General features: G+C 38.8%; 24 protein-coding genes, 1 long non-coding RNA gene and 1 other non-coding gene across 52 annotated transcripts in view; 17 read left to right on the top strand and 9 right to left on the bottom strand.

The window, feature by feature from the left end:
• The window catches only part of LOC103701127 (protein VAC14 homolog), a 17,449-nt gene extending 15,586 nt beyond the window's left edge, over positions 1-1,863 (bottom strand). For both annotated transcript variants that reach the window (XR_603137.3, XM_008783105.3), the window contains exons 1-3: positions 1,383-1,863; positions 1,150-1,263; positions 917-982 (exon numbers count right to left, since the gene is read on the bottom strand). Coding sequence is in view for 1 of the 2 variants with exons in the window: in XM_008783105.3 (XP_008781327.1) it covers positions 917-982; positions 1,150-1,263; positions 1,383-1,472 (270 nt within the window). In the remaining variant the exon portion in view is untranslated. The remainder of the gene's footprint in view (positions 1-916; positions 983-1,149; positions 1,264-1,382) is intronic.
• Positions 1,864-5,957: 4,094 nt separating this feature from the next.
• LOC103701142 (probable UDP-3-O-acyl-N-acetylglucosamine deacetylase 1, mitochondrial) lies at positions 5,958-14,852 on the top strand. Of its 5 annotated transcripts, none has more exons than XM_008783140.4 (9): positions 5,958-6,155; positions 6,256-6,552; positions 6,816-7,022; positions 7,972-8,070; positions 9,124-9,188; positions 10,207-10,310; positions 11,828-11,886; positions 12,011-12,682; positions 12,816-14,852. In XM_008783140.4, exons 1-7 carry the CDS (start codon positions 6,081-6,083, stop codon positions 11,848-11,850), a joined length of 870 nt encoding a protein of 289 aa, XP_008781362.1. In that variant the 5' UTR covers positions 5,958-6,080; the 3' UTR covers positions 11,851-11,886; positions 12,011-12,682; positions 12,816-14,852. The 5 variants fall into 5 exon arrangements, with proteins under 5 accessions (XP_008781362.1, XP_008781347.1, XP_008781354.1 ...); XM_008783125.4 differs by having other exon boundaries at positions 10,207-10,351; XM_008783132.4 differs by having other exon boundaries at positions 11,828-12,682.
• A 7,703-nt stretch (positions 14,853-22,555) lies between these two features.
• LOC103701174 (microtubule-associated protein 70-1-like) lies at positions 22,556-31,082 on the top strand. Its single transcript, XM_008783150.3, has 11 exons — positions 22,556-23,075; positions 23,169-23,254; positions 23,961-24,026; positions 24,119-24,289; positions 25,634-25,804; positions 25,922-26,077; positions 26,234-26,380; positions 26,556-26,627; positions 26,767-27,297; positions 27,379-27,566; positions 30,635-31,082. The coding sequence occupies exons 1-11, from the start codon at positions 22,826-22,828 to the stop codon at positions 30,672-30,674; spliced, it is 1,878 nt and encodes a 625-aa protein (XP_008781372.1). The 5' UTR covers positions 22,556-22,825; the 3' UTR covers positions 30,675-31,082.
• A 5,147-nt stretch (positions 31,083-36,229) lies between these two features.
• LOC103701611 (two-component response regulator ORR21-like) lies at positions 36,230-46,669 on the top strand. 2 transcript variants are annotated; one of them, XM_039130158.1, is made up of 6 exons: positions 36,230-36,939; positions 38,818-38,970; positions 39,057-39,452; positions 39,650-39,726; positions 43,895-44,537; positions 44,627-45,109. In XM_039130158.1, exons 1-6 carry the CDS (start codon positions 36,753-36,755, stop codon positions 44,659-44,661), a joined length of 1,491 nt encoding a protein of 496 aa, XP_038986086.1. In that variant the 5' UTR covers positions 36,230-36,752; the 3' UTR covers positions 44,662-45,109. The 2 variants fall into 2 exon arrangements, with proteins under 2 accessions (XP_038986086.1, XP_038986085.1); XM_039130157.1 differs by adding an exon at positions 46,323-46,669 and having other exon boundaries at positions 36,247-36,939; positions 43,895-45,344.
• A 5,669-nt stretch (positions 46,670-52,338) lies between these two features.
• On the bottom strand, positions 52,339-58,666 carry LOC103723601 (alpha,alpha-trehalose-phosphate synthase [UDP-forming] 6-like). Of its 3 annotated transcripts, XM_039130155.1 has the most exons (5): positions 56,052-58,666; positions 55,698-55,971; positions 55,340-55,615; positions 55,070-55,121; positions 54,922-54,974 (listed from the first exon to the last, which is right to left on the bottom strand). In XM_039130155.1, the coding sequence occupies exons 1-5, from the start codon at positions 58,046-58,048 to the stop codon at positions 54,937-54,939; spliced, it is 2,637 nt and encodes an 878-aa protein (XP_038986083.1). In that variant the 5' UTR covers positions 58,049-58,666; the 3' UTR covers positions 54,922-54,936. The 3 variants fall into 3 exon arrangements, with proteins under 3 accessions (XP_008812813.2, XP_038986084.1, XP_038986083.1); XM_008814591.4 differs by lacking the exons at positions 54,922-54,974; positions 55,070-55,121 and adding an exon at positions 52,339-52,848 and having other exon boundaries at positions 56,052-58,048; XM_039130156.1 differs by lacking the exon at positions 55,070-55,121 and having other exon boundaries at positions 53,945-54,953; positions 56,052-58,048.
• A 9,137-nt stretch (positions 58,667-67,803) lies between these two features.
• On the bottom strand, positions 67,804-79,145 carry LOC103723439 (NADH dehydrogenase [ubiquinone] iron-sulfur protein 1, mitochondrial-like). Its single transcript, XM_008814385.4, has 5 exons — positions 78,527-79,145; positions 78,170-78,416; positions 77,652-77,946; positions 71,723-72,097; positions 67,804-69,065 (listed from the first exon to the last, which is right to left on the bottom strand). The coding sequence occupies exons 1-5, from the start codon at positions 78,954-78,956 to the stop codon at positions 68,166-68,168; spliced, it is 2,247 nt and encodes a 748-aa protein (XP_008812607.2). The 5' UTR covers positions 78,957-79,145; the 3' UTR covers positions 67,804-68,165.
• On the top strand, positions 72,104-77,194 carry LOC113461178. The gene is made up of 2 exons (XR_003383305.2): positions 72,104-73,247; positions 73,372-77,194. It is a non-coding gene; the product is annotated as an uncharacterized LOC113461178 (long non-coding RNA).
• Positions 79,146-83,403: 4,258 nt separating the features above from the next.
• On the top strand, positions 83,404-90,534 carry LOC103723519 (translocase of chloroplast 34, chloroplastic-like). Its single transcript, XM_008814489.4, has 8 exons — positions 83,404-83,592; positions 84,071-84,181; positions 84,319-84,426; positions 84,532-84,656; positions 85,389-85,653; positions 89,739-89,807; positions 89,901-90,062; positions 90,166-90,534. Exons 2-8 carry the CDS (start codon positions 84,083-84,085, stop codon positions 90,274-90,276), a joined length of 939 nt encoding a protein of 312 aa, XP_008812711.2. The 5' UTR covers positions 83,404-83,592; positions 84,071-84,082; the 3' UTR covers positions 90,277-90,534.
• Positions 90,535-95,492: 4,958 nt separating this feature from the next.
• On the top strand, positions 95,493-106,900 carry LOC103723318 (heat stress transcription factor A-1-like). Of its 5 annotated transcripts, XR_003383254.2 has the most exons (5): positions 95,493-95,901; positions 98,122-98,996; positions 99,241-99,347; positions 104,900-104,965; positions 106,486-106,900. XR_003383254.2 is itself a non-coding variant. In XM_008814241.3 (3 exons), exons 1-3 carry the CDS (start codon positions 95,668-95,670, stop codon positions 99,248-99,250), a joined length of 1,119 nt encoding a protein of 372 aa, XP_008812463.1. In that variant the 5' UTR covers positions 95,493-95,667; the 3' UTR covers positions 99,251-106,900. The 5 variants fall into 5 exon arrangements, 1 of the variants encoding a protein (XP_008812463.1); XR_606618.3 differs by lacking the exon at positions 104,900-104,965; XR_005513342.1 differs by having other exon boundaries at positions 104,900-106,900.
• A 436-nt stretch (positions 106,901-107,336) lies between these two features.
• Positions 107,337-107,407, top strand: TRNAG-CCC. Its single transcript has one exon. It is a non-coding gene; the product is annotated as a tRNA-Gly (tRNA).
• A 69-nt stretch (positions 107,408-107,476) lies between these two features.
• LOC103723068 (binding partner of ACD11 1-like) lies at positions 107,477-113,405 on the bottom strand. Of its 2 annotated transcripts, XM_008813904.3 has the most exons (6): positions 113,201-113,405; positions 109,730-109,813; positions 109,162-109,265; positions 109,005-109,080; positions 108,770-108,853; positions 107,477-108,305 (listed from the first exon to the last, which is right to left on the bottom strand). In XM_008813904.3, exons 1-6 carry the CDS (start codon positions 113,210-113,212, stop codon positions 107,721-107,723), a joined length of 945 nt encoding a protein of 314 aa, XP_008812126.2. In that variant the 5' UTR covers positions 113,213-113,405; the 3' UTR covers positions 107,477-107,720. The 2 variants fall into 2 exon arrangements, with proteins under 2 accessions (XP_008812126.2, XP_008812198.2); XM_008813976.3 differs by lacking the exon at positions 109,730-109,813 and having other exon boundaries at positions 113,201-113,403.
• Positions 113,406-116,829: 3,424 nt separating this feature from the next.
• Positions 116,830-128,590, top strand: LOC103722935 (protein POLLEN DEFECTIVE IN GUIDANCE 1-like). 3 transcript variants are annotated; one of them, XM_008813713.3, is made up of 11 exons: positions 116,830-117,582; positions 119,958-120,109; positions 120,582-120,685; positions 121,392-121,480; positions 121,689-121,762; positions 121,833-121,983; positions 122,065-122,232; positions 125,050-125,147; positions 125,264-125,386; positions 127,546-127,614; positions 127,705-128,590. In XM_008813713.3, the coding sequence occupies exons 1-11, from the start codon at positions 117,018-117,020 to the stop codon at positions 127,903-127,905; spliced, it is 1,794 nt and encodes a 597-aa protein (XP_008811935.1). In that variant the 5' UTR covers positions 116,830-117,017; the 3' UTR covers positions 127,906-128,590. The 3 variants fall into 3 exon arrangements, with proteins under 3 accessions (XP_008811935.1, XP_038986079.1, XP_038986080.1); XM_039130151.1 differs by having other exon boundaries at positions 121,833-122,232; XM_039130152.1 differs by lacking the exon at positions 120,582-120,685 and having other exon boundaries at positions 121,396-121,480; positions 121,833-122,232.
• A 414-nt stretch (positions 128,591-129,004) lies between these two features.
• Positions 129,005-130,472, top strand: LOC103701603. The gene has a single exon (XM_008783738.4). The coding sequence runs from the start codon at positions 129,077-129,079 to the stop codon at positions 130,226-130,228; it is 1,152 nt and encodes a 383-aa protein (XP_008781960.2). The 5' UTR covers positions 129,005-129,076; the 3' UTR covers positions 130,229-130,472.
• Positions 130,473-136,161: 5,689 nt separating this feature from the next.
• Positions 136,162-138,267, top strand: LOC103701597. The gene is made up of 4 exons (XM_026809051.2): positions 136,162-136,287; positions 136,910-137,221; positions 137,602-137,748; positions 137,877-138,267. Exons 1-4 carry the CDS (start codon positions 136,285-136,287, stop codon positions 138,093-138,095), a joined length of 681 nt encoding a protein of 226 aa, XP_026664852.2. The 5' UTR covers positions 136,162-136,284; the 3' UTR covers positions 138,096-138,267.
• A 1,337-nt stretch (positions 138,268-139,604) lies between these two features.
• On the bottom strand, positions 139,605-142,547 carry LOC103722865 (G-type lectin S-receptor-like serine/threonine-protein kinase At1g34300). Its single transcript, XM_008813601.3, has one exon. The coding sequence runs from the start codon at positions 142,285-142,287 to the stop codon at positions 139,888-139,890; it is 2,400 nt and encodes a 799-aa protein (XP_008811823.2). The 5' UTR covers positions 142,288-142,547; the 3' UTR covers positions 139,605-139,887.
• A 7,972-nt stretch (positions 142,548-150,519) lies between these two features.
• On the top strand, positions 150,520-152,573 carry LOC103722777 (WAT1-related protein At3g18200). The gene is made up of 7 exons (XM_017844149.2): positions 150,520-150,763; positions 150,850-150,912; positions 151,036-151,152; positions 151,242-151,476; positions 151,622-151,780; positions 151,869-152,020; positions 152,152-152,573. The coding sequence occupies exons 1-7, from the start codon at positions 150,570-150,572 to the stop codon at positions 152,315-152,317; spliced, it is 1,086 nt and encodes a 361-aa protein (XP_017699638.2). The 5' UTR covers positions 150,520-150,569; the 3' UTR covers positions 152,318-152,573.
• A 4,593-nt stretch (positions 152,574-157,166) lies between these two features.
• On the top strand, positions 157,167-163,322 carry LOC108511071 (fructose-bisphosphate aldolase 3, chloroplastic-like). Its single transcript, XM_017841255.3, has 6 exons — positions 157,167-157,360; positions 160,417-160,686; positions 160,798-160,907; positions 161,034-161,124; positions 162,224-162,493; positions 162,768-163,322. Exons 1-6 carry the CDS (start codon positions 157,208-157,210, stop codon positions 163,044-163,046), a joined length of 1,173 nt encoding a protein of 390 aa, XP_017696744.2. The 5' UTR covers positions 157,167-157,207; the 3' UTR covers positions 163,047-163,322.
• A 1,857-nt stretch (positions 163,323-165,179) lies between these two features.
• On the bottom strand, positions 165,180-171,856 carry LOC103722697 (T-complex protein 1 subunit delta). Its single transcript, XM_008813383.4, has 2 exons — positions 170,468-171,856; positions 165,180-165,860 (listed from the first exon to the last, which is right to left on the bottom strand). The coding sequence occupies exons 1-2, from the start codon at positions 171,700-171,702 to the stop codon at positions 165,479-165,481; spliced, it is 1,617 nt and encodes a 538-aa protein (XP_008811605.2). The 5' UTR covers positions 171,703-171,856; the 3' UTR covers positions 165,180-165,478.
• A 3,709-nt stretch (positions 171,857-175,565) lies between these two features.
• Positions 175,566-199,434, top strand: LOC103722537 (DExH-box ATP-dependent RNA helicase DExH3). The gene is made up of 19 exons (XM_008813161.4): positions 175,566-176,435; positions 181,578-181,732; positions 181,823-181,910; positions 182,202-182,447; positions 183,733-183,828; positions 187,497-187,685; positions 187,797-187,956; positions 188,093-188,223; positions 190,567-190,734; positions 190,836-191,108; positions 194,681-194,875; positions 195,330-195,533; positions 195,834-195,903; positions 196,018-196,166; positions 196,877-197,185; positions 197,750-197,809; positions 197,959-198,111; positions 198,224-198,334; positions 198,653-199,434. The coding sequence occupies exons 1-19, from the start codon at positions 175,992-175,994 to the stop codon at positions 199,100-199,102; spliced, it is 3,651 nt and encodes a 1,216-aa protein (XP_008811383.1). The 5' UTR covers positions 175,566-175,991; the 3' UTR covers positions 199,103-199,434.
• A 14,855-nt stretch (positions 199,435-214,289) lies between these two features.
• Positions 214,290-224,243, top strand: LOC103719016 (CDP-diacylglycerol--serine O-phosphatidyltransferase 1-like). 4 transcript variants are annotated; one of them, XM_017845690.3, is made up of 13 exons: positions 214,290-214,468; positions 215,933-216,116; positions 217,032-217,097; positions 217,378-217,437; positions 218,154-218,244; positions 219,126-219,180; positions 219,278-219,357; positions 219,479-219,595; positions 219,691-219,775; positions 222,060-222,151; positions 223,155-223,408; positions 223,614-223,702; positions 223,789-224,243. In XM_017845690.3, exons 2-13 carry the CDS (start codon positions 215,953-215,955, stop codon positions 223,914-223,916), a joined length of 1,281 nt encoding a protein of 426 aa, XP_017701179.1. In that variant the 5' UTR covers positions 214,290-214,468; positions 215,933-215,952; the 3' UTR covers positions 223,917-224,243. The 4 variants fall into 4 exon arrangements, with proteins under 4 accessions (XP_017701179.1, XP_017701180.1, XP_026665037.1 ...); XM_017845691.3 differs by having other exon boundaries at positions 214,324-214,375; XM_026809236.2 differs by lacking the exon at positions 214,290-214,468 and adding an exon at positions 214,498-215,472.
• Positions 224,244-228,919: 4,676 nt separating this feature from the next.
• LOC103719015 (alpha-1,3-arabinosyltransferase XAT3-like) lies at positions 228,920-231,288 on the top strand. The gene is made up of 3 exons (XM_008808063.4): positions 228,920-229,099; positions 229,200-229,289; positions 229,766-231,288. Exons 1-3 carry the CDS (start codon positions 228,970-228,972, stop codon positions 230,974-230,976), a joined length of 1,431 nt encoding a protein of 476 aa, XP_008806285.1. The 5' UTR covers positions 228,920-228,969; the 3' UTR covers positions 230,977-231,288.
• Positions 231,289-235,966: 4,678 nt separating this feature from the next.
• Positions 235,967-239,272, bottom strand: LOC103719019 (alpha-1,3-arabinosyltransferase XAT3-like). 2 transcript variants are annotated; one of them, XM_026809234.2, is made up of 7 exons: positions 239,094-239,272; positions 238,873-238,947; positions 238,675-238,725; positions 238,238-238,393; positions 238,053-238,112; positions 237,717-237,890; positions 235,967-237,342 (listed from the first exon to the last, which is right to left on the bottom strand). In XM_026809234.2, exons 1-7 carry the CDS (start codon positions 239,233-239,235, stop codon positions 236,177-236,179), a joined length of 1,824 nt encoding a protein of 607 aa, XP_026665035.2. In that variant the 5' UTR covers positions 239,236-239,272; the 3' UTR covers positions 235,967-236,176. The 2 variants fall into 2 exon arrangements, with proteins under 2 accessions (XP_026665035.2, XP_026665036.2); XM_026809235.2 differs by having other exon boundaries at positions 237,717-237,872.
• A 6,916-nt stretch (positions 239,273-246,188) lies between these two features.
• LOC103719013 (ATP synthase subunit beta, mitochondrial-like) lies at positions 246,189-250,559 on the top strand. Of its 2 annotated transcripts, XM_008808061.4 has the most exons (10): positions 246,189-246,884; positions 247,628-247,703; positions 247,832-247,920; positions 248,092-248,209; positions 248,293-248,396; positions 248,491-248,649; positions 248,749-248,973; positions 249,074-249,385; positions 250,160-250,303; positions 250,388-250,559. In XM_008808061.4, the coding sequence occupies exons 1-9, from the start codon at positions 246,411-246,413 to the stop codon at positions 250,271-250,273; spliced, it is 1,671 nt and encodes a 556-aa protein (XP_008806283.2). In that variant the 5' UTR covers positions 246,189-246,410; the 3' UTR covers positions 250,274-250,303; positions 250,388-250,559. The 2 variants fall into 2 exon arrangements, with proteins under 2 accessions (XP_008806283.2, XP_038986078.1); XM_039130150.1 differs by having other exon boundaries at positions 246,190-246,884; positions 250,160-250,559.
• Positions 250,560-253,599: 3,040 nt separating this feature from the next.
• Positions 253,600-265,783, bottom strand: LOC103719012 (RNA polymerase-associated protein CTR9 homolog). 5 transcript variants are annotated; one of them, XM_017845685.3, is made up of 5 exons: positions 265,639-265,783; positions 264,836-264,926; positions 258,095-258,166; positions 257,785-257,877; positions 253,600-255,025 (listed from the first exon to the last, which is right to left on the bottom strand). In XM_017845685.3, exon 5 carries the CDS (start codon positions 254,961-254,963, stop codon positions 254,130-254,132), a length of 834 nt encoding a protein of 277 aa, XP_017701174.2. In that variant the 5' UTR covers positions 254,964-255,025; positions 257,785-257,877; positions 258,095-258,166; positions 264,836-264,926; positions 265,639-265,783; the 3' UTR covers positions 253,600-254,129. The 5 variants fall into 5 exon arrangements, with proteins under 5 accessions (XP_017701174.2, XP_008806280.2, XP_008806281.2 ...); XM_008808058.3 differs by lacking the exon at positions 257,785-257,877 and adding an exon at positions 255,117-255,172; XM_008808059.3 differs by lacking the exon at positions 257,785-257,877 and adding an exon at positions 255,117-255,172 and having other exon boundaries at positions 253,600-254,991.
• Positions 265,784-268,714: 2,931 nt separating this feature from the next.
• LOC103719011 (eggshell protein 1-like) lies at positions 268,715-269,215 on the top strand. Its single transcript, XM_017845688.2, has one exon. The coding sequence runs from the start codon at positions 268,715-268,717 to the stop codon at positions 269,213-269,215; it is 501 nt and encodes a 166-aa protein (XP_017701177.2).
• A 12,972-nt stretch (positions 269,216-282,187) lies between these two features.
• LOC103719010 overlaps positions 282,188-284,095 on the bottom strand; it is a 4,295-nt gene continuing 2,387 nt past the window's right edge. For 2 of the 3 annotated variants that reach the window (XM_017845693.3, XM_039130149.1), the window contains exons 3-8: positions 283,729-283,800; positions 283,351-283,418; positions 283,047-283,215; positions 282,860-282,940; positions 282,659-282,742; positions 282,188-282,567 (exon numbers count right to left, since the gene is read on the bottom strand). In XM_017845693.3, the coding sequence (XP_017701182.2) occupies positions 282,475-282,567; positions 282,659-282,742; positions 282,860-282,940; positions 283,047-283,215; positions 283,351-283,418; positions 283,729-283,800 (567 nt within the window). In that variant the 3' untranslated portion in view covers positions 282,188-282,474. The remainder of the gene's footprint in view (positions 282,568-282,658; positions 282,743-282,859; positions 282,941-283,046; positions 283,216-283,350; positions 283,419-283,728; positions 283,801-284,095) is intronic. The other variant, XM_008808054.4, reaches the window with a different exon arrangement.

Genomic DNA, 284,095 nt, shown 5'->3' with positions numbered 1-284,095 from the left:
ATACAAAATTCAATATACAATAGGATCGTTGTATACCTATTAATATAGTAAAATAATATATGATTATAAAATAATAACATAATATTATTATTTTACATTAATATAGGATTTAAAATATTAATATTACAATATAAAAAATATCACTATATAATATATTTTATTTATATCATGTCCTTTATAATATAATATATTTATTGTAATGTTATAATATATGCTATTATTCTTTAAAATTGATATTTTATTTAAAATATTAATATTGTTGTATAACATATACTATGCATTTTTGCAATTTCAAAAAACAAGATTGACAATTTATACTATAATATATACTATAATTCCAATTTTTAGCTCTCCCAAAAAATTTTAACAGCCAAACAGAACCTGGCATAGATCCCTAGCATAGCTACCACGCAGCATGTTTTTCCTTATTCCCATTTTCCTTATGCTCCTACCAAACGCCACCTTAAAGTCAACACTTCAACTCTTTGTTTTGATTATTCTTGCCTATGTCAGTTTAGATGGAGCTATGCAGGTGTTTAGGACCTCTTCAAAAATTGCAGCATGCAACTTTTATATGGATTTGGATCATAGATTTACCATTTGAGTATGAAAAAGACATTGTTAAGTTGTTAACGACCAATGAAATATCTAAAAAAATAAAAGTTAAAGCTTTATTTAATCGTCATCTTGTTTTTTTTCTTGTGGCATGCCAATGCATGCCACTAATCCGCATGTACAGCAGAATACATTTCACACATCAGCTCCTCGCGGCATTAACATGAAGCATTAAAGATCTTGCCTACAATCAACATCTAGCATAGGTCATTTTAGCATGATCCAGATATCCCAGAGTATCAAAAAAAGAGGTGACATCATATGTGCTGCAAGTTTCATTTACTTTTTTCACATTACCAACCTCAAGATGCTGGGCAGCTTCAGTTGCCAAACCAACAGTAGCTGCGGCAAGCCCTATTAAGCCACCCTGCCAAAAATTACACAGCATCACCATTAGATTATAAGATAAGACAGCAGGAACCAACATTATTGGAAATTTTCAAACTTAGAATAAAATAAACTTGGAATAAATTTAAAAAAACTAATTTCAATAAAATCGAAGTTCGGATTCCAACAATTCCACTATCGACAGACCTTCCTATGATTCGTCTGCGAGGAATACGTGAATTCATTGGTTAACAGATTGATCACAGCTGCTATCTTGTCATGCTCTCCCGCTAGCGCCAGTTGCTTCACGATACCTTCGATCTGTTTTCGTTTTATTTGTTCCCAAATTCATGCCAAAGAAACAATCAACAACTTTTGAGACCGAAAGGGATGAAAATTGAGAGATGGAAGGAAGATCCCGATGGAGGGGGGGCGAATACCTCAAGGGCCGCATTCTTCCGCTTCTCGTAGAGCTTATCGGCAAGGTTCCTGAGAACGAACGCCGGGATTATGGACAGAGCGTCGGCCATGTTGCCGGGAACGGCCCGTCCGGAGATCCCTGGGCTATCTGTCGAGAATCGGAACCGGGAGGCGCCTCCCGACTTCCTCCTTCTCGAATCGGGACATCGCCCGCGCAGATCCCGTCAGATCGAGCGCCGGAAATCGCGGAAGCGCCTCCGCCAAGGACAGCGGGAGATCGTGGGGACAGATCGACGAGGAGAGCCCCGAACCGCGGAGGGAACTCAGAAACCCTAACCCTAGCCCTGGGCCAAAGTTCTTGGTGGGGCGGGGTGGGGGAAGAGATGATCGAGAGAGAGAGCTCGAAGAGTTTTTCCCAAGGCTTCTTCTATTTTCGCAAATTTTCTTTCCTTCTACCAGTCGCGCCGCTCGCCTTCGTTTACCGTCACGAGTGTGAGTCACGGCCACGTCGTTTAATCAACGGGGCTTTAAAAGCCACTAAACCTTTTTCGACTAGCAAAATCCTTCTTCCATGGAGAAACGAGTTATTTTGGAACGGGAATCGAGTACTGCGGGAAACGGATTTGAGAAACGAGATTTGGCTTGCGGGGTTCGGTGGCACGGATGGTGCCGTAGATCGGTGACGGTTTGGTGGCAGATGAATGTAGCTCGAAGAGGGATAATCTACCTTCGAATCCTACCTTTCGGAAAAAGATGATTTCGAGGTTCTTGTTTTCATTTGGACCGAGATACCCCGCGGAAAATATAAATTCTGCTCCTATTGTAGGGTAAATTTGGAAATTCCGATGTAGAGTAAGATTGCGGTTTTGTCTGTGCACGTGAAACTCACGCTTGATTACAGGCGGGACTTGAGTGAAATGTTCGGAGGAAGCTTCCTAGAAACTTCCTCCGGGATTAAATAAATAAAACATCGCATCATCATATGGAGCTCAAGCAAATAAAGGTTAGACTTTGCTCCTTGTTAGCAGATGTTGATGTTCAAATTCTACCCAACCATAATTTGGTGATTTGAAGGCAGGGAGGAAGTAGATCAATCTGCTCCATCCATATAGTGAAAAATAGAGCATCAAGTTGTCATAGAGAGTTGCGGATCTGCATACAAAGTGAAGAAAATAACCCATCAAGTTGGCTCCGACCGAATCGCCTTCAATGCTTAAATCGGCCAAGATTTTAGAGCAACAGCGAGAATAGCAAAAAAAAACATCAAAGTAGAATAATCTTTCTAGATTGTTAGGCCTTAAATGCCTAACGTGGAATGCTCGACCTAAAGTACATCGTCAAGAGTTTAGCCTCGACTTTTGGGAGCTCAGCCTCAACTTTTAGAATTTCAGCCATCATGAGCTTGGTTGTAGGAGGCACGGTCTGGAAGTGCTTAGCTTGGGAGCTCGGACTCAGAACTTGGCCTAAGTGTTCATTTTGGAAGCTTGGCCTAAAGTGCTTGGCATAGAAGCTTGGACTTTAGGAGCTTAATAGCTCGGCCTCAAACTTGATAGCTCAGCTAGAGACTTGGTGGCTTGACCTTAGACTCGATAGCTCAACCTGGTTCTAGTCAGCGGCTGCGCATCTCACGTGCACATCGCTCGTATCTCAGATGCACATAAAGGCAGCTTTAAGGACTCGCATTTTGGTCTTCAAAGACGCAAATCTCGTACTCACGGCGCTCAGATCTCAGGTGACATAGAAAAGTGGCTTCTAAGAATGCGCATCTCGGTCTCTAAGGATGTGCATCCCATTTGGAGAGAAGACAGCATCTCGAAACGATCATCGAAGAGGAGTCGAGTGCAAGGATAGCCATGAGAGCTTGAGAGATTCTCCATAGGAGCCTCTTACAACGAGAGCTTGAGAGTCTCTCCTTAATAGCCTCTTACAATCTTTGCTTGGGAGCCTGTGGCCGTTCCTCTGCCCCCTCGGGGACAATAACAATTAGATAATAAGTCGCATGATTTATAGAAAGAAAAATTTTCTTTTTTGGAAAAAGAAAGAGAATCCTCAAAGCCATCTAAGTCAGCATTTGACAAGACGAAACCGACTCAATATAAAGAAGTCGGCAAGCAATCGCTTCATCAACATAAGCATTCCAACCATTAAATGAGAAACGTAGATGGACCAACTCATGGCTTGACTCCATTCTCTATCAGGGCAAATGTTCCCAAATTTGTTTATCCAACCAAGTCGGTTGTTGAGAGGACCAATTTGCCTAACTTAATTAAAAAAGACAGCATGCAACCGAGCATCTTTATTATGCATCGGAAGGTTTAAGAGTACTCGCCGGCGGCATTTTTGGGCAATGTCTTAGATTGACCAAGCTTCTTTTATAACCACCATTCCTTTTTTCTTTTTCTTTTTTTTTTATTGGGTCAAAATGGTATTTCATTCATATACCTCTAACGTGAATACAACCAAATATATTAAAGAAAAGTAAGCAAAATAAGGCGTGTGGAACGCCATCTAAACTAGACCAAAAGACTTCTTCAGTATGCCAGACAACATAAGAGGCGACCCAATCTGCTGCACTGTTCGCCTCTCGATAAACATGGGCAACCTGACAGGAGATTAGCTCCCGCACCAAACTCCGGGTGTCCCGTATCAGATGGTGGCCATCACCATACATGTCCACACCTCGTATCCAGTCAATCACCGTAGAACAGTCACCCTCGAGAACGAGTCTCTCGGCCCTCAGTACTCGTCTCGCAAACCAAACACTCTCCCAAGCAGCCTGCAGCTCTGCTCCCACCGTCGCACCGCCGAAAGTGCTCCGTCCCCCAGCAGCAATAAAGGTGCCCTGGTGGTCCCTGATCACAAAACCCACGCCCCCAGAGGCGCCATCCTCCGCCATGCCACCATCGAAGTTCACTTTAAGATAACCAGGGGATGGGGATACCCAAAAGAAGTAAGATAACCACCATTCCTTCTCTCGTCCACGTCATCCTCTACTCCTCGTGTTCCTGGGTTTTGCGACATGGGGAGCCGATGGGTGTTCGGTTTCTTTCACAAATTCGATCTACTGCCCAATTCGTAGCCACCGATGCTCCAAGGATATCTGCCATGTCTCCATCCATCTCCTTCTTTGATAATCTCTACCACTCGATTTCTCTCCTAGTTTGGCTTTCTTGAATCATCAGAATGGTTGCATTTTGTGGTACGATCTCCATGTTGTTCAATTTTTGCTAAGAATTCTATTTGTCATTTGTTTCTTTTCTTTTTTTGGTGTCTAATTATGATAACATATAGGTTTTATGAGAATATTGAGTTATTTTTTTTGGTATTTAGTCATGGTAACATGTAATTTTATGATATATAGGCTATCTCAAGGATTATTGTGATTTCCGATGTTTCAATGCTCTGTATTTTAGAGTTTTGCAGCTTTGAGATGCATACATGGGATAACCGTCTGAACAAAATGATAGTGATGTGATGGAAGGATTTTAATCATTTGATAATTAGAAAAATGATGCATTTATGATAAATTTCTTTGAATTCATTTGAGTAGAACAAGCGGAGATTTTGTACAACTAAAGCTTGATCAATTGCATATTTGATTTGAATCAAAATGGTAGACAGCAAAGTGGGGCATTTATTAAATATATTGATTTTAATAAAGTACAATAGGAACAGCTTCTTTCAAACTGCCGGTCAAATAAAGCGATGATCAAGATCTTCGTTAACATTTTAATGTTGAATGACTCACTCTCCGTCAAGTTATCTAGATATCATGCTAAAAGAATAACTGGAACTTTTAAATACAAACTCTTCTACTATCGAGTTATTTACATATATAAGGTTTTACATTAAGTTAGACCAAATCTACTTCTAAATTTATAGTCTTATTAAATTCTTTTCTTTGCATACATGATGATTTATTCCTCCACAATGCATGGTTTTTCGCATTTTGATGTCTAATAATTTTTACTTTTTAGTTAGATTCAAGTGAGATTTAAATAAATAGTTAGATTCTAACACTCGAATTAATTGATATGATCAATTTATTTCTATTTGAGAATTAAGTTATACCACATCCAAATTTAATCTTATTTCAAAATTAATTTTATGATGCCAAAAGTCTAATCCTATGAAAACCATAAGCTTCTCTTTCAATCCTTTTTTTGAGTTAAAGTAAGACGATTGGATTTTTAAATTTATAAATTATTTGGATCTTCTGCAATATATGCATTGCAAAGAAGATAGGCGACCGATTGCCCATCTATCATATGGCTGATATGTCGCCCATCCAGCCAAATTTGATCAAGGATGAGTTAGAGTTGATCATTAGTTGATGCAGAGAATATTAAATTTTAAATAGTTCTAGCCCGAAGCTTAATTAAAAATAAATATAATTTACCTAGGTTCACCGTACGATGAGCTCTAGATTGGTGGTGTATCTTTAAAAAAAAAAAAAAAAAAATCTTCGCACGGATCCACCCTTGGTTTCTGAAATGGTTACTTTGAAATCCAGGAGTTCGGATTGCTCGATGATTCGTGCAAATTACGATCCAACGGTTATTGTCGCGAAAGAAGAAGAATCGTTCTTTCGCCCGAAAGACACAATCCGAACTCAGGAGACCACCGCTGATCGGCGATGTTGGGGTTGGTGCTTATAAACCGCCTCGCGTACAGAACCTCGCGCCGGCGAAGGAGACCACCGCTCTCCGGCGATCCTGATGGGCCATCGAGGATGCCTCTCCTTTTATACCCGGGCTCTTAAACCCGTCTCCCACGCTATCTCATGGAAGCCGGTTGGTAGTCCCTTTCTCTCTCACGCGTGCGCGCCTCTTTCTCGCCGTCGCACCCTGTCAATAATACCGTCGCCTCTCTTTCTTTGTTTCTCCATGGAAGACGGGGAGGCCGCAGCAAACCCTAGCCTCGGACGTGTCGCGATCAGGGACGGGCCTCCACTCCGGCACCTCCACGACCGCGCGGCTCCTCCCGGCGATGGCCGGCGAGGGGCGGTATTTCGTCTCCGGGCCCCGCCGGGCGAGGATCCCCGCCACGATCGACCACGCCATGGACTCCCCCCTCTGCACCACTCTCTGCGGCGATGGGGCGAGGGTCCGGACCGTCGAGCACCTCCTGTCGGCTCTGGAGGCGTGCGGGGTCGATAACTGCCGCATCGAGATTGAAGGCGGAGACGAGGTTGTTGGGTTTCTTTTCCTGTTCTCTTCGTTAATGTTCCCGGCTTTGATGGTGCTAGGGTCTATTGCCCATCCCTTGGCCTTTAACGTCGCCTTTGCTTGAAAATTTATGCCATATTGCTGCTTCTTTATTCTAAATTGAGCCATTTAGGGGACGTATCTTGAGATAAATATGCAAAGAACAATGGAGTTCTTCTAGTGGGGCATGACAAGGTGAAATTTTGTAGGGAGAATTTCTAGTGCAAATGATAACCTAATTTTCAGATCCCTATGTTAGATGGTTCGGCGAAAGGATGGGTTGAGGCGATAGAACAAGCCGGTTTGTGTGCTGCGGAGGATTCCAGTGGCCATAATATGGATAAACTAGCACCCGAGCTGCATGAGCCCATGTATTTAAGGAGGAACGATTCTTTTGTAACTGCCTTCCCCTCCTCAAATGTTCAGATCACTTATGGAATAGATTTTCCGAAGGTACATTTTCTTTTTATTGCCAATTGCTACTGGGAAAATTTTGCTAACACAAGCTCCTAAATCTAGGCCACTCACTGCAACAAACCTCTCCAGTTTTTTTCAAAGATATTTTCCCGGAAAACTTGCTAAAATCTGTGAAAAAGAGATAACTATGTTTATTAGACATACAGCAAACATAATTTTCAAAAACTACATATAGCTATGAAATAATAAACAGGTCAGTTTAGCAATCTTATTTTATTATTATGATAATATGGGAAAATACAAAAAAAGTGTATTCCATGTATTCTTACTTGTTTTTACATAGTTCTATTGGCTACTCGATGGAGTTCTAGAACAAAAGTTTCCTGTTTAAAAATTGAGAAGATTTGAAATAGCCGAAGTCTTGTGAGTTTTTTTCTAATAAATTCAAAAATATCTTAAAAGTTTCCTGTTTAAAAATTGAGAAGATTTGATCATCATGAGCACACTATACCTTGTATTTATTGATCAAAAATATCACCACACATGGTTTGCTTACAATCATAAAATATATAAGTTATACTTTTGGTGTACGTTGTAATACATAAAAGTAGAAGGATGAGTGCATATTTCATGTCGTTCCTTAGAGTTTTGTTGTTTCAGTTTTCTCATTTCTTACATTTGACCTGATGCAATAGCATTAGACGCTCAAGTCATTCATTAACCCTATTGTGTGGATAGTTGACATTTGAATTATTTGGTTTCCATGGATTGATTTTTGTCCTTTTAAATATCTAGCAAACCATCGACATTGCATAACCATATGCTTGCAATTTATGCACTTATGCATGATATTGATGGTGGAAAACTAGCTGAAGGTGGAATATGATTTGTTTAATGGTTAAGGTGGAATATGATTTATTTAATGTGATTCGTACAATAATTCTTGATGATTAAGGTACTAAATCACATACGCATCATGTAACAGGTGCCAGCTATTGGTTGTCAGTGGTTCTCTTGTTTCTTGAATGCCTCTATATACTTGAAGGAAATAGCTTCTTCAAGAACATTTTGCATATATGAGGAGGTTCGGTTACATCTTACTGCACCTGTATTCGCAATCTTATTTTTCTCATTGCTGGTATTACTTGTCTTACTCCGTCCTGGTTCCATATAATATCAACATTTTTTAAATGGTGGCTGTAACTTTGGCATTTTTGTTTGCATTCTTCGGTTTTGTTCTTGAAACCCAATTTACATGGTGGCTGTAACTTTGGCATTTTTGTTTGCATTCTTCGGTTTTGTTCTTGAAACCCAAAGATGAATGAGTGGATTGATTTTTCTGAGAAAAAAGCAAACAGAATTGTATATATTGAAATAAGGAGCATGTGGAGAAAAATTTATTCCTCTGTCAAGAAGATAGAAAGGGACAACCTCCCAAAAAAACTAAATAAGAGTAGAGTTGGCAGAAGCAGCCATAAGTGGAGCCTAACAACAATTTGTGAAAAAGAAAAAGCATGCGCCAACCAGGGTATTGTTGCCATTGCTAGGTTCTATTGCCCGTATGCATTGTGTGTGTCCTTGAGATAGAATCTGGATGCTTTAAATGCTGTCATGCCTAAGCCTCTTTCCAGATGGCTGGTATATGGACATCATTTGATTGCAAGATATGTTCAGATTTGTCACTTTTTTTTTTACTTTCCATCTCAACTGATAGTCCTGCCTTTAAAATACAGGCCTTGTCCTACTTTTGGCAGAATGCATTGCTGCTTTATTATTTCAATTTTCAGTTTTTGTAATATTAAATTCAGTAGAGGTTTTGCACGTACATTTATTTTGCAATCATGATGTCCGTATTGGGCCAGTATAGAACGTACCATACCGTACCGGTTCGATACCGGTACTTGGTACTGGTGGTGTACTGACACTCAGTACGCCGAAAAGACCTCATACTATACTGGACCGATACAGTACTAGTGTGGCACCGGTATGGGGTCCAGTACCGAGATGGCGAACTTTGTTTGCAATAGTTTGTAAACATTTTGAATAGGCTATGCTAATACTGATATATTTTAATTTAAAATTTCTCATATTATCTCATATATCATAACCTGTCAATGTGCATACAAATTGTTTGTAGGTTGAAAGAATGCGCAATGCTGGGTTGATTCAAGGAGGATCAGCTGAAAATGCCATTGTTTGCAGGCGAGATGTCCCATAATTGTTTTGACATCATCTATGTTTATCATGTTTATTTTGGATGATTTTGGTGATTGTTAATCTATTAAAGTAGAGTGTAATTTTTGAAGGGAAGCGAGATACTATGATACTTGGCCTCCATGTGCAACCATCTAGCTATGCTTGGGGTTTGCATCATATATAGTGCATAGATATATCACTTACAACATTCTTAAAAAGAATCAGAAAGCAAAAATTGTGGCAAGATTACTTTATTTTTTATCATAAGTTGAAATTGGATTGTTTGAATCTGTCATTTGATATGATTTAGGCTAAGATCATGATGTTTTTAACATAAGAGCACATTTTGTGACTGAAATATATAACGTGGAACAATGTAACAGAGGTAAATGCTTACCTGATACCATCCCTAACTATTACGAGTGCCCTGACCTTGAGCTAAACTTAAACATATGAAGTCTTAATATTTCAAGCTTGGGCTTAATTTTAAACTTGTAGACTGACCTGACACAACCTCAATTCTGTAAGCATCTTGGGCTATGTCAGGCAAATTACCTAGTCATCTCAACCAGTTTGCAGCTTGATTGAAGCCAATTGGTGCTGATATTAAACTCAGCACGATCTTCCCATGTGTGTTTGTGTTTGTCTTGTTTTATCATTTCTAATTTTTTTAAAGCATTCTCTAATCTGAACGAGAGAGCCTTATTTTTTCGATTGTTTTGTCATTCCAAATTCCATGTGAAGCCTGTTTTAGGTCTGAAATTTGACAGACAAATCCTTGCATTATATATATAGTTCTCTCGCTCTATATGGTGGTGGTTATAATACACATATGGTGTCAAGAGAGAACTATGCCCTCAGAACGAAATTCAACATTGGGGGCTGAAAAAGTTGCAAACCTAAAACATTGGATGTGATCTACAAGGTTTAAATTTCCTATATACAAAAGATTACATGCTCTTTTGGGATTTTCAGATGTTCGTCGCAAATCTAATTTGTTTTATTTTTTCTTCTTCTTTTGTAGTGCCAGTGCTGGTTGGTTAAATCCACCACTACGTTTTCATGATGAACCTTGCCGCCACAAAGTTTTAGATCTTGTGGGGGACTTTTCTCTCTTTGCACAAAATGGTAACCAAGGGCTTTTGCTTGCACATATAATTGCATATAAGGTTTGGTTCTTTACTTATGATGCATATGTAACTTGGTTTAGTTATAGTTCAAAATTAATTGAGGTGGATATTTGTCCTTCCGTATCATATTGACATGATTAATTTGCCTCTCTTTCAACTTTATCCAGTGAACATTTGGAGGTTAACATTGAAATACTGTTTCTCCACTAGCTCTTTTTTGTAGTAGTATCCTTACTCCCGAAACTAAGATCTCATTGCTTTCATCTACTTCTTAATCTTCCTCATTTTGCAGACTTTGCATTTAATGCAAAGTTTAGGGAAATTTGAGGGACATTGGAATGGAGACTTGAAAGGTTAAAAACTGTTAAGAATTAAGGAACACATTAAAGAAAAGTTGGTGGTTTCCATTATGAGATTAAAGAGGAGTGTAGGATGGGAGAATTGTAACTCAAGCAGTGGTTTCTGGAGTAGATTTTGTACAAATAATTTTTTGGTCAGTAAAGGTGGCTGTAATTTGATATTAAAGGCAAATCCTTTGTTTTTATCTTATAACTTTTAAGAAAAATTAATTACAATAATAAATCCTTGTTTTACTAAAACCAATAAAGGACTGTGTTAGTGTATGCTTAGTAAAACTGATATAAGTTTATAGCAAAAAGCATTGCTTGACCTTTATTTTCTGAAAAGGTGCCAACATAGGGTGTCTTAACATACTAAATTCAAGCGTTTTAGGGGGAAAAAAAAAGGATGTTGCACTCTCTTAGACGTGCTGAGCATGCCATACGTGTAGACTTGTTCCATTTCAGTCTTGCCACCCATCTATGGGCTTGGTTATCTGGATGCACCTTGGTGATAGGGTGTTTCTTGGAGAACAGAACATCATATAATATCTCTATAATTCTGAGGATGACAGCCTGAATTTGAAGCATTGCTTTTAACAGAAAAGAAGAAAAATCTGGAAAAGACAACTGATATTATCTTTTAAAGATGCCATATTTAAATCATATTGCTGTACAGTATGGTCAGCACTGCATTGGATGTTTCCGAGCAGTGAGACTTACACCAATTTGCATTAAAGTTCCTTAGCCTTATGCACGAATTTTTGAATAAGCCATCTTCCTATCAAGGTTAAGGAGTCAACTGAGCATCTCAGCTAGTCCTTGAACTTTTGACCTTCAATATTGAAGAATAAAAAGTGGAGCAATCAAAGAAAAACTTTTAATAACAGTACTTTAATATATAGTGCTTGTACAACATTCATGATTTAAATAATTTCAGATTTACATCTTTAATTTTTAAAAAGAGGGAATTAGAAGATACAATTAGTGAATTATTTCAATCATCATCGGAGTGTCAAAAGAGGCTTGAATTGAATAAATTAAATATTCAAGGAAAAATTCTACATATATTTTGCCTCCTGTGAAAAAGTTTTCTGATGTAAGTATTCCTACCACTGAAGTTGATGAAAGATATTCTTGCCATCTGTGGACATTTTATGATCAACTTGTGATGCAGGCTGGTCATTCGCTGCATACTGAATTTGTGCGAAGCCTATTGAAGATTTGTTGATAAAAGTACGTCATAAGCTCATCTAAGGCTGCAAGTTGCTCTGAAAATGAACTCTATCTGCTGCCAAAAATGGTGTACAAAATTGTTGTACAATAATTTATTTGGATCCATACTTGTGGATACATACAGGATTGCAAATCGTACCCCATCCGATGGCTCCGATCGAGCAAGATCTTTATGGAATGTAAGGAGCAGGCATGTGATTGTTGCTGTAAATGTTTGAGCATAATATGACTATCTCTGATGGCAAAAGAAGGGCTTGTGGAGCACCTTTTTTCCATTATTTTTTCTTTTAGTATTTTCAGTGCAACCATTTCTGGGCATTATAAATTTGTTATATCAGAAGTGCTTATGGGAAGCTAAATCGGCAGTTTCATTTTCATGTGGAGAGGAAACTTGCACGAAGCCTTTAACTTCAATTTTCATGTCCCAATTTGAGCTATTGCTTAAACATAACATGGAGGACCTCTCAAGTGAGAAATGGCCTGAAGTAGTGATTTCGCCTGGCTTGCCTGTGTTTGGCTTGATTTAATGTCAATTTGATGCAAGTATGTTTTCATCATTTTATTTCTGGAATTCGACGTGTGTTTGGCTTGACTTATTATTTCAAGAGAGAAGATAATCATAAATGCTTGATGATAATTGATGGAAGCTATTCAGTGGCTAGAAATTTTGGCATCAAAACTATCTACCATCCAGTTGGTGAAGAGACTGCCAAATCCTAATGGAAGTACTGTAGCTTTCTCGGTACGCTAATAGCCACAGGAACCATTCATGGCAGAATGCTGTCCTGTTTTAGTGGTAAGAGATGTTTACCTTTCATTGTTTTTGTTGCTAAGTTGTTAGTGCATGTATTTCTTGACACTGATGTTGTTCTATTTTGTGATTATTGGGCACCTTCTTGGGCTAATTGCTGATTACCGTTCAAGCCCAGCATTTTCTACTGTTATAATGCAATTGCTCTGCTGGGATAAAAGGCTTCTCAGGTCTCCACTCTCCACTCATTTGTATGTTCCCAGCCCTTGATAAAAAACACCCCACATAGTTCTTTCCTCGAGGGAAAGACGAGAAGTGCACCATCTAAAAGCGGGAGGATGTTTTAACAAGTTATATAGCTGAAAAATAACCAGACAGAGGGTCACGGAGCATCATCCTTTCATGTGCATTGCATGTGCCCAAAAAGGTTCACAGTATATAGACAGTTGAAGCCAAAGATAAGCATTCTTTTCTTCTATGTCAATCCTTCTATAAAATAATAGCATTTGTGGTTTGTCTCTTGTTTATACTTTAGCATGGAGATCTTAACTAGGTCATCCATCTGTTCTTGAAATGTGCAAGAAGTTGTTTCTATGGCAGGAAGTTAAGTGAGTTTGCACATCTCATCGAAACTTTAATCAATATTCTTATTTTTAATATTTTGTTGGATATATTTAGTTTCTATGAGTATAATAGATTTAAATTTTCTTGCTTCATATTTCACTATAATTTGAATAGATATTGATATAATACTGGATTTTTCTAATATGTCTGTCTATTTCCTCTTCCTATTGATCATTGTCATTGCCACACTGAGAAAAAAGGATAGGTGTTGGAAAAGAAGCAGAGGGCCATATTATATGTGATGATTTTAATCATGTGGATCCAATTGCGACTTTGAGACCTGAAGCCTTACTTTTCTTCAGCAATGTAGTCTGGATGAGTTTCTTATTCACTTGCGAAAACGACATAATCTATTGGCCTTTTTCCCCATCCCTGTATTAGAAGAGGATATACCATGTACATAAGCATGTCATATGATAAGTTTTCTTCCGCACATCTATCTGAGCAAACCCCTCAAAGTTCTACCGTAGCCTGAGACTGTCATTGCCTTGCTAATAAAAAAATACTATTTATATTCCCATATCAACTAAGATCTCTGATTAAATCATCTCATGAAAACATCTAGAATGCAGACAATTGCTTATCTAATATAAAGCTCGCACTTTTTCTCATCAAACCTCAAGATTTCCATTGTTTGTGCTAACTCACTCATTTAATTTAGATACTGCAAAAATCTCTCTGAATTGAAAGTTACAAGGACGTTACCTGCAGCAAACTTAATGTTTGTGCATTATATTAACTTGATCCTAATTGTCCAGCATCTCTCTTTTCTAATCTTCATGTGCTAGTGATAAAACCAATGGACGCTGCTTCATGGAGTGTTATTTGCTTATCTGATTCTGTTCAGCGAAAAATCTGATTCTTCATGGAGTAGAATATGCAAATTAAGAGGTCATTTAAGTTGAGATGCAATGCTTCTATGCAAATCCCAACAGAATCTTCTCTCACATTCAACCCTAGAGAATTTTATGAAAGAGACACTCTTTTCATTAATGTGCACTCATATAATATTCTGTATACATGTTGTTTGGACATATGACCCTTCTTTCTATTTCCCTATTTCACTCTAAGATTGAAGAAATCATTACAATTATCCGAGATTTGTCGCCATTCACATGTACTGACAGTGTTTTGCTTTGGTCTGCTAATTATGCTTCACATTGTTGGCTGAGTCTATTAAAAAGAAGGCACTATTAGTTACAGATATTAGTTTTCATGGGAGTGAGACGAGAGACATGCAAAGGTTTTGGATGCTTGAGGTCACAGGGCCCATCAACTTCTTCCAGTCATCCCAAAATCTGGGGCCTTTGCTTCTCATGAAAGCGATGCCCCCCGCAAAGCACTTATTCTCCAGCATATTATCTCATCTCTGTCATCCCTGAAGGCAGTTCAGTCTCTTTTTCAGTGGCGCCGTAATCCCTTTTAGATGGTGACCTGCATGTGCCTTTGTATACATTGATGTGTGTGTGTGAGAGAGATAGTTATGCTATGATAACTAGATACCATCATGGACATGCATCAAACGATCAGGATGTATTGTCTAAAGCATAATATTTTATGCACTAATAAGAATGTGAAAGGTTATACTCCAGATTAACAAATGCAGCCTATGGCAGACATACAAATGAATTGCATGCGTCATATAACTTGTGACATGATATTGCCCAGGAAAAAGATTGTAACATCCAAAGCAGAGTCTGACTTATAAGTATCGATATAACATCACTATTGACGTTTGTGTTTTTTGCTTATAACATGTAGAAATCGATCAGTATATGACTAATCTCTTTCAACCATTTCTCTGGTCTTAGTTAGGTTGTCACTATTTAGTATTGATGATAAGTGGTACTGAGTCTGCTTGTTTAACTAGTTAGGAAGATAAGATTGGTTGCTCCCAGGAAATCATGTAGTCGTTGTGGTATGATAGCAGATTTGATTCATACCAGCCACAATCACATGCCAGCATGATTATTATTTCTGTTACATTTTAAATTTAAATCATAAATTTCAAATTCAATTTTAAGATACGGCAAAAATGATAATTTTGCATATCTCAAGATTGAGGGAAGACATTTGCATAACCGATATTTGAAATTTAATTTTAAATTTAAAATGCACCACAAATGGTAATCATGTTAGCCTATTTCGTGATTACATGAATCATGTCTGCTATTGATGTTTAAAATTCAAAATCAAATTTGGAATGTATTAAAAATGATAATCATATTGGTATATCTTGTGATTATGACTAGCATGAATCAAGCGTGCTATTATATACATCAGCATCTGTCGTGGTTTTCCCGCCTTTTTTTTTTATTTTGGCTCGAAAGAGAGGTAAAGCACAAACTAGTTCTACCAAATACCAAATGCTCCTCCCCCTCCCTTCCAAGTGCTTGTCGACAGCCAAGAAGATTCTTCAATGTACATTAAAGCCCTCCTCCTTATCCAGCTATATCATCTCTTGCCTACCTTTTCCAATACATGCCACAATAGTTTACAACTGCCAACTGAGTCTCTTTGTGGCTGTAAGCAGATAGGAGAATATATATGTTTGCGAGCTACATTGGATGCTTGGAATGACGCACAGATGGGTGGAATGATTCATACCCGACTTTCATCTTTATGGGCTGTAGTTGCACAATGCCAGGATCGACAGTCCCACTATGACATGGAACAGCCATATCGGTGAATCCTTGCCTGACAAGTGACAAATACCCTGTTTCATCCGATACCTGCAAACTTTTGTATATGGTTCCCACCAACTAAGTCAGTTTTCCTGGTGAAACAGCGAATCCACTGCTATTACATAGATTGAAGTGCTCAAAGAAAGTAATGAAAGCCCATTATTTTATGATATATGCTATGATGCACTCTGATATGTCAGTACTAGTCCAATATAATGTTATAATACTTTTGAGTACAAGTACCAGCTCTGATCATTTAACATATTTTAAACATCATAGATGTATTCTACCAATAAACAGTGCACCGCCATCTATGACAAGTTTTATATTTAAGAAGCCACCAGACAGGCAAACGAAAAAAAGTGCATGTCAGACCTCAGATTAGCAGGTCGCAAGTTTTGGTTCGTGGGAACGGACAACTTAAGGATTTCTTCAGTTGATCTCTCTAATTCGGACTGGTTGAGAGCTGAATTTAATGGAAATCTTGATACAAACGCATCGAACTTCGGTATTCACTGTTTGTAGATTCCTGGATTTCCTGTAAAGTACTGGAGAGGATAAGGATTTAGATTACTGAACCGCCATGTGTGGAAGGGGTTTGTCTTTTTGCCAACTAAAAATAAAATTATTCCAATTGGTGAACAATGGGGAACGGGTACCATAGCTTGGGGTGTAATTCTTGAGATCAGGGAATAAGAAACTTTGTTAATAAGATCTTTGCAAATATATATATATATATATAGAGAGAGAGAGAGAGAGAGCTTTTCTGAGTACATTAAGGCATGTGTAATGAGGATCCCTGGCGAGTGATTGGTGAGACTAGAAGTGTCCAAAATAAAAAAGAAAAAAAAAAGAAACTTCACTTACCCATGAATGGACATAGAATATGCTTACTATGATGAGAAGATGGCTCTTTTATATGGTGATGATTAGTGTAAAGGATAACAAGATCATAAATATGCTTGCATGTGTCTGTATATTTTTCTGAATGCAGAAAATTATCTCGAGATAGCCGATATCTTAAAACATTTATACGCCTCCAACAATTACTCCTGGTATAGCTCGCTGGCATGCTTTGCAAAGGGTCTAAATTTTGAAGATGAAGTCATCACAATTTCAAAAATTAATTCCACCATATAGGAAATTTTTTAACAATGTATACTAAAAGAAAAAATAAAAATGAGAGTAAACAACAATAGAAATGGCATACGAGAAGGTGAAAATATTTAGGTGTGCTTTAGATCTCATAACAGAAAACTTCAGAATAAGCTAATGATAGCTATTCTGTTAAAGGCCTTGGTCGAAAATTCTCTCTTCTTAATCCTACTAGATAAAAAATTCCAAGTAGCAGAGGGAAAAAGAAGGGCTCAAAATAGTAATTCAAGGGCTTATTTGGCACCATAATTATTTTTAGGTTTGTTGTCCCTCTATAAATTAGTGATATACTATATGGAGATTGATATTGAAAATAATATCTGCACAAAATTTTTAATACTCGTTTTTTTTTCTCCTCTCTTTTCAAAGCAATAAATCTTTTTAAAAATAAAATATTTTCATCATGTGATTCAATCTAGTTTTTTTTTTTACATTTTTGAAAATATAAATCATAAATAAAAGTAATACCAAACAAGTCCGAAGTTATTAATATATGCTTTCTGAAAAAAAAATAGTGATATGTTCTTTCTTGAGCCTTGGTATAATGGAAATGTTAATGTACTGTGATTCCAGTGTTACGGATTCGAGACAAAGAAATAAGTTCTCTACGTATGAGGTAAAATTATGATATCTTATCTTCCCAAAATTTTGTAGTAGCAAAGCCTTAGCTTCCAACACCATTTATTGGCGTTTGGCCATACTTGGAGTTGTGCCAGTGGTTGGAAAAACTTTTAAATAGTTGTCAACTTTTGAGGAATATAATACCATTTATCCACTCAGCAGTCAAACTACACTCAAATCACATTGAAGACTTTGGTGCAATTACCTGCGGCTGCCACAGTCCTGCTTTATGAGACTCCATGAGACAATTACCCATTTCAACCTTATCTCAAGCTAGCATCACAATGTTCATGCATTTTCTTGAGTAGACCTAATGTTTTTGCAATGCAACTTTCCAATTAAATCAGCACCGGTTCTTGCAATTTCTACTATGAAGTCATGGCCAATCCTTGTAAGGAAACAAAATACAAAAAATTGTGGGTGTGATGATGCCACTATTTTTGTACTCAGAGGAATGAAGGAAGGAGCTACACTAATAGCAAGGCGTGTTAGTGGTTATTTGTCAGCTATAGGGTAACCACAGCTTATAGCTTGTCATCCATGTTTCAAACGAGTAGACGACCACTATTAATAGAAGGATAAAGTGAGGTAGGGTGTCTACACTGAACTGGAAGCTATATCATTATTTGTTTCTGCATATTTTTTGAGGAGTGAGGAGGAAGTGATTAATTGTCCTATATCATACCATGGAAACCATTTATGGTTTGGCATCACTTCCAATTTTCGGTATAGTGGAAACTATGACAGTGGTGACAATGATGGTAGTGGTAGAGGTGCTGGTGTTAGTGGCAGCGATCGATGATAGATAGTCAATGAGAGCATTGGTGGCGATAAAGGCTGTGCTGGTGATCATGGATAAAGATTTTCAAAAACTTTAGAAGTTAGATTTTCCAATTTTCATAGTTTTGAAAAATTGGAAGAGTTTTTTTTTTTTAGATAAAAAACTAAGGCTGCCAATTGCTTTTCCTGCCTCAATTTCCATGCTTTTGGAAAAATGAAAGTTGGAAATTGGAAGTTATGCCAAACATGACCTAAATTAATCTGCCACTAAAACTAATTTTGAAATAAATCAATATAGGATGGTATTGATTTGGTTATTATACTACCTTTATCCTATAGCTAGGAAACATGTATTTTATTCATGTTTGCATCTTGCTGCATGGCATGGAGTTGGCTGAGAAGCTCTCCTTAGGTGGGAGAGAGAGAGAGAGAGAGAGAGAGAGAGAGAGAAACTGATAAGTAGCAAATTGATATGGGGATATTGGGGATAGTTGCATCCGAAGCCACAATAGTGACAAAGATAAGAATGAAAGTGGATCAGAGAGTATTTATTTTGGATCCATTTTCGTATTCGAATCTATCCAAATATGGATAGAAATTTGAGTATCCTACTCATATCCATATGCATATCTATGTTCGTCAAAGAAAAAATGGATATACATATGGACAGACAACTATCTTATCCGTATTCGAATATCTAATTCTATTTGCATCGTTATTTAATTTTATATACTATTCATGAACTTTTTGAAGAAATAAATAACCACATTAACATGCTATTAGCTTGATTTATCATCCACTTAGTAAAATCTTTGATTATGTGGTAATAAAATTTAATTATTCGATTTATATCCGTATTTATATCCATTCTTCTAGTATTCGATTTGTATCCATATACATATACATATAAATTTTTGCATCTAACTAGCATCCGTATCTGTATTTGTCAAACAAAGCAAAAATGGATATGAATATACTAGGATCCGATCTGATTTTAGCCCTAAACAAAGATGGGGTATTGGGGCTGAGATCCTTAAGGAAGCAATCAGCAATAGAGATCAATCAGGATGATTGGTGAAGACAAATAGTGGGGGTGATTAGCAACCAAGGCCTCAAGGGAGATCAATGGGATAAAGAGAGAGAAGATGATCATAATCAAGGGCCTCAGGGTGTGGGGGGGGGGGGGGGGGGGGGGGGGGGGGGTGTATTTTATAAAAAAAACGATCAATTTAGTTGAGGCGAACTGCATTACTTGAGACCAATTCGAATCAATCTGGCTCACTCTGATTCATTTTGATAGCTTAAACATCCTAATTCTAGGTGGTTTAGTAACGTATGTCCCAAATCGTCTGGTTCGAGACATTGTTAAATTCTTGCCCACAACAAATGTTCTCATTCTTTCTACCATTTCTTGTATTTTTCCCCATCATGTGTATTAATCAATTAAGAAATCAGGCCAACCAATGTTGATCAGAGCCACTTATGCAATTGTTTGCTGCCCTGCAATCCTGTTCTCTTAATAGACCTTCACCGCATCACAATCCAAATGATGAGACAATTATCCATTTCAAAACTTTTTCCGAGCTATTCATCACACTGTTCAATATACTTTTCAGAGTCAATTCTGTGTCCTTGTGATGCGACCCCCCAATTAATTCAGAAGAGGATCCTTACTCTTTCCACTAACATGTCAAGGCTAATCCTTGTACGGAAGAAAAAAAAAAAAGAAGCTGGTGGGTGATGTTTCTACTATCAGAGGAATAAAGCATGCAGGTGGCTTTATTAAATAGCATCCAAACCATATTAGTGATTATTGATCAACTATGGACTAACCCCCAAGGGTTAGTCCTCCATCTTTTAAACAACTCAATGGAATATGGCGAACCACTAACACCAGAAGCACGAGGGAGGTAGGATGTCTACATTGAACCTGAAGATCCATTCTTTGTATCATGCCAGTGAAACTTTAGGTAGGAGAGGCAACTTGACCTATGAATCCAAAAATGTGCTATAGGTTAGTATTAGTGAATTCAATTAGGCTGAGTGCCAGAGGGTGAATGTAGCAGATGTTCACTATGGAGTATCCATTGGTTATGTGGTCTAATAAACAAGAGAAACTAGGCGAGTAAAACAGGGCAAGTAGCACTAAACATAAGTGGTCAAGTGACCAAGATCCTGAAACAATTTTTTCCTTATTTACCATCAAAAGCTTGGCACGTTCAAGATTGAATCACAATAAATCAGAAACTAATTTTGCACAGTTAAAAATCTTATCTTTGGACAAAATATGTTTTCTGATCAATTCTTTTACATGGAGCGTCGCTCGCTGCCTTCACAAGCTCGGTTCATGCAAAATGAAGCCCGATAAACTAATGAAGGCATGATAACTGATAATTCATAACCAACTAATTTGTTTATCTTACAAACACCGTAACCTCGAAAATATTGAAGAAAGTAAGGAACCATCAACCATGGAATCTAGCTCATAATCCGAGCTTACTAGCAAGAACTCGGTGAAACTGAAATACTGTAACTCTCCTTTGTTGTGTTGTGCCTCACAGTATGAACTATTTGATCATCAGAAGATCATAATCAACGTGGTAGGACGCATTCTTGGCAAGAGGACGATGGCCTGTTGATGGAACTGAGTCCCAAACACCCTGAAATAAAGGATAGTCGATTTATATGATCTCATACTCAAACAGGAGATCACATACTGATAGGCTGATTGAGTGCACGCACTGCCATTGTCCCATAAAGGAGACCTTTTCCTCTACTGTGCACCAATCCCATCCATCTCTGGTCACATCGGGAATCATCATACCTCGGATCCGGTCTGGAAATTCCCAACCCGCTCGAACCGGGTCCAAGGATCGCATTTGGACCGAACCGGGTACAAGGGATCCCGCAGAGTCCCAGGTTGCAAAACTTCACCGTATCCTCGTTTAGTTATCGACACGTGTCCATGAAATATCAGAGAAAGGACACGTGTCGCCTTTCCGATCTCCTTGGTGAAGCATGCGAGAGCGCAGGATCTATGCTTCTCCAGTGGTTGGCCTTACAGAGAGTAGGAGTTATAATTTAAGATTTTTTTTATAAAAATGGCTCGGGGTACGGTGTCTCTGCAGGGCCAACTATCACTCTGATGGTCCCCCCCATGCTCTGATCTCTACGACCGAACGCGTTGACCGCTCCGTGCGAATGTACCGCTGTGTCTCCCGTGGATTCCTGAAGCTCTGGTGATCGCAGATCACTGGCCGTCGATTGGTTCAGCAGTCCATCCCTAGCCGTAGATTTCGCGAAGCACGGTTACTTACGATGCTTCCCCGAGTAAGAAGACCATCTCCGGCAGCTCGTAGTGTACGTTGCTGTCGTTATACTCCTCCTCGGCGGGCTATAAGCCGCGTATTCTAATTTTAAAAAAGATGGCCCCTTCTCTTCCGAAAATGCCCTGCCGAGACCTCGGGGGCATTTTCGGCATGATCCGACGGCTGAGATCGTTCTCCGTACTTGGAGCGTCGCACGGGTGGGACCGCGACGGGGGAGCACGCGACTGCGTTTAGCCGTATCGAGAGCGACACGTCTTCGAAGTTCGGTGGGTCCGCCGATGCTCGGTTTACGTGTCTTACTTGTATTAGATGGATCCCCTGTCTACTGTTGTTGGGCAGACAGCTTATCAGTGCTCGGATCCTCTCACCAAGCGGTGGTCGGTACCGGACGGTACCCTTGGCGCTCGGTATCGCTGCGGTTGCAAGTCGCGTCACCTAAGCTTAGAGGTAGCTTCACCTCGCGTTCAAAATAGGAATCCACAAAGAGACTGAGGAGACGCGCTCACTGAGATCTCCATGCGGATGCAAGATCTGCCGTTAGTGTCACTATCTAAATCCATCTTGTCCGTTAGTTCATGGAGTCACGGTGAAGAAAGGTGACGCTTTAGAAATTTTTATGCGCGTCGGAGCTTAATTTGCCCGCTCAGATTAGGATTAATAAAATATCAAATTATAGATAATATAAAAATAAATAGTATAAAAGATCGACCCTTTACCCTCCCGGAGCTCACTGTAGTTTACAGCAGCAGTCTCTTTCAGATTGTTGCGATTTAAAGCGAGGAAGGGGAGAGAAGAAGGCAGGAAAAAAGGAGCTGTCTTTGTGTAAATAATCGCCGAATCGAAATCCTGAAAGAAGTTCCGCGATCGGGGAGGAAGAACCCTAGTTCTTGGAATCGGAGCTGGGGGAGGCAATTGGTTTTCGTTGGATTTTTTTTTTTTTTTTGGGTCTTGCTCTCCGGGTGATGTGAGTGAATGTGAGAGAGGGATCAGATCCAATGATGGCTGATCTGAGTAGCGGCGGTGGCGAGGGGCATGGGGCGGAGACCGGGGGAGGAAATGCGCCTATGGCGGCGCCGGTAGTGCTGACGGCGTCGGCGTCGTTCAAGGGGGAAGGGAAGGCGGGGCCGGCGTTGAGGCGGAGGCCTTCGATCAAGCCGACCTTGGAGGCGGAGGAGTTCATAAATATGCTCCATGGATCCGATCCGGTGAGGGTTGAACTCAGTCGACTGGAGAATGAAGTCAGAGGTGGGAATGCCGTTTGATCCGGCTCTTTTTTGATCTTCTCTTGTTCATTCTTTTTCCGGGCATTCAGACGGCCGGGTGTTTGGTTTTTTACAGACAAAGATCGGGAATTGGGGGAGGCGCAGGCGGAAATTAAGGCACTTAAGTTGTCAGAGCGTGCCAGGGAGAAGGCAGTGGAAGAGGTGATTTCACTTCTTTTTTTTTTTCCTTTTCTGGATTATTCGCCTTCGCGGTTGCTCTGTTAGTCTTTTATTGGCATTGTTGAATGATGCTTCTCTTTATTCTCTTGTTTTGATGATTTCCATCAAATTGTTGTGGAAATCAAATTGCAGTTTTTTTTTTTTTAATATTAAGTGAGAAAGTTTAAAAAGCGAGCTTTTCCTTTTGATCCTGTCAATATTGGCGTATAACTCAGTGAGTTTTTTTTTGTATTTTTTAGGTTTGGTTTTTCTTCTTATTTACTTAAAAGCAAGTGAGGTATTTTAGTTTGCTAAAATCTGATTATTTAATTGTATATAATATGCTATCGTACTTTATTCCTGTGCAGAGTAATTACATGTCCAATGAGGTCCTTAAGATATAGTTCAATCTCTGATATGTGCTCTATTCTTGTTTGCCAATGATGTGGATTTGGATTTCAACATAGCTTAAGCTGATTTTCGGTTGACCACTAATTAGTTAGTAATTTTTGTCCCTGCTGTTTATTTTGCCCTGCACTGGCAAAACGGTACTTTTCAGCACCCAACATTTTCAGTGTTATTATCATTTTATTATTACGATTTTATTTGAACAATATTCCTTTGTTCTCTAATTTAAGACAAAGGATAAAAAAATGAGCTTGTCTAATTATTGTGGAATGCATTCTGATTTTTCTTTTTCTTGTGTCAGCTGACGGAAGAATTGGCTAAGGCCGAAGAAAAACTAAAGCTAACTGAATCGCTTTTAGAAAACAAGGTACTGCACAAAATGTCTTAATTTTCTTTTTCCATATTATTATTATGATTTTCCATTTTTAGCCAGTTGTTTATGATGAAGTGCCTTTGCAGAATCTTGAAGTTAAGAAGATAAATGATGAGAAGAAAGCGGCCTTGGCCGCTCAGTTTGCAGCAGAGGCTACACTTAGAAGAGTTCATGCAGCTCAAAAGGATGATGACATGCCCCCCATTGAAGCCATTCTTGCACCACTTGAGGCAGAGCTGAAGCTAGCTCGCCAAGAGGTACCATATGCCGCATCATCATCTCCACCTGTACCAAATCTCATATTTACCCAAATAACTAAGAACCAGTCGTACCTGTGATTTGCTAACTGCAACGTTAAATATTCTCCGACCCTTCATCTCCAACTTATATCGATAAATTTACTTGAACTTACTGCATATCTGTGTTCTTCTTTATTTCTTTTTATTCCCCTAATGTCATAACCAATAGAAATTAATGCTTGAAGCTTTTGACTTATTATTTGCTGTTTCGTGGATTTTCTGAAAGATTTTTCTTGCTCTCTCTCATCTTCTTTTTATTATTTGTGCCTCTTTTATTGTGAGAGTGCAGTTTATCTGCGCCCAATTGCCTAAGCTCCTGTTTGTGGTTGCACAGCTAGCATGGTGATTAGCCTGTGTCTCAGGGTCCCACGCTGCATGTGGTTCCATGCATGAATTGAGCAGCGCCCCTGGCTGCATAGGCCTATCATGCATGCGCCACAAAGGAACCATGCTCTAACATTTTAGCTTTTAAAAGTTTGTATGTTTTATTGGGGAACTGGTCTATTGTAAAGTGGCGACTTGTCTTTTTTGGCTGGCACTTTTGATGTTTGGGTTTCTGGTTATGTTAGCTTTCTTTCTTTCTTTTGTCTATACCAGTATACAGGCATCTTCTGTTTTGCACTTAGAAAAAGAAGATCTATCATCAGAATTCAAATTGATTTGGAGAGAGAGGAAATTGGGGAAGAAATTAGATTGGTTATAAACATAGGAGAGAGAGTTAAGCAAATGGGCATTATCTCTTTAACAGGATTTTCTTTCCAATACTTCCCAACTCTTAGTTACCATGTAATAAAAAATTCTTTGAATTAATTAATTTCCATGTAAGGGCAAATTTGACAGACCCAACGACCCCAACTCACTTTTCTTAGTGTAGTTTAGATGTTTGTCCTAAAGTGGTTGCCATCTTGGCAGTCTGGTTTCATTTTGCTCTTGGAACTTGATTTTATTCTTGGGTTGTAGGTATCAAGGTGTAGCCTTGCAACTAATGAAGATTAAGCTGGCAATTTCCCTTCGATCTTTATAAAGGGAGAAGGTCATAGAAGTTTTTTTTTCCATATTTATTGATATTCTATATATCTTGTCATGAACAAACAGCAACCCATGGACCCTTCTACAACTTGATATTTTTTTGACACTGTAGGATCTTGTATCCTGAAAAATGAAATATTTGAGGCTATTTCACTGGTGAGTGAGGGGATATCTGCCTGCATCCTAATATCATATGTATATCCATGGGATATATGGGAAAAATGACAGTATTTTACAGTCACCCTTTTTTTTCTTTTTTTCTTTTTTTTGCAGATTGCAAAACTGCAGGATGACAACAGGGCATTGGATCGTCTTACAAAATCAAAGGAAGCAGCTCTACTAGAAGCAGAAAGGACTGTTCAGATTGCACTGGCAAAGGCTTCTATGGTGGATGATTTACAAAACAAGAACCAGGAGTTGATGAAACAGATTGAAATCTGTCAGGTATCCCTCAACAAGCCGTTCCATGTAACCTCTCAAATTTTGGAGCGAGGATTGGGATTTCTGATTGCGAAGTTAAAACAAATTTGCTTTTCTATTTGTCCATTCTGCATTCTTTAGGAAGAAAACAAGATTCTGGATAAAATGCACCGCCAAAAGGTTGCTGAGGTTGAAAAGCTTAGCCAGACAGTAAAGGAGCTAGAAGAGGCTGTTCTTGCAGGTGGTGCTGCTGCAAATGCTGTCAGAGATTACCAGCGGAAAGTTCAGGAGATGAATGTAATATATTTTGCTGCCATAATACTTATAGAGCTCTAGAAATTTCTGGAACCTTGCTTGCTTTTAGTCTTTTAACAATGCTTGAAAATATGTATAATGCTATTCTCATCACTCATTAACCTTTATGTCTATATGTGTTCGCACATATTTGCTTAGGAAGAGATGAAAACCCTAGACCGGGAACTAGCCCGTGCGAAGGTTACAGCTAATCGGGTTGCAGTTGTAGTTGCAAATGAATGGAAAGATGCTAATGACAAAGTAATGCCTGTCAGACAGTGGCTTGAGGAGCGAAGATTCATGCAGGTAGACAGTAACCGCTGGATCATTTACTTCACGGTCTAATTAGGGATGTCATGTTAGCGGACGTTTCTTGCTTCTCAGAATTATTCTTATCTTTTAGTCATACATTTTTGTATGTGGTTTTTGTCAACCAATATGTTTATGGAATATATATCATCAGCCTTAGCTTCCATTACAGGGAGAGATGCAGCAACTTCGGGATAAGCTTGCTATTTCAGAACGCGCTGCACGATCCGAAGCTCAGTTAAAAGTAAAACACCTAACCATACCTTCATGTCTCATTTGTACTTTATATCCCGTGAACCGATTTTACAGAAAAAAAAAAACATTAGTTGACATTTTATCTGTAATGAAAAATAGACGATAACTTATTCTTTTAAACTTCTCAGGAAAAATACCAGTTGCGAATTAAGGTATTAGAAGAGGGATTGAGAATGTCTGCCAATGGTAGCAACCGCACCAATGTAGAGGGAAGGAGTGTCAGTAATGGTCCTTCACGTCGCCAGTCCCTTGGTGGTGCAGAGAATATTTCCAAGAGTTCTCCTAATGGCTTTCTTTCTAAGAGGCCATCTTTTCAGTCGAGATCTTCGCTATCTAGCAGCACAAGTGCAGTACTCAAATATGCCAAAGGGACATCAAAGTCATTTGATGGTGGCACTAGGTCATTGGATCGTAGTAAAGTCTTTGCAAATGGATCTGGTCTCTCACTGAACAAATCTTCTGATGCAACAAGAGATAATGAGACACATGGCAGTTGGAAGGAAAATTCAGACGAGAAACCCAATGAGCTCCCCAATGTTGATACAGATGATTGTGTCTCTGGATTGTTGTATGACATGCTGCAAAAGGAGGTGATCACCCTGAGAAAAGCATGTCATGAAAAAGATCAAATCCTGAAGGACAAGGATGATGCAATCGAGGTAAGAGTCCTTTTGGCATTCTAACATATAAAGCCACTGTGAAACTTGTTTAATATCTTGTGCTAACCTTTTGAGATGCAGATGCTGGCAAAGAAGGTTGATACATTGACAAAAGCAATGGAAGTGGAGGCCAAGAAAATGAGAAGGGAAGTAGCTGCTATGGAGAAGGAGGTGGCTGCCATGCGAACAGAGAAAGACCAAGATAATAGGGCCAGGCGGCTTGGCAGTTCCAGGGGTCCTGTAAATAGTTCCCAGCTGCTCCCAGGGAGGTATGCTAAATAAATTGGTCTAATATCGTTAGCGCATGATGTTTGCTGTTAATTGGCCCAACTTTTAAGAAACTGTACATTTCATTTGTTCTCATTGATGACTTTTTGTGACCTTTTTTGATGCATTTCCTGCAAGCCCTGAACTTCATTTTCCTTGCTTGTCATCAGATATAAGTTGAACCTCTTTGTAGTATATATTGTTTTTGCACCCAGTTATCATTAAAATGAGTAGCTTATGCCTTTTGAATGTGGCCTTAGTCGTAGCTGACCCCTGAGGCTAGCTGATCGACCAGCACTGACATGCATCAGTTTTCCTTGGTGATACGTAGTTGAGGATTGATTCTTAGCTCCATATTACGACAAGTCATAGGACAATTGTAAATTTATTTTATTGTCATTGTCCAGCAATGACCAAAAATTTAGTAAGATGTGTTTTGTGTCCTTATGTTTTTTCCTACTTTTAAATGACAAAAATCTGACTTTAACTTGCAACTGGTGTATCTTTCGCCCATCTTGTAGTAACTCGGTATTTATAGACAAGCTCCACTAAAGATAGCCAATGCATGATACTCTTCTTGTGACTCCGAATGGCAAGCATGGTTATTCACCTTGCAAAGAATGCTGCATGAACCAATTTTCTTTTCCTCAAGCTTATTATTAGTTTCCCACAGTAACCTCTTTCCTTCCATAGCTAATCACCCTTCTTACACAACATATCATTTTGATGGACATCCATTTATTCTGTTTATTTGACTGTAGTATATTTCAAGTGACACACTCACTGTTCTCCTTGATGCTGCCTGTAAAACCATCCATGTTGCAACTCGTGGATGGTAAGTTAATGTCTCTGAATCTAGAGCATGTTTTGGTTCTTTCCAGTATCTCCTGAATATGCTTCATCCTCAAGATCTGTTGCATGGGTTACTTGAAAACTAAGCTTGTAAAAATGACAAGGACTCAATGAGGGGACCATAGTAGTTTGCCCTGCACACCCCCTGTCTCCCTTTTTTTTTCCGCTCTTTGATTACTTATCCTCTATGCCGGTCAGCTTTAGAACCTGATAATGTAGAACTTGTCCCATTACCTCAAAGGTATAATTGTCCTTTGCAAAATGCTCTCCCTTGCTGGAGATGACAAATCAGTCTGATGAACCCATGCAAGTTGCTTGGTCTTAGTGAAATGTCTGAACTTCGGGATCCCAAATATAATTTAGCAACCTGAACAAATATAAAAGTGTTTTTAACCGAAGATTGCATAGAGTGGAGACAAGGTTTTTGTTTTGGCCGAGATCTTGGCCAAAATATCAGTTTAATAAGTATGAGGCACCCAGTGATATGATACATCGAAAATTTTGGCTCTTATTATTTTGGCAATATGAACTGATATATCTAAAGATGTTGGTAGATACAATATCAACATCCTGGCCAAGATTTTCCAATCTATCTTCTACTACTGTAAATGTGCTTATTAATTAATAAATATCAAATCAAAGCTGCAATGCATTTTCCAATCCTGGTTTTTCTGTTTCGGCTGAGATACCAATATTTTGGTTCCAGTAAATTGGCCAAGATTTTGTAATATCTCAACTCTTTCCAAAAATTCCCCAACCTTACATCTTGGTCGAGATAAGCTGATCTTTGGTTCATCAATTGGTCACTCATTAAGGTGACAGGTATTTCAGGATCTAAAATCAAGTCCACCAATGCATGAGTATTTCTGAACTTCCCACATGAAGTGGACGATCATTGGTGGACTTGACTTTATGCCCCAACCACTTATTTTTTAAATTTATTTAAATTCGAGCTTAGGTTTGTGTATTCCAAATCTAAGTAAATTGCTACCAAATTGAGATAGCAAGTAGCATTCTTACCTTCGAGCATGCTATCAATTTTACAGAATTTTTTGAATACTATTTTATTTTTTATTATTTACAATCCAAAAAATATATTTTTAATATAAAAATTACATGATTAGTGATCACAATTTTTTCGGCATTGTGGAGATCAATCTTAGATTTGCAACATATTATGAAATCATGCCAGAAAAAAATTTGGCAAGATCTTATTTTTGGTCTATTTTAGGCCTCAAAATAAAAAAAAGAGGGAGAGAGGAAGAGAGGAGAGAGGAGAGAGGAATTTGACCTCAATTTTGGCTTGAATTCGGTAAGAATTTGCTTTTTCTTTTTGAGTTTTCTCGCAGATTTTCAGAAGCAAAATAGAGTGGAAGAGGCAGAGAAAGCATGCGAGGCCTTCTCTGCCTCCCCCTCAATTATTAAGGTGGAAAAGGTGGCCGAACCTCCTTAAATTGAGCTAAATTGGGCCGTTCAGCTCGGTTCAGGTCGGTACTGCCCAATTCGGGCCCTAAACTGAGCTGAGGCATGATTGCGTGCCGGTTTCAACCTAGTACGGGTCGGTACGTCTTTGAATCCAACCATATCTAAGTATGATTTCTTTTGTCCTTCATGGATGCTTCAGTCAGTTTTATGAGCATGAAAACTCTATTCACAAGTACTTCAACTTCTTAGGAAACTTTCAATTGCTTTTTATGTGTGTAGACAAAGCCCTCCAATTCTATACTGAGGAGAAAATGATTGTATTTATTCTATTGAATTAAAGTTGATTGACGTCAATGCATCTAGATATTTTGTAGATAATCAATGAATATGAGTTTGGTTTGATAGGATCACTTGCCACATGCCATATTTCATTGTACATGGCTACAATACATTGAGTTTCATAGTAGATGCTTTCATCCTTCTGAGCTTGATGGCTTGGGAGAACAAAATATGTTGAAGAATGCTGTCTGCTAGTCCATGAAATCCATGAGCAGAGTGCAAATGAATTTTTTTTTCAAATCTTTCAGGTATATAGTAAAAGCCAAGAGTCTGGTTGTTTTTATCTTTCAGTAACAATGCTATTTGCTGCAAACCAAATTCAATGTACAGGTTTAACTGCCTGTGAAGTGAATATTGTTTTCATTGCGCGAACCCATATATTGATGTGTAGGTGTTGAAAATTTTGATCACTGTTCTGTTTTATACTGAAATTGTTTGTTTGCTGTGAATTCAGAAATGTGCCTCGAAGTGGGTTGATGCGTAATGTTCAATGATGATATACCAGAATCCGATGTAGCAAGGAATCATTGGAACAGGCTTTCTTCTCCACCTCTTTGCTCCCCAATATTTTCTTTGTTGATTTTTAGTTCAAGACCAGCACCTAAGGCCTGATCATATCATCCATTCTGTGATGGAACATAATTGGAAGAAGAGGTCGGTCTGCATCTGACTTTTGACAGTTGTAGTGAATTAATGAAGTGATGCTGAAGTTGGCTAACCTTTCCGATAAGATAGGTCGTCTTTGGTTGTATAGGTTGGTGAATCCTTGTTTTCTCGTCGTTTTGTAATTCTTGGCAGTGTTATGGCTTCTTTTTTTTCTCTTACCAAGGTTGTGAATATTATTGTAATTTCAGATTCGTATTTGTGTTATTCACTATTCACTCGAGCTGGCTTGATGTTGATTTCAGCTGTGTTGATGTGCTGCTTAGAGTAAGAAAAGTTGGTTATGTGTGTTGATTATTTGGGCTAAAAACAGAGTATGGAAAGAAGCATTATGAGAGATTCGTAGACAGCTCCAGCTTGTTCCGCGATGTTTTTTTTTTCCCAATCAGGTGATGTATACCTAGCCGTGTCTACGGCGGCGAGGGAGGGAGATCTTTTCTTCTTGAATGACTTCTTGTGCCTTTGTTTCTTTGGTTTGCCTCTGGATCCATTTGTCTGGAAACAGGAATCGGTTTTGTGACGTGATCTGCAATGACCGTTGGTGTTGCAGCTTCACAAGACGGAGGATGGGCTGGCGGAGTACAGAGAGTTCATTCATGCCCCGAGAGAGAAGTTCACTGATTTTGGCGAGAGAGTTGTTTGTTATTTATTTTGGTTTTTAGTTTTCCGCGTTGTTGTTGCTTAGTAATGCAAAATTTGTGGAGTCGTCATGGGGTTTGTTCGAGATCTAGGAGTTTTGGATTTTCTTGATAGTTAGCCATAGCTAACCGCTTTCTTTGGTTACTAAGATAAGAGGTTTATGGGTGCATTTGAATTCATTGAATAAGTAGGATTTGTGTTCGCATCTTGTGTCGAAAATCTTTACCACCAGGCAACTGGATGGATTTTGATCGGAGAACTAGATGTTAAGATGCAGAACTAGGGCAAGAGGAAATTGGGAATACTTTTCTGAAACTTCAGTGTTGATGCCTGGGGGCTTTATTTTCCGATATTTAGTATCAGTACAAGCTTGAGAAGTAAGTCGTCTGCAATAATAAAATGAATCTACCATGAAGGGGACATCATCGAGATGTAAAATAGAATTTACCATTTAATCTGACGTATAATATGTGCATATGATTCATGAACATAATAGATTTGAACATACATTAAGATCACATAAAAATGTGGATTCAGCAATGGAGTATACTGCCTGCTTAACAAACAAAATACAGTATATGGGGATAAAGGTCTTATTTTTCTTGTTTTTTTATTTTTTTACTTTCCTTTCTTCTTCAGCTGAGGCAGTGCCTCAGGGATTATTTGGTTTCTCTACAAGTGGATGGTTCAGCTAATATATAGGAAGAAATTCCTTCCCATTCTTTGTGACCACAAAACTAACTGCAATGGAAAACACATCATGAAGAGCATGAAAGTGCATGCCATTGTTCATTTTTTGATATTATTATATTTTCCTTGCTCACATAACCATTGCATTATGACTGACCTGCTATTCAAAACAGATGACTACTTTGTTGCATTGTTGCATTTCAAGACTTGGTACACTATTTGAGACAGATATGACGCCTTTGTTGCACTGAAAGGAGAATGTGCAGGAGTTTTGTGAAAAAGAATGCCATCATTTGAAGAGTAACACAATTTTTTGCAAGAAAACGTGATTCAAGGCAAAGATAACTATACTACTACTGCATTTTGCATTTTTAGATTGTGCCACCCTATTGGAGATGGATAACGGTTTTATTGTATCATGGGAAGACTCTGTGCTTTCTATAATGTACCTAGGATAATTTTTTTAAAATTTTTTGCCTACTATTTATTATAGAATTAATGCTTCTTATTTCTCTCATGATAATCTGTTATAGCCGGTGGAAAGTCCAAGCGCAATCCAAGGATCATAGTTAATGTTCTGCCTATCCTTATTTTGCCAACATTTAAGGGTTATAATTGATTCATCTGATGGTTTGATCCATCCTGATGGTAATCCTTCGCTCTGCAATGTTTTGGAATGTATTAAATAGAAAATAAAGGAAGTTGGGGGCCAGGAGGGGCAAATACAAGCAATAATATTGTTAACATAAGCTAAGAATATACACAATATATCCCATATATTTTTTAGCAAATAATTAATCCATCCTGTTGAATTAAGCATCTACCTTATATCATTTGTAGTCTATAAGATTCCAGCACTCGCTTTCCATCTCGTCATCTTCATATCCTACGCGCCGTCTTGCATTACATGATACTTTTTTTTTTATTGCTAAAACGTATGATTCATACTGTTCTAGTACAGATACATTCAATAAGATCAAAAAATAACAAGCGTTTTAGATAATTCCTTTTCTCCAGCCTATCCGCAGTCTAATTCGCCTATCTAAACACGTGTTTAGCCTGAAAGGCAACATCATCATTCATTATAGCTCGAATGTTTCGAACCAAAAGGCGATTATACTCGGGTGCCAGGAAGTGGTCGCTAGAACCACCTTTTGGACCTTGACGTGGTTCCGGCTCAGAAGCAGCAGGAGCCATGGATGGTGCCGTGATGGGATGGCGGCTTGGATTGGCATTGGTGGGAGGCCGCCAAATGGATAAGAACGTGGCATGTGATGTGGGCTTCTCATTTCTCGTCCACTCGAAAGATGCGGATTAGCACAAGCCTCCTCTCACAAGTGGGGGTCGCTTGTGCTTTTTGTTTTACATGGTCTCAAGCTCAAATGGAATTGACAAGGAGATCTCGTGCATGCTTTCATTGGGAAAATTCTGGAGGGTGCCAACTGGTCCTGTTGGTAAAATCCTGATGCTAGAGATATGAGTTTAATCTCACATTCATTCTGATTTCTGGACAGACTTCTACCATCCTAATTCCTTATGATAAAAATCTAAAAAGCTCTGCATGATCAGTGTGAATCCAATGGACTTGAAAACACTTTAATAATGATCATCAGATAACTGTCTGAGGCTCAAAACTACAGTGGGCCATATTCTGAAGAGAAAATTTAAAAAAAAAAAAAGAAAACCATATATACTATGATTTTAAGACAACTTCATCCAAAATCATCAAAGTTGCACACACTACCAATCCAAGAGATTTGGAAAGATAAGTAGCCAATAATAATGTTATGATAATGCAGTATTTAGGTATAGTAATATAGATATATTTAAAAATTGATGGTATAAAATTATTTAAAAATAATAATATAAAAAAATATGTTTTTAGTATCTTCAAACAATAATTATCAGATAGTACTCTCTCTCTCTCTTATATATATATATATATATATATATATATATATATATATATATATATATATATATATATATATATATATATATATATATATATATATATATATATATATCATATAAATAAGCACTTGATTGGGTTATCTTTTATGTGCCTGCAAGAACACCTGGGCAGCATATGCTTTATTCACTCGTTAACCTTGAGTGCTCCTCAGCACATTATTCTACCTGAGTTCATCCTACCATTCAAAACCATGGCTAAGCAACTTGTAAATTCTATTTATCAAAATTAAAGCTAGAAAGGTCAAAGCATGCAACAATGTCATGCTCTTCAGTAAGCTGTTTAGATGGATCATAATACATAGGAACATAGTAAGACATGCAATCAAAATTGCATGTTCAATTCCAAGCAACATTTCTTTATTCACTTTCAAAAGAGGAAGTTTATATTATTTTACACCTCCATGGCATCAAGAGAATTTATGCTTGACTCAATTCAACTAATCCTTAATCCTAACTAGTTGAGGTTAATTACATGAATTTTTTGTCCTCTATTCTACTCATTTTAGCTCTATACTTTTTTTAAAGATATTGAGATATCAAGTTCTTTCTTACTACTTAATCTCGTATGATTTTTAGTCTACCTCTATCTCTCTTCATTCTTTCTATATATATAAATCGCTCCTTCATACTAGTGCATTTCTCAATATACGTTGTACATATCCAAACTATCTAAGTCAAAATCTTTCTCTTAGTTTATCCTCAATTGGTACTATCTCCATTTTTTTATGCATGACTTTATTTTATTTTACTTTTTTTGGGTGTTACCATACATCAATCTCAATATTCTCATTTCGGTCACACTCAGCTTATACACATGTTGTTTTCTAACTACGTAATATTCTATACCATAAAGAAGAGTTGATCCTATAATTATACCATAAAATTCTTCCTTCAACGTGGCAGATATTCTACAATCATATAATATTCTACGATCATATAATATTCTGCGATCATATAATATTTTAGTTACACTTCTTTATTTTATCCAACCTACTTTAATCCTATGAATAACATACTCTTCAATCTCCCTTTCTTTATAAATAATCAAGAAAATTTATCCTCAACCAAATATTGTGATATTGGAGGCTAAGATCTTCAAGTACCACTTAAATCCACATATCTAAATTTAAAATATTATATAGCTATACAATGTATAAAATGCGTAAGAATCAGGAAGTCAACACATGCCTCTTTTTTTATAGATGAGTATGTGCACTTTCCTTTTTTTTCCTTTGGTAAAGTAGTGGACAATCACCAATAGACGTCCAAAAACAAAAAGAGGAGTGATAAGCCACGTATGATGACATCCAATCAGCAAGTTTATTTTCCTCTTTGAATTTGCGAGATTCCTTAAAAGAATCTAGCTTTCACAACATTCGGCAAATATCAAGAACCATCCAATGAACATCTAAGTGAGGCTAGGATGGCTTGTTAATCTATCTAATCACCATTTGAGGATCACCTTCCAACCATCTAGTTGTTGCACAAAATTGCGACCCAGCATACAAAATAAACAACCCATTGAACACTTCCGAAGAATATAATCCATCAGATCCGATCGATCAAACTTTCCACCTGCATCATTGCTAAAATCTGCATGCAATGCCCAAGTATTGAAGAAGGCCTAAAATAAAAAGCATGACCCCTAAACACCTTCCTTTGTTGTGGAAAATTTCAAGTGCCAGCCCATGTTCCTATCTTTAGAAACTTGTAAATGCATCCTACACCTCCAAATTAAACCACCTGCCCCATAAACCCTCCCCCTTTATGGATTCATTCCAAAATCTTGTTGTAGATGGGCATCAACACAACACAATTCATTGAATCCTCTCACTCAAACCACACTACCTTGACGGACCCAAAAAAAGTCCTGCCCAAAATTGAGAAGAAGTCTCTCATGACCTTCCTTTCGTGCTCCCTTGACCCACTGCATTTAAGTGCCAACGAGTCCCTTTCCAAGTTGCAAACCTAGAGGAAATCTTTTTCTTTTGCAACGCTAGTTTTGGCCACCGGACCTAATATTGAAACCCGGAAATTTTAGTGATTCCCACTGCCATCCACCCGCCGCCTCTTCCAGTGCGCACGCGCTCCACTCCTCTCTCTCTCTCTCTCTCTCTCTCTCTCTCTCTCTCTTTCTCTCTCTCTCTCTCTCTCCCCGTTTCGTTCGGCTATAAATAAACTCCGCCTGCATCCTCAAAGAAAAATAAAGCGGAGAGACGCCGGAGGGTAGTTTATATTGCGGTCTTCTTCCCCGCTTCCCCCCTCTCTCTCTTTCTTTCTCTGGAGCTAATCTTTGGCAATATCGAACCGAGGAAATCTCGTTGGGGGCCGGAGAGGCCGCCTGTTGGAGCTTGGAAGGGGAGTTGGTTCTTGATCTTGCCGCGGATCCGTCCGGAATTGGGGTTGCTTTGGCTTCTCAGCCGGGGTTTTGTGGCGGCGGAGGGGGTTCCTGAGTGGGGGATCGGAGGGGAGGATGGAGTATTGATTGGAAAGGCGGGGAATGGAGGTCCGGGAGGGGATTCGGTGAGGGTTTGAGGTGGTCTGGAGGTTTGGAGTTTTTTTTTCGAGTTTTTTTTCTTTAGAGGGTGGGGAGGGGCGGTGTGGAGATGGCGAAGGTGCAGCAGATGCCGCCGTCGAGCATGGGAACGGGGAGTTTTTATGATGGGTCGTCGTCCAAGGTGAGGGAGCCGATACCGAAGGATTTCCCAGTGGGGATGAGGGTTCTTGTGGTGGACGACGACACGATCTGCTTGAGGATTTTGGAGCGGATGCTCCTGGAATGCCGTTATAATGGTAAGTATTATGGGTGGGAAAGTTCGGTCTTTAATGGTTTGATGGTGGTCTTTGATTTGGTTTATTGTGAATTTGGTTCTTGATTGTTGTTAGAGAATACCAAATTTTTGTTTTCATGATTTTTGAATATTATCCTGATCTGTAAATTTTGTTGGGTTGTATCCATTCGACTTTTGGCTGTTTCTTGCTGCTAGATTATGCTGTATCGTGCGTAGATAAAATGTGAATATTGCCAATATGCAACTGTTTTTTGCTCCTTTGTTTTGTTGGCATACCTGCGAACAATGATTATTAGTCCCATGCTCGTTTGCTTGTGGGGAACATCAAACGTGGATCTAGGTTTTTGGAGTTATGTATTGAAACAGATAGATTGGAGGTCGGGGTGTGCTTGAATTTACTAGTAAATCATTATATTTCCATATTTTTATCTTACTTTTGAGAAATCATATTATATTTAAATAGAAAATAGGTGTTTGTTTCTACTATGGAAAATCAGTAAGTCTGTGGACTTGTGGGCGGCGCCGAAATTCTATGTCAGGACTCAACTAGAATTTTGTAGAGCCAATGGTTTGACCTCTCTGTTTACTTATGTGTTGATACTAATCTTCAGCTACCGAACATCTCCTTCTGTTACATCTGAATATTGAAAATTCTTGAACTTGTAAAGCAAAGAAAACAAGAAGAAAGGATAGAATTTGAATACCTCAAAGTGAAGCCAGCAAGCTTGCAAAAATCAGTCTTTGATATCATGTTCATAAGCACTCATCTATGAGCGGACAGACCTTTTCTCGAACATGACCATTTGCTGGAAAACCCTTCTAGTGGATGCTGGTACTATCACTTTTGTTGTCATTCCTATTGTGGAAGCATTGTTAATAATCACCAATTCCCTTGAGCTGATTTTTAGTAACTGTTTTTCTGCGTACTCCAATTCTCTGATTATTGAATCAAAGATTCAAATCTTTATATTCCATTTTCTCCGTGTCAAGTTTCCATTCTCAGCCTTACTTTTATCTTGAAGAGTCATGAATGATTTAGGAGAACAATCATTCTGTAAGAATTGCCGATGTTAATCCAGCATTTGAAGTGTTGCTAGAGATCCATTCCACAAATTATATTTGGTGCTAAACGAATTTTCTTTTTGTTGGCCGTTCAAGTTATAGAATTTCCTTTAAAAGGCTGTTTGGTTGCATATAGTTGAAGCAAATGCAACTTGGATTACTGCAAATAGCCATATGTATGTGTTTTGTTAAATTTAAAAGTTTATTTGTTGCAAGTAATTCTGATTACACAGTAATTCAAATTATGTGCCACCATATAGACCCTTAGTTTTTTTTTTCCTTAAAAAAAATTTAATGATATATTGTTACTAATCTGGTTGGCAAATAAGTTGTTTGATCGTGTTTAGACCATTTTTGAACCATTGATAGACCAACTAAGATGGCTGTTTGATGATGAAATGACCAAAATGTGGCGCTCGTACAACGAAAGTCATGAAATAGAAGTTGTGCATGGAAATTAGTACTAAGAGAAGTTATGAGTGGAAATAGACAAATAGTTATCAAGAATAATTATGCATGGGAGCAATGCCGAAGGAAAGTTTCATTTATGAGTCCTAATGAAGCTTGCAAAGTCACTTCCTGGGCTGTCTTAGCATTTATGAGTCATATGCAAAATATAAATGGTGCAACTTCCTCCTAAGAAAGCACTTTGATTCCTTTGAAATTGTTCTTTTGATATCTTTCAAGTTTCATTCTCTATGCTGATGCATTGCTTACAGTCTTGTAGAAGGGAAGTGATTTTGATCTACTTGCATAATCAATTAGTTTTTGGGATGAGAGTTATATAAGTAAAACTCAAGCACTTTCTTTTTTGCAGTCACAACTTGTACCATGGCTACAAGAGCACTATCTATTCTGCGTGAGACAAAGGGTGGTTTTGACGTGGTAATAAGTGATGTTCATATGCCTGACATGGACGGGTTCCAGTTACTTGAACTTATTGGTCTTGAAATGGATCTTCCTGTTATCAGTAAGTACTCTTCCTTCTTCATGAAAGTTATAGTTATTTCTTCTATTCTAGGAAAGTTTTAATAAGTTTCATTTATGGATTTGAAGTGATGTCGGCTGATATGAGAACCAGTATCGTGATGCAAGGAATTAAGCATGGGGCATGTGATTATTTAATTAAGCCTGTTCGCATGGAAGAGCTGAAAAACATATGGCAGCATGTTGTTAGAAAGAAGTGGCAAGACAACAGAGAAGCTGAACATTCTGATAGCTTTGAGGATTCTGACCGTAATAGACGAGTCACTGGTGATGCTGAAAATAATTCCTCAGGGATTGATGCAACTGATAATGCCAGCAAATCTCAGAAAAAGAGAAGAGATGGTAGAGAAGATGATGAAGGTGAACTAGATAATAGTGATTCTTCATCAAAGAAACCACGTGTAGTGTGGTCTGTGGAACTTCATCAACAGTTTGTTAATGCTGTAAACCAACTTGGAATAGACAGTATGAATTACTTAGAACCCTTTATTATCTTTTGTATTGTCCCTTCATATTGTTTGAGTTATGAATTCCAGAGAAGTTTTTAGTCATTAGCTTTGGTTGGTTTGTTTACAAGTATGATACTGAAGATTGACTTCCTGAACATAAATTGGAGTTGCTGAGCTTTATTATATTGATGAATTTTGTTGAATTGTCTGCAGAGGCTGTCCCCAAGAGAATCCTTGACTTGATGAATGTTCCAAATCTCACTAGAGAAAATGTAGCGAGCCATTTGCAGGTTTGACTTTGAACTACATTTAAATTTACTTTGGAAGCAACTGATTGTTCTTATTTTAGTTTCTCGTTGTTTATCAATCACATAGAACTCTGTGTTCTGGGATAAAATGTGAAATATCCATACTTCATTTGCTGGCCAACTTATTGGAACAGCTCAGTTTTATCCTTGTTGTTGAACTTCTAATCTCCTTGATCTAACAGAGAACTTGTTCTTTATTCTCCTATGAATCAAACAGAGATATATCTTACACCAGGCATTTTTATCTGAAATTGGGATATTGTAATAGATGATGACCTGAAACTTTGCCAGGATTAATTGGTAGTAATGGGTATAATTGCATTGCTATATCTTCGCATACTTAAGTTGTAAACCTTGTTGTGTGATGTCCTGGGCAAGAATACATTATGTTATGGAGTATGTTGCCCATTAGTGAAATATTTCCCTAAAAAATTATTTACAATTTTGGCATGACTTATGAGGAGGTTGGAGCTCTGTGTTTTACTTTGTATAATTCTTGTTTCGTCTAGTTTTGAACTGAAGAATAAAATTTCATGCCAGAATATGAAAAAGCTAAAGATGTTATGCAAGTTCAGATAAATTATTGAGAACTGCAAAGTCAGAATCACATTTAAAGAAGCTTCTTGAAATTTTATAGGGTTTATTCATAAGAAGCTTTTTGACAAACCAAATTGCATAAGTGCATTATGATGTTGTAAGGAATTAGAGTCAGATTATAGAGGCAGCTTGTTTTTTCTTGGAGTCAGATGGTCTGACCCCGCAAAATATTCCAAAAATCTCTCTTGAACTTTAATGGGTTGAATCCCATTCTAGTCATGTACTCATTACATTTATGAAAACAACATATACAACCTTAGCGTGAAAAGCTTCTCACATAATAGTCATTAATGTTTTATCTGATTATAAGAGGCAGACAAGTGCTGACGGACAACCTGGCAGCTAAGCAATAAGAGCGCAATTAAGAGTCAAGGTAGCCCAAAAACAATAAATTCAAAAAACTAATAAACAGAAGGAGAAATCTAAAAGAATAGTTATAATCCAAAGAATAAAATAGTTTATAAAACCAAAAGAATTCCTCCTTTGAGAACCGTATATGAGAATTTCATCTCGTACGGCTCAAGCAGAACCACACAAATACTGATTTCAACGGATATGTAATAGAAAGTTCAAAACTTCTTAGCCACTTGATTCGATTTGCCCCAAAGATAGGAAGTAACAAAAATCCGGAATCTCTTCTTTATGATGATAATGCCAAAAATATCAAGTTGGCTCATCCGTGTTTCTTTATGTTGATCGGAGATATCCATTTCATGTTAAAACGGATCTTTTATTCTTACATGGGTCCTCCTTTTAGAAAACTGCCTAAGGTTCCGACTAACACTAAAAAAATGAAATAATTTTTCATTATCCAAATTAAAGTAACGAGCCTCCCAATATGGGAGACTCATTACTTCAACTAATCCCCATGTTCTTCGAATGGATCTCTTAGTTGTTAAGAGGGTTGCCCAAAAGCGGTATATAAGGCGTACCCAATAAAGCTTACAAGTAAACCAGATATGGAGATGGTACTAGGGTTGTTGTTTTCATTTTTAGATAATTTCAAAATCATAATGGATCGTAATATGTCTATTGAAGATCACAACTTGGCAACATTCATTACCAATTCATAAAGCAATCCCATCTTTCATACTCAAATTTGATGCAAAACATCAAGGTGGGCCTTCTTTTGGAATGTTGACGGCTGCTGTGACATTTTATAACAGAAATAACGGCTGTGATTTAGTCATTATTCCATTATAATGGTCAGCACTTTCACTGTTCAACGGCAAGTATTTTAAAATCCAGATCCCCACATCTGCTAGAAGAAATTATTTTTGTATTCAGTGGGCGGTGGCGGTGAAAATTTGTAAACCGACTTGAATCTGACCAGTCAGGTTCACGGGTCGGGTATGGATTAGCCAATCCTGACCTGCCAGCAGGTTGGGTCATGTTTGGGTTAGGACCTCTCAACCTGTTGGATCATAGAGAGGGGCTTATACATACATAAATAAATACATACACATATGTATATGTTAAAATCTTCTTATTTATATTGATACTTATAGATATTTTAGAAAATTATATAAAATGTGAACTATTGAACCATTGATTTAATGGCTTCAAACTAACAAGAGATATGAGCTGTAGCACAAATGGTCCAAAAATTAATAAAAAAACTATCTATTTGATATAAAACCCCAAATAATAGTTTTCGTTATAACAACAAATAATAGTTTCAAAGGGGCTGTTGTTTTCTTGTAGAAGTCTGGTTCAATGAATTGTAGTTTCTCTCCTCCTCTCCTTGGGAGGTCTTTGTGTTCTTTCATTTCTTTCAATGAATTGGTGGGCTCTGGCCCTCCTTTCACCTCAAAAAGAAGTCGCTCCATTATTTTTTTGATATCAGCATTATCAAAACCTTGGTTTCCCTAGTAAATCTTCCAACCAAATCCCTGAAGTAGTCATGCTTAGATGAAACATTTCAGTTGAAAGATCAAAACATAATTAAAAGCATCTACTAAAAATGTCTGGTGCAAAGTGTCCTATACTAATGCAGCAAGTGAAATCATTTCTGACTAATGTACTAGCTCCATTAATATCAAATTGTTGAGTATTGTGTTTGTCATCATTCACTGAGGATACCTTCATGATAAAGGAAATAAGGTAACCCAGATTTTGTCCAAGTTCACATCAATTCTTTGACTGAATTTACTATTAATTGAAATGAGACATGAGTGTCATCTTTTGTATGAACAGATGATTTATGTAACATAGCAAGTTAATCTAACTTAAGCAATTAAAAGCGTGAAGTATTTTATTCTCACACATTGAGTGATCAAGGAAATGATAATATATGAAACTCTAGAACATAAATCCTATGACTGAAAAGAAGAACATGTGATGTACAAAAATTGAAATGAAAAAGTTTACTTTTTAAGCCCTCAAAAAAGTTTGATGGTGGTGAGAAACAATTGGTGGCAGGAAAAAGTATTTGGTCATTTCTTGAGATGAAAACCCTCCAGACACTTATGATTACTAGAAGGTTCTTAAACAAAAGGAAAGAATATGTATTACTTAATATATCAGCCACTAGACAATATCAGCTATATAAAGAATATGGTCTTGCTGCTTATGCTGATTAGTATGAGATATAAGAGATGAATATATTTTCCTGTCTCTGTTCAAACATGAATTGCATATAAAGGGATTCTAGTATAAGCATAGATATGAACTGAAAGGATGTCTACATAGTGGTTACCTGAACTGGTACATATAGGGTCTAGTTAAATAGGCAATATGTGAAACATCAGATGAATTGGTCACAAAAGCATATCTATGCTTTCAGGTGATTTTATACGTGGACGTGCTGGAAGCATTTGCATATTCTAGACTTTCATAGAAATTTGTTTTCTGAGTCCATATGCTGAAGTTTATGAACGAACAGAAACAAGAGATGGAACAAACAGAAACAGAAGAGTTACATTTGTTTGGAAAAACTATGATTACAATCTTATGATGAAGGCCTCTCCAAAAACATTTTGAAGTGGCATATGGGTGGAAGAACACCTTTGAGTATCATTAACAAAGCACATGATATTTCTTCGAGTAAGATCTGAAAATATTTCCTAAAATGGTACTGAAGAGTTTCTTAATGTTCAACAACTTCTTTGCCTTATATGCCTTCCTTTTTCTTGATTTTCCTCCCCAGGGAAGATAACACAGGACCTTGTTATTGTTATCATACATACGTCATGAAATTGCTTTATAAAAAAAGCAATGTCTGTTGACCACAGAAGTTTTATTTGCTTATCTAAGAGTTTCAATACCAGTTTCATATTCCATACCTGTGCCAGTACATGCTGGACCATAATATGCAGCAAATGATGGACCGGTTGGTATGCCATGGATCAGAGTTTGATTGTACTTTAAAAACTATGATAGTAAAGGGAAAAGAATGTTAAGGAACTTAAATGATCTAGGAAGATAATTAAAACATCGACATATCTCTTTTTGATTTCCCGTTCATTGTCCGTCGCTATGTTTTTCAGTCTTTCCCTGTACTCAATGTTGACTGACAATTCTAATTTTCTAGCAATTTGCTGAATTTGTGCAGAAATTCAGATTGTATCTGAAGAGATTGAGTATAGCTCAACACCACACTGGGCTTCCTAATTCCTTGTCTGGCGTTGGCTCAAATGCAAAAGTGCCTTTTCTTGGAAGCCTTGATTTCCAAGGTTTGACTGTCGCAGGTCAAATTCCTCCACAAACCTTGGCTGCTTGGCAAGATGAGCTCTTAGGTCGACCTTCTGGCAGCTTAGGAATGTCAGCAATGGACCAACCACTTCTTCAACAAGCCTCAATGCAAGGAGCTAAGTCTGTTCCTATTGAACATGGCATAGCATTTGGTCTTCCTCTGATGAAATGCCCGGCCAACATGCCCAGACAGTTCCCTCAATCGAATGCTGTTAGGGGCTTGTCTTCTGGTTTTCCTACTTCATCCTCCAGTAAAGTGATCTCCGCCAGCAATCTTGGAGGGTTAAGTAATACTCAAAATAGTAACTTGCAGGTCCCCGTGTTACAGCAGCAACAGCTGCATCCTGTGCTATCAGAATCCCATCGTGCAATTAATGTGCAACCATCTTGTCTAGTTCTTCCCTCTCAGGCATCAAAAAGTTTTCAGGAAAGGGAGAATCCTGTGCTTGCAAATCAGAATTCTGTAGTAGTGCCTTCTCGATTATCGACTAGTTTTCAATCAGGTAATAATCCTAATCCTATGAATATAATTGTCCCCCCTCAGTCATCAACCAGTATGCAGGCAGATAATAATCTTGGTCTCATAAATCAGAATTCATCATTGACCAATTTTCAAGGTGGAAATAATCCTGGTCTCATAAATCAGAACTCCATGGTAGTCCCTTCACAGCCGCTGACTAGTTTTCAGGCAGGGAGCAATCCTTCCCCCATAAGCCATAGCTCCAGCTATAAGAAAGGCAGTAGAATTGTAGATTACAACCTACTTTCGTCTAATTCAAGTAATGTACAAGTGGGTGAGGCACAGGTCTCAGATGAAGTCTTCAAGAATGTCGCTGTGCTAAATAGCTGCTCGATTCCTAAATCAATTTCTTCATCAGTGCCATCCTGTACTGATGTCGGTTGGTGGGCGCAGACCCTTCATGGGAATATTGGTCCTGTTAATCAATCTTGTCTCATGCCTAACTTGAGCAACATCCAGGGTGCTGGTGCAGTGTCACAGATTTTGCCTGATCAAGGACAAGGGAAAAATCTTGATTTGCCCAACTTTAGCAACATCGATTGTGGTGGTACAGTGTCACAGACTTTACCTGGTCAAGGACAAGGGAGAAGTCTTGGTTTCATTGGTAAAGGTGCTCGCATTCCCAGCTGGTTTGCTGTGGATGACATTCAATCTCCCACTACTGGCTCGCGTCTAAATGATGATGGAGACATATTGAACCAAGGTCTTCTTGGATCTAATGGCGATCTTTGAAGTGTGGAACCCCATGAGTCCTCAGATTTCAAGTGACTTATATGCTCTCTGTAAATAGGTAATGCAGAGCCTCATCATGTGCTTTATCACATTTTCTGTAGAAAAATGAAATACTACTATGAATCTGCCCTCTATTTGACTGTTTTAATTTTCATATAGTTATTAGCCCTTGATGAATCCATCTTGGTTTTGTTATTTGAATTTAAGAAAATGTTTTTTGTTATTTTGTAACAAAACATTTACTGTTTATTCTGTTATAAAGATTGACTTTTCTCTCAAGTGGGTAAAATGGCCTGAGTTAATTAAGAAATAACATATGTTTACTCATTTACCTATATTTGGTGTATAAACAGCCTTGACAGTATCAATTGGTACTAAGAAGCAGTCATATTATTTTCAGTTTGTGAATCAGTTAATTTTCTTTTAAAATATTTTTCTCTTTCATTGTTGTTGTGGATCAAACATCATTTATAGTTCTAACTCTAGTGGCTGGGTGTTATATTTCGACTTGTAAAGCTCCAATTTCATGTGTTTGCCATCAATTGCAAAAGCTTAAGGGGGAACCTATAATTTTCTCTGCGCCAAGGTAGAATATCCATAATGTGTTAATCTTTTTCCCTACAATGTGTACGCAAATCTGTGCAATTGGACATTCGTCATATACCAGGCCTAAACTGTTTGTTGGGGAAGTTCCATTATATGTTTGACTCGAATACCCAGGTTGTTGTGAGAGGAACTTTTACTGCACACATTTTGCTTTGTACGAACAAATCAAATGCCAAGTGGTACGCATCTACAAATATCTGGTTGCAGTTGTGTAGTTCAGAATCTATGCACATGCGAACATGAATATGGCATTGTTATTTTACCTTTTCATGTACGCTCCTTTTTCCCCCTCCATATTGCATGCACAAGTCATTTTCTTGATCCTGCCTCAGAGTACATTTTTTATATTGATTTGCTGGAATTATTTATGCATGTGGACAACTACTTGGGAGAATATTTTGTAACATTAACCGGTGGCTTTGTTTTGTAGGGATGGGGTGGTAGAATGCTTCGTGAAATCCTTAACAGCACTTCATGGACAACATTCAGGATATCTGATTCAGTCCTTTTTTCCCTTTTCAAACATTTCTATTGTCATTTAGGTTAGTCACCCTGCTCAGGTCCTCAGAAATCATATATGGGACTCAATGTTACTTGTCCTGGGAGGGTGGTGAGTTCGCAAATTATTTTTAGTAGCCTCTATTATCTTTTGTGAAAGGGAAAGATAACTTTCATTGAATTTTTACAGTTACTGTGCAATTGAAGAAACAAGCCCCATTTGTGGCTGTGGTAATTGGTTTAATTTGTTGATTTGATAGAATAGCCTAATTCTATTTTATATTACTAAAGCAATGTGAAGGAGTAGTGGCCCTTTTTAATATTACTAAAGCAATGTGAATGAGTAGTGGGCAGACTGGAAGCCTAGTATTTATCTGTTTTAACAGTGATGTAATTATTGAGCATTGACATTGTGATGGAAGGAAAACAGCGTTTATTAGCATGACCATTACATATAATATGATGGGTCCATGCATGAGAGTTAACCATCAGATCTTATATTTTACCTTATTTTTGTATTCCTCTCTTCAATTTCTTACAAATTGTTTTGTAAATAACGAGCATTGTAGCAGTGACCTAACCATCTTAGACCTCTAAGGCATGCGGGCGAAACTTTATGGCTAAAGTTTTGTGCTTTTATTCCATTACCAAAGATTGTCCTGGTGGTTGGTGCCGTGGTGGGGCAGACTGACCTATATTGTCAGTTGTTTAACTCGGGCTTCCAATGGAAGAAGAAGCTGGATAGAATCAATGCTCCAGTATTTGCTTCTGGCTCAAAACCTCTCGGATCTGGTTTGGGATGGAGAGAAGTAGAATGACAGGAAAAACTACACCAGAGTTGGCATTGATTCGGGCATGCGCGGGAGTCTCACGGCCAATATTGTAGTATTTCTTTCCAAGATTTGTCGTTATTCCATGTTTTCAGCACTTAACGGTTGAGTCCTCTTCTGAAAGTTTGGAGATTGTGTCGTCCAAAGCATGCTGCCTTCACCCTAGAGTTGTACTTAAAAGCTTAGTTTCCTTTAATTCTGGAGTATTACTAAGCTGCTTCACAGGTAACCCCACAAGTTAGAAACCAGGAATTACATTCGATTTACATTTAACGGGGTATGCTCATCCGAAATTTTTTTCATTTTTGGCCGTCAACAGTACACAAATTTACCAAATTTTAATTTTTTAACATATGTTTTGCCTTCTCGTAGAATGGTTGTTGTCATTAGTTACGTGTGCGGGTTACAGCTGGTTAAGTAAATACACTCACGAAAAAGAAAAGAAAAAAAAGAAGGTGGAAATAGAATCGTTGTTGTCAGTATTGCAGCAGAAGAAAGATAACACTTTTATAGGTATTTTTGATATTCATATAAATGCCATTATTATTGTAGTTTACAAATAATGATGCAAAGAATATTATATAAATACATATATATACTAAATCCTGTCGATACTCTTTATATGACTATTTTACAGGACAAAACAAACTGTTTTTATATCGCACTCCCACCCTGTAAAGGGGGGGCTTAAGCCTCCACGTCTATCCCTCTCTTTCTCTCTCTCTCTAATGGATAAAAATGAGGAGAATTTTGACAGAAAATGGGCTCTTCGAGAAAGGTCGGTATGAGTAATTACTACTAGCATGAGCCTTCGTAATGATGCCACAAGCAATACTTCTTTCCTGTTCAATTTCTAAGCTCTAGTTTTTATCGGCTCCTCTTCCTTGGATGCAGAATTATGGAGATGAGACTCTTCTTAGGTTCTCAAGTGCAATGCCCATGAACCCAGAGAAGGCAGATAAGATGTTGATGGAGTACGAGAAATGGAGAGCCGAGATCGCCCCATCAGGCTACATCAACGAGGAAGTGATTGCCGACGATTTTGGTAGTCCCAGAAGGCTTTCCTCCAACAACCAACGAAAGATGATCACTCCCTGGCCATTGTCCAGGTTTGCAAACAGTTACCCTCCAAGGACCAGCTTCAATTCAACAATATATATTCTCACTCAAAACTTCCGTCTTTTGAGTTTCTCTTAGGACTCAAAAGGTTCAGCCATGGAAGCTTTCGCCAAGGTAGACAATAATAAGGACCCAGACAAGACACGTAGTATTCATAATTCATATCATGATCAGACATTTCCAACAATCTAACAATTTGGTGGGAGAGTTTCCAAACCACCCTTCTTTATAACCCAACCACCTCAACTGTTGAATCCTTTAATAAGGTAGGTAGCATTTAATACTATCCTTAAAAGGGAAAATTTGATGGGAGAGTACAAAGTTACTCTCCTTATGGTCCCTAAAAGCTTAGCCATTAAATCTTCTGAGAAGGGTTCCATATACACTATACAGCTTGGTGTGGCAACATATATTACTCTCCGGGTAGCATCTGACATTCTTTATTCATTGATGTACCGAAACTTTATAAAGTTATTTTGCCACCCTAGAAGTTTTAGGGGCATTTGGTTTTCGCATTGCAGAAATGGTTCTCCCATGGTCCTTTGCACTAGTAGTGTCACTCAGAAATGATTAATCCTTGGAAGTGCGCCATTAGAAATTTCAGCGGGGTGTTATTGTCATTCTTCTTAGGTGTCCTAATCCTCTGCCAAACGCCAATTATCCCTTATTATGCACTAGTTAATTGTTATTTGTTTCTAGGTTATGCTTTGCAAGTAAAAAGAAAGCAGCCAGTGGCATCTAAAATCATGGCATCTTCAAAATTTATGGTGCCTAAAATTTTTCAAGCACCTCATTTACATTAGGGACATTGTTTACGAGGATAGTCATAGATCATAGATATTTCGGTGAAATAATTATAATTCGAACTAAACATGAAGCATTGACATAGGAGGAATCAGAAAAAGGAGATAAAGTAATGCAAAGTTTAAAAAAATAATAATAAAAATATATCTTAGAAGATGATGTTATTTTAAATGAATCCACTGTTTTATTGGATGTCATTCCCCATTCTGTATTTTTATTGGCAATTATAATGCCTTGCAATTTACCATTGTATTGTTTTCCTCTGTTTTTTGACGGTTTGGGGTGTATCTGTTGGACAAGACAATTACAAGGTAAAAAAATTATGCTGCATTTTGAGAAAATTATGTATTTTCATATTTGTCCATATACTATATAAAAATTAGACATAGCTTAACGCTGTTAGAGACACAACCAGCACATTGAACTGAATGTTCAGGTTACAGACATTTATCTCATGGCACGTAAGTTGATTTCATATGCAGCCCATAAGATGCAGGCAATTTGGTTGCTAGTCATGATGTTATTCCAGGAGAGGGCTCATGGGCATGACTAAGTCATTTGTTGTCTAATAACATTATAAGGATGTTCAAAAAAATTTGATCAGATTAGAACAATGGGCAAGAAGATGGTTGAGCTATGAGCTATGTCCGAGAACCCAAAAATTAAATGAAAAATTAACATGTCTGAGAGCAGGCATCAAACTTGGCCAATTAGTTGAGCTATGAGCTGACAACATACATAGGATACAATTCTTGTTTAGGCATATATCGGCGACACTCTCGTTGAAGCCTTTAACTTAAATCAAATCTCATATCATGGACCCATTATTTGTCAACAGCACAATCAAAGCCAGTTGATAAACATAAACCATATAGGTTAGTAGTCAATCTTAGTATTTTCTCTTCAATCTTAGTTTTCTGAAGTAGGAATGTCCCAATGTTGCATCTCCAAACTAGCAGTTAAACATTATGCAACATCAAGATATTTCTTATGGGACTCCCATAGAATATATAATGATCCATAAAAGTCATGAAGCCATCCATGAATCTGAAAAAGAAAAGCATTATGCTAGTTTCCATTAGTTTTAACATATTCTCGATTCCCGTCGTTAATGAAGCAGTTTAATAAAATGAAACTGGTTCAGGATGTGAAGTTCAGTCACTGGCCAGCTAATGTTTAAATGAATAGGCAGTACATATTGTTGTTTATCTGTTCATAAACAATTGTTTATTTGCTTGAATTATACAAGAAAGTTATCACTGTGCATTTTTTGTATTGAATAAAGCATGTGTATGCTCATGCCTTATTAATCATATTTCTATGTGATCCTGAATTACACCATACTTTTGTGCAGATTTTAAATTTAAATTACAATGATGATTCCAGGGCAAATGATTAATAATGTGGCTGGAGTAGTCCAAGATTAAACTCGATCTGTATTCTCTTGAGTCAATATGGAAATAGATTTGATAATGAATGAGATTGAAATCATTTGATCAATTATTTAGGGTAATCTGCAGCCTTTTCACACTAATTTGCACCATTTACTAATAATAAAACTGAAAATTTCCATGCAAACCTCATGAACAAATTTTGCCTTAAAAAAAAAGGAAACTCTCAGTAGTCATTTAAAAAGAGCACTTTATCTATGAAACATGGATGAGTAGTCATTGACTGTAGCTCAGTTGACCAGCATCTAAGGGCTTTGCCCTTCAAGAGATCCAGGGTTCAAATCCTGGATATTATTCAAAAATCATTGATAAGTGAATGAAAGACAAGGTCTTTTCGATGTAGAGCAGGGTTTAGTGTCTGCCTTATATTCATTGAATATGCTAGTATACAGCACAATAAAAGAAATACAAAGAATAAATATCAGAGTTTTAGATGATAAGAAAACCAATCAAAAAATGTTCTTCTTCAAAATAAAATACCTAGAGTAGAGAAGAAATAAATTACAAGAGACTTGGTTCGGTTATACTCTTGATCTGGTATTCTGCTGGCTCTCCACCCATCCTAGTTCTCAAAAAATTAAAAAAGAAAATCTAAAAATGATTCAGCTGGTGCAAACAAGTAGATTTTGACACAAGTACAATCTACATATTATATTATTTCTTACAACCATAAACTTCACTTTTAAATAAACTATCGTCTAATGATTCAACTTGGCATCAATGTCTACTGATCTTCAAAACCAAAAAAATAAAAATAAAAAAGTTCTCCCTTTCCTTGCAACAACAAGCTCTCTTAGAAAGTTTAGAAAATAATTCTTTTCTAACCATGCTCCCAAAAAAAACAAAAACTTAGGGCCCGAAACCTAGAAATAGGAAGGAAAAATCTTTGGCCAATGATTCAAAAGCTAAGAGGAGAGGAGAAATGCTTTACGTCCCGAGATCTCAGCTATACCCAGAACCCTTCTCCTGCGCGAAAGCCTTCATGTGCCGTTGCCGCGTTCGTCGAAAGAGGCTTGGATCGTCAATATGAGGGACTTTCATGTAATATTATCGTTCGATAGGGGTTTATACATGCAAGTTTTGGATTGTCACATGAGGGACTTTCATGTAATATCAGCGTTCGATAGGGGTTTGTACATGAAAGTTTGAAGTAATATCAAAGCACGGTTAATTTGCTCCAACGCCCGTCTGCCACTCATGGCGTTTCGGATTTATGCGCACAAATTCGCCGCACGGCATTCATCGTCCCATGCACGTACGATCTCGGCGACCTAGTGGCTGGTTAACGGGAGGCCACGTACAATGGTTCTCATGCACCCAAGACATCTAATTTGAATGGCCGATGAGAGGCTCCGACCAGGAATCCAATGCACATCTAACACGCGCATGGTTTAGAAACCAAGTTCCTAGCGACTCTTTCCTACGTCCAGATGCTAGATCCTTGACTTGATGCTGGATCCACGTCGATGGTTCCATCGAACAAGTTGATAGAGCCATCCCCGAGCCAAGAATTCAAAAGTTCGGGACCACTGACACCTCATACATATCACAGTGTAGCACGGATCGCACAGATTCGCACAATGTGGACCATTTCTGACACACCACAATCTTTATGTCACCCAAGGGCTTCTAGAGACTAGAACAAAGTTTAATAAAAAATCTAAACCTGTTCTTTAGCTCCATAGTACACTATACTGGTCCAAATCAAACGACATACCATATTATACCAATTCGGTACTAATACTTGGTATGCCAAAAAATCTCATACTATACTATGCTAGTGTAGTGGTGTGGCAACAATATAGAGTCTGGTACTAAGACGGCTAATCTTGTTTGACTCCATGCAATACTGGCCTGCCTGTACAGAGGCTTATCCCCGCTCTGTGCACCCAAAGGAGAATTTTTCTTACAATAATAGAGGACTTGTGGCACATGAAAATGTTCATAGTAACTAACCACCAGCAGTCAGTCCGAATCTCGCTTCCTCTCCCACACAGCCTTCATCTGAAAAATTGAATCATTAATAAGGGCAATGCAAATGTGGAAGTTCACAAGCCTGCCTTGAGCCATCTTGTCACAGGAAATTTAGAGCCTTTCAATATGTCCATAAGGAAACATCTGACAGATTCTTATGCGAAGTGTACCATTAGATTGCTTGAAACATGGTTGAGAAACAAGCTGTCTAATCATAAGGCTAGTCAATATGCAGCGGCATGATACTCTTGCTTCGCTTGGGTGTATAATCGCACTTGAACTGCACAAGCAATAGCACCAACCAGTAAATCTCAATTTACTAAAATTCCTAATGACCTGATAAAGATACTCTCACTCAGATCAGTAAAATCCTAGAGAGAGCATTAACCCTCGCTGATATTTAATCAGACTAAAGAATAATAGGTCATATTTCTCATGACTTGGAGTCTCAATGCATTACCAACTACTCAAGATCTTAGAGATGCTTTTTGAAAAAAAGAAGAAGAAAAGATCAGAGTACAGAGTGCTGATCAGATGCACTAATACAATGCATTGCTGTTGCCGAGTACTAGAAAAATAATTCCTATAGCACTGCCAACTATGCAGTGCTGAACAAAAAGACATGACCATTTGATCCAGATCAACAAGACAACCATGCTAACAGCAGCAACAAATGCAAACAATCAACAAATTTGTTTACCAGTCTTTTCCTTGCGCGGTTGAATAATTACCTTAATCATGTGGCTGCTACCACTCCTCTCTTAATATTGTCAATCACTCCTTGTTCTAGCTCATACTAATGGAGGTTTAGTTTACAAAAAATCTAATAAGCAGGTACTTGCTATATCGACAAAGAACTAAAGAACTTTCATACACCTAAGGGAACTAATACATGAGTCACTTGGGGGGACTAACACATCAGCAGATATGAAATTAGGGAGGAAAGAGAGAAAAAGTGACTGCTCTTTCCTACATTTTGCTCATTTCCATGACCCATTTCCCTTTTCTCCCCTGTTTTTTATATTCTCATTCTTGCATCAGTACTGAGCCCAAAGATAATGTCATATATGTTGTCTAAACTTTCCCATGACTTCAGAAATCCAGCCTTCATACATTTCTAAATCAGCAAAATCACCTGAAGTTAAGAGACGTAGAGTAGCCTTTTTTTTTAATACCAGGACAAGGTTGGAAGTTTGCCAATATTGTGCACATGAGCAGCTAATGACATGAAGTTTGCCAATATTGTGCATATGAGTATTTAGGTGAGGCAGGTAGGCAACTGAAAGGTTGATTTTGGCTTGCTATTATGAGAAGTGTTGATCATCAGAGAGTTATTTAAGAAAGGACCATTGCCGAGTATATGCAATACAACTTCAGTATAAGTATGTTCAGAATGGACAGGAAGCATCTAGCATAAGAGCGAAGGAGTTCAAATTAGGTGGGGATGCTCTTGTTGATACCTAAAAGGATTGTTACTAGTTCTAACATCAGCACCACTTTTGATGCATCCATATATTAGATAGAAACAGGGCACGGGAACATCAGAAAATCATAGGAAATAAACATGGAGATAAAAGGTAGAAGGGGAGAAAGGGACTGAACAACACTTCTAAATAGAGATTATGGCCTTAATAGAAACCAATAACACAGTCAGATCCTTACACTTGAGATCACAAGTTGCTACAGCAAAAGTTGAAATAAAGGAAATCCGTTTCTGACAACATAATGTACCATAAGTGCAGCACCAATCCTCAGCTGCCTTGGACAAGTGGGGATAAGACACCACACCAAGAGCTTCCATGTAAGATTATAGTGGTGTCAACATACCCTTGCAATCATCATTTTCCAGTCTGAATTTACAATATCTAGTTCTGATGCAGATATAGAAACTTCAAACAATCTCAACGTGAATGCAAAGTGGCTTTAAAGACTTTTCCGTGCGAAGTAGCAAAATTAAGACTTCAATTTACGAAAAAAACAAACAGGTCCTACGCTCACATGAAGTTAGACACTGACAAGACAGTTGATTGGCCAAACGCCCTGTTAACAGTCCACGTAGGCTCCATGCACAGCCCGCACACTGCCCTGTCAGCACTTACACTTAAGCACATGCATGAAGCATAGCAGCACTCTGAAACACCTTATGATCTAATCATTAACATATGGCAAGGCCATGCCGGCAACTAATGATGGAGAAATCATCCAACAATATGTTCCAGGCCCAATTATACATATTAGAGATGATTTCACACAATCAAAATTCAAGGCAGAGCAAGCAAATGGCAGTAGAAACCTAACTGAACAAGCATCTATAACAGTTTGTCAGGTCTGCAGAAGGAACTGATACATCTGGTTGCTCCCGCCTACATCATTGAAGTTCCGAGGCTGCAAAGGAATTTGATGCAACTGGGAGAAGTTAGGTGTTGTTAGATTTTCGACATGAAATATGATCGTGATGTTAATTATCATTCAAAGTTTTTGGGGTTGCACAAGCTCTAAACCTGGCAAGATGATCGATGAGGGGACAAGCATTGACATACCATACGTACATGTCTGGCAGAAAGAAATCAAATAACACAGAGATACCATCAAGACTAACATATTTTTTTCAGGAGTTCCACTTATTTACAGCCTACTTAATAACATGAAAAAGGAGACCCAGTACACTACCACACGATACTTAAAAACGCCAAGACAAAAGAAAGAATGTGCCTTGCAATCTTTTTATATGGCATGCATACATAGTACTAAATGGTTTGCGAGCTTCTTACTGCTTGTTCTGAGACTGCAGCCAGTCCTTGCATCAGCCTAACAATGTCATGTGTATCATCCAGATAGTATTTAGCCTTACTGGGCTTCCGACCAACCGTGCATGCAAACACTTCTGCTGCAGGAGCTAGGGAACTGCCTGCCATGGCATTGCTAATAACCTCAAACATATCTTCATCGGACCTGTCATCTCCAATGCACAGTATGAAGTCTGGTGATAAGCCCCTCTCCTGCATGACAGACAGCAGGCGCTGGGCCACCAGGCCCTTGCTCACACCCTGCAAGAATGATTCAGATCGCCCTTAATTATCACTAAAGGAGGCTCACAGTGGATGAAGGAAGTCAGTTTAAGTTCCAAACCTGTGGTTTAACCTCCACAAGGTGCGGACCGCTCTTCACTGATACTGGCTCATTTGCGAGGACGCTCTCAAGATGATCGAGGAGCTCCTTGGCTTGGCAAGACCCAAAGTCGGGATCAGCATCCTCATAGGACCAGACAAGTGCAGTTTCCTTATCATCGATGGTCGAACCATCAGTTGTTTCGGTGTATAGATTCATTACAGGCTCCGCGATCTGCTTCCAGCTACAGTCAGCAACAGGAATGCATGTTTCCCACTCAGCATCTCTCTTCAACCTGAAGAGTAGACAATGCTGTAGCTGTGACTTCCATTCGAAAACCAACTAAAGAAGTAAAGAAGTCCTGATAACTACTACCTGAGAAAGTAGCCATGCTCCGCAGCCATGCCCAGATTCTCGCAAGGCGAAAACCACTCGCCGAGAGTGCTTCGACTTCTGGCGCTCACAAGAAAGACCACATTACTCGTATCGGAACACAAGCTATTTAAGATTTCAATGGACTTGGAGCTTGGGCTCTTATTGATCGACGCTTGCGGCATCAACGTACCATCATAATCCAGCAGGATGGCCCGGGTTTTAGTTCTCTTATATGCTGAAACAATGTGCTCCATTGCGAGCTTCCTAAAGTTCGAATCAAGAGCAACAACCCTGAACCCCAAACCAAACCCAATTCCCCAGCACCTCCTCTTGGAGTGGTCACGGCACGTCCTCGCCAAATCCTGCAAGAAGCTATTTGCCCAGTAGCCCACATCATGTGTGCTGACATACCTATAGTGCTTCTCATGCCGTAGCTGCTTCTCCGCCTCAGGCATTTCCAAGGCATAGACCATTGCATCAGCCACGGCTTCTATATTCCATGGATTCACCCGGATTGCTCCACTCAACGACGGCGAACAGCCGATGAACTCCGAAAGCACCAGCACACTCTTCCTCACTGTGGAAGGATTCAAACCCAAGACACCATCCAAATTCTCATTCCCTTGTCGAGCAATAATGTACTCATAAGGGATGAGATTCATGCCATCCCTCACCGCCGTCACCAAACAACACTCTGCCACCGCATAGTAAGCCATTCTCTCGTAGAACTGAAGCGGCTCATTGATCAAAATAACAGGCTCATACCCATTCTCGCCATAGGCATCATTGATCCTCCTCGCCGTCGCATGGGTCTCCTCCTGGACTTCCCTGACGTCCCTCCCCCTCCCCCTTGCCGGGTTAGCGATCTGAACCAAGACCACCTTCCCCCGCCACTCGGCGTGCTGCTTGAGCAACTCCTCCATGGCCAGCAGCTTCAAGCTGATCCCTTTGAAGATGTCCATGTCGTCGACACCGAGAAGCATCACCCTTCCCCGATCCCGGAACTGCTCGACGAGCTCCGCGACCTTCGCCTCTGTCTCGGAGAGGCTCAGCACCGACCGGAGCTGACCCATATGAATTCCGACCGGCAGAATCTTGATGCTAACCGTCCGGCCGTAATACTCCAATCCAATATAACCCCTCTTCGACTCATACGACAGCCCGAGCATCCTACTGCAGCAGGACAGGAAATGGCGGGCATAGTCGAATGTGTGGAATCCAATCAAGTCGGAGTTCAGCAGCGCCCGCAGGAGCTCCTCCCGGACGGGCAACGTCTTATAGATTTCCGACGAGGGGAACGGGCTGTGGAGGAAAAATCCGAGCTTGACCCGATTGAACCTCTTCCTGAGGAAGGTCGGCAGGACCATGAGGTGGTAGTCATGGACCCAGACAAAATCGTCATCAGGGTTGATCACCTCCAGAATCTTATCGGCGAATATCTTGTTAACCGAGACGTAGGCCTGCCAGAGGGACCGGTCGAAGCGGCCGCCGAGCTCCGGCGACAGAGGGAGCATGTAATGGAAAAGCGGCCACAGCTGCTGCTTGCAGAAGCCATGGTAGAATCGGGCGAGGAGGTCGGGCGGCAGGAAGGCCGGCACGCACTTGAAGGTCTCGAGGAGGATCTGGCCGACCTCATCCTGGTCGGCGAGGGGAATCTCGTCGCGAAGGCAGCCGACGTAGACGAATTCCATATCGCAGTGATCTCCAATGGCATCCTTGAGCTGGTGGAGGAGGGAGTCCTCGTCCCAGGAGAAGGTCCAGCCGCGGTTGTCGGGGCGGCGGTGGGCGCGGATGGGGAGGTGGTTGGAGACGACGATGGTGCGGTCGCGGGGGGGGGAGGAGGGGCCGGCGGAGTTGTCGGAGTCGGAGTCCTCGTCGAGGTCGGAGATGATGCCGGCCACCGTCATCACCCGGGGAATCCGGCGGCGGATCCGGCCGATGGACGGCGGCTCGCCGGAGGCCAGCTCGAGAAGGTTCGAGTAGGATCTAGACACCATCTTTCTAACGGGAAACCGAGGTTATATCACTTCCCACAGCAAAAGTTCCAGCGAGAAGAGCTCCAAGATGGGATTCTCCTGGACAGAAATGGGACCTTTTTGGACTCTAGCTTAGTGAAAGAGAGCAGAAGAGGGTCTGGTGATGATTTGAAGGCAGAGTGAAAGTGAACAGGAATCAGTGCTTGCGAGCGGAATCGATCCAAGGAGAGTAGGAAAAGCTCGAATTTTGGATAAAAAATTGGAACTTTCTGCAAGGAATCGAATCAGAGCGTCAACAAAATCCAATCTTTTTCAAGAAGAACCGATTGAAACACGAATCTGTGCTCCCCACTGTTAATTAAACATGCGGAAAATTGCTGAAATTTATGAGGAAAGAGAAGGAAGAGATCTCATTTGAAGATTGGAACTTGGAAGGAGAGTACAGCTCTGGAAATCAACGGAGTAAGGGAACAAAGAGACCTTTCTGAGGGAAAATGGGAGAGTTAACCAAGTCGGAAGGCGATGTTCTACTTCTATTTGATCTCGAGCTCTAGAAAAGGAGATAGAAAAAAGAAAAAAAGCTCTAGAAAATTAGATTGCTCTTCAAAGGGCGAAGAGGCGCCGCCTTTTTTCATACCCGACAATAGTGCAAAGCTGGAACACCGAAAATATCTAACTTTTTTTTATTATTATTACCCAGAAAATGCGTTATATCCCGTAGCGTTTTTTTTTTAATTCACACTCCCTGTTACCTTGCGACTACCCTATGAGATATTAAACAAATGAAAAAACCTCTGAAATTTTTTAAGAGATTTCTCTCAAAACACCCCACAGTAGATTTTAATATTGCAGACACACCCCCATTGCCTTCTCATCCGGTGTGAACTAATCTAAGCAACAACAAAAAAAAAAAAAAAAAAATCCGAGTTAATTAACAACTTTTAATCAAGCTAGCTATTTATAGCTAATAATAGTTTATTTTTAAATTAACCTTTTGAGAAAGACGCATGCATCACATCAGTTTCTCATAGAAGGTGCAGTTTGACAGGAAAAAAAAAATGATATTCCATTAAATTAAGATATACAAACTACCTGCTGCACCATTCATAATCAATATGCTACCTGATTAATTTCTTTATAGAATATAAATATGAGCACATCTCATTAATCTCTAGCAACCAGTTAGTGCATGTTGAAAAGAAACTTGATCTTATTATGAACCAAAGTTTTTAGAAATGACCGAACTAAGCAGGCTGCTTCGAAGCAATATCCTTCAAATATTCTCCGCCAAATATATTGAAAGATGGTTACTTCTGCGACTAGCTAAAGAGCTTCGTTCCAATATCAGTATTTGTAGAGGGGTTTTATGCAAAAATAAATTTTTAAAAATTTATAACCAAGCGTAAAATGACTCTTTTACCCCAATATCCCCGTGGAAACATTCGGGGCGGACCCGACGAGGCGTTACTCGCCGAGCTTAGCTGTCCTCGTGGGGGGACACGTTCTCGTTCCACCTTTCGAGACAGAGTGTTCCAGCTGTCCGTGCCTACGTGTCGCGGGATGGAACGTTGCTGCGCTGCGCGCTCGAGCCACGTGTACGGTCTCCCCGCAAAAAGACAAAGAGAAGCGGACAGGGTAACGAGGAGGGTGGAGGGATGGGTCATTTCAGCGAATCATATCTTGCCAAATGGAGGGCTGACATTTAGTATTTCACATCGCCAAAGGCGATGGTGGTCAAACTCGTTCGAATAATTTATAAGTGCGGACACCACTACTACCGACGGGGAATCGAAGGGTGAACCCGAGTCAGAGAGCCGTTGCCCGAGGATCGATGGAAATAACCGCATAAAATAAAAATTTAAAATTTAAAATTCCTTTTTAAATTTATATTTATTATATTTATATTTATTAATTTGTGAAGAATCCGTTTATCTTGTCTGGAAAGTCAAAAATTTTTCAAATAAAATATATATATATATATATATATATTTATATTATTAGATCGTTGTACGTCATGAAAGATTAGTTTGATTATTTTAAAAAAAATTTCTTGCACCCTATTTAAAGTCAACAATTTGATAAGTGGTAAATTAAAATATTAAATATAAATTAAATTTTAAAGACGTAAGTCTAAATTTTTTATATTATTAGATGTAAATATAATTTATTTTATTCCTAAGTATTTTATGTTAAAAGTTTATGATGAGTTTTACTCCATGATTTAACCATGGAATTGCAGTTTATGTTTTGAACTTTCCCTTTAGAAGCAACTAAGATATATGTGAAACGCTTTTAATTTTTTCTGAATATGTTAATGCTTGAAAAACAAAACTGCAAGATTGGATAACAAGAAAATCTATGGATCGATGGACAAGATACGGTGCTAATAGGCTGACCTTAGAACTCTGATTAGATAAACAGATGAGGTCCGCATGCTCATCAGATGGTTCAAATTAAATTGGAAGTTGGGGAGTACGTGGCTCATTGGACATATCCGACAGCTCCAATATTGCAGGCTAACGTGTCGGATCAGGTTGTAAGACCATGTCCAAAGATAATATAGCCTAATTGCCTATGTGTCATTGGACATCAAAGAGAAGGACATGGATACTGCCAAAATTAAAACAGAAAGAGGTAACAGAATCCTCCATGAGATGGCTCTGTTTATAGAGTAATTATCTTTGATCGCTATATGAATATCATAAGAAACCATGGCCATCAAGCGTCATCACATTCCCCAACCACTCAAAATCAGCATGCAAACGAGTCCAACATGTTATGTTAATACATGCGCTCAGTAGCCTCACTAAAACTCCATGTGTAGCAAAATGATAGAGACATGCAATTTTTATCATCAGCCATCTATCACACCATTGCGTCGTATGTACTCAATTATGTTCTTTTTAGCACATGTGAATTGAGATTCATTGTTAAGTCCTAATCATATTAGAATTTTTATTAGTTGGTCAATAGCTTTAATGACTTTAGAATTCAGGCACATATTAAGTTAGGTCGAGCCTTAGGCTTGATATGTTTGAGTTTATTTTTTAGTTAGAAAAAAAAATACTAATGCTTTTATCTTTTAGTAGGAGATATCAATAATTTTTATCTTATAGTGGGAGAGAGATTATGGTTTTATGAATAGAAGGAAGAGAGTTATATGAAAACTAAGAGAGAATTCTTCCTAATGTTTTCTTCTGTTATTATTTTCTTCTTGCAATTTTGTACAAATATTTTTTTTTGTATATGGCGTCTGTTCTAGATCTTAGGCTGATACGACCGGTCTACTCTAGGTAGCATGCTGTTCTAAGATATTTACGGTAAAATAAGCCAGTTTCATAGTTAAATGGATGCATATTTGAGTTTTATATCTAAATGGATGCATATTTAAATAGATACATGAATTGATTAATTTATTAACGAATTTGTCAACCCCATCGGTCTACATGAATTGATTCTGCTTCACTCCACTGTCCCCTTCAAGTGGACACGATTCTTCTCTTATTTTTTTGAATAATCAAATCATACTTATAATGCTTTAGCGGGCAGGTGAGCTGAACCTAAGCAGACTCTTATATAATACACCAAGTGAGTGCATGTAATTGGCGCGATGCAATTTGTATCATCACCAAGTGAGCGTTCCTTAAAATAATCATACCTCTTGCATTATTTGTGGCCGTCCACTTGCTGCCACCAATCAAGCTTTATAGCTGAATGTTGATGGACATTCGTGACATCTTATCATTTGCATTTCATTCCACCCTTCTATTATTGTCAAACTAACATGATCGAGTGTACCTCGGTCGAAGAAAGAGGATAAAAGGCATTTCCTTTGTTTCGCTATGTTGACGCCGTGTTTCATCTTGATGCGGAGAAAGTGGCAAACAAGAAACAGCATCATGGTTTTCTTTTATCAGAACTTCAGAAGGACATATGGTGCTGCCGGCATGTCTCTCTAGAGTGGAAGAAAAAAAGTTCTTTGTTGCTTATGCATGAATCCTACACAGAATATATGATATTATCATGGGTCTGAAAATTCCATAAATAAATTCATATTATATGCATAATTTTTTGAGAAAAATATTTCTTCAGCAAATTTTAGCCTTCTACTTTTGATTTATCCACATATTTTTTTATGGCAGACACCTGATTGCACTCCATAAACACCTCTTGGGTGCATCTTCTTTGAACTATATTTCAATTGTGATGCCACACCCATTCATCCTATGTGAAATGTTATCGTAAAATATTCACACACACACACACACACACACACACACACACATATATATATATATATATCAGTTTTTAATATATTATATGCATTCATTGATGGGTAATAAGTTGCACAGTTGACATGATGTTGAAAATGAAATTGACATTATTTCTTGTTAGTTTCTTATTAAATTAAAAATGTGGTTAAGATAACATTATTTGTTGTTAGTGGTGATATCTATCCTGGAATAAAAGATTAGATCATGCATAAAGAATAGGCCAAGCATAATCACCAGAGTATGTGATAACATAAGCTCTCTGAGATGATTGGTCGCCAAATGATGAAAGGTTCGTAGAAGTGTGAATATAAAAATGATGAAAACTTTTTTTGAGATTAAAAAATGACGAAAACCAGCCCCTTTGCTTGCACTTTATGACTTATCCGAACCATAAGCTCCAATGGGATTGAAAGAACTTTAGAAGACTAGAATCTCTTAGTTTCCTAGTGGTTATAATTGGTTTATTCCATAGTGTCGCTTCCTAGGAAATAAAATAACAATTAGCTTTTAAATAAAAAAATCCAATGCTTGATGGAGAAGTATTGAGCATTTGATTTATGCTGATACTAAAGTTTAATTAAGTTGGTCATGGCTTAGTCCAAGAGCACAGAAACTAACCCGGTAATAGTTTTCAAGGTCTCTAACCATTATGTCTACTTTAAATTTGGAATCGCCATACCAATATAGTCTCTAAGCACAATTTAAAATCTAGTAGGAGCCACCACGAACTGGAGGAAATTAAAATGTCCTTTTCAGTGTTACTTCCCACCGGCATTAGTTGCTAAAGAGAAAATGATAATAGCTGAATGCCAAAATGAACAAACTAGATTAGCTATCATTTCCATAATGACAAAATTTGGAATAAACACTAATCCAATCCATCTTACTGTCCAAAGTCTCTCATGTCCTCCACTTTTCATTCATAAAAAAGAAAAAAAACAAAGATGGAGAGGTAAAAAAGTTTTCATGACCACAAAAATCCAAACCATTTTGTTCCAAGCCTCCCGCGTGCCTTGAGGAATATTTCTATTTTACTACAAAAAAATTTCTATTTCTCCTAGATCAAATGACTATAGAAGCCTAAATGAGACAAAAGAGCCTTCCCTAGCTAATAGATGACGTACGCTCTGTTAGGTTGTCACCGAAGTAGTGAATATCTGACAGGAATATATATATATATATATAGATAGATAGATTGATAGATATAGATATAGATATAGGTAGTTTGGTTGCCTTTGGTCATCAAAAGATAAGGAGAGCAGCAAACATGAAAGAGATGGTTAATCATCAAATGGCGATGAACACTTCTATTATTTCTCATCATAAAACTAGTAAAGCCCAATAAACTAAATGGGAATTAGATAAACAAGTTTAGGTATACCTAAATTAAAGTAATAGAGCTTCAGAACCTTATGCTCAAGGCAACCATTGGGTCATCAAGGTGCAACGCCATGTAATGTTTTGGGTCCACATTGCAAGCACAAGTTACGTTACACTGGAGTGGAAATTCAATTTTAGTGATTTAAGTCAGATGATAACCCGAGCCGGAATTGTGGCTCTCGTTCTATTTGGGTTAGGCCTAGTCTGGTTAAACTAGATCGGATTGTGCCGGACTCGTATCTGACTTTAAACCAGATTGTGATGCCCAAACCTGATCCAAAGTTCTAAAATTTAGGTATTGTGGTAATGTTTCCGCAAGGCCAAAGCCAGGTTGCAACCTAGCATTTTCTGGTGGGAAAAAAGAGTAGAAATTTTAGATGGTTTGAGGGTTATTGATTAAGGTTCTGCTGGCTACATGTCTGCAACAACCCCCATGGCTTCTTGCAGTTGCCGCTATTGCGTGTAATTAAAGTTAGCAGTATAAAATTAAACAACATTTAGAAACAATATTCTTACCTAAATTCCTTTCTTATTAGAATGCTGGCATGTGCCTTTCTACCCCATCCTTGCTAAGGTGCACCACTGTGCCCGGCCCGGGGGAAGGAGGGCGAGGCTGATGGGGCAGGTCGGCCGAGCATTTTTGTTTCTGTGCAGCATGCTCATATGTTTGTAGGTCTTCCTCATCTGGATCTCAATAATGATTCTTCCATAAGTTATCTATAGAAATTTTATTACGACTTCTTCTTTTTCTAAATGATGAGGTTCGGTAGATTTCTCAAAACGTCACGGGCGGCGTATCGCTTGTGCCGCCATGATCCGGATATTTTTTCAGACCATTCAATCAGCAGGAATGATGGGCGGTGTGTACAAAGAGCAAGAACTAATTTAAAGCTCTTTCGAGAAAACATCATGCTGATGTCACTCGGTTCTCCGTTAGTCTTTCAAACATGGCCTACTACTTGGCAACCGGCCATCCCAAGTGGTAAGCTTTCTAAATTTCGTTGTGATTGCATATGCTCAACAAGAAAGTCCATTTATTCCTAATTTTATTGTGATTGCGTAACCGAAGGGAAAAAGATTATTGGAAGTGCTGACTTGTTGACTATTGCCATGCTGGAATTGGAATCAAATTTTGGGTACAAAGAGCAGAAAAGAGTTCAGGGTCTTTAAAGCAAGCATCACGCTGACGTCACTCAGTTCACAGTTTCCAAACATTGGCTTTTACTTGGCAACTGGCCATCCCAAGGGGTAGCTTTCCAAATTTCATTGTGATTGCACATTGGTCGACAGGAAACTCCATTCATACCTAATTTTTGATGATCAAATATTGCGTATCTAAGGAGGAAAAGAAAATTCGAAGTGCTTACTTGTTGACTATTACCATGCTGGAATTGGAATCAAATTTTCAACTGAAGCTTAATAACTTGTTCTGAACCCAAACTTTGACCCAGTTAATTATCAGGGTCGATCTGAATCACTAAAAAACTAACTCCAACATCAAACAAAATTATTCAACACGACGCATCCAGGAATAGATGGCCAACAACTAAATCTGTTCGATTTAGGAATGAGACATGATACAGTTAGAAATCAAAAGAATTCATGGACTGATCGAGCTACATTGGTTCGGTGTGAAACAAACTTATAACCTCCTTGAAGGCCAGAATCTGGGACATAGCTACCAGAATATCTGCATTGAGGCATGAAGAAACATGGTACGAGAAGTATACCTCAAGAACAATATATATGTCAGCAATTATGATCAGCAATTTTTTTGATTGTTTTGTTGAGTGGGGGAGGAGAGGATGATGCCTCCTTGTTTTGGTGCCAATGTAATGAAGTAGAGCATATAAAAACCAGCCTTATCCCATCAATTCGGGGTAAGATATGTGGGTCTTTTTTTTCTGTTGTCGTTGTTTATTGAAGGCATCGTCCTCCATAATGAATGGAAGGCGACTTCGGACCAAGAAGTGGAACGTATTTTATATAATTTTTATGAATTACTGTAGCTGACTTCTTTTGCGTTACTGTGGGCAATTGCTTATCACCATGAGGTGGTGGACATTAAAAGTAGTCCATAGGATGCTGCTTTGCTTTGCCACAAAAATATTAAACAATCTCAACTTCTGAACTGTGTGTGAGTGGAGTCATGCATGTCATCTACCCACAGGCTCGCTTACTCGCTAGTCTGCCCCTTTTTTTTTCCCTCTCTTTTTCCTTCTTATGAGATACTCTCTAGTCTATTCAACAAGATTACATCCAAGTACTTACGCAGGGAAGAAACAAAGGAATTAACAAGTTATTAAGAAATGACAATCCATGACAGAAATGGGAGGTTAGCAGTTGGTTTTGGGACTCTTCCACAGCGACCTTTTCTTTAAATTACAAAGAAAGAGTCAGAGAAAGTATCAACGTAGCCACCTTAGACTTCCACTAACTTACTGGAGGAGAATTAATTGAAGATCGTAGTGGAACCCTAAAGAAAGAGTGAAAGACCAACCCTAGTTAGTCTAGAAAGCCCGAGCCTACCTGCACTTCGACTCATTATCTTATGCGCCTAATCTTTGTGTAACTGTTGTTGGCCGGGTAACAATTACTTTGGCAGCATGACTCTTTCGGGGATGAACAAGATAAATTACCCCAAGAGCATTGCCTAAAAAATTGATTACTTCCTTCATTCGAAGGATCTTTCTCTTTTTTTGATTTTTTTATGGCGAAGATTGGAGCCATATGCAAGTTAGGATCAAACTTTGGTAAGAAATTGGAGAAGCTATAAGCTTGTCCCGAATAGAAAGATAAGGGAGACAAATGGGATCAGTCATTAGAGCGACATTTCAGGTGTCCACGGTAGAGTACCATATTTGGTGAAATGGAAACATCCAACATCTGAGACCTGACGAGAAGCCAAATTCCAAATGAAAGGATGTAGATTGAAAGGGAGATGTTGACAAGGGATGCAGCAACATTGATAAGCCATGAGTTTTTCAAGTTGGCGGTTTTAAGGTCAACAAATGGAGCTCTGCTGACCAAGGTAGCGTATTCCAAGTGCTCAAGTAATCTCTTTCTGATGCTCTGAACACGCGAGAAGGCAGAAACAGGAAAAAGATTATTCATTAAGCCTCAATGGAGCATCTTCTCGAGGATTGAGAAGCGAAGGACACCTACTATTGCTTAGGAATTTCCAGGGATTAGGAAACTGTCAATGAGATGGGCACGATTATCTTGTTCAGCCTTTTCTTGCTTTTTGGGGAGGCGCGGGTGGGGTGGGGGGGCGCCGGCGCCGGCGCCGGCGGCGGCATGCACTTCACATGTTTTTTCACTATCATATGTAATTTTTTTTGCTAGATTAGATTGGTGGGAAATCCAAACATAGCTGATTAGATTTTCCGGATTTTGTTAGCGTTCTCTTGCTAGGTGGTGGGTAATCCAAACATAGTCAATTAGATTTTTTAGATCCAATCCTATATAAATGGGCTATAGCCCGGTAAGCTTCAGACCCATCTTTTGCTCTAGTATTTAAGTTTCCAAGGAGAGCGGCCTCTAGCTAGGGGTGAAAATGGATCAGATATACCTATCGAGATGCCGCTTTCATATTCAAATATATCCAAATTTTTTTAAATTCAAATATCTAACTAATATCTGTATCAATGTTCATATATGAATATAGATAGACAATTATTCGATTCGTATCCAAATATTTGATTCTATTTATAATTCTATTTAATTTTATATAGTATTTTTTAAAAAATACTATCGCCATATCAACATATTATTAACTTGATTTATCATCCACTTAATGATATCTTTAATTCTATAGGCAGAAAATTTAATTATTCAAATTATACCTGATTTGTATGAATATCCGTTTAAAATAAAAATACATGTAAATTTTTTGCATCCATCTAATACCTATATTTATATTTATCAAATCAAATAAATATATGAATATACTAAAATTCGATATGATTTCAACCCTACCTTTAGCTTATGCAAGGCTGCGTTAAGAGCAACAATATCACTCAATTCTGGATCAAAATTACATTATTTTTCTGCTCTTGAATATGGATAGTTCTCTGATCATGGTTCCAGACAAACAGAGGAAAAGCTCAGATGAATCGGGACTGCGTTAAAAGAGAGTTAAATACTAAATTACATAATACGTAACTGAGTACATCGTTCGGTCCCTTGCTCAAAATCTGCAATTTTTTAAAGAAAATTAGTAATTTCATACATAGAAAGTAGTTATAATTCTTCTACGTTTACAAAAATCAGCCAACAACGGTAATAGAACACAAAAGCACAGGTTCTGCCTTCTGAGGATGCTATCTCAGAAATAGCCTTTAGCTTATTAAGTGGCTCTGCCTTCTCACAATGCAAAACAGGGAAAACATAGAATAATTTGGCTGCATTTTATAAGCAATTCATGGATAAGGCAGATAATAGTATCTGGTGTCTTCGACCAGCAGTGACCCCAAAAAATAACTCTACGTCTTCAACAACACTGAACTGCACTGTGCCATAATCTTGGAAGCTCGAGATACTGAATCTGTCATGTAGAAGTTCTCCACAGCAGTGCCAAATGAAGCTAAACTCATCTGCTGGTGGAACTCTGGCTTCAGTGCTGCAGAAACTGTTGATTGCTCCCTCTCATCCACATGCAGTAGATTGGGGGCAACCATCCTTATGCGGACCCTTACAGCTCCAAGGTTATCATAAGGCAGCCGGACCCCAGCCACCTCCGAAAGTGCCCGAATGATCTTCCAATCATCCCTCGCATCACCAACCGTGGGGACTGCTGGGACCGTCCACTGTGAGCAACCTTCAGTGTTCTCATATGTGCCTTCCTTCTCGCTGAATGCCACAGAAGGGAAAATGACATTGGCACGGTAAACACCTCTGTCACCATGGTGTCCCTGATAAACTACAAATGCATCATCTGGAAGCTTTTCTAAGCTCACATCATCCGCTCCCATCAGAAAGAGGAATTTTGCAGACTGGATGCTGTCAATGGGATTGGATAGGAGGCCAAGGTCGAGCGCAGCAGCTTGAGCAGCATTGAGGAGTAGGACACTGAGGCCGTTCCAGTCAGGTCTTACGACTTTGCTAAACTTTGCTATGGTCTCAACAGCCGAAAATATGGCATCTTTGTCCTTGCGTTCGAACAATCCAGCCCCAACAATAATCGCTGGGTTCTTTGCAGACAGGAGAGTTGAGCAAAAAGGATGACGGCCTTCAGCAATCTCAAGGAGGGTTTGGGGACCTGTACCCAGATGCTGGTGGTCATAGTTGAAGTCCGATGGGGGGCCAATGTAGGCCACCTTTGCTTGAGTTGCTCTAACTGTCTTCCGTATTCTAGCATTTACCATGGAAGCTTCTACTCTTGGCTGCCATATTTAAGAAAAAGTTATATGGATCAGCCAAAAAAAAACTCGAAATTTTGCTAGTAGGTCAATTGTCTTATTGAAAAAGTGCATTTTACAAGCAAATCTTAACAGAAAGGGATAATAACTCTCACAACATGATATGAAAGCTATAGACATCATGGAGTTGATGGGAAAAAACAATAGAGAAAAGGTAAGAAAAACAGAAAGTAGAAACAACATAAAATGGATATTCCAGCATGATTAACTATGCACAATATACAATCCTAAGGCAATACTAACAGGCAATTCAAGGGCTTGTGTGGTGTTTTCAAATGTTTGCTTTTAAAGGTCCAAGATTACTTCCTTGGTAGTATATACCAATTTCATGAACAGCATCACAGTACAAAAAGCTGATATGGATCAGATATATTTATTTAGATATATGTATAAAAAGAGGGCATAGATATTAATAGAATGTGAGTAGCAAATATATTTGGGGCCGACTAACATATAGTTGGCATATCTGGTAAACAGCTGGCTAAGGTGTCTGCTAAACCTCTCTTGCAGACCTATAACTCTTAATTCCAGCACAAAAGGATAAAAATGTAAATTTATATGTTCTGACACAGGATTTTGTCTGGAGCATGTCGTCTTGGTCCACAAATATAAATAACTTTTTAGCTCTTCATACTTCTTTCATGCATGTAGTAGATAGCATGCTTGCATTTCATCTTTCTTCCATGAATCATGGTGTTAACTCTTTATGGATCATGAAGCTGTTAATATGTGAATAACGATATAAAATTCCACCAGGTTCTTCCTTTCATTATTCTAAAAAACCCTAAGGTTCAAACTGATCGAAAAATGAAAGAAAAACAGATAGTAACCCAGATACTCATTCCAAGGTTTCAATCAAATTTAGTTTCGGAGGCTCATTTGTTGATTATAAATAAAACTCAAACTAATAACAACAATACCTATCAGGTTCCATTTTTATTCTTAGGAAATTTGATGTGACATATATGGATCCAACTATGTTAAATGAGTGATTGTTATGGGGGTAAAGTCTTTCTCCATTCTCACATAACTCATGTCAGTTATACATCTATAGTTCCATTATTGATGGCGTATTTCTTTCTTAAGCTGCATAAAGTTTAAAGATCTATGACATTTGTGCATAAGATGGGGTGAGAAATATGATAGGTGGTTCTTGCAGAATATCTATCATGTAGCAACTAATTACCCAAGGTTTATAATGCAATATGAAAGTTGACTCCTTTTTATCACTTTAGTTGTGAGCTGGTTTCTAAGCATTTTTCAGGTGAAATACTTCACTTCCTCCATTATTCCTTCAAAAAAAAGGTTTCTAAGTATTATTTGTGCATAAGTATTATTCATAATGCAATATGAATAAAACAAAGTGTGATGATAGAATTTTGTTTCTTCAGCAGTACATCCGTATATCTTTTGTGAAGATATTGCAAATGGCTACATCTTTAGCTCTACACAACTAAGCACAAAAATGGACTGTAAAATCAGATAGAACTGGCTGAAGGGACAGATTATCATCACCCTGGTCCTTTCCTCTGATCCATTTATTGACCTACGCCATCATAGCAACCATGATTCAATTCTTAACTATTACTAAAGCTCCAATTATCAATTTGTTAGATACAGTGTGTTTTCATTTTGTAAATCTCTTTCACAGCTAAAGTTCACATAGTCGTGAGCCACTTCCAATGAACTTTTAATTTCTATTAGCATATTTTTAAAATAGCCATGCTACACAGAAAGAACATATTGTAACCAAAAAGTAAATCTCTGAAACTGTTCCTCATGTGGTTTGAAGGATTGGCATGGTCTAAAGAATTGGCTTTGGTTAAAGTAGGGGCACTGCACCATGAAGCAGGTGGGATGCATGACCTGCCTGCAAAAGACATGCGCTCCGCACATGCAGGACTCAGGACCCATCAGGACAGGACCTGGCCTGCACTGTGCCATGAAGTATAATTACCAGGGATGGAGCAACAGTCACATGCTGAGAGCGGCACTCAACTGGACCGCAAGTGCAGCTATGAAGGGGCACCGCAAGGGCCTTGACCACAGACGTGGGGCAGGGAAAGAGCTCGACCAGACTGATGCTAGCCGCTGATCTTCCAGCATGAAGCCACGAAGGATAAATGCAGGATAAGCACAAATAAGTGTTGAAGTATCAAGATCTATCTTTAAATATTTAAGGTGCAAAAAGATTACCTTTTTTCAGATTATGAACATAAAGGACTACAATTGTCGTTTCACACACTCCTAGAAGGCACAAGTAGTTTCAAGGGACACAAAGGCATTCCATAAACAATGATAAATTCAATGTTTTCTAATAACTTCTTTTCTCTTTTTTCTGCAGAAAAAGGAAATCTAAAATGTGGATCAAGGCCCCAATTATTTTTCTGCAGAGGACTTCTAAAATATGGGTCAAGGGCCCATTTAGCCCAAAACACATCTTAAAATTTACTCTTTCATGTAAAGAAAAAGTTTGTAGACTAGAGCATTTAACAAAAAAAAGGCAACCAGTTAACTAAACACTATTCAGACGCAACATATACAGACTCATGCACGCACACACGCACAGAGAAAGGAGGTTGGGAGCGGGGTAGAGAGAGTTTTAGTAAAAAGTACAATACCTGAGTACCAACCAAAAGGAAACAATCAGCCTTTTCAAGACCAGCAATATTTGTGTTCAGAAGATAACCAGGGCGTAGGTCTGCTTGAGGACTTAAGCCATTCCCTTCGCATAATACTTTATTTGAACCCATTTTGTTCAAGAAATCTTTCAGTGCCATCATTGATTCAGCATCAGAAAGCTGGCCAGCAATTCCAACAATTTCCTCAGGTTTAACTTGATGTGCAACCTCAGCAACCACAGCAAGGGCATCCCGCCAAGTTACTGCCTTAAATCGTCCATCAGGACCACGAATCATAGGGTCACTTAATCTTTGTCTCTTAAGGCCATCATAACAAAATCGTGTTTTGTCAGATATCCATTCCTCATTAATATCCTGCAAAACCAATATGGTTCACTGAGAAAGCAACCTTGATTGATATTTTCAGTTGAAGCATAACACAGAAACCTTGTAACACTAAGACTGCCTTGTTCAAGAGTTACAGCATCAGGAATGAACTGTACTACCTACACCAGGTAACTTATAAGCTTTGAGAACAGGAAATCATAATTATTTGACATTCAACAAATACAAACGTAGAAGAGGGGAATGGAGGTTGCTACACCCAGTTAGAAGAAAGCCTTCTATTTGTGAATAGGTTTCAAATAACTGATGGCAAAGCTTCCCTTAAAAAAATCTTTCTCAAAACAAATAAAATAAAGATAAAGTAATGACATTAAGCTGCTTCAAAATCAAGACCTCACTGAAGAAAGCAGCATCCTGTACACAAACAAGGTTTATAAAGTTTTAACAGCATACAGATGCCAAACTGAATACATTAATAATGACCGGAAGTTAGCCTCATTCTGATGCCAACTTCCTGCAAGACCTTTCCATACTCATCTGATGCTTGAGCAAAGCCAGGTCAGTCTGCCATTGTCCACCTAATCAGTGAAAACCAAAAATTTTGGACAGACAAAGACACATTTTCTCATTTCTCCTAACCTCTTCTATCCAAAAAAACATGGTTTATCCAGTAGGATCATCTCATACCGCTAATGGTAGGCTTGACTTAATTGAGCTCAAAAACATTTCCTGATTCCTACAATGCTTACATATGTTTTCTAGACTCAGTTCCATCAAGAGAACAAAGCATCTCCATTATTCACTGATATCAGATTTTGCAATGATGGTCAATGGAAATATCTCTCCTGCAGAAGGAAGTCAGGGGAGAGCCATCTCTTGCTTCCAAACTGGTCACTTGCAGGGCCGGCTTGAGCCCTAGGCGACTGAGGCGGTCGCCTAAGGCCCCCGGCCCCAAAGAAGGCCCCCCGCTGCCGCCGCACCGCGCTGCGTCGCTGCCCAAAGAAGACCCCGCTGCTGCGCTGCACCGCAGTTTCACAGCAGTGGCACTGTGGCAGTAGCTACTAACCTACCGCCTGGCGCCTAGCTGCCTACAACAATGGACAGTCGACAAGACAAGCAACGGACGACTCCTTCCCCCCTTCTCGTAGAGCCAACGGCTCCCTCGACAAGATGACTGAGGGTGAGTCTTCTGCAGCGACGCCGTCCCAATCCGGCAATCCCATCGCCATTCGCCCATCGTCCCTTTCTTTAAAATCCTCATGGTCCTCCACTCCTCATTCCTCAATCCTCATCGTCCTCCTCAGCTCCTCTTCTGCAGCTCTGCTTCACCGACCACCCTCTTCTGTCTTTGTCTTCATCGTGACCAACAAGGGCCGAAGGGCGCCGCCGCGCCGGCGAGCCGGCGAGGTCGTCTCCTTGCCTCTCTCCCGTCCCGCGACCTCCTTGCCTCTCTCCCGTCCCCTAAGGCCTAAGTCCCTGACTCCCATCTTCTTCACATCAGCCCGCTGCACTTGTAAGTCTCTCTCTCTAGATGGACAAGAAAGATGTTTGAGAAAATGCCTATGAAAATTTGTGCGCCTAATTCCGTAGTTTGTTTGTCTTGGCATCAGATGTCTATTGGTTGAGCCGTTGAGGTCAATCCAATCCATTTACAGCAGTCGTTCGGTCATGCGCCGTGAAGTTGATAATTGCACTTACATTCTGCATTCATTTGAGTGGCATTACCTTTTGCAAGTTCCTGCCGATCTTGAAATCATACTGCTTCCCCGGTTCCCCCTCCCTCATAGGAACTCACCGAAACATTTGTCCAGCATTGCTTGAAATTGGTGCTTCCTTGCTTCTAATGTACTTATTGATTTGATCTACAAGCAGCCTTCCTTATCTTTTCTGGGTGAATGTTGGATAGGATGATTCTTTCAGTTTTATTTTTTTATATCTTGCATTGTGCCATTGTCCCTGTGTTGGTGCTCTAAGCATTAGAAGCAGAGCTCAATTCTCAAGTTCCTTTCTCTAGCCTTGTCAACAAGTAGAAGTTGAACACCCTTTTTCTATCTTTTTTTATTGGAGTTTAGAGATTTATTGTCTCTCATGGGGCAAAAATTACTTTCATCCACTAAACATAAGACTGTTTGAATTCAACCAATATTTTCCTGTATATCTTTCCTTTGGAGATAGCATCTCAATTTCTTACACACACACACCCCCCGGCACCCAAAAAAAAGTCTATTGTAGAATTTTTTTAGGATTGAAACAATACTGTTTAAATATGAAAATCGCTTATTTCACCTCATTGGTTTGATAGTTTTAGATCCAGTTTCAACTATTTTAATATAAAGATGGCATCATGCTTAAAGAATTAATTTTATACTTTTTGAAAACAGAATGTTTGAATAGCCCCATTGGTTTGTTTTACCTGGAAATTCGAAAACAGCACAGGTTTTGGATTGGTTCTAGCTGAAATTTTGACATTCTGCTCTCAGTTTCCGTGCCATGGGGAAAAGCCACAAAGTATTATAACAAATTTCTCCTACTATGGTTTACTAATTGGAACATTAATTTTTTTTTGTTATTCTTATCTTTCTATATAAAATTATAGATTAATTAGTTTCATCTTACTGTTTTTGAATAGTTTGCATGCTGGGTGTTCTTTAATCTCGACCGTTTTTAAAGTATTTTACACTTATTAAAATATTTTTATCATTTTTTAGAAAAAAAAAAGCCTCTCTCAGTGAGTTCGCCTTAGGCCCCCAAATATATTGAGCCGCCCCTGGTCACTTGTCCAATAAAGAGATGGAGAACCCGCCTGCGAGGAGGGTAGGTTAAGAGAGAGAATGAAGATTGTCCTTTTATTCTGCTTGCACTCTGTGGGAGGCAGGAGGAAAATATTTTTGCTATGTCAATGCAGAATCAGGAGACAACTTTTACAGGAAGCAGGCAGTGTCCTCAAGTAGCAACCAAAATGTGGAATTTATATAGTAAGATTGTGTTAATTTGTAAAAAAGAAAGAGAAATTTAGTTTGAGTTTGCTAGTTGACCAAGCTTCCCCTTGGAAAGTAATAAGACTCTGAAAGAATTCAACCTATTGACCCAAAACGTATTTACCTTCAAAGTTAAGTTAGTTGATCTAACCACAAAAAAGGTTTCTTGATGAGTTCTCTGCTAGGATCATATTATGCACTCCATCAACTATAGGGGCATCAAAGAACCCAGCTAGCTTGGCTCATCTTGAGCTGAAACTGAGCTCAGATGTTAGACTCATAACCTGAAACCTAGCTTAAATCAGGCTTGGTTAGAAGTAGCTTGTACCAAGCTTATGGACTAGGCTAAATACAGGCTAACATCTATTTATATTTATTTACATATGACAGATGTGCATGCATAGTGAGTTGAAAAACTAGTATTTGCTTTGTAATAACTTAGACTTTTCATATGCCTGGAACTATATTAAATTGATTATATCCAATGGTATCAAATTATGGCGGACACTACAACTAAAGTTGTCTCTTGGGCTGATATTTCAAGAACTTTCTTCACCTAAAAACTTTCCAACTTTAAGGCAAATTTAGCAGGGCTGCTCCAGATGGCATAAGCTCAAGCTCTTCCAATAATGCAAGCCTCTGCCTACCAATTAGTTTTCTAGAGTTCAGGATAAGCCTGCCTTCAGTACTCAGATACTTCAACTTAGGGTACGACGCCCCCCCCAGAAGCTCATTCCTGGACCTGTTTCCTAAGTATTTTGATTTTCTAATTATTTTTTAACAGAATCACTTCCCTATACCCACAGCTTAATCCAAGTACTCAGATACTTCAACTTAGGGTACCACACCCACTCAGAAGCTCATTCCTGGACCTGTTTCCTAAGTATTTTGATTTTCTAATTATTTTTTAAGAGAATCACTTCCCTATACCCACAGCTTAATCCATTGCTGCACTTGTTCTAACTTCTGGTAAGTAAGGGTCCGCTAGTGCCGAAAGTTGCCTGGTCCAAGAACTCAAAACCATTTTTACAGGACTGATATCAAGTTGACAAGTAGACTTGGTGAACACTTTTATCAATCCTTCTCAGCTAAAAATTATGTTCCATAGGTGACCCTAAATTGGTGGCAGAAAAGCCTCGGAGATGACGATACTGGCTTATTGGCTTTAAAACATATTTCATACAGAATTGGGACCGAGTATGCTAAATCTTAGATGTACACTGCTGCACCGAGCCTAAATCCAAGATAATCCAATGAACCAAGTTGAACTTGAATCAAGGAAAATCTGAAAGAGATGATGCAAGCAAATCCCATCCCTCAGGACTGCAAGTCAAACTCTAGCTGCGCAAAGCTTTTAAAATCAGCTAAACTTGTTGACACTGCTAACTTAAAGCTTCACATAGTTCATGAAGTTGTCAATCCATATGTATGCATGCATATGCTAATCAAGACAAGGCTAGCTTGACACAGGCTCTATTGGTCAAATGGATCTGCGCTAAAACTCAAGCACCAGTACTAGCCAAAAGATGTTAGTGGGCTCAATCTTGGCTGGCAGTAAACTGATGTTGCAAGCAAAGTGAGCAAAATCTTTTATTGGACTCCCTAAACAGAGACATTTTTAAAAGAGTTCGGACGTGGTGCATAATGTGGTGATGTCTCTCTCGCAGTTATATGATTGTTGTGTCAACAGGATTTAAGAGTAGGATTATGAAATACTGATCAGCAGTGACTGAGATAGGGAGGCAGCAGTCATATAGTGGGAAGAAGTGTGAGGAAGAAGCAAACTAGTTCGGGAGGCTACAGCCACTAAGTGGTGGCAGTATAAGGATGATACTAACATCATGGGTAGCACATATATATGTGGAATCAACCTCACAGATGTAAAAACATGTTTAGTGGAGAACAATGGTTTCCAGCTAATATCATGATGTCATGAGCCTAAAGAGGTGTACAAATGTCGCATCACAGTAATAATGAATCTTTTGCATTGTGGATAAACCAAGACATACACTTTCAGAGGCCAAAGCCCCACATGTATTATGCTCTCATACTACATAACAATTAAGCTGTACCAAAATACATGGAACTATAAATATTCATGGCAGCTGCAGCAGCTCATGATATGAGGATATGGTTGTAAGACATGCAAGGTAAAGCACAAAAAAATAGATTTCTAAGATCTTATAAGTTCAATCCTAGAAGGGAAAGGCTGAATGTTTTAGATAATAAACCATGTATTCATTTTCAAAAACATATATGCATATTTAAATTTGAACAACCACATATTCATTTCAGAAAAAAAAAAGATTTTGGAAATGGTTTTCTGATTATTTAAGAAACTCATATGGACCTAAATTTATCTGTTTAGAAAGCATTTCACCAATTAATACTTATTCTATTAGAGAGTTTTTAGAAACATTTGCAGTCCCTAAAATGGCCTGCACTGCAACCATTTCTCTGGGATGCCCACAAAATTTGACAACTTGAAAATTGCAACACTGGAAAGAGAAGCTTCAGATCAAGTACATAACTATACAAATAACTAATACATAATTCACAACAAGAAAAACATATATTGTATTCGAAAAATGGCAAAGGAAGAAAACCTCATTCAGACGTGGAAGGATGCGCATGACTTCAGGACCTCTACTATCAATTTTTATGTTTGACCCAACTGCATCAGTGACATCAATACTCTCTGTTCCCTTTAACTCCCAGTTTCTAGCTTTGAAAGCAAATGGTTTAGAAGTGAGAGCTCCCACTGGGCAGATATCTATCACATTCCCAGAGAGCTCGCTTGTCATAAGTTTCTCTACATATGTCCCAATTTCCTCTCCACTGCCACGACCTAGCATGCCAAGGTCCTGAACACCAGCTACCTCAGTAGCAAATCTCACGCACCTACGACAGATAATAAAACTTCAGTCGAGACTTCTCTATATCAAAAATAAATTATCACTATCACATCTGTGTATCAAAACAGATGTAGTGACACAAGCAAACCGTTTACAGATAACATACCTAGCTGTTTAAATTAGCAAAATAACCTTGATACATCAAAATACAAATCAAAGTAATTAAAAAATCTTCTGAGTATCAAAATAACATTGAGAAAATGCATTACCTTGTGCATTGGATGCAACGAGTCATCACCGTCTTCACCAAAGGGCCCAAGTTCTTATCAACAACCGACCTTTTCATCTCCGTGAACCGACCACGGTCGGACCCAAAGGCCATCGACTGGTCCTGAAGGTCGCACTCCCCTCCCTGATCACAGATCGGACAATCCAGTGGATGGTTCATCAGCAGGAACTCCATCACCCCTTCCCTCGCCTTCTTGGCCACCGGTGTATTCGTCTTAATCTTCATCCCTGCAATCCCAAAAAAACAGAAAAAAAAAAATCAAGAATATAAACAAAATCAAGTGGGATAAAAGACTTCGATCGAATGGAAATGGAAGAAAAATGAGATATTTGCAAACCTGCAAGGGCCGGCATGGCACAAGAAGCGACGGGCTTGGGGGACTTCTCGACCTCGACGAGGCACATGCGGCAGTTGCCGGCGATCGAGAGGCGGCTGTGGTAGCAGAAACGGGGGATGTCCACGCCGGCGACCTCGCAGGCCTGCAGGACGGTCATGCCCTTGGGGATCTTGACGGGGTACCCGTCAACGAAGACCTCGATGGCGTCGTCGGGCTTGGGGAAGTGGATCCGAGCTCCGCCGACAGGCGTCCGCGGCGCCGATGGCTCCTCCGCCGCCGCCTCGGCGGAGGACTCCGGCTTCTGGACATCCCGGGTGGAGGAGATGCACCGGATTGAGGTAGGGTTCTGAGGGGACGGAAGCCTAGGTTGATAGAGGTGGGACTGGAGCAAGGGTTTGGAGCGCCGGAGAGCTCGGAGAATGTATCCCATCTCTCTCTCTCTCTCTCTCTCGGTGTACCTTTCGATCTCGCGGCGGCGGAGGGGTAGAGGGAGGGCGTGTGGATGCCGAAGGACTCTCGCGTCGGGTCCGCGGCCGGTAAGCTTGCTGGCGAGATAAATCGGTTGGTCTAGCTTTGATCCGAGGCCACGGATTACGTCAGGGATTGCTGAAGATATTTTTAGGCTTGCAGACTGATTATGAAATTGGACGAGTTTCATGCGGCACATTTATTTCGAAAGATAAATAGGACAGCAGTCTTCTATATTGCACGAGAGATCCAAAGTCCGCAGTAAAATTACGATGTACTCACGTTAGAGCGTTTTTACCAAAAAAAATATAGAATTTTTGTTTGTGAAGTTTTTAATAAAAAATATTTATTATTTGGTAACGGGTTACGATGGAATTTTAAGATCTCCTTGATAACCAAACTGAAAATATGCTTTAAAAATATTATTATAAAATTTTCTTAATTTTTAAAATTATTTATTTGATATTTTAGTTTAATAATACATTAGATGATATATTTATATTTATTATAAAAAATAAGGTCTTATGAAATTATTATATTGTACTAATAATATGATATAATATTACTATGAAATATTGCATAGTACTTTCAATTATCTAATTTTATGTACTCTCAAAAAATGTTATTATTAATTTTTTTAATTTTAATTTTTAATTTTAATCTATTAATCTAAATAATATAACAAATTATATATATTATTTATTATATAAATATAATAATAATTTGATAATATTGCTATACTACATTAATAATATTATTATGATATAATATCAAATTATTATTATTGTAATATTATATTATTATCAACATCAACGATATTATTATATCATATCATATTATACTATATTATATTATATTATATTATATCATAACATATCATATTATATCACATCATATTATACTATATTATATGATATTATATTATACTATGTTATGTTATTTATATTATGTTATTTTAAAATTTTTACCAAATACTTCAAAGATAATCTAAAAAACATTTAGGCCTTTTTTTTGGCCTTTCAACTAAAGAAGAGGTGAGTTTAAAAAGCAAATCAATTGGGTAGTCAAGTTGAGCTTTGTAAATTCTGAGTTTGATCAAGCTTGGTCCAAGATTAACTTCAAGCCTGAACTCCAAGATCTTTATCATTATTTCGAGCTCAATTCAAGCTTAATTTTAGACCAAGATAAACACAGCTGTGACCAATCAAATTGATAATCCTAAATTGTGTTAAAATCAACCCAAGTTTGAATTAAGCTGAATTCAATCCTAATTAAATTTTAATTTCAAGCTTAGGGTTCAAATCTATTTGAACATTTAATTGATTCAAAAAAGTTAGAAATCATGCTTATTATAGCCTTGATATGACTAAATATCTTCAAATTTTTTCAAGGCAGGCTTAATTAAGACAATTCAATTTTTGGCTCGGCTTGAAATTATTTTTCTTGTTCGACCTAGGTTTGACCTTCTAAAATGAAACTTAATTGGAGCTTTTCTTCAACCGCGCTTGGTTCATCAGAGTTAGGATTTATAACCAAATATGTGTCATTTATGTTTTAACGGACCATGCACCATGCATGGCGAACCCATATCAAGGGTAATGCTATGGGCAGCCTGCTACATCCACATGAGAGATTTTTTTTTAAAAAAAAAAATACCATGTGGTATGTGGGCTTGACGTGATTTACATGACTTATTAGCAATTATGAGAGAGAAATTGATTATTTAGTTGCCAAATCAATTTTACCAGGCATGTGAAACTTTTGGTGTGCATTTAATTGATGTTTCAGATTTTTTTTTAATTATATGCGTCTAATTAGGCACTGCATATTTGCTGTTGTGGAGAAAATTAAATTTAAGTTCTCTATTTCATTCATCTTCAAGATTGAACCAGTCATGACACGTTCCATGACGATGCTAATTCAAATATTTATCATTAACTTTATTATATTTTTACTCTACGATATATAATGAATAATGTGGCTCCAAAACTTGTAAGCTTTTATTTTTCTTGAGACCCGAGTTCGGCAAAAGACACATCTATCCATACCGCCTTGCCTGCTAAATTATTTCTAGGAACCCGGAACTAATGCCTCGACAAAGGAAAGACCTTTCCAATAAGAAACTCCATCCGTTCCTTCTTCTTCTTTCCTTGATGCCACAGGATTGATCCTGCAGCTTGATATGTGCAAGAGCGGCTCATTGTATTTGGGGGCATAAGACGAGCTCACTAAGAGAGATCTTTTTTTTTCTCTTTTATCTTTAAAACCTTTTGGGCCAGCCTAAGGTGAACTCGCTAAGGGAAGCTTTTTTTCTTCCTATTTTGCCTTTAAGGCTTTCCCTACATATGAGCATTCTTTGAGCTGGAGTCTTAGACGACCGCCTCAGTCGCCTAAGAATTGGGCTGGCGTGCTATGCCCTCTTGTATGCATCAAAGTTTAGTTTAGATAATGGATACTGCAAGATATGTAGTGTGTGTTGTATGTGATAGAAATCTAAGTGGAGCATGGCACACCAACTAAAAATCATTTTCTTTTGATATATATTAATTTTTTTCTTTAGTAGTAGAATAGATGATAAATGAAGGCTGACAAAGATTCTTTAATATATTCGTGGCCCAATTTGAAATATTCCCTGCACTTTAACTCGAGAATATGTTTAAAGTAGAGATACAATCGAGCTGACTCGAGTCGAGTAGTAAGAAGTTCAAGCTCGACTTGATTCAAAATACGGTTCAAAACTTGACTTGAGATCAATTGAACCTTAATATCCAAGCTCAACTCAATTTGATAAAAAAAACAAAAGCAATATTTGATATCGACTCGAATATCAACCAAAACATACTTGAGTTTAAGTTCGAGCTCAAATTCAAACCTTGGTTATAATTAAAAAATATGGTTAAACGTTAATAAGTTAGACAAATAAAAAATATAAATATTATATTTTTCAAATATTATATTAATAATATATATATAAATAAAAAATATAAAATATTATTAAAAAATATATACTCTTCCAATACCACCTACCAAAATCTAGTCCAATACAAAACATGTCATCTTAAAAATTTTCTATGCCATTATAATACAAAAAATGGATCACGATTTCACCCTTGAGCTCACCTCCACATAGTCTTCATGCTTTATTTATAAAGAGCTTTATTTTCTTCTTTTTTTTTTTTTGTTGTTGTTGGTATAACCAAAGAACTGCGAGAAAATAAAAAGTAACAACTACATACTAACTATACTAAAATTACTAGAAACTGCAACAATCTAGGATCTCGCTCAAAAAGGCCAGCCAAAACGTATTAAAACTACTATAAACTTATCTAAAATCTACGTAGCAAATAATCGACGTATGACTAAATACACGCTCGCATGGGTTTTTCACGATCGGCTTCTCCGTTTAAGCTCGGATGTTCTTATCAGGTTAAGAATTCAAATCCATTCAAATCTCATCACAAGCACCACGATCAGCTTGTGGTCGGCCTCAATAGATCTGTGCTTATAGGTCAGGTCTGCTTTGATACAATTTATAACAACCCATGATCTTGCCCAAAAAAAAAAGCTATCCGGAAGATATTATTTAGGTTCTTTGATTCTGCATACGTATCCAAAATCTATCTAATAAATAATTGATATAGGACTAAACATAGATCTGCATGGTCCCTGTATGTCAAACTTGGCGACCCTTTCTCCTAAATCCAACCAATACCGAGCCATCTGTCAAAATCCGGGCAAACTCTGGAGGAAGGATATCGCCTTGCGGGAATAGAAAGTCCAGCCCTCCTAGGTAGCCAGTCAGTTCTTTTCCCGGAAAACATGAGAAACTGCACACGTTGGGAATAATTGTTTCCAAGCCAACATATCCTTAAATAGCGGAAGATCAAAAAACCTGTAAGAAGATGGATTAGAAATTCACGTGACGACCGTTGTAGAATCCCCTCGTAGGATAATTTCATGCCCCTGGTTTATCTTATTTCCTCTTTAAATCTTTATGTTTAGATTTATGCTTGGTTGCATCATCCATGATAATAAAATGAGGGGATAGCTAGCTATCCCTATTCTTGGATATCCCTGCGAATGAGGGATAACACAAAAGTTTATTTGGGTGCAACAAATACTATTTTCTGTAGTTATAACGAGAATAATGACAAATGGTGTACAGAGAGTGTAAAAGGTTAACCACCTTTCCAGGCTGTAACGAGAAATCCATTTCACCCCTACTCTTGCGGTAGTTTTATCCCCAGACCAGGAATAAGAATTTTTAGCTGTATTATCTACGGCAAGAGATTTGTTGGAACACACTGTCTGTTTCCTGTTTTAGTTTATCTTAGCCACGTGAACCGCACGTGCCAAATGCACAGTAATAAATCACCGCAAAAAGCCAACGCCACTTCCTCGCCGGCGGTGAGGAATTCAGTAATAACCCCCCCCTTCTTTTTGGTTCCTTTCTATTTCTCCGCCTAAACCCTCTCGGAGTCACTTATCTCCGAAAGCCTCCAAAACCCTCCCACTAGGGTTTTGGATTGGATTCCGGAGCCCTTCTCTTCGAATTCCTACCACCGGGGGTGTTTTGGACCGGCCTCCTCTACTCTCAGGTAAGATCTCGAGCGCTAAAACTCTACATTCTTATCTCCTTCACACAATTTTATGGCGATTTCATGCAAAAAGATCTGATTTTTATTCAAAAATTTGACAAAGCAGTGCATAAATTTTGGGGTTTTAAGCGGTGAAAACCTAATAATCATCCAACCTTGCTCTATTTTTTTTAATAAGATGTTGCGGGGATTTTATGCAAGAAGAGTTCTAATTTTTATTCAGAGTTCATAACCTAGATGGATTTATGTATTTCTTTGCATCCAATAGTCGTCGAGTACCGTTCAAGATTATGTAAACTGCGTTTTAACATCTCGCTAATTGGCGATTTTTCTATTTCTTTCTCCTTCTGGGATCGTTAAATTATGAATCAATAGCACTTCTTTCTTTTTCTACTTTCTCTTTTCTGGGAACTCACAGGATCTGTAATATTTTCTTGTTTCAAAAAAATTAAATTCTTTATCTTATCTTTGTTTATAGGAGTTCAACAGTATGGCATCCCAATTAGCTCGCGAGTGGTTCGGAATCCAGCAGTTTCCGGCTGCCACACAGAGCAAGTTGCATGAATTGCTGGGGAAGCTGAAGCAAGAGGTCTCTGCATTCTTCTTCACAAGATCTTGTCGCAATGCACTATCTATTGCCTTCTCAATAATTGTTTCCTATCCTTTTTTTAGCGTATTATTTATCTATTTATTTATTTATTTATTTTTACATATGGTTCCTTCAAGGATGTGAGTACATTGACGATTCTGGTGATGGGTAAGGGCGGTGTCGGGAAGTCGTCCACCGTGAACTCCATAATAGGGGAGAGAGTGGCTGCTGTCAGTGCTTTCCAGGTTTGTTGTTCAACTCCCGAGTAGTCAATTTTGGGTGTTAATTGTCTCTGATGATGATGGGTTAATAGTGTTTGTGTTTTCCTTGATATGTTGTTGCTGTTGCAGTCAGAAGGATTGCGACCAATGATGTGCTCACGCACGCGAGCAGGGCTCACTTTGAACATCATTGACACTCCAGGACTTGTGGAAGGTGGATACGTCAATGAACAGACTCTTGAAATCATAAAACGGTGGGTGTCAAAGAAGAATTATAAGTTGTAGTCCATCAATCTATCTGTAAGATGACAAATCATGGCCAGATGTAGTAATGCGGACTTTATAAGTAAACCAGGTTATGTGTGATTAGATTAAACAAAATGTTGGTTGGGTAGGGCATATTCAATTTTATGTACAGGGGATTGCAATATAACTGCTAAAAGGATATCCCCTTAACGTGATGATAGCTCCTAGAAACTTTTTACAAGGTGATATTTCCAAAAACATCTGTACTTGATTATCTGTAGTCTGTTTCCTTAGAATTTATATCTTCTCCAGTTCATGTTTTCATCTGATCCTTCGAGTTAAATCACCCACTGTCTAGCCAGGTCAGTCATACTCATCAATTTCTGGTGATTGAACAAGATAATGCTGGAGTTATGGTCAACCTCATATCCATTTGATTAGTCACCATGGATTTCTGGTGATATACTGGAAAGACAGGACAGAAACATGAAGTGGAGAAACTACTACCTCTTGCCTAATATCTGAGAGGAAAAAAATTGGAAGCCTTTAGTAATTAGATTATTTATTTCCCTCCTGCTAAAGTGCTCTCTGATTTTCTTATTGTAGTTTGCTTCATGCGATAAATAGGGTTCTTCTCTGATTCCTTTTTTTTTTTTTGCTATGCTTAGGCTGCTTGTTTATGTCATATAATTTTATATAGTTTGAACTTTGAAGCAATATGAACTCCAATATTATGCCAGGTTTCTTTTGAACAAGACTATCGATGTTCTTCTGTACGTGGACCGGTTAGATGCGTATAGGGTGGATAGTTTGGATAGACAGGTTATTAAAGCCATAACAGATACATTTGGTAAACGAATATGGCAAAGAGCTTTGGTTGTATTGACTCATGCTCAGCTGTCACCACCAGATGGAATGAATTATGATGATTTCTTTGCCAAACGATCAGAAGCACTTTTAAAATTCATCCGCTTGGGTGCACGTATTAAGAAACAAGAGTTCGAGGTATGAAAATCTTCATCTTGTATGTTCATCTTGGATGTATTCTTCAGTATGATGTTGCTTTGTGCTACCAGCCTGCAATATGTTATTTGATTACACTTTGCAGCTTCCTTTCATAACTGGAAATGTTTATCATACATCACATGGAACCTGTCTTATTCTTCTGATGGATGTATTACAGTTTGCATATGTTTTGAATGTGCCCTGGGTTTGGGCATTTATGAGTCTTGCTATCTAGTTTTGCTATAGAAACATTTTATGCTGTTTTCTGTTAATTCATACTTATATTATATAACATGAGGATATGTTTTTTGACTGGAGATATATTCTGTAAATTGTATTGATAAAATAAATTGTGATTTCGTTGGCACACAATGAACTTCTAGTGCTTAAACTATAACCATAAATATAAAACTTTGCTTGCTTAACTATTCCTATGAAGGGCTCCCTCCGATGTTGTTCTTAGCTTTTTCAAGCTATTTTTACAATCTTTATCTCTGTAGCATAATTCTTTCTCTCCTTTTTGTTGACCGTTGCAAATAGATCCTAGTACCTCTACTTATTGGTACTTGATTGGATTTTCATTAACATGCATACCATCTCAACCGGTTCTCTATCACTTCCTAAAATTGGTGCAATTCCAGTTTCTCCAGTAATATACTTGTGCAAAATGTGCAACAATGTGGCATCACTTTTTACCAGAAGGAAATCCTTTGCCACCTGTTGGTTTTGGAAGATTTAGTTTTAGACCTTGGAGTTCTCTGAAGTTCAAGGGTATTGAGGTTCTTCAAAGGTTGAGATGGATGAAATAACAAGGAGTCCCTGTCACTTCTATCCACCTATATTAAGGTTTTTTTTAAAAAAAATATATCTTCATCTATGATGACATTCTTATTAGCATATTCAATAAAATGAAAATAATCAAACCATGTTATTTGAAGATTTGTGGTTTATCTTGGGCCTCGTTTGTTTCCATATATTTTGTTTTCCTTTTGATTTTTAGGCTCTTATTACTAAGAAGGTTTTCCTTCGTGTTTTTTTAGGCCTAGCTCTTTTCTCAATCACATCATCATCAATAACTAGCATACACAGCTAAATGTTAATAGCACAAAGAGATAAAGGCTGGAAATTGACCTGTACAGCACATTTAGTCGAAATGCTTGTCAGTGTCCCAAAATGCTTGTCAGTTCAATGAGTAATTATCTTATCCAATGACCATCAAATAACATCTTTTGGCGCTCAGGATAATCAGAAGCCTTTGACCATCAAATTTATCCATAATTTTCCCGACTCCGAGTAAGCAAGTAACATGTTCTTGCAATTGACCTTCTGAATTTATCCCCTTTTTTCACTAGGAAAATCGAACCATGTTGATGCTATGCGATTGTTCCCTTTTTTCAACATGTTTATTCTACCACCTTGGCACATAACTTTATTGATGGGTATAATAATGCACGGAAGTTTGCTCTTATTGATGGCTACAGAATACTTAATTATTTAACATTTTATTATTTTTTAGAATTCTGACTAAGCGACTGGGAAATCAATTGATATCTCATCTGGCCCCAATGCCATAGCTTTTACATCCCTGTCACTGTGATCTCAATGCCATTTTTTGAAATTGATGAAGAAGAGTCTAGCAATTCCCATACAGTGCCACTTCTGAAGTAGCGTGCTCATTCAGCACTTGTGGATATAATATACCTTTTTTAATGACCCGTTGTTCACCAAAATCCTATTATCTCTACTTTTAATAAATCTAAAAGTTGTTAGTATATCTAGTTCCAGTGTCTACTGAGCTAATTATTCATGTTTTACTCTTTTTTTTATATCTCAACTTATCATATAAGATACCATAATCTGCATCTTGAATTTATTTTTGTGAAACTTTCTTAACCTCTTTATATTCTTTAAAAACCTTATCTTAATTGAACTTTGCTATGATATAAAGTAGGTCCTCCTATTCTTGATTGAATCTTCTGCCTCACCATTCCACCAGAAAGTTGATATTTGTGTCTTATTTTTTTTTCTTCCTTTCTTCATTTGCATCGTAAGCACCTTCTTTCCAGTCCTAATTATTGTTTGCGCTGCCCAACTAGGTCAAGAAGCATATTTTTCTTCCTGTTATCACTTATCACGAAAAAGTGTTTCTTTCATTTTTGAAGATTATGTTTAATAACATTTTTCATTTTTGAAGAATATGTTTAATAACATTTTCCTCATGATCTGTATACTTGCCAACTCTTCCTCATCACATGACTCACCCCATCTTTTGGTTATTATTCTTCTTTCCCATGTAAAAGCCATGATTTTTTAATCAGGAAAATATTTGAACCCAAGGTTGGATTCTTGTATCAATGTTTCATTTCTTTCTAGCATTTAGTCGTTGCACTCTTAACAGTTGCAACTTGAAATAAACCCATTTTTGAGATGGCCATTAAGATGCCTTTTGGCTGACTTATGTGCATGCAACTAAGGAATCATCAGGTAATCTTCTGCACTTTTTTGTGAACTATATATTTGTCTCATACTGGCAACTTCTTGTGCAATTCCAGATCTTTGCTTTGAAGGACTTATATTGATACATATAGAAGATAACTGTATGAAAGGTGAATAATGGACCATGTGATATTTTTATGAAAGCAATGCAGTGTTGCAAGTGATCTGATGTATAATGTTATTTATAGATGCAAACCATTATGTTGCCTCATATTACAAGTTATGGACTTTTTTTGACCAATGGTAATATCATCTTTCAGCCTGATAAAAGCCCGTTACAACCTGATTGGTATCTTTACAAGGAAGATAATTGAGGTTCTAAAGTTGATTATCAGGCTGAGTCAGCCTTGATTAATCAAGTTAAATTCACGCTTGGTATGAGAAATATTTGAGCCTGAACAACATGATCCATCCCTGCCAGATGGTTATGCCCGACCCTCCCATTTGGATCCCCAACATTGTGGGATACAACTAATGTTGGGGGCATTCTATTGTACGCTACCTTTATCCTTGTCTGCATTCATATTTATCTATATATGTACATCATTTAGCTGGCAGTAGGGAACTCTTCAAACTCATCCTTAATTCATTTGTTGAAAAGGTTATTAAGTGATTTGGGGGCTAAGCTTTGTAATGATATCTTGAATTCGTTTTCTTTAGACTCTGTTTTCAACAACACTGAATCTGGTCAATGATATTTCAGTATATGGTTGCTTGCTCCAAACATGCTATCTAATAACAGCATCATTGAACTTTTAATTGTCTTGTAATTGTAGCTTGTATAACACTTATTGACAATTGGACACTTATTGACAATTGGTGATAAGCTTCTCCAGTAGGACAAGGGTGCGAAAATGGTTGCATGATCCCTAAATTGTTAAAGAATCGAAAGTGCCACCAATTCTTTATGGAATAATCATGCCAATGGCCAATTTTCATCATGAAAAAGTCCATTGGAAAATTTTGATGTGTTAGTCAACCATCCAGTGAAGTTTCATTCAATTTATAAATACCTTTTTCCTCAGTAAGATGGCAAATTAGTGCTTATCATGTCTGAACAGCTGCTTCATCTCTCAAGTTTGGTTCCTTCATCCATGTCTAAACCGCAGAAATCTCATATGTCTGTACTAATAAAGGTATTTTATTCAGTCCATTTTATACATTGAGCTTAGCTCAAAGATTTATATTGATATTGGTTAGTTGGCATTAAGGGTTTTTTGAAGTATCATGTGTTTGATATCAAAATTCTACATCCTCGAACAAAATTGGTAGTTCATTTACTTGAATTTGTTGATGTTTTGTGCATGACGTATGAGCTGTACTACAGTTTTTAAAAGATTCCACAATAAACTAGTTTCAAATAAAAGTTGGGGCTTGATTATACAATAAGAAAAAGGACATCCCAATGCATGAGGCTCCTGCTATTGCGGGATCTGGGGGAGGGTCAGACATATCCAACCTTACCTCCAGCTACTTTCTTGTTTCAAACCTGTGACATTCAGGTCACAATGGATCAAACTTACCATTGTGCCAAGGCCCATACTCTGGCTGATTATATGATGATGACCCTTATCTTTTGCCTATGTTAGGAATCTGCCACTCCTGTGGTTTTGGTCGAGAATAGTGGGAGATGCAGGACTAATGACAATGGGGAAAAGGCATGTCCAATTCCTTCCCTCTTCTTGCTGCTTCTACATCTCTTTCAAGTTGAGTTTGTCTCGGTCATTTAAAGTATTGTACTTTGTAAACAGATTCTTCCTGATGGTACTGCATGGATCCCGAACTTGGTGGAAGTAATAACAGTTGTTATCTCAAATGGGAGCAAACCGATTGCGGTGGACCAGAAGTTGATTGAGGGCCCCAACCCAAATGAGAGAGGAAAGTTCTTCATACCTCTCATCTTGGCTTTCCAGGTCAGCTTCCATCTTGCATTAAACCATGCAAATCTGAGACACAGAATTTCTCTTGCAGAAATGAACTCATCTACTATTTTCCCTGATTTCTGCTATGTTTCAGTTTTTTTTTGTGGTCAAAGGGATCCAAAAAGCCATAAAGCAGGACATTGCAAAAGAAAGCAAACCTCTTTGGGAGCTACGTGACATGGGCTTGGCAAACCGGAAATTCTAGAAGTTTTAAATCTTGTTACGCTTGTTTTTTTCCTTTACCTTTTTGGGCTTTGCATCAGTTCTTTTCCCTTTTTTTTTCTGCTGCTGTTCTCACACCTTGATGTGCCATTAATTGGGTTTATAGGAGTATCTAAGTTGGGCGGCCGGTGAAGATTTTCTTGTTGAGGATAATTCTAATACTATTGTTTTGCAGCATCATAGTTCGATGGTCTCTCAATTGTTATAACCTTCCACTTCTAAGTGCATTTCTGTTCTGTTACTCGGGCTCTTTCTTCTTGTCTCTTGGAACAAAGGAGAGAGCATAAATTGCCAGTTCTTTTGGAAGAAATGAGAAAAACTTTGTCTTGTGCTTCAGGAGTCATTTTTGTTAAGCCAAGACCATTTAGGCCAATTGCCTTATAGGAAAATAACCCCTAACATCGTCTTGCCATGCTCTCAAATGTGGTGCATTGTGAGTGATGACAGTCCTCATATGTTGAAAGGTGTTCTTAAACTTCTCTCCTTTTAAATATTTCTAAGGTAGGTAAAATGATAAGAGGATGCATCATAATCAAAATAGAGAACTGTTAGTGCAATCGTAATGATTGTAGCCTCTCTCTTGTTGGTTGAGTTGGTTAGACAGCGCAAATAAGACGAGAAAGCACTATTTTTTTAAAAAAAATAGGTTAACAAAGAAAGATTTCCTCAACTCTGTAGGTTGTTTGTTGATTTTTACTATTATAAAGCTCATAATATTATAGTGCATTTGCAGAAGTATCAGTCCTATCTTGACTTCTTTCAGAAAGCCTTCTCATCACTTCAATCATGAATGAAGATTGGTCAACCTAACGAGAGCAAATTTCAACTCCTCGCAGACGCTTTCAAAGTTCTCAAATATCACAATTTATGTGCCAAAATAAATAACAACCAGCTAAAGTCTCAAGTATCCCACACCATATGCATTCTAGATCACTGCATAGAGGGTCCATTGATAACCTGCATGTAGAAGAATGAGAAATCCATGTAATAATAGTGCTAGAGTCCCCTTTCTAACCATACTTGTGTAGCATGGCAGACTTCTACAGTATAAAATAGTCCCATCCAAGCTCCCATTAGTTCAACAAGAAGAACAGAAGATGAAGAGGATAGTTGTCTTCCGGCTGCCATGATTAGATTACCAACATGATCTCTAATAACACAAGCCAAAGTATCTCTGTCTCCTCTTTTGCCCCATCAAAGTTCACCTTTAATACACAAGCCAAAGTATCTGTGTCTCCTCTTTTGCCCCATCAAAGTTCACCTTTAATACTCCAACCACCCAGCAAATGACTCTATTCCTTGACTAGTAATAAGGGTGTCTAGCAGATTCGTAAACATGTCCATATAAAATACATATAGCATTCTGAACAGATTATTTGGGCTGACATTTTATGAATGAAAAACTCTTTGATTTCTAGCAAACCAGAGGAGCCAAACCATATAAGCATGGCTAGCCTTGACATCTTCACCTTTGCTTTAGCCAAAAAAGAGATCAAAGCTGACAAAGATGAAGGTAAAAAACCAACGATTTATTGTAAAGGGATACTGAATAATAAGATGCTGTGGATGCTCAATCGATTGTGGACAAAGATCGCATGATATGTGCTGATTAGAAAGAATACCTCTTTCATGAAGCAAGGATTTGCATGAAAGCCTTAACTAAGCCTGTTTCCATCAGAAAAAAACATATCCTCATTGGCACCTTGCAATTTTCAGATCCACTGGAACTGGGCATCAAATAGGGCTGTGTGCTTGTGATCAACCAAGTAATACATCTCGCTCAAATAAATTTTTATTAGATCTGATAGATTCCGAGCTTAACTGATCAGACCAAGTTCCCTTTGCCAAAGGAATATGGGTTATTTGGTCCATCATCTTAGTGTTGAAAAATGGGGCTAATAGATGCAAATCCCCAGTTCCTTTCAGTAGTTATAATGATCAACCACCTTCAGATTTGATAAATCAGCATCAACATTTAAATATGTAGGCCATTGGCTCAAAGGAAGTGAAGTAATCCATGGATCAGTATAGGCATCTAGATTAATTCCAACGCCCACGAACTATTGAAAGTGATTCTGCATTTTGGACCCATGCCTACAAATTAATTTTATGCTATATAATGGAAGCATTTCTTGGTTTTTTATAAGCCAGTCAAGATCCATTGAGTTTATAGCATCAACTACTTTAGACCGTCGTAACTGTGGTTGTAAAACCACCTGAGCAGCTAGTTTACATAATAAGGAAGATTAGGTAACGCAGAGGCTAGTAAAAAGATTTTAATGTTGATTTTGATATATAAACTTCTATGTTGCAAATATATATCATATATCGTTATTTGTTGTACACCAACAAATTGTGCTTGCGGCGACATCATCATCATTATTTTGCCGTCAGAATGATGAAATACACTATTCATGTCTCTCAAGCTGTAATGTTTAACATGCATAATTTGCCCTTAGATACCAATTGGCATCACTTTCATTTGTCTATTTTATAAATAAAAAATTATTCATTTGTCTAAATAAAAGGAACTGTTCATAACTTTGGCAATATCTAAACAAAGGAAACAAGAGGCGCAATGGTTATTTTCACCTCAAAAAAAATCAGCTCTTTGTGACCAATATATAGAGGCTCATAATGGGAGGGCCATTATAAAGCCTTGTTTAGTAGGGTGTACGTGCAAAACTGTTAGGAGACAAGGGTTTTATTTAGAATTTTAAAGCTCACTTTTGTAGTTTAGACTGCATTTGGTTTGGGAATAAAGAAAAAACTTATTCCTTTTGAAATAGTTATATAACCAATTATACCTATTTTAATTTAGCTGCAATTTCTGAAATATTTTTTTTCTAAGATTGTCCTTTGTCCATCAAAATATATGCACCCCCCCCCACAACAGTTATATATCCATACATACATACATACATATACATACATACATATACATTCATACATATACATACATACACACACACACACATATGAATAAAGAATGATTGGCATAATATTTTTTATTCATGCTAGCCTTTTAAATATGGTGGTTTGATAAGTATAGTGCATATTTCAAGCCATAATACATACATACATACATAAATACATACATATATATATATATATATTTATATATATATATGAATAAAGAATGATTGGCATAATATTTTTTATTCATGCTAGCTTTTTAAATATGATGGTTTGATAAGTATAATGTTTATTTCAAGCCATATGCTAGTCTTATTCCCAAATCAAATGCTACCCTAGTGTCTCTAACGAGCTTTGGGCTCGAACCAATGGACATACTATTACTTGGGGCGCTCGAACCAATGAACATACTATTACCTGGGGCGCTCAAATGGATTTGACATCTAAATATAGCATGTAATTAAAATGTGTTTATATCAGAGGGGAAAGAAATCCTGTCCTTTGTTTCTTAGATCCTCCTCCTTATTTTATCCCCATCTTCTTTTCTTCCACCTCAAAAATTACGGCTAGGGTTAGTGTGTCTCCTCGCCCTCGATCCAATCTGTCACCCTCTACAATTCTTGTCCTTCCTTTCTTCTAAAAAAGAGCAATGGAAGCTGGTAAAGGAAAATGTGAGATATCGATCGACACTATTGTCTCGCCTTTTCTCAACAAATGCTATGAGATGGTGGATAATCCATTGACAGACCAAATAGTGTCTTGGGGTAAGACTAACAATACCCTCGTGATCTGGGACAAAATCTCGTTTTGTCAGGATGTCCTCCCCAAATATTTCAAGCACAATAATTTCCTTAGCTTTGTACGCCAACTAAATACCTATGTAAGACCCTCTTCCCCTCCTAAAATTTTCATGATCGATTAGATTTTTTTTGATATTTTCTTGATTATTTTTCTGGGAAGATTATGCATGTGCTGTATGTGTAATTCGCGATTTCAGATTGAAAATTTCTGAGAGAAGAAAAAGGAAATGAATGGGGGAGAGAGAGAGCCAGAACCCATTCACATGGATGGTCAAATTAGGAGACAAGTAAAAATATAGAGATTTTCGCTGTGAGTTTACTTTCCATGTATAAAGTGATTTGGATAAAAAATATATACATACATATACATACATAAATACATACCATATATGTGTATACATACATACATATATTTGCATATATGCATGTGTGTATGTATGTATGTATATAAACATATGGGTATATGTATAAATACATATACATACACATATACATCATGCATACATACGGATATATAAGTACACACATACATAAATGCAAAAAGTGGAAGGGAGGAAGAGCACATTACTATTGACCTGATTTGGAGCCAGATCGGGTTAGGTTAAATAAAAAGACAAACTGTCTGCAAACTAAAAATCATGTATCTTGGAGACATCTTGCCTATGTATCCAGTGGTGACAAATAAGCATCATTATTTAATACACAGCAAGGTACTCCCAAAATGCATGAATTTTTGTTTATGTGTGGGTAGATATGATCTACTACATTCAATAGTTTGGCCTATCATTATCGTACTTCCGTGTTTTGATCATATGATTGGATCTAGCTTTAAATTTGGTTCACTGGAGCCTAGTCTCTCTCTCTCTCTCTCTCTCTCTCTATATATATATATATATATATATATATGTATGTATATGTATATTTTTGTACATATGTATATGGTATACAGTATTTGTATGTCTAACAGTTTAGTTTCATCTTTTCTCTCATGCCTGTGAATGACTATGATTTAAGCCTCCTATTTTCCAACATGAGAATATCTCATTAGCGTGCACACAGACATACAAAGAGAATATTTTATAATTCCTCAGATTTTAATGAAAGATACGCTCAACTGAGAACCAGGATGAGGTCACTTCACCAAAGGGCTCAACAAAGTTGAAATTATAAGCAGAAATTAAATAGAAACTAATTAACTTTGTTGCGATGTAGCAGTAAAACGAAATAAAAATATCTTTTTATTTAGTCAAATATCGTCATCTTTAATTGACTATTGTAGCATGGATAAGATGCAGGCCAAATTAGATTTGGAAAAGAAAATAGACCAGATTCCTCTGCATCAATAGTCGTGCAAGCCAGGATTGCCCCTCGTCGCCGTCTCCAGTAGATCAGGTGGGACCCAGTAGAGCTTGGAAATTGGGTGGGTCCCACCTCTGAGGAAGGCATTTAAGGCGCAGCGGGTAAGCCACTCTCGTTCGGCGAACTTTAACCAGTCCCAGGCTACTAGCGAACGCTCTTCCCCCAACTCGTCGATCTCCTCTCCCCTCTCTCTCCTCTCTCCCATCTAGGGTTGGCCGGTTAGGGTTTGTCCTTCTCGTCGAATCCAATCGAAGCTAAGCCCTCGCTCCTCCGATCCCTTCTTCCTCAGGAGAGCGGAAATGGAGGTCGAAAAGGGCGGGGGGGGCGGGAGCTCGCTGGTACCGGTCGTACCGCCGTTCTTGAGCAAGTGCTACGAGATGGTGGACGACCGGCAGACGGACGGGACGGTGTCCTGGGGCGAGACCAACAACAGCTTCGTGATCTGGGACCCGGCATCATTCTGCCGGGACCTCCTCCCCAAGTACTTCAAACACAGCAACCTCTCTAGCTTCGTCCGCCAGCTCAACACCTACGTGAGGCTCTTCCCTTTCTCCTCCTAATAGACGTGATCGGTTGCTCTTTTATCTTTTTATTATTATTATTATTATTTTTGGGGATTTTTATGAGTTGGATCGGTGTAGTCTTGCGACCGGATGGATTCTGATGTTTTCTTTGCTTGTGATGTTTTTGTTGATGAAGTGCACAGTCGAGGTTGGTTGAATTCCGTGCAGAGGAGTTTCTTGCTCGGTTAAGGATTTGATTAGATGGAAACATGATTGATGCTTTTCTTTTTCAAGAATCTAAAGTTGAACATACTGTTATGAAATAAGAAAGAAAAGGAAAAAAGAACTATCTTCTTGATTTAAGTGTTGGTTTTGCAAGGATTACAATTCCGTTTATGAGCATGAGCATGTGCACATGCGCATAACCATCAAAGTTAAGGTTAGTTGAATTGCAGAGCGAGGATTTTGCAAGAAGGGTCATGTCTGATGCTTATTGATATCTTTCGCCACTATTGATTACCGATAATCTGATCTAGTTGATTCAACTGTTAGCTTTGTGAATCTTGATTAACTTCTATCCAAGTTGACTTTTTTTAAATTCTTTTAGAAATGTCCATATATTATTTAGGTTTTTTCCTCTTCTTCTGAAACCTCTTATGGTTATTGAGGTATCCTTCTAAGCTCATTTCCCTGACACAGAATTATATATGCAAGATAAAAATTTAAAATTTTGTCAGAAGAGACAACTGGGTTCACCTAATGACTGGTGGAAACTTTGGAGAGGTCTAAATTTTGTTGTGCTGTAGATTCAGGATGCTGCTATTTTGTGTCAAGTGACATTTCCTAAATGAGTATATCACTAGGTTGTTAGTCTTTGTTACTTTTCGGTGTATACGGTCTATTTGTGATGCTGTTTATGACCTTGCTTGTTCGCAATATGATATTATTCTGTGATAAAGGATGGATTTGATGGTACACAAATTAAAGATTATGATAAGACTATTTGATCTCATTCAGGCTCATTTGATGATCAAGATACTCTCACACTGTGCAATACTGAACATGTTCCCTTGTCATTGTGGATTAGCAAGTGACAACTTATGAAACATAACATTTAATTATAAACTTTCATAAGAGATGTAAGTGCCCTCATAAGAATCAATATTGCATGAAATGGCTGATAAAGGCTTCATTTCTTCTCATATTTGTGCATAGATGCCTCTTCCTAAAGGGTTTTTCAGATGGTGTCCTGTATCCAGCTGTGCTAGTCTATTTGTTGAGCTGGGCTAGGGATCTGTCTGGAAGCTGAAGTCCGTTAAGGGGCCAAAGGCCCAAAGACTTTTTTGCACTGGTGATATTTTAGTGTCAATCAGTAACCTTTATATACATTTATATACTAATAAGCATATAGAAATGAGATAGATATTTAAGTAATACTGCAAGAATTGTAAAGGAAATAATTGTATGCGAGTATGGGCACTAGCTGTGACATTTCCTTTAGCCCAAGTATTGGTATTTACAATTATTATGGGCATGAAAACTAGTGTTGTTTTCTAAAAATTGCTGAATGCTGATTCCATCTGCATATGTGGATGACAACAGGAAGATGGTTTGTGTTAGGCAACATCTAGCTGTAAAAGTCAGCTCAAACATTGAAATGAATATGATTAAATTTTGTTGAACATTAATGTGCTAGTTGCAGCAAGATGCAACCTGTTGTGGGAATGAATAATGATGTGATGAAGGTTACGAGAAAATGATGGCAAGAAACATTTTGGCCAGCTCTTAGTGTTTGTTGTTTGATGATTGTGATTTTTCTCTTTTTATGTATATGGATTGTTGATAGTAAGTGAATTGTGAAAGGAGAGAAATTGAACAGGAAAGGAATAAAGATTAGAATGGGCTCAATCTTGGTTCATGTGGAAAGAGTAATATCCAATCTCGGTCAATCTTGTACACTGTTAAAGCTATATTGAAATAAGAAACTGTTGCAAATGTTGTAAACCACCATGTTCACTGTGGATTGTGTGGACTGTTATCTGTCTTTTAGGATTCCATGGGAATTCATTTTCATAAGCAATCGCCTATTTAGGTAATTTGAATTGCGGCTTTTTGGTTCAACTTCAATGGATTATGAGTTGACAGTCAGTATCTTGATGTTTATGTTATTTTTAGTCAGTTAGGTTGCAAGGGCTTTTATAAACTTATTGTTCTATTGTGTTGTATAAATGATAACATTTCTGTTAACAGGGTTTCCGAAAGGTCGATCCTGATAGATATGAGTTTGCAAATGAGGGATTTCTGAGGGGCCAGAAGGATTTGCTGAAGACTATTACAAGGAAGAAGCCTATCCATAATTCTGCTCAACAGCATCAGTCGGAAGGGAGAAATTCATCTGTAAATGCATGCGTTGAGGTTGGAAAATTTGGGCCAAAGGAAGAAATTGAAATGCTTAAGAGGGACAAGAATGTTCTCATGCAGGAGCTGGTTAAACTCAGGCAGCATCAGCAAAACACTGACCATGAACTTCATATTTTGAGACAACGTATACAAGGTATGGAACAGCACCAGCAACAAATGATGTCTTTTCTGGCCATGGTAGTCAAGAGTCCTGGATTTTTGGCCCAGCTAATGCAGCAGAGTGGGAATACTAGGTGGACTGAGGCAAATAAAAAAAGAAGGCTGCCTGCCCTGGAACAGGGTGTTGTTGGTGGTTCCCAGGCTTCATCTGATGGGCAGATTATCAGATACCAGCCTTTTGTGCCGGAAACCTTGAGGCCATCTATGTCACCGGTACCAAATGCCGATGTGTCACCCAATTTACAGCCCATCTCTAATGGAGTCAATGATTTGTGCACAAATGTGGATGTCATGTCACTTGGGGCTAACTCTTTGCCACCAGTGGGGGATCTTCCTCTGTCAGAATATTTTGAACAACTTTTAGCCAGCCCAATATCAGAGAATGATGGCCAGATTGAGCCTTGGTCCCCAGAGGTTTCAGATTTTATGTGGGATTATGTTTTACCAGAACAAGAATTTCAGATGGAAACATCACAAAACATGGTTCTTTCGAGTGAACAGATTGGAGGGAATCATCAAGCATCTGCAAAAGATGACAGGCAAAAGTAAGTTCAGTAGACTCCAGATTCAAGAATGTAGACCATCTCCTGGAATATATACATCCCTTTCTCCCTCCATCCTTCCCTTTGGGGTTTCAAATAAGTGTGTTACATGTGCCTTCACTTTGTTTGGTTATTAATAATAAGGCTGTGATTTTGCTTTTTTGAAATCTTTCTATTACAAAATTTTAAAAGTTTGTTTTACCGAAGTATTAAATCTCAGACCAAGTTTTCTCTGTTGGCTTTTCAGCATTTCGTAATATGAAAGCGAGATGACTGAAGAAGATATGGTAGAGGGATTGATAGTGCTCATGTGCTGGTGGATAAACTGGTTACCATGGAAAGACAGATGTTGGTGTAAGGCCAAATATGCAAAGCTTTTGACATGTGTATAATTACATATGATTAGACTTTGTTTGTCTTTTTTTTTTGATGATCTGTTTTTTGACATACATATTCATTATATGGTAATATTTATCTGAGTATTTTTTTCCTTAAAAAGTTGTTATGTTGTTACATGCCCTGTATGTGTGGTAATCAATAACATACCCCATTTCACCAGTCTAGGGTATTAATGAAGATTATATGCTACAATAAGACCATCACTAGACTAATGTAGTTCTAGAGATCCAGTACTATAGAACTAAAATTTTGTTGTAAATGCACTAAGTCATACTCATGATTTATGGTTTTTTTTCCCACTTCTAAATAGTAATTAGTGAAACACATGGAGAAAATCAGACTTCTTATTTGAAAATTGTGGTGTATTTAGTCAATAGAATCAGTAAATTGTTCTTATGGTCAGGTTTCATAAAGCCAACCTCAAATGGGGGGAATATGCCTCTTGATTATGGATTTGGTTATATTATGAGAGGGCTATGCTTGTTAAAAGCCATGCACAAACTTTTTCACTTGTATCTATCTTTGAGATCAGATGGAGTTAGTTTTGTGGCATCTTCATCTTTTATTTGGACCTTCCAAGAATGTGTTATGTTGTAACATTCTTACGACTTTGACAATACATACAAATAAGGATGAAGACACTGGCTGTTGAGCTATAAAATGGTAGAACTGTTACAGGGGTACTGCATCTCCTCAAGGGACAAGGAAACTGTAACATCCAAAATGCGCCAATAGGATGTCTGAAGGAATGTTTGCTGATGAATATGACATGATTCTAGCCAGGGCCTTGTTGTCTTTTGATTTTGAAACAGAAAAAAAAAAAAAAAAAAAAAAATACGAGGCATGAAACATTTTTAGTAAAGACACTTTTTTTTTTATAAACGTTGTTTTTGAAATTTCTAAAATTTTTGGAAGCAAAAATTCTCTGCTTCTAAAATCCTTGGAATCTAAAACAACAGAATAGGTTATTCCACACCCCTCTTCCTCCCATCCCTTCCCTTCTCTCCACCTCCTTCACTGTCAACACCACTTGACGCCGCCGCCGCCATCATGTCAACCTTCATTGCTACCACCATTACCACTAGTATGGCATACCGTCACATTCCCTCCACCATAACCAGTGCCCTCCACCATCGTTCGCTACCACCACCACTTGCCACCACCACCACACCCATTGTCTCCGCCAGTGTCAGTGTCACCACTGATGTCACAATCATCAAACATATTCATTTTGATTCCTTAGTTCAAAAATGAAAGCAAATCTAGCTACCATATATATTCTATTTCAAAATGTTGAAAGCAAAACAAAAGCAAGCAAAACAAAGAGGCATATGCAATAAAATATAATCTGAATCTGAACCAGCATGCTTTATCCCATTGATGTTTTTTTTTATTATATTTGCCATCCTAATCATTATAATCTATTTCTATCTCCTTTTTCTCTCTGTTTTTTCTCTTTAAACTCCCCAGAACTTGATTTTTTCCCCTAGATGTCAGTCTTCTCATTTGAAACTCTCACTGAAAATTTTGAACACCTTCTCGTTCAAGGCGACATGCAACTATGATAATCTGCAGTATATGTCAGCTTACGATTGGGTGAATATATAATCTACATATTGGTGCATTATAGCAAGAGAACAATTTAGTGATATGGACTTGGTAGATCTGTTAGTGTAGGTCTAGTAATATTTTGGTGAAGCTTTGTCAGATTAGAGAAAGTTGAAGAAATCTTTGAGAATTGGCCAGAGAATTTAGTGAAAAAGAGGTTGACTCAAGAAGGAAAAAATTGTCGGATTATTGAGTTTTGAGTTATGAGGATAAGACACTAATGAAAAGATAGTCAAGAAAAGGAAATATAATTGGAAAATGGGGGATGGTGTTGTATTTCAGATTGAGGGTGAAAAGGATTGGAAAAATCAGGGTTTTAGGTTCCATGAGAATTAGAAAAGAGATTTATGATATAATTAAGCAAATTAAATATGTTGTGCAGATATTTAATGTTTTTTGGTTTGGGGTGGGTTGCTTTTAAGATAAGCCTTGACTGGACTTGGCCTAAAGAGTTAGAAATTCATTCACAGGCCTTCCTGTTAACATGGTTTGTTGGGTGTCTCATACCCAGGCTGATGATGGGGAAATATGGTTTTGGAATCACGAATGAAAGAATTCACTCGATAAGCAAAATAATATTTACACACATTATGTATGCCGGAGATTTTTTTCATGTTCGTGTGAAAACAGACTTATTGCTTTTAAGATTTTAGTTTTAGAATTTGGGTCTGCATGTTTGTGCATGTTACTGAGAAGGGAGTCATGCCTGACACTTTAAGGGGCTCTCTTGTTGTCTGTTATTTTTTTAACAAATAATCATAAAACTTGATTCTCTGCAAAAACAGGTTTTATGAAAAACATGGGAAGACCCATGTCTCACAAAGCTTTTTTTCAGGTTTCATGACCTGCCACTTTTGAGCAAACAAATTTTCTCTTGTATGAAAAAAATCCAGAGTAGTTTTTTTTTTGTAAAACTCATTCATTTAAGGTTTTGTATAAACCTTTTTTAGTAAAACTCATCAAATAAATGGCCCCTAAAGAAGTGTCCGTGTGATTTTATGGCTCCTGTAGGGGTGCCTTGGAGATCGACAACAAACTTCTGTGCTGTGAAATATATAATGGAGCCATTGAAGTGCAATCTCCATTCAAGTCACCTCAGCCATATTTTATGCAATGGAACTAAACACGCAAAAACCACAACCAATTATGTTTCTTGTTTACAAATAGTTGGAAGCAAAACAACTAACTGGCTTTTTTCCATGTTTGTAAAAACAGGAAAATCGGCAATGCGAACAATGCACTCCTAATTAATGTGGAAGTTTCAAAGTCGCTCTGTAGATTGCTGTTCCAACTAAAACTTATCCAATATCCATTTTTTCCCTAAAAAATGTATTTTTTTAGTTGATTTGTTAATAAGCTGTGCCAGTTATCCTCAATCCTCGTTATAAACCTTTGGTGTGATGAATGTGTTCCATCATTGTATTTTTTGCAACTGATTCCCATATCTGGCCTGCGTTTGTTCACTGCATTTAATTATTATAGTAAAAAAGAGTAATCTTATATTATAGAAAAAAAGAATAATCTTATGGGAGCCATTAAGTGTTGCTATAGAAGTGGCTTATATAGGCTTGGCTGTTGTTCTGTTTCCAAAAGTTTATATCATGGAATTTGAGTTAAAATTGATTAAAAGATACAGCAGATAAGAAAAAAAAACTATTTAGAGATATGGAACGTACTGGCGCGTATTTGTGTGCATGTAAAATTGCTATTTAGAAGGTTCATGTATTTGGTTTGTGCAGAAGGGAACTATGGAAGAGCGACCGGGTGTTGAAGTTTTCTAGTGATTTATTTGTTTGGAACTATTTTGGTTTATTGACCGCTTGCATGTGCCTCTTTAGGCAGCAAGGAGAGTTATTTAATTATTTTTCTTTTTTCTGTAAATTCTGTTTCTTTTATGTTTGAAGGAGAAAGATAATATAATTACTGCATTTCTATCATTATTTTTAGAAAGGTTTAAAGAGCCCTTCACGTGTTCAATTGGACAGATTGTGAAAGGAAATGTTTTAATTTTTTGTTTGTGATAATTGGGTTCCCTTTTAGGAAAGGTAGTGATAAAACTGAGTCCAGATGTCAGTTAGATTGTTGTTAAAAGAGAAACAGGGATGAGAAGGATATAGATTAAGACTGCCACCATATTGTGTCCTTTTGCTTTGGACACTTCGAACCCTTGGAATGTTTTTGTTACATGTAACTGGCCTACCTCCAATCCTGTCACTGTGCTGGTCCTTTTCCAATGCTGCAGTTACAGTCACATGTAAGATGTAACTGAGCTTCTAAAGGCAACATAAGTGCTGCAACCTGACCTATGGTTGACCTATAGCGAAAAGCATTCTAATTCAAGTTACAGTAGCTGACGGTAGTTGGTGGTATTGACTATATCTACAAATGATTGTGATCTGTTGCCGCCTTTCCATTTTTATTGCAGCTGCAGTTACTTAATACCTTCAGTTGCTAGCAGCCAAGTGGGTGCATAATCATTGCGTCCCTCTTCTCTCTCTTTGCAAACAGCTCCCAGGTTGCTAAGTTTCTTTCTAATTGTCTCTCAAGTTTAAGGGAGTATCTGATCTAAGTCATCAAAAACTACCTTTTTCTTTTTACATGGCACATTTGCTATCCATTCCTACCACTTTGGAGTATCAGCGTTGAGAAATATTTTTAAGAAGATTGAGTTAGAAATTAGTGATTATAGTAAATGGAGAGTTTATTGTGTGCTGTGGATGTATGCTGCTTTGGAAGCTACACTTCTTGGACCATTGGGCCTCACCAGTGTTTCACTCTTGTCGCTTCATTGCCAATTAACTTTTATCACCTAGGTCCAGTTAATTCTAGTCTGTGCTGTTTCTTATTCTACAAGTTTGCATTGGCAAAATTATTGTCCAAAGATTCTCTGTGCAGTGCTGCTCTAAGCTTTCTTCTCCTTCATATAGTTGCCTATAATCTTCAATATAGCTTCTCCTTATAAAGTCTAATTAATATAAACCCATATTAAACTAAAAAGAACATTTAGGAATTGTTATTAATTGATGACTTCATTAATGCCTATCTAGAGGCTTGAGTAAGTTTCTATTTTCAAAGACTGCAATCTTTGTTTTAAATTACTATTTGGAAAGGAAAATTTTGAAGTTATGTTTGGAAATCTAAGATGTGCAGTTCATATTTCTTTAATCATAAAATGTCGTAAATGGCATATTGTCCACATCATGGGTATTGTAATTGTTTTATTGGTTTGATGTATCATACCTCAAGTTGTACTGCCTTTGCAGTACATTTGTCATAGCATGCATTTGTGCCTACCATGACATGCGATGTATAATAGGGATCCCTCAATATAGTAAGTATAGATAGAGTGCATCACTCAATATTCTAAATGCACTGACACAGAGGAAATCATATTCATTGATGCAATCATTGTATCATGTATTGAAGCTAATGTCTTACAATGCACTAAACATGTGGTGGTAAGGCACTTTGAACTAGTCATATTATACTAGGCATAAAACAGGGCTGAAGTATGATGCTTTGAGTTATGGTAATCATATCATAAGATGTGTTATCATTTTTTGTGTTGCTGATTTATCAGATAGTGGATATATCATGTCTTCTACTGCATCAATGGCATATTCTCTTCATGAATTGGTATTGTTGTGTACCAATGTGCTATTCATGTTGTCTGTTTTAGATTGTGCGATATACTACTCCATGTCTTGAATATGGTATCTTGTGTAATAATGATGTAGCACTGTCAATTTATGCTGTAGAAAAGTTTTATTTCAAAATGATGTCTAAGTTTTTAGATTCTTTTTATTAAAGCAAGCTCCCTGCTCATCACTAGGCCATATATTGCTTGTGAATTATTTGCACAAATTATTTAATTTAATATGCATTTGGTCCTTTTAAAGGAGAGAAAAAAAAAGCAAGTTAGCCCGACAAGTTGGCAGGGTGATATGTGAAAAGACGTTTTACAGGTTAGTATCATGGAAAAACGAAAGGTATATGTTTTTATACTCTTGTTGAGTGTATCTGAAATTCTTTAAAAATTATGTTTTGGTTTGTGAACTAACCAAGCTGAATCTGGTTATTGGCTAGCTAAGCTTAACTCAAGTTAAGCCTTCTTCAAACACAAAATATGAAGCTTGAGCCTTGAACCAGAATGAATATCAGAGATCTTAGTTGGACTGATGTTGAGCTGTGTTGTTCATTTTTAACTTGATTATATATTAGTTTGTATTTAATTCATATAACTTGTTAGCTTAATTAGCATAAATTATATATTAACAAAAAAATTCAGAGCTTCATAAATATATATTTATTGATGTAGCTTTGCCTTAGCTTTTAGCTTTGAACCTTTCAACTGAAATGTGTGCTATGGAATTCTGGACATGGGTAGTTTATCATAGAGCCCAAGCTAAGGAAAAATCCTGAATCCAAGTTTGGGTTTAACTTTCGGGTCTAATAAGAATATGGTGGTGATTTTTTTTGTGTAGGAAATTGGATCAAAATCCATGTCTTGTGAGAGTTGAGCACATAAATTTATTTTTTAGTTGATAACCTGTAAATTGAAATTTTATATCATCAAGTAGTATGGCAAGTGTTCTGTCGCTCGTATATCGAATGATTCTAATTTGAATTTTATTACCAATCCATGCTGACTTGGCAAAAGTTGCATTCATCATCATTCTTACGTCCTGTTAAGAGACTAAGAGAGCTGAAATGCATGATGCTGATGAAATTTTTGCACCTGCTCCTGGTTAGTTTGATGATAGAAGTGGTTTTCAGGTGCATAGGTGACGACTTTTGCAGGTAGTGGGGCTCTAGAACCTTTGGACCAGGCAGAGGGAAACTTCTGAAGCACCAAATCATAGTTTAACATGTAATAAATGTTCAGTGAAAGTTGAATTTGTTAGGTATCATTATCATTGGGTGCTGGAAGGCGTCAAGTTAGTGCGTCAAGTTAGTGCCTGACGTGTAGTCGATTGTTATTGGAGGCTTAATTACAAATCAAGACCTGATATACACTCATTTTCCATTGAAAGCCAAATTTGGTATTCTCTGATCATATGAGGTTGAAATGCCCTCTTTGTTGATTGTGTGAAGTGCCAAGTGGACTTTGGTACATAAGAATGAAATTTTGCTCCTGGAATCAACTGAGTTTACATGATCAAAAAGTTCATTTTACATTGTTATTTAATTGGTGGTGGTTCCCTTTTCTGTGAAGAAGCAGTTCTGAATTTTCAGTTAGTTACTTCCCTGTAACGGTTGAATAATTTACTGCCTTAAATATTAATGCAGCAAATTATATTATCTTATCTACTGTCAACATTTTACTTGGAGCAAACTTATGATTGAATAACTTCCATATTCTCTATCAAAAAAAAAACTTCCATATTTAAATTGAAAATCATAGCGTCCATAAAATGCTCTATGCATGCTTCTGTTCTTGGTGTTATTTGGCCAGATAATACTAAATTTTTTTTTCATGGTTTAGAGTTTTGTCAGAAGTGAAGGCTTGCAACAGCGTCAATGCCGGTCCAGAGCCCAGATGAGAAAGGTGGAGGGTTGACGCTGACAGATGCTTTCAACTGAAATGTAATCCATGATAAACATGATGAATGCCAACTCCTGCGACAACGTACGCAAGGAGCCTGCAGGGTCCAAGCATTCTACCTCACAAAGCTGCTGTATCACATCTGACCGGTTATTGGTGAAAAAACTGAGTTCAAGAAATAACAAGAGCAGTCAGAGTATGAAACCTCGTATAAAGAAAAACTTATTCAGATGCTTTCTTTTTGTTAGTTTTAAATTTTTCTGTAGAGTTGGGGTTGTGTTATATCTTCACATCCAAATTCTATACCTTCCAATTCTTTCTCCACCATTTAATTAATTTATTGATATTTTCGGTATGAGGACTCTAATAAACCCTATCAACTCATAGCTGGTGTCTCTGCTTCTTTTATGGAAGTATAGTGGTAGGATGCATATTTCTTCTATTTATTCATTTAGGGGCTGCTTATTTTGCCTGCAGTTGGGCAGTTTGCGGTTGCAAATGGCGTAATTGAATATCAGATAACGAAGATGGTTGTTTGGATATATGTAACTATAACTACTTGCTATATTTGTACAGCAAAAAATGTTCAAACTCTTGAAATTGCAGTTTTAGGCAAAACTAGCTGTAATTCCAATTTGTTGCAATTGAAAGCAGCCCTCAAAAGAGAAGATATCTCTAGGCCGATCGCTCTGTCCACTCCATTTGCTGCCTCACCGCGGCAGCCTGTAGGGCGTATTTGAGCTACATATATTTACTGATAAATAAAATATAATTCCAATACGTATCAACTCGCGCATCTGGTGTAGTGGTATCATAGTACCCTCCCACGGTACTGACCGGGGTTCGATTCCCCGGATGCGCATTTTATTTATTTCCTAAAACAAAAACAGATTTTTTTTTTTTTTTTTAATTTTGTTTAAGCAAAACTTTGTAAACTGACAACTCCTCCTTACATTAATATACGAAATTTGAAACAAAATAAAACAAGATTTAAAAAAAAAATCACAGGCTACCTCATATGATGATATGAACATACATCATCATCAACATTAGAAGCATCCAATATTGCCAAAAAAAAAAAAATGATACATCTGTCCAATCATTCTGAACGGCAAACCAAAAATCATCAATATGAGAGGAGAAAAGAAAAAGAAGGAAGAAAGAAAACCAGGAACTTATATGATTTGTAACTTTTTTTCATCCACTGAGTCCACCGGCATAGTTGGAGGCTCCCCCAGAGACGACTCGTCAAGGTGAATCTGCGCAAAGTTGCTCACAATCTCCCTCCTCTCCCTGCAGAGGATCTCCTTCTTCTCGTCCTCAGCCTTCTCCACCTTTTCTTTGGTCATCGTGCTCACATCACCGGCTGCCTTGGCCACCATGCCAAGTGCAGTTGAGAGCCAGGTTGCTCCGGTCGACACATATTGGTTGCTCATGATGGCTGATCCTGCACTGCTGGCCTTCTGCTCCGCGGCACTGAGGGCGGACTTTGTGATCTCTGACACCTGGAAGCGCTCATCCACCTCCCTCACCTTTCCGCTGACCATGGCCGTACCCACGCTGAGCTTCTCACTCAAGCCCATCTTACGATCCAGAGACGCCACTGTGGCTGAGGCGCCGGACATAAAATGGTGCTGTTCGTCAAAGGACCTGGCTCTCCTGAGGGCATCCTTGCCCAGGACAAAACCCTTGGCCAGCATGCTGCTCACCACATCCTCTGCCTTCCTCACTGCAGACTCACTTGACGAGAGCTTCCCTTCCTTTTGCAGCACCACAAAAAAAAAAAAGAAGAACGAAAGACAAAAATAGTGAAACCTCTTGAATGAATATAGGTAGGTTAAACTACACAACTGGAACTGGAAAAACAAAACAAAAGAACCAACAATTACAAGCCTGATAATCTCACTAAATAGTTCCCAATCCCTAAGACAGTAATGTATAAAAGGTCGTTATCTCTGACATGTTCCTTCTTGTTGAAACACCAGTTCAGAACTTTTGGTTTTGAAAATTATCACCACAGCCGACTGGTACAATTATAAAGTAACACTCCAAAAATGAAAAGCTAATGAACATGGCCCACGGGGCTTTTTTTTTCATTTATTCTTTTTTCAAGGAGAAAACTACCTCGTATATAAAATTAAAAGCAAACAGTCACGATATGTCTTTCATGTCATGCAGAAACCTGAGAACATAATCTGCACAAATATCAGGGAGTCAGATTTACCGGTATCTCTTTGTAAGCTTCAGGAGGAAGCTGGTAATCCTCAACTGGCGTAATGCTGACACAAAGATCAGCTATAGTTGCTCCCTGTATCCATAAAGAACTGAAATGGTGCACCCAAAATCTTGCAGATTGTATATTAGAAAAACATGAAGGACATGAAGGTTATTTGTAAAATTTCTTTTCCTGAGATTGGAACATGTTAGCGAGTAATTTGCATTATTAAAATTTAACTCACTGAGAGAAGCATTGCTGTGTCTGCTCCCTGTGACTCCTTGAAAGTGACATAAGCAATTTGCGACCTTTCAGATTCGCTGCCGAAGTGAAAACAACATGATTTTGATAATGATTTCCCACAAGAGAAATGAATAAGACATAATTAGAAGGACAATGACCTCCGCATTTCAATATATTGAATGTCCCCTGAGAAGGAAAAGAATTCCTTGATGTCCCTTTCTGATGCAGCCAGGGAAATGTTGCTGACTTTCACTGTTCTTACCTGCAATAGGAGACAAGGACAATATTTCATGAACGCTGCAGTTATCCACCACAATTGATTTATCTCACAACCAATTAACTTAGCACGCATTGAAGTGCACATGCCATGAATGGTTGTGCCATAGGAATCCTAGCAAAGGCTCATTATATGTGTCAGTGACACAAAAAGGTAAATTAGAAACTATTGAAAAGGAGCTTTCTTGGGGAAAATTATTAAAACAGTGACGGGAAGTCATAGGGAGCTGATAGATATAATGTTAGATCAAATACAAATTTCAGTAAAAAAGGACACAATATCCTTCTTACTAAAAGATCCTACTCGTTGGCACCAATTTGAATAACCATGCTTTGTTGAGGAACATGAGATGGATCTACATGGACTATCTAGCAGCAGTTAGCTGAGACATTATGCACTATTTTCACTAGCATCAGTTAATCAGATTGTTAAAAAAAAAAATCTCTCACATCCGAAACATCGATAGTCCAATTTGATGTAACAGTCAACTGAGGATCCACTCTCATCCTCAAAGAGCTCTGGTCCAAAGGGACCTGCAATAACATGCTCCATTAGGTGCTTCTCATGGAAAGAAGGGGGGAAAACAGGGCAAAGAAACATCTAAAGCAAGAAGCATTAGAATTGATGGAATAGTGATACATTGAACTAACTCAAAGTTTCATAAGGAGATGGTTAGACATATGGTTTCATGTGGCACGCTTGGATGAATGTCAGAACAGAAAAATAAAGGGGCAAAGAAATGGAAGAAGTCAGGTACTTCAATTATGTCAGTCACTTTTGAAGTTTAAGATGAAGTTGACCCAGAACCCATGTAGTTTAGCATGTGGAAACCTTTTGAAATTCCAAAGTAGGATAACATGTAGTCTGAAGTGCTAATGATGTACAAGCAATATCTGCCGTACCTCAGAATAATGCAAAAATGCAAAATTTTCAAGGCATGTTCCAGCTCTACCTGATCTAGATGACTAATTGAGCTGATCATCCATGCAAATTTTCAAGCTCATTTACGACAGAGAAATGAAATTTTGTAGTAGAAAGGATACTAAATACGTAAAGGTTCAATACGATTACAAGCACTTCCTCTATTGGATATATAGTCAGATAGGGAAATGCACTATGAAATTTTCTCAGAGAAATGTGTTGCATATACATGCATATATGCACTTACATTCCCAGGATGGTGCTTTTCTACACTTGAACATGTGTCAGAGCGAACTCCTTTGAAAGAAAGTGAAATGAATATATGTATTGCTCCAGCCATTCAATACTAGTGCTTTGGAAATTGTAGAAAACCATCTCAGGCAGGTGTAAAAAGGTTTGTATTCTTTTTGTAGGGAATGGCATTAAAAACACCCAGCAGGTAAATTCTAGTAGTGTAGATGGGATTGACTGATTAAATTGAGTCACCAAAAAATGTAAAAACATCATTTATGCTGACAATTATAGCAAGTCATGTTGCAGGCAAGTATGCTATAGTGGTAATAGACACCCTCCAGCTATAGAGGGAAAAAATTCCTTACGCAGTAGAGGTAACTCTTAATCCAACCGAAACCCTTGTCCGTTCGACCCAAACCTTCGTCTATCTGGTTCGAATTCCTAGCCTATCTGATCCAACCTGATTCCAACCCTAGCCGACCAAATCAACCCTATCCTAGCCAAATCAACCTTTCCGATTAGATCTGACTACACCCGATTAAGTCCAACACCCGATCATGCTCGATCATACTCAATGAAACCTTTTCCAACCAATCCAACCCTTTTTTAGAGCTACCTCATCTTCCCTAGCCTAATTTATCTTGATTTGAGGGCCAAATGTAGCATATGAGCCTAATTTATCTTGATTTGACGAAGCCTAAAAGCTATTGGATTGTTGATAGTCTCACCCTATGACCCGTTCTCCTAATAAAGTGCATTCCAACAATAAATTTCTCTTACTTGTGGGGATGCAATTTGATAAAGCCACTCCCTTCTTAAACTATCATCCCTCTCTCCCATTGAGACCACTTGCCAAGTGCCATCCTAAGATGCCTCCACCTCAACATTCTCCTAACTAACTTGATTCCTTCTTTACTCTGCTCTTTTCCATGTGTCCACCCTCACAAAATCCTCACATACTCCTTCCTTCAAATCTAATCCTAGCTCCACTAAATAACAAACATAAAATTTTTCCTCATAATCAACCTTTTCTATTGACATATATTGGTTTAATGTTGGTGCCCCATGTTTGGCCCTCATCTCTTCCTCTAAAGCCTCTTGAAACCCTAGCCACCTCCCTCATCACCCTCCTTATCCTCTCCCTACCATGCGCCTTGAACCCTAATCCACTATAAGCCACTCATCAAGGAAGAAAGAAGAAGCTTTAAAGGAGCATCATGCTCTTGCATACCTCTCCCTTCTTCTCCATCTCTTCTTCTTCTCTATTTTTCTTTTATTTGCTATGTATGCATAAACACTAAAGATGGATTAGAAATAAATATCCCTTTAGACCTTCTTAGAGTTGGTGGGAATGCGCTCATAGCCCTTCCCCAACACTAAACCATATCCTTACCCGTAGCTTTACCCATTAGGTAGGTTCCCGGCATCTTAGCTGACTGACAACTCCATATCAAATCCTAGGAGCCCAAAACAGGTAGTTAGTTTAACTTTTATGTCACGACTTCACTTTCCCAATAATATCATTCTGAATCAACTAGTTATCAAAATCAAAATTGCTATAGTAATGAAGAATCTACAAACTACAAATGTTCATTTAGCAGCAGGGTTTTTAACTGCGTTGTACTGATGGAATGTTCCGAGGAGCTAATGTGCTTTAGATAGGACTAAAACCGCAAGCACATGTAGGTGCATAATCAAGTGCATGGCAATACAGTTATGGCCACTGAAGCTAATTGTCTATGTAGTTGGAGTAGGTTGTATCAGCAATTTGGTTCCAGTAAATAAGCTGCTGATAACTTTTAAAACTGGTTAAATGTAGAAATTATAAATGACTCACACCTTCAAGACAATATGTGCACTGCATGTATGCATACATATGTGATGCAACTACCCTGTCTGCTATTATTATGTTCAACGTGAAAATTACATTAAAAAATCAACAGTGTACACAATATTTTAACATTTCTCCTTGCAAGCTCAAGAATGTATCAGCACTATATCCTAAACTTTGATGAAGCCAATTGATTTCATGCACATTCAAACATAAAATGATACAGACATCTTAATCACAATGACTCAGCCGTACTTTTTCCTCCATGCTTAGAATATCACATTATGTATTTCGAATAATGTTTTAATTCCTCAAATTTTATCATCTAACTTCTAACTTAAATGATTGCTCCCTTGTCCTGCTCTACCCATCAGCCATTTCTTTTTTTTTCCTTTACATCTTCCCTTCAAAATTGGCAACATATAAAATTGCAACACACTATTGCACGGCGCTTTGACCGGGTCTTGAACTAAGAAATGACCGCAGCAATAAATAAATGAATAATAACAGCAGTCGTTGCAGATTGATCCGAACGTTAGAAACCCTATTCAGTATATTTCTTTTGAGGAGAGAGACCCTGATCAGTATAAGAGCAGACAAATGCAATAGAGAACTTCGAGATCCCAGAATCCGATCAATGTCAAGAACCGATCCATCAATTTTAAAGAAATGCACAAAGAAAGATTAAGAAAAAAGCCACAAGAAATTCTTGAAACCCAAATTCAGAACACCTGCAATTAATACCGAATCGGCTTCAGATCTAACTAGAAAAGAGCATTCAACCTTACGTCATTTACATGAAATCAATCAAACGGAAAAATTACTCGAAAAAAAAAACCAAAATCACTGCACGATGCTCGGATCTACGAACCTAAATTGCAGCCAAAACTACTCAAGAATTCCGAAAGAAAGATTCAGCTAGCTCTCTACTCACCGACATCTCCATAATCTTGAAGAGAAGCCACAAAACCCGGAGTCGATCTGAGGAGGAACGAGCAATCGCGCTCTCGATTCGATCCCTGTTTTTTGCTAGAAATGGGCGAGAGAGAGAGAGAATCGGGAGGGAATTGGCAAATTCTCCCGTAACCACCGCCACGTCGGCAGTATTATACCAGCGGGAAATTCGTTACTCCGTGAATTCACGCTATTAGAATATATTTTAATTCTTATTTTTGTCGCCGTTATCTGCCGACTTTGCAAAAGAAAAAATATTGTACTTATTAGAATATATTTGGCGATTTTTTATTTTTTATTTTGTTGTTATTTGGGAAATTGGCAAGGCCAGCCCCACGGTAGTTATATGAGCCGTGTTCCGACTATGGTCTCGGAAGTTCCACCACGAAACCAACGCACCTACCCAGCGGTAATCCTACCGGCCTCAACCGTTCCCTGTCTTCTCGTCTTTCTAATTTATTTCTTCTGGTGCTCCGGGCTCCATCGTACTTACATTCCTTGGACCACAGGGGATAATTACATAAATAACAAATCCGGAACCCCACAAATTGGAACCCCACAGTCGCAGGGACGTTAGCCATCGTTGAGAAGCCCACGAATCCGGAAGGCCATCTTCGGCCCAAAGCCCACATGAGGGGATCCACGAGGCCCAATGTCATGAGTGTGTGCCTTTGCCCTTTAATCGTGGTTTAACATGTGTGTACTGGTGATTACCCTTGGGTAATCCCATGTGATTACAGCTAGATGCTCGCTTAAACCCCTACATTTCAAGTTTCTTAGAGAATAGGATAAATTTTCTTTCGAGATAGGCACTTCGCTTCCTGGACTATTTGAGGTTTTAGGAAGACGCTTCTAGGCTGAGGCTTTCGAAACTAGGCTTTCCAGGCTACTAACGGAAAGCGCCATAGTGCTTCTTAACGTAGCGAGCCTACGCATGCGGGTGCTTTCGCTATCTATATAGGAATTCTACTTCCTGTTCGAGTCGTAAGAGAAGAAAAAACTTGGTTTAACGGAAGCTGGTGTTAGGGTAGGGTTTAGAGTTATTTATGCTTATCATTGTTCTGAACCGTAAATATGCATCGATGTGCACTTTGAAGTTCTCAGTTCACATTTAACTATTTGTGATGCACATTTGTCCATACCATCAGGCAAGTTAGACATTTTACTTGGATAGTCGATGCATGCATTTAATCTTATGCTACATAATTATTTTTTTTCCAATGCAGATTAATTTAATTTAGCAATACACATCACCGAAGAAATAAATACACATAAAAACAACACGTATTTATTTTGTGTTATACACATTCGTTACATGCGGTGCATATTTATTTTTTTCCATTGCGTATTGCTTTAACCTAGCAATAATCCCCACTGAAATTATTGATGCATGTTCAATGTTTTTATACGACATGTGGCTTTACTTCTCAATACCCACATGTAAAGGAAGTGATGCAATTTTTTCGGTGAAAATCACTTTAACACAATGATTCATACTATTGAAGTTATCGATAAATGTCTAATGTCTACACGATGCATGAATTTACTTTATGATACACATATATGGCATATAGGGTGCATATTTATCTTTATCATCAGACGCAATTCTGGAAGTCGAGCATGCATTAATATATTTGCATATGCTTGTTTTTTGTCACTATATATTTCAGGAATTGCTAACCTGTGGACTGTGGTCTCCTCTTCCAAGTGATGTATAGGTCTAAGAGAGCAGCTCACACATCTCCACAAAGAATCCTCCTTGGATGCAACTGATATACAATAGTCGACCATGCTTTATCATATCATGCAAGTTACTGCATCCATCTGTAATAGGCGTCAGCATCATAAAATAAATTTGACAACCTACTAGGACTTACTATATCATGCAATGATGCAATATAAAAGAAATATTCGATGCGGGCAGAAATGACTGTGTGTTGGGTATCCAGATCGGTTTTACTCATGTCTTCCCCATCCATGGGCCCGGCTCAGCTACCCCTCTGGCCTCTGGGCTTGCAGCGACTCGAACTTGGGACCATGAGGTTAGAATCCCCGCCCAGTACCACTAGGCTACCACCTTGGTGGCAACTTTTGATAAGTCTTTTGGTATAAAATAAATTATGCATTCCTATTATAATGGATTGTCGATTTACTGCTTGATTCAGTACTTACTATCACTATGAACATAACGATCAACCTCCTGAATTATCATTATTATAGATATAATATAATTACTTGCCTAGTTTATCCTCTAGAGTTTTCTTAAAAAAAAGATATAAAATAATAGCCATTGGAACAACAGATATGACGTATTCTGACGTGAACTGAGTAACAATAGTAGCGATATGATATATTGTGATGTGAACCAAGTAACAATAGCAGCGAATAGCAATGCAATTTAATAAGGTCAATATCACATAATAAAATTTACTTTTAAAATAAATACAAAGACTAATTATTATTTCGTTGTTGAAGCATATAAAACATATCTAAAATCTCTCTCTTAATATATATATATATATATATATAATGTTTGTCATGCTACTTGGTGCCCAAAAGCATTATAATGATGGTTTTTAAGAGCAAGATTTCTATTTGTATAGCTACCTCTCAAAATTTTTCTCCTTCTACTCATATACGATGATGTTATATATTATAATGCTATGAATTATCATGTTGCAATGATTGCTTATCAAAATCATGTTTAACGCTATCAAATGATTTCAAAAAAAAGAAAATTATCATTCCCCTCTACCATATGTGATTATTTTTTACTATCTATAACCAACACAATTAACATTTATTTTTCCATAAGAATTTATTCTAGTTGCAGGGTTGCTATAACAAGTTATGGATTTTGAGATCCATGTTTGGAATATAATTATTTTAGATAATATTGGACATGCATCACACCAAAAACAAATCTCAAAATTCATTGCACATGACACTCAGCTTTGGAGATCAAGCTTTTATTCTCCATTAGACTTAATAGTTCTTACCGTTTATATTTCTTACTGTCAGATGTTAACAATGTGTTTTATGTTTCTGAAAATTATGCACATATATCTCCAATATTAAAAAAATATAAATTATTTGCAAGTCTTTATATGAAAATGGAGACTTGTTTGTGTAGGGACCTATAAATAATTATTCTTCATTAGTCATCACATCACTTAATATATAAACTTGTATGAATGATCAAAATTTCATCAATGAACTATTGAATAGATTTATTTTTAACATCTTCTAATTAATATTAGGATTGTTAAATAAATATCAATATGATGAGTAGTGACATGGGGAAAAGTCCTTATGCGTCGTGATGTGTCAAGCGGGGATTGGTGAATTTTTGAATGAAACCTCGTGTAAAAGCACCAAACCCCTGTTGGAACTTAGATGTGACTCCAAATTCCCTTTTGCTACCAAAATGGAGCCCCAAAGCGTTTTGGTTAAAATATTATTTATTATTTCCTTTTTTTTCCAAAATATTTCTACAGTCACAATTTCAGATTTTTTAGATATAACATAGGGACTTGTAAATGATTAATATTTATCCAGGGACGTATGGAACTGTTCCAGCGAAAATTTCCGCCCCGCCGCCCCCCCCCCCCCCCCCCCCCCGGCGGTGGCGGTTAGTTCTGAGGTGCTCCCCCTAAAGTCTCCTCGCTAGCGTGGGATCGCCACTCCTGCGATACTCCTCTCGAAACTTTTAGGGTTTCTCCCCTCTCTCCTCCCGCCTCTCTCCACTTTGCCCTAATCTCTCGGTATCGATAGAATTCCGTCGAATTCGTCCGCCGATGTCCCTCAGATCCGGCGGGCGGAAGGTCTCCTTCGACCTCCTCGCCAGCGACAGCTCCGGCGACGACGGAATCCTTTCCCTCCGGCCATCTGTCGTCTTCTCGAACGGTGGCGAGGACGGCCGATCGACCCGCCGGAAGCGGAAATCCAAGGCCTCGAAGAAAAAGAAGTTAACCGAGAGGGCGGCACTGGCCGAGGATCGGGGCCTCTTGGTGGGATTAGATCTTCAGAAGCCCGTGGTCGAGAACGGTCACTATGAGGATAAGATGGGACTCAGCGTCTCGAAGAGCAGATCGGTGGTGGAGTCCGTGTGTGAGAACACGGTGGTGGAGCCAGCGCCGGAGCCGGAGAGCTCCCAAGTGAGCTGTGTTTCTTTCGTGGAACTGAGGCAGAGGAACGCGAACGGGAGTGCTGGCGATGAGCCTGGGGAAGAGGAGACCAGCACCAGGGAGAGTTCCGCAGGGCAATGGAGGCCTCAATCTAAGGAAAAAATCACTAAGTTTGCGAAAGAGGGGTCGTTGGATTGGAATCGGGTAATGGCAGAAGATCCAAATCTGCTAGGAGGTAAAATCACTTACAACTTTGCTTATTTTAATAAATTTTCCTGCAATGCCAATTAGTTATGAGCATATGATCACTCAAGATGGCCAAATTTTGTGTTTAATGTGCAGTGACCCTCCAATTTTGCTTTTTAATTTCATAGGATAATTGACTTCCGAAAGAGTTTTGCCACGCTATGCCTCTGTTACATGCTTAGAGATATTGGTTTTGTCATTCAAAGGGTTGTGATGCACTTATGGGTTGCATGGATGTAGGGCTGAAAATGGATTGGACACGGATTGGATAACGGCATATCCATATCTGTATCCGTTTCTATTTGGTGAATGTGAATGTGGGTGCGAGATTGGATTTGACAATACAAATACAAGAGCAGATATAAGTTGGAAGCTTTACAGGTAGAATATTATTTGACTTTATGTTTTTTTGACTACAAATAAATATATAAGGCTCCCAACTTTCTTTTACTATTTTTCTAAACAAACAAATGATTATACAAAAAGCAAAAGAGATACAATTGTATTTAATTAATCACTTGACTCTTTAGTGGACCCTAATAATTTGCTGAATTACATTGACTATTGAGGATGCAATCAACCAAGTCAAAGATGTCACCCAATGGAAACAAAACTAAATTAAAGACAAGATGTTTTTGCTTAGTTCACTTTGGAGTTCAAGAGAACTATATCAAAGTAAATTAGAATTGCAACAGTGTCGTGTATCTAGATATGTATCAGGTATTTGTATATCTAGGAGAAGCCAAGCATGTGCATATATCATGTACACTCTTTTCTCATTATATATGTTATTATAAAACTTATGTTTCATGTTTAAATTTTCAAAGATCGAAATCCACGAGAAGGAGAGCAGCAATAACATCACTGCTGTTGCAGCAGCTAGCAAGCTGCAGGGCCATAGCTAGGTATCTAGGAAGCCCCACACGTGGCAAGAAGCAAGAGGGAGGGTAGGGAAGTAGCAACAAACAAGCTACAAGGCCACAACCAACACCTGCCAAGAAGAAGGAAAGGAGGGGCCAAGTGGAATAGATGCTAGCAATTACAACAAAAGAGAGAAAAAAATGAGGAGAAGAATGGATAGATGGAGAAGAGAGGAGTAGAAGAAAAAGTGGAGGAGAAGAAGATGAAGATTGGTTTGAAGAAAAAGCAAGAAAATCAACAAGAAAAAAAAAATACAAACTTGGCACTAACACTAGCCACTACCGTCACTTTGCCACTAATCATTGCCGACAGACCCGGTGGTAGCTGTTGATGAACCCACTGGCTATTGTTACATTGGTGATAGTCTCCAGTCTCCATTTGCAGTCTCGCATGTCCCATATAGGGCTCGAATAGGGAAAGTAAAGGGAAAATGAAAGCTGAAAATATATGTGGTTCAAGCGGGCTTGGCCTAGGCAGCCTTGTCAAATTAAGTGTCTAGGCAGGTGCCTAGGCAACCACTTTTAACAACATTGTTAACCATTGTCCATATCCAATTTTCTTAATGCATGTAAAAATATGGATATAGTTATGGTTTGATTCTAAAACTTATAACTATATCATGATTGATTTGGATACAGAAATGGATACAGACAGACATCATCTGATCCATTTGCACCCGTACATGGCTGTCATGCTTGTCATGTTGAGTTTTGATTACATTCCAGAGACTAAGAGAAGTGGGGTTTATAATGTGTGAGAGCCATTAAGATTCTCTTGTACTTGTCTCTTATCTTTCTCTTGTCTGTTTTTCTTAATAAATAAATGCCTGTTTGGAAGAGTTCTAGAATTTGTGACAAAAGTTTGTCTTCTAGGGACTGGATGCATAAGTTCAAGAATGACATTGCTTAAGGGGCCCTAGCATTGGGAGGGTCATGTGGAATTTCCCATGACCCCCATCAAAATCAAAATGAATTTGTAATGAAAAAAGATTGGCTTGTTTCATTCTCCATAATCATGGGAACGCTGATAACTGTTATTTGTTTATTTTTTCTGAGATGAAGGGAGATAAATCAACCTGCTTAGTTGTTATTCTTACTTCAAATGCTTGCTTGTGCCATGTGAGTGATAACTTTATTTAGTCATCTTGGAAACAATATGTCAATTATCTGGATATGGCAAAACACATTGGCAAACTTTTACATTATTTGAGATTCTAATTCTAGTCAAAAACTGGATATCAGAATTTTCTATACAGTTTGAATATATGATTATTGAGCTGCAATGAATAGTTTTTTCCTTTCACTTATTACTTTACCAATATCACTTGTATACTAACGTTTAATAAATTTTGTTGCACGCTAGAAGATTTTCTTCTATTTACTTTTTTTGACCCAGTGTATACTCATAATGGTACATCCATTTGCATTTATGTATTGTTTGCAGAAGTCTCATCTTCGGACAGATCGCCCATAAAATACTTTATGGGAGAGATTTATGGTGGTAATTCACTTAGAAGCACAATACCTGCTGGGAATGAGAAGAAGCGTCAGGGGGTCTATAATACTATGTTCCATGTTCCTTGGAGATGTGAACGGGTATACCTGCACTTCTGATGTATATAGTTGGATTAGTTATGAAATAGTCATAGGCCCAATGTTCAGTAATATGTGCAGGGATTTTTCTTTATGGTAAAATTTGACTAGAAATTTGGCACAATTTAGTCAATGGACTAGATATGATTTGGTTCTTTTTGTGGTGTTGTGCTTGCACAACTAAATTGCTGCTGCTAAGGCAATAGCTTTCACAATCCAGCATTGAGCTACAAATCCATGACATATTACCGTGATCTTATCAAGCTTTGAAATCTTGAGCATACTGCTACTGTTCTGACTCGATATTATGTGCTGCATTGACCTGTATCAACATGGAGGTATTGTCCTGTTCAGTGAAGCGTGAGTAGATGTGGGCGGACATTTAAAAAATTGCAGGAGTTAGCTATGGTCCTTTACTTTTATCATCCTTCTTTGTTAGGGAATAGCACCTCTAATGTTAATCACAATTTTGCAGCTTATTGTTGCAGGCTTCTTTGTCTGTTTGGATTCATTTCTGTCATTGCTAACTATTATGCCAGCACGAATTCTTATGACCATTTGGAGGGTGCTGCACACCCGGTGGGTTGCGATCTGTTCATGTTAATTGTTTTTCTGGAATAAAAAAATTAGGCTATAAGCCATAAGTCAGTTTTGTGAAAGTGTTTTTCTATGTTTTTATATTGCTTTGTTTATATTTTAGCCTTTAAAATCTAGTTCTCTTCATTAATGCTTTTATGATGTATAAATGGCATCATATAATCATTATGGACATAGGAAGCATATATTCTCTTAAGTTGCACCTAAGATACCATTGAGTTGACATCAGTACAGGGTCAAACAAAGACTACATGCCCTATGTAGAAATTATTTCTTGGAAGTCAATAGTAGATTAGCAGTAATTCTATTCTTGAAAGCTCTTCATTGGTACTTGCCTTTGCATTTATCTGAAGTAATTCCATGTGGAGGCCATATTTAGAGATTGTGTATTCCTTGCGTCAGCAGGAAACCGAGCTACCTATAGACTGCTGGAAGTTGAATTACAGTCTGCTTTGCAAGTCGATTTCCTTCAACTGCTTCATGCATGTCTTGCACCTATAGCAGTTCACCTAATTATCTTCCAGATAGGTTGATCAGGTTGATCTTTAATGAAGCATAATGACATGTTCACTCCCTGTAATTCTTTCATTTCACTCATTTTTCTACTTTCTGAATCACTATTCTGTTCATGGTCCTGATGTTCACTGACCTTTAAAAGCTACTCATTAACCTAACATGTTCATGGCAGGCAGTTTCAGAGGCCAAATGCTGCCGAGTTATCAGATTTTGGTTGTTTCATTGTGTTGACTATAGGAGTAATCACGCTACAAATGACAGGTCGGGTAAAATGTCCATTTTATTTACATTGCCTTTGATATTCTTGTTGCCTGTTTTGATTCCTTTCGGCCATCTGTTTGGTCACTTCTAGCAATATTTTTTTTTTTGATGGTAAGGGAGGCAACGGCCACCCTACACTTCTAGCAATATAATCTTTGTAGGCATTACATTAGTACATAATCACTGCAATTGTTTTCTCACTCATCAGATATCAGCCTAATATATCATATCATACGTGGACAAGGAATAGTCAAACTCTATGTGGTATACAATGTATTAGAGGTGAGAAGACAAAATATAGTATTTTGTATACATGCACCATTACTGATACAAATTTTCAAATTCATGGCAGATATTTGACAAACTCTGTCAATCTTTTGGCGAAGATGTTTTGCAAGTTCTGTTCAATTCTGCAGAAGGGCTTTCAAATTGTTTGCCAGACAATATGATATTTCAACTGATGAGGTTCATTTTGGATGAAGCAATAGCCATCATTGCATTTGATATCCTTTATGACAGATGGTTATATTTTATTTTCATTTATGTGGATACATTTCTGAATTGCATTTCCTTAAGTAGGATACTTGTCCATTCTTTCATCTTATTGGCTCAGGCTATCACTTTATCAACTTGCATTATTGGCCACAACAATGCTTTGCTGGCTCTACTGGTGTCAAATAACTTCTCTGAGGTTAAAAGCAGTGTATTCAAACGTGTTAGCAAAGAAAACCTTCACAGTTTGGTATACTATGGTGAGTCAGTTTCTTTCTTTTTTTTCTTCTTAATTCTTATTGAACCAATAAGAGGAAGAGTGGGGCTGGCTTGTTATCATTTGCCTGTTGTGAATTTATTGTTTTGGCATATTATTTATGTTCTAGGCTTAGTTGAGTTATTGCATGAGGGTTCATAAAGCTCATCCAAATAGTTGGAGCACATTCTGATAATTATGGTTATCTTGGAGAGGCTTACTATTTTTGTACAAAGGTGCAATCAACAAAATTTTGCTCATGGAGTCAACTAGGTGATGTGTTTGTGTGCCTCATTTTGATCCTTGTTGGTCAAGATTGAACCTAATGATCAAGGAACCAAATACTGAGTACTGCTCATTGCTAGTATAGTATATGATCAGTTTGTACCTGTGTTGGCCAAATCCATGCAGTTTTTGGCATTTGAAGTGATATATGATCACTTTGTTGCTTTGCTAGCTTGATAGTAGTTCATAAAGCATCCTCAACTATAATGGGTCATTATCATTATATTGTTCATTATGGCTATTACCGGCCTTGGATGGTATGCGCAATTGCACATGATACTAGTGTTTTGAACCATTTTAAAATAGTCAAACACATAAAATTGGATTTTTTAAAAACTTTCGTTCTCCAGTTTTTCCCATTGCTTAAAATTTTCTTAGTTTTTTATTGTACTTAATCATCTTTTAGTTTGTATAATTTAGCTAGTATATTCAATTCCTCAGTCATGGCATGTTAGCTAGTAGAATGTCCATGTTGATATGGTACAAGTATTGGCCAGAGATGATATTGCACCCAATACTAATATCCAAACCCTTATGTGTGATTTACATGAGATGGAGGTATTGTAAATTTCATCCCAACTCGCTTGAACAGTAATAGGGACCTAATGGATATTTTCCATTATGTGTGGTTTCATTCACAAGATTTCAGTCTCTCCTTTGCTAAATCCTGATCACAAGACAAAAACGCCAATGAATTGCACATTAATAATCAAGAATCACGCCAAACAAGCTCCTAATGTTCATTTTACATTCTTATATCAAACTTCGACCTTATGCTAGATTTTTGTGAGCATCGCATAAGAATCAGAATTCAACTTTTAGCACATAATGTGAAGATCTAGATGTAGGTGCATACATTTGAATGTGCATTTGCGTACACATGCACAATTGCTGTTGTAAGTATGAGTTGCTTGATTCCTTTTGCTCCCCCTTTTGTTTACTCATACACGCAATATATGTTATATAGGTATATACATGTATCTATGCATGTATATATATTGGTACCCTGCATCTATATATTTACCATACACTTAAATATCAAGGACTGAGGTGTTGGTGCCATCGGCATGCCGGCTATGGCACAAATTGTGCCATTTCAAAATGAAAAGACCTTTGGTCTGGTATGGGTGGTACTAAGCTAGCATGGCATGGTCGGGTTGGATTGGCACTTGAATTCTCAATACATACACATATCTATGTATGGATACCTTCAAATTGTGTGCTCCATTGGTTTTGAATCATTCAATTGTCTAGCAAAGATTTAATGTTTTAGTATGTAGTCCAACTCTCTCTATCTCCCTCTTATATGAATATAGAATATATGCCTGTGCATATGTATATACTGTTCACTCTCCTCCTTGAAGGATTGTGTTCTCAATCCTATTGACATAAAATCAATGATGGAAATTCTATATGAAGGATCAACACACCCTTGATCGTGATTTACAGCATAAAAAGTTCCTGCAAACCAAAACTCATCTATTTTGGAAATCATTTGCCTATGCATCAAATGGTCCAAAAATAGACTGTTTTAATGGCTTCATATGATGTTTTGCATGATTTATAATATGGAAGAATCCAAATTTATTGGATTCTGGTTCATACATGTTATATGATGTGTATATCATAATCAATGTCGTGGATTATCAATTTGTGCCTGGTCATATAGTGAACACTAAGATTATTGCTACCATCCACTTTTGTGCCCATTTGATTCATAAGTAGAAGGCCAAACACATGATTTTTGGTTTGTAGGTACTTTTGAGAATATAGATAATGCTCAATTGTCAATTTTTAAATTAAATTGTACATCACTGATTTTGCATCGGTAGGATTGAGGCCTTAATCCTTTTGGAGGAAAATAGTCGCGCTCTCTCTCTCTCTATATATATATCTATTTGTATGTATACACTTACGTGTATATATAGATATAGATACATACATAATACATCCCATACATATATACATATACTACACGCATGCATGCCTTCATGCATATATAAATACATACATATATATCTATATCTATACGTATATAGTCATACTACACATTTTACTTTAACTCCTTGAAAAAGGAGTTAATGATTTTAAAATCACCTATAGGCCATCCAAATTATAATCTACAATATAGAAAAATATCTAGAAAGCAAAATTCATATATTTTGTTGGCCTTTAATCTATGCACCAAGTTGCTACAAAAATAAACGATATTAATTGTACTAGTGTAGTATAATATATGACAGGGCATATAAATTGAAAATCCACTTGATGGATCATTTCAACATATGTTAAAATATGGGTAGGTTTAATTCACTAGATTTTGATGATTAGGTTATAGTAAAATGTAGTATCATGGTATTAAAACCATCTATTTGGACACATACTTGATGATTGGGTTAGAGACCGAGATTTTGTCTATATATATGTATGTGTGTGTGTATGTATATATATATATATGCATATATATGGCAAAATAAATAATCTGATTTCTAAACTCATGGTTCTTACCTTTTTCACTATTGATTTTCATATCCAGATATCATCGAGAGGTTCCACATCACAACTTATGTGTTATTTGTGCTATCCCAGAATATCTTGGAGGCTGAGGGACCCTGGTTTGAGAGTTTTGCTATCGTAAGTTTGTCTTTTACTATAAGCATGGTTTTGGTTACCAGAAGAGTGAATGCATCAGAACTTGTCTCATCGGGCTTATATCAGCTAATATTTTTTTGTATATTTTAATCCCCCAGGATGCCCTCCAGGTTTATGTGTGTGAAACATTTATTGATACAATCAAGCATTCATTTCTTGCAAAATTTAATGAAATAAAACCCAGTGCGTACTCAGAGTTTCTAGAAGACCTTTGCAAACAGGTAAATCTGCAATTTCATCTACTAAATTTCTCTGCATCTATCCATCCTAAAATTAATTATTTCATTCTTCCTTTTTGGGCTGTAGAATATTTTTCTTAACATATCCAGCTTTGAAGCTAAATCAGCTGTAATAAATACGATAGAATTATAATTTCTCAAAAGTTTGCCTTTCTGAGTGGATATGTAGTTATAGACAGACAACATAACATAGACATGCATAATAATTACTTTAAAAACTTTTAGTGAGAACATCTTGATAAAACTAGGGGAAGTTGTGTTATACTTCTGATCAATTTTGGAAATATTAGTTTTAGGTTGCACTGTTGCACTCCATGTATGTTCCTATGCAATCAAAACCAATTGCTTAGATCTTTAAAATTAATTTTTTTTTGAAGTCAGTGAACGGAGATTGGTGCGTTGAGAGGACATGGTTAACTTCCAAAGTCTAGTTAGCTGTCTGAGCTATCTCCCCTCTGTGGCAACTGGCAAGACATTGATGCAGGAAAGCAAGTTGTGAGTAGTTTGGGCGGAGCTTTTAGCAGCGTAATTTGGGACTAGGGAGCAGAATGTATCTCAGGGCTCATACAAGATTCCCAGCACTATTCTCATTTTCTGTTTTGGGCTGAATTTTTATTATAATCCAGCTATCCTCAATTTGAAGCGAAATGATTAGTTTAGAGAAGTCCACAGAACCTTGACAGCTTATATATATATATATATAATTATGTATATAACAATTAAAAGAGAAGAAAAATGTTGATAGAGTTCAGTGCAGACTAAGCAACTAATCCTTTCTAGAAGAGCAGTGCTACAATTTTTGACGAAACAAAATGTTTAATATTGAGGAGGTTGACAAAGTAGTCCATTTGATGGCCTCTAATTTATCATTTTGGTTCATAAAATTAATTATATGAGATTGCATATCTGGAAAAGAAAAATATAGTAGTTTTTTTGAGACAATCAGCACCAGTCTCAAGAAACCAATGTGGTCATTTGCCAGAAAGTAGATGGAGGTTATATTCTTGCAAGAAAAGATGAGAAGTAATCCACTAATACATAACTCACCTTTTTGTATCGTCTGAATCTTTTTCCTGAGACAATAATCCGAAAAGACTTGAACTTCAAAAGTTCCTATAAACTGCCAGTAACAGCCAACTAATCTAATGGCTATTGATATGCCAATGAATGGACCAGGTCACTGTCCCCTTTTCTTAATAAAAGAATTTAAAGAAACTTTGTCAAAAGGAACATATCATTCAATATGTACTAATCTAGGTTTCAACTTTTCTATCACTGTAGGTGAATTTGTTATGGATATTTAGAAGTGCCAATGCTTTCTATGGTAAATTCTAGATTACAATTATTGGGGAAAGCTTTTAAAAACTAGAGATAAAAGTGAAAAAAGGAGTAGCTTCTAATTGAAAATGATGTCCAAAGAATATTATTTCCAAGCCTTTCTTAATTTTAAATATATTATATGAAATAATGTAGAGTGAGAAGCAGATATGTTTTAGAAGTACACTTACATGATTAGCATGTCTATAAGACTAGAAAGGAAAGTCTTAGAGCAATATGGTGTTCTACATTGTATGGTTTTAAATGTTCTGCAATTTAAGGGTTCTAAATATAAAAGCCAGGAGTTGCAGATATGAGAATGTTAAGGTTGATGTATGATACAACAAACATTAGGATGAGAGCAACTTTAAGCATGTCAGTTATATATTGGAGACTTGGCAAGTGGAGAATCAACTGTGATGGTTTTAGCATGTGCAACTTGGACTTGGCAAAATGCCAATGCTTATTTGATGTTCTTGGTTAAGGCATCAAATTGTTTATTTCTTTCAACATTACCAATTCACACGTTCACTGCATGCCTCTTTTAACATTTTTGTTCTTACTGCAAGAATCAGATGAGCACTAGCCAAAATTTACCGCTCTTGTGGATTTAGCATATAACTGCTGGTGTATTAGATTGAGGTAGTTGGTTTGAAATGAGCAAAATCCTGCATTTTCCATTTATGTTGAATGAATCTTTCTTGGTCTTCAGTTGGCTATGCATTTTTTGTTGTTTTCCTGTTAAAAGAATCTTGAACTAGTAAATTCTTCAGTCTCTACTAAGAATACACAGCTCATGGTTTGTTTTCTATGATCTTGTTCAGACGCTGAATGAGAAGCCTGATGAGCGTCGGAAAGACCTTACTTTCATTCCTCTTGCACCAGCCAGTGTGGTAGGTCACTGCAACCAGTATTTTGATCCATCGATGACTACTAGTTGGTTGTGGTTATGTATCAGAGAACTATTCTCTATCTTGCTTCAGGTCATCCGAGTTCTAACTCCAGTATATGCAATCGTTCTTCCATATGGTCCACTCCCATGGAGGTTATTCTGGATCATCTTCTGGTCAAGCCTGACCTACATCACGCTTGCCATTTGCAAGATGCTTGTGGGACTGAGCCTTCGCCGCCTTGCCACTTGGTACATGAATCAGCAGCTTGAGAGCAAACAACATGTCGACTGATACCTTTGCTTGGTCTGATCTGAGTAAAAGTTCTCTAGCCTGAGGCTTATGATGAGGGTTCAGTCACGCGGTGCAACATCACCAGCCCCCAGATAGAGGTGCTCGCCGGACGGAGCGGTTTCTTGCCTTCATATTAAGTTGTGCATGAACGATACAAATCAAAATACACCTCTGTGCTCCAATTCTTGTATCCATTGAGATCAAACTCCTGGCATCTTGCTTGAATTTTGCTTTTATATGGCTGCAAGTCCCAGGTGACTATAAAGCAGAAATAGTCCTGAAATCTGGTAGATCTCCGTTTCATTTTTACCTTTGTTTACCTGAATCAGGTGACTATAAAGCAGTATGATTTTATGAATTCTTTTACAGGTTAAATACTCAAAATATGGTGCTAGTTTCATTAGTGTCGTTTCTCACTCTCTTCCGTCCTACCCGCTGCAGCATCTCTCTGTTTCCCATAGTCTCCGTTTTGTTACAATTCCCCATGCACATCTTTTTCTAATGCTGGATTTTGACTTTGCCATGGTGAGCCGGGATTCAAATGGCACGGGCAACTGTCGAGGACTCTGCCGACCAAGTCCTCAATATTATGTAATGCGTCCTTAAAGCTGTTTTCAATGTATCCCTTGGGCAATCACCTTGCTGACTCTTATTATATTAAATAAATAAACATTATCTTTGCTTCCATCCCTGCAACAGGACCGTAACGTTTCAACCCAGTTAAATTAGGATAAATTTTCCTCTTTTAAATGTTGTTTATTTCTAAAAAACTCTTAAGCTTTGTTGCTATTACCTCAATCCAAATGCAAGAACATTTTTAAATCCCAGGGGGGTATTTTACGAGCATGCTACCATGTTGGCTAGCATTTCATTTTTCGCCGCTCTCGGGAAAGGATAACTGCACGTCGTTCGATCCATCTCCACTGAACTTGACCGTTACATTTCCTAAAAGGTTCTCAACACAAGAGCGTGAACTTCCCACCCAAAATCAAACGGTCAAATGCAGGTAGCCTGTATTTAGACCGTGTTCCTGGTAAGGTAGGTCTCTACCCGACAACCCCTTTATATGCACAGATACCCACCTTGGCGCACTAAAGGAGGGAGGGGGGGATAGAGAGAGAGAGAGACAGAGAGAGGGAGATCACACATCCCACAGCACACCTAAGTCCCCATGGACTCTCTCTCTCCCCACCGCCACCTCTCCCTCTCCCACCTCCTCCTCTTCCTCCTCCTCCTCGCCTCCTCCAACCTCCTCACCTTCTTCCTCTTCTCCTCCCACTCAACCTCCTGTCCTTCTTCCCTCCAAACCCCTTCCATCTCACTTTCCTCCTCTCCACCCCCTAACCCCTCCCTCCCCTCAGAATTCCTGGCGTTCACCTCCCCCCAGCCCCTCCCCTTCGGTCACAACCACAACTTCGACTCCGCCACCCTCCACCCCCCCGTCGGCCTCCCCTGCCCCCTCTTCCCCTCCGACCTCGCCGCCTTCCTCTCCTACCCCGTCAACGGCTCCTGCCCCGACGACGAGCTCCTCGCCCAGAAGCTCCTCCTCCGGGGCTGCGAGCCCCTCCCCCGCCGCCGCTGCCGCCCCGCCGCCCCTCCCCACCCCTCTCCCCCCCTCCCCTTCCCCCTCTCCCTCTGGTCCCTCCCCCCCGACAACTCCGTCCACTGGTCCGCCTACTCCTGCAAGTCCTTCGCATGCCTCGTCGCCCGGAAGCACTCCAAGTCCTTCGACGACTGCAAGGACTGCTTCGACCTCGACGGCCGGGAGAAGCACCGCTGGGTCACCCCCTCATCCAATCCCCTCGATTTCACCATCGACCAAGTCCTCGCCGATGCGAGCCCCCCGGGCTCCATCCGCATCGGCCTCGACATCGGTGGCGGCGCCGGGTCCTTCGCGGTGCGCATGAAAGAACGCAACGTCACCATCGTCACCACCTCCATGAATCTGAACGGGCCGTTCAACAGCTTCGTCGCCGCCAGAGGGGTGGTGCCGCTCTACATCAGTATCTCGCAGAGGCTGCCGTTTTTCGATAACACTTTGGACATCGTGCACTCCATGCATGTTCTCAGTAACTGGATCCCGACCACGTTGCTGCATTTTATTTTGTTTGATGTGTACAGGGTTCTGAGGCCCGGAGGCTTGTTTTGGCTGGATCATTTCTTCTTTGTGGAGGACCAGATGGAGGAGTACGTGCCGGTGATCGAGAGCGTCGGGTTTAGGAAGGTGAGGTGGGAGGTGGGGAGGAAGCTCGACCGGGGGCCGGAGCTCGGGGAGATGTACATCTCGGCTTTGCTAGAGAAGCCATTGAACAACTCTTGGTAACCATTAAGCTCATCCTTCCTGTTATCTTTCTCTCTCTCTCATTCTTTCCTGGTTAGGTTTGAGTCCGGCAAAGAGTTTAATCAAGCTATGATCGGAGCATGAGATTTTTCCTAAGTCTTATTAATTATTCACTAAGTATTACTGTCTCTACGAATATACCTAACATTTAACATGATGAATCCTATGGGTAACTATTGAAAAAAAATAATAAGAAAAGAAATGGGAAGATTGTAGTTCCCATGTACAGGTGGTTTCATTTGGATTTTTTTAGAATGAGATTGCTTTTAATTTGAGATTCCAGCAGTTAATAGCGCAAAAATGCTGCTACGATTGTAAGTGGATAAGTGAAGGTACAAAGATGGAATACGCCTAAGTTTCGGCCGATGTTGACCCTGAATTTTTTGGTGGCGAGCGCGTCATGGTTTCGTGGTGGAATCCCTTGTTTGACCGCAAGTGAGTTGGTGGAATCCTAGTCGAAGCTGTTTGTTGAGATCAGTAATCCGTATGCTTCAAGGCCTAACCTAGTTTTCTAGCAGACTACGTTCTCGTCTTCTCTTAGAACCGAGGAGATGTCGATGGAGAGAGCATGGTGAACTATTTCTATGTAAGGGGAAACCAGAGGATACTCTGGTGGGGGCTTGAAGTAATTTTGATATGCAAACATTAAAAATTATAATTTAAGGGAAAAAAACATATTGATATGCTAAGGTTTCGTTTTAGTAGCTGTGGATGAGGACTTATCAAACAATCCAGCAGCTGTTCCCCCCCATGATTTGCCTTGGAAATTTGGATTCCCGTGTGAGTTCTATCATCTAAAACCAATGATTAGAGAAATTGGTTGAGCAGCTCACTTGATCTATTCAGGAAAAAAAAAATGTTGATGTCTATCCAAGGATCCAATAGAACTAGTTACAAGGTGGAAGGAGAAGCATGATCCTCCTAGCTGTTGGCTAAAGAGAGTACCACGTTTGTTTGTCATGGATTTGATTAGGGTGCTCTTCATGAATATGAAGATGATATCTAGCAAAGAAACTGGGCATTGCCTCAGTAGTCACACCCTCTTGCTTAACAACTAGAGCATTGCCGAAAACCTAGACATCGATAACACGTTGGTTTCCCTAATCCCTCCCTTTCTCTCTCTCTCTCTCTCTCAAAAAAGATAAGTTTTACAAATTTGAAGCCAATGCAATCTTCTAAGTTTGGATAGATCATGGTAGTAGGCTTATGAATTTTCATATGGAGAAGCAATGGATTAGCTACTTCTTAAACAGTAAACTCATGTTGATTCCGCTGTCTAGCGATCATGTAAATTTCTTTTGACTACGAATGTCATTGAATATATAACACCTGTGCGTGGATTACTGCACAAAGCAGCCGGATGTTACAAACAAGTCACTTTGTAAGAAAGGTTTCAGGATAGATAATAAATATGGTATAAATTTTTCATCAGCATAGAATCAGGTGCTTTTTGAAAATATAATATTAGCAGTGCCCCATGAAAATATGTAAATATTATTTTCCAAATCCATTTGATGTCACCTGATGACCAAACAAGGCATAGTGGATCAACTATCTTCTAGAATTTGTAATTTTTGGCTAGCCAAGTGAAGCTTTTGCTCTTTCAATGAGACAACGTTGCACATCCTCTCATCTAATGTCTTGATATGGTCAATCAGACATACAAGAATTTGACATGTGTTATTTAACGAACAAGGCAGATGGCTATGGTCCCACTCAATTCCTCCTTAGCTGGACTCCTTTCATCTATATATATTTTTTATCTATTCCGTTATAAATAGTTGAGTTAGAGATATAATAAGGTGTATTAGCTTGTTTTCCTTATCGTCATAATAAACATAACACTCTCTCTCAGAAAATCCTGTACATCACCACAATTTTAGGCAATCCCTCCAAGAATTATTCATCATCCCTTCTTACCATGTTAGAATTTAGATGGTTCACTCAATGGTTGTGGGTTGAGTCATTGTCAAATCTTTAAGATGTGCTGGTTGTGGATATTGACCGCAATATTTATTCAGAGAAGATATTTGTAAATTAAAGGGGAAGCCGATCCTAGACATGATCCACTTTTGTGATCAATCGTAAATAAGCGCAATAGAGATGTTCCAAATCAAATTTCGTTCCGAGCTTAGAAGGAAAAAAATGTAAGAATGGAAGAAAAAAAAATGTGTGAATTTAATTATAGTCTTCACTGTTTCCGAGAGCCTATCTGATTGACGCATTGGAGGGTCCCCTACTGGTAGTGCTGATCATGGGCTGGATCTTGGACAAGAACTCTATTCATTGTTAATCGGGCTTCAGGTCAGGCTTATATAAAATTTGATATTATTTATGCCCAAGTTTGGCCCATGATCAACTCTACTTGCCGAATACTCTCCGACAAAAGAATATCTTTTGTTTTTGCTATTTCAAATCATATCCAACGTCGGAGAGAAGGTTCGAGCATAGTCTCCTCTTCCTGATACCATCTCAAGAACAACCAGTATTGAAGCCATCGACATCTGAGTATATCGACCACCACCTCGCCATTTCAGAGGTACATCGCAACTTTCTATCAACCTCTACGGTCTTAACATTTTCCAGCAATTCAACTAGTTCGGTGCTTTGGGCGAATCAATTTTCAATGGCAACATGATACATTTAAAAGTATGCAAAGTTTGGTGCTGCTAACTACGCAGACCGATTGTGATGCTTAATCGACCAGCAACACTTTTTCTTCTTTTTTTAATTCAAAGAACAGAGCTCTTGCACGACAGAAACATCCAGGCAAGTCGATAACAATAATAATAAAATTTTCTATTTGAGCATGAATGAAGTTTATACTAGTGCTAGCCTGCTATCTAATTTGTTACATTTCATGGAAGAGAAAAGCCAAGTGCCCGCAACATCACCCAATCTCAAGTTTATCTTGAAGAGCCACCAAATCCCCGTGAATTTTATCAGTTAAACTTGCTTTCAGTGTACAACAGGCCGAAGCACCTAGATATGAGAGGAATAGAGGTGCTGCTATCTACTATAATAAGATAGTAAAAGTTAAATCATCCTTTTGTTAATAAATATAATCTAAATCTATGAACTATTTAGTAGTGCCAGATGCGTCTCTCTTGCACATATGGCAAACTCTTTTTCAACATAAGAAGAAAGGGTCTTATTTGGTGAACTAAAACATTTAGCATCTTTTCAAAACGTTTTTAGGTGGTCTGATTGTTAGATGTTATACAGCAGACAACCAAAGCAGCCGTACAGATCACATTTATAATAATGAGCTTGGCCCATGCCTCCTATGGCAGATATACAATATTTGCCAAGATATTTCTATCAACTTATGATAGAAAACATTTATGTGTTACAAAGAATAATGGCTAAGCTATAGTTACAAAACATAACGGATGACATTTATATAGGCTTAGCTATGCTTCCTCCAAGCTCTCCTAATGGCTAGCACACATCTCATGAAGGGAAAAAATTTGGATGTTGCTGGATTTTTCAATCTAATGTGGCACCGGTATGGCACAAGTAAAATAAAAAAGGTCATTGGGAAAAAAAAAACTAGTAAATCGCACCAATCCCCTTACGCCGCATTGGAAAGGGAATTGTAAGGCAACCACAATCTAATTATTGAAATTTCACAATCATGATATTTGAAATGATAAAAATATCCATCTTAAAAGTTGAAATCTTTTTTTACCAAAAAAAAAAAGAGAAAGAAATCCTTGAGGGATTAAATTCATTTATGACAGCAAACATGATGGATGAGATGTGCTTCAGTCAAACTTAAGGACTATGTAACAATAGTTGAGATGTTTAGACAAACTTATGAGAGAATATTTATGCAGTTTTGGTATGTTCTCATGTTGTCAAACATAGATTTATGTAGGGGAAAAATATTGGCCGATGATCTGCATGTAAAGGAGATACAACAATTATTTAGATTTTTTTATAACTTATGATGTGTATTATATATGGATGATAAATGTGATAATTGTTGAGATATTTTTGCAAACTTATGGTATATAATAGTTATATATGCTTGGCATACCTGTCATGTTCTCTAACATAGATTTTTTCGAAAGAAAATCCTAAGCATAGATCCTCAAATTTAATTTGGCATGAGTGACCTTGATCCAATCCGGTTTCTTGTTCGGATCCTAATTTTGGATCCAGACCTGATCAAGCCAAGTCGGATCCACTGCTACAATTTTTGACTCAACGGGTCATTCGGGTCGGGGTCGGGTTCATGTATAACCCGAATCCAACCCAAAAAATTCGGATCCGGGTTGGGTCCGGGTCGGGCCAACCCATCCATGGCTTTAGAACTTGTGTTTGCACCTCTGCGGGCTTCCAAATAATTTTATAGATTCGGGTCGGGTCTGAATTCAGTAAATCAGGACCTGATTTGGAAAATATAACGAGTTCAATTTTAGGACCCAACCTGGTCTCATGAGTCCTCCAAAATGGGTCGGATCGAATCTAAACGGGTTGGGTCGGGTCGGGTTACGGGTCAACCCGACCCATTTACAGCCTTAATCAGGAGGCAGGGTTAAGAAAGAGAATTTATCTTGAAAAAGGTGCCAAAACTTTATGAATTACATTAATCCCCTCATGCTATATTAAAGAGGAAACTAGCTAGTAGGCGATCATGCCACATACACGGAAATTTCACACTAGTGCATGAATATGTAACATTTACATAGGCATTGCTATGATGCCTTTGGATTTTAATGCGAGCCATCAAACCATATATATTTAGATCAGTGGTGTATGATGTGTTTGAGTCATGCAGACAGCAACAGACATGACAACATCAGAATAATTTTGTAAACTCATGACAAATAATATTTATGCAGCAAAACCTTCATGCTTTCATCTTGGTAATAATTAGTGAGTTTGGATTCTCTTCAGTTGGTGACTGAATTAGAAAGGTCCAGTTTTAAATTATCTACTATTTATATACTGTGAAAAGAGAGGTGGCCGCCCAAATGTCCTCGCATAGATGGGCCTCCTCAATTTCGGAATCTCTCCAATTTAACTCTGAGTTGGAGAGCATTTGGATTGGACATTTGCTTCGGCCAATCTGTCTCTTTTTAGATGCACAAAAACTATTTTTCATAAAAGTATACCAGGTAATTATATCATATTTAAAATAATAAAAAAAATACTTTATCTAATTTCAAAAATAACAAACCAGTTAAATGGGTAAAACATTATATTTTAAGCTCCATTGGACACTTGTTTTGCTTTGTTGAAAATAAATGGAAACCGCCCAAACTCTTCTCTTACACTCTGTGCACCGTATGGCTGTATATGCCAGCAATCACAAACGTTTATTTTTATAGCGGTAAAATATTATATCCTACATGTTATGCACCATATGGCCGTGCACACCACTAATCACATATTTGTACAGTCTCCACTCATCAAGCACGCATCTCGGTGCACTACTATAGAATATGTGCAAGTATGATTGATGGCATGCACGGAGTGTAAAAATAATTTCTTCTAGATTGATGCAATGAGATACGTGCTTGGCACAATAGAGCTTATGAAAATAGATGGTTGTGATTGGCGGTGTGTGCATGCAGCGCAGGGAGTAATCTCTCAAACTTCTTACTGCTGGTCACACAGTAGAGCTGAGATGGCAGCCATGATGTGGCGACTCCGGCAAAGAGAGTAACGTCTTTTGGACTGCGCAAGTTCCGCTCGGGATGGCGGGAAACAGCACCACCCAAAGGATCGGCGGCCACACGTGTGGGCCGGCATTTTAGGGTTTCCGACACGCCTCACGTGGGGTCCATGGCACACCATCCGACGGCTCTCGTCGACGCCAATTTCTCCCCAAAGGTCCAGATGCTTCACAGATTTCGGCCATCCCGTCGGCCGAGATGGTCGGCCCGGATCATTCGGCATTCCCTTCCCGCTCCCCTATATTAACGTCCCCCCTCGCCATGCGGCCCGCGCACGAGGCCCGATCAGCTTTTTATTCTCTCCCCCCTCGCTGCGCCGTCAAAAGTTAGAGGGGACGGCGGGGGAAAAAAATGGTAATTACTCGTCTTTCGCACAATTCCCTCACCAGCTTTCTACTTGTTTCTACCTTAATTTTCTCTCTAATTTACTCCATACTTTTTTATCAGTGTTTTAGGTCTTGATTGTCTGTTAGAGGAGTAGAATTGTGGATTGTTTTAATTTCGTTGTTGATTATGATTTTATGGACAAGTTTTGATCTAATTTTCCATCCAAGCTCTTTCTTGTGTATACTCTTCAATTGCTCATTGCTTCTTTGTTTTTCTTTTAATCTCGATCATTTCTTATGGCGAAGAAATAACGTTTTTTTTTTAATCTTCACCGCTTATTGTAATTTTTCCAGCAATTTCGAACAAAATTTTCGTCTAAATTAATAACTGTTTCATCTGTTCTTCACTTGTAATCTATTCCTGAGTCGGCAATTCTTTTTCTGTTTCCTATTTTTAGTTCTAATCTAGATCCTCTTAAAAGAGATACGGGATGATGAATTAAGGATTCTAATCATAAAAACTTGTTATAAATTTTTCTTTATCTAATCTATGAATCGTAGATCGAATTAAATTATTCTTCTAATTCATACGGTATTATTTGTGATCTAAATTAATTTTGGCTATGGCTATGATGATGACGGATATGAAGGTGGGGTACGCGTTCCACTACAAGAACAATCTGGAGCAGGAGAGGAGGAGGAGGAAGGAGTGGAGGAAGCCTTCATGGCTGGAGCCGCTTCTGAGCACCAAGTTCTTCGGGCTGTGCGACGCTCACAAGGAGATGAGGAAGAGCGAGGCGAACACTTACTGTATTGACTGCAACCAGTGCATGTGCCCCCACTGCCTGGTCTCCTCGCCGGCGCACCGCCGCCACCGCCTGCTCCAGATCCGCCGGTATGTCTATCAGGACGTGATCCGCATCACGGACATGCAGAAGCTCATGGACTGCTCCAAAGTTCAGGTGATTTCATCACCTTCTAGTTTTCTTTGATTTTCTTAATATTAATAAAAAGGAAATTTTGATCCCTCGCGGTTAATTTTTAGTCCTTTTCTCAAGTTTCTTTAATCTATTGAGCTCTTGGACTGTGAATTGCTTGTTATTCTCAGCTCGCCGCAGTATCTCCGGTTACGAAAAATAAAATCTCATGTTTTTATAATTATGATATTATTTTTATAGTTCTCTTCTTCGATTTGTCCGAGAAGGATTCCTGCGTCATTCCTTAAAAAGCACGCCGACTAGATTTCCGCAATAAAAAAAATGATGAAAAAGGGAAAGTAAATGATTATTTTAATAATTTGCTAAGGTAATGACGCATAATTTTTAATCTTTGCTGCGTTTAGCCGTATACGGTGAATGGCGCCAAGGTGCTGCTTCTCAACCCGAGGAAGAACTGCAAGCCGACCAGGATGCACCCCGGCGGCGCCAACTGCCGGATCTGCGGCTGGACCCTCACCGAGCCCAATCGCTACTGCTCCCTCGCCTGCAAGGTATACTCTCATCTCCTCTCAGCATTTCGGTCATCTCATTTCATGCCATGAAACCATGCATCATTTCATTTGAGTAGAAGAGAAGTACAAAAAAAATATCCTACTTACATATAATTTTCGATTCTCAGGTTTCTAAAGTGGCTGCATCACTCGGAGCTGACGACGGGAGCACTGGAGGCAGCCAAACGGAGTCGCTCTTCGACCATCTGATGGCGGACATCGAGGCCTATGACTACTTGTCTTCTGATTCCAGCGAGGGGAGCCGTGGCCGTTGCACGGACGCATCATCTCCCAAGGCCATCATTCGCCGGAGGAAAGGGAACCCCCGCCGGGCTCCCATGAACTGAACTGAAATCCTGACGCCGTCCTTTTTATCTCAAAATAATTAATAGCGAATGCGTTCCATCCGTCTCCGGTGGGTCCCTCTCTGTGCATGTAATTCGGTTGTACAGCATAAGCGCGGAGGAGCCGTGGTGTTGTTGAAACATTTTTCCAATTTTTATAATTTGATAACATTTTTTATTTCAATCGTCATTATTAATAATTCTCTGGAATGATATGCTTTGTTATCTTTTATGGTTAAGTATAATATGGTCGAACTTTGTTAGAATAATTAAGGTTGGTGGGTGTTAATATAAGTTGGTTATATGATTAGTAATTATATGGCATGCGGGTCCATCCACTAGTGCACCGGAGGCTTGGCGTCGATTTGGTGGGGCCGGTCGTGGAATTATGCGATGAGTCGGGTCAGGACCCGGTGCAACTTGAAACCAGAGCCGATTCGTTCGACCCAACAACCCAACCTTACCCGAGAACCCGATCTGCATCCACTCCGTAATACGGCAATTTGCCGCGAAGAGAGAGGACTCTTCCTCTCTTCCTCTTCCTCGACCCATTAAGCTCCATCTCCTCCTCTTCCTCGAGGACTCGCCCTCGTTCCCCTCCCCTCCCCCTCCGGCGCAGTCCTCTACCCATCCGCCGACGTCCTCAGCCCCATACATAATCAAAATTAGCAAGGTCCAGACCGATCCGGTCCAGACTTCGGCTTGCTTCCCATGCACGAGCTCAGTAGCTTGGGACGTCAGGCCAGATCTCGAGCTTTTCGGATCTTGGCATCGAGAGGGTGAGGAGAGGCCCCAGCGGCGGGGAGAGAGGGAAAGGGAGGATGCAGCGGCGGCGAGAGGGTGAAGAGAGGCTGCGACGGCGGGTAGAGGGTAGAGGGGAAGGGGAAGCATCACCTCGACGCCTCATCCAGTGCTGGCCTGGGGCCTGGGGCCTGGGGCCTGGGGCTGGCTACCTTTCAGGACCGATCCTGGGCCTGGGCCTGAGCTCATTACAAATCATGATAATAAAATTATAAATTAGGTTCGGGCCGGATAGATATGAATCTGAGCACAACCCGTTTAGTGGCTGGGCTCTAATTTCAGACCCGACTCGATATATGGGCTAAAAAATCAGATTCAGATCCGTCTTCAATACTCGGGGCTGGAGCGGGCCGGGATTTTTTATCAGACCTAGGAGCGCGGTTTTGAGAGCCCAAAAAAAAGGGCGCTATTTGACGGTGGAGCCACGTGAGATGGAAAATCATGTTAATACGTATGGTATCCAGAAGGAAGTCCGCATGGAGATTTCGGTGCTGACACTGAAGTCCTGGATTGAAGTAAAAGAAGGGATTTGAGGGTGCATTTTAGTGGACCTAGATAGGAACCAAGAGCAAATTAACATACCCACTTTGAGTGTTGCTTTCTTCGAGTGTCATGCTAGCAATCTAGGACTTCTGTCATCTCAGATGTGCTTCTTTATCTTAAATCATTTTATAGCACCGACATGTGCCGAACAAGCTGGTAAGACGGCTGTTAACTTAATATGCCCCCAGTTTAAACTCTTTTTCCTTAATTTAAATTGCTTGCAGATTGCTACAAAATTTCAGGTAAGTCCTTCACGAAAGTTCAAATGCATTGCAACACAATCTACTGAAATATAATTATACATAACAGAGCCCAGTTTTCTGGATACTCTGGATATTATTCCAAACTCTTAATTCAGACTATAGCATAACCAGTTTCTCTTTTATAGCCATTCACTGAACTCCAGAATTCCATCCATTTCTTCTACACAGAGATGAATTCTGATGGAAAATTACTCCTCTCTGACGCAGAAAATAGTTGGCTTGGCTGGTTCCGTGATCTCCACCGTCCCCTCCAGCATCTTTGCCACCTTCCCCATGGAAGGCCTCATCTCTGCTCGATCCTGCAAGCACCACATCGCCGTCTTCACCATGCGTTCCACCAACTCGAAGTGCGCTTGATCATCATAAGTGTCCGCTATTCGGGAGTCCAGAATATCTTCCACCTTCTGCTCCACATACACCTTCTCAAATGCCCACTTGGGGAAGTACCAGTCCTCGCTTTGCAGTGAAGATCGCCGGAATCCGCTGTTCCTGACCCCGGTCACGATTTCCAGCAGCACCATGCCAAAGCTATAGACATCGGCCTTCGCAGTGATCGGCTCCCTGTGGATCACCCACTCCGGAGCCAGGTATCCTCTGGTTCCTCGGATCCGAGACATGGTTACCTTGTCCTTCTTGTTGGTCAGCTTTGAGAGGCCAAAGTCTGATACCTTGGGGCAGAAGTCGTCCTCGAGCAGTATGTTCTCTGGCTTGATGTCACAGTGCAGAACCCACTCGAGGCACTCTTCATGAAGGTAAGCAATCGCTCTTGCCACTCCAAGTGCAATCCTGTATCTAATGTTCCAATCAAGGAGAGGCCTTGGAAGGGTTAGGTGCTTCTTTGACTCATCAGTCGTGTCCTCGCCCAACGCTACTTCTTCATTCGGGAAGAGGAATTTGTCGAGGGAGCCATTGGGGATGTACTCATAGACAAGCATCCGCTGCTCCTTCTCGGCGCAGAAGCCCCACATGCGGACGAGGTTCAGGTGGTGCATCCTCGCAATGATGGTGACCTCGGCCCAGAATTCCGCTTCGCCACCGCCGACGTTCTTGAGGCGCTTGACGGCGATGACACGGCGGTCCGGGAGCTGCCCCTTGTAGACCACACCGTACCCGCCGCTGCCGATCACATTGGAGAAGTCCTTGGTGGCGGCCTTCAGCTCGGCATAGGAGAACCGCTTGGGCCCTCCTCCGGGCAGGAATTCAAATCCAAAGGTCCGGGCCATGTCCCTGTACTTGGAGTACTTCCGAAGGAAGGCCCAGAAGGACAGTATCCCGGCAAGGAGCTCAAGGGTGAACAAGGTGGCAATAATTGCCACGTTCTTGGCGGTGGTCTTGGACTCCTTGGGAGGGGCAGGAAGGCTGACCCGGACTGGGCACACCGTGGCGATCATGGAAGTCATCGCCGTGAATTGGGACTCGTCCCTCTCAGAGCTCGACACCCGGATGAATGTCGCGAGCTCCGTCGACGGAGACCAGAACCCATTGATGAGCTGGTTGTAAAGGTGGACGCAATCCTGGGTGCCGGTATATTTGTAGCTGAATGCGACGCAGCTGGAGTTGCTCAGGCATCTCGACTTGCAGGTCTCGAAATTGACATGCGTCGATTGCGGTTCACCCGTGCCGGCCCTGCCGGGCTGGTCGCTGAAGCTCACATAGTCCAGCCGCAAGAATTTGCTCGGCTGAAGGCTCTGGATTTTCCTTTGGCAGTCCCAGCTGCTATTGCTCCCGAATTCGTATCCCGGTGGGCACGAGCAGTTCGTGAGGTTCGACCCAAGGGGCTGGCAGATGGCATTGACCCCGCAGGTGCCATGGATGGTGCAGAGCTCTTGCGTCGCCTGCCAGACCACGCGCCACCGGCCGGACCTTTCGAGGCTATAGACCCTGAGGTTGCCGTCGGTGTCCAGAGTAAGCCTTCGGAGCACCTGCAGTCCCATGTCCTCCACGATGTATGTGTTCGCATTGTCCATGAGCAGCTCCCCACTGGATGAGAGATTGCGGATGGCGTCGTCCGCCGTCCAGTATTGGTCGGAGCCATTGAAGACAAGGCTCGTTGCGTTTATGAGCTGGTAACTGCCGGACCTCAGCGTTATTTTTTGCAGGGACTGGTTGGTGAGGACGGTGTCGGTGGGATGGGCAAAGCTGGTCCACTTGCCGGCGAAGTCCAGCTCGCCGCTATCTCGGAGGACTAGCTGGGAGGAGCCGTTGGAGGAATTCCCGACGGGCGGGTTCGGCCAGAGATTCCTGCCAGAGGAGTCATTAAGGGAGAGGACGCCGGCGGGGGAGATGGCGAGGAAGGATGAGCTGCCGACCGGTGTGAGGGGGTTCGGGGACCAGACGACAGTCTTGTCAGATGACTTTTGGACCCACACCGCGAAGAAGAACCCGTCGGAGGAGGAGTTGCGGAAGCCGGCAGCGAAGGTTCGCTTCGGGGAGACGAGGATGCGGTTGTCGGAAGGAAACCACGGGGAATCAGCGATGGAGAAGGAAGTAAGCTGCTTTTGGGCTTTGGCTGGTGGGTGGAAGCTGAGGAAGAGTAGGAGGAGGAGGAGGACGGAGAGGATAGGTTTGGGGACTGGGGGAGGAGCCATGGATTAGTGCTTTTTGATGAGGCTACTGGCTTCTCGTACTCTAGAGGCTAGGGGGGATGAGAAGCCTCTTGCGGACAATGCCAGTTATTCACAGAAATTAATATTAGTTGGTGGAAGAGAAGACTATGAACTTTTTCCTGCCATGAACAGAAGACCAGGGAATGGAGATATTTATTGGGGAGCCGCCCGCATGGTGGGGGACGACCGGCCCGTTGACGTCGCAACCCGATCATCTATGGGGATGGCATTGCCGTATAGCATTTTTGATTTCTAATATTATTTATTAGTATAATTTTTAAAATTATGTAACAATCTAAATTATTCATAATATTTTTTTATTAGCTTGATCCTGTATCAATATATATGATTTATTTTTGTTAGCATCATCATAATAGAGTAATTTTAGGGATCACATAACAACTTGTATTAGTCAGTAATATTTTTGATCCTATATCAGCCTATATTATTTTTTTATAGAATTTGTATACGAATATATATAACTTTGAATATAATATTTTTTATAAATATTTTAATATTATTCATAAAATTGTTCATGAAAGCATTCTTCTATTTAGGGAAGCTAATATGATGGTGGCTTGCGATAGCATTGTGTATCAAGAGCATCTCTTTTTATACGATAGCAGTTATATATTTAATCAGTGGCCAAAATGATTCTCTAAGGCATGATTTTGGATGGCCTACAGGTGGTGATGTTTCTATTGCTTGCTGCTGCTGCTCGGTGTTATTGGTTCTTTCTAAGATCTTGTTTCGCATTTGATCATAACTTTCTCAAACGCGGGCCGGTCCTGCGGGAAGGGGAATATGTGGCTCGGGGTTTCAGGGCCGGCGAGAAAAATCTTGCAACGGGGGATGACTAGTCCGACGGTGATCAGGCCAACTTCTTTTTCTCCGGTGCCCTGCGGAAAACGGACATATGGGCAGCTTCAATCTCAGTGTACGATGCCAGGCTGCTGACGTTCGGATTTGGTTTGCGTGTCATGCTATGATTGGTTGTAATGTGGCCTTGCCGTGCTCCACCCGTCTCTACGGGGTCAACGAAGGAGTCAGTCTCCTTTAATGGGCTGTCCAGTCAAAATTAAAATTAAAATAAAATTAAGTATCCTAAAAGTATATCCTTCAAAATATAAAAAATTATATATATTTTTTCATAAAATTACTATTTGCAAGTATATCTTCATAAAATATTTATGTTGCATATCCACTACTCTCTTTTTTTTAAATATGTACCTATATCATTTAATGCCATTAAAAATAAATAATTTAAATTTGAAATAACTGAAATACTCTTATAGGTATGTGCATTAAAAAAAAAACTTTATAATGATATACATGCAAATAGTAACTTTGCAAAGGTATTCATACAATTACACATATTTAGAAGAGTATACACTTAAAAAAAATCTAATAAAAAATGATCAAAGTTCAATAAAAATATTTCAGTTGTTCTTAATAAAAAAAGATGGCAAAAAAGATTAATATTATCATGTTACATGATCTTAAATTAATATCAATTATTATAGAATGAATCATATTACTTTTATGAAATTCTCGCCTCAAAAACAAATAACAACTGATCAACATTTACAAATTACTAAAAAATATTTTACTAGTCTAAGCATTTATAATTAATTTAAATTTGAAAAGCTTTATAATTTTTTAAAATAATGAAGAATATATAGATGTCATAAATTCAATAATAATAATTATATCAAAATCAAATAGAGAATAGCATTACCAAAATGATCACTTAATATTCCAACTTAACCGAGTCATGATCTTACAAAAGAAAATTGACAATATGGCTTAATTTTTTTTGCCTTGTCGATCCAACTGAATTATAAAAGATTTAGCAAGTTCTAGCCAAGTTTTTATCTTTCTTTTAATATATTTTTTAAATGTATACACATCTAAATATGAAAAATTGTATGAATATCCTCGTAAAGTTGCTATTTGTGTGTATACCCTTACAACTTTATTTGCATATATACCCATAAGGGTATTTTGGTTATTTTTAGTTTTAAGCCGTTTATTTTTTAACGATGTTAGATGATACCTATGCAAAAAGAAGAAGAAGAATATATATATAAATAGTAATTTTACGAGAGTATTCGTGCAATTTCATATATTGAGAAAGGTATAAATGTAAAAATCTAATAAAATTTAAATACTAAAGAAGAGTCGGGATTGAATTTTAGATGATTGGAGTATTAAAATTTTCTCTAAAATAGAAATTGGAATGAAACTTCCTTCTAAAATAGTCAGAATAGGAGTCATTCATTTCTATTTCCAGTCGATAACCCCATTCCTTCCAACCAAACACGTCTAAAAAGAAATTACGTTGGTTGGATATGTTAGAACCAATCTAAGTTGGAGGTCATTCATCTGGGAATTTAGTACTCACACGGTTTGGAAGCATAACCAGAATTCAGGGTTGGCACGATTAAGTTAATTTGTAGGTCAATTAGCGTCCAACAGAAGGAAAAATGAAACAAAGGAGACTACTGGATTTAGGTGTAGAATTTGGAACCAGTCCCGACGGTTCATGAGTCAGAAACACGTCTAAATTTCGCCAGTCTGACCATGTTTTTAATTCCAAGTCAACCTTCTTGATCCAGCAAACTTGAAGAAGTTGAGGACGGAAGACTAAATAGTGGGATGACAAGAAGCCAAGCAGCTCCGGAATGAGTAATATGACCTGGATGATCCAAGCCAAACTTTAATCCCCTTCACAGCTAAAGGCCTCGCGGATGCAAAACCCCGCAGCTGGAGCCTGGACAGCATCGCCACTAATTAAAATGCACACGACTACAAAAATACACGTTTATTAATGGTGACTCGTACATTAGAGTAAACTCCACGGCACTGTCCCCACTTCCTATGAACAAAGTCTCCTGCTAAATTGTCATCATCTTATTTTTAAACTTTATTCATTCACATTCGGTCATCACAACTCCCATTTTGTCTATTTTAGAAAATTCAAAAGTAGCACATTGCTTGCAAAATGAAAAGTCTAATAAGCTAGCAGTCTAATGTTGGAAACCATGGTAGCGGTTAGCGGGGAACTTGTTCTTTGAATATCGGAGCGTTCATTGTTGGGTCCTAAGAAAAAAAAAAAGGAGGGGTGAATAATTAAGAATCGCTAGGCGTTCTTTTCCATTTGTTTCCAATAATTTGACCTATCCAGAAAAATTATCGGCCTATGAAAGTCTTTTATGGAGTCTCCATAGTGCATTCCCTTGTTAATGTGCTGAACCTCATTAAGGAAGCAAATTTCAGGAGAGAATGCATTAATAATTTGGATATGACACGCCATCTGAAGTTATCTGAACTATTACCAACTTCTTGAATTAAAATTAGAAAAATTCGGATATGATAGTGAACTGCAGTTTCTGAATTAGAACTAATATCTCATCATGGTTCGATAGGAGCCTCCACCTCCATTTTTTGTTTATCTTCAAAAGATTCTGCATATACTAAGTCTTTTTTTGTTTTGGTAGGAAACGGAGGATATTGCATCACTATAAAACATAGCAGAACTGGAACCAGAAAACAGAAATAGAACAGCAAGAAACAGCAAAAAAGAAAGAAAGAAAGAAAGAACGTGCAAACTAATGGTGAGTAACAGCAGCAGCTACATCATATACTAAGTCCATTTGGTTGTTTTAAAATCTTTAGAAAAGGAGGAAACCCCTAAATGAAAAAGGCAAAGTCCAAAATTCCTTCTGATTTGATAAACCCATTACTAAATTTTAATTAGTTCCTCCCACCACCCGAACAGCTATTTCTAAGCAACCAAACAGTCCACAAAAGCGAGGAGAATTAAAATGCAAAGTTGGCTCAATTTTAAATGCAGCTCCTTAAAATTCTAGAAGCAAAACAGTAAACCTTGAAGGACCTCACCCCAAAAAACCTAGCCTGTATTATTTAGGCTCCTCGATTCTATAAAAGTACTCAAGATCTATCTAGCGAATAATCGATGTAGGACTAAACATACATAAAAAGCGAGAAAGGTGGGAGAAAAAGGAGAAAGGGATGGAATGAAAGATGAAGACAAGTTGACTAACAGGAGAAAAAGGAAAGCCATCCAGGTGCAGTACATAGCAATAAAAAGGTCTAGTTCACATCCCAATGTTCCAAAATCTCCATCATTATTCTCCACAAAATAAACCAAAGATCAGAAAACAAAAGGATGAAAAACCAACAAGCAGGATGATTTAATCATGCGCATCTGAAGGGGCAGCATCCGATCGTTTAATCCTTTTGATCTGGTCCCACAATTTGCAGAAATCAAGAAGGGACTTATAATCACAGAGAACGGACCAGCTATTAAAGTAGTTAATTGCAGAGAAAATAGCAGCAGACGAGGAAGAGCATCAATTAAGAAAAATCCGACTATTCTCTTCCTTCCAGCAACTCCAAAGAACAGTTGTAAGTTGCACGAGAACAGCGGAACGGATATTCTTCGGAAAGCATGCAGCCAACTGCTTAGTGGGAACATATAAATATGCATGGTAATATACATATATACAAAGTTGTATGTATGTATGTATGTATGTATGCATATAAGTACGTATGCATATATGTCACCACAAGGCTGAAATGCTGTCGCCAAATGGGTGTTCAGGGTCGCAATGGGAGCAACCTTCTCATTGCACCAAGGCTCGCCCCCGATAATTCAACTACCATATGATTAGATTATAAAGTGTTCTAAACTCAATATCAATAGGTAAAAAGCTCGTAGCATTCTAAACTTATGATCTATTCTCGCTGGCTCAGAATGGAAATCACAGGTTCTGTTACTGATGCAATTTTTTTTCCTTCCTGTGCTTGTCTCAGTTGGTCCAGGACGAGACACTTTGAGCAGCTTTCTACCATAGTTGCTAGACTTACAGTTAGGCAAGTGCTCATTAGCTTATAGGCAGCGGTGAAGTGCGATTCTGGAGGTACTGAAAAAGTTTGGTAGGAGCCGCTGACGAGTGGCCCACAGCTTTTCATGATTGGGAACAGCCCTGTCTCATGAGAACTGTAAAGAAATCTGATAGGCTCGTTTTGCAGAACAGAAAGAAAATTTTCTGCTTCCAACTTGTTCTGCTGCTATCTACTAACCACATGAAACAAGTGGAGCTCTTGGTCTGGCTTCAGCCTATGGATGGTTGTGGCATATGGGACCGGAACACTCAGGCTACAAGTGGAGCTTCTACAGATGCAGTGCATACCGAATCAGGCACAAGGAGTAGACCAGCAGTGCAGGCATGGGCTTGCATGGATTATAAGATGGAGACTGTCGTACACCAATAGATACTGCATTGTGAAGTTTTTAACTTCTCTGAAGGATCATATTAGTAGGCATTGATGGTTAAAATTCTATAGATAATTCCATTTGGCATAGCAAAAGAGCCAGCACTTGTTTGCCTTGTATTCATGGGAGCGAGCAAGTCTGGATAAGAACACTTAATTTATACACATATTAACAATTTATCTACAATCATCATATCAGGCTTCACTTCATAAACTAAGTTTCAGTTTTGTGATTGGCCATCAACCTAATGTTCGCTGTCCAACTGTTTTTCCAGGCTTGGAATCAGCATTATGAAGCTACCAGAATATATACATAAAATGTGATAGTCTTGTATAATTTTTCTAGAAGAGAGAGAGAGAGAGAGACTAAAGTAGGCCCCAATGCCTTCGCTGTTTTCTTCCACTTTGTAATACATTATTAGGACATGACTACCTAATTGTGGCTATCAATTTGTTTTAACTCTGAAGGTGCTCAAGCATGACTGCCTATAAATTTATAGAAGATATAAACTATATTAAATTGGACAGAGAGTGATTGATTGATTCTTTGGAGTTATTCTATTACCAATCATCATAAACAATTTCATTCGGTGCAAAATGAGAACTAGGGGGAACGTCTTTCCTGTAAGGATTAGTGGTTACCTAATAGAGCATGTGTCCCTCTCATATCTGAATTTAATTTTATGGGTCTCCATACATTAGATTGGGCGAGTGCTAGCCTCCCAAGCCTCACCAAATTCACAGCCCAAACAAAATATAGTTGTAGGAGATCTTATTACATGCAATGAGGTCTCTCCATGTGCTCCACATAGTTTATTACCTCCACATCAAATGAATAGCCAAGAGGACCAACATCATCCATTGAGGACCACATGACATTTGATTCTTCTCCTTCTTCCAACCCGACAACCAAACACTATCATCAATTTGGCAAATAACATAACGATATTTAATGGCTATTCATGGACGGTTCATCTTTGTAAACAAAGACCATACCCAACAAAGATGCACTTAAAGAATATGAAATTTATAGGTTCATGATTTGGTCATCGTTAGCCATTGGAAGTTGTGCTGCAACTTGTGGCATGGGCCTCTAGCTCTCCTTAGATTGTGAAGGAAAGCATGAAAATATATGACGTTTACATTGCTGAAGGTGAATTCAATAGCCTTCAGATTTATCAGGGGCCAGAAACCCTCTGTCGTTCCAAAAAAAAAAAAAAACCCTCAAAAGTCTAGTAGCGAACTGCTTTTGAATTTCCTAGAGATAAGCAGTGTTCCTATCTCTTGGTTTGTTCAAGGTTTGGCAGTCAAGTCCATCTAAACAGGTGAAAAACTCTACAACAAGTAATTAGTCAAGCCAACTTGGTGGAAGCTACATTTTACAATAATGGTTCGGGATTTTATGGTTTCCCCTAAGGGTAAATGATCTTTGAGAGGAAGGGAAGGTGATACATGATAGATACTTAGGTCCAAATACTTGGAGATGCACCATCCATTGCATGAATCCAAAATCCTTGGTTGCCAAGTAAAAGGGTATTGCCACTGGGGCAAAGCCCCAACTTACTCATTTTGGAGCAAATATCAAGCTTCAAGGAATCGTGAATGGTCTTAAAAAGTCATGGATGTATTGACTCTCTTGGAATTTTAGTTGTGCTTGTGTCGATCAATAAATGAATTTCATGGAAGCTTTCACCAGCCCCTTTTCATCAATGAACTCTTACATATAAATTGAGGTATAATTCATTTCAAAAACAAAGATGCCCTTCCTGTGAGTAAGAAATTGTGGAGGTAGCCAAATAGACAGGATAAGACAATGGTATAGCTGATAATTTTAGCAAAACTTTGATAATAACAAGAGAATAGAGAGAGAGAGAGAGATAACAAAAGAAGATTTTTGAAGAGAGAAATTTGCTAAGTTCTTACTCATTCACAGGGGTAAGGAACCTTGTATGTACACAACTTGTCAGCTATATATGGTGTATGTAATCCTCTATATATAGTATATGCATGCAATCAGCTATACAAGGTATGTGCAATCCGTTATGGTATATACAATCAGCTATATATGGTATATGCAATCCGCTTTAGTGAAATGTATCATTAATGTATGTGGTATTAGCTAATCAAGAGATACTCTTCCAGTCACAATGCAACAGATTCAAATACGAAGATATCTCAACCTTTTCATTCGACGCACCAGTAGAAATCAATGTAACAACATAAGAGGAAGCTGCATTCGTCTCATGAGTTGCAAATTTTGGTGCGGGTCTTCGGTGCTCAAGCACTTGACTTTTCCACATATTGTGCTTTAAATGGACTTGCAAGACATAGCAACGAGATATTTCAGAGGGCCTAGAAGTATTCTAAGGCTAGAGGAGCAATGAGTCATTTGAACATGATAGTTAAGATGACCGTCAATCAAAAGAATGGCCAGTCTAAGAAAATGAATAGAAAGGAAAGTTGGTGGGAGGAGGATGACCTAGTAGATAATGAAATGCTATATATCTATCTTCCACAATGTTTGTAAGGTTTAGCAGAACATGCTCTAACTCCTCCTTGTCCCCCCAGCAAAATTCAAATTTCATGCCCAAATGTACCTTAAAAACTTCTAAAACAAATATGTACATGTATAACAAGTCATACAATATATATCAAACACATATTCTGAAAAATTATAGAACATGTACAGATGCATGTATCCACGAATATGTGAACTATGAACTTGGGTCAGTCAATTCACAGAGGCATAAATACGTATCACAGAGACACAACTACTTGGAACCTCATGCATGCGTCAACCTCGTTCCAGAGACAGTATGTAGCAAAGATAATTCCACTTGTGGGGACTTGCCAACTTTCACGCATCTATGCACCCAAAACATTATATAAACCCTTACCTCTCTTGATCCAACCCAAGCACGAGCACCGTTCTCTCTATTGTAACATCCTCTAACCAAGGAAAGATGAGGGGAGAGTCCCGAGTCTCGGGGAAGATGAAGCTTCTTATTGCTGTTCTGGCACTCCAGTTCTGCTATGCAGGATTTCACATTGTTTCTAGAGCTGCACTCAACATTGGTGTGAGCAAAGTTGTGTTTCCAGTATATAGGAACATCATTGCTTTGGTCTTGTTGGCCCCCTTTGCTTACTTTCTAGAGAAGTAAGTCATTTCCTTCTTAGGTTTCTAATCTATTTGAGATTACTTTACTGGTTTGAGATCTTTTCTTCGTCCTTCACTTCATTCAGGAAAGACAGGCCGCCTCTCAGCTTTTCTTTGCTTGTTCAGTTCTTTCTTCTTGCATTATGTGGGTAAGCAAATCAGAGTCTTCAACAAATAGAAGTAAAACTAATCTTTTGGTGCCTCCATTCTTGTTCCCAGACTTCGAAGTTATCATTCAATATGTAACTATTTTCAGCTCTTGTACTTTTCAGGATAACCGCAAACCAAGGATTTTATCTCTTGGGTTTGTATTATTTATCTCCAACTTATGCTTCTGCCATACAGAATTCAGTTCCAGCAATCACCTTTGCTATGGCAGCTGCTCTAAGGTAATTATAAGCACTTCCTAGCCCAATACTGATAATAGCCATCCCCTCATACAGTCTTGTTGGCCATTCCTTTTTGCTTTCTCACACAGGCTTGAGCAACTCAAAATTAAAAGGAGATATGGGCTGGCGAAGGTGGTGGGAACAGTAGTTAGTGTTGGAGGTGCCACCATTATTACTCTTTACAAGGGCCCTCCTCTGCTGCATCACCCAGCACACATCAAACTGGGAGCCATTTCATCAGTCGACCCAATACTCAACTGGACCTTGGGTTGCATCTATATCCTTGGTAATTGCATTGCTTGGTCTGGTTGGATGGTGCTTCAGGTTAGGCTCCCTTGAACTCATATTTCCATTCTTTCCTTCAGACATTTACCTAAGTTTTAATCTGAATTCCTTTCTCTCGCAAGAATGTGAATCCCTTTCTCTCCATATCATCATTACTGCTTATCAACTTCACTTACTACAATAGGTTCCAGTGCTGAAGAAGTACCCAGCAAGGCTCTCGCTTACTACATTCACCTGCTTCTTTGGGCTGATTCAATTCATGATAGTAGCAGCCTTCACAGAGAATGACATTGAGAGGTGGAAAGTCCATTCAGGAGAAGAGCTCTTCACGATTCTCTATGCAGTAATGCCACTACATGCTCATCTTCACATTTTCCTCTCAGTATGAGCCATCCTGCCGGTATCAGATGCTTATAATTCACTGTTTATAGGGTCTTGTGGCATCAGGGGCTGCCTTCTCTCTTCAGACATGGTGTATAGACACAGGAGGACCTCTTTTTGCTGCGGTCTTCCAACCAGTTCAGACAGTCATGGTGGCCATCTTGTCAGCCACTATATTTGGTGATCAATTATACTCAGGAGGGTATGGATGGATTAATTGAAATTAAAAGAAGAATAATAAAAACACATTATATAATTAAATAATATTGCAGTTCCTTTGAAGTTACAATATTTTTTTAGTTATGGATGATTGCGTTTTCTTTCTTTTTCCAGGATCATTGGATCTATCCTTATCACGGTAGGTCTTTACTTTGTCCTGTGGGGTAAAAGTCAGGAGAAGAAGGCAAGCAACCAAGAGATGGAAAAGGACCTGACAAGGCATCTCCTTGAAGAAGAGGACTCGCATAAATATGTTGCAGCAGTTGCTGAGATCCCATGAGAATAGCCTCCAACTAGCTACTCTAATAGAATTTTTTAGATTATAAACATAAAAAAAATTGAAGAACTGCAAGGTGTGATGGTATGCATGGTGTTCAGTTGATGTGAATATTCTACAATTCCCAACACCAAGGTGTAAGCTTTATATGCTATTAGTTAACCACTTCTACTCATGTACATGGTAATATGAGTTTTCAATGGTGTGGAACCTGTGCAACTATTCTTGAAATGGAGAGATGTGGCTCTTATTTGATTTCCATTAACTTCTATCGCCATCTGCTCCATTGTGTTGGAAAAAAATTGGTCCTTAATCATAGAAGTCTTTTAGCAAACAAACAAACAAGAGAATACCATTGGAGGTTTGGCTTTTGAAATCAATTTAATGGATGAGATTCCAATTTCACATGGATGGGCTAAACCAAAGAAAGGTGACTTGCTAACTATTAATATATTACATCAAAAGTGAATGTTCCAAGCCTATGCCCTCTGAAAGCTCAAGCAAAAACCTTGTTGAATCCCTATATTTGTTATCTATTTTTGTCATAGTTAAAATAGCGTGTTTAAAGACGCATTATGGAATAAGGGATTAAGTGACCATAAGCTCAAGCAGCTATAAGCATCCGAATAGATTCTTTACATCAATCTTTCTGTTTATTGGAGCTTATCTTCCTGACTGCAAGTAGAATAACCATTTGAGGTGGCAGGCAGGGTTTATCTGCCCGAGAGAAAAGAAACCTTTTAAGACCTCGTTTTCTTACCTACTGGTGCAAGATCTCTAGAAAATCTGATCAGAAGTTGATACTGAAATTTGCTTTAAATTTCATGCTAAAGCCTCAGCTTCTTTACAAACTTTTCAGAAGTGTTGACTCATAAGAAATTCGACTTCCTACCGAGAAATTATTTTTTTATTTTTAAATGTGCAAATTTCACTTTCAAGTCTACATCATCCCAAAGTTTTAAAATATTTCATTGGAACTCTTATTTATCTCACCTCTTGGCAGCAAGGAACTGTGAAATTAGTAAATCACTCTTTTTTTTCATTTTCATGTTCTCCAAATCCAACAAGAGCTGAAAATGTCCTAATGGAAGCAATGCCACTGCAAGGAGGGCTTTATCCATTTGACCAAATGATTCTGAAACCAAACAGAAAGATAGATAGCATGCATCACACTATAAATTGCATCACCCACTTAATCATATACAGTACTAGTAGCACAGAAGAGCAACCAGACACTGGAAGCCATGAACATTGCTTCTTTTCTATGTATGCAAGTGAAGCAGCCCATGTGATGTTTAACCTACCACATGTACTTGTACTGCCCTAAAACACTTGGAAACATTTCATCAACCACCTCACCAGAAGCTTCCTTCTGTGTCATCCCCACTGCTGCAATGCACCATTAATACTCAAGAAACTTTCCATTCTCTTCCATAAATCCAAGTTGTTACCAAAAACTAAATCCAAGTTGGGTGCACCTGACAAGTAACAATTCAACCACATATGGAGCCCGGCAATGCTGGGACCTGGTGCCAATGGAGTTGTGTCATTGTCGAGCCACGGGCGTGCACACGGTGCATTCTAAAGCTTGTCGCGAGCTTGGACCGTGCCGTACCGACCATATCGCCATTGCCGCAAATTATAAGTTCTTGAGGCCACTCCAAGTGCATTAAAATCTTTTGGTGGACAGCATTGTGATAAATGGATGCTGAAATGTTATCCAAAGCAACAAAGAATAGGAGATAGGAACGTTTGATATGTTTTCATGGACAATGGCTTTTGTACTCTAGATCAATTACTATGACAAACTTAAAGAAAATGGTAGTTCAAGAAAAGTGAGAGCTGATTCTTAAAGAAAAAGAAAGAAAGGGAAGAGAAGATGGCTGCAAGGGGCAGTTATTTTGAATATAATGCTTACGGATTGACCAATTAGTGATTGAGAGATATTATATGAAAGATCTTATGTAAAGTTCGAATCAAGCTTGGCAAAAGAATTACTGCACTTAACCCCAATTGAAGGTAGATGTTTGCATGAGAGATCTTGTGTTTAAGTTTGAACTAGCCTGACAGGGTGTGCGACGAGACTAGTTCAGACGTAATGAAGACATCATTACACATGGAGCTTCCTCTTCCCTGGATACTTGTAAACTAATCTTTTCTTGGATATAAAAATTCTGTGATATTCCACAAAGAATATCTATTGTTGTACAGATACACATGAAATGGCATTGCAATGTATAAGTATTATTTGATGAAATTAATTGCTGGCAATGTTTGTTAGTGTGTTAATGCATTGTTAGAATAATTGTTGTACAGCAGAATAATGGCATTTTTGGGTTGATATTCAAAATTCATTTGCTCGGGTTAACTGTAGAACAACAAACAGAAATTATGCAAGTGTCGGCATTAGTTGGAGCACCAGTTACCTAGGCAGGATCAGAAAAATGCTCGAGGTTAAAACACAATGTCTTGTAACCTATATAAAAGCTACGAAAATTCATCAATCCAAACTCTATCTGTTCATTAAGCAGATCAAAATTTCAAATCTAAATTTGATCTATTTATTAAACAGGTCAAGTCAAGTTAAACCCACATAACCCATTTATTAAACAGGTCAAGTCAAGTTAAATGGATTTGAAAAATTTTTAACGGATTAAATAGATTTAAACAGATTAAGCGGGTCAAGATAAATAGGTCAGAAAGTGATTAAATAGGTTTCAAATAAATTAAATAGATTAAACGGGTCGGGAAATAACCTAATCTAATTATTAAATAGGTCAAAGATTTAATTCTGAATCCAACTTATTTAATAAATAGGTTTAGACGAATTAACCAATTTATAACTCAAAATTTATTCATGTCAAATCTAAATTTGCTTAAAGCATGTTGTTCGCAGGTCAATTTGACAAATCGGGTCATAATCGTTTGGTGCTACCATTTTGAAATGAGCTACTACTTTAACAATATTATTAATAATTGATAACGGATTATTATATATAAAACTTAAATTCTATGAATTGGCAACCCATAAGTATGGCTGATGAGGGAACAAGATGACCCATTTAAATAACATGGGAATTGGAGTTCAGCTCGAATCGCTCTTATCATGAAACCTAAAGCAGCTAAAGTTAATCCTAACAGCCCTCACTTTCTCGCATCGTCCCCCCCATATCTTAAATTTTCTCTGATCCTTTCGTCTCCTATTCCCCAAGCTCTCCTTCCGGACGAGCTCCGCCATGGTGACTGAACTCTCCCTCCCAGCCACCATTACCGGTTCCCTTGATCTCTCTCTTCCTCTCCCTAGCCAGGATCCTTGCGACGGCCAAAGCCCCCTCCCTAACAAGTAGCATCATGGAAGTAGACCCCTTTGTAGCCAATATGACCACTGGTTTTCCCCTAATTTGTCCTCTCATGTTTTCTATTACCGATTCACAGGGTTCTATGCCTTGGCAGTCTACCAACACAACTAGGGCTAGATATGAGCTCGAGATGGGCTAGACCCGAAAGAGTTCAAAAAAGATTTGGGCTTAATGTAGAGCCCATTTATTTTTTGGATTAGGTTTGGATATACCATTAGCTCAGCCTGGACCCGACTCAAACTCGAACCTGAGCCTGAACAAGGCCCAAATTGAAGCCCGAATTCATACCCAAATCAATTTGTTTTTATATGTTATTATTTAGAGAGAATAGCAAGGAAGTGAAGTATAAATTAGAATCAATTTAGCTGAGAATAATGTATCATATATCATTTATTTGTATTATAGGAGAAAATCTAATTTTTAACTAGCTCATTTACTTATCAAGTAATATTATGCAATATTAAATTTTAATTGAGTTCGAGTCGAACCTATTTTGGCTCAAATAAATAACTCGGACCAACCTAATCGAGCTCGAGCTTAGGTTATTTAAAAATTTTCGGGCCTATCTAACGCCCCTAAAAAAAATTCGGGCCATGTTCTGGTAAAGATATATTTATATATGTTTATTTTATATATCTTTTGTTTGTCAATATATTTTTTTGCCATTTTATTTGTATTTTTATATAATTTGTTAAATAAGTTTGCATGTTCAACCATTCAATCCATTATAGCAAAAAAATAATAATAGCTTTGAATCTTTATTTTTATTATTTCCTCGCGCATTGTGGAAGTATTTTTTTAATATGTTATATATATATATATATCCACAAGAAATATTCGTTGCGATATGGTTGGGAATGAGTCCAAATTCATTCAATTCACACGAGGAAGGTGGAGAGGGGAACACTATGCGGGGGGTTGGTGAGCCATATCCGATGAGTACCTAACCCCAAACTCGAATCAACTGTTCCCTCAAACTTTCTACTTGTCCATCGAACTTCTATAAAGACAAACCGTAAGAGAGTATACTAATCCTACATCGGAGAGTATCAATGTATCATCGACTAATAAGAATGTTCTGGAGGAGCACATGATCCGACCTCGCCTGCCGAACATGTCCCCGAGGTTCCAATTTCACTTTCCTATCCGTTCGATCACAATCTAGCGGGCCTTAACGACAAGGGTATTTTAGTAATTATATAGGTCCATTACAGGCTTTCCTCGTAGAGACCGCTGGCGGGGGACCCGATGAAGCGACGCTAAGGTTTGTTTCTTTCCATAGAAAAACTCCATGACAAACAATAACATGCCACAAACTTCACTGTTTTCCCCTTCAGAATGAATTTGGTGGGACCACTTGCCACGTACGCTCACTTTCTCGAAAGAAAGGTGGACGTAAGGGTTATTCGTTATAACGTTGGTCATGATTGTTTTCAATTTTTTTATTTTATTTTTCTTCGTCCTTCTTCCTTTCCCAGTTTCTCTATATAAGAACCCGCGTTGAGAGAAAAGAGGGAGACACAGACGGGTAGAGATGGCGTCGGTGAAGCTGAGTTCTGCGGCGAGCCAGTGGGTCAGCGGCCGGAAGCAGTTGGACCGGGGGGCGTCCATCCGGCCGGCGTTCAGGCGGGTCTCCGTGCCGGTGGTCAGGGCCGGGTCCTACACTGACGAGCTCGTTCAGACCGCCGTGAGTGAATTACCTAACCCTCATACTGAACCATCTTTTTCTCTGTTGCCCGTCCCCTTTATTTCTTTTGATGATCGCGAGATCCGGGGTTGGAATTGTTTGCTCGTGATCTTCCCCTTTGACCGGGATTGGATCTCTCGGTTTCGCTTTTTTTTGCCGGGATCGTACAACAGATTTCGCTTTTTCGTGGTTTTTTGGATCGTTTCGATTTTTTTTGTATTGATTTCGCTTTTTTTTATTTTTTTCGTTGATGGATCATGATTAAAGTTCTTTCCTGTATGATGATTCGGTGTTTTGAATCTGTGCGTAAGCTAGATATGCGCAGATTCAAAGAGGGTGCCTTTTTTATTATTTATCTTTTATTTTTAGTATGGTTTTGGTGGTATTGATTAGTTGTGTGAAAAATGTCATGTTAGTTAGGCTTCCTGTTTATAGTTTATATGAATACAAAAAGGAAAAATAAATTTATGTATTGTTAAATTATATCATGTGAGTACTAATGGGTTTTTTATTGTATTTTCTTTTATAATTACTGGCTATCTATTAGCAATCTGTGACTGGACAAGATAAAGAGGGGCAACGAGCAACTTAATTTCAAGCGATCAATTTATATACCATTTAGTTCAAGATCTATTTGTTTCTAGGAACGTTTGCTAGGACTTTTGTTAGGAGCTTTGAGAAGGGGGACAAAGAATAATTTTTTACCCCTGTCAAAATGTTTTATAACACAGAGAGAGAGAGAGAGAGATTTCGGGGGCATTTGTTCCTTGTTTTTTCGTTGCTTGGGATCTTTAAACTAAAATACCTCTATTGTTGATTGTTACTAGTTTTTAAGTTTCTAGAGATCTCTTTCATATATAAAAAATATGCTGTAATGGGTTCTAAAAATGAAACAGAATAGCTTTAGTAGCCTTGTGAGGATCCATGTGGGCTTGTGTTTAGTCCCACATTGGTTATTGACCGAGGAGATCTTGGTACTTATACAGAACCAAAAAATACAAATAATATCTTCTGGTTAGCTTTTTTAGATGAGGTCCATCAAAGTAGACCCAGTTTGTAGCCCATATAAACTAGAGGACACTGTAGTATGGGTCCATTCGAGCTGATTATGGATCGATCGTAGTGTTTGTGGTTGGATTTGTGGTACTTATAAATATATTTGCATGGATTTGAACCCTATGCATGGTGAGGACGTCGGGGCTTAAACAAAGGGAGTATGTGAGGATTCATGCAGGCATGTATTTAGTCTCACATCCGCTATGTACTGGGTAGATCTTGGATACTTATACAGAAGAACAAACCAACATAATACTTTCTAACTAGCCTTTTGGATGAGGTCCTAAGTTGTTACAAGCATGTTCATCCAAAGCTACTTGATGACAAGTAAAGACATCAATCTTTCTATTTGTTCAATATTTCTTTTCTAGTCTCTTTATTCAAAACAGTTGGGTGTAAGCTTACTCTGGTAGCTTGTTACAGATCTCGGGTGTTGTATGTTTGTTTGAACTAGATAAGTGAAGTGAAAATTTTTAGTTTAAGTTTGACATTTGATTGCCATGATAACCTTTGAAGCATTGAAATGTGATGAACATGACACAAGCGAAAATCATGACCTCCTCTACTTCTCCCAAGTTTCTAACACTGAATCATGTTATAAGTTACTTAAAGTTATTTTTGGGTTACTCTATAGAGAATTAGAGAATTGAAGCAGGAGAGAACAATGATAGAATGAATCATGCTGTCTAAGGTTTGAGGTAAAATAACCAAAGATAATCTATGAACTACCAAAAGAAAAAAAAAATGTCCTGTTGAACTCGATCCACCTTTATGGGAAGTTGATCACATGGTTTTAATGTATTGGAGATGATTTTGTATTGGCATGGCCTGATTGTGTCAGAAATCATTCATTTGTTTGGTTTTCTAGGGCATGTCTGTCACTTGATCCCACATGGAGACTTCTTTTATAAATACTGAGAATGTGGTATTATGTCGCGTAATGCAAGAGATTTCGAGAGCAACCTCAACAGTATTTGAGCTTGAGGAGGACTATTGCAAGAACTAGAGGGAAGGTCACTCTAGTTCTATCTCTTAAAAACTCTGGAGAAATTTCAACTTTCCTGGGAAAGTTTTATAGTCTTATTTTCTGCTGCATCAAGTTGGCCTGCGAATCTTTTGGTAAAAGTATATCATGCAAGAGAGTACCTGCTATGTGAGGTGGGACTCTTAGATTTAGATCAAAGATCTAAAAAGAGGTGGAGGATAGCATGGAAAATTGAATGTAAATAGTGAAAAGAGCTTTGAAGACACTTCATAGGGCATTTAAACTTTGATCATAATCCTAAGTGTGAACCAAGAAGGCAACTCCATTTGAGGAAAGGGCTTGTATTTATGTTATGTCCCATATTTCTGTTGTTATGAGTCGATGCAAATTACAGCAACTACTCTGTCATAAAGGAATGGAATTGTCTCAGGAAGCTCATAAGCTATGGATCAACTGATTTGGAGGACCGGTTATTCACTTGAAATAATCCACATCTCTCTTTCCTTTGATTTGTACTAGAGGCTCTCTTGTATAATGATGGGATCGTTTCAGTTCGTGCCATGATTTTGATTTTGATTAAAATGGCTATTATTGTTATGCTGATAGCTTTGATACATTTTATATGTTACTTTAACTATGAGATAGATTTAGTGTGTCCAGATCTTGATTATGTAATGCAAATTCTTAACTCTATGTTCAACATACTTCTGTTCCACCTTGGACCTTGCTCTTCTGTTCAACATACATCTTGATTATGAGATAGGTTTACCTTCGACCTTGCTCTTCTGTTCCCTGCTGCAATGTGGAATAGATATTTTAGCAGATAAGGTGAGAATTATTAGATAAAGATAGTTAAAAATGGATAAACCTGAGAAGTTCTGAAGCCAAATAAGCCTATTAAAAAAAAAAAAGAAAAAATCTGTCCATTTTTTACATATAAATGTTGAGCACTTCTACTATGCTTTTATGTTTTCTGTTTATCTCTGCAAGTATCTCATCAGTATGTTATTTGTAGAAATCTATTGCTTCCCCTGGACGTGGAATCCTTGCAATAGATGAATCAAATGCTACATGTGGGAAGAGGCTTGCTTCAATTGGGTTGGACAATACAGAAGCAAATCGCCAAGCTTACAGACAGCTTTTGCTGACAACTCGTGGTTTAGGTGACTATATCTCTGGCGCCATTCTTTTTGAGGAAACACTTTACCAGTCCACAACAGATGGAAAGAAGTTTGTAGATTGTCTGTGTGAGGAGAAAATAGTCCCGGGTATTAAAGTTGACAAGGTACTTCTGCAATAAGGGTTTGCGTCTGTGCTTAATTTTAAACTTGCTACAACCGACTTTAGAATTTTGTACTGATTCACATATATACTCTGTTTTTCTTGTCCTGCCAAGGGTCTGGTTCCCTTACCAGGATCAAATAATGAATCTTGGTGCCAAGGTTTGGATGGACTGGCTTCAAGATGTGCTGAATATTACAAGCAAGGGGCGCGTTTTGCTAAGTGGTTAGTCTAGATCCATTTTATTAGGCACCTTCATGGCTCTTTAGTTAATCTGTTCGTGGCTGTGGAATCGAAAAACAGTTTCTAACTTGATCACAGATGTCTAATATACTGCTTCAAAATTTGCAGGCGAACTGTAGTTAGCATTCCTTGTGGTCCTTCTGCCCTAGCTGTTAAGGAGGCTGCCTGGGGGCTTGCACGTTATGCTGCTATTGCTCAGGTATTGATTTTCTTCACATGCCTGTGAGAGAAGTCTAAAAGTGAGATTCCATAGGATGCAGCATTATGATCATTTTCATTTTTCAACCGTATTGCAGTTCTAAGATATAATGTGTTAATTCTTTTCAACTGTCAGTTGTTTCAGACCATTTATTTTTTTGTGCATACATTCATTTGCCTGTCCATGCATCGGTACCTGGTGCAGTAACCTGCCTTACTTTTTGAAAATAGAAAGAAAGAGAGGTTCTTTCTTCTTCTTTTTTTGATAACATGGATAGTATCATACCATTCTAGTATGAGGACAACGAACAAAGTTAGAAAAGAGAAAAGAGAAAAGGCGAAGGGGGAGGGGAGAAGACTCCAAACTATCCCACAATAGACTATCAGAATGTTGAGCAACGAAGGATGCCACCCAATTGGCAGCCCTGTTCACCTCTCAGAACATGTGTGACCCGAGTGTCCAGACAACCCCGCAGCAGGCCATGGATATTGGTTCTTTCTTACCAAACAGATAGATAATATGTTGTTTCGAAGTGTATAATGCTTTACTTCTGCAGAATCAAAGGTTTTAGTTTGTTGGGTGGTAGTAACCTACTCGTTTGTTCTATCTTACAAACTCGGAGTTAAGGAAAACATTCTAAGGCAATAATCGCTGATATCTAAAGACTTCATCAGGGTCCTAATTGTCAAGTTAGATTGACCTGAGGTGCACGGTTGAGTTCTTAGTTCTCAGCCCATTTCGTAGGATTTTAAATGCTTGCAGACAAAATATCTGTGGAAAAGAAATGAAAAGAACCCTTATATTTCAAAAGGTCGCATGCTCCAGACTTTCATAAGTCTATATTTGGTATAATAACGAACTTTTGTTGTAGATTTCCACACTATTGTTCAGCTAGCAGAAAATTTTCTAACATAATTTCTCAAGATCAAGCTTGAAAACTTGCTGGCTCATTTATTGATGTAATAGAGATCCCTTCTTTGATTTTGTACCGGCAGTTTCATCTGTAAACAATTAGACATCCACTCTTCTCATTATCATGCTTGTTAAGTGTATCTTTCTAGTTGGTCAGTATATGTTCTTATTGCTACTATATTTGCAGGACAATGGGCTTGTGCCAATAGTGGAACCTGAGGTTCTCCTTGATGGAGACCACCCTATTGAAAGGACCCTTGAAGTGGCAGAGAATGTCTGGGCAGAAGTATTCTACTATCTTGCCCAAAATGATGTGGTGCCTGAGGGCATTCTTCTGAAACCCAGTATGGTGACCCCAGGTGCTGAACACAAGGAGAAGGCATCTCCTGAGACCATTGCCAAGTTCACTCTCAAATTGTTGAACAGGAGGGTACCACCTGCAGTTCCTGGAATCATGGTATTCCACAAAACCACATTCTTTTCTAGTGTCTTCTTTCTGTTTAATCATGTCTATAGCATCTGCCACATTTCCTGTCTTGAGACAACGGAAATGTTCGAAAAATAATCTCACTGAGCAGCATCATATCTTTTGGTGGGCACTGGCCTTACAAAATGTGCACATCAAACAAACATGTTTTAAAACAATCAGTTTACTATTACAACTAGCCTGGACTTTAAGCAGTCGCTGAAGATGTTCCTCTAGTATGATAATAACCATGATCAATTTGCAGTTTCTGTCGGGAGGGCAGTCCGAAATGGAAGCAACATTGAACTTGAATGCAATGAACCAAGGCCCCAATCCATGGCATGTCTCTTTCTCATATGCACGAGCTCTTCAAAATACTGTCTTGAAGACATGGCAGGGGCGTCCAGAGAATGTGGAAGCTGCACAGAAAGCACTCTTGGTGCGTGCCAAGGCCAACTCTCTTGCTCAGCTTGGTCGCTACTCTGCCCAGGGTGAGAGCGAGGAGGCCAAGAAAGGAATGTTCCAAAAAGGTTACACCTACTAAGTCAGCTGATCGGCACTCTCCATGGTTTCATCTCGCACCTTTATCTTGGTCTAGGTAGTTATTATGGATTTCAATGAGTTGTTTTGAGTGAGGAATTGTTTCTGTTAGAGAGGGTCTACCAAATGGCCACAATAAGTACTTGTGAAGGCTGTTGTCTTCATTGTAACCATGAATGGCAACAACATATCTTTTAACTACTGGCTTGATTGAACAAATTATATTTTGTAACCATGATATTTAAGGGTGCAAATGATATTCAAGAACTCGATAACTCAACCCAATTATTTTATAATAATTTGATATTAATTTCAATTAAGTTTTCAATAGTTTTACTGGAACGAATTTGGATCTTATATCTAGGATCGGATTTGTTAAACTCGGATTTAGGCGATGTTCAAATTTGGAAATCGATTAACCCAAATACTAAGAAACAAAATATATATTTACGTAGTATATGTAACTGTAGGAATATAAAAGAACCAAAATGGTTACATGGCGTATATTAATCTCTTTTCTTTATATTTGGATATGCATCTTTTTCTCATGCTCTCTTTAATTCTTGCCAGCTGCTATTTTAGTTCTAAAATCTTGATTGATATTTAGATTTTTTATTTTTTCAATCAAACTAACATAGATAAAAATTTAAACTGATTTTTTTCAAAACCGATCATTTACTTTCCATATTGTGCTTCTTTTATTTTCATAGACTGTCTTTTAGTATTGGAAATTGCTACTCAAGTCCTGTGTTAAATTTGACTCAAAAGAAATTCAAATCTATACTTGAATCTGATTATTAACCGAATTTATATCCGAGTTTGAAGTTTACTTATTTTGAGGATCTGAACTTGAACCCGATATCTTATCGGATGTGGAAGAATGTTGCAGGATGTTGAAAGCTTTACAAAGATTACTACTTTCATCTTCAAGAATGTTGCAGGATGTTGAGAGCCGAACTGCAGTCCATGAGATCAGTTTTTGCATTTATTTAAATTATAAGGTGATCTATTTTTAGGCGTTCAAAAAATGTGGTTGCCATTCTAGTACAATTTTCTTTAAGCCTGATGGATGAGAGATTGTATCTTAAAACTGTTGGGGCGATAGCTCAGAAAATGAGGTGATCGGCCCGGATTTTGACCGACTAGTCCGAGGCTCGAGTTTTACACCTTGAGGGCAGTCAGTAGTCGGTACAGCCTTCCTCCCCGGCTGCAACATAAAGTTGAGTTCGTTGTTAACCATTCAAGATTTCAAGTTACCCAAGTGGACTGGGTGAAAAATTGATCGGGCGAACACTATGCAGGATAAAAAGAACGGTGATGGCTACGAACTGCTTTGAGTGACACTAGCCTTTGAAACTAGTTTAAGACTCAAACCAGCTGTTCATTTTAGTGCAACATTTCAACTCGGCATCATCTTGAAATGGATGGCCGCATGCAAGTTTGGGCATTGATCCTCAGATATTTTTAACTGAATTTGTGTGTTCAGCATGGCTTGCATTGGTGGTCAAAAACAAATACATGAAGCTAAACCAGAAAGACATCTAGCGGAGGACCATGCTCTTATAGTTTCAGGTATGAGCAATTTCCTCTTGCCCATTAAGACAATGAGAAGATGAAATCTCATGTTCATTTTCTGCAAATCGAACTGCCATGGGCTTGTACCAAGAGAAAGCTATTATCTCTTTCCAAAAAAATAGAAATTTAATGTTTATTATTAAGGCTAGGTAGATAACAGTGCATTCAAAAATATTCAAGATGGCTAAGAGTCAAACGGGTGAAGATGAAATGATTCAACCTTGCCAGCCCAGCACCAGCTAAAACTCCAAAGAATTTGGCACTCTGGCTCAGGACCATTTGAACATCAAATGCTAATAATTGATCTCACCTGCAAGACTACAATGGACTTGGGAAAAAAAAAATGTGGATGACCTGGCAATGCTGATGTCTGGGAAAAGATTGGGAAGGATGATCATGAGATGCACGATAAAAAACAATCTTAAGATACAAGGTAGAAAAAGGACAGCAGAATGTGGTCATAACAACAGGTTGTAAAGAAGTTATATGTTTGTTTTTACAAGATAAGCAGTTCTGCATTGAAATGCCAATTATTTGATTCTGTCCAGCAATGCATCTACCATATCAGAAAATAATACTTTGATGGTTAAGACACCAAGCATGCAACAAAAGCAAAAACAGCCATAGCTTCGCTTACATCTCAGCACTTCATACTAGCAGAGTAAGACAAAAAAGTGTTTGTAAAGGTACAAGGATTAAGAAGTCCCACACCAAAACCATGAAGCCAGAATATGCAGGAATAGTAAAACAACCACAACTACCACTCTTTCTGACATTTCATTCCATAGATTAGGAGGGTTTTTAAGCTAAACAAAACCATCTATGGTTCCAAACAACCACACCGGTTGGCATATCTCCATTCTACCTCACAGTGATTATGTCATCAATCTTCAAGATCATCCTCACACATTCGGTTGCTAGTGTAATTGCACTAGTACTAACCAATAATGGCTGCACAACATTCTCCTCCAATATGTTTGTTATCTGACCCTTCCTCACATTAATTCCAGTATTGATTTCACCCTGGGCATGCCGGTTCCTTAGCTCCGTCACGATGGCTATTGGATTTAGCCCTGCATTCTCGGCCAACGTGTAGGGAATGACCTCCAGTGCCTCTGCGAACTCCTTTACACAGTAGCTCTCCATCCCTTGCAGTTCCTTTGCCCATGCTCCTAGCTGCCTTGACATCTCAATTTCTGGTGCACCCCCACCAGCAATCAGAAATCTCTTATTCACCAAGCATCTGATAAGGGCACAAAAAAAAAGGATTAGATTCAGTTTAGATGTGATAAATGGACCAAAATTGATAGTTTTATCATTGAAACCTTGGGTATTTTTCTCAGAAATTGATCGCAAGCAGTAAAAATTTTCATGGATTCAAATAATTCATCCAAGTTGTTGCGCATAAACATTGGGAAAGAACATGTTGACAATAGGATATTCTATAAATGTGTGTGAGAGAGAAAATCCTACAAAGCAAACATAATCTGTAATTATAAATTCAAGAACAAATTTGAAGCATGGACATGTACATGACATGATATGGATACACCAATATGAGAAATCACTAAAAAAAAAAAAAAAAATACGACACACCAAGGATGTGACAATAAAAATAAATAAATAATATTTTTTTTGCACATGTAAGGCAGTCATAAAGCATAATGGGCTACAACGATAACATAGTCCATTCTCAATGTGAAAATATCAAGATCACAAACACAATCATCTACTGATCATTCAAATGCATATACTACAATTAGCCACACATTAACATCGGTATCACAAGTTCTAAAATTAGGCAACCATCATTTAAAGGTTAATATTCATCCTTTTTCTAATAAGAAAACAATGCCCTCCTTATCATTACCGGAGGTATGTGGGAAGCATCCAGAGGCTCTTTACTAGTTTTTAAAACAAAATGCTTGCAATAAATATCCAACACATAAGCTAGCAACATCCAGCAATTATTGGTATCATGGCATGCATTTCTAAGTACCCATGCTTCCTACTGCTGGAAGAAAAGAAGGGCCTCTGTTGGTGAAAAAATAAGGTGAAGAGGAAGTGTTAGGACTGAGCACCCGCTGGTGCAATGCCCTTAAAAGATGACCAAATATACAATGAGCATTGAAAACTGAATACAGCCACTAGGTCCAGCCACTGAACATCATAGAAATACTCTGGGCCATGTAATCTGGATTTCCACAAATCCATAAGAATACAGCATCATGCCAAAAAAAAACCCCACCAACCACAACGTTCTACTGAACTCATGGAAAGAAACTCCAAAAAACTGTCCGCTAATCATCACCTTACTCGGTAAGGGCAATTTAACATCAAAACCTTGGATTCCAAGACTTCCAGATGGCTTAAAATATAGACAGAGACTTGCATCATTAAAGCCAAAGGCTTCAGAATCTGCAAGAATAAGTGCATAGGAAAAAATAACACTCAACCATCTTTATGCACTTGAACATGTGTAATAAAATGTCGGGGAGGAACAATAGGGATCAAAAGGTATCTAGACCTCCAAACGAACCCTGTTCCTCAATTTTAAAAAGAAATGGGCATCCCAGTGCATGAGGCTGCCACCATTGTGAGATCTAGGGAGGGTCAAGTATGCCTTAGCCCCATGTGCAAAGAGACTGTTTCTATATTTCGAACCCATGACACTTAGGCGATAATGGAGCAACCTAACCATTTCGTCAAGGCCCGGTTTTACCCTATTTCTCAATCTGCATCAATAAATCCTCAAAATCAACTTATATCACTAAGTAAGCTTACCTTGGTCCACGCTAAACATCTGCGATCCAACATTCTCGATCCAATACTACCTTAAGCAGTCTATATAGCACAACAAACACAAACTGAAAAAACACCTGGCACGAGGTAAGCAAAGAAAGGCTCCATGACATTTGATGAAGCAACAATGCACAAGGCACCATAAGGGAACCAATACAGATAGGGGAACCAATACAAACATGCAACTAGAGGAGAAAAAATGAGAGAGAAATATATACATGTGTGTATTGAGAACAAAAACCAAAATGAAATCAGTGAAAAACATCTTCCTTTCAGTTTTATTCAATCATGTCGTACCTTCAATTGATTCACCAAATCTAAGCTGTTCATGTCAAATTTAAAACTGTAGATTCATGAAAACAGTTGGAACCAAAAAAAAAATCTCCAAGAGGAAGAAATTAGGAAAGGTAGAAGTGTTGTTAGGAAAATGTCACCGAGAAAGGACAGTCTTCAGGCCAAGAGACCACTTTTTAGCGATCAAATAAAAGCATTCACTAAGTATAAACATGCTATCATCATGAAAGCATTTTATCTGTCCTTATGAATGAATGCGAAGGTTCCCGGATTCTCAATTAGGACATGTTGAATCTGAAGGCTGTCCTAGAATAAGCAACTCAAAGCCACAGACCAAATGTCAATCAAAAGAAATTTGCAATCCAGGACACCTAAGCATGAAGGTTATCATCTTTATGCAAGCAGCTCAAATACAATTTTGCCAATGGGTACCTGATGATATCAAGGGCCTCACTCAAGACTGCACTAGAGGGCGTCAGAATTTATGAATGGTTCTTTGGAGGCTACGTTCACATAAAATATTAGAGAGATTCCATCATAGAACGAGAATTATAATAAAAAATGAAAAACATCTATGTTGTTGACACGATGAGCTTACATGAGAATTTGGCATCTGCAAGGTCCATCAGTTTTATCGAATTTTAATGTCTTGTAAGGTTAAGATGCTAATCCTTGGAGAGAAAGAGATTATAAAGGGGAAGAATCTGATGAGTTGGGGGTCTACTTCAACTTTAGTGCTTTTGGTGAGCTTCACTAGGCTCTTCAGAGTCTTCTATTAGATAAGTTACTCTTAATTTACTTAATGTAGAGAAGTTATTTCTTGTAATCTTCACCAAGGAAAGGGATGTGTCCACCATTAAATTTTCCCTCTTTTTGGCATAAAGTATATCAATGACCAAGGCCCTAAAGAAAAGAAAAGAACAAGGTAATTCAACATGCAACAGTAGAAATATTATGACGAAACCAATTTACAAGAAGATGATGAATGGAAGAGTCCAGGTACATTCACGAAAAAGCAACTCTCTCTATCCATGAATGCATTCCCTTAAGCAGGCTAAGCTGATTGTCAATAACTCATATTCATATCCATATGAATCACATCTTTGAAACTCTTTAATAGGAATTACGAAAAAGTCATCCAACACAATCATCAAGATTCCATGACATCCTTTGCTATTATTGGCATGCAACTAGAAATGAAACTAGATTTGATTATGATACCAGATTCCAGAAAGTGGTTGAATAAATTGAACAATGATAATCCACTGAGTGATGCAACCAAAAAATAGGAGAAAAGATAATTCTTGAAATTTAGGTGCTATCACATAACCTCTAAAACCAACCCACTTTACCTAGAGCCCCAAGTCAGTTGATGTCTTGAACATGATGCAACATCAAGTAGGGAAGACTAGTAATTCCCATTTGATGTACAAAAGAGAGCAAGAATCCTTCCTAAGGCATTCTGAGATTAACTCAATCAATACTCCAAGTGAATTTTGCCCCTACAACTAGGGGATCTGACATGATTTGTTTCATAAGTCACTAAAATACGCATTTCCATACAAATTCTATGTGTTATTTCCTGTTAAAAGAGAAGTAAATCTATTCCAACCACCTAACAATAGCACCACCATCTAGGAAAATCATCCAACTCCAAACTCATCATTGCGTAACCATTTATCATGAAAAACCTATGCAAAAGAATCATAATTAAGATCCAACTTGAAGACATATTTTGGATCTAAACATGGACGAAGAAGTTCTAGTCATGGCAATGCATCAAAGGAAATCATCAAGCATCTCAGACTAGTGCTGAGTGTATCTTACAAAATTTTTGAGAAAGATGTTTACATAATAGGAGAATATGATGACTGCATCGATGAGCATGTTTGAGTTTATATTGGTAATGAATGCAATTTCTTTTCAATATTTTTCTTTTGAATTAACAATATTCACAAGCTGAGTTGCATATAAATTCATTTAACATCTATGATTGATTATGGTAGATATGACACTGTAAACCCACACATGCCTTTTCTATAGGCACCAAAAATCAAGCAAATAATGAATCCATCGAAAGTCCAGACAATAACCATCTATTTCTAGATACTGTTTGAAACAAAGGTGGAAAACACTGAGAAATTAGGTAACCACACTTCCTACATCATATACATCGCATGCAATGATGGAAAAAAAAAAGTAAACTGCCCCATGATATAATGTTCCTGACCCATTTCAAGAGAGCACCTACACTAAAGTGTTTCTCCTCCCAAATATACTGCCTTCTATTCACTATTAAAAGACCCACATAATTTCAAGTTCACATTTCTTTCCCTTGTTCTCCCATCACTCATACGTTCAACATAACCTCAGACCAATTCCCATTTCAATTTCACACCACCATGACATCAGTTTTGTCACCCAATGGACAGCCACTAAATGACTACAGCTCAAGGAGAGATTCTGAAGTAAAATCCTGAGCACATTAAACGTCTCTTGAGAAAGACCAACCTGAGACCTCTCAGAAAAACCTCCCAAACCCTTCTCTCATCCCTCCGCAGAGCCATGCCCATCAACAGCCCATGCCATCAATGTAGCAATCATGAGCGCCAAACACCCAATCAAAAACTTTATTGCCACCACTCAGCCTCAGCACATTTCCAAACAAATAATATAATAAAAGAAGAAAAAAAAGGGTCGATTAATGACTGATTCAAAGAAGAAGCAGAAGGGAAGAGTTCTGTGACAGAGCACCTGACAACACAGAGGGCATCGTGAAGGCTCCGCTCAGCCTCGTCAATGACGAGCTGATTCGAGCCCCGGACAAGCACAATCGTGGTCCTCCCCATGTTCTTGATCCCCGTGATCTTCACAATCTTCCCATCGCCGACCGAGACTTCCTCCACCAAGTCAGCAAACCCCAGCTTCTCCTCCCGGAAATGCTCGATATTGGCGATAGGCAGGCAGTTCAGCGTCTTCGTGATGAACTCGATCTCGTCCCTCTCCACATCCTTGACCACCAAAATCTTGGCCTTGGCCAAGTAGTGCAGCGAGAGGTCAGTCACAGCATCCCTGAGAATGCTCTTCTGGATGAGAAGCACATTGCAGCCGGTGGCCTTAATCTTTTTCACCATCCCAAGAATATAGTTACGTTCCTCCCTGAGGATGCGGTCCATCTGAGTATAGTCGGAGACGACGATGCTCTGCTCGATGTCGGTCTTAGGTGGGGAGATCTGGAACTGGATGACGGCGATCTTCGCATTCTCCACACGGGCAGGGCCTCCGGCAGAATGGCTGGCCTTCTTATCAAAGACGAGGCCTTTGACAAGCTCGGTGTCATCTACGGTGCCGCCGAGCTTCTTGACAATCTTGACATCGCGGAGGTCGACGAGATCGGGGTGGGCGGGGTCGACGACGGATAGGACAGCGTCGACGGCGAGGGGAGCGAGGAGGGAGGAGTACTGGCTGACGACCTTGCTGTTGAGGGAGGTAGCGGCAGACTTGACGAGGGAGTCACGGTCGGAGAGGTCGAGGGGGATGGCCATGCCGTGGAGGACGTCGACGGCGCGGACGGAGAGGCGGTGGAGAGCGTCGGAGACGACAGTGGGGTGTATGCCGGCGGAAAGGAGGGAGAGGGAGCGGCGGAGGAGGGAGCCGGCGAGGACGACGACGGTGGTGGTACCGTCGCCGGCGGCGGCGTCCTGGGAGCGGGACAGATCGACGAGCATCTTGGCGGCGGGCTGGAGGACCTCCATCTTGTTGAGGATGGTGGCGCCGTCGTTGGTAATGATGACCTCGCCGGAGGCGGAGGCGATCATCTTATCCATGCCCTTGGGGCCGAGGCTGGTCCGCACCGCATCCGCCACCGCGCGGGCGGAGACAATGTTGGCCTGACGGACGTCGTCGCGCCGCTTGTTGTCGACGTAGCTCTCCGTCTTCGAGGAGGAGGCGCGGGCTGCGGGGACGGACGCGGTGACGGAGGCCGCCATAGGAGCACCAGGCGGAGGACGAGAGCGACGTCGGCGAAACCCTAGAAGAAAGGATTGTTCTAGAACCCTGATAACTCTGGACCGCCGCGAGGGAGGAGCGAAGGTAGGGTTTCCACTGAGAGAGTAGAGAGAGAGAGAGAGAGAGAGCAGGTAAGGTGTCTGTGTTTCGGTCTCTAGAATGGCCTAGCGGGCGGTGGGGCCAGGGAAAGAGTGCTTGCGAGTATTATTTCCCAATAAGTTAAGCTGAATATTTAAAAGTAATTTATTTATTATTTTTTTAAACTAGTCAGTAAAATTTATGAATTCTTAAATTGCTAAAAAAATACGTATAAAAAGTTTTGTACATTTCATTATGAATAAAAATGGGATGAATATTGGAGGAGTGATTTGAAATCATGGATTCATTTTTGTCATGTCCCGAAAATAGTGTTGAAACTTAGGAACTACTCATTATTGTATACCTAATTATATCGAATGTTTGTGATATTATTGTTTTGCCAAATGTCGAGTGACTATCTTTCCTCTAATTTTTTTAAAAAAATTGTTGTGATTTATTTGATCCGTCTCCTTAACCAATTTAGGCTAATAATGGATGAGGGCGAGTTTAAGAGCATATTTCTCAAAAAGAAAATAAATTCAGGATAAAAAAATATTAGTTTAATTAGAGACAACTTGAAGAAGATCAAATTATAATCATTTCTTTTTACTTTTAAGCAAAATTACCCAATATGTGAGCACCTATGTTTCTAACACATGGAGCAAAAGAAGTTTAACTTTTGAAGGAGATTTGTATGAACAAATGTTTTAGATAATAATCCAAGAAATCTTATTTGAAACATTAGATAAAAACTAAACAAAAAATGGCTAGTGTACAATATATCAATGTTTAATTTATAAGAGTTGCCCTTCAATGAGGTTGAGCATTGGCTTTGATGCGTAATTTTTTTAATCATTATATTATAATTAGCCCCATTTGAAAGCTCGTCATTGTATTTGCATACTCGCAATACATCCGAACTATTTGTGTGGAGGAACGATCTAATAATTTTTAGAGTTTAATTTTTATCTACTAAAAAATGAAGAACCGTGTTGAGAAAATGCTTTGACTCTTTATGATGCTTTAACCATGTCTTCTTGAGGTCGAGAAAACAATCATATTCTCAATTTCTAAATGTAACAAATAATGATGATATCAAGAATAAACAAGATGCAGTTATTCTTTTTATTGTTTTTGCTGTCCTCGTTGTTATCCTCATGGTTGTTGTTTAATGGTTTAGACCATGAATTGATTCATTGCATTAATGACCTAAATATACTTTACCTAGGGATAGTTGATTGAAAAATACAACCATAGGCTTCAAGTAAAACTGCATCCGAACAAAAAACAAAAAGTGCCTATATATCCTTACATACTGAGAATACATGAAGCATAGAAAAGAAGGCAGTAAAAACTATTTCCTCTTTCAAATTTCATCAATTAAAATTTTAGAAAAAAATATCTTTAGCATTTTTTGCAAAACCACATATCTCTCTTTGATAAATCTTCAACAAATCTTAATCAGGACAACAAAAATATATTTTAAAATTTTACAATAATTAATGAAGAAATAAAATAAGTAGAATAAGTAATTTAACCAGAAGATAATGAGAAAGAAGAAAGATAAATAAACTAAGATGACTAGTTAAATTCTCACTAATTGAATCTATCAGTTTGATTAGAGCCATATTAGTCCTCACCAAAACTTTCTATGTTTTCATGAACATTCCACCAGCTTTGAACAACCTTCGAAAGTTGCACAATGATGAAACAGTCACATCATAGCATGAATATTTATGGAGGAGATTTTCTAAGACTTTCACACTTTTCTAATTTCTGTGAAATAAAATTAATCTAGAAAACTAAATAATTTAGAAAAGTTTTAAGTCTAGTAAGATTTTTAAAATTTCTAGTAAGTGTTTTTAGAAGAAAGAAATAAGAAAACTTGGCTAAAATATAAGAGAGTATCCTTGTTAAAATTATCATGAAATGGTATTTTTGCATCTAATTGCAACTTTACAAGCTATAATATATTTTCAATAAATTGGCAACAACTCCTTCAATATACATTTGGAAATAATTTTACATTACATGTCATATACAAGATAACTAAATTATATATTACACATTATATATCATATTCTTGGGCATGCATCATTGGGCATATCACAAATATTTTGAGGAGAGCTGGTGATGGCTAGTTGATAACAAACAAAAAATTTTAAAAAAGAGATAAATTTTATGTGCATAATACCAGTAGAATTTTTATTCCAAAGTTATTCTCAAAGGTTTGTAAGTTTTAACTTGTTTGCTAGTACTTAGCACGTTGAGGCATTTGTCTAACAATGAAAGATCACGCAATGCAACATCTCAACCATTCTTAGCAAGTTTCGTAGTGGAACGTTAATCTAGAGTCATGAAAGTAATAGATTTGGATTTATGTTTTTCTTGTTTTTCTTCTTTTCCAAATAGCATAATATTTTATACCGATTTTTCTTTTTTGAACTTGTTGTTTCTTTGGGTTAGTGAACGATTTTATATTATCAGTATCCGTATTTAACTAAAAAGTTTTTACTTTGTCTTGCTTAGCAATTAATATAGAAATATATTGCTAAATTTTGTTACAATAGCCGACCATGCTGCAAAATGAGAACAGTAGCCATCCAATTTCATATAAATGTGCTATATTTGAAATTGAATTGGGTAACTATAATACTCATCTACTAATTTACTTGTGAAATTTATATACTATTAGCTAGGTATATTATATTAATTTTAATTAGCAGTCTATGAGGATACCTATTTTTATATTTGAGAGACATATGGTTCACATCATTTGATGGTTCCTTCTTTTTAATTGAAAAAAAAAAAAGGGAGAAATTGAGGAAGATTTTCAAGAAATATACGTTTAGGCTGCAAGTTAGATTTAAACTACACAATCATATCTATGTAAGCTATTACAAAGAAAATGGGTAAGGCCCATTTAAACATCAAGTTAATGCACTATTACGGAGCACCCGATCAGAGTTTTTTTTTTTAGATGTAGTCTGTATTCATTTTGAAGGAGACTTGGCTACGGAGATCGAGTAAATTCGAAGTCAGTATAGCAATACGGGCAGTCACTGCTCCACGACATATTCAAACTATCAAAAGGGTATGGTTTTTGTTGGATCATCTATGTCTACCGAAAGATGAATAGTGCTGCAGACTAGGTCGCCTCTTTTACGGTTTATTATTCTGAAGGGTTTTTTGGAAGAACCAAGCATCTGTTTCTTCTTCTCTTTGTCACCTTCTTTTTTCTGATTTTATTAGCTGCACTTATGCACATTGTGTGTGAGGCGCTTATGTCTTGATCACCAATCACCGGGTGATGACACACCCAAAACGATCCCCTAAAGTTGGAATCAATCAACTTGAACTCCCGTTATAAAGACACAAACCTAACCCAGCACACGGCGAGCGTTGATCTTGATATGCAAACCAAATCACGCTTGCGTAAATTGTACCGCAGGAACAGAATGGCTTGGTTCTCGTCCGACGAAGACCGCGCATCAAGACCCAGTTGCTTGGGTTCATCACGCAACCGTCGGTCGCCACTAACTGGCAGCCCGTCGTGCCTGCGCATCCAGTAGCGAGCCCAACCGGGGCCGCGAGGCGGCACAAAAAAACACGGCGGCAAACTCACGCCGTCCCGAGCGGATCCGAAAACCCATCGGGCTCCCATATTCTTGCTATCCAAACCCTATCATAACCGTCCGATCCGCACTACCCGGCCTCCAAGCCATCCCAAAGCGGTCCGATCGACCCACCTTCTAAATTCCCACCTCCGCAGTCATCTCCTCGGACGTGCTCCCACTCCTTCCCCCCACTCCCTGCATCTCATCACCCACCTCTTGCCAAACACAGAGCATTCTTGATCTCCACTTCTTCTTCGGCACGTCGACAATTTCAGCGGGCCCCACGCTATTCACACATTCGAGAACCCCCTTTCATGTCCTAACGGGAACAGCAGAAACACTCACAGAGCCAACAAAACCCTAACTCCCTCATTTTTCCCCACGCCCAGTTCCAAGCTCTTCCTCGTCTCCTCTCTCCACCGCCACCGCCACCGCCACCGCCACCGCATCTCCCTTTAGAAGGAAATTCCGAAAAAATAATTTTAGTGGAGATATTTTTCTTTTTTCTTTTTAATTTTCTTTCTCTTGGCGGCTAGAAAGAGGAGGTGGGAGTTCATGAGATGTAGGAACGTATCATGCCTTACGCTGCGGTGCTGTGGGGCTGCCTCCGGAACCGCCCCCGCATGACCATGTCTCTGGCCCCCTCCGCTGCCGCCCTCCTCCGCTCCCCGACGGCCCCTCGAAAATCTAGCTCTAACCCCACTCCGGCATCGATGAAGAGCCATTCCACCGGTGGCGGCGTCTATGTCCCGCCTATCCCCCGCCTCCGCTCCGTCATCGCCTCCGCTAACGGCACTCTCACCGCCGCCCGATCTGTCGACTACGACTGGCGCGATGCCGGCGCCGGCGGCGGACAGGGGGCCATCACCCTCAACCCTAGCGCCCCGGCCCCCGCCGCTGCCGACGGATTCCCGCCCTACTTCCGGCGGCAGAGCTCCCACTACGCGCGATATGCGTACGATGATTACTCTGACGACGACTCGGATCGCGACATGGAGGTTTCGCCGGCTTCGAACAAGGTCGGTTCCCTGCTTTCTTGAATTCATAGGCTTTTTTATCTATGGTTATATGGTGTTTACATTACTTCTCTTGGATAGAAATTTGAACTTCTGCGTTGGCATAGATGTGCATTGATGACGCCTTCTGTTTTGGTTTTATTCTTTAGCACAATCAGGTGGGAAGTGTACAGATTTAGTTTATGCTCGGTGACTAAGTTTATGATCGCAGAAAGTATTGGCTGTCTGTGTATCGAATTTTACATCATTGTGCACTGTTCAAGAGTCGAGCGTGGTTTTGTGTTGTATCAACTGCTGGAATTGTAGTTCTCTTTGACCTTAATCCTGCCCATCGCGCTAGAATGCAGAGAACTAATAAAATCGAGTAGAAATCCCAAGTCCACATATGTTATCAGATAGATAGCCTGCTTTGATGGATTTCATACCTTTAACCAAATTGCTTTATACCATCACACTCGTAACTGATTGAAAGTTTTTGAGGAGTTGGGGATGCAAGTAGCAGCAAAATTTGGTAAGAATAAAAGTTGAACGCCTATCCATTAATATATCTTTTTGATTCTCAAGCTTTCATTGATATGAAGTTTGGATGCTGGTCAAGTGTTTCATCATACTGGTCATGTACCATCCATGTTCAGAATATTCTTTGTGGATGATATACATTTGAAGGTAATTTATTTGTTACTTTGTTGCAAAATTTGATGTAGGGGGGGTTACAATTACTAGCTGTCCTCTTTTGACGATCTGATCATATTATCTTGTCGCACACCTTGTTAAGGTGACAAGATGGTGGATGTTTATGCTGGCATTGGAATTGCAAGTCCAACATTTGCATTAGGATTTTGATCTCCTCTTTTGTGAGGAATCTTATTCCTGCATAAAAACGAGAAGCAAACTTTGCAGACTTGAAGCTAAGAAGAAGGCTTAAGCATGTATACTGCCAAAATTTGCATTGCTTGCATTGTGTTTATTATTATTTTCAAAATTCATTCCAAATTATTGTACAATGGATCAAATGGAATGGCTTAGAATTAGTTTTGCGAATGGTATAGAAAGGGCAAGGTTATGAGTTTTTGTTGGATACATTTTAAGATGAGAAAGCATATAACACGAAACAAGCCATTGATTAGGACTAGAATTCTAACTTGACAATTTTGGTCCATGTTATGTTATGTGACCTAGGAAAAATTGACTCAACATGAACCATATGATATTTTGGCTTTGGTTTAGGGCTGCAAATCAGATTGGTTGAGTTGGGTTAGAGGTAACCTAGTCCTATCCCGAGCTACAAAATTGTCGGCCCATTGCTTGACTTGATCAACTTCTAACTTGATAGCCTCAGTCCCAGCCACCTAGCACAATTTTCAGAATTTGGATTGAGACTGAGACTAAAGTAGAGTTGGGTGGAGTCAGGTTGATTGGGCTAGTAAGAAGCATGGCTAGAGAGAGTGTGGTAGAGAAAAGTCGCCCAAAGGTTTTGACATGAATACCAGTCATTTCCAAGTTAGATTTGTTTATTGTTGAGAAACCGGAAAAAGATATAATTGAGTTAAAGATATAAGATTTTATCAACTAAATATTTTAGACATTTGAGGCATAGTTAAGGTCCAAATTGAGGAAAAACAGTCCAAAAGAAACCCCTTTATAGTGCAAAGAGATGGCATTTGAGGAGGCAAGCGCCGGGGGGGGGGGGGGGGTTCGAGTAGAGGAGGTTGGCCATGGTATCATCGATGAAGGATGCTAGATAGAGGTGAAGCTAGAAGCGGGTTGGATTGGTCAAAGGAGGATGATGGCGAAAAATGCGGCTGGTAGGGGATTGATGAGGTTGAAAGCAGAGGGGGTGGATGAAGGGGGCCAATAGTGGTCATACAAGGCCTGTAGTGGATGGATAAGTTGAAGGCAAAGAGGAATGAAGAAGGGTGGCAGTGTTTGGAGGAGGCTGGATGCTTAGGTTGCTGCCCTGATATTTGGGTTTGAATTAGGATCTTCCATGTTTTGACCTGATCATGACTTGATTGATTCTTGAATAAATTATAAAGTAAAGCGTGCTAGGTAGCTATACCAATACAACCAGTTTGAGAATACATGATCCCACCTCTCTCTGCCTTCCCCCAGACACCTACACTGCTCACATTGTTACCTTAGGGAACCAATTACGAAAATCGATCCAGTCACTGAATTTTATATTTGTTTAGTCATGATATACACCTTTTTATGAAATGCAAAATATGAAATCTTCAAGCTTTACTTTTCGTCCATAACCATGACCCAATCTTTGTACTTGGGCTAAACAAACCCATTTTTGTGGAAGAGTGGGATGCTTGGAGCTATGATGTGGGAATTGTAAGATTTTGAGTTTCAATGCAGTATAAGTTACAACTCTATAAATTCATTTTCTTTACCATCTAGTTTCCTTATCTCACTCATACCAAGAATTTTTATAGATGCTCAATGCTTGGCTTACCCTTTTTTTTGTTAACCTGAGATTACCTTAACCAATCCCAGCTCTGGAAATATGGTTACATTTGGATCTAAATTAACTATATCTAACTGCATTTTTGTGGAAGAGTGGGCTTGGAGCTATGATGCGGGGATTGTAAGATTTTGAGTATCAATGTGGTATAAGTTACAACTCTATAAATTTATTTTCTTTACCATCTAGTTTCCTTATCTCACTCATACCAAGAATTTTTATAGAAACTCAATGCTTGGCTTACCCTTTTTTCCCTTAACCAATCCCAGCTCTGGAAATATGGTTTCATTTGGATCTAAACTATATCTAACTTGATTTTCTATTGGATCTAAAATATAAATTTGTTAACCCAACCCTGCTCGATCAATTTTCGGTTGTTATATCTAGATGTTAAACCCAAATTAAAATGGATTTGATCTAGATCAAAAAGTTTCTCAGACCAAGCTAACCCCCTTGCAGTCCTAATTTTGCCCAAGGAAGTGTCTTTATCCTTGCCTAAATTGGTAAGGATCCTAAATTATCTAAATTTCCTGAAAATGAAGGATCTACTTGCAATGCAGCGCTCCATGCGTTATAAATCACTGGAAATTGAAAGATGAGAAATGGGGAAAGAGACAATTTGAGATATCTTTCATAAAAGACACATGCCTATCGGATTTTTAGTTTAAGCCTTAAGCAACCATTTTGACTTTCTGTGGCCTCTAATAAAATAATCTTAAAAGAATCTCCAGATATGCAAATTAGACAAAGAAATAATTATTCCTAACACTTATCTTATCTTTTTGTTACATCATTATGTGCTTGCTGCATGAATTTCACCTTAGGACCATGTTGCCAAATACTATATTCTTCATCATATGGTCTCCAAGATTTGATGGTGAAGACCAACATTGATCCATATGCAATGCGACCATACTTCTTGATTCTTTTTTCATTGTTGCTTCATTAAGTATATCCTCATGAGAATCTTTGACTATTATTCTTGTTTGTTAGACCATTTGATGATTTAGTTGCATTATCATTTTCTTCAATTAGATTGGATGGATGCCTTTTGAAGTTGCAATGCCAGTTGTAGAATAAATTCTTCACAAAGACACCATCCATCATCTTGTCAAGGAGGCAAAACTTAATCTTGTTCATAACTTCTGTTGTAATAGCTCCAAAAGCAAAATATTGCTCTGATACTGAATGGTCATAAAAAAGATTTCATCTGATTATGTGGAGTTAAAGTCAGATTTTGAACAGATTTGTGAAAGAAATAGGAAAGCGAGGATAGGTTTCGATCATGTTCATGATCACAAGGGTGAAGAAAATATCATGGAGTCCATGATTTTTATCATTATTAGTGTTTATTTTGGCCATGTGGAATGTCTTCATCAGATTTAAGCCAACAGTGGTAGTTGTATCATCTGATCTTATATCAGGGATAGGCTAGTATCTTTTGTAGCAGCTGCATTGAGAGCAGTTGATGCTTGCAGCCAGCAGAATTTCGGACATCTGACCAAATACTAATCGGTCCATTTCATACACAATATATTAAATATGTGCATTTTGAATTACTAATGCCATTTAACATAGAACTTATATTTATTCAATCATATCCTTGGTAGACTTTGGATGTGCATGGGTTGCATTTCCATTTTCACTCCCTCTAGTGAATTTTTTGGCTGTTTGGGACCATTTTAAATTGTTTGTGCTACAGAATTTGTAGGTTGACATTCCAGTATAAGGTTTTCCACATGACTATTTATGTTGGACTAGTTACAGTTGCTAATAACAACAATGGAGCATCACAATAACCGGAAGCAGGCTATGTTAACATCCAATAGCCCTTGAAGATGCTTAACTAGATATTCTCATGAAAATTGTGAACTTCTGCACCATGTAACCTGGTGATATTGCATGGCCAGTGCATTCATCATGTTCACAACCAACACACCTAGAACTCTTATGATATCCCATTTATAAATGAAGCACGGACGAAAAATTTAGAACTTACAATTAACAGCATAAATTTTCACATTATGTCCAGATCTGAGGGAAGACTGTGGTTCATGCGTAGATATGGTATGCCTTGCACATGCACTTGGATGGCGTTCAGTGTTGGGAGTCCACTTTGCATGTCTTCACATGTAATATTCACTGTATGTTCATATGAATGTATGTGTATATATGCATGCCTTTACGTGTTCCCCTATATTTTAGACATTGATATTTTTTGTATGGTTACAGATGTTTAAAAGTTATATGACAACAATATATTAAAGTTACTGCCTACATAGTTGTGTTAGCTTTATCTATTCTTAAATTTGGGCAGGATGTTTTTTATTTGTTGGTTTATATAGTTTCACTACCTACAAGATCAGTATTAGTTTATGTACTCATTGATGGGTAGGGACCAAAATGAGGTTAACATGGATAATTTTTTTCTAGTACTTCTGTGAGTCGTTTTGCTCAATGAAGTGGAACTTTCCAACGATCAAGTAGCTTTAGAGAAGAAAGTCCTTTTTGTGATAAAAAATAAATGCTGTTGATGTATTGACATTTTCAGTACTTGATTCTTTTCATGAATGGTTCTTACTGGATTATAGTTTTGATTCCTTTCTGTATATATACAGTTTAGTTACATATTACTAGTTCTCTTTTGCAATTTTGTTTCATATAAATCTCTTCAGGGTGCCTCCACTCTAGATAATGTTGATGAGTGGAAGTGGAAATTAAGTATGCTTCTCCGCAATGGAAGCGAGCAAGAGGTGGTATCACGAGAGAAAAAGGACAGGCGTGATTATGAGCAGCTATCTGCACTAGCTGAAAGAATGGGTTTATATAGGTCCATTTGGTTTCCATCTCTCAAATTTCAATCTATTACCCATACTAATTTAGTGTAACCACTCTAAAAATTGTTTGATATGATTTTCAGCCGCCAATATGGAAGGGTGGTTGTTTTCAGCAAGGTACCTTTGCCAAACTACCGATCAGATCTTGATGATAAAAGACCTCAGAGGGAGGTATTTTACCAATAACTCCTCACATGCTCTGCTGTTATATCCTTTTTTGAAACATTTATTTACTTTTAGTTGGTTTCGTATTTAATGTTAGTTAAATTGTTTGGTATAATAATTGTCTTTAGTTTTACCCATCAATTTTAGATATGCTTTTTCATAATTAAACAGCATGTGAGAATTATTGCATGTGTTTGTCAGATGGGGGAAAGCTGCTGAGGATATGATCTAATTATTTGTTCTGAGTATTTGCAGTAGGTGCTTGTTGTACTGACATCAAGTATTCCTACATGACAGGTCTCTATTCCTAATGGTTTGCAAAGAGAAGTGGATCATTTGCTTGGAGAATACCTTGCTCGGAAGCGAACAAATCGAGGGAGCTTTCCTGATATTGCCTTTTCAAGGTCAAGTAGCACTGACAGTTTCACCACTGATGAAGGTCTCCCTGAGCAACAGGACCCTCAATTATCTACTAGTGTTGTCATGGAGAAAATTCTGAGGCGAAGAAGTTTACAATTGCGTAATCAACAACAGGCTTGGCAGGTTTAAGTTATTTGTATATAACTTTTAACGAGCATCATCAACAGCTAGCATGTGAAAACTTAGTTTCCATATTGTGTCACTCATAGGTGGTTTCTTTAAGATTTGCTCTTTCTATTTCTTGAACTTTACATGCTGTAAGCCCGGTTTAAATAGTCAACCTTCTACTTGTTCTCACCTTGTTTTGCTAAGTGTTCATCGATCTTTTATGCTCAGCTCTGAAGTTGAGTTTTTATTCAACTTGACCGAGCTTGATAGTGGTGCAATCAGTAGTGCACTTTAAAGTGGGGCAGGCCAAGAGCCAAATTTGGTGTTTCAAGCCATGGTTCACCAAATCATCATGTGTTGGTAGAATATCCAAAAGTATCAACCAGGTGTATGCAAATTAGCTGTATATTTGAAAAGGTCCTTGCAATCTAAGAAAAAACTGTCTTACGAGGGTCATTTAGTTATGGTCATGAATTTATAATCTTTTGGTGCTTGACCCTTGCTCTTGCTTTTTAAATTTCGTTATGCATGTACTGTAGTTTACAGTGTGCATCTACTTATGTGTCGTAATAGTGCATGTCCAGATTGCGAAATAGAATATAATATATATAATATAATTGTTAAGGAACAATGATAAATGATACAAAAACCATTGAGTCTTGCACATGCCTGTTAGCTTGCTTCAGGATTTTTATCTTGTAATGTCTGGCTAGTGGCTACCTACACAATAAGCATTCCCCAAACGTTGTTGAAGTTTCAACTGCAAGCTCTTGCTTTTTTTTTTTTTTTTAAAAAAAATAAATTTATCTATTTGTGGAGATGATACTTGATCAATATGCAGAGACTGATCAGTATATCTTGCATGAAAATCAGTCAGTTTTTAGCATTTTACACCTCTCTGTTATAGAATTGATCATTTCTTATTTTCTTATCTTTAAATGTGGCTAAAGATCGATTATTTCTAGTTTTCTAAGATACAATACCTTTAGTCATTTTGTATATTCATTTGATAAATTCAAAGCAGAGCAACTCTTTAATGGTTAGGGCGAAATATTTGGTTCTCTTGCTATATCTATTTAGTTTTCTATGTTTTGTTCTATCATTTTATGGAAGGAATCCATTAATAGAAAGGGAAAAAACGTTCCATTAGGTGCCAAGATTTTATTAAACGGTGTCATGTCATGATGTTTTTGCCAAAACTAATTTATGGAACCATCATTTGCTTATGTATAATGTAGTTCACAATGGCTTTAGCATCCAATATCAGTGCAAGTTCTGAAAATATTCCTTGCCTTTGTAGGAATCACCAGAAGGACAAAAAATGCTTGAATTTCGGAGAAGTCTCCCTGCTTATAAAGAAAGAGAAGCACTGTTAGCAGCCATATCTCAAAATCAGGTTTCTTTTGAACTCTATTCTTTCAATATTGACTGCAATTTTTTGTGGTTTACTTTTTTAACTTGAGCATAACGGCTTTAGTCATAGTGAACGGATGACATGTTATCACGCGACTCAGTGAATGTGAATCTTCTGAGAGTTTACTCATTTCTTCCTTCATACACTAAATAACTATCATAGTATGGAATACTGATTGATTGAATTGATGGAAATCTCAAAGCCTGTTTATTAGTCACAGGGCATGACTTCTGCATTAAGCTGATGTATCTCTTTGTCACTGTTCTAATCTGTTATTGTCTTAACGCAGTTTACTCTTAGTGCTCTTGAAATATTTGATTGGTCTTAGCTGTTTGCCATGGGCAGTTCGAAAAGATCAATTTTTTTCTCATAGAGATGGGTGGCCTATTTTATTGAAGATATTTGTTTCCTTTTGTTCATCTCAGTTAATGATTCTTCAGATATGCCTTCTTGAGAGTCTTTGCAGGGTACTCTTTATTTGTTCAAAAGAGTATTCTATGATTTCACATGCTCTGGCCTGGTAGTTGATGTATGGATACCCATCTTCTCTTGGAAATGAGCATGGGGTTTTCATCTCTGGCCTTACATTTCAAAACCTAAAGTTCCAAGCATTAGAGATAAAAGAACTATGTGTTTACTATAAGTTGGTCAATTTTTTTAATATTTCAACTAAGGTTCGCCGTAACGGTACCGATAGGCGTATCGGTTCCCTACCGGACCGGTTTAAACTCTGAACCGGAACACTCTTCCCCGCCGGAGCCGGGGAAGAAGAAGAGAACGAGAGAGCGAGCGGAGGAGGGAGGGAGGAGAGGAGAGGCTGCCTGTGGAGGGCCGCCGGGGGGGGGGGGGCTGCGGTTTTTTAATTTGAGAATTTTTAAGTGAAATCGGCCAATCGGTTGCCGACTTCACTTACAAATCCTTCAATTTTTTTTCTGCGGCCGCGTCCCTTGTTTCTTTCAGTCGCGGCCTCGGCCTCCGTCGCGCCCCCGCGGGCTCCGCCGCCCCCCCAGCCTTTGCCGGCCCCCCGTGGCCCTCCGCGGGTGGCGAAGGCCTCTCCTCCCTCCCTCTCTTCTCCGCTCTCTCTCTCTTTTTCTTCATCTTCCCTGGCTCCGGCTGGGTTCGGCTCGTACCGGTTTTCACTGCTCCAGCGTACTGGTTACAGGCTGAACCGGCCGGTTCATCGGACCATGATTTCAACCAAGGTTCGCAATACTGGTGTGTACCACCCCGTAGTGAGCATATCCTATCATATTGGCACTAAACCAAGACTCAGTATGGGGGGCGTACTGAGCCTCGGTAGGCCGAACCGACCTCTGTACCGGGCGTGCCGATATTGTATTAGCATGGTACCCATATGTGGTTTGGTACCGAGATTGTGAATCTTTCAACTTTAAGAATTATAATGATTTTAACTCATAGATGTTTGCTTATTTCCCTCTCATAGTCGTTCTTTATTTTGTTTCTCACTAATAATCTAATTAAAAGGTTTAGATGCTAAGCAAGATGATGTACCAATAATAAGGATTTATTGAAGTGCTCATAAACATCTTATGTCTGTTGAAATTGGCAAATTCTGGAGTTATCACTAATTGGAGGACAAATTGATGGAGATATAAACAAAATGTTCTTTACATTTCCCTAGTGCACGAAATCGAACATGCATTGGGATTGTAAATTGTTGTTTACTTTTGAAGTTCTTTCTTCTTTTTTTTTTGCTGTTCTTGATTTTCTAGCTTGTTCAATCTTATGTTGAAGAATGATGGTGCAGCAATGTTTTTCCTCTCACTATTGACAGCTTTACCCATGAGTGAAATTCGTGTATCTTTTTTACCATTTTCTATCCTTTTGAGACTTTAAAGAAATTGTTCATATGAGAATATAAATATTACAAAATTGCCTTTAACCTTAGAAAGGCATGCCCAAGTTATCAGTTTATGAGCACAAAAATCCATGATTATCATGGTGTTCCATTGTAGTTGTTTGAAACTTGTTTCACATGCAAGTGAAAGTTAATAGAGGGGAAAGTTTCCTTGTACCATCTAGTTAGGGTTGATTTTTGTCCTTGGTTTGTATTCAAGACCAAATCTAGGTAGGAAGTGTCTTCAAATATCATCTTGTTATTTCTCTCCAAACCTTATTTACTGTTATCATCCTCTTTTATATCCTTTGATCTGACTCCTTCACCTCCCTCCTGTCTTGGTGATGCTCCTTAGTTGCTGGAATCTTCTATTGAATGGTTTGTCCTGCTTCAGGAATTGCTCTCCAACTCTAAAGTCTGCCCGTTTTAAAAGTAGAATCCATCTGAATTGAGTCTGCCAAGGTAATGTATAGCTGGAAGGTAATATTTCACCTTGCAAATTCATTGCGTAGAGACTCCATGGAATTTAGAGGGAAGAAAATTAAATGTATTCAGTTTGTTGACTGTTTTATCCATATATAAAGGTGCTTCTTGTTGGCGGGCCTTGGCGATGGGTGGGAATGAGGTTCTACTTGTGTGCTTGTGCACCTCACTCCTTGATCTACCCCTTTGTTTGATCTCATATAGTGCAACCAAGACTATCTCTGGTCTCCCAAACATACTACAATTCTCTGCTTTATCCTCTATTGGTCTCACAACCAGGCTTTTAACTCGTACACCACAACTTCATCTTGCTATGCTTTTTGTATGCTTGTATACTTCATGAAAGATTCCACATTGGCTAGACTCGTTTCAGACTTTGGGCATATGAGGCGGATGTCTCCAAATCCTGCAGATGTGTTTTAGGTGAAAAACAAAACTGGAGAGGAGTTTGAGCGGCACGTGTGCGCGCGTGCAGGCCTCGAAACCGGACAATATCTGGCAGGGGAGCCCTATGTTCCCCCCTCATGTGGCCCCCCATGTGGGCACTGGATGCCTCACGTGCCCCGCGCAGGTGGAGGCGTGACATTTGGTATCAGAGCCGAGGACGACTCTAGTCCGAGGGTAGGTGAATGAAAGATCCCATATCGGCTAAACTTGTTTCAGAGCCTGGGCATATGAGACGGGTGTCTCCAAATCCTGCAAACGCGTTTTGGGTGGAAAAAAAAACTGGGGAGGGGCCTGAGCGGTGCGCGCGCGGGCTCCAGAATCGGACAATATCTGGCAGGAGAGCCTCGTGTTCCCCTCTCATGTGCCCCGCGCAGGTGGGGCGTGACACTTCATGCTTTTTCTATGTTCTATATTATCTAGCTTAAGCTACATTGTTAGTCATTATCTCACTTAAACTACGATGTTATTTAATGTTTGCTGTTCACTCTTAAAGTCCATCTTTGCTCTATAGGAACATTTCCACTTACCCGCTTTTATATCTATAAGCATCCCCATTTATTTCCATCCTTTCGTGCGTACTAAAATTTAGGTAGTAGAAACAATCGAGCCAACATACCTTTTCCTGATTGGTTGAGTGCATTTTTTTTCCTTCTGAACTGATCTTTTGGACCATTATTTTGGTTAACTGGTTTTTACCTGTGCATGCAAAATATTTAATGCTTCTTTTGTCTATGATTTATTTCTCCTAATTTCCTTATGATGTTGATATCGTCGGATGCTTGCTTTTAGTAAATAATCCTTCCTTTGTAATAAAAATTAAACATTACCGGACATTCATATTTTTTTTGCTTTGATTCTACAGGTGGTTGTTATTTCAGGTGAAACGGGTTGTGGTAAGACCACACAACTTCCTCAATACATTTTAGAATCTGAGATAGATGCTGCTCGTGGAGCAACCTGTAGTATCATTTGTACTCAACCAAGACGAATATCTGCTATATCTGTATCTGAAAGAGTTGCAGCTGAAAGAGGGGAGAAGTTGGGTGAATCTGTGAGTTCCTCAGATATTAAAGGCTCAAAATGGTTGCTTTTCTTTCACAATTAATTTGGAGAAGAATATGTATTCATCGGATGCATTTATTAAATGGACTTGCTTTTATAGGTTGGTTATAAGGTTCGGCTAGAAGGCATGAAAGGGAGGGACACTCGCCTACTTTTCTGCACAACAGGAATTTTGTTGAGGAGATTACTGGTTGATAGAAACTTGAAAGGTGTAACCCATGTTATTGTAGATGAGATTCATGAACGTGGCATGAATGAGGGTAGGCTTTTCAGTGAACACATTTCAATTACTGAAGTCAATTTTTACGGAGAAAATTTAACAAACCTGTTCCCGAAATCTAGAACTGGACATTTGAAAAATATTTGACATGAATCTATTGCCTGCCCTGTTGCCAGATTTTCTTCTGATAGTCCTGAAAGACCTTCTTCCCCGTCGTCCGGAACTTAGGTTGATCTTAATGAGTGCAACATTGAATGCTGAGCTTTTCTCTTCTTACTTTGGTGGGGCCCCAATGATACACATCCCTGTAAGTAATTAGTGTAATTTCGAGGACTGCCATTTATTTATTTATTTGATGGGGACTGCAGTGTTGTTATTTATGTGTGTAGCTTAATTATTCTACGTGGTTCTATTTCTGCCTACTGGGATTGGTTTTCTTGCCTCGCTTTAGTTTTTATTTTATTACTTTGAGGCTTGCATTTTATTCTTCTGTCACAAGATCTCGTGTACAATTGTCATACTCTTGTTTCTTGATTATTTCTTCTCCCTTCTGGCTTGTATATGATGCCATGATTTCTAAATGCTGTGCAGTCATATATCGCTGCATGTTGGAGCATGAGTATGAAATCCCGAAATGAGTGTTAGTTTTTTAAAGCAATGAACATCTGAGTTCAATGATTCAGAGTTTGTGAGTTTTCTGATATCATTAATAAATTGTGCACTTCATTGTAATGATTCGGGGGCCAAATTATCCACATGATGGGTGCATTTTTGGTTAAATTTAAATGGTTCAATGGTGGTGAGTAACCTGTGTTCATGTAAATGTTTCCCTGTGACAAATGTTGGGATTTTAGGGGGCAGGGCGTTGACAATGCTGGGGGCCTGTCAACTTATTGTGCTTTATAGCTGATGTTTTATAGAAAATGCTTGAATTATATTATGATGAGCCTTTTCAACTTACCCCTATCCTCTGTGTTTGTATTAATGGTTAACAGAAATTGTAGAACCATAACAAGGTTGTATGAGTTCAACAAACTCCACCCAGAAAGGTGATATTTGTGATGTGAAGGGTCATTTAATGAATGGGAAGGATGCTTGCGAGCTGGTTGGTCAAGGAGGGGTTTGGGATTGGTAAAAAGAAGTTCATAGTCTGAACTTCTTTTCAAATAACTTGGGGAACTGAAGAAATATGCTTGAGATCTGGGGCAAAATGCTATTAGAGAAAATGAACATAGTGACCAGGCACTCCAAAATTTTAGCAGGCATGATACTGTAAAATAGTATAATTCTTTGCTGAGCATTTCTTCCTAGCTGGTTTTTTTGCTGTTTAGTGGCTAGGATCATTAATAAGTGCAAGAGTAGAGTCTATGATTTCTTGGTTCCTCCATTCCTTTGAGCATGAGTATTTTTAATTGTTGGTGGGAATGGATTGTTGAAAATAGCTAGTTCTAGTTGTTGTAAAGAAACTTAAAACTGATATGAACAGCACCACCTTTGAGGCAGGTTAAGCTCAATTTTAATAGTAATAACCGTGGAAATCCTGGTCTCTCAGGATTGTTGCATTGCATTTTCTGGGTGGGATGGAAACAGAATGTTTTATGAAGGCAAAGATCTTGCTGTGAAGATGGTCTAATTTTGACTATCATCTGGGTTAAGAATGATTTTATGGTCAAATATGATTCCAAGAACATCATTAATTGGATGAGGAGAGGAGTTTCAATAATTTATATACAAAGATCTTGCTCTTGCATCCTGGGCACAACTTAATATAATGTTGCTGTCTCACTAAAGAATTTAGTGGTTAATTTGGCCATGGAGCAAAAAGATCTTTCATAATTCTTTGTTCTACTTGTAGAGGAGATCTTCTCTGCGTGTTTTATCTCTTTATGTTGTGGTCCCTCTAACTTTATACACAAAAATAAGTATTCCATGGCTTGCCTGTTATTTCTCTTATTCTTTTCCCTGCAACCATGTCTCATCCTTGAGCTGCAACTGTAATATCTTGACAATCCTTGTGTCTTTAACATAGATTTCCATGAGATGACTGCTTAGAGGTGCAATATCTGGAAGATGTGGTTAATAAATTATGGTAGAAGCATATTTGTTTCCTCCCAGGCCCTTCAGATACTTTGAAGTTTATAAAACTGAAGGTTGAAGGCCTTGCTCATAGTTTCTTTAAAAATAATCTACTGATACTTTCATGTTTTTTCGCAGAGTGGAAGGGCTGTTCTAGTTTAATTTACATAACTGGGAGGAGGCCTTCATGGTTTATCTTAGAATGCTGACAAGCATAATAGAGTGAACATTGAAAGAATATAGGCACATACCTGATGAGCAAATCATCCCAGAAGCCTCTAAATCTCCCCATATAGTATTGCTAGGAAATTGCATTGGATGATTCTACTTCTCAAGCTGGAGTTTGGAATCATTTCACCTTCAAACTTCTAGAGATCATGTGCTTGTTAAGAATTCGGCCTTTCTGCATGACATGTTATTCTAGCATTCTCTTTGTTTTGCTTGGGGGAAGAAAAAAAAAGTGATGTAGCAATTGAGTGCCGTCTGCAATTTCTTTTTGTTGCATTTCATGCAAAGTGATGGCTTATTCTTTTTTATGATGCTTCATTTGTGGGTTTCCTAATTCATTTTACAGGGTTTCACATACGCAGTGCGAACTCATTTTCTGGAGAATGTTCTGGAAATTACTGGACATAGATTGACTCCGTACAATCAAATTGATGACTATGGACAAGAGAAGATGTGGAAAATGCAAAAGCAAGCATTGAGTAAGAGGAAGAGCCCAATTGCTTCTGTGGTGGAAGTATGTAAATTATGTATACAGTAGCTTCTGTTGTAAGTTTTCTCTTAAACAAAAACTTCCACGAAAGAATTTATATTCATTGTTTTCTATGAAATATACAGGATGTACTAGAAGCTGCTGATTTTAGGGAGTATAGTGCAAGAACCCGTGACTCACTATCTTGTTGGAATCCTGACTCTATTGGCTTTAACCTCATAGAAAGTGTTTTGTGCCATATTTGTCGAAAAGAAAGGCCTGGCGCAGTTTTAGTGTTTATGACTGGGTGGGATGACATTAATTCTTTGAAAGATCAGCTTCAAGCTAATCCTCTTCTTGGAGATCCTTCCAAGGTTCTGCTTCTTGCATGTCATGGTTCTATGCCAAGCGCAGAGCAGGTAAAAGTGCTGCTTTTTGTAAGTGTTTGATATGCATGGTTTGGTCTTTTGAGATTATATGAGCCACCAACATGTTGCTGCCATTTATATTTAGCATATTTGTTGTGCTATCTATCGCAAATAGGTTCTGCTTTTCTATACTAAATACAGATCTAGAGTTGATTTGGTGAATGCTGTATGTTGGCAATTGCATCCTCTCTACCTTTATTCTGTTGAATGGCAGGTCCATTTCATCGAATGGATATTAATAGTGTAAATTGTGAATGCAGACATATTAATGCTGACTTCATATGGTGATATGAATCTGGCAGTCATAAACTTGGGTGTATGCACCTCAAATTTAGAGATAACCAACATATTTTTTTTGGTAGGTCTGCATTAATTTTTCCCAGACCTGTACATGAAAAGCCTGCTTACTTTCTCACTAATTTGTATGTTCCTATCTATTCATAAATTTTAAAATTTGCTGCATGTGATTTCTGATATGCATACTGACAAAGTAATGGGTTCAATCATTGTTCATTCAAACTAATGATGTATTAACGTAGTAATTTCAATTATTTACACAGTGATTAACTCCAATTTTAGTTAGTATAGTGGTTTGTGCGGAATTCTCAATTGCAACAGTTTTGTTAAAAAATAGGAAAAGCCTTAAAAACATTTGTAGGAACAAGTCTGAACAAATCAAATTATAAGATGCTTAATTTGAAGCACTCTATTCTAGTGGGTTCAATCATTGTTCATTCTAATGATGTCTTAATGTATCGATTTCAGCTATTTACACAATTATGGGCTCAATCATTTAATTTAAATTGGAGTTAATATAATGTTTGCTGTAGAATTCTCTGTTGCAACAATTTTGTTGCAAAATAGCAAAAGACTTAAAAACTTTTGTAGGAGAAGTTCTGAGTAAATCAAGTTTTGAGATGCTTTATTTGGACTTTTGGAGCACTCTGGTCTAGTGTCTAGGGACTGATACCACTAATTTTGACATTAATAAAAACTAGGGAAAGTATTTTGAAATTTTTTAAATCAAATCACAGTGTTGGTCTTGTAATATGTTAGGTTTGAATGAGCTTACTGTTTTAAGGAACAGAACTTCTGATGAATTTCTTTGATAAAAAAATCTAAGTCACTCTTTAGGGAGGAAACACAAACTCACGGTGGATTTCTTGCCGAATGAAGCCATATGAAAAAAAATATAAAAGAACTTGCTTAGATTGGATTTGGTTGTAGACATGACTCCATATGGATGTCTGATTGGATTGTCTAAGTGAATTGCATTTATTATATTTGTGTTTATATTTTAAAAAAAGAAGCAGATATGTTTAGTGTCATATGCTTGTTTGAGGGGGTTTTGAAACCTGATTTTCATGACCGCTATGCAGTCGTTCAAGGAGAACAACATGGGTTTCAGCCAGAATTACAAATGACCCGAATAATAGCTACTCTAGGTTTTTGTTGTTACTTCTTTCCCTTATTTATTATGCATTTTTTTCCTGAAAATTCTAACAACAATTTTAAAGTAGCTTAAACTAATCAATTGTGGATGAGTATAATATTGAAGCTTAACTACAACATGACTAAAATATTGAGTAGCCAAATATCTGGCAAGTGGTTTTTTAGTTGTCGAAAAGGTGCAACTTCTTCTCAGTCATGCAACTGAGGAGTCAGATCGGAGTTTGAGTTAAATATTATCGAATATATGGTATAGATAATTTACATATATAAATTGTTTTCTGCTATATGCTTATATGAAATTCATGTGATGGGTTTAGTTAGGTTTATGAATCATTAAGATTAGAGTAATATTCCTGGATATTATATAAAAAATGGTTCTTAATTTGTCAGATACATAAGCCCTGTTACCATTTCTCTTCAAATGGTGTTCAAGTGAGGGATAGAAATGAAGGGAGTGATATGTCACAAAATGAGGGTGCATTTCTTGGGAGATGTGGTGGATCTGATTTGGGAGTAAAGATGTAACCGGAGCCAGAATGTTATGCAAGTAGAGTAGTTTTGATGGAAAAGCTTCCACTATCAGTTCAAGTAATGTACATTTGATCACTTTTATGAGATAATTTATATATGCGGGTAGAGGCCTAAGCAAGATCTCGCAAACCCTTGGATTACTTGATGATCATCATTTGATGGATTTGGTCTGTTTCAGTTCACAGTTGAGGTGGAGAGGAAAGAAGTTGGGAAATATCTTTTCTTGCACATGTGCTCACTGTTGGTTGATCTGGTTGGTGGTCAAGGACTTCCTGAGAAAATGTTTTAGATGATTCTCCTTTGGTGTTGGTTTTCTGAGGAACTTCGCTGCTTGAATGTTCGATGGTTGATTCCTAATGATTTGGATTTCTCTCTTTACCGTCATTTGTAGCACAGACATGTACAGTCATGGAGACAAAAATGAAATGTATGCCACTGTTTTAATAGTTTGAGAAAACTGTCTTTCTCTAATTTGATACCTATTTTTTGGCCGTCTTTGGACCATCAAGCTTTGGCTAGATCTGTCACATTCATAAGCAATTCTATGGTGCCATGTAGAATATGGCTAACCATTACTTTGTGCATGGGCCCCTGAGATTTATGCGAGGAACGATTGTGAATTGCTGAATAACAAATTTGACTATCAAATGATAAATTTGCATCTACTTAAGTTTAAAAATCTCTGATCCCTGTTTGTAGTCTCTGTTCATGCGGACAACATGTGCTTCTTACTACTATGACATACAAAATGCTTTCCTGCTTGCACATATGTTTATGTGTGTTTTGAAGGATTCTCTCAAGTTTCATAAGTTCAAACTATGAATAATGAAGTCTTTCTGGCCAATTGGCCTTCTAAATCAGGTTCTCTTGCCTTAAGTTTCTATGACCAGGAATTGTAGCAGATGTTTAAACATGCTCGATCTTTTATTGGAACCTTACTGACTTACAGTCATGCTCCTTAACCAACCTTATTTTGGGAAATGGCTTGTATGATGATAATGCTCAGGATGACTACCCATAACATTAATGTATTTCATGCAGTTGACAGAGTTTTTTTTTAAATAAAAAAAAATCAATATGTTACTTAAGAAGATGACATGCCCTGATATTTTGGTAACAGGATTTGTATTGCTCATCCATACATCTCAGAGCTCATCTTGTTGTTACTATATAATGTGGGTGTTTTCTAAGGTTAGGACTCGAATAAATGTGCTAGGAAAATTTCAAGCCAAATTTCTGTTATCATTGTAATATTATTTCCTGCCAATTAGTTATACTTGAGGGATTCTTAGCTGACAGGTCTCCTTTTTATTCTATAATTTCTGAACCATTTTATTTGTTCTTCTCATAGTGATCTAACTTATATATTTTCTTTTGTAGTTATAACTTTGACGGGAGTTTTAGTTATTACCTTTTATCATTATTTTTTTACTTAAGCTTCTAGGATTCAATTCAAGCTTTATTTTTTCTATCCTTCATCACATATATTGTAAACTGTAGAATACATTATTATGCCATATTTGCTTTCGTTTACATCGTTCGGCTTGTTATTCAACTCCATATATTTTGTTTCTTTGCAGAGGTTAATATTTGAAAACCCCAATAATGGTGTGAGGAAGATAGTTCTCGCCACTAATATGGCTGAGACAAGTATCACAATCAATGATGTGGTATTTGTTGTGGACTGTGGAAAGGCAAAAGAGACATCATATGATGCATTAAATAATACCCCCTGTTTGCTTCCAACATGGATCTCTAAAGCTTCTGCTCGCCAAGTAAGAATATTTTAGATAATACTGTCCATCTTTTTCGGCTGATTATTTGTTGTCTTCTAGATACAAGAGCAACTAAGTTCATCAAAGTAAGACTCAATGACTAATAGTCTGTTTCTTAGCGTAGATGAGATATAGAAGACATTAAGCCTTTTATATTAGCATAAACATGGAATGCTGCTAGGGGAACCAATAAATGTGGAATGCTACTAGGGGAACTAATCTGTCACCTGATGCAGCAACACCTTTTGCATCATAGTAATGTTAGCATAGCTTGTAGAAGATAATACCTTAAGCACGTGGTGGGGATGAAAATATTCTCTTTCATATGCATAGTTTGGTTACCGTGAACTGGTCACCCAAGCATTTCTCTAGAGTATTTTCTTCTCATGTCTCATACATATTCCAATATTTTTTTCTAGAGTTTTATATTAGCTTATAATGGTTCATCATGCAGAGAAGAGGAAGAGCTGGTCGTGTCCAGCCTGGGGAGTGTTACCATCTTTATCCCAGATGTGTATATGATGCATTTGCTGATTACCAATTACCAGAACTTTTAAGGACACCTTTACAATCTCTTTGCTTGCAAATAAAATGCCTACGTCTTGGAAGCATCTCCGAGTTTTTATCAAGGGCTTTACAATCACCAGAACCATTATCGGTATGTGTAAATGGGAATTTTGTAACCTCATTTCTTTCTAATGACTTCATTTCTTTCTAGTTAGTTGGGTGGGCTCTATCCTTCCCCTTATCTCAGAAGGGGATAAGAAGTAACTGTGGATTATTTTTCTTCGTTTCGAATCCATGGTGTTGCTAGAAAAATAACCAAATATGTTATGTATGTGGTTTACCTAATTGTTTTGAATAGCTTCCAATATTCTTGAACCACCATGCTATTAGTCTGCTATAAACTCAAATGGTCTTTTTTAATCCCCATCTTAAGTATAGATTTATCTTGCAGGTGAAAAATGCCATTGAATATCTGAAAATTATTGGGGCATTAGATGAGAAGGAACAGTTAACCGTTCTAGGTAGAGTTCTCTTCTTCCCATTATTCCCCATATTTCAGTAACTTTTCAGCAGTTGATGTTGTAACTTGTCAAAATGATGTATTAACTGCAACATGGATTCAATACACTTGGCAGGACGCCACTTATCAATGCTGCCAGTGGAGCCAAAGCTGGGAAAGATGCTTATTTTTGGGGCTATATTCAACTGTCTTGATCCTATATTGACTGTCGTTGCTGGTCTTAGTGTCAGAGATCCATTTTTAACTCCATTTGACAAAAAAGATGTAAGTAAATCTCTCAAGTGCCTGTTATTAAAGGTTTGCTTCCCTGAAGGCTTTAGTTTTTACACCTCCTTGCGTACTACTACCCTTCTCCTCCCTCTATTTAGTTCTTTTTTCTATTCGGCTTTCCTTGAGCACATACTTTATTGACAACTCTTGTTGGTATTTTTTTAAGGGTTTGATCCATGAATACTCATCTATTGTGCTACGTAGCTACTTGCTCATGAAGAAGTAGCATCGCTGTAAAATAGTATTTGTTGCATGCCCATTTTTGATATATGCATTTCGTAATGCTTAACCTCTTGATGTTTGCTTGCATCCTTCATAAGATAAGAACTATTATTGGTGTTTGTACTTGAAGGGTTTGGTTTTCGACGTGGTCACAAAAATTTCATTGAACTTGAAGCTAGATGCTTATGGTTTTTAATAGAAGGTGCTGTTTGACCACGTGCTTGTGGAAGAAGATTGGGGCACATGCATTAAGAATTGAAGACATGTTTTCTTTCACTTTCTTGGTAACCAATCAGAGCCTTAGTGTATTTTAAGCATGTATTCTAAAATCATTGGTGGTCATGCTGCTGATTTCACTTCCAGACATTTAAAGTATTTGTGTGTTCCTATTCAGCCATGCAGTCAAGTAAATTGTTAAACTGAGAAATATGAGCAAACTGCTTTAAGTTTGGCTATGCAAATCACTCTCTTTCTTGATGCAGCTAGCTGAATCTGCAAAATCTCAATTTTCATGCCGAGACTACAGTGATCATCTTGCACTAGTTCGTGCCTATGAGGGATGGAAGGATGCCGAAAGAGAACATTCTGGATATGAGTACTGCTGGAAGAATTTTCTTTCTGCACAAACATTAAAGGCTATCGATTCTCTTAGAAAGCAATTCCTTTTTCTGCTCAAGGATACCGGTTTGGTCGATGAGAATTTCAGCACGTGCAATAAGTGGAGTCGTGATGAGAACCTTGTCCGGGCGGTAATATGTGCTGGCTTGTATCCTGGAGTCTGCTCAGTTGTGGTGAGCTTTGCCTTTACCTTTTCATACATTACTAGTTTCATGTTACCCCCCCACCTTTGAAATTAGTGAAACTTTATTTTGTGTTGAAGTTTGGCCAAGTTGCTTATTCTGACAGGACTTAAATCTATCTGTATTCTTTTAAACGTTGGCAAAATTTACTGTACATAATATGGAGTTGGGAGGAAAATGTTGCTAATGTACTCAAATCATCTAGCAAATGTATGAGTTAATATTTTTCAATACATTTCATTTTTTTTCCCTTTTTTACTACTTACAAATAACCTATGTTACCTGGACGCTTCAATTTAGCCTAAAGTAATAATTGCACCTGACACTTTAATATGGATACAGTTATGGCGCTTTGGACAGGGCTCTGTAAGATGAAATTTCTAGATATTAAAAGAATTTTGATGCTTAGATGCACCTGCTCATGACATGTGGGCCTGAGGCCATGTAACACAGAATAACACAGCATGCCTCAAACATGTTTTTCTTATCCGAATGATTTAACTGGTATTTTTGGCCCCTAATTAAATGTTGATTACTTTAACCCACGCTATGCAGAACAAGGAGAAATCAATATCTTTCAAGACAATTGAGGATGGTCAGGTCATGCTTTACTCGGTAAGTTTATCCCTTTCTTAAGCTCATTTTATAGCTGATTGTCATGCAGTATGCCCTGTTCCGCTTAAAGACCGTCATTCTGTATAGCTGCCAGAATTTTTTAAATAAATATATTTCTTAATCTCCGTGCTTCATTCTGTTGCTTTCAGAATTCAGTCAATGGAAGGGAGGCTAAGATTCCATACCCATGGTTAGTTTTTAATGAAAAGGTGAAGGTTAATTCAGTATTCCTACGAGACTCAACAGCAGTGCCTGATTCTGTGTTGCTGCTTTTTGGTGGGAACATCTCACGAGGGGGACTTGTAAGTTCGTTTCGATGGACCATATATTATCAACCGATAAAGTGACCTGTACATTTTTTCCTCTCTTCCTACTGTCACGTTAATTTATTCCTATCTTTTTTATGCCTGGCAGGATGGACACTTGAAAATGTTAGGTGGCTACTTGGAATTTTTCATGAAACCTGATTTGGCATCAACATACTTAGGCCTCAAGAGAGAGCTTGAAGAGCTAATTCAGAACAAGGTAAGTGGAAGCTTATATTTCAGCCAATTTCGAGACTTAACCTCTGTGCTATCTAAGCACTAAAAACTGGAAAATAGATCTTTCTGGTTTGTGCTTACCTTCAAAGTTTGGGTGTCCAAATTTTTTTGTTTACAAGGATGATAGTCGTCAAACATTTCTCTCAAATGGTTGTTACCTTGTCATCACCGAACGGATTTTATTGCATTTCATATATTTAAAGTGAATGCAACCTCGTGTGTTTGTTCTCATGATTACTTGTCTGTCCTTTATGATATATCCACCTTATGGGCTTTTACTAACCACTCCTCTGCTTAACAGCTTCTAAACCCTAGAATGGACATCCAGACCAGTGAAGAAATCCTATCAGCCATACGGTTGCTTGTTACAGAGGATCCATGTAGTGGCCGGTTTGTCTTTGGTCGTCAGGAGCTCAAACCTAAGAAGCCAAAATCCTTGCTTCCAACCAGCTCTGGAGGTGGGGGTGAAAACCCCAAGAGCCAACTTCAGACGCTTCTAACTAGAGCTGGGCATGACAACCCAAGTTATAAAACAAAGCAGCTGAAGAACCACCAGTTCAGAGCTACGGTCGAGTTCAATGGCATGCAATTTGTTGGGCAGCCATGCGGCAGCAAGAAGCTAGCAGAGAAGGAGGCGGCATCTGAGGCACTGGAGTGGCTAATCGGCGGGGCCACATCAGGTTCTCGTGACACCGATCACATGTCCATGCTGCTTAAAAAGAGCAAGAAGAAGCATCACAGAAGGACATAAAATTACGGCATCCAACTGTACACCTTTCATGCTGACGAGACCGGAGTCTTGATATTTTTTCCCCCCTTCCCCACTGCTGGGGTTGGAGGTCCTTACAAATAGCTTTGCAGGTACATCATTTGGCCCGCCCACTATTTTACAGGGCATTTTGAGTTTGGGGTGGTGTCTGTGGAACACCAACGATAAGTAGGTTAGGTGCATTGGAAAACATGCTCTCAGTGAAATCAGAAAATTCATAGTAGCAACATATAATTGTAACCTGACAGGTGACTATATCTCTTGTATATTATATAAACTGGCCCTCTCATCGCATGTGCTTCTTTTGTTGTTTATAGGGGTTATTTTTCATCCTCCTGCATAAAACTCCCGCTGTTTTCAGTGGCATGGTCTATTGAGTTTCGGGCATCTCAGCCTCTGATAGTGGATCAAACCCAGCAAATGTGGACCAGAATAGCTTTCCTCAGATAATGAGGGCAAATCATTTATGCATCATATGAAGCTACAGTTAAATGCCACTGGTTCAACTTCTCAAAAGAATAAAGAAGAGAGGATGAATTAATGCTATAACTACACAAGCAACGGGTCCCTTTCTTGGGGCCCTTACTTCCATCCAATGATCGACGAACAACTGATACAGCAAATATCCTCCTTTTTTACCCAACCCCGCCATCCCTCTGTGTTTGTGAGTCCAAATCTCTCTCCTAGGGTCTTCACGCTGCTGGTCGAACAGGAGACCGGCATATCCCTCTTCCCCCTAAGTTTCTGTCAGCTAGAGCTAGAGAAGCATACCCCTGCCGGTTTCAAGCTTTATTGGGCGTGTTTGGTTCGTGACCGAAATCAGAATTGAAATTGGAATGTATTGAAATAAACATTAAAATAGACATATTTTCTGACGCATTTGGCTTGTGACAAGAATTGGAATCGGAATGAGATTTGAATACTATGGAAGAGTAGGGATTGGATTTTGGAGGATTGAGCTATCCCCATTTCTCTCTGGAATTGAAAAGGGAATGTTTCTCTCTATCCAAATGGTTGGAATAGGAGTCACTCATTCTTATTCTCATTTTAAAGTCTAACTCTCCCAATCCAACATATCCTAAACTATTGAAGATCATTTAGACCAAATTTATCTCCATCATTGATTGTGCTCGATTTCTCTCGTCTGGATGTATATTTAATTGAAATTTTTGTTGAAAAGAAAATTTCTACTTTGACTGATTCGTTTCAAGATCCAATCATCGATATCATGCAGCGTTTAGAGGTTGTTGCACCCTTGCGGTATTCATTGAAAGTTTTGTTACAGTACCTAGAATGCCGAAAGTGAAAACTGGATGAGAAAGTTATAATCTTTGAAAGTAGATCTTGCTTCAAAAATCCTATTCAGATCTATCCGCTATAGCTAAAATGATCCATAACGAGTCTGATAATATTTCTACATTAAATTTGACGAGGGTTGAATAATTAGGAAATTTTTTTTAATACAATACCAATGCTACCACCATCTTGCTAACTAGACGGCGGCTCACCCGAAGTCTTAGCCTCCAATACAGTAGAATAACTGCCCGAAAGTCAAAACTTAATAAAACCATCTGAATTATTGAATTCATTCATTGGTTCTCATGCATTACTCTGCCACCAAGCAACAGATTCCTAGGAAAAACGTGCAATACTCTTGGCGCATGGAATACATTGTGGTATATGGTCTTTGATGCCAAAAATAATCAAATCCACATATATATATATATATATATCTACTTAATCCTCAGCATTTTTTGTGATGACAATGATATATCCACATGAATGGATGTCTTCTTTCCTTGGGATGAAGGCTGGCTAGGTCTACACAGCAGCCAAAAACTTCCTTTCTTCCAGCGAGGCTGCATGCTGACCTGCTTGATGATTGAATCCCTCTCCGATCTCGATGGCTTATTCTATGGAGCTACAAGCATCTCAGCCTCTGACGGCGGACCACATAGCTTTCCTTCCAGTAATGAAGAAGGACCGCATATGTATCATATGGAGTTAAGGTTAAATAGCATTATTCATCGGTTCCACTTGGAAAGAAGGAAAAAGAAAGGGTGGTGGGATCAGGCTTCATGTGACCTCTGTTTGTTTATGATTTCATTCGAAGGAAGACTTGGTGCCCCAGCGATAGCTTATTGGTACCGGTCCTTGAGTGACCTCTCCCAGCTCACGTTGGTCGGCCGGTCGCTCCTCGGCCCATGCCACGACGAGGGGGACAAGCGCGGGGAATCGTCACATGGGCTGTGTCGTGGCACCCGATATCTTGGTTCCCGGAGGGCATCGTTTAAGTTGACCCGCAAATCTATCGATTGTATCCTGGGCTGTTGATTCCGCCGATCATTGGCTTCTGAGCAAAATCCGGCCAGATGATGACAGGGAACAGACTGGATCACGGAGACATTGACCGGTCGATTATTCTGTCGTGGACCGGAGTTGCTGTGTCTGATGGGCCCACGGCCCACGCGCTGCTTTTTTTTTTTTTTTTTGGTAAAACGGCTACTCATTTCATATAAATCTAACATGAGTACAACCAGCCATATCACGAGAAAGTAAAAGATACAAAGGATGAGGGGCATCTGAAGCCTCCGTCCAGAGAAAATCTCCAGAGTGCCGAGCAACAAAGGAGGCGACCCAGTCAGCGGACCTGTTCGCCTCCCTAAACACGTGACCAATCTGACAATCACCCATCAGCTGGATCATCCTGCGGGTCTCTCGGATGAGAGGGTGACCATCCCCAAACCGATCCGCCCCTCGGAGCCAGTCAATGACCACGGATGAGTCTCCCTCGAGGTAGACCCGCTCCACCCCCAAAACCTGCCATACATAAGATATGCCCTCCCACGCAGCCCGTAGCTCTGCACCGACCACAGTAAGACCTGGCGCCCGCCTACCACCTGCTGCTATCATCCTGCCCAGATGGTCCCTGATCACAAACCCAACACCTCCAGTCACACCATCCAGAGACCGACTCCCGTCGAAGTTTACTTTGAGATAGCCAAGGGGTGGGGGTACCCAAGAAACATGGGCAAACCGGGGCGCTGAAACAGCGTAAGGGGTACCCCAGATGTCCCTGGCAAACCCAGAAGAAAACCCAACGGAAGCCGCAATAACCTCCCTCGCGTGTAGCAACGCTCTATCCGCCACCGTCCTCGGATGCGACCTCCTCCCCTCAAACAGACCGGCATTCCTATCCAACCAGATATAGTAGGACAAGTATGCCACAAAAATCCCTGCCTCGACCAATCTAGGACTCCGCATGGATGCTCTCATCAGCTGAATCATATCCTGCACAGAAACCACCGAGTCGGGTAATGGAACCGGTGACCTCCTCCATATCTCCCGGGCTCTGGGACACTGTAAAAGGACATGCTCGGTCGACTCCTCGATAACCGTACACTCCTCACAGCACTGAGACATCATCATGCCACGTCGCACTAACAAGCTCCTCGTTGGAAGGCAACCCCAGGCCACCTTCCAAATAAATAACGCCACCCGAGGATGAATCCGCAGCCTCCATATCCAACCAACCTCAATCTGGCGTGCTGGCTCCGACCTGACCAAGGCAAGAAGATCTCTAGCTCGAATCCGCGACCGTCCGGACGGCAACCACACTAGTCTGTCAACCCCTCCCCCAGAGGGAACCGGAAGAGCTAGAACCGACTCCGCCAGCTGCTCCCCAAAAACCTCCTGAATCAACTCCACTCTCCACCGTCCCCCCTCTGAAGACAACAAGTCACTAACCCTGGAGCCCGCTAATCTCGCCGAGTCCACCATAGTCGGCAACCGACAAAGCGGCAGCTCCGTCACCCAACTATCCTCCAGCACATCAACAGAGCGTCCGTCACCTATGATCCATCTGATCTCCGGAAGCACCAGCATGGCTCTAGCACACATCTCCCTCCAAACCGGGGAATGGTGCCGACCACCCCGCACCCCGGGAACCAAGTCGCCATACTTGGCCCTCATCAATGAGGACCACAAGCTCTCAGGCTCGAGCACAAATCTCGCCGCATGTCTAGCCACTAAGGCCTCCCGCCTCGCTACCAGAGACTGCACCCCCAAACCTCCAAGACTAGTCGGCTGGCATACAACATCCCAAGCCATCAGGTGGACCCCACCTCTACCACTGTGCCTCCCCCAGATAAAGTTCCTAAATAACTGCTCCAGGGACCTCAGAACAGTAACTGGAATAATGGCATTGGAAAGCAGATAAATGGGAATAGAGGAAAGAACTGAACGAACCAGAGTGATCCTACCCATCATAGATAAAGAGTGCATCTGCCAACCCTCCAATCTGCGCCTGATACTGAGCTCCAAGAAAGTACAATCCCCGCGTCGTAACCGCTGGCCCGAAAGAGGGACCCCCAAATAAACCATCTTGCCCACCTGCGCACCCACTCCCAGGATCTCCAATATAGGGCGCCTCACCGCCTCCTTGGTCTTCGGGCTAAAAGTAACAGCAGACTTGGCCAAATTGACCTGCTGACCCGAAGCTGCACAATAATCCCGAAGAATCTGACAAATAACCCGGGCCGCCTGCCGCGATGACCTGGCAAGAAGCAAGCAGTCATCAGCAAAAAGCAGGTGGGATATCGGGGCAGCCCCCACCGTCGGTCTATAAACCTCCAACTCCTGAGCCGCCACTGCCTGGTGTAGGAGTCTGGACAACGCATCTGCACAGAGAATGAATAAAAGAGGAGATAGAGGGCAGCCCTGACGTAACCCCCCCGAAGACACAAAGAAGTGGGACGGTGAGCCATTCACCAAGATAGCAAAAGAAGGAACACGGACACAGCCCATCACCCACCTGATCCAAGTCTCATGAAAACCAAATGCCTGCAGGGACTGCTGCAAAAAATCCCACCGAACCCTATCATAGGCCCTCTCCATATCAAGCTTGATCCCCATCAAGCTCCTCCTCATCGGAGCCCTGTCAAGATCAAACATAAACTCCTGGGCAATCATCACATTATCCGAGATACTCCGCCCCTCCAAAAAAGCTCCCTGCTCCGGACTAATAAGCCTAGGAAGAACCTCCCTCAACCTAGCGGCAAGAATCCTCGCTATAGCCTTGTACAGAGTAGTACAAAGGCTAATCGGACAAAAATGGCTTGGCTCCGTAGCATCCTGCCGCTTCGGTATCAGAGTGATGAAGGTCCTCTGCCAGTCTGCTGCCATCACTGCTGTACTGAAGAACTGCTGTATGGCTGCCGTCACATCGCGCCCAACAACCATCCAATATCTCTGAAAAAATAAGGGTGGGAAGCCATCCGGCCCAGGGGCCTTGTCCCCCTTGAGGGACCACACCGCCTCTCTAATCTCCCTCTCCGTCACCGATCTAATCAGAGCTACTGTCTCCTCCTGTGACACCCTGCCCACTGGCGGAGGTATAGCTGCTAGGCTCCCAACAGTAGACTGCTCTGTCCACCTGGCCCTGAAAAAACTCTCCATAATCCTCTGGATCATCTCCGGATCCTCCGACAGCTGCCCCTCCTCATCCCGGAGGACTCTAATCCTGTTCTGGTGCCTCCTGATAACCGTCGCCTGATGAAAAAATCTCGTATTTCTGTCCCCCTCCACAATCCACTGTACCCTCGATTTCTGTCTCCAGAATGTCTCCTGCTGTCTAAGTAGACCGTCATGCAGGGCCAATAAGGATCGGAGGTCCCCCAGCTCCTCCTCCGCAAGGCCCCCCTGATCCTCCTGGGCGTGTAACCTGGCTATGGCCCCCTCTGACTCCTCTATCCTCCTGAGGATATCTCCCACCTCCTCACGATTCCACCTCCTCAGACGTCTTCTTGTTAGCTCCAATCTCCGGGACACCCGATACATCGCATCTCCTCTCACCTGAGCACTCCATGCCTCCCTCACCACCTCCCATGACCGTGGATAACAGAGCCAAATTTTTTCAAATCTAAAAGGGGCATGAACTGGAAAGTAGGAATCTGTACTCACCAGTATTGGATTGTGGTCCGACGCAATCCTGGGCAGATGGCTCACATGATGGTCCGGAAATGTCTGAATCCACCCAGCGGTCGCGCAGGCTCTATCAAGTCGCTCCCATACTCTAGCTTGGCCCTGCTGATTGTTGCACCATGTGAACTTAGACCCAGAAAACCCCAAGTCAATCAATCCATTCGAGGTCAGAAAGTCCTGGAACTCCATGACCTTCCTCTCAAATGTGAAAGGCCTCCCCCCCCTCTTCTCCTGAGGATCAACAATACAGTTAAAATCACCAGCCATCAACATAGGGTACCCCTGACTAATCAACTGAGAGGCCTCATCCCACAGTATCCGTCTCTCCCTGAAGTCAGTACTGGCATACACCGCAGAAAGCACCCATGAACCTCCACTACCCTCCGAGATCACCATAACCACCTCCTGAGAACACACATGGAACACATCCAAACTACAAGCACCCTGCATCCACGTAACAATGATACCACCCGACAAACCGCTAGACTCCACAGCATAAAAGCCCCACGATCGAGGTATCGCCCTCCTGGCCTTCTGAAGGCTCCTCCCAGATAAACGGGTCTCAAGCAGTACACAAATCTCCGGTCTATGCAACTGCACAATCCTCCGAAAGGCCGGGGCAAAAGAAGGCTTCCCCGCGCCACGACAGTTCCATAAGATAACCTTCATTGGGCACCCAAGGATGCATCACAACCCCCTACCCCGGGATTGCAATCATGGAACACCACCTCCTCCATAGCACCAACCTTCTCCAACTTTGCAAGACTCGCCCCTTTAGCTGCTGCCAACAGCTGATTCACAATACCCTGCCGATCCATCCCGAAGCCCGGTTGTGCTAATTGGCACGGAGAGTCCCCGGCAACTTCACCATTTTCCACAGGCCCCTCCAACAGCCCACCTCCTGGAAGAGACTTGGTACGGCCCACAACTTCACTGGCGACCTGTTTCCCGGCACCCAGCATCTTCACAACACCAGAGAGACCTCCCTCCTCCCGAGCCAGGTGAGCCGGAAAAGCCTGTGAAGACGTTTTGGAGCTGCCGGCTCGGTTCACCTGCTCACTACTGTCACCGGACTCCCGATTCCCCACTCGATCCAACCGACCCTCCTTGCCGGTCGCCTCGACCGGAGCCATCATCCCCAATTCCGAGAGCTTCGCCGCAGCCGAGATAGCACGATTTAGCTTCGTCGAAGGGGCCATCACACCACGCCGGACATGCTCGCCACCACCCCTAGACTCACACTCCGCCCGCGGAGGTCGGAGACGAGCCGCCGAGAGGGGAGGAGGGGAGCTCTTGCTCCTGCGTCGGAAGTCAAGCTCCGACCGCGCCTTCGCCGTTGGCAGAGGACGGGTCCCCCCGACGGAGAAGACCGGCCCTTTCAAACCCTTGCCTCCCGTACCCAGAGCCCGACTTGGGCTTCTGGAGCGCTTCCTCGGGCTCGGGCCCAATCCGTCGAGGCACTGCATCGCTGAGGGGCCTGGCCTGTCCACAGCCCGGTCCGACACACCATCCAGCCCACAAACACCCTGGCCCGCCTCCAAGTTAAGACACGGGTTGAGTCGGCTCGGACCAGCGCCATCGACCTGGGTGGGTTGACTCGGGCCCGCCCTACCCTTGCCCGCCCCGGCCGCCGTGACGTCCTTCTCCGGAGTCCTCCGCCGGGCAACCTTCGATGGCATCTGCCAAGCTTCCAGGTCGATCGGGGAGACCGAAGAACCCGACCCATCCCCCATTCCACCCTTACCGGAACAAGGAGGAGTGGCCGTCGAGATCGGCCGGGACCCGGACCCAGCCATCTCCTTCTTCCGCGGCATCTTTTTGGCCGGCCGTTGTTGCCAAATGCGATTGGTAACCAACCACGGGCCAAAGGCCGATGGTTCCTCCGGGACAGGACCACCGGTATTCACTTCAACCTCCGGGAGATCCGCCCCGATACCTTCCTTCTCCTTCCCTCGGTCCACTGCCGGTTCCGCCTCGCCACCCACCGAGGACGGATAACCGCACTCCGACGACGAGTGCCCAATCCGCCCACACCTCGAGCAAGGAGCAGGGAGGTTCTCATAGATAAACCCCTGCCAAAAGGTCTCCTCGGCACCCCCATATTTCCCCCTAACCAGGATACCCGGCTTGAGAGGATTCGAAACATTTAGCTCCACCTTCACCCTAGCAAAGCCATACCGTCCCCCCTGCTCCGTGAAGCCGTCCACGGCCAAGGGATTTCCGGCGCTGGCCGCTATCCTAAGTATGGTCTCCCTTCTCCAATAATCCAGGGGCAGTCGTGGTAGACGCAACCAGACGACCACCCGATCAATACCCCCAACGCCGGGCACAAAATTGGGTCGCCAACGCTCCATTGCCAGAAGTTGGCCTGCCACCGACCATGGACCGTTCTTCAGAGCGGCCTCACGATCCTCCTCCTTGGCGAACCGGACGGCGATGAAGCCATCCATCAACGAGAAACACTCCACGTTATAGTCCAAACGACCTACCCGTTTGAACTCCCTGGCCACCCAGTCAATCGGAACAGGCCTCCCCAAGCTCCTCACAATGACGGTCGTGCTTTGCCATTCCGCTCGACTCCCCTCCAGCTCTTCCTCAGGAACGTCCACCACCTCGGCCGACGTACTCCGCAGCATTACCAAAACCCGAGGGGGCATCCGGTGACTCGTCCACGCCGACTGCCGAGGGACTCCCTTCGCAACCTCCGCCCAGGAGCGAGACTTCGGTGCAGTCCCGACACCCCGCGAAGCCTGACCACCCTCCTTCCCCGTCTCCGGCTGAGCAGCGTCCCCCCCACCAGCCTCCATAGTTTCCCGCCCACGCGCTGCTCCAGGCTGTTCATTTGTTGTAGAGACGCGACCACGACCGTGAACCGTCCGATGGAGATCGGGTTGTTACGGAATGGTCCTGGGCACTAATTCCTTGCATGTACCGTCAAATTCTCTTTTTTAATAAAGTAGTGATACCCTTCTCCCTCTGCAGCAAACAGGCAGGTCTGGCCGGTTATCAGCTGCAAATGTTGCACTTCCCTGCCTACCCATATAATTCCATCGTCCTCCAAAAAGAAAAATATTGGATGAAATGATCGTAAATTTAAATTCTGAGATTTTGATTTTTTTTTTTTCGAAAGAAGATACTAATCACAGCAAGAATAGAATTTTCATAATTTTTTTGAAAATAATTATAGTGAGTGCTCGACATCGCCTTTGCATGGTTGGGCCAATCTTAGCTTATCGCGGAAGAGATTCGAAAGAAAGTCTGTCTCTTTCTTTTCTTTCCCTCTTTGTCTGTGAAAAAGTCTTTCCTTTCCCGGGGGGAGGGGATCCAGGGAGCGAAATTTAAACCGGTCTGGTTTTATCACTTTATGATGATGGTCAGCAGTTGAAGGGTTAAATAGTTTGTTATTATTCCTAATCAACAAGGAAGTGCAATTCTATGTGACCTAGAAAAATCACATGAAGAAAATTCGCTTGCTAATCACCTAATTCATTAAATAGCACATTTCATGATGCCAATTCGGAAGAGCAATAAGAAAGCAGCACGCCAGTCGAGTGAACTTTTGAGCCAAATGTTTTGCTTATATTTATTTTTGAATAAGAAAATAAAAAGTAATTAGCTTTTTTTTTTGATAGTGGGAGAGATGTACTTCTGATGGAGAACTATCTAATAAGAAATCTAGACACACTTCTGCTAGACGCAAATATAGAAATTAAAAAAAAAATTATTTGTGTGAAAATTAAAAATATTTATTTTTATATGGACCCTAGAACTAGAATTTTATGAATTCTACAATTATAATATTATGAGGACTCTACCATCATATTTTTATGCAGGCTCTTAATAGAGTTTTAGATTGTTTTAAAAACATAGAATATTGAAGTGCCCTCTTTACCTATGCCTTCTCCTTCTTCTTCTTTTCTCTTTCCTCCTCTTCTATCCTACATCAATTTGGTATGAGAGCTTGTTCGGTCTTATATCAACACCCTAACCGATGAACGGAGCTCATCCCAAGAATATCTAAAATCTCTAACAAAGTCGCGGCCTCATTGGCTTCGACAATTCCACACACGTTGGAGATTCTTCTCACAAGTTACAAGTGGGCCTTTCTCCATATACCGAGTCTAAGGCGAGGTGCATAATGCTTAAAGACTTAGCAACGATCTTATACATTATATATGAAGGAAAGGAAACTCTGGTTGGTGCGTGGTTAATTTTTGATCTCGTCGCACACGCACAGATCACAAATTGCTTCTTATTCGGCAATCCAAAAAGATGGTGGCACTGAAACCTAACGAAAAATAAAGAATAAATCTCTTCTCAAAAATGATGCATCACGTGATCTGTTTTTAATTGGATTTCACGCAACCATAGCTTCTTTAACTGAATCTTACATAATTATTGTCATCTAAACTATATATCTCACATGCACGCCATATGTCATAACTCTACTACCAGTAATTCTAAACTTTTATAACTTGATCATCATCATAATAATAACTATTATTATTATTATTATTATTTCGTCGGTTTCTCGTTGTAGAATGTGGAGGTTATGTTTTGTCTATTCCCTGCTAAATAATTTTCAATAAAACAAAAAAGTTAATTATCTCAATCAAGTACGATGAGAGAGACTCTTTCACACACATGTTGCAATCAAGAATTTAAAAAAAAATATAATCTGGCTCATGGCCTATATAGATTGGAGAATACTATAGTTATACAGGTTTATAAAGGCTGATTATGAGCTGATTATTCTAGTTGTGATTAGTTTTGAATAAATTTGAATTTTTGATCTGATAAGAATGCTAGAGCTTAAACTCAAGGAGTATGTAAAAACTTATGTGCATATATATTTAATTCTATATCAATTATTGTGTAGATAAAAAAAATTTAAATAATATTTTTGGATAATATTTTTGGATGAGATTCTGAGTCGCCTTACATGATGCAAAGATGTTATCATTGGTGGCTACGGGCCAGCGAGTCCTTCTATTGGTTGCACATGCTTTGGAGCCACAAGTAAGGAGAAGTATAAGGACTAAGGAGTCAAGCCATACTTGCATTCAAAACAATAGGATAGATCGATCTAATCAAAATGCTATAACAAACGCAAGAAACATTCTAAGCTCCCAATCTTTTGGGATCCATGAGCCTGATCAAAGAGTCACACTTCCTTGGTCCCCCGTTGGGTCCGGTGACAGCATAAAGTTGGGGGCTTTGTCCTCTTGTGGGGGTGTTTGGGCTGGCAAATATTTGACACCATTTTTTTGGCCCCGCCTCCTTTTTGTCGTCTTCTGCCATTTATTTGTCCATTTTATTTTCTCCCCGTAACATTTATTAATTTTATATACCGTGTTTTATCTGTCTCGTATATACGGAATTTAGCTATTTTTTTTATGGTCGGCATCGAATGGCTTCTCTGGATCGCCGCGTCTCCTTCCCAAACTCCTCTCCCATTCCTTTTCTCCTCCTTCTCCATCTCCTTCTCCTCTTTTTTTTTGATATAACGGTGGTTCATGCCTGATTAGTATAAATGTAGCTAACAAAATTAAAAAATAAAATACTACATAATCCTCTAGCAACGATGCGATGCAGTTACTTTTGTCCCTTCTCTGGTATCTCGGCTACCAATGGAGTTTCTTGATATGATATTTTATGAGAAACAAAAAACGGCGGGAAGAATCTTTTAGTAGAAAATGAGCAAAAAAAAATGTAACGTCTTTCTTTTCTTCCTTAAAGATTTCAAAATTACCATGATTATATTTTATAGTGCTTCTCCTATATTTATATAATAAAAATAGCCTTAATCATAAACGTTTCCTCCGAAGAGACGGAAGGAAAATGTTTCTTACTAAGGCTTCACTGTTTGAAAACCCTTTTTTCATCTTAGTGAAAGAAAGTAGTTGTTTAAGAAATCTTCTTTGGCTAATGTTTTTTCTCGATGAGAAGTAGATGAATGCTCTATATCTTGATGTGGTGAACTAATTTTTTTATTTGTGGAGGATGAAGAATTATTTTTTCATAAATAATATATAAAAAAAGAAAATACATTTTGTAGAGTATATTTGATATCTTAATCATTAAGTGAAGATTGGAAGGGGAGCTTTTTGGGTCTACGATAAGAAGATGTGTTCCTTCCCATTACATCATCTTGTAGTAAAGTACACTTGAAACATCCTCAATCAATTCCCAACACTTCTCAATTTCGCTTTTATTTCTCAAAAAAGCCCACGGCTTAGCGTCATGGCCATTGAATGCACCACGTATCTTAACCATTTAAAGTTGGTCTTATGGGGATGTTACAGGGAAAACTCTGGCCTTGAGATTGGAAAAGGTCAAGTCAGCCCCATGATATGATGGCATCTGTGGACACCCCTATCTTTTATGGATGAACTAAAGAAAGAGAGAGAGAGAGTCCAAAGGGGGTGAGAGTCTAAAACGGGGAGTATGCCTATCAATTCTAATGCATGTGGATGGCTATTTTTTATCAGGATTCCATGGCGTACGTTCACTGCAGAGTATCATTGAGTCCACTTGAGAATCTTTTGTACATGTGAGGGTATTTGGGGAAGGAAAGTTCTCATTGGAACAGCGTTCGTAGTGACTCAGTACTTTGAAAGAGATCGCAGAAAGCTCTCAGAGGGAGCCCTGTTTGGTGTCAGGAGCGTGGAAAGACACGACCATCCGGCCTCCCGTTCTCCCTTCCCTTAATGGCCCTCGCCTTTCTGTCTCCCTCCAAGCTCCGTAGATTTCCCAAAATAACCTCACTGCTTAATTTCTACCAACCAGTTTTAACCCACCACTCTTACGTAGTAGATGCCGCTACCAGAGCACTAGTCTCAGAATCTCAGATTGATAGTTGGTAAAAGTTTTAAGTTCAGTAATATGCTTGAGTAATCTGTATTTAGAATGATCTTAATCTCGGCAATCACTAAGAGCACATTAGCCGTTGTTCCATACAAAAAGTATGGTTTTGTGATGATAGTTGAAATTTGCTTCCAGATATTTAGTTCCGAAGTATATTAAAAATATTGACCATAGATTAATCAGAAAAATGAGCAAATAGGGTGTTATAAGCATATTATTTGTAGAACCATGCATGTATAATTAGTTACTAAGCTGGTGGCTTTAAGATAAAGAAATATTATTTTGCAATTTTTTTATTAATTTAATCATCATCGGCAAAGAGAGTAATGCTACAATGCCCAATCACAAAAGGAAAAACAAAATTCCTTGCAATACGACATCAAGGGTTGGTGCAACTCAGGAGGACATCGAGATAAATTAAGAACAACCAACCAGTATTATAATTACCTAAGCTCAAATACTTAGATCTTTTTTCCTTTTTTTTGGTTACCAAAGTTGGGCTTCCAAGCATTTGCCTTTTAGAAGGTGGTGATAAAAAAAAATATAATCATAAAATAAAGATAATACAAAAATAATAAATGATATCCGTTAAACTCTTAGTTGCATTTACGAGCTCTCTTTACTGAATTATTTTAATAAACATATGTTTTTAGTTGACTTTTGAGATAGATATATAGGAGAAGCGTACTTATTTTTCAAAAAAGAAATATCCACTTTTCGAGTTTAGAATTTAGAAATCCATTTATCAGGTCATATATATTCTAAAATTTTAAAATAGATTGAAAGATCACGATTATCCATACCACCTTTCACATACATGCATTAGCCTAAGTCTATTTTTATTACAATCATAATACTCTAACATTATTAATCATCAACTTTTACCTTTAAATATTTCTATCAACCATTATTACCTCTGTCCTTCTTATGCTACCAGCATTCTATCCTTTCTCCATTTATACCTACATTTGCTAATAATCTTATCTTTTATTGCACCCCAAGTTCTCAACCTTGTTTTTTGGGTGATGCTATAATTTTATCTATTTTTATTATATAAGCTTAGCTGAAGTCGGTGCACCTTCCTTGGAATACACTTGCAAGTGATCCTATATTGTTAAATTTTTTTTTCCATAATAAACACCACCAATGTCTAAATCTTCCTACTCTTTGGAAAAATATTTTTCCTCCCTTTCTCTCTCTGCATGTGTAATTTTTTTTCTTGCACTTGTACTAACTTGATGATGAAAAATGGAATATTATCTATAGTTCTATGAGAATAATTTTTGTTGTTGCTCCTAAATATGAGATACTAACACTCTCTATCCTCCTTATGCTGATCTCATTCCATATTTATTATCTTCCTTTTTCTTTGAAAACATAAACGGACAATTAATCTTGTCAACTATCTTCTGTATCGCCTTCTTGTCATGCTATAAGATATATTGAAAAGACCAACGGAGACTTGCTCCATAACATGTTTAATCAAACGTGAATAGTTTAACAATATGGAAAGCAAGGACATCATGCTGGCATATAGGTCAAGGTACCCTCTCCAACATAAATTTCTCTCTTTTTTGGTGGAGTACATCTCCACATTATATTTCAACATTTGCAGTTCCATCTTAATGATTACCTACTTATATTTAATGGGATGGGTCTGTCGTACATATTCAATGAGGTCTAAATCAAATTCCGTATAATTTTGTTGCCTAAAATGCATATGATGATAAATGAGTTTACAGGTTTGCCATTGGTAAGCACTAATCCATGGCCTCCAAGAAAAATTGCAAAGGTACAATGTATAGCAATCAGTATATCTTGCATGATTATGTGCAATCTAACTGTTTTTTTTTCTCTACATCCAATGCATTCTCATTAAAATATACTAATTTTTTTTTCCAATTTTAAGATATCTAAAAATATTTAATTTAACATATGCATGATACCATATTTTTTTTTCCGAATATGCCATCAAATATATGGCAATATTTTTATATTTTTCACATCATGTATTTGCTTAAGGGGTAAGTATGGATCTTGAGCATATATGTTACATGGTCTTAAGCAATTTTTTTTTTTTTATTAAGGGTGGAGGGATCATACATATAACATATTGTTTGGATATATTTAATAAAATTTAAAAATAAAAAGGTGATCTTCAAAATTTTTAAAAAAAAGTTAGAGAAAACAAGCAAAGTGGTCTCTTATGTAAATACGGAAACGTTCAGGGGTAGTAACCTGCACCTTCTTCCCATATCTTGAGGGCCACTTTGACCGTCGTACTCTCCCTCTATCTCTGAGCTTTTGGCCTTTATAAGCCTTCAGGCACTGTTTCCTCCCTCTCTCACCTCGCACTCCCTCTCTCTCAAACGGAGGGGAGGGGAAAAAAGAAAGAAAGGAAAAAAGGTAATGCCTTTGATCTTGTAGGACGCTTTCGACGGCTAGGATCTCTTCGTCTCGTGATCGTACGGCAGGGACGGGCTTGTTGGCCACGTCTACGTGAGTAATTGCGAAAGAAATCGGAAAAAAAGAACCAGCTTTCTCGTCCTATTTTACGCATTTGATTTGCTATTTTTTAAACTTTTCTTCTATTTGTTGTTGTTATTTTTTTTCGAGCTATTCGGTTTTTCTGCGACGTCCCACTGTATCCAATAAATTTGCCGTATTTTTCTTCAAATTTCTGAACTGTTTTTTTCGATCATGCCGGTTTTCTCGTTAAGCCACCCTCCGCGATTAGTTCGATTTGTTTTAAGTATTCTTTAGGTAAAGATCTGTTTTTCTGGTAATTTCTTCCTTGTAGGATGATTCCAGATTTATTTTGAACTTTTTAAAGAAAGATTTGTAAAAAAAATTTTTTTTTTTTTTTTAATTTTTAGTGATTGGAACTTCGGATGTCGACTTTTTCCCCTTAAAGATCGTATCTTTATGTGTTTTCTATTTGATGCTTTGTTCGTAGATTAGTTTCTGACCTAAATCTGGGTGATTTTCGTGTGTTCTTGTTTGAACGGGCATTCTGGCCTCTGGGTTAAAAGGCCTATGGATAATTTGATAGGAGCTATGGCTTTAAGGTTTTCAAAGTAGGGGAGTGATCACTTCTTCTAATGTTATCTTGTAATGATTTAATATTTCTTGAATCGCGTTACTCTTTTTTGCAGTCCAAATGGTGCTTTGAATTCTTATGCGGGGTTAGAATACAATAAGCACTCTGTTAGGGATTTTGTTTCTGCTTACCTGCATTGGTTTTGCAAATAAATCTGCTCATTCGTTGCCTCTAATAATTTTTGCATGATGGGACTTTTGGTGGGCCATTTTACTAACATTTCTGTGGTGGTGCTTTGATTTGTACCCATAAAGGCATTTCTTTTGTAGATATTTTCTTCGCTCAGAGTATCTTTGTTTTATGCTAAGTATGCTTGCTAAATGTTTGCTCTGCGTCCTGCTGTTATCTTCCATTTGACAGCTTGATTTTTCAGATGCCTAAATTTTCTCAAGAGTTGAATTCAGTTAAGTCATGAATATCTGTTTTCACCTGCTATTCCGCCATTATTTTAGTTAATATGCCCTGCTTGTAGTTGATTTCAGTGACTTTCGGTTTCTACTCAGATTGTTATGTTATTGACCGAATGAGATGTAATTGTTGTGGTGCTCCTCCACTATCAATCGATCTAACTGGTCAATTTCCTTCATTTTTCAGTCTTTTAAGACATCATGGTGTTATCATTTTAGATTTCTATTGAGTAGCTCACTGCCAGAGTGCTGTGATCATTACAATTATTATTTTTAACTTTTTATTTTTTGAGAGAAGTCATTGTTTTATGGATCGGTTGGACAGTTTATTCTATAATATGTGCAGAAAACTTGGACTCCCGTATTGGTTATTAACTTGTTAAATGATCTATTTATCGCACCATTTCATGACCAATATTTCTGTCTTACATCATATTCAATATTTTCGGAGAGCAGATTGGAAGCAACTGGTGCTTATGGAGGTTAACGGCCAGAGGAAAATGAGGAGAAAATATTATATTTCTCGAGAGGGTAATAATGCAGTATCTCTGTATGATTTTGGTGAATTTGATCCATGGACAGCATGGGCATACAAGCCTCGCACAATTTCTTTGCTACTTATTGGCACCTGCCTTTTAATGTGAGTCTCAGTTCTTGCATAGTCATCAAACTCTTTGGGGTATTGATTTACTGGTGTATCATTTTTTGATTTATGATTCATGTCCTCTGGCCTCTGGGTTCTTTTCCGTCTGTACCCATTATATTCTTTTATATTACTCTATGATTCTTGTTAAGTATGCGATATTTTTTCTCAAAAAGTTAAATGTGCAATAATTATAGTCTTTTTCTTTAATTTTTTATAAATCCAACAAGGAACTTGTAGGATGGATGATGGACCAAATGCATATCTACATGAACAACTGTTAGAAGGAGGGGGAAAAGGTTAATATAATTTAGAGAGACAGGGCAAACTCAGTGACACCCGGGATACTGTTTTCCTTTTTCTCTTTTGTCTTTCCGCCTTCTTTTGGTTCTTTCCAACATTATAATGATGCATATCCATTCCTCCATCTGGGAGCTCAAATATGCTGCAGTTGTGAAGTTGTTTAGGTCTACAACAACTTAGTGGAGTTGCCATTCTTTTAATGTTCAGGCTTGTGCTATCAAGAAGGTTTTGATTTAGCAGATCTGGCACATCAGTTTTACAAATGCTTTGATAGCTTGTGTAAAATTACTACTTGATGTTCTTTTTATTTTAGCTTTTGCATGCAAGTATCTCATTAACTTCAGCAAGGTACATTGTATGAGTGTATTTGCTTAAGGGTATGGAGTGGAAATAAGTTTTCTCTTTGATTTTTTTGTATTTTTCATATTTTTGTGGTCACTTAAGAGGTTTTTTGGCTAGTTTTGTTGCCAATAATTATTGTTTAGGTATGATAAAATTAATTTTGTAAAAAATCTTGACAGTCAGAAGTTCATATTTGTTTTCAACTAGAATATAATTATTTATTTTAAGTCAAATTGTTGTATCAGTGTTTGCTGTGTGTTTTCTCAGTTGGGCAAGTGGAGCACTTGATCCAGAAAGCACTGCCTCCAATGATGTTGTTACATCTGTAAAGAGGTATGCTTATTATTTTTCAGCAAAAACTTAGTGATTTCTATTAGAAGTTTAACTTCGTCTAAATTTCCATTATTTTCTGGATGTCCCTATTATGCTGTTCAAGAACATCTATCTATCTATATTTGAGTGCGATCTTTTCTCTCAAATTGCCTATTCCTTTTCTTTTAAGATTTATGTCATCTTCTGTTGCTTTGATAGACGTAGTGCTCCCTTTTTTATCTGTTTGTCTGCTACTGAGAAAAAGGAAGCCTTGCTGACTCCTCATCTTTTTTCCCTTCAGGGGTGTCTGGGCGATGATTGCAGTCTTTCTAGCTTATTCGTTGCTTCAAGCGCCTTCAACGTGAGTTAATGCCGTTTCTAATGGCCTGGTCTTATTTGATAGCCATGATAGATGATACTTTCTTAAACTTTTGCTCTGGAGTAGAATAATGTAGAGAAGTTTTACTAGGATCACTCAAAATGGAAAATATGAAATCAATCTATATGCTTTTTCGTACTGTTATGTCTTTTTCTTACTGTTATGTCACTTCCTTGGATGAATCCACTGTATATCAATGTGCAAATGTGACTTTTCTACTTTCTTTTTTAATCATTTTATTGCCAACATTTGATTTTAATATATGAATAACACTATTAATGCATTTGAAACAATCATCAGGAAATTTAATAACTCATGTTAATTAATTGTTATTTTAGGTTGCTTATCTTCATTTAGTAAAATTCTGGTTTATGTCAACCTATCTATCTTAAAATACTGCTTATTTGTGTTTTTCATTGGCAGTTGCGACATATATCATAAGATGGTTATGGTCATGACAGTCAGAGCCAGCTATGATGTTTGTCTAAATTTTGGCAACAAGCTGTTGACATTACTTGCTGCATATAATATTGAATTGTCCTGGAAATAATTTGTGATTATGAAAAGGAATAGGAAAACAACTTAAGTTTTACAAAATCTTCTCAATGTGCGATAGATGCACACAAGCATTTGATTTTGCTATAAAACTGGACCAGGTGCATTATTTTATGCCTTGTTAATTGTTATGGTGATTGCAGGGTACTTATTAGGCCACATCCTGCCATTTGGCGCTTGGTTCATGGGATGGCTGTTGTTTACCTCGTTGCTCTTACGTTTTTGCTTTTCCAGGTTTGTTTCTAATTTTAAACCTACAATCTTGAAGGTTTGCCCTAATTCTTTGTGGATGTTCATGTTTCTTGCTTTAGTATTTCGCATTGTTGATTTGATATAGTATATCACACAAGCTTGACGACACTGAATGAATTTTGATTGAAGTAAGATATATTAGGGCAGTTTGCTTTTTTTTTCTTTTTCCTTCCACTATTTTGTTGGCACATTCTCATGCCAATTAATATCTCATTCAAGGTTTAAGTACTGTAGGATGGGGGTGTCCGGGTTTCTCTATGGAATAGGATGCCCTACTGTCCTACCCCATCCTAGCAGCCCGTTCAAGCATCTTAGTAGGTACCCTCTATCTCTCTCACCCTATTCTTTCCTTTGATTCTTTTTTTTCTCATTCTTTCCTTCCTTTTTGTTTTTCCTTTTTCTTCTTTCCTTTTCTTATCCTTTTCTTTCTTTCCTTTTTCTTATTCTTCTTTCCTTTCACTTTTTCCTTTTCTTCATCCTTCCTTCCTTCATTTCCTCTTTCTTCTCCTCTCCACCTTTAGATGGGTTTTGGAGTCTGAACCCCTATCACGGTCTCGTTTTCTCATAGGAACGGGATGGGACGGCCAGATTGCTCCCTTTCCTTTTAGGGCTTAAAACCTTGATCTCATCCCTAGTTAGGTAATGTATTTTTCATTAAAAAATTTAGATTTCATGTTAGGGTTATGCTTCCTTTGGAACACTTCATTTGACTAGAAACTATGTTACCTTCTCTGACTTCTTTGTAGCTGTTATATTACACTTCATTATCAAGATTGTGATTTAATGTACAAAGGCTAGTCATTTTGCCTCTATCCTTTTCGGAGTGGTCAATAATTATGTGAATATTTTCTTCTATATTTCAGAACCGTGATGATGCTCGGCAGTTCATGAAATATCTTCACCCTGATCTAGGCATTGGTAATGCATTTTCCTTTCGAGAACTTTTTATTTTCTGATATGTCAGTATCTTATTTTCAATAGAAGAAATTCAAACACTTCATTTACATTTTCACAGAACTACCTGAAAGATCATACGGAACTGATTGCCGTATATATGTACCCGAGAATCCCAAAAGCAGGTTTAACAATGTTTATGTATGATGTCTTCTTTCTCCAACCTAATTTTAGTTTTCACTTTCATATTTCTGAATCTCTTCATAATTGACATATACTGGGTTTTCGCAAGTTGCTGATTTGGGGTTTTAGGTTTCTCTAGGAAACATTGTTTGATGAGTTTGTTCTTGCTCATATTTTTGGATGGTGGGGAAAAGCAATAATGATACGAAATCAACCCCTTTTATGGGTTTTGTCAATTGGCTTCGAATTAATGGAGGTCAGTTTTCAAAAATATGTCAACAATAACTAACGCATGTAGCTATTTATGACTTTTAATATTCTAAAAGTACACTGGATGTTAATGTTTTGCAGCTAACTTTTCGTCATATGTTGCCAAATTTTAATGAATGCTGGTGGGATAGTATTGTTTTGGATATCTTAATCTGCAATTGGTTTGGTGAGTCCCAAGCTTGTCAACTACCATTACTTATACTCTTCCTAAGAAATATAAATGTTTTATGCTCATATGTTATTGTTTTTAACTTAAGTCTCTTGAATATTTAACTCAAACAATATTCTTCGAAGGTCATACTCATTTTTGCATCCACTTATTGCGTTGTATGAACAACATGAGCTTAAACATGCAATAGGGTCATACATGATTAATGTATACATATATCACATGGTGAATCTTATTTTTGAAACTTATTTCAATCTTATTTCTATGTGTTCTATGAGATGCTCTGCCATGTGTCTTTTAATGGTCAATGAGTTCTTCCATATTTTCGCATGAATAAAAGACAGCTAGAATACAATTGTATGCACATACATCTATGTATATGAGTATGCATACCCTACCAACCATGCCCCTTTATTGGAGACTACTGCATACCCCTTTGCCTGCACCCCTTGGGTATGCTTTCAGTTCATGCCCCCAAGCTCTTGTTTGTTGTTGCCCCTTGGGTATGCTATCTTTCTTTCATTCTTAGGAGGCTAGCTGGCCAAGCAAGCATGAAGGAGGGGAGGAAACCCCAAAATTTTGCCCACTGGCCCAAGGTATTGGGTTCAAACCAGAACTCCCAAAATTCCTAAATTTTGATCCTGGATTTTTGCTCTAGATCATGAATTTGAGCATCAAATAACTTTTAAATGGTTTTCTCTAAAACAATTGAACATGGATTTAGAGTTTTAATTTTTTGTTTTTTATTTTTTTTGAAAGAGAGAAACAAGAGCAAGTCCATTGGATCTAGTGATTTTTAGCCCAAAATTGAAGAAATCTGAGCTCAAATGGAGATTTCAAATCTTCCCACAAGCCACTTGTCTCCTCGATCTCCTTGTTTTCAGCTAGAAAGAGCGGATATGGGAGGACAGAAGGGGAGAAAAAAGGTGCTGAGTGTTCCTGGGCAATATTGCTTGATTTCTTGCATGATTGTCCTTGTTTTGGGGTGTGAATTGCGGGTGTACCTCCCCAAACTGCTTGATCCGCAGGCAGTTCGAGCAGTTTGAGTTTGCTTCACCTGATTTCGATCTTGAACCAAGATTTTTCAGTCCAGAATGAACTGGTCATGCCAAACTTCAAACCTTGACTGAATTGTCTTGGTTAGGCATCTCAAAGGTCACGCAAAAGCTACAGATACTTGAAAGTAGAACTTAAAAGAATGAAACTGGAAAAATTGCATTGCGCAATGTTATAGCTTATAGACTAGAACTTGAAAGAATAAAAATGAAAGAAATCTAGGAACATGGTGGAAGGAAGATGTTTGTTTGATGTGACTGATGAGTAGGATAGGGTTGAGAAGGATAGAGCTTATCTAGGGATGCAATTGCATGTTAAGACCTTGTAAACTTAAAGAAAAAAAAAGAGTTCAGGACTTGATGTAGCATGCGGACGCACCTTATTCCACTTCAAGGGTTAATCAGTCGAACACATTAAGCTTTGCTTTTGTGCATGTGAAGGATAATAAGTTGGAGAGTCTTTTGGTAATGTTATCTAGGGATGCAATTGCATGTTAAGACCTTGTAAACTTAAAGAAAAAAAAAGAGTTCGGGACTTGATGTAGCATGTGGACGCACCTTATTCCACTTCAAGGGTTAATAAGTTGAACACATTAAGCTTTGCTTTTGTGCATGTGAAGGATAATAATTTGGAGTCTTTTGGTAATGTTATATAGGCAAGGAACGAATATGATTTACGACACAAATTATAAAGATTTTTTCAAAAATCCACATCGTGCAAGGCAAGAATTTAAGTGCCTTTGGCATGGGGCATGTTTGGTAGTGGGTAGCAGGGCATGTGGCATATTGTACAAAATCATGTGGTGTGCTGTTTTGAAACACCTCTCTTGTGCACTTGATTAGTAGTGGCAGATGCTTGAGACCTGCATGCGAAGGAAACAACATGTTAATAGCTTGACAGTGCAAAAGGCTTAACTTCAGTGGGTTAAGACTAAGTAATGGAGTTTGGTGAGGTCATCAAATTAATTGACAAAGTTTAGGCTAGGTGGATAACTCATATGAGAAAAAGAGTGGCTTGATGTCTTTCAGTATGATGCCTTAAATGCTTCATTTTGCCATTATGCTTTGTCTTTATACTTTGAAGTGAGATCCTGTATTGTTTTTCAAGTTCTCTTATTTTTTATGCACTTTTTGAGTCCCAAGTAGTAATCCATGAATCCAGCACAATATTAAGGTACTTATTACTATTGCTTGTCATGATGATAGCCATTTGGTCCATGATTCAGGTATCTGGGCAGGGATGAGTACTGTTAGGTACTTTGATGGGAAAACATATGTGTGGGTTGGTATAAGCCGCCAGCCAAATATCATTGGTAAGGTATGTTTTATTATAGGGGTCTCAGTTCTATGGACCTTTATGTTTTGTGTTACAATATGTGCTCCACTTTGCACCTTAATTGGTTTGTGTTAGATAATTTCTTCAAAAAAAATATCAATTAAAGCCATTGTTTTAGAAATAAATGACATGATATATTGACATTCTATTTTTTCTCTTTTATGAACAAAGGTTTGAATGCACATTGTATCCCGAAAAAGGGAGATCATGTGATGTTGGGGTCTACCTGAGCCTAACATAAAATTCCAATTCCAATGACCTTCTATCACACAAAAAAAATGTAACCTTGTAAAGTATGCCTAAAAGTAAAACAAACAGTAAACAAACTAGATACATGTGGTTACTAAGGACCTTAGCTCTTTACTTGTGAAAGGAATAAATATTATATTTGAGACTGAGATCAATCCACCCTGGACCATCTTAGGATCGTCTTCCTAACTGTGACTTAGGTGATTGATCGGAAAATGGTTCTTCTTATTGAACAATTTTTTTATTTCCTTCTTCGACTGCTTAAGGGAATGGATCTACTTCTCAGTTAAATCAAATATTCATGTTGCATATGACAAATTCATTGGAAGGAACACGACCTAATAATGTGGGAAGATCGTCATATATGTTATATATGGGGTTGGTTATTTCCCTTTTGTAGGAAGTTCCCTTAAATTCCCATTACATATACTTTTTGGGACAGGCATTTTATGTGGGGAAATGTAAAAATAATCCTATTGGTCACACAGGTATTAAAGTTTTCGGTAAATTCGCATGCTTCAGAGCATCTGGTTTTTTTAAAAGGAGTGTCTGTAGTGGTTTACCGACCATTGGTTATCCATATTTGGTTCATACTCTATCCAATATATGATAATAACTTTCTTGCATATCCTGGACCTTCAGAGATGAAAAGATGATTGCTGAACTACAGCATTTGGTCTCTATTATATCCTTTTCATTTATTTGACTGAATTTCATTTTCTTCCTGGCTTTCAAGGTGAAAAGAACATTGGGTCAGTTTACACCTGCAAGATGGGACAAAGATGAATGGCGCCCTCTGCTCGGGCCTTGGAGGTTCATCCAAGTGCTCAGCCTTTGCATTGTTTTTATGACTGTAGAGCTTAACACCTTTTTTCTCAAGTTTTGTCTCTGGATTCCTCCTCGAAATCCCTTGGTAGTGTATAGATTGATTCTGTGGTGGCTAATTGCAATACCAACCATCCGTGAGTACAACACCTACTTGCAAGACAGGTATTCATGTTTCTAGCAAATCAGAAGAATGTTTATGTGCTTGCCTATGGAACAATACTCTCAAATTGTCATTAAGGATATACCTCAAGCTCTTAGGTCAAGTCAATTGAGATGATCTAAAATTACAAAGTATTTAATCTCTCAAACAAGCATACTCTCATGTTTTTTGCGCTAAAAAATATCTGTCTTATAATGATGATTTCAGAAAGCCTGTGAAGAAGGTAGGAGCATTCTGTTGGCTTTCCCTAGCAATATGCATAGTGGAGCTTCTTATATGTATCAAGTTTGGCCATGGTGAGTGCCTACTTTCATATTATTCTTAGTGCATACTTCATTTTGTGGACCATAGATTTATTTGAGGCTGATTTATTTTTAACCAGGTCTGTTTCCCAACCCAATGCCCCTATGGCTGATAATTTTCTGGACATGTGCGGGTTTGGCCCTTGCAATTTTCCTGCTTGTTTGGTCGTGGCAAATTCATTGGACAGTGATGAGAAAAAAGTTATGATCACCATTGTAGTGTTCTCTTTTATTGATTCTTTTTTTCTTCTTTTTCTTAATTTCACAACATATATCATGTACATATGCATTACCTTCAGGTTCCGTAAATGCCTTTGTCATTGCTTAGACTGGCAGGCAGTCTGGCATTTAGAGGATAAATTTTCCTCCCATTTTTAGTTGCGGCATTATCTTTTCAATGCCAGATTCCTTTGTCCTTCATCTTTGCTGCTATTTTTGAAAGTTGAAACATTGAATTTGATCTGATGTAATTTACTTAGTGGAAAAAATGAGCAAAGCTCAATTTATCTTCCTTTTTTTATGGAATAATCTGGTTTATCTTAAATGAGATCATTATTCAATGTTCTCTACCATATGTTCATGCATCTCACAAGCACAATTTATTACTTGAGTTTTGCTTCCTGGTGTCTTGTGGAGGCTAAGAAACATTGATTGGCTGTGTTTGTCTTCATGCTGTTGCATAGCATTTAAAGAGTGGTTATTCTCAACTGAAACAAAGGGTCATATTTGTTCCTAAGTTGTTTCAAGTTGAATTAATAACTTCTTCAAGTATAGAACATTCTAATGGCAGGACTAATAGAATCAAGCTCTATTGTCAAAAGTGATGGAATTTAAGAGTTCATGCTGTTACCATCTATATAATGTCTAGAGTGTTGGTGAGTGGAGGAATCCAACTTGTAGGAGGGACTTGGTGTTTACAAAATTTAAGAGATATGAATCTTTCTCTCTCTGGTAACTTTTGGTGAAGACATTTCAAGATGGTTTTGGATGAATCAGGTTATGAGAGTATATTATAGAAGTAAGGCATTTATTCACAGAAGTTCTCAAACCTTTCACCTGATCTACCTTCTGGAATTTCGTGCTTGGAATGATTGATGCACTCAATTGTGTTAGCTTTCTGTTCAAGAAAGGAAGACAAACATGTTCTAGAAGGACATATGGCTATGGGAGATTCCTCCCAAGCTTTAATGTGTCAATGACCTGCCTCCCAAGCTTTAATGTGTCAATGACCTGCCTCTTGGAGAAGAATAATGGAAGAAACAGGTGGTATTGGTGCACTTTAGGTGGTGAATTTATAATCCTTTTGTAGAGTCCTTTCAATTCCTTTTCTCGTCAGCATGTGCATCTACAAGAGTGGAGATACAATTAGATGGAAGATTGGAACCATTGTGTCTAAGTATCAACATGATTATAGCAGAGATGCAGAGGTGCAGAGGGGGATCGAGGCAACCACGAATAGACCCTAATGAATGCCCAAAGAGCTTCTGAAGGTTCCTGTCCAATGTTCTTGAGATGCCTGTTTTCTATGACTATCTGGTTGGCCTTGAAATTTTGGCTCCACATCCGAGGATACCTTAGGTCATTGGTTAATTGGCTAGATTTGCAGGCCACAAGGATCATTGATTCCTTAAATCTGGTCATTGGTCTTGACTTCCTGTTGGAGTACCTTGAAGGAAAGGAACAGTTGGATTTATAATTGAAAGTTAGTAGATCCTGGTCCCCACTAATCAACAAATTAGGGCTAGCAAATCTGAGTCGGCCATGAACTTGCGAACAATAGAATGGAAGTCTTGAGGGGATGATTGTTTCTTTTTTCTTTTTCTTTTGCTGATGAGGTTGGTTACTATAATAGCCAAGTTGAAATGTTCTAGTAGCATTTCAAGTTGAAAAAACCTCGACCTATTCTGACTTTTGAAAGGATATTAAACCCATGCCTTACGAGGCCCCCGTGGATTTGTTTTACTAAATATTGTCGATGAACTCATTTGGTTCATCATATTCAACTTAGCTATATATTTCAAGCCATCATTCAAGCCTTTTTCCCTTTAAAATGGAGAAAGATTTAGTTCAACTCTATGTTGAGAAATGCTCTATTGATCGTCCGTTTTTTTTTTTTTCTTTTCAGATAACTATAGTGAGTGAAAGCCTGGTCGAGTATCTAATGCAGGGCAGGATTAAATCCAGGTTTGTTGTATCTAAAGACAAGACCAACTATGTCGGTTGCAAAAAAATTGTTCAATTTATAAATGAAAATTAGTAGATCCAGGCCCCTCCCCTCCCACATACCAAACAAAAAAAAGGCTAGCAGGAACCCAGTTGGAAATAAACATGCAAGCAAAACCATCCCCTTTTTTTCTAAGAAATCATGCTCTCTACATTTAGCTGCTCTCTTTTTGCGAATATTTGGCATCATAATGAACTGTCGCATTTTGTCTCCATTTAAAAATATGTCCATCTTCCTCTTATATTTCCTAACCTTCACTGATGTATCAAACGTGCTCAACTATTTTAGTGAAATTAATTGCGAAATTTGCACTCCAAATAGGTCGACAGGACTTTGGTTTGAAAAAATTCTTTCAAAATTGCCAAAATTATTTGCTGGCGTAACCTCCTTTCCTTCAGTACCTGTGTCTGCATACACAAAAAGATTGCCGTTCGTTCAGATTGTTGCTACCTAATTTCAATTCTTTTGACTAGTCATATATGACTAGTATCACCATCACCAGCTTCAACGTCAACTTCATTTTCCTTCATAACTTTTCTGAGTCCATCTGTCTCATTTTCAAATAAATAATTACAGAGACAAGTCAAATTAAAGCCCAAAAAGCATGCACGCTGTGGAAAAATATAAGATGAAAATGATGTTGCCAACAACTGGCTCGGACCGGCACCCATCTCACAGAGCGAAAAGCGGTGGTGAAAAATCATAGTGGTCTGGAAAAAAAAAGTTGTTCTCACCCAATATATAAAAATCTGAGGGCTTGAAAGGTTTCAAGTTTTAAATAGGAGATCATTCTCTCATCATCATAATAATTTGATGTGATCCATGAAGAAGCTGTTATCCATTCGATAGAGAGAGCAGATACATCATGCAAGCCTGGAAGGAAAAACCACATTACTAACACATATTTTCCAAAGGTTGAAGGTTGGCCACCAACCACAACCAAGACCTCTACAATTGTTTCAAACTGCTAGCTGGTTTTAGCTGTAACAAATGGTCTCACGTTCCACAGATGAAACAATGGCAATTGAACTCATGTTGGAAGGTCATACCATACACCCAGCTGATTTTGTTGACTAAGATACCAAAGATTATGATACATTGATGTTCCCAAGTCCTTCTCTTTTGTTCTTTTTGATGCAAGTTGACAAGTCGTCGTTCTTCTCTTTTGTTCTTCTTGATGCAAGTTGACAAATCAGCTTCAAGTGTCTAAAACACCAGCATCCTCCGGATTTAACAGTAAATTTCATATGTTCTGGTTTCATGCCAAGGTTTTTTTCAGCCATGTTAAGGCCTTTCTTGCTACTTGGCTAAAAAAAATTTTCAGGAAAAAAAAAAACTAACACTTACGCAGCAATGCTAATTGCTAAACGTATGGTGAGAACAGCCATAGAATAAGAGAGGTGTTGGTGGCATACAGCACAAATCTGAACATAATGCATATCGGCAGTTAACTCGATATAAAAATTGGAAATCTGGTGGCTGTTATTAATGTTTATGTGGTAATTTAGATACCTTAAAACTCCTTACAAAGACATTGTTTCAGAAATGACACTTTCATGTTATCATATAGCAGTACAATTAAGTTTCTCACGCACAACAGAAGAGGTCTGAAACCATCACAGATTCTTATTTATAGATATATATTTTTGAATTTTAGAGCATTATATGCAAAAGAGGAACTCTAGCAAGAATTATTTAATATGTCATGACCTCAGAAAGACATGTATAATGTAGTGCAGTTCCAAAAGGCAACATGGCATTAAATTTTAAAAATAATTGCGCTCAAGATGTCTTATTATTTTTTAACAAGTGTATTTATTAGAAATCCCTTCTAAATGCTGTTGAATACCAGTGATGATTTAAACTAACATTGTAACTAGATCTTTATGTCCCAGTAGGTGATCCTTCCAAGTGCACCAATCAGGCTCGTTCTTAATGTTCCAACATGAGAAGATGTCAAACACGTTACTCTTTTTTAATAATTAAATTCTTACCAACTACAGTTTCCTCTTAAAACAAAGGTTTCATTCAACGTGTCTAAGAATAATGACAGAGATTTTTTTTCCCAATTTCTGACACAATAAAAGTCAAACAACTCGAGTATGACCAATGCACTGAATTACTGTTACCATCTCTTGGCCAAGTTGAGGGTTGATTTTTCTTCTAATAGATGGTGTAACAAGACATTTCCTATTTGATCTTTCGGATGTAAATCAAATGTTTATTTTCTCCAAAAAGCTTATAAGTCAAACTTATCTTAGATAATTTCTTAATAGAATGAACATCATTTTTTGTACCTCATAAACTTCTTTAGCTTAAGACCAGAATTTTTGGTTGAAAAAACTAGCATGATGATAGATATCGATAAAGAAAGGTGTTCTTAATATTTCAAAAGACTAAAATTTTGGGTTTCTTTGATAATTATCATCTATAGTTAGTGTGGCTGTCAAAGACATTGGCAGTCAAATCTATCAAAAATTAGAGTAGTGAATTTTTTGTTATTTTGAAAACAATTAAGAAAGCACCATCGATTAGAATTACCTAGGACAAGTTGAGCACCTAGAAAACAACACTCGGATATTCCAACTGAGAACCTTTTCCTGTGCGCAGGAGGGGTACGATCATTTAACTATAGCCTAATTTCTAAAGTAATAACCATTTTGATGGACTTTTTTCCCTTCCTTTTGTGAGAGAAAAAGAACATGGGAACCCATCTTCCCTTTCTGAATATTTTTTGGTTGGAAGAAAATTCATGTCCATTTCACAGAGGAGACTTGTAGACCATTTTTTTTAAGTGGACTTTATTATAAAATACTTCCTAAGCAAATGGGTGCCGTGCAGACGTTGGGAAGTGGTTGCCATTTATTCAACCATGATATATATGGAATCCCATTTCTGAAAAAAAAGGGGGAAAAGGTTGTAATCACAGCATTAAAATAATCACATAATGAAAAGGTATGTCCCTTTCCCTTTGTATAAGAACTTAAATGAAGAGGGACTGGGGTGGGAAAGAGAGATAGGGAGGGAGGAAGGAGGAATGAAGCCTTTAAGGAGTTTTGGCAGGCCAGAGCCCTGGAAGATAGGGAATGTTTCCATCATAGCGTGCATGATCCTTTCCCTTTGCATGCTCTCTCTCATCAAGGCTCGCTATGGCTCATCTCCATGTGGTCTCTCCCTCTCTCTCTCTCTCTCTCTTTCTTCCTTTTGAGGGAACTCTCTCTTCTCCTTCTTGAGATCTCTAATTAACTGTAAGCATGGCTCTTGCAGGGAAATCACAGGAATCCTTGAAATTAATGGTTCCAACACAGAAAAATCTTGAGATGATCCCAGACGAAAATGGGCAGCCTACTCTACCAGGTAGATTCCATTGTAGATGTACTAATTGGAAATTCAAGAATTAAGAAAATGAAATGACTTAGCAAGAAGTTGAGGTAACACTCCTGGAAAAAAAAAGATACGGATATGCACTAGGTTGTAATATTTTGATGTAGTTATAATCACTAGTGCAAGTGAGAAACAATTACAGCAATAACAATAGATGCTGATAATTGTCTTCTCCCGAAAAAAAAGCCTACAATTAACTGTCAACAATCTAAGTTCCAAGAATTAGATGCTATTTCTTTCTCTTTCTTTCTTTCTTTCTTTCTTTTTGCTTTCAGTCGGCGATAATAAGCAAATAATGTTGTTCTATGAATTATTCACAAAATCATTGAATCGTTACAGATCTGTGATCTTTCAACCAACGAAAAAGTTGGACACCTTTTCAATTATTCAGACAACCTTTTGTCCTAAAAGTTGTACTAACATTTTTTTTTTTTTTTTTTTTTTTGTAGAGGAGGAAGATGATGAAGAAAACAGCACTGTGGTCGGCATGGCCAAACCAATATGCTACGAAACAAGCAAGAGATCAGAAACTTGCGAAGCGGAAGGTGATATCAGGGTGCATGGAAGCTCTCGCACCGTGTTTATCCACCCTACTTCAATGAAGCAAGAAAGGAAGATGAAGCCCTACGCTCGAAAGAATGATCCTGTGGCCATTGCCAACGTAAAAGAATGGTCATTGAAACCGTTAAGCAGTCGTCAGCCGCCTCCAGGATGTACCAAGAACCATTCCATCCCTGCTATGATCTTCTCCATTGGAGGGTTCACCGGCAACCACTTCCACGACTTCACCGATGTATTCGTCCCCCTCTTCATAAGCTCTTACCAGTTCCACGGCGAGGTCCAATTCCTGATATCCGACTTCAGATCTTGGTGGGTGAACAAATTCATCCTAATCTTCAGGCAGCTTTCCAACTACGAGATCATCAACATGGACAGTGACCAGGAGAGTGTACGTTGCTTCCCTCGGGTGATCATGGGGCCAAGCTTCCACAAGGTATTAGGCGTCGACTCTTCGAGGTCTCCTGCCGGGTGCTCCATCGTGGATTTCAAAGCGGCGATGAGAAAGGCATTCGGACTAGAGAGAGCAACGGTGACACCTCCAGAAGACGTCGAGTGGGACATGAGGAGGTGGCGGCCGAGGCTCTTGATCATATCTCGTAAGAACACGAGAAAGTTCATGAATGAGAGGGGGATGGTGGACATGGCAACGAGCTTGGGGTTCGACGTGAGGATCGGCCAGCCTGACATGAGCACCGAGGTGTCGAAGTTTGCGAGGCTGGTGAACTCTGCTGATGTGATGCTTGGAGTCCATGGAGCAGGGCTCACCAACATGGTGTTCCTCCCTGCAGGGGCTGTGGTCATTCAGGTGGTTCCCATGGGCGGGCTGGACTGGCTGTGTAGAGAGACGTTCGAGGATCCCGCGGAGGAATTGCAGCTCAAGTACTTGGAGTACAGAATTCAGGCGGATGAGAGCACGCTCGTGGAGCAATACCCCAAAGACCACCCCGTCTTGGCAAACCCCTTCAAAATCCGCAAACAGGGGTGGGATACGCTCAAGTCTGTGTACTTGGACAATCAGAACGTGAGGCCTCACTTGGGTAGGCTCAGGAACACTTTGATGGAAGCTCTCAAACACCTACCTCACAAGCACATAAACTAAGTCTTGAGTGTTCTAACAGATGATTCCCTTCCCTCTTCTTTCTTTCTTTCTTTCTTTTTGTTTTGTTATCGTATTTGTAATCGATATTGTTTTCTTAGACTCGGGAACACTTTGATGGAAGCTCTCAAACACCGATCTCCATCAGCTAAGTCTTGAGTGTTGTTGTAACTAGATGATCCCCTTCCCACTTATTTCTTTCTTTCTTTCTTTCCTTCTTTTTTGTTTTCATATTTGTAATCGATGTTGTTTTCTTGCAAAATGATTGATATAGATGAATGGTGCAAATGCATCGGAAAATAATAAGTTCACTTACATTCATTTTTAGTAATGCAAATGTGGTGAAAGAAGTGATTTCAAAGGAACTCTACATTTTCTATTCATAAAAAAGTAGAAGAAGTGCTTTCAAGGTAACTCAAATTTCAACGACGTAGATAGCTGTCGAGAAAATTTTGATCTGTACCCATCACTGGTTTGTTTTAGTCCTCATATATCTTTAGTGGAAATTTCAAAGACGGAACTGCGAGAAAAATGTTCTTGCGTCCATGGATGACTGACATGGTGATTAGTACATTTCATGCAATTGAGATAATATGATAAATAATTTTTTGAGCAGATAGTATAATAGATAATTCAAGTCACACTTTTTCATCACTTTCCACAATGGATGTAAGAAATAATAGGATGGGCTGAGCCCACCAAGCTGGGAAAAGGAGATCCACCATCAATAAAGGAGATATGGTTGGCAACCTTTTCAATTAGGCTACTGGTGGTCCAGGTGCATTCTTAGCTTGTGGCTACTGTGATCAATAGTTCAAAGGGCACCTCAAGCATGCATATATTTTAGAGGGAAGTGATGCCAAAGCATATTTCTCTAATAACATGATAATCAAGTTCGATGTGTTTGGATCATGGTTCACTGACAAGTTTAATCTGAATTCTCCATGAATTGCTTAATTACATGCATAAAATTAGATGTTTGGATTAAAATGCCAAGGTCGGATATAAGATATCTCATTTTAACGACAGACTGAAGTGATAGCCTCAATTTGTTTTTTCCCCTCCATGCATGGCATGATACCATCAGGGTTCTAGAAGAGGAGTGCCAACGACTAACAAGCTGAACAAAGTCATGGTGGAATTTCGCTGCAGCACTTCACCTTCTATGTACAAAGAAGCCAAAAGAATTGCAGGACCCATTATGAGGAAAACGCGTAACTGCAGGTCTTTCTTTATTGGTATTTGTGTACAGAATACAAGTAATCATACTGAAAGAGAGTCTCCTTGAATAGTGGAAAACCACATCCTCATACCATCAAAAACCAACAACCACAAGGCTTGTGTGAGAGCGAGTCAATTGATTAGGTAATCAAGTTTCCAACAAGTTGATGGTATGAAACATGATAGAATCTAGTCACTAGTCACTTGCATGCCCGGGATATTTGTCAGTTACTTCAAACAAGGGAGCTTACATTACTTATGCTACGTGATTGTCGGTAATTTTTCTTTGATTCACCAAGGATTTTCCCAAGAAAATCTATTTGCTTCGAGGTCAAGGATATGTTCTAATGATCAAGTTCTTTCATTTGTATGGTGAATAAAAGAGGCTTTCAGTATTATCAATACGCTATTGCTAGTATAGGATAAAAACACAATATTGCCGTATTTTGATCCAATCTAGAAATCAGTAAGAAATTATCATTGAATTGAAGATATATCATTAATTTCATGGTTAAACTAGGAGATCCGCGTTCTTGAAACCAAATTTCTTTCCTACCTAGTTCTATTTTGTAAACAATATCCAAGATTTGAACCTGAAACCTTTTGAGGACAAGCTCTTAAGGGATACCAATTAATTGAGCCAACGGTTATTGATTATTTTAGCTACTTTCTCCAGCTAAAACTGTTAAATCTCATTTTTTTGGATTGTGGATGTACAAATACTCTTTTTAATATTTTAAGAAGATAAAATATAAATGATTACAAGGTACAAGGCTTTATATTTTGAAAGTTGATTTGGCATGCAGCATCAAAGCCAGAGGATACTCACAATAATGGAAGATAAGAAAGAATTTGAGGGATGTGCTCTTGAATTTAACTTTGATGCTTGAACATATTTCATGCAGTCTATTGTCAGCAGTCTAACTAAGAAAAAATAAATAAATTTTGGCCCAAAAGAACACAAGAAGAACATACAATATTCTATTTACTTAAAGATAATCACAAGATTTTTCTTTTATATATATGCTTCAAATCTTATTCTATATTCTTGGTCTCCAGTTCATTGAAAGAGCCACCGACACATGTTTCAACTTTTTGCTTGCTTTGCTACCTAACGGCTTCCGAGCATGAGATGCCTTCTTCAGTCAGATCGGGGTTATATCCTTCGCAGGAAAGAACGATTCAGCTCCCTTCACATGAAAGCATCGTTGGATCACGCAAATAGCTACCTCGAGATCTGTGCAGATAATCAATTAAAAAATTTATAGTGCTTTGAGAGTTGTGCACATGCGATCCAACGGTCAGTAGAGTGAAATAAGATCCATCGTTCTTTCGCGCGAAAGATGCAACCCGGACCTTCATCATCCCACTATTCTCAATATTAATTGGTACGGAGGGGATCGCAAAAGGTTAACAAGAACCGACCATGCAATTTAAAAGTTTAAAAAGCGAACCAACATAGTATAGTTGCCTGAACGTGGCTATTCCACCGAACACTTTTGGACGCTGCCAAGCTAACCACTACATAGGGAATCTAAAGCTCGCAAGACTACAATAGGATGATCATGTCTCCACTTGGTGCCTAGCTAAAGATCACTAGTATAATTAATATTATATTGGCAAAATATTCTTCTTCTTCTTTTTGATGGTAAGAGATATTGGCGAGATTTTGGGACGATGACTTCGCTCATGATCAACTTTATGTGGCAATTAGATTAGTTTGGTTATCAATATGCTCTTCTTTAAGCTAGTCGACTATGTCTTTGGAATGTTTGCTAGTCTGTATAACGGAATTGTATCGGGTGGTGCACATCTATCTAATGTCTCTTCCTTGGTTGATTTCATATTGGGATTATGTTCATTGAATGGAGAATATCGGTGCGGTTACTGTTTATGTTTGGTACTTTATTTATGTGGTTAATGGTTATGACATGCTCTTTTGCTGCTCATGATCTCTAGTGTTTAGTGCTCATGCATGCCCAATGTTAATCATCTCTTGGATAATAGGGGACTAGAGCAACCTTCTAAAAGGAGAGCTATTAGAGATTTAGTAATGACTATAGATTGTGATGTTTTGGCTATCTTTAGATTCTCCAAGGTTGGATTTTTGGATCTATTTAAATAGCAATGGCGCTTTAGAAGGAATTTTAATTCGTTGGAATTCTAATTTCTTAAAGTTGAAACGAATCTTATGTTGGCCAATTCTCTATCACAATTTTCGTCGTATAAGTTATCTCCAATTAAGTTTGGTTTTTTTGATTTAGGACCATGATAATAGAACTATCCAACACAAAATCTAGAAAAGATTAAACTGTATTAAGTAGAATTTACTAGCCCCCTATGTTATAGAAGGAGATTTTAGTGTTACCAAGAACTTTAGAGATAAAAGTGGTAATTTTCAATGCTACCGTTATTTAAACCCTGGATTCACCTTCCTTGTGTTTATATATATATATACACACATACATATATATTGAGCAAAGAGTTGAGATTTGCTTTAAAAAAAATGAGATAATTATTTGTGTTTATCTCCTTTTTTTTCTTTCCCCTTTTCTTTTTTCTTTTTGTTTGTTTTCTTTTATGTACTCTATTGTCTCATTTTATTTATCAATTAAACGTGAGGCGGCTTGCCAATGTTTTGCTAGGAAAAAAGAATAAATGAAATAAGAAATGGATAACTTTTATAGCTTTACTAAACAAGGTTAATGCTTAAGTAACCATGGACAAAGGTAGGGCCCTGTACTGGGTGGCACAACCCCCTTGCTCTTAAATTAATGCCTAAAATGTGTTGGACAAGCAAGTATATTTATATTAAAAAAATAGTGTTTTATGAAATTCAGGATAATAATTTAAAGTTTAGGTAGGGAATCCTCCCTTCTTATCCAGAGAAAAGGAAAAAAGATAATAATATAAAGATGTACATATTGTGATCTGCCAATAGCAATTTATCTGTTTGTGTTTGGACTCCTTCATTCAAAATAGTAATGTGTAAGGTGCACCCTTCCCCCCTTCTTTTTTTTTCTAGTCAGAATTAACTCTAAAATTTCCTCCTAGGATGCTAGATTTCAGAACAATAGTAGAACTACCATAGTAGAATTACTCGAACTAAACTCTAAGAAAACACTTTCAAATTCAAACAGAGCATCTTCTCCTAGGAGGTGGGTGTAACCACTAGGCTATTATCTGAGTTACAGTTTAGTGCAACTTCATTTGAATGGAAATGGCAATTACTTGCTTGGAAGTTTTGATTGGTTGGAGCAATCTACATTGTCATTTGTGAGCTAATCAAGTAGTAGTATGGTACAGGGTATCTTTATGATGAATCAAATTCCTTTTTCCTGCAATTATACTTCCAAGGTATTTGATCTGACTACAACCTGACTGCAGATATGCTGACAAAGGTGCAAAATATCACCATACCTTAAGATGGAAGAAGAGTGAACCAAAGGAGAGTAGGGGTGCTGTCCCAAGGGATTAATTGGTCTCAAGCTTAAAAAACAGAAAACAAAAAAATAGAAAGAAATTGAGAAAAAGAGGTTGCAAACATATTTTTTCAGAGAGATGTACGTAAATATGCAAATTTCTCTATTGGTTATACTGGTAGACTGTTTATTAGATTCAAATTTAATCTCCCACTTGGAAACTGCCCCATCTGTTTCTGCCCTAATGCAAGGGATATCTCAATTTTACTATCACCTTCTTCTAGAGGGAGGCTTGGTGTTTCCTGCAGATTTTGGACAAGCAATCAGTCTCAATTATGCAGTATAAGAAGTCCTCTAAAAGTTATTCTTTTTGCTGAATGAAAGGAAGGTTGAACTACACAATGTCCTCCACAGAAATATTCGTAACAAGATCATTCATCAAGTCTGAACTTCAAACTGCAGACATCTTTCTTGTGAAATCTTTTCAGCATAAATAAGAATTAATTGGTGAAAAAAATGAATCGAAAGATAGCCTCCAAGAAACACCTCTTTTTTTTCTTCTATTGCATCATGTGCTCCAGGGCTTTCCACAGAACATTCCTAAACCTGCTCTTATCTAGCTTCACATTCTGTTTGCTCATGAATGTTTCCTTTATTTGATCCCACCCACGTTGGTGAAACGATATGGGGTCCCTGAACACAGGGTCGTCTCTTGGGTATATCTCTGTCAGGGTGCTCTCTTCTACGCTGATACTATACTGCACATAGTTCAGCTTCATGGCCTTGGCTCCATTTCCAAAATCAAACATGGCTATCCCTTCTAGCCCACCCCATGGTACTATCTGGATGATGGTTGCATTCTCCGGCAGGAACACTAGATTGGTGAGGCCAGCCCCATGCACTCCCATCATCACGTCGCAAGAATTAATAATTTTTGCGAACCGAGCTATGTCACTTCCTACATCAGCCTCATCAACCACCACTTCATAGCCCAGCTCCTCTGCCATTTGAACTATCTCATCAACATTGGTGAGTCTTCTGGTTTGCCGCCTTGATATCATCAAAAGCTTTGGTTTTCTGCGGGGGTACTCTTCGATTCTAGTCATGGCGTCTCTCTCCAATGAGTAGGCACTTCTCATGAACCGACCGAAGTCGACCATGGAATGCCCATTAGGATCTTGTGAGGGGTCGATGGTGAACTCCATTTGGGCTCGAAGACCCACAGTTGCATGCTTGAAGCAATGAACTCGGTCATCATTGTCGAAGTCGATGATCTCGTACCGAGAAAGCTTTTGGAACACATGCAGATACTTGTGCATCCACCAGGACCTGGCCTGGGTTATGACGAACTGAACCTCTCCATTAAACTGGCTGGCGGTTAAGAAGATGGGAAGCATTACATCAGTGAAGTCATGGAAGAGGTTTCCTGTGTATCCACCAACTGAGAAAACTATAGCAGGGACGTTGTGAGTTATGCCGCATGGAGGGCCTTCTTTGCTTGATTTGACTATCACTTCTGTAACATGGCCAAGGGCAACGTTGTCTCCCTTGCGAGGGTACGGTCTAACTCGCCATGATTGATTTCTTTCGGTGGATTCCACAGATATAACAGAGGAAGGGTTCCGGTGAATTCTGATATCTCCATACATCTCACATTGGTCTACTCGGTAGTGTGAAAAGTCACATAATGGCTTCTTCTCTTGATTCATATTTTGGCCCCCCACACCTTCGCATTAAGCAAAAAATTAAAAGAACAATAATTAGACACGATATGTAATGCCTTCTTTTTGATGTAAAAATGAGGAGATCCTCCAACCACCTAAATAATGATTTTATAAAGCTTGAGTAATAATCTTGTCAAATTTTCTGCTCAAACAAAATTTTCCCAAATTAGGTAATAACTTGTCCCTCTAAATTAGAATTTTGTTTTCCTTTTTCTTTTGGTTCCTCTTTTAGGAGAAATGGAGGCAACGCATCACAATTTTTTATAAAACAGAAGAAGGAGAACAGATCTTGGGGAGCCTAGTATTTCTTTCTATCCCATTTTAGCTACCATAATTTGAAAGCTCCACTAGCAAATCTTAATGATGAGCAATGTACCCAGTTGCTTGGAATTTCTCCTGTTTTGTTGCTGAGTTGGATCAACAATGGCAGGATTGGAGTTCTCCTGGGGTCTTGCTTCCCCATTCTTTTCGCATTGACCTGAATTGGGGTCATCGCATGTGGTGCTTCCATCCTTGGTCTCATTTTTGCTCCCTGTGACATCAAAGTTGGCTGTAATAGTTGAAAAGAACATCACATTCAGCTTGTGCAGTTCAATCGGAAAAGTGATCAATGCATCTAATTTCTCATCAGTGCTAGCATTTTCTACTTGAATCGAACCGTTAATGGTGTAGTTTGGAATTGCTGGAAGTGCAAATTTTTTGTGCAATTCACCTCCTTGGGGTTTGGATTCATCACTTTTTGTGCTTCTCTCCTGCATGTCGATGCCGCTATCTGTAGCAGAGGACAAGATTAGCCATCATGTTTTTAAAAACTAACCGTTTTTGGTTCAAAGAATGCGAGCACAGGCAAGACCTCTTCAGCTCAACAGTCTAAATTCTAAACTGTGGAAAGCCTACCTAGTTTATCTGTAGTGCTCGGAGTTTCCTTCTGAACTGAATCAACTGTGACGTTGTCCAAAGTCATGGCAAGGCTAAGTTCACCATCCATTTCATCTTGATGGGCTTTTAAGACTTCACCTTCTACGCTTTTCTCCTGAGTCTCATTATCTCTCTCTGGAACATGAAGAATTATGTTAGAACAATTCAAAAACTCACTGTATTTCAGTTGACCAACCTCAAACCCACTCAAGTCATTCGTACGAATTTAAGCATAAAATTCACCAGGGAAAAACACATAACTCTCCTACTTTAATCTACTTCTACATCAAAATTTTCAATTTGAAGGGCTCGGCTTCTGGCTAAGGAGCTGAGTCAACACAAGTAACATATTAAATTCAACATTAACAACGTTTTTCCATTAAAAAACATCAATAACATTAAAATGGATGCCTTACCCATTTCCAGCTCGCTCTGCTCTGTTGCCTTTTCTTGTCCTGAAACTTCACCTAAAGAAAGAGATCAACAAAAATTAGAAAGAGGTCATCAATTCCAACTCTTTGGTAACACTCAAAAAGCAGCTCTAGTCAATCAAATCTCAACAATTTGACATCAAGTATATCTCCAGAGCATCAAATGGTGTGTGAGTCGCTTACCCAATTGTTGAGAATGTATTGTATCTTTGGCCTTAGGAGTGCTTGGAGCCCCTTGCACTGATGGTTTCCAACCCGCTGCAATAATGATCAGCATCAAGAAAGTGCTCAAACATAAGAATTTAGTGATTGAATTTTTAGCAAAGCCAATCAAAGCAACCAGCATACAAGGTTGCTTTTATCGAATTCGTAAAGCCATGCACGATCGACGTTGCGAAACTTACCACTGGTAAAAGGAATTGCCTGAGGTTGAGACACCACAATGAAGGTTATTGAGAGCAGGAAGCATCCGATGACGAAAACTCCTAATACGAACGTCCTGGACTCTCGGTTGAAGTTCCTAGCCAACTTCATTGTGTTTGCCATGTTTGGTGTGGTGCTCCCCTTCAAATCTTCCAGTACTCATAAAGATGGCAGTGTTTATGAAGGGGAGTATTGAGGGGAGGTGGCAGTTAGGCAGCCACATCTTCGCTTCCATTGACCTCAGAAATTGAGTTTTTTCCTGCCTGCTTACCTCATGGCACGAGACTTATGCGACTCTATTAATATTATTTTCTGGAAGTGATGGGATTCTCTTAATTTTTTTTTCATGTATTCGTTTAGGCTTTCCAACTTGGATTCCTTGTAAACATGGATATATTGACAAGGACTCCATGGTTGACCAATGGAGCAACTCAACTCCTTCCTTCTGCCAACTCTTTCTTCCTCCTTGGTTTTCCAATCCGGAGGGATTGCTGGAGTGGAGAGCAGTTGGGAGTTTCATATTGCCATTTTATTCTAATAGGACCTCCACATGGAATTAGTAGCTTGGCATGTGGGAGTACTTGATTAGGAAGAAGACCAAAGTGTTATAAGTTCTAATTTCCTTGTAATTTAGAAGTGCTGACTCCTATAAAATTGATGGACCCAAGTGGATCACTTGGCCAAGCTTGGCAAAGGCCTAAGATCACAAGCCAAAAGGAATTAGAGATTTTAGCTTTAAAAAACTACTAAGTAGTAAAATATTTTCTATCGGCCATATGGCTAATGTGCATCTATTGAGTTAAAGTTCAGATGGTTTGGGTAGTGCCAGTGTGCAACTGTCTTAAATGATCAAAAATAAATCTTCTGTTCCATTTGGTTAAGTTAACAATAAAATAATCCAGCAATATCTTTTAATTGCCTCACCCATTGGGGTGGCTCCTCTTTGTCTTCTTTTTGTGTGAAACTCACTTTCTCTTCTATATGATTCCCCTATAAACTGTACTCTGCTGATTTTTCTCTAATACTAGCAATAGAATTCGTTGTCAAACATCACCAACAACTTGTTCTACATGTGGCTGTTAATTTTTGTGAGGATGAAGTGGACTTGAGTGGGGCAGAAGAATCCTTATTCATTTTTCAATTAAAACTATGAAGAGGATTTATGGCTTGGAAATCATTATATATCACATCTGCTTGTCTCATTGTCTATCATTATCAATTTTTATTGAGTTGATGATGCAGGCTTTAATTACCATAGTCTACAACCAATATATTTATTTACTATGCATGTGCTCCGGTCAACTTGAAAAATGGCTTTTTAACCTTTTTCTTGAGTAGATGGAAAAAGAAAAGAATATTCTTAGTTTGTGATGTCAAAATAGAAGGAGGTCCTTGCCTTTCTAGAAATGATTTTTTTTGGAAGTTGGTATGCCAGTTTTTCAGTATTCTTTATCTTCAAAAAGTGTTCTTCTTAAAAGGAAAAAAAAACAAAAGAGGAGAGAATTGGTTATGCACTTTATGAGGATTTCTTGTTTGATGTATATATCTAAGTGCATTAGTATTTCTCTTGCATTGCTATGCCTTTGCTAGCAATATATACTTTCATCAGCAATTGGTCGAATGTGATAACTTTGTATAGAAAAGTGTGACACATGTCTAATAATATTAGATATAGCAGTTCATCGAATATGATAATTTCACATAGAAAAGTGCGACATATGTCTAATAAGGTTAAGATAGACATACATTAGTTGTCGTCTTTCATGAGAACATGCGGTACATCCAGAGTAATGATGAACATATTATCAAACTGTAGAAAATATTGCTATTCTTGTTGCACACCCACTTCCTATGAGTTCAATTCCGGTGTGCAATTAAGCTTGAAGGTAATAAATTCCAGGTCTCTTATTATTGAAATCACCACTTGTCCTAAAAGCTTAAGCTAATAGGACGAGGTAAATTTATTTATATATTTTATATTTTCTTACACTCTCTCTCACATGTGGATCGGACTTTTCTTTAAAGGGTGAGCCCAACATATAAAATTTTTAATAGGGCTAAAGAGTGCGGAGACAGGATTCGAACTCAAGACCTCTTCTTTGATACCATATTGAAATGGCCACTTGTCCTAAAAGCTTAAGCTATCAAAATAAGGTAGATTTATTTATATATTTTATATTTTCTTACACTTACAATAAAAAAAGAAAGAAAAAGAAATAATCGGTCTCTCGTCAATCTTTTCTTCCAGCCAAATATGTTGGTGCTGAAACTTAGATGAAAAAACAAATTACAAATATTATAATTTTCATTAGGAAAAATTGAACTTTATTTGGGGCTAAATACATCTTGAGAGTAGCCCAACCTCTCTCTCTCCACACACATATAAATATACACATACAAGTCTTTTATGCATAATTTCGAAAATCTCTGAACAATTATCCTATATTAATTTTGTTAATGCAAAATTGTGAATCAAAAATTTGTATCAGTAACTCCAAAAATCTACTGATCATCATCCTAGGACGAAGCCTTTTCTTTGTTCACAGAGAAAGAAGCAGCACCCATTCAGCTTCATCTCACAATATAGATTGGACTAAAAAGATTCTTCATCCAACAGTTCATCCGGGCTTCAACCTATGCCCAAATATCATAAATATTTCCACCTAAACCAGAAGAATTTTCCCAGTTGAAGTGTCCGTTTGTTTGAAAGGAAAGAGAGTAGGTAACGACTAGTGGTGCCCAAGGGAGGAAACTTAATGGTATTTTAGCCAAAACTCATGCCCATGCCTACGTTAGCTCCTGGAATCCTGCTATCTAGGTGTGAAGGTTGGTGGGCTTTCTACAGCCTCACACGCCACGACCTCGAACGTTATAATGGGAGTGAAAACATGCACTAATGTGCCAAAACTTAAAAATAATCTATTTTCCCAACAACAAAAAGTCATTGCCTAGGGTACCTACAACATGTCCACATGCATGCAAGTTAAGTATATATTTAACGTGCATGCCGTGATCACTATGAGACCATTTTACTAGCATTTGTTTAAGGTTTTCGGGCAACTCTTATGGTTTACTCCATGCATATTAAAACACATGTTTGCAATGTGAAAGTCAATGCAGCATAATCAACCATAGATTCTGGACTGCCAACCTAAGACACTCATGCCATCATGGTAACATAATCAACCATAGATTCTGGGCCCGTCGTTGGAATTTCATGTTGTGGATTTATTGGTATGAATCTGCCAATTGGCATGAGTTAGGTATGAAGTTGTCCATTAAATAAAACACAACCTAAGTGATGAGATTTTTTTGAATTTTAAGCTTATCAAGTCTGTCATTACATACGGACTGCATGGTTATTCTTAATTACATAAGGACTAGTGGACTGATTGATGTTAATCACTCCTTTGTAAATAACTTTTTTTAATAATATTGGGGAAAGTGCCTCACTTCCTCCACATTCCATCAATAAATAAATAAATAAATAAATATGCTGTAACTTTTCAGCCTGAGTGAGTGAGTGAGTGAGTGAGAGAGAGAGATTTGACCAAGAGTTTCTAATGACTTCATACTAATATATGCATGCCTTTTGTTTCCTTTTCCGCTCAAGAAGAGAGAATGCTTTTTTGAATGTATCTGGCATTTGGTTGCAAGGAGAGGGAGAAAGGGGGAGGGCAGAGAAATGGAGAAGAAGGCTATCTTTTATTGGGGTGAGTTGTTCTATTTAGTATATCTCTTAGATTAGATGTCGCTGTGGTCGAGAAATTTTGGAGGGAGAGAGAGGGAGTACGACCATTATGACACCAATATATGGCAGTCATTAAATTTGTAGCCCCTTATTCGATATTCTCACTAACTTTGTAAGAAAATAAAAATATAAACAAATTTCTTGAGATATATTAAGACAATGAAATAGTGTATTGAAGGAACAATAATTTTGTCAAAATAGTTGTTATACGTTGCTATCATTTTTCAGTAATTTCAACCATAGCTACTCGTAACAGAATTTTATACAGTAGACTTTGCTTGGGCAAAATGTTGAAAGAAATGTTGGATCATTGAAATCTTTGTTAAAACTAATGATGCTAGCCTTGCTAAATTCTTTAACATAAAATAAATATGTTTTTCGTGGAAGACTGAGGAATAGCTCCATAAATCTCCAGAAATGCTCCAAAGTAAAGATGATTTGATTAAAGAAAAGGAAGATTTTTTTCGAGCCGCTCAGCTCGAATCTCTTGGAAGATAACTAGAAAAAGATAGAAGAATTTTGAAAGTAGGGCTTTAAATCTCTTTTTCTTTGATTAATTATTTAAAAAAATGAGGTACATAGCCTCTATTTATAATGTGAGGTCCGTCCTTACACAATTTAGATCGAATTTCTTTTCCTAAATTTAGTAGAACTCTTTTTTCTAAAATAGACATCTCTAGTAAAAATCTTCTAGAAAAAATTAAAAATTTTGAGGAGGTAGATCTCGATTTCTACATCAACTCTATTTTTCGTTGCTTTATTCGATTCTTCTCGGATAGAAAGCTACGCCTGGTCAACTTCTTACCTGAAAAGAAAATTTTCGGTTTGACCAGCCCAGTTTGGTGTCTAAATAGAATAATTTCATCCAAATTCAACTTCTAGTTGATTTCGAAAAGATACCCAATTTCAAAAAAAAAAATATTATCTCAATCGGACATTGCATGACTAAGTTATGGCCTCCGGAAGTTTAGCATGCGACTCAGCTTCCCGATTTAGCGAATCTCGCTCTTAGGCTCTATCTAGCCCTACTCGTTGTGGCCAAAGCGGTTCATATCGATTCTAAGAATCCTCTTGGATCAAAAGAAGTCCAACTAGATTTCCTGGTGTGCTATTTTTCCAACCATAACCTAAAATAGCATCTACACATTAAATGTGTAAATATTGAAATTTAAAATTATGTTATATGGATCTCCTTTTTGAGATGGAATTGTATGTCATTCTCTTGGACACAATCTTAAACATGCATATTTGGTAGGAAGAAAACGCACAAGAGTAAATTTGTAACAACCCAGAACTTCATCCAAAGTGGCTAGCAAGAAGGTATTATTTGGGTTTCTTAATTCTATATAAGTATCCAATATCTACCTAGTGAATAATCGATGTGAGATTAAATATACGTCCGCACGAGTTCTCACATACTTCCTGTTTCAACTTTGATGTCTTCGTCAGACTAAGGGTTCAGTTCAAATCCTTCCAATTCTAATCACAAGTACCATGATCAGCTCGTGGTTAGTCTTAATAGATCCGTGCTGCAGCATTCTCTAGTCCACATAAGTGATAGGCCAGGGTCCACTCTAATACCATTTGTAACAACCTAAAATCTCACTCAAAATAGCCAGCCGGAAGGTATTATTTGGATTTCTTGATCCTATATAAGTATCCAAGATCTACCCAACGAATAACCAACATAGAGCTAAACATACACCCGTTCGGGTTCTCACAAAATTAATGGTTACTAATTCTCAAACATAATCATTCGCATTATCTTAGATTTACTTCACAAATGGACAAAGCTTAACTAGATTTGTTTCAAATTTTAATGTAAAATGGGCCGGTTATAAAGAACTTGACAAGAACAGATAGAAATGCATACCTTAATTATAAGGATTCCCGGCAACTAGACTCATAAAAGAGTTGCTCTCTTCACCCCGTTATTAAATGAACTTCTCAGCATCCTTGTATATCAAAAAGATTGACAAAGATAGTCAAAAAGTTACAAAAAGTACCTTTCATCTTATAGAATATTACACATATAAATAGATCTATCGATTTTTTCATAGATCTAGTTTTCCCTTTCATCTTTATTCCAAGAGTCATCTATACGATATATGCTCTTCCACTGGCACCTTAAAATAAGCATCAAGTTGAACAAGCACCAACTTTTCCTTGCATATTTTTTGTTTCTTTCATCAAATGACCTCCTTCAATAATCTTCTGTTTGGTGATAATGCATTATAACATATTGTCCCAAAGAGCCCAATCAAAATAGTATTGACGACTAAATGTATGTTTAAGGACCTTATGAAGCGTGTTTGGCAATTGGCAAGACTAATTTATGCTACAACTCAACACTAGCAAAACAAAGTTCCGAAACACATCAAATTCTATAATTCAATATGATCTATGCATTATGCTTCTGGTACATGGCATCTCTCATTCGTCGCATCTGTATGGACGCACTACAATTCCTTTCTATCTTTTTTTCTCCTCCTCCACTTTTTTCTCAGTTCATATTTGACATGGAAAATGCTAAACATGCAGACGTAGGCAAACTTCGTCTACGGGTGTCATATATTGAACCCTGCCTCTATTAGATCATAATCATGTGTGAATCAGATACATAACCCATGTGCATGTTTCATTCACCACCTGAACCACATGCTGTAAGTTATTTGAAGTGATTTCAAACCACCCATAGGGCCTATTTGGTTCGGTGTAAGCAGCTTGAGCGCGTCGGACCTGTTTGGCTGAAATGGCTTCGCACTCCCTCTATTAAGCCGAAGCTACTCCGGGCTTTTCCTCCCTAAATTGGAATGCCGCTCGAGTCCATCTCAACTCTATTTTGGGCCAACAAAACGTCCACACTGGGCTCTTCCTGGGCCCCATTGAGTTCCGGTCCCAGTTGTCGACAACCAAACGGGCCTTTCTCTGTGGTAGCCTCAACCTTACCTGGGCCAAATTCATTTTGGGTCAATTTCTTTGTCACAGGCCATTTGAGGAACCCATTAAACTTCTTAATAATAGGCCCAACATCACATCATCACATGATTCCAAACGCCAGCGAGACAGTCTCACCCTCCCTGACTCCAACCCACACAATGACGTGCTCCAACGAACCCGGACTCAAAACCCTCCCGGAATTCCGGCGCATAAAAATCGCAACTCAATCACAACTTTCCGCATATAAAGTCCCTATGCAGCACCATCATTCGCCGTCCCACTTCCCCAGCCGGAACCCATCTCGTCCTTCGTCCGTGTTTCGGCGATCCAGATCTTCTCCCGCATAACAAGTCTCCGTAGACCTCTTCGGAAGATAACATCGTCTCCATCCTGCCTTTCCAAATCCTCCGCACCGAGGATCCCGAGATTCCCGACCGCAATCCTCTCTTCCACCGCAATAGAAGTCCGAGCCCAATTGAACTCCGCGGAGTTCTGGTATTTCGATGTGATCTCTTCGCCAATAAAATCCCCAGCTCTCTCCAAACCCTAGAATTAGATCCTATTCCCCCGCTCTCGATCCCCAAACTCTAGCCCCCAGATCGGTCCTATGGCCTCCCGCCGGGTCCTCTCCTCCCTCCTCCGCTCCTCCGTCCGCCGCTCCCCGGCGGCGCGGCCCACCCTCTCCGCCCCTCGTCCCCCGATCCGTGCTCCCCGTCCCTCCCCGACGGGCTTCCTCCTCTCTCGCGCCGTCGAGTACGCAACCTCCGCCGTGCCGCCGTCCCCGCCGTCCCCGCCGCCGACCTCCCCCCCCACCGGCGCCAGCGGCAAGATCACCGATGAGTTCACCGGGAAAGGCGCGATCGGCCGGGTATGCCAGGTGATCGGTGCCGTCGTCGACGTCCGGTTCGATGAGGGACTGCCGCCGATCTTGACGGCCCTTGAGGTTATGGACAACTCGATCCGCCTCGTGCTGGAGGTCGCCCAGCATCTGGGGGAGAACATGGTGAGGACGATCGCTATGGATGGGACTGAGGGGCTGGTCCGTGGACAGAGGGTCTTGAACACCGGCTCTCCCATCACTGTACGTTTTTCGCCCTCCCTATTCACTCTTCTCTGATCAAAATGAGCTGCTTTCTTAATGATTGATTAGGTTAGGAGATTTGATAAACCCTTGGCTATGGTTTCTGGGTTTGGATCTGACATGGAAAAGAGATGCGGGAATGCCTCTCCAATGTTTGGGGATATATGGTAGCTAGAAAACGAGCTTTTATGTCGTGTATTCATATCCTATGAACATGAATCATACTGCCATATTGCTTTCTATACCAGATCAAGCTGCTGTGCATATTGCAGCACTATCTAATAATTGAAGTGTTAATTTTGATGATCATGGCGGTGAATGCATAAGGTGATGATTGGGTCTTATGTTTTTCAGATTGTAAGCTATTGTGCAATAATTTGGTGGGTGGTTGATGGTTATAAAGCCTTCGATGTTCATTTGTCTTAAGTTCCAAATTCTGATCGGAGTTATCTGTTTTCATGTTTTTTTAAGCTCATCAATTTGAACCAAATCCGAAATTTCTCTTTGTTATCTGTCATTCTACTTACAAATCTGCTCCTCGTGAATTGGAGGTGAGGACATAGGGGTGTAGACTTTATGGCAATCGTTCTATTTATGTTTTAATGAGTTAATGGACCCGTTTCCCTGTATTAGTTGTTTTCAGCAGTGATATTAATCATAAATTTTAATGTCTTCGTTTGTTCCTTCTCTATGCATTTACATTTGTTTCATTGACTTGATTGTTATGTTTGTGCATACATTAGGTGCCTGTTGGTAGGGCTACCCTTGGACGCATCATCAATGTTATTGGAGAGCCCATCGATGAGAAGGGTGAACTAAGTAAGTTTACCTTGCCAAATTTCCATACACTTATGAGATTTGCTATCCTAGATGATTTTGTTTTGAATATGGGAAGTCTTTCCAGTTTATTTTTTTTAATATTGTTTTCCTTTTTCTTCCCTCAATAGAGACGAATCACTTCCTTCCTATCCATCGTGAGGCCCCAGCTTTTGTTGATCAGGCAACAGAACAACAAATTCTTGTTACTGGAATCAAGGTACAATGATTGATTGCATACTTTCTAGAAGGTTTGCTTCATAGTTTGTTTTGGTTGTATCGAAATCAATACATTTAAGAACTTAACTTTGCTCTTCTTTATTTTCCACTGTTATGCAAATATGTCATTTTCATTGCACGCTGCTCAGATGATGTGTGCTTCTATCTGCAGGTTGTGGACCTTCTGGCACCATACCAGAGAGGTGGAAAGATTGGACTTTTTGGTGGTGCTGGTGTAGGGAAAACTGTGCTTATTATGGAACTGATTAACAATGTTGCAAAAGCCCATGGTTGGTCATAAGGAAAGATTGATGTTTATATTCTTTTTTGAATTCATGTTGGTTATTCTGTTCATTGTTATTCTGCCAACCAGGTGGTTTCTCGGTTTTCGCTGGTGTTGGAGAACGTACTCGTGAAGGCAACGACTTGTACAGGGAAATGATTGAAAGTGGTGTGATCAAGCTTGGCGATAAACAGGTCCAAATTATAGTTTGTGTGTGTGTGTCGTGTCGTTGTCATTGGGGTCTTTCTTTCCTCTCAAGCCTCACCACAAAAGAATATCATATTGCAGGGTGAGAGCAAATGTGCTCTTGTCTACGGGCAAATGAATGAGCCTCCTGGTGCTCGTGCTCGTGTTGGCCTGACTGGGTTGACAGTGGCGGAGCACTTCCGAGATGCTGAAGGGCAAGATGTGCTTCTTTTCATTGACAATATTTTCCGTTTCACCCAAGTGAGCTCTCAGGAGTGATGCTGATTTCTTTTTAATATATTGAGGAATAGCAATGTATGTGCTGGTTGCTTATTTTTCACATTCTTCTACATGTTCTAGGCAAACTCTGAAGTGTCGGCCTTGCTTGGTCGTATCCCATCTGCTGTTGGTTACCAACCAACTCTGGCCACCGATCTTGGTGGACTTCAAGAACGTATCACGACAACTAAGAAAGGTTCCATCACCTCTGTCCAAGCTATTTATGTGCCAGCTGATGACTTGACAGATCCTGCACCTGCAACTACCTTTGCCCATCTTGATGCCACAACCGTGTTGTCGCGACAGGTGCTCTTAACTGGTTATCTTCTTTAATATGTAACAAACTAACTTATTTTCTTTTTTCTACTGTTTCTTTCTGCTAACATGGAATTGTTTTCTTAATTAGATCTCTGAACTCGGTATTTATCCTGCTGTTGATCCTCTTGATTCAACATCTAGAATGCTTTCTCCACATGTATTGGGAGAAGAGCATTACAACACTGCTCGTGGTGTTCAAAAGGTTCTTCAGAACTACAAGAATCTTCAAGATATTATTGCAATTCTGGGAATGGATGAGCTCAGTGAAGATGACAAATTGACTGTGGCTCGTGCTCGAAAGATCCAACGGTTCCTGAGCCAACCTTTCCATGTTGCTGAAGTGTTCACGGGTGCACCTGGAAAATATGTGGAGCTGAAGGAGAGCGTCAACAGCTTCCAGGTGAGTAAAATCTTTCTTTAATCTTTCTTTTTTTTTCCTTGAAAAGGAAACATGACCTTATCATGTATTTCTTGTATTTATAGCATTTGAGTATTCTAATGTAAAGTGTAGCAAAAGGTCCTGTCCGTGGAATATTGCTTATGCAAAATTCCCTCTACTTCATTTACTACATGTGACTTTCGTCTTATCAAATCCTCAAATTATGAGTTTTAAGTGAACAAGTAGTATACAATGAAGTGAACTTACATAGGCATGTTGATTTGCTGTGATCTCAGTCTTTTTTCAATCTTTAGCAGCAGTTTAATTATTTTGTGCAGTATGCTTTGCTTTCTGTTTTATCATCATTGAGTTGAGAAATAGAATTGCTGCGCTTATTTTATTGTTTGCTTTTGTTACCTGCATCAATTTTTGAAATAGCACTGTTGCATCTATGGTCAGCCTTTTGAGGATCATGGAGCAGCATGCCTATCATTGCTTGTCATCTGTTGCACTTTGTTGATAAGCCAACTATGAGAATTTGTTGTTTTTAGTGAAGGCACTTGTTGCTAACATTTACAGAGTTTGTAGGTAGTAATGCTATTTTACTGTCTTGCCTTGTGCTTAATTAAATTGTACATTTTACTGTCCATTGTAGAATAATATCCTAATGACTTTTTATCCTTTTCTGCTTTTTTTATTGCTGAGGTGCTCTGATCCTTGAATGATGGTTTAACCACTATCTAGTTTGATCTCCTGTGTATTGTCAATGATCACTGAATACATCCATGCTTGCAGGGTGTTTTGGATGGGAAGTACGACGATCTTCCAGAACAGTCATTTTACATGGTTGGAGGAATTGATGAGGTGATTGCCAAGGCTGAGAAGATCGCCAAGGAATCTGCCTCTTGAGCACAAATTTCATTTGCAATAATCTGAAAGGTGCAGTTGATGATCCCTGCATCCAAAAAATATATTTTTTGAAGTCAACAATGTTTGATGTTAATTCTTGTCACTGCTGGATAGATTTCTATAGGTTTCGAGGAGAGAGCAAGTGCCTGCTTTGCTGTGTTTTTTTTTACCCAATAAACAATGTGGGACATTTGTTTAATTTCTTCCAGTTTTTTTTTATGGACTATTTATGACATTATTACTCGTGTTTTGTACATGGAAGTTACGATTTGGGATGTGTCTGCCATTCTAAACTCCCATCTTTCAAGATTCTTATATTGGGGTAGTTTTCTTCCATAAGCACCATAATTCCACCCGACAGCTAAAACCTGGAATAGACAGATGAAAATAAACTTTGGAGAACCAGAGTTGAACCTCTTCTTCCCAAGGCACTAGTGCATCATGCTGCCTCACATTCATTTGGGGGAATTTTAACATTCACTTGGTGCAAGACTGCAAGTGCTTGGTAAGCCTGACCTGAAGCTTCTTAGGTGTATGTCCTAAATATCCTTACTTGAAGGTAATCTAGTTTTCTACCATAATCATCATAGTTTTCCCAACCGCATAACCTGGAAGTTGATGAATATTGTTCAAGTTTTTGAGAACAGAGTTGCAGACATCTGATTAATCATATTCTACATTTATCCTTTAAATCTAAGCTGCTTAATGAATCATGGTGTAAGAAGGATAAGTACTAGGACTACGGCAATATTTTAGTTTTGGGATTCTGTTCTCAATAGAATCTAATGAATATACTTCAGAACGAACATCTTTGTTAGTTGGGTTTGTTCTCTCATGATTAGCAATCGGTTCCTTGCTTTTACTTCCTGAGGTTGGTGAAACATTGATGGGAAAGTGAGAACATGCAAGAGAAAGGAGCTTGAGCATGCATTTGAAATGGTTGGAAGTCATTTGAAATGGCAGGTACTTCAGACCATAAGAAAACAGTCAGGAAAAATGTCATAAGGAAGGCAAGGTGCTTCATAACAAAACAAATATGTTTTGGATTAAAAAAAAAAATCATGATTGAGTATTGAAAAAGATCAAATTAAGAAGAAACTTCAACCTTGCAGAATCGGCTTTAAAGCTACAGATTTATCAGATGAAAAGATAATGCAGGCAGCATGGTGCTCGAAGCACACTTCAAGTAAATATATGAGAGATCAATATCAACTTAATTAATTTGTTGATTGCTTCATGTTGACTTAACAGGTTCAGCAACATTGCAGGTTTGGCTTGATGTTTGATTTTATGCCTTTTTACATAGAACTCGAGGATCTAATTCCAAGGAGTCATGGTATTTAGGTGGTGGCCAGTCTAAATTTGTAAACTATATGCAAATCAAAACAGCTGTCATAGCAAAATCACGGAAGACCACTAGCACTCTTCTGAAATATCTTTGTTTATATGCTCTCTGTCATATTTGTGGACAACTTTAGATATGTGTCGGCGGAGAACTTCTTTGATACCAGTTATGTTTACAGGACTTATCATAGTAGCCATTATGCTTGGTATATAGTAATGATCTGGCTCCATTGAGACAATGCAGAACTGATGTTAACTGATGTCTATGATCACATGGCAGGATGTTACATCTGTGCTTGTGGCTGATGGTGTGCCGTAAGATAAAAATCCTGAAAACATTTTAATGATGGATATTACGCTCTCGTTTCATTGTAACATTTTTGACAAAAAACCATTAAAAATGTTATTCTTTTACTGTCAAGTGCCACGAGCCCACGATCATCTGATCACGCTTGGAATAGATCAAGAACTAATAATTTATGAAACTTTGGCTTTTCCCCACATGCCTTGACATGTAAACAATGATATGTCATAACCAGGAACCAGCATATGCAAACTATGAAAAATCTCATAGCTTTTCCATGTCTATAATGGCGGTCAAGAGTATACCGCTTGTTTGAAGATTCCATGACTACCTATTTGTTTGAAATTTTGACAAGTTAATGATGTTTCTGGTTGTCCTGCCCATTTCTGTCGTTACAGTTTGCAAATTCATGATGTTTTTAGTTGTCCTGCCCATTTCTGTTGTTACAGTTTGCAGCTGAACTAATTGCTTCTAGACCCACATCAACTCTGAGACCCTGGACACTACCTGAAATCTGGCCTGCTTTGTATCTTTGGTTAAATGTTTGACCCTCTCTTAGCTTTGTGGAGTACAAGAAATAAAGGAGGTCCATGACTGCCATAGAACATTCTGAACAATGATCTTGGACTCTCTAGACGTGTTAGATTATTTAGATGAGGGTTACAGAATGACCTGGTTACAAACATCTAACATTTAGTTTGAGCATGCTTTCATTAGTGCTTGCAACTGGGAATTCTTGCGACTCCCATCTGAGAAATGGATTGCGATTTGATATCCCCCAAACTCCAAACATATGAAAAACACTAAGAGTTATGCTTCATGCAGAGGGTAAAGAAAGGAAAATTAAAAGAAAAACGTTAGGAGGTATGTAGGGGAGTCCAATCTAATAAGAACTTTCAAGATCTAAATACGATCATTTGGTTGCTTAGAGGCCATGACATAAAGTTTAGCGTATGAGTATGATTAGCAAATGAATCTTGTTCCTTTTTCAGAAGCCGTGAAAGAAACGCATGTCATTTTCCCGCAGCATTATGTTTGTTGGGAAATGCTTATTTACCTCTACCTCATGATATGTATTTGAACCCAGTCCACGTGGAGCGTCTCTGCCTGGTGGGAGTACTCTCACAACTGTCCTTGTTAGGATTTTCAATCCAAATCCAACAGAAGGGTAAAGTTACATAATTGATGCTTGCATCGGGAATAAGGACAGGAACGGGAGACGACTAGCTATGCTGGACAAACCTGGCTTTTTTCTGGACCAAACAAGCAATATGGCATGGCCCAGTTCATCTACTTCCGTAGCATATTCATCGTATGAGAGCCTGCATTTAAATCCTTTATGGAAGTCCCGCAGCACAGAAGGAGGGCAAAGGTGAACCCAATATTCTGGAGATTCAATCTCAAACACAAACTAGGCGTCAGCTTATTATAGCTAACTCAAGAAAGAGGAACATGTTTTGCTATTCACTTTATCAAACAGTCCCGGTATTGCCCAGATTATGTCAGGTATCAGATACGGCATGATCCACTTTTACTCTAATAGAGATTCCAATCCATTTTTCCAGCCTGCTTCAAACCCAGCAAAAATCTGATTATCAAAACTTGGCCAGTATATGTAAGAACCGAGTAAAATATGACCCCTTCCATTATCATATAAACAGGATCCACAAAAACGATATTGACGAGATGAAAACGTATATTCACGATATTTTCCCAACCTATGTAAGAATCTTGAATCAAAACATCAGAACTTCTGAGAAAAGTTTGGTATAGGCTTCACCGGTGTAGCACCAATTCACATTTAAGCCACAGGGTAACTACCAACTATGTCTAACAACAAGCCACTAACAGTAGCTTACACGTGCAGCTTGAAACATGACTAGCTTTGCTTGACGCACTTGAGACCATTGATTGATTCAAGATAACAGCTGCCTAGCACAAGCAAATTTAAAAACTAGAGAAAACACGACTTGAACCAAGTCATCCAACACCATGAAAGTTCAGTTAGTGACAACGATAGAAGCTCCAGACATGCAGAGCACCAAGAACAACGATCCAAAAACAATCAAAACTATGCATGCACAAGTTCAATCAAAGCTTTTCAACCCCTGCTTGCCTTGAATGCATAGGTTCTGGACTCCTTCACAGCCAGGCATCCAATCACTCCGCAAGCAAAAATGATGAAGGATGGTTGGTACCAGACCAATTTCAGCTGCTACCTCCATTAGGAGAAAGCTTTTCATTTGACTCCAGTGAATTACGATCATCACGGTGCCGATGGTCATGGTAGCGGTGATGGTGATGATGCCCATGCTTGTGATGAGACTTCTTGTGATCTTTTAGCTTCCTGGTCTCCACCCAGTTGTCATCTGATGACTTCCCTGGGGAGTGGCTCCCATCATGCCTCTGATTATCAGAATCCGACACTGAATCATCAGTACTTGACTTATGGTGGCACTTCCGCTTTGAATGAGTTTCCATCAGTTCAGACTCTGATGCTGAGTCATCATCACTAGGTCGGCGGTGGCGCTTATGGTGCCTAGAGTGGCCCTTTCTTACACCTCTCACTTCATCCTCACTACTTGATCCTGAGCCGCTGGAATCTGTTCTCGGTGTATGGTTTCTATGCCTCCTCTTTAGGGAACGCCTCTTCCTCCAACGATCTTCATCAGACTCACTTTCATATTCATCACTGTTATTCTCAGCACTTGAGCTTGAATTCCTTTTCTTTGATCTGTGTCTACGTTTCCTAATGTCTTCTGAGGAGTCAGAGTGACCATGTTTCCGGCGTTTCTTGGAAGTCTTCTTCTTCCTCAGCTTCCTGTCAGCATCACTGTCATCAGAATCACTGTCATAATCAGATGAAGAGTCAGCCTTCCTCTTGTGCCTTGTAGCCTTCAGCTTCCTCTCCTTTGCTTCGGCATCGGCTTTTGCCTTGGCTGCAGCTTCAAGCCTCTGTTCCCATTTTAAGGGGGCTTCTTTCTTTTCCAGGATTCTCTTTTTCTTCTCCTCAACCAACTGCAAAAACTTCTTGCTGTCCATTTAATAGTACAAAAATCCAACCTGACACCTGCATATCGGTGAGATGATGCAAGGAAGTGCATCTCACAAAAGAGAAAAATCAATGTTAGTTTTTCATGCATCCAACAGAATTGAATTCAAGGTACAAAACTCTCATATAATATGGCACCTTACTTGATTGGTAAATTCCATGATATGTGTGTGTCTGTGTGTGCTCGTCCAGGTGGTTTCTGATACCAAAAAATGTTAAAAGAATGGCAATGTAATATCATATTTCCCATCTTAGTTATTGCAGAATAATTAATGAACAGGAGGCATCATAAGCGGCAATCATGCATGAGAATCCAAAACCACTCACCTTCAATGAAAAAATCGGGAATATTCATATATATTTTGTGCCTGAGGTAATTATCATCCCATATTACACAACACATCACCAGGAGTGGACAGATCTTAGACAGAGTAACAGTTGTGTTTGTGCGAAGGGGGGGTTGGTGGGAGGGGTAAGATGAAGCAAGAACCAACCAAATGGTACTAACAGCATTCTCCCCCGTGTCCGGCAGGAGAGGAAGCAGAAGGATATAGTTTTGCCACCAAAGTCTAGTGATGCCTACACTTCCAAGGGTCAGACAATCACATGGTATGATCATGCTGCCTAACATCTAACACGGTAATGACATCCTTCTTTCATTTCAACCTCAGTACTCTGAGCAGAGTGAGAATACAGTACAAAATATATGAATAAAAAAAAATGTAGATCTACATTTTGACACCATAATTTAGTGATGCCTACTTTTTAAGGATTGCATGTTGTAGGCCTACTGCTTAGCGTCTGAACGAAAGTGCCAGCGACCAAACTTCATCTAGAAACTATAAGAGATGGATAAAACTATTAAGGCACTCATGATCTAAAGATCATTACCAGGATGAGAGCACTGAGATCTTGGAACATTACACATGGAGGTCACATAAGAGGATGCAAAGGAAAAATGTTGAAGAATCAGAAAAAGAATGGAAGTCATATAATTGTGACAGGCTAGATGATATTTTCTTTTTCTGGACACTTGTCCTTTGACAGCAACCTATAGCTAACATAGCTTGGATCAAGGGAAGTGTCAAAAGTTTTCACGAAAGAAAGAATTCTGTATCAAAAAAAAAACATGCTGACAATTTCTAGCACATTCTGTTAATGAATATTCATGATAAGTGGAAAGATGTCACTGAACAAACACATTTCAACAAGACAGATGAGTCTTATACTTTGCATGATATTGACTAATCTTGTACTCATGGTATTAAATTCTAAACTAAAAACATATAGTTAATGGTGATAACAATAAGAACATCAAATCACATTGCATAATAACAATAAATTCATGTTTGAAGGCTTATCATGCAATTTCTAGCCAAGTAGTACAGCAATGAAGACTTAAGCATATGTTCAAGAGTGCAGATTAATGATAATAAGGGAGTGAATATTGGACTGACATGAACCTATCAATTCAACCACCTTGTCTTCTTCCTCTTAAAATGTTTTTAAGCTGCACCCACTTGTTACTGACATGAAGACAGGCTAAGGTAAAAATATGTGCCGCTAGCTGTAAGGGGCATTTGTGAATTATTTCCATGTAGACCAAAAGTGAGCCCTAAAAATATGATCTGCTTGACAAAGTTGTCGCCTCCATTCATTTAGGAAATAGCATTATTGGTACAGAGAGAAGATTATCTGAGTTGATTCCCTTTTGGGATCCTCTAGAGGTGTCCAAATAATTATTCCATGAATCAGAACTTCAAATGTCACCCGACTGTCTAAGGTTAGGAGTTGTTACCTCTGGGTCTGCACATCAATAAACCATGATGTGGAGATTTTGTTTATGCCAGTAATCTGGTCGAGACCAGATTATGTATCTTTGTCAATGGGTACATACCTATGATTCTAGTAGCACATGGAGCAAGAAGAGAATGATAAACCACCAGTACAATTTCTATCTAGAACCACGGCTTGACAAACATTCATCGCCATCAAGAAGATCGATAGTTGGTAAGTCTGCCAGCTGGATTAGTCATTCCTTAGCATTATTAAAGTGCTTGTTTCCACACAAAAAAACCAGATAAAATTATATATACCCCAACCCCTAAAAGACATTTATGCTGCTGTTCACAAAATTAGGTAAAAATTTTATGTTCAACCCAGGTGATTATAGCCCACCTTAAAATTTAAAAACAAAAAACTATGGCAAACTTGGACTCCTGCTTCTAGTGCTCAGAAGCTGCTAGTCTAGGGCATATTCAGTGTTCTAAAATGCAGTGCATATAGCGGCCTATGTGGCCACATATGCTAATACAATCCCTTGACTAAAGAAACCTGCCTATATGAAGGCCAGAAAGGCAGTCCACTTAACATGTGCAACCATATATGCATTGGGCTGGACATGCGTATTAATAACATTAACATATTGATTATGTTATTACTATTGCTATTAGGTATAAGCGGAAAGCACTAATTAATAGTTGTTATGGTTACTAATATTGCTATTATTTACCCAAAAATTCATTTTATTGTATCAAAAATATAGTTTATTTTATTTTTAAAAGTAAAAAAGTTACAAACTGCATACTCTGCCACAACATATGTAACCTGTGTACTGCAGATGCACTTCATGATCCCTTGACCAACCACATACCAGATCTGCCTATTAAACTGGATGTGATTTCTAAAATGATTTTCTGGAAGTGATGGTAATGAACAGATGAATTTTTTGAAACATCTCAGTACTATAGACAAGCAGGACAGAGAAACTAAACTAAATTAAAGTGGCTCAGATATATTCATTCTACATACTCATATTAGCTTGATTTCAAGTGGCAGGTTCATCGATTTCCTGCATCAGGCTCAGTCCTTATAGTTAAAATTGATTCTGTATATGAGCAAATCCTGCATATCATGTAGCATAAGCATGATGCTTCTGTAAAGACTGGTACTCTTCTATGAAAACTCTCCACCGTCTAAGGCAGTGAGTCGTTGGGGATACATCATGTTCACCTTGTCAAACATTACTATTGACAGGCTGGTCTAGATCATAATATATAAAAAAGAAAACATAGCCAAAAATGAAAGAATAGAGGAAGAACCATGTGATCAACTTTCTTACCTTATGCGGAACACAGGCTGAAAGACACCTTCAATCCACAAGGTGGAATCGTTTCTCCTTTTCAATTGGAAGCTGCAAAAGAGGGGAAAAGCAAAGTCAATAACTACAAGTCTAGACAAAAAAGATTTTTTAAAAAAATAATAGAAGAAAAATGATACAAAGAAAAGGATAACCAAACTTTGGTCACAATATAATGTCAAGGCAGAGTGCTGAAAGTGGGGAAACGAAAAAAGGCGCATAGGTTTTGGCAATTCAAATTCATAATAAGGGGGTAACAGTAAGAAGGAGCTACTTAATCATGTCCAATACATATAAGGCGGACACCGCCATCAAAAGAACTGATGTTATGAAGAAGGTAAACCACCATGTATTTAACTCAAGGTTCATATTAGACCATTCTCAAATGTCATTGAATATTCAACATATAAAGGACAATAAAGCAAGATTTTTTTTTAGAAGGGAACAAGAGGGGAAATCCCTAAAAGCAATATATATTTATACAGTGAATACGCTCCATTCTACATGATGCTGAATTCCAAAGTCACAGTTGTTCAAGTTTAATATGAGGTTCAGAACGTATCATTTCAGAGCAACTTACCATGTAATGCTAGACTTCTATATTTTACGTCCTCATCCTAGAATCTTAAAAAAGACCAAAGGAATGTCCATCAACTAAAGCACTCTTCAAGGACATCAAAAATTGGGCCAAATCATCAGGACTTCATTGGGCTTTGAGTTCATATCAGACAGATACAAGCCTCCTTATTGTTATCTAAGCCTACATTTAAATTAGTCTGACTTTTAACCCATGCAAGAGTAAATTCACACTCAAGATGTAATATAATGATGCCTATGTCTAATCATATTTAAGGCCCACAAGCTTCAATTTAGGGCATTTCAACCAATCTAGAATCATAGATAACAACTCAAAACGTATCATCAAAATGAGGAAAAAAACTAAAAATCAGCATTTCTGAATGACATCATGAGCATCTCTATGCATCAGTTTCTCCAAACAATGGACGACTGTATCTCTACAAAATCAAATAGAAAATAAAAATGAACAACAGCATAATAGAATTAACATACATTGCAGAAAATAAAACACAATAAAAATGAAAACTCAGAAATAACAAAAGGATAGCAAAAAACTAAGAGCCCAGGTAAAATTCAAAATCAAAAAACAAGAACATGTAAAGAAGTAAAAATTTAAAAATGCAAAATGAGAACTTAAAAACACATGGAACTAAAAAATCAAAAAAAAATGATAAACTGAAAAATATGGAGAACAGAATGTAAAAAGCAGAGAAAAATTGGAAGCAGAACAGATAAAATGAAAGCTAAATTAGAAACTAAACAAAAACAAAGATTGAATGCATCGAACTGAAAATAAAACAAAAAAAAGAAAACAAAGTATAAAAAAATGTAGCATATTACAAAATACAAAGTAGGAAATGAAACAAAATATGGAGATGCAAAACAGAACATTAATAAGAACAGTCCACTAAAATATCACAAAGTATAAAAACAGCAAATGCAAAAAAGAAAAAAAATTAAGCCAACAATATCAATATAGGTACGGAATGGGAAAGAAATAAGAATCAAACAAAATAATATAGACAATAAAATGCAAAGTATGATATAGAAAACATAAAAAAAAAACAGAATTGATAATCTGAAAATACAACAAATGATAAAAATATAAATAATATAAAAAAATTTAATACTAATGCAAAAATATCAACTGAATAAACAAAAATGAATAAAACATAAAATCAAAAAAAATAAGAAATAAAACTTTAAATGTAGAAATGAAAATATACACGACACTTACAGTAGATCAACTGAAAAAACAAAGTGTAAAGCAAAATATAAAAAACAGTCAAAATAAGGTTGATTAATTTCTACAACACAGAACATATACAGAACAGCATAAAAGCAAAAACAAAAATATGAGAACAAAATGTTCAAAGCAGAATGCAGAACCACGTGTGCAAAGCATGAGATACTAAACAGCAAGAAAAAAAATCAAAAACAAACATGAAATGCCAAAATACAAAAACAAGCAAAATTTATAAATAAGAAATAAAGGAAAACACATCAGATGATATGTTACAAATATCATAAACCAAAAACAACAGAAAGTTAGAAACATTGTAAAAATGATGATAAAATACAAATCATAGAAAACAAAAATTTCAAGGAAAGCATAAAAATCCATGGTCAAATAGTGTAAGAGAATAAAAACAGTTAAAATAAAAGTGTAAAAGAGAGAGCTAACAAAAGTTCTGCCAAATGATACACTAAAATGTCAAACAAAAAGTGCATAAACATAAATATATCAAAGTGAATTAAACTAAAATTGCAAAATACGAAATCAAAAAACTAATAATCATATATATCATAGCCAGATGGATATAACCATGAATGTGGATATAAACTTAGAATTTGTTAGTTATATATTAAGATTGCAGTTTTGATTAGCAACTTGGTCCATCTTAACCTTCAGCCATAACAACTTGGTCCATCTTAACCTTCAGCCATAACAAGAATGTATTTGAGAGAGGGCTTCTTTTTCTGTGTGAAAGTTAAAGATTACAGTACCACATGCCTGCTTAAATCTCAACAGCTCAGCAAACAGCCTTCCTGAGCTTTACTAACAGGAACTGTACTCATGGTCCAAATTTCCTCTCAAAGAAAGGATTCAATAAATTAGGGGCCTGGATGAGGTAACCGCAAGAATCAGCAGATTGTCTATTTTTCCACCCACTTACCAGTCGAGCGAGGACCTCTCCTGAGGAAGTGACAGCTTATGGACCATAACCATTCCCCGAGATCCATAATACAAAACAAACTAGTAGATCACAAATCAACCAAGAACCAACTATAGAAACAGAAATACAACAAACTACTTTAGCAACTTCTAGTTCCTAGTTTGACAATCTTGCCTGACTCATCAACAGACTATCTAAGAAGTGCTCTGACAGCAACAGTTTTTTGTTGCATAAATCTGCATCGAATACTCGTTTAGTAGGGAGCATCCAAAAAAGCATCAACATCACAGAAAACAACAATTAATCCATGACTTTTGCATATTCATTCCTCTATTGGCTGACTTACATCAAAACTCAGATAATTTTAGCCAAAGGTAACACAGAAAAGTGAACTACATGTTCTTCAATACTCTATCTAAAGAAACAGCAGCATCACAGAAACGTTTGCACATCAATCTAAAGAACAAGATCAGTTGAAGTTACGAAAGCGGACCAAGATGCTACTTTCATTAATCCAGAGGAACAATATAAGTATGATGATCAACCTCATGAAAAAAGGAGAACTCCAATAAGCTAAAGAAAGCTGAAGTGCAGAAATTGCAGAGAAGGATAAAGATTCAAACATGATAAAATATTTACCAACTAGAGTCTCCAAAAAAGATAACTCAACTCAAATAAGTTTTAACCCAAACAAGTTGGGCTCAACTACATGAATCCTTTTTCTCCATTTCACTCAGTTTAAGGCCATACTTTCAAAAAAATATTTAGATATTAAATCATTCTTTAATACATCCAACATGATTTTTTGTCCACCTCTATTCCACTTTTCTTTTACATGAATCAAATCACTCCTTATTCCCTTGGACTACATTACACATGTCCAAACCATCTAAGTCATCCTTCTCTTAATCTATTTTCATTTGATTCTACGTCGACTTTTGTACATGATTTCATTTCTTATTTTATCTTTTCTTGAATCACTACACATCCATCTCAATAGTCTCATTTCAGCCACGCAGCTTGTGCACATATTATTTTCTAATTGCCCAACATTTTATACCATAATGCATAGTTGGTCACGTGGCTGTCCTGTAAAATTTCTCCAACTTGGCAAATATTCTATGGTCACATAATATCCCAATTATATTCTCTATTTCATTCAACATGCTTTAATCCTACGGGTAACATCCTCTTCAATCTCCCTTCATAATGAATAATCGATCCTAAATACTTAAAACAATCACTCTTAAAAATTTCATGATCCTCAATTTTCAATCCACTTTCATCTTTATTTTTAACTTTACTAAAGCCATATTCCATATATTCCATCTTAATCCTAATTAACCTAAAAACTTTGGATTCTAATGCACTCCTCTATTTCTAGTTTTACTAAAATCGCATTCCATGTATTCTATCTTGGTCCTACTTAATCTAAAACCATTAGATTCTAATAAACTCCTCCATAATTCTAACTTATGATTAACCCCGATCTTAGTTTCATCCACTAAGATTACATTATCCACATATTTCATGCACTACGGGATATCATCCTCCATATGCTCAACAAATGCATCCATAAATAAGGCAGAAAGGTAAGGACTTAGAGCAAATCCTTGTATAAGTCTATTGTGACTAGAAATTCACTAATATTACCACTAGTAGTTCTCATACTAGTAACCGCTCCATCATACATATCTTTACTCATATTGATATATCTAATAGGAGCTCTTTTCCCTTCTTATACCCACTCTAAGACTTCTCTAGAAACTCGCCTATATGCTTTCTCTAAATCAATAAGAACCACATAAAGATCTTATCTCTTAACTTTATACTTCTCCATTAACCTCCAAAAGAGAAAATAGCTTCCATAATTGACCTTCCTAACATAATACCAAATTTATTCTCCAATATTTTATGTACATCTCAATCTGTGCTTAATCACCCTCTCCCAAAGTTTCATAGCATGGCTCATAAGTTTAATACCATGATAGTTAAAATAATTTTGAATGTCACCCTTATTCTTATAAATCAGTACTAAAGTGCTTCTTCCTCCATTCATCAGCCAGCTTCTTGGTTTTTAAAATCTTAATAAACAATTTGGCCAAAAAAGTTATTCCCACATTATCTAAATACTTTAAAGCCTCAATAAAGATTCCATCAGGTCAAACCATTTTTCCTATTTTCATCTTTTTCACAACCTTCTTTACCTCGAATACTCTAATTATATTTAACATTTCTATTCTCAATAGAACTAGTAAAGCATCTAGAAGTTTAGAACAATCATAAACTCTCTTAAAATAAAACAACCAAATAAAGTTGAACACAAAAAATACATTGTGATTAGGTGCAAGTATCGATGGAGATAAAGCACACTTTGGAAGCGTGGCATCCAAAAGTTTAGAACTATAAAATTTTCAACAAGGATAGACCTTCAACATTTCATGTTATTGTATATCCATATTTGGCTTTAATCATTAAAGGTTTTAAAGGGGAATTACTCCAACCATTATTCCTTAACCCTACTGAAGTCATGCATTAGGACAATTCTCTTCCATATCAACCCTCCTTGATTCATTACAATATGAAAATACCATTATAGCCAATTTAAATAAAAAGCTTTACAAAGCTTTTAGAATCCTCCCTATATGCGTAACATTGTTCCTTTTAAAGTTATACTTACACCCACACAAGCTTCGAATTTCCTTGCACAATATACCAAACATAAAATCATCAAGCTACAAAAGTTTAATACTGTAATACACTTATTTAAAAAGATGATTTGGACTTCACTACATAATCAATACCTTTTCCTCATATGAAATACGAAAATAAAAGAACATGGTTCAAATGGAAAAGGATGAGGTCATCAGAGAGTAATAAAAGAAGGATGAGGTCATTAAAGAGTAATAAAACTCTACCCACACAGAAAAACAAAGACTGCATAATGCTTAAAATCTTAATTTTCACTCCAATCACAAAAATATAAATATACCATTTAGATTTACATTAAAAGGTGTAGAAATATCAAGAAGAACTACAAATGTCATGGCAATGATCGAGTTTAATTGTAGCCAATGATCATAAGAATTGCAATCTAATAAGAACCACCTACAAGAATGGAGTTAAAAGAAGTATCGTTTACAGATCCTTATTGGGAAGCCAAAACAAATTTTTAATAGTTCTAGTAAGAAAACAAGATTGATCAGGGCAACATGGAGAATGTCAATTATAACAGGCCTCCTTGTCTATAGCAATCTTAACTTTTCCTCATTCACAAAAAAGAAAAATTAAAAAAAAAAACAGCCCACAAAAGCTCTTGCAACTCAGAGAAGTAACCTAGACAAAAACACTGTTCATTTATAAGTCATCACTCTCGTCGAATCATTTTCTTCATATTCTGATTGGCCCCAAGATTAAAGAAGCACTATTTATGCCTACTGAATTACTCAATATATCAAACTTTAGTCTAGAGCAAATGCAATGTTCCTGTATGATTATATGTACTTAGTTTTAAAGAACTTTAGTCGATAATATTTTTTTGCTGGAAAGCATATTATGGCAAACTTGAATAATTTTTCTTGTGGATAAAATAATGTGTCGCGCTATTTGGGATCTAGCTAGCACACCCAAAGAGAGACATTTTCCAATGAAGCTCACATAATTCATGGCATAATTCAGTCCAATTATTACAGTATCAACAGCATATATGTTGTAAGCAGAATAAGTGTACCAGGTGATGCTGTAGTTTTCAAGTACAAGATTGATCAATAAGAATGCCTCAGAATCAACTTAGAATACTCCAAAAGGATGCAATTATTAGAACAGTACTGCTGAAAGATGTTGGCAACGAAATGCTGCAAATCAAACACAGTCTACCATTGCAAATGAAAAACAGCAGTCAGCAGCACATGAATTTTCCTATCATAATAAAATAAGATACACAAGCATATGCATTCGGTGCACCTACCTTGTACCAGGACCAAACGCACCGATGGTGAGTTGCTTAAAACCCAGACAAGAAGACTTATTTCCTCTCCCCGCACTTGATACAAGAAAATCTACATCAAAATTCAAATCATAAACAAAGAAATACAAAATTAAAAAAAAAAAACTTTTATAAGAAATCTAATAATTATTAAAAATTAAAACTAATTAGATTGAATCAAAGATATTGCACAACAATCGGAAACATTGTCATCCAAAACCTGAACAGGTGAAGGAAAAACAAGAACCATAAAAAGAGAAGAAAAGAAAAAGGGTTCTTTGACATCAAAGCTTGGTGAGACAAGATGCCTTTGTGAAAAAACTCAAAATAAACGGCCAAATCAAATACATATAGAGCAGAGAAAAATGCAACAGCGATCTATAAGATTCAGGCATAAAAAGCCCTGATCCAGAAAGAAAAAGAAGGAGAAAATAAAAATACGAAACTCTTGGCTCCAGTTAAAATACACGATTATTGTATAAGGAAAAGAACCACTTGAAAGAACGGGAAAAAGAAACCTTAAAGAAACCCGAAGACGTTGATGCCAAGACCCTAAACTCCAAACTCTGCCAAGAAAACCCCAAAACAAGGAGAGCACCACCCCAAATTTCAAGATCCAACTTTACCACCAGAAACAGGAAGAAATCAAAAAGTAACGATACCACCACTAAAATTAACCCTAAAAAAATGCCAAAGGGGAAGAAAAGATAGAGGAATCCAAGATCTACAGGATCAGAAGAAAGCGGGTAATAGACGGAGAAGATATTAAAACCCTCAGATCTTACCATATGGAGGAGGAGGGGAAGGCAGGAGGACGGAGGCGACGAGGCGTCGAAGAAACAAGAATTCTCCCACTCCCCCTCTTCCCTTGGTAAATCGTATTTATTAAATTCTCCCGCTCCCCCTTCCGCAGTGCGCAGGCTGGGCGGACCCATATTTATACAAACGCGTTAAGTTGCACATTATGTCAGGTGCAGACCGTTAAACCAACTGGAGACGCGCCTGCAGGGAAGGCAACGGACGTATAAATTTAATATTAATATTATAAATTATAGCTGTCTGTTCATTTATTGCAGCAGCATGGACAAGTTGAGTTCATCCATGTCCCACAGGCCACAACTCATCCTCTTCCTCTTGATTGGAGAAAGTTGTCATACTGTGCCCACCCATAATTTCCTCTTATAGTCAATCCTATGAGTATGTTCATAGATTCACCATTCCCGCTGCTGGATGGGCTGCAGTAGTTTGTCGTAATATTTTTGAAGGATCTTGCCAAATTTTAAGGTGAGGCTCCACCTCCCCTAGCTATTTTAAGATGAATTTCAATAGCAGTTTGCCCGGCGGTGCCGATCGGATGGGTGTGACTTTTGTCATCAGAGATCATGGCGTCAAGCTGATTGCAGCAAGTGGATGCCGTTCTTTCGAGGCCTCGATTTTTGGAACGAAGCTTAGGGCTGCCTTGGAGGGGCTGTCTTATGCGAGGTATGTTCTACACGCTGGTTGCATCGTTCTGTAAGGAGACTCAGCTTCTCTGATGGAGCGTCTGAGAGAGAAGGGGCGAGAGAAGGTGGAGCACCCACTTCTGAGCGACATTCGTCGGATACTACGGAAGTGCCGGGTTCTCTAGAGGCATGTCTTGCAGGAGGCGAACCAGGCTGCTGACTGGGTCGTCTCCTTCGGTGCGCACCACTCCGGAAATCTTTTTTGGACGCTACAGTCTTTTGCTCTTTTTGTTTTGTGTTGTTTGCTTGATGCTGATGTAGCTAGTTATACTCATGTTAGGATAGTATGAGCAGCCGTTTTCACCACAAAAGAAGAAGAAGTAGTGGATCTTGCCAAATTTTGAGACCCCTTCACGTCCTGGACCGCTCACCAGGTAGGTATCTTGATTGTTGTAATACTTGAATCTTCTCGCCACCTTGCATTGGAAAACTTTACGCTGCATGGAAGGATTGGGTGGATGAATAACTTCCATCTTATACTTTCCTAAACATTAAATAGCTGCACTTTTTGGATGGGATTTGATGGTAGTAACACTAGCTAGCTTAACTAACATCTATGATCTATATGAGTTGGTTGCAGCATGTAACAATGCTGATAGATGTCACCCTCAAACTAGGGCTGGCAATGGTTATATTTAGGTTTAAGTCTATGTTTAGCTTGATTAGTTCACTTTGGATCCAGATACAGTCATGCATTTATACAAAGGAAAAGAATCGCTTATGTTGTTGCATTGATATTTAAGGGTGGCGACTTTCGAAAATCATACATGACAAGACCCAAATTGGAACTCATAAGATTTCAGATTTGATTTCTTAGATCAGAAGCAGACCTACTAATAAAGTTTGGAAATTGGGATCTGGTTTCTCATATTGAATCTGAGATCTGAGGTTAGATATAGATTAGATTATTTTATCGATATTTCTGCAGGGAAACCAAAAGAACATCAATTTTCAGATTTTACTGAAAAGAAGGACCATCTTTATTGATTTCCATGGGAGCTAGTGCCTTTCTTCTCATACGTCTATCTTTACATTTATTACTAGTGCCTTTGATGACTTCTCGCAAACTTTGTGCTGCCGTTACTAGGTTCACCCATTTATCCAAAGGGGTAAAACAATATAAAAAAACCCTTTTTTTTCTGCTAACTAAATTTCGTCTCTCAATCTAGCGTAAGTTATAGTATTAGTATGATGGCTCAACTGTACTGAGGCTGTATTACCATACCACTTGCTATCAACTTTACTGTTATGACGGAGTGCCATTAGATAGATAGCCACGAAACCCATCTTTTGGGAGCAAACAACTTCATTTACAAAGTTAAGAATATCAGGCTATTATCAGTATTTTATGTCAGGTCATCAAACAAATCTGTTTCTTTCGGAAATTCTCTCATCCTAATTACATAACAGGCAATACAATAGGCTTCGCAATCAACTTATGTCTAAATGCAAGCCAGTCTTCTAATTCCAGCCAAATTGCAGGACATACATGTCATGTATTGGAGTCAACATCCATGCATGTGTAATTCATTTACCTAGGGCTGGCTTAGGTATTCTCTAGTTCATTGTTAAACTGGAGAAATGGGAGTTACCTGCAGCTACTCGCATGGTGCTTATGTTACCTGCTCTCTTTATGGTATGTACTATATCCAACACATGCATTATTATCTACATGAAAGGAAGCATTAAAGGTTGTGATCCTTCGATACCATAACAAGTTTATTCTATTATTTTGTTAGCTTCACATCTGTTATCTCATTCTTTCTACCCATGCACTAATACTGTTCTTATCCCATGAAGAAGAACTACATTTAATAGTGTACTTAAGTTTTATTAAAAGCAGAGTCATCGATCGATATACATTGAGAATACAGATATTTTAGTTCTAATTTAACTCAAATGTTCAGCAATGAAAAGAAAAAAAAAATGGAGACAAAAATTAATTTCATTTTATTGGACTATTGAACCCTGAGGCTTACGAGATACTCCTGGGGCCCATCTATCTGAAGGTGTTGATCGTTTCGCCCTCACAAAGTTCCAACTCCTGGAAGACCACAACCCTCCAATTAACCATCCCTTCAACCCATTCTATCTGAAAGTGCTGATCGTTTCACCCTCACAAGTTCCAACTCCTAGAAGACCACAACCCATCCCTTTAACCGTTGTTTCCAATTCCTATCATCCAGTGTGCTGTGATGACGACCACTCCACTCTTATTGGAAAACATGGCAACTTATTAAAGAGGATCGAACAGCGTGCATGTCCTCTCTCTATATATAGTCTCAAACCCTGAGTCATTGTAGTACCAAACATCTCTCAACTGAAGGCGTCAGTTGCCACTAAGCTCAACTTCGAAACGATGGAAGGTAAAGGCGGCAGCGGAGGCGGTAAAGGCGGCAGCGGAGGCGGTGGTGGAGGCTACTTGAACCTAGGCAGTGGCGGAGGTGGTTCCTCTGCCAAGTCGGGCGGGGGAGGCAGCTATGGGGGTGGAGGCAAAGGAATCATGAAGGCACCGGATGCTGATCGTTACATCGAAAGGGAACCGTTTGAGAAAGACCCTCAGGGATACTTTCATGATCTTCACCATGGAAGCAAGGGTGGTGCTGATGGTTACATCACAAGGGAAGCGTTTGAGAAAAACCCTCAGGTATACTTTCATGATCTTCACCATGGAAGCAAGGGTGGTGCTGATGGTTACATCACAAGGGAAGCGTTTGAGAAAAACCCTCAGGTATACTTTCATGATCTTCACCATGGAAGCAAGGGTGGTGCTGATGGTTACATCACCAGGGAAGCGCTTGAGAAAGACCTTCAGGGATACTTTCATGGTCTTCACCATGGAAGCAAGGGTGGCAATTGAGTGGCCTCCATCTTCTCAAGTTATCTTATATATAAATAAATGCAGCTAATAGTAGTTATCTTATATGCATTTGGTCTTGGTTTCTGTTGTTGTGTTGGGTCCTAATGGTTTTGGGCTGTTCTGGTGTTTTTCTCCCAACTAGATTGAATCATCTTGGGCTGAACTTCAACGTTTTAATGTAGTATCTATGGAAAACCTTTCTATATCTAGTTACATGATCGAGCACCTATTTTTCTCTAGTTTTATCATGCAGTACTTGAAGGAACATGTTAAGATTCTACCTACATATGGATTAATTGTTGTGGCACTTGATGGCATGACCAATTGGTGAAGGTAACAGAGACATGGATGTGAGTTTTTTCTCATATGCCTTGGTATTGTTATGATATGTCGTCCTTGGTCAGATTTTAGTACCTCCTTCAGTGACCTGGTTAAGTCATTGTACTGAATTTTAAATTATGTTTGCAATCAGTGTTAAATAGTGGGTTTTAGGACTCGTTCTCCCCCAGAATGACCCTTGCTTTCTTTAATTGTGGGGTGAAGTCCTCAAGGTTCGCTAACAAGTATCCAAGTCTTTCTTCTTTCTCGGAATGACCTCGCTATTCGGTAAATATGTGAAGTCGGTGCATGCAGTCGTTCTTGAGTAGCATACGCAACAGTGTTTATTTCTCAATAGACACCCCTCATAATATATGAAACCGGCATTTGCGCAGCCGACTCCAATCAGAGTATCCAAAACCTTTTTCTTCCTAAATGTCTTTTGCTTTGCTTAATTTATAAAGTTGGCAGAACCTGTCGAATTTGTATGTAAACATCCAGAACTTCAATTTTCGATTGATAGTCATATAAATTTTTTGAATAAAATTTATGTAAAAATAAAAGGTTTGATGGACCCTTTCTCTGAATTTGCGTTTGCAATGAAGTATGGTTACACCAATATGCCCAACTAAATTGATAGGCTGATGCGTTCATCATACTCCTTTTTTTTTTTGTCTCTTTTCGTTAGAACTCAACTTACTCTTTTTAATATTGTATGATTAACAAAGCCATGTAGATTGATTTATACAAAGGCCAAGCCAAGTAAGGCACGGGCTTTTGAAATTTCATTTGTATAAAGCCCACTGCACGTATCCAATATCAAACACAGAACAGCCGATGCAAAGGCAACACGCATGAACTTTAAGCCAGATGTGCCTAAACCAATCCAAACCGAAAGGCTTTCCCCCTTCATGGTAATACCCAATCACCTATCCTTTCACTCCTTTGAAACAGACCTGTCCCTTGTGCCATCCATGAATTTCATATAAGCTCCTGACCTCCAGTTGTTTCAATACAAACTTTGATTGAGAGAGACAGAGCCATGGCGATGGTGAGTTGCATTCGGGGGGCCCCAAAAGAACCCAAGCGATGGCGTCGGAGCGCCACCGGTGAACGGCGGGAGGACAGCAAGAGTAGTGGCAGCTATTACCTTGTGCAACTCGGGCGTCAAGGTCGAACGACAACGAGTACCGAAGATACACCCGCATAAGCGTTGTCGGCAACACGTAATATATATATATATATATATATACACCCCGCTAAGTACTTGGCCGAGGAGAACTACTCCGAGGTCCCACCGGCAAAGGCCAAGGAGGAAGCTCCAACTATCTCAGGAACTATGGATCTTGGGTTCTTCACCATAGTTGGTAATGATGGTTTAGGGTCTTTCTTTCTTCTCTTTGTTTCCTTTCTTTGCTGAGGGGTTTGATGTCTCGGCTTTTACGTGGGCTGGTACGCCACTACTTTCATGACCATGCATTTGTGTTATGGTTTGTGATATCTTGATATCTATTTCTAGAAGACACTTCATTTGCCTTAGTGATCATATCTTGATCATATCTATTTCTAAAAGACCCTCTTAATTTGTTTTAGTGGCTTTAGTTGTTCTCCCTCTCGAAGAAGGGATATGATGCAGGATGCATGAATAGTGGTGATCATTTTATTTTATTCTATTTTATTTTTCTACGAAGTCCCTTACAAGAATTATGCAAAGCATAAGCTATATGTCTCTAATATCGCTGAAAGCCACACTCTTCTCCTTCAGCAATCATCGACAAATTAGTTATGCTAGTAGAGAAATCATTGGTCAAAAAGGCTTATAGATGGTTATCCATCAAGTAAGAAATGCCAACAGATAAATCTACAACCCGATTGGCCTCCGCAGGCTACGAGGAACACAAAATGCAAGAATGTCCACCCGCTATGTACAAGGAAAATTTATGATTAGTTTAGTAGAGATGTGAAAATTTTGATGTGTCTCGAGTTTGCACTGCAATGGCAGAGAGGACATGATCAATGAATGGATTATTTATTTTTATAAAATACAGAGGGGTTTGTCCTCCCCCAGCCAACTAGATCTGGGCAAAATTCAAATCGAAGTTACTCTAGTTGAATGACTTTAAGAACTCTAGATGCGACCCACGAGATATTAAAATTAATTGCACTTGGGACATTTCTTTCTAAAAGAGCAAGTGGGATTTGATTGAAGAATGCTATCTAAAAGAAGGGGTAGCAATTTACTCCGCTCCATCGGATGTTCGACTTAATGGGCAGATTTTACCCATTCTGTGATGGATCGAGAGCGGATGCAAGTAATAGTAAAATCTTCTCCCAATCCTTAATTATCTCAGCCACTTCATTTTAAGAAAAATTGAATATGTGAAAGTTTACATACCAATACCATCATGCTTGGTTGTTCATTTTTTTCAATTTAAGAATATTTAATTTTTTAAAGTAATATTTTTGTCTATAATATTTTTATTATTGTTGAAAATTTGGCTTGTTATGTTCTATATATTCGGCTCTTATTTTGTTTAATATTATGCGAAGTACTAGAATTTATTTTTATATTCTTTATTATTGGTTTGATATGTATGAAAAAAATAAATTTTGTAGTTTTATTTTTTGTTTGAAAAATAATCTAACTATACCCACCAGCCCCATCCTGCTCTGAGGTGCATACATCGCAAGTATGGATAATGGCCAATTCTACATTTATTCGAGTCATTGCCATCTTTATTTAGAAGTATAACCTGCATGTACAATTTATGGTGTGTATCCCTAGCTAATTGACGGATTGAGATCAAAATCATGGAAATCGAATGGCTAGAGTAAATCTGTAATAGTGTCTCAATACGAGATAATATTTGATAGATTTTAAGAGAAGCCTCGGAGTCCACCATTTTTGGGGTTGCTATCTTGCCGGGATCATGTTTCAATTGGCTGTGAAGGTTGCCAATTGCCCATACTGAAGCCAGGACGAAATCAATTTTGCAATCTCTAATTTGAGTAAGAAGGTGGCTTCCAGCCACTGTTGTCTTCGACATTTCCATTCTCTTTCTTATAAATTAATTATTTGATTTTATGAACAATGACAGCCTCTTCACATAGGTAGACATGATAAGAAATTGGAGGAAACAGTGCAGAAGTTAGAATTATAAGATTGCTTTTAGGAAAGATCGAAGGTACAACGCGGCTATGTATGCTAGAATATTCACCTGAAGTAAATCACAATTTCCAAATCGATTTCATGTTTGGGAGAATACAAACAATTGCATAACGCTCCATCCCTAAACCTAGAATCAACAACTACTCACCCGAAGAAAATTGTACAAGAGAGCTCGGACCAGGTGTTTCGATCATGGCGGCGATGCCTCTTCAGCCGCCGCCGGCGCGGCCGAAGACGTCGACGCTTCATCCACCGCCGACGGCAGACGGCTCCCGTCCTTCCCCGCCCCATCGTCAGCTCCACCTCCACCGCGTGGTGCTGCGTCGGCGTCGCCGCCGTCGTCCTCCGCGCTCCGGTCCTCGCGGTGCTTCCTCTGCGGCGGCGCGCCGCCTGATCCGGAGAAGATCCAGGTGAGGTCGCAGATGCCGGCCTCCAAGAAGACAGTGATGGCGGCTGTTGCGAGGAAGATGAGGAGCCAGGGGAGCGAGGAGCCGGCGGCGCCGGCGATGGCGAAGACCCTGACCTCGGTGGCGCCACTGGTGTCGGCGTTAGCGAGGCGGATGAAGAAGAGGCCGACGAGGGTGATCCAGGAGGAGTGGATCAGGACCTTCTTCGGCCGGAAGCAGGGTCTCGGCAGGCAAAACCTCGTGCGGGATCTCGGCCAGAGCGTTCGCTGGGGGCGGGGGCGGTGGTCGGAGAGCGGCCGAGGGGTCGCGTCGTGCTTGTCGGCCGGCGTGGTCGGTGGCGCCTGGGAAGCCATGGCGATGCGGTTGTGTTTGAAGAATGATCGAGATAGGGAGGAGGTGAGCGAGTAATATGCGGGGCAGGGTTGTTGAGGTTTTAAAATCGGATCGGTCCGAACTGCGAGGGAAAATAAGTTTATGGTGCCGGGCTTGAGTCACGAGCCAGCTCAACTATGACTCAGCCGGGTCATGAGTTGAACACAAAAAGATTAGAGAGAAGCCTTTCAGGCCAAGCATGTATTTTGTAAAGCTAATGAAGCTGTAGATTAGATGACTGCCTATATGACTAACCATGCGGATATACTTTATGGGTTGGAAATGGAGAGCTGCCTCAGACACTCCGAGATATTCTGTTTTCTAATTTTATTGGATGCATTCGTATTCGTTATCACCCCTCCAAGCAAAAAAAAATATTATTTAAATTTTTATTAATTAAAAAATATTTTAAAAATTTTTTCCTCAGGTGATTTTTTTGATCCGCTCGACCCAGCCCAACCGATTCCGATCTATTGCCTTTACCTTCCCTCTCTACCGTTTTCTTTCTAAATATTTTTAATTCTAGTGTCCGTTGCCTCTCGCACAAAAATACGCAACGTGATATGGCTCTCCAAGAATTGAGCCTGCTTTGACAAAACATTGTGCAGGAGGCAGAGGCTTGCTTCTAAACACATCCTGAGATGTTGGAGTAAAGCGGGAAAGCATACAAAAGGTCCTCTCAGTAAAAGTTTTTTTTTTCAATAAAAGATAAAGACTTTTATCATTTAAGTTGATTTAATTGATAGTTTTGGAAATTTATCAGCTACGTTGATTTAATTGATAATGTTTAAGAATTCTGGCAGTTCAATCTTTGAGGCCAGGACGGGTCCTGCAGGATTTTAGTCGTGGTGCAATTAAATATGGATTTCATCATATGACCATTATATCATTATATGTAATTTTGCCCTGCAGGGTCCACCATTGTAGCCAATAATAATTCCCTTTTATTCATGTGCTTGACAACCATCCATCAAACACTCTATCCTCTTTAACTAGAAATGATTAACAAGACGGGGAATAGTTTAGATCACAATATTGAAAAAAATATTGCAAAGTTGAATCATACATCAAATAGTATTCCTTTTAGATTAAATATGTGCATTGCAAAGTTCGGACGCTAGTATACAAATTCTGGCCAGGATGTCAGAAGCCCAAGGGGCCTGATTTATTTGGATTCCAGCCAGATTTATAGAAAATTGGACTCACTCAACACTAGACCGGTCCATTTCCAACCTTTTTTTTTTTCTTCTTTCTTTAAGATGGATGATTTACACAATTTTAATATAGATATATTTAAAAAAATTAGAAAATAAGATATGATAAATATGATTTACACAGTTTTAATATGAATTCGTTTATGGGGTACCATTAGAATGATTCCCAAGGGCATCTAATCTGTAGCACTATTTTTTTAATTAATTTTTAAAATTTTTCGCTTTTGTTAGAAATTAAATATTTTTTTAGAGAAAAAAAGGGGGAGCAAAATGGGTCTTAGTGGGCGTGACTCAAGCAAGCAAATCAATCCTACTTTGATTGCTACCTACGTACATAGTGGTGCTGTGCTTCTCTTGCTAGTGGAGGAGGCAAAATAAGAGCTGGGAGTACTGACACCAGCTATGCTTGTTAAAGAACTTTTTTCTTTAACTTTTTCCTCTTGAGAAATAAGGTAACAATGCCACCCTGGATTTCCAATCCGACATTGGCTTGTTAAAGAACATATGATGATTTGGAAAATTATCCTCTTTTGTGGGAGATCTTTAGGGAGGCATCATTAGAAAGGAAACAAGTGTGGGTTGGTCTTATCTAAGAAGGCTAACCTTCTCAATGATTATTAGTATTTGATTACCACAAAATTCAAAAGAAAATCTCAATGTGCCATTATTAATTTTACTAATTACAAGATGATGGTGTTATCGATCAATGGTGATGTGTATGAGGTTATTTTACTTTTATTTTGTGGAACTGTGACTTAAGATCTGGGAATGGTCAGAGTTTTAAGGCGAGCTTTATGTTGTTGCTTTTGACCGATGAGTTCCGATGTGGATGGAAACCAACAACCACTGCGAATTATGAAGTGGACCTTATCTTTCGTGATTCTTCTCGCCACCGATCTGATTAGTATCTAATTAGAATTTTGAGGGATCTGACGTTCTTAGATCTGAGTATCTAACAACTATCTATATATAGATTTAAGAATTACATATCGGAGCCCACAGAAGGCTTTGATAAGCTCCGATGTGGATGGAAACCAACAACCATTGTGACTTATGAAATGGACCTTATCTTCCGCGATTTTTCTCGCCGCTAATCTGATTCGTATCTAATTACAATTTTGAAGGATCTGTCGTTCTTAGCTCTGACCAGTATCTAACAGCTATTTATTTGTGTAAATATATATTTTAGAATACAATTCGGAGCGCACGGGGGCTTCGATAAGTTCTGATGTAGATGGAAACCAACAACTGATGCAGAACCAAAATGAACCCAACTTGGAGCTGTGTAGGAGACTTTGTTTTAGACTTGGTTGAGTCCTTGCTTAGTTTAAATTGGGTCCAAAATTATATTTGTTTAGTTCCAATTTCAGGCTTAATTAAGAGTCTAGTTTGATTAGGGTTATGATGAGGGATTTTAGGGTTAGTTGTGGTGATATAAAAAGGGTGTACAGGAGCGCCGCAAGGCTGCTTCTTCATAGATTGTTTCCCAGGAATTGAAAGAAAAAAACCAAAGCTCTGTTTTGAGCCCATCTTCTCCCTGTTTTCCCTCTGTTCGGTTGTGGATTCAGCCGCAGAACAGAGGATTATCTTCTTCACCTCGCCTTCCCCTGCATCAGTTGGTATCAGAGCGAGGAGTTCCCTGGCTCGATGGCAGATGAAGGTGTGGCGGGTGCTCCTCCCGGTGGTGATGACCCAGGGACGCCGGCGTTGTGGGCGGCCGTCCGCGGCTTGGAAGGAGCCGTCCGTGACATCCAGCAAACCCTCCAAAGCTTGCGCGTCGACATCAACCGGGAGCGACTGCAAGCCCGTGAGGATCTCCCTCACGGTCCACCGGTGCCGGCACGGGATCCACCCCACCGACGTCGGCAACGGGTTCTTCCGGAGACGTCCGACGAGGAAGAAGAGGAGGCGGTCCACGGGGCGTTTGGTGGACCGCGACTGCATCCAGGTGACCTTGGTTCCGTTGGGAGCGAACGGACCGGAGGACCCTTCGAGCGACGCTTCCCCGACGGAGTAGCGGTGGACGACGACAGCGGGTGGCGACGTCCACGGGGGAACCGGCCTGGGGTGTTCGACCGCGGGTTGCACGTTGGTGGCACGGCCTTTGGCCGGCGAGTCCCTGCGGGAGACGGGGTGTACGTGGAAGCCGATGAAGTCGGTGGGCAGCGGCCATGGAGAAACCAAGATCCCGCGGGCCGAAGGCACAATGAACTCGACCGAAGACCTCGTGTTGGGGGCTTGGGTTTTGATGGCTGGCTCCCTGATGAAGACGTGGTTGTCGACCAAGCCACTGAGCTACGGCCACGGGTGAACAGGGTCCCTGCTGCAGAACCCATGGGAAACAGGCTCCCTTGGGGTGTTCGGGACAGAGGCTCCCCTGATTTCAGATTGAAGGTGGATCTTCCTGCCTTCAGTGGTAATCTTCATATTGAAGGATTTTTGGATTGGTTGGCCGAAGTAGAAAATTTTTTTGATTATATGGAGATCCCAGATCAGAAGAAGGTGAAATTGGTTGCGTATAAATTAAAGGGTGGAGCATCTGCATGGTGGGATCAACTGCAACATAACCGCCTACGGCAAGGGAAGATGCAGATCACCACCTGGCGCAAGATGAAACAACATTTGCGTGGCCGTTTTCTCCCGCCTGACTACGAGCAGGCACTCTACCATCAGTACCAGAACTGCCGACAGGGCCCCCGGACGGTGACCGAATACACTGATGAATTCAACCGCCTCAATGCCCGCAACAACTTGTCAGAAACAGAAAATCAGCAAGTGGCAAGGTACATTGGTGGGTTGAAGCCGGCCATCCGAGATCAGGTAGATTTATATCCAGTGTGGAGTCTGACGGAAGCTACAAGTTTAGCCTTAAAACTTGAGGCCCAGGCGGCACGGAAGGCACACCAATCTCAGCCCATGAATCGTGCATCGTCCTCGCGCCCCACCATAGCAAAGCAGAAGACTGTTGAAGGGGCGGCCACCACAAGTCAACCTCCGCCGACGTCCGCGTCAAGAGGAGCCGGAAACTTCAGCAGGCAGCAGGCGGCCCCAAAAGGTAGTGGCAACCCCTACGAGAGACCCATGCCTATAAAATGTTACAGATGTCAGGAGGTGGGGCATCGGTCTAACGAGTGTCCGAGGCGACGGCCAGTCCATGTAGTCGAAGCTGAGGATGAAGAAGAAATGCCGCATGAGGAGGAGGATCATGAAGAGGGGCAGACCGACGATGAAGACGTCGAGGTGACGGCGCCGGATCAGGGGGTTCCGGCCTCCTTTGTAGTTCAGCGAATTTTATTTGCCCCGAAGAATGAAGAAGAATCGCAACGCCACAGCATCTTCAAAACTTGCTGCACTATCAACAAAACTGTGTGCAACGTGATTATTGACAGCGGCAGCAGCGAAAACATTGTTTCCTCAGCGTTGGTTCGTGCGATGGGATTGAAGACAGAAAAGCACCCGTCTCCTTATAAGATTGGTTGGATTAAGAAAGGAGCTGAAACGAGGGTGGAAAATGTATGCAGGGTGCCCTTGTCCATCGGGAGGTACTACAAGGATGAAGTGGTATGCGATGTGGTGGATATGGATGCATGTCATGTTCTACTCGGGCGTCCATGGCAGCATGACACAGATGTTACATTCAGGGGCCGAGACAACACATACTTGTTCCGATGGCAGGGTAGGAAAATTCTATTGGTGCCCATGAAAGAGAAGCCTACCCCCAAAACTTCTCAAGTGGAGGGGAAGTCTTTCCTTGCAGTTTCTAGTACGCAGTTCATGGCGGAACTTAAAGGGGCTGAAGAGGTTATGGTGTTGATTGTTAAGGGGACGGAGATGCCTATCCTGCAGCAGGTGCCCGAGGAGTTCAAAGAATTGTTGACAGAGTTCAAAGACATCACTCCTGCAGAGTTACCAAATGGACTGCCTCCCATGCGAGATATTCAGCACCATATTGATTTGGTGCCTGGTGCAAGTCTCCCCAATCTACCTCATTACCGCATGAGCCCCAAGGAGAGCAAAATTCTGCAGCAACAAGTTGAAGATTTGATCAAGAAGGGACTGATCCGGGAGAGTATGAGTCCGTGCGCGGTGCCTGCACTTTTGACGCCGAAGAAGGATGGGAGTTGGCGTATGTGTGTGGACAGCCGTGCGATCAACAGGATAACAGTAAAATATCGGTTTCCCATACCCCGTTTGAATGATATGCTCGACATGTTAGAAGGAGCCAAGGTCTTCTCCAAAATTGACTTACGAAGCGGCTACCATCAAATCCGGATTCGCCCTGGTGATGAGTGGAAGACGGCGTTCAAGACGAAGGATGGGTTATATGAGTGGATGGTCATGCCTTTTGGCCTATCCAATGCACCGAGCACCTTCATGAGAATAATGAATCAGGTACTAAAATCATTTATTGGAAAGTTCGTCGTCGTCTATTTTGATGATATTTTGATCTATAGTCGCAATGAAATTGAGCATAAGGAGCACTTGAGAGCAGTTTTGCTTGCTTTACGAGAGAATCAGTTGTTTATTAATCTTAAGAAGTGTCATTTTGTTACAAAACGCTTGGTGTTCCTGGGATTTGTTGTTGGGGCTGATGGCATACAGGTTGATGAAGAGAAGGTAAAGGCAATACGGGAGTGGCCGATTCCTACAAATGTTAGCCAAGTCCGCAGCTTTCATGGGTTAGCGACATTCTATCGGCGTTTCATTCGGAACTTCAGTACCATCGTCGCTCCCATCACCGAATGCATGAAGAAGGGCCAATTTCAATGGAAGGAGCAGCAACAAGCAAGTTTTGAACTGATAAAAGAAAAGCTAACTTCTGCACCAGTATTAGCATTACCGAGTTTTGAGAAGCTATTTGAAGTGGAGTGTGATGCTTCTGTGGTCGGCATAGGGACTGTTTTGACCCAAGAAGGACGGCCCGTGGAGTACTTCAGTGAAAAACTTAGTGAAGCGCGGCAAAAATGGACAACCTACGAGCTAGAGTTCTATGCCATCATCCGGGCGTTGAAGCATTGGGAGCATTACCTTATTCAAAAAGAATTTGTTCTGTACAGCGACCATCAAGCCTTGAAGTACATCAATAATCAGAACAATTTGAACCGAATGCATGTTCGATGGGTAAGCTTCTTGCAGAAATTTTCCTTTGTGTTGAAGCATCGGTCCGGGCAGCAAAATCGGGTGGCAGATGCTTTGAGTCGACGCAATGCCTTATTGACTACTATGCAGGCAGAGGTCGTGGGGTTTGAATATTTGAAAGAGTTGTATGCAGAAGATGAGGATTTCAAAGATGTATGGGCAAAGTGTACGAGTCATCAAGCAACTGGAGACTTCAACATTCAAGATGGCTATCTATTTCGGGGCAATTCTTTATGTATACCCAGATCCTCATTACGAGAGAAGCTGATTAGAGACCTTCATAGTGGCGGTCTTTGTGGACATATGGGTCGGGACAAGACCATTGCCAGTCTCACGGAAAGGTATCATTGGCCGCAGCTAAGAAGAGATGTTGGAAAATTTATTCAAAGGTGCTATACTTGCCAAACAGCGAAGGGACAGTCGCAAAACACTGGATTATATATGCCTCTACCTGTGCCAAATGCTATTTGGGAGGATCTGTCGATGGATTTTGTGTTGGGACTTCCCCGAACACAAAGGGGTGTAGATTCAGTCTTCGTGGTGGTGGACAGGTTCTCCAAGATGGCGCATTTTATTCCTTGCAAGAAGACATCAGATGCATCCCACATTGCAAGGTTGTTCTTTCGAGAGATTGTTCGATTGCATGGAGTACCACAATCTATAACATCAGATCGGGATTCCAAATTTTTGAGTCACTTCTGGCTTACTCTTTGGAGGATGTTTGACACTTCATTAAATTTCAGTAGCACTGCGCATCCTCAGACTGATGGACAGACAGAAGTGGTTAACAGGACACTGGGTAATTTGATCCGTTGTATTTGTGGGAGTACCCCGAAACATTGGAATTATGCCTTGGCCCAAGCAGAGTTTGCCTACAACAATTCTGTCCATAGTGGAACCGGAAGGTCACCTTTCTCCGTTGTTTATTCAAAGGCACCGAAGCATGCAGTGGATCTGGCGCGCCTACCGAAAATCTTTAGGAAGAGCGTGGCAGCGGAACATTTGGCAGAGGAGGTTCAAACTATACAGTTGGAGGTGAAGAAGCGCCTAGAGGACACAAATGCTAAGTACAAATCAAGGGCGGATAAACGGCACAAAGAATTTCAAGAAGGCGACATGGTGATGGTTTTCCTGCGCAAAGAAAGATTTCCCGTGGGAACTTACAGCAAATGGAAGCCAAGAAAGTATGGCCCATACAGAATCTTGAAAAAGATCAATAACAATGCTTACGTTGTGGACCTGCCAGATAATATGGGAATTTCAATGACTTTTAATGTCGCCGAAATCTATGAATACCATAATCCTGAAGAGCAGTTATATCCAGATGCGAACTCGAGGACGAGTTGTGTTCAAGTGGAGGGGACTGATGCAGAACCAAAATGAACCCAACTTGGAGCTGTGTAGGAGACTTTGTTTTAGACTTGGTTGAGTCCTTGCTTAGTTTAAATTGGGTCCAAAATTATATTTGTTTAGTTCCAATTTCAGGCTTAATTAAGAGTCTAGTTTGATTAGGGTTATGATGAGGGATTTTAGGGTTAGTTGTGGTGATATAAAAAGGGTGTACAGGAGTGCCGCAAGGCTGCTTCTTCATAGATTGTTTCCCAGGAATTGAAAGAAAAAAAACCAAAGCTCTGTTTTGAGCCCATCTTCTCCCTGTTTCCCCTCTGTTCGGTTGTGGATTCAGCCGCAGAACAGAGGATTATCTTCTTCACCTCGCCTTCCCCTGCATCAACAACCATTGTGAATTATGAAGTGGACCTTATCTTCCGTGATTCTTCTCGCCAATGATCTGATTAGTATCTAATAAGATTTTTGAGGGATCTGTCGTTCTTAGCTCTGACTGGTATCTAACAACTATCTATTTGTGTAAATATAGATTTTAGAATACAATTCGGAGCCCACAGGAGGCTTTGAAAGTGTTATTGATCATAATCCTTTCCAGGAAAGATCCCAAGTTCAAAATATTACATCAGTCGCTTCCACGCCTATGGTGTTTCTGATTGATGGCTCCAACTTTTATCCTTAATGCTTTAGAAAAAGATCCTAAGTCTCGTTTGCATCAATTCCTAAAACCAGGTAGTCCTTTCCCTCAAAGGTGACAATGCCAAAGATAAGAACTCTTAAGTAGCTTCTAGTTTTCAGTTTATTATGTCACCATATTTTCTGTTGCTTAGTTGCTCGCTCTCTAATCAAATGCCTGAATTAGTGTTTCTGCTCTCTAATTATGCAATCAGAGCAAAATATGAAATGTGTTAGTTCCTAATTGTAATGTTGTTCTGCATTCATCCTATCTGAATTATAATGCGAAGTTCTGAACCAATGTATTCACAACACAGCAACATTTCACTGCACCTGAAAATCTCAACATCGTAAAGATTCTTTTCCATTCATAATTAATGTGCAGAACATCTTCAGGCATTTGAAGCAAGTGGCATCCTTTGCGAAGTTTGAAACTATCATAACATATATACAGGGGTTTAAATTTGATAGACTTGTCAAAATAACGCCATCATGCAATCCCACCTGACACTTTGCTTGATTCATGTCATGTTCCTCAATTCTTTTTTGGTTTATCCCTCTTGCATCACCAAATCTATGGTAGAATTATTTTGGCACCAACAAAGCAGCAACTTTTCAGTGTTAGTGCACACGAATGAGGTGTGGTTGAGACTGCAAGGAATGAGACTGTACCCTTTCGCCATCAAACGTAGAGACAGGAATATCTCGAGTCACCTGCAATGTTAATTGATCCAAACTGGAAATGTCAACAATGATGAAAGGAAGCACAGTGATCCCCAGAGCACCAAAAGGGAACAAGAAGTACCCGGCGCCGGCGATGAAATGTGGTTAGAGCTCTTGCCACTACGAAGACCGGTAGAAGTATTCCAGCAGTCCTCAACATCAGCAGCTTTTATAAATATGTACAAATAAACAATCAAAACATTAAAAGACAGACTTTCAGAACCTATCGACCTCTATGAATGTGTTAACAATATGATTTTATTCTGTTCCATAAGAGCTTTACTGAGAAAAGTGTGAATGAGTACTGCTCGGCACCACTTATTATGAGAGGAAGAGTATGGCGAAGAACCAAAAGAACCATAAACTGCATACGGATGAAAACGGGGTTCATTAGATCAAAACAACACAAGGAAAAGGAAGCCAGAATATGAACCTTTCAGACTTATTGTTACCAACTGAAAGCAACTCACAGTAATGGTAACCAATCGACAATAAATTGCGCTTCTGGTGCTTGCAGCTGAATGCTCATCATAGTCGGAACCCATAAGACCACGATCTGATGGAACCATTGTTATGATCTCAGAATCATGCAGATCCTGTCGGGAAATCTCCCAGCTTCCCCTGATAAAGATGCAGAAGCTATATTGGAAATGCCTATAAGACAGACATGTAATTGTACTGTTGCCACTATTCTTATATCTAATTTCTCTATTCACTGTACATACTTGGAGTACAAATACACATACACATGTATGGGTGGATAACAAAATGTACCTGAAGTTCATGGGGATACTTCCATAGTGAAACAACGGAGGCGGAGCGGTATAACCTGGCTTGAATTGCTGGCATTCAACAATTAACCATTAGAATTTTAGCCAATGCTCTCCTATCATATATCCATCATGTACAAGAAAAGAAAATAACAAGTTCTTTTCATGCTGGATCTAGGCGCATGCATAGGTGAAGACACCTAAATGCACAAAGCACAAGTTACCACTCATGCGCAGGCCCCATCTAGCACCTGCTTGGGAAGCGCAGTGATCATCTCACGTGCCTGCTCGCATAAAAGTGCTTGCAGGGGTAGCATTCATTTTTGGTATACAATTTATTTAAAGAGCAAGGGATCCGTAGGTCCAGATAAATGAGCATCACCTGCAGGCAAATCTCACAAATGATGTCACCCTTCTCATTACACCACCGCTGTACACATTTTCGGTGAGCATACTGCAAGTAAGAAGAAAGTAATTGCATCAGATCAAGATTTGCCTTTCAAGTTGAGTATATGATTATATCGAAAAGAAAGTGATTGCAGTGAATTGAGATTTTCCTTTCAAATCCAGTATCGATTATATTTGAGACTCCAAACAGGAAGAAAGATTGAGCAAAAACTTAAATAAATAAAGCTCTGTATACGGACATTTCACCTAAGCAGGGCTACATAGAGAACATAGCTAAAGAGATAGAAGAAGTCTTACACTACAGAAAGTAAAAAATGACAGTCACATTTAGGGTACGTAAC

This window comes from Phoenix dactylifera, chromosome 9, assembly GCF_009389715.1.
Source record: "Phoenix dactylifera cultivar Barhee BC4 chromosome 9, palm_55x_up_171113_PBpolish2nd_filt_p, whole genome shotgun sequence".
In the NCBI taxonomy this organism is placed as follows: Eukaryota; Viridiplantae; Streptophyta; class Magnoliopsida; order Arecales; family Arecaceae; genus Phoenix; species Phoenix dactylifera.
The sequence above is the reverse complement of the archived record's forward strand: the minus strand, read 5'-3'. Positions and strand labels throughout refer to the sequence as shown.

Excerpts from the sequence above, each read along its gene's own strand:
- LOC103701142 (XM_008783125.4), top strand. The coding sequence starts at position 6,081 with ATGGGCCATCGAGGATGCCTCTCCTTTTATACCCGGGCTCTTAAACCC. Across the intron at positions 7,023-7,971 it reads ATGGAATAGATTTTCCGAAG|GTGCCAGCTATTGGTTGTCA; the intron begins GTACATTTTCTT and ends ATCATGTAACAG. Across the intron at positions 8,071-9,123 it reads CATTTTGCATATATGAGGAG|GTTGAAAGAATGCGCAATGC; the intron begins GTTCGGTTACAT and ends AATTGTTTGTAG.
- LOC103701174 (XM_008783150.3), top strand. The coding sequence starts at position 22,826 with ATGATGGCTGATCTGAGTAGCGGCGGTGGCGAGGGGCATGGGGCGGAG. Across the intron at positions 23,076-23,168 it reads ACTGGAGAATGAAGTCAGAG|ACAAAGATCGGGAATTGGGG; the intron begins GTGGGAATGCCG and ends GGTTTTTTACAG. Across the intron at positions 24,290-25,633 it reads TGAAGCTAGCTCGCCAAGAG|ATTGCAAAACTGCAGGATGA; the intron begins GTACCATATGCC and ends TTTTTTTTGCAG.
- LOC103701611 (XM_039130157.1), top strand. The coding sequence starts at position 36,753 with ATGGCGAAGGTGCAGCAGATGCCGCCGTCGAGCATGGGAACGGGGAGT. Across the intron at positions 38,971-39,056 it reads AATGGATCTTCCTGTTATCA|TGATGTCGGCTGATATGAGA; the intron begins GTAAGTACTCTT and ends ATGGATTTGAAG. Across the intron at positions 39,453-39,649 it reads AAACCAACTTGGAATAGACA|AGGCTGTCCCCAAGAGAATC; the intron begins GTATGAATTACT and ends AATTGTCTGCAG.
- LOC103723601 (XM_039130155.1), bottom strand. The coding sequence starts at position 58,048 with ATGGTGTCTAGATCCTACTCGAACCTTCTCGAGCTGGCCTCCGGCGAG. Across the intron at positions 55,972-56,051 it reads GAGCATGGCTACTTTCTCAG|GTTGAAGAGAGATGCTGAGT; the intron begins GTAGTAGTTATC and ends TCTACTCTTCAG. Across the intron at positions 55,122-55,339 it reads CTGCAGTCTCAGAACAAGCA|ACATGTACGTATGGTATGTC; the intron begins GTAAGAAGCTCG and ends TCTTTCTGCCAG.
- LOC103723439 (XM_008814385.4), bottom strand. The coding sequence starts at position 78,956 with ATGGGATACATTCTCCGAGCTCTCCGGCGCTCCAAACCCTTGCTCCAG. Across the intron at positions 78,417-78,526 it reads TGCCATGCCGGCCCTTGCAG|GGATGAAGATTAAGACGAAT; the intron begins GTTTGCAAATAT and ends TTGGGATTGCAG. Across the intron at positions 77,947-78,169 it reads CGTTGCATCCAATGCACAAG|GTGCGTGAGATTTGCTACTG; the intron begins GTAATGCATTTT and ends TATCTGTCGTAG.
- LOC103723519 (XM_008814489.4), top strand. The coding sequence starts at position 84,083 with ATGGCATCCCAATTAGCTCGCGAGTGGTTCGGAATCCAGCAGTTTCCG. Across the intron at positions 84,427-84,531 it reads CTGCTGTCAGTGCTTTCCAG|TCAGAAGGATTGCGACCAAT; the intron begins GTTTGTTGTTCA and ends TTGCTGTTGCAG. Across the intron at positions 89,808-89,900 it reads CTAATGACAATGGGGAAAAG|ATTCTTCCTGATGGTACTGC; the intron begins GCATGTCCAATT and ends CTTTGTAAACAG.
- LOC103723318 (XM_008814241.3), top strand. The coding sequence starts at position 95,668 with ATGGAGGTCGAAAAGGGCGGGGGGGGCGGGAGCTCGCTGGTACCGGTC. Across the intron at positions 95,902-98,121 it reads TCCGCCAGCTCAACACCTAC|GGTTTCCGAAAGGTCGATCC; the intron begins GTGAGGCTCTTC and ends TTCTGTTAACAG.
- LOC103723068 (XM_008813904.3), bottom strand. Across the intron at positions 108,854-109,004 it reads ACACAGCAATGCTTCTCTCA|GGAGCAACTATAGCTGATCT; the intron begins GTGAGTTAAATT and ends TTATGGATACAG. Across the intron at positions 108,306-108,769 it reads AAGCTTACAAAGAGATACCG|GAAGGGAAGCTCTCGTCAAG; the intron begins GTAAATCTGACT and ends GTGCTGCAAAAG.
- LOC103722935 (XM_039130151.1), top strand. The coding sequence starts at position 117,018 with ATGTCCCTCAGATCCGGCGGGCGGAAGGTCTCCTTCGACCTCCTCGCC. Across the intron at positions 125,148-125,263 it reads GGTTTGAGAGTTTTGCTATC|GATGCCCTCCAGGTTTATGT; the intron begins GTAAGTTTGTCT and ends TTAATCCCCCAG. Across the intron at positions 125,387-127,545 it reads TAGAAGACCTTTGCAAACAG|ACGCTGAATGAGAAGCCTGA; the intron begins GTAAATCTGCAA and ends GATCTTGTTCAG.
- LOC103701603 (XM_008783738.4), top strand. The coding sequence starts at position 129,077 with ATGGACTCTCTCTCTCCCCACCGCCACCTCTCCCTCTCCCACCTCCTC.
- LOC103701597 (XM_026809051.2), top strand. Across the intron at positions 137,222-137,601 it reads TGGACTGCTCCAAAGTTCAG|CCGTATACGGTGAATGGCGC; the intron begins GTGATTTCATCA and ends TGCTGCGTTTAG. Across the intron at positions 137,749-137,876 it reads ACTGCTCCCTCGCCTGCAAG|GTTTCTAAAGTGGCTGCATC; the intron begins GTATACTCTCAT and ends TTCGATTCTCAG.
- LOC103722865 (XM_008813601.3), bottom strand. The coding sequence starts at position 142,287 with ATGGCTCCTCCCCCAGTCCCCAAACCTATCCTCTCCGTCCTCCTCCTC.
- LOC103722777 (XM_017844149.2), top strand. The coding sequence starts at position 150,570 with ATGAGGGGAGAGTCCCGAGTCTCGGGGAAGATGAAGCTTCTTATTGCT. Across the intron at positions 151,153-151,241 it reads GCTATGGCAGCTGCTCTAAG|GCTTGAGCAACTCAAAATTA; the intron begins GTAATTATAAGC and ends TTTCTCACACAG. Across the intron at positions 151,781-151,868 it reads TCTTCACGATTCTCTATGCA|GGTCTTGTGGCATCAGGGGC; the intron begins GTAATGCCACTA and ends CACTGTTTATAG.
- LOC108511071 (XM_017841255.3), top strand. The coding sequence starts at position 157,208 with ATGGCGTCGGTGAAGCTGAGTTCTGCGGCGAGCCAGTGGGTCAGCGGC. Across the intron at positions 157,361-160,416 it reads ACGAGCTCGTTCAGACCGCC|AAATCTATTGCTTCCCCTGG; the intron begins GTGAGTGAATTA and ends TGTTATTTGTAG. Across the intron at positions 161,125-162,223 it reads GTTATGCTGCTATTGCTCAG|GACAATGGGCTTGTGCCAAT; the intron begins GTATTGATTTTC and ends CTATATTTGCAG.
- LOC103722697 (XM_008813383.4), bottom strand. The coding sequence starts at position 171,702 with ATGGCGGCCTCCGTCACCGCGTCCGTCCCCGCAGCCCGCGCCTCCTCC. Across the intron at positions 165,861-170,467 it reads GATGCCCTCTGTGTTGTCAG|ATGCTTGGTGAATAAGAGAT; the intron begins GTGCTCTGTCAC and ends TGCCCTTATCAG.
- LOC103722537 (XM_008813161.4), top strand. The coding sequence starts at position 175,992 with ATGCCTTACGCTGCGGTGCTGTGGGGCTGCCTCCGGAACCGCCCCCGC. Across the intron at positions 181,733-181,822 it reads GAAAGAATGGGTTTATATAG|CCGCCAATATGGAAGGGTGG; the intron begins GTCCATTTGGTT and ends TATGATTTTCAG. Across the intron at positions 195,534-195,833 it reads AATCACCAGAACCATTATCG|GTGAAAAATGCCATTGAATA; the intron begins GTATGTGTAAAT and ends TTTATCTTGCAG.
- LOC103719016 (XM_008808064.4), top strand. The coding sequence starts at position 215,860 with ATGATCTATTTATCGCACCATTTCATGACCAATATTTCTGTCTTACAT. Across the intron at positions 219,181-219,277 it reads TCACCCTGATCTAGGCATTG|AACTACCTGAAAGATCATAC; the intron begins GTAATGCATTTT and ends ACATTTTCACAG. Across the intron at positions 219,596-219,690 it reads TTGGCTTCGAATTAATGGAG|CTAACTTTTCGTCATATGTT; the intron begins GTCAGTTTTCAA and ends AATGTTTTGCAG.
- LOC103719015 (XM_008808063.4), top strand. The coding sequence starts at position 228,970 with ATGAAGCCTTTAAGGAGTTTTGGCAGGCCAGAGCCCTGGAAGATAGGG. Across the intron at positions 229,100-229,199 it reads CTATGGCTCATCTCCATGTG|GGAAATCACAGGAATCCTTG; the intron begins GTCTCTCCCTCT and ends TGGCTCTTGCAG. Across the intron at positions 229,290-229,765 it reads TGGGCAGCCTACTCTACCAG|AGGAGGAAGATGATGAAGAA; the intron begins GTAGATTCCATT and ends TTTTTTTTGTAG.
- LOC103719019 (XM_026809234.2), bottom strand. The coding sequence starts at position 239,235 with ATGGCAAACACAATGAAGTTGGCTAGGAACTTCAACCGAGAGTCCAGG. Across the intron at positions 238,726-238,872 it reads AATACATTCTCAACAATTGG|GTGAAGTTTCAGGACAAGAA; the intron begins GTAAGCGACTCA and ends CTCTTTCTTTAG. Across the intron at positions 237,343-237,716 it reads GAGAAATTCCAAGCAACTGG|GTGTGGGGGGCCAAAATATG; the intron begins GTACATTGCTCA and ends CTTAATGCGAAG.
- LOC103719013 (XM_008808061.4), top strand. The coding sequence starts at position 246,411 with ATGGCCTCCCGCCGGGTCCTCTCCTCCCTCCTCCGCTCCTCCGTCCGC. Across the intron at positions 246,885-247,627 it reads ACACCGGCTCTCCCATCACT|GTGCCTGTTGGTAGGGCTAC; the intron begins GTACGTTTTTCG and ends TGCATACATTAG. Across the intron at positions 248,974-249,073 it reads CAACCGTGTTGTCGCGACAG|ATCTCTGAACTCGGTATTTA; the intron begins GTGCTCTTAACT and ends TTTCTTAATTAG.
- LOC103719012 (XM_017845685.3), bottom strand. The coding sequence starts at position 254,963 with ATGGACAGCAAGAAGTTTTTGCAGTTGGTTGAGGAGAAGAAAAAGAGA.
- LOC103719011 (XM_017845688.2), top strand. The coding sequence starts at position 268,715 with ATGGAAGGTAAAGGCGGCAGCGGAGGCGGTAAAGGCGGCAGCGGAGGC.